The sequence below is a fragment of the Clupea harengus genome, chromosome 22 (assembly GCF_900700415.2).
Source record: "Clupea harengus chromosome 22, Ch_v2.0.2, whole genome shotgun sequence".
Classification (NCBI taxonomy): Eukaryota; Metazoa; Chordata; class Actinopteri; order Clupeiformes; family Clupeidae; genus Clupea; species Clupea harengus.
In genome coordinates, this window is record NC_045173.1 from 14663094 (window position 1) to 14940170 (window position 277077).

The 277077-nt window shown below is 43.3% G+C and overlaps 13 protein-coding genes across 20 annotated transcripts in view; 6 read left to right on the plus strand and 7 right to left on the minus strand.

Moving 5' to 3' along the window:
- abcb8 (ATP-binding cassette, sub-family B (MDR/TAP), member 8) overlaps nt 1-5350 on the minus strand; it is a 9705-nt gene extending 4355 nt beyond the window's left edge. Inside the window, exons 1-4 of the mRNA XM_012815391.3 lie at nt 5026-5350; nt 907-1231; nt 261-416; nt 23-117 (exon numbers count right to left, since the gene is read on the minus strand). Of these exons, the coding sequence (XP_012670845.2) occupies nt 23-117; nt 261-416; nt 907-1231; nt 5026-5144 (695 nt within the window). The 5' untranslated portion in view covers nt 5145-5350. The remainder of the gene's footprint in view (nt 1-22; nt 118-260; nt 417-906; nt 1232-5025) is intronic.
- A 501-nt stretch (nt 5351-5851) lies between these two features.
- On the plus strand, nt 5852-9180 carry txndc12 (thioredoxin domain containing 12 (endoplasmic reticulum)). Its single transcript, XM_012815377.3, has 7 exons — nt 5852-6014; nt 6674-6734; nt 6925-6977; nt 7153-7226; nt 7687-7756; nt 7977-8060; nt 8328-9180. The coding sequence occupies exons 1-7, from the start codon at nt 5918-5920 to the stop codon at nt 8405-8407; spliced, it is 519 nt and encodes a 172-aa protein (XP_012670831.1). The 5' UTR covers nt 5852-5917; the 3' UTR covers nt 8408-9180.
- Nucleotides 9181-10982: 1802 nt separating this feature from the next.
- Nucleotides 10983-19300, minus strand: gipc2 (GIPC PDZ domain containing family, member 2). The gene is made up of 6 exons (XM_012815375.3): nt 18744-19300; nt 13602-13787; nt 12529-12709; nt 12311-12423; nt 12136-12217; nt 10983-11962 (listed from the first exon to the last, which is right to left on the minus strand). The coding sequence occupies exons 1-6, from the start codon at nt 19014-19016 to the stop codon at nt 11811-11813; spliced, it is 987 nt and encodes a 328-aa protein (XP_012670829.1). The 5' UTR covers nt 19017-19300; the 3' UTR covers nt 10983-11810.
- Nucleotides 19301-21713: 2413 nt separating this feature from the next.
- Nucleotides 21714-25564, minus strand: dnajb4 (DnaJ heat shock protein family (Hsp40) member B4). Its single transcript, XM_012815326.3, has 3 exons — nt 24947-25564; nt 23811-24388; nt 21714-23085 (listed from the first exon to the last, which is right to left on the minus strand). The coding sequence occupies exons 1-3, from the start codon at nt 25155-25157 to the stop codon at nt 22852-22854; spliced, it is 1023 nt and encodes a 340-aa protein (XP_012670780.1). The 5' UTR covers nt 25158-25564; the 3' UTR covers nt 21714-22851.
- A 1158-nt stretch (nt 25565-26722) lies between these two features.
- slc25a24l (solute carrier family 25 member 24, like) lies at nt 26723-31317 on the plus strand. The gene is made up of 10 exons (XM_012815265.2): nt 26723-27157; nt 27240-27366; nt 27647-27734; nt 28506-28617; nt 28932-29090; nt 29610-29747; nt 29867-29974; nt 30260-30427; nt 30622-30760; nt 31001-31317. Exons 1-10 carry the CDS (start codon nt 27035-27037, stop codon nt 31183-31185), a joined length of 1347 nt encoding a protein of 448 aa, XP_012670719.1. The 5' UTR covers nt 26723-27034; the 3' UTR covers nt 31186-31317.
- A 6292-nt stretch (nt 31318-37609) lies between these two features.
- Nucleotides 37610-48620, plus strand: fubp1 (far upstream element (FUSE) binding protein 1). 4 transcript variants are annotated; one of them, XM_012815339.3, is made up of 20 exons: nt 37611-37799; nt 38818-38911; nt 39172-39207; nt 39306-39348; nt 39459-39505; nt 39750-39821; nt 39961-40018; nt 40198-40357; nt 40454-40552; nt 40695-40904; nt 41042-41144; nt 41307-41543; nt 41743-41903; nt 42247-42395; nt 42521-42603; nt 42770-42895; nt 43288-43362; nt 43843-43905; nt 44508-44671; nt 45077-48620. In XM_012815339.3, exons 1-20 carry the CDS (start codon nt 37716-37718, stop codon nt 45083-45085), a joined length of 2073 nt encoding a protein of 690 aa, XP_012670793.2. In that variant the 5' UTR covers nt 37611-37715; the 3' UTR covers nt 45086-48620. The 4 variants fall into 4 exon arrangements, with proteins under 4 accessions (XP_031415078.1, XP_012670793.2, XP_012670790.2 ...); XM_012815336.3 differs by having other exon boundaries at nt 37612-37808; XM_031559218.2 differs by lacking the exon at nt 39750-39821 and having other exon boundaries at nt 37610-37808.
- A 195-nt stretch (nt 48621-48815) lies between these two features.
- Nucleotides 48816-61923, minus strand: miga1 (mitoguardin 1). The gene is made up of 16 exons (XM_012815361.3): nt 61796-61923; nt 60399-60565; nt 59144-59312; nt 58876-59006; nt 58509-58644; nt 58149-58285; nt 57116-57236; nt 54970-55070; nt 53360-53478; nt 53068-53140; nt 52859-52945; nt 52673-52771; nt 52120-52254; nt 51951-52004; nt 51717-51833; nt 48816-50132 (listed from the first exon to the last, which is right to left on the minus strand). The coding sequence occupies exons 2-16, from the start codon at nt 60492-60494 to the stop codon at nt 49923-49925; spliced, it is 1785 nt and encodes a 594-aa protein (XP_012670815.1). The 5' UTR covers nt 60495-60565; nt 61796-61923; the 3' UTR covers nt 48816-49922.
- Nucleotides 61924-62810: 887 nt separating this feature from the next.
- Nucleotides 62811-83050, plus strand: usp33 (ubiquitin specific peptidase 33). 2 transcript variants are annotated; one of them, XM_012815360.3, is made up of 25 exons: nt 62811-63150; nt 65340-65379; nt 65767-65862; nt 66882-66935; nt 67266-67328; nt 69996-70145; nt 70791-70896; nt 71321-71390; nt 72147-72260; nt 72385-72463; nt 74614-75073; nt 75420-75560; nt 75699-75811; nt 76249-76421; nt 78240-78310; nt 78439-78472; nt 78586-78631; nt 79042-79222; nt 79386-79512; nt 79911-80080; nt 80229-80310; nt 80509-80617; nt 81091-81193; nt 81434-81502; nt 81686-83050. In XM_012815360.3, the coding sequence occupies exons 3-25, from the start codon at nt 65779-65781 to the stop codon at nt 81841-81843; spliced, it is 2757 nt and encodes a 918-aa protein (XP_012670814.1). In that variant the 5' UTR covers nt 62811-63150; nt 65340-65379; nt 65767-65778; the 3' UTR covers nt 81844-83050. The 2 variants fall into 2 exon arrangements, with proteins under 2 accessions (XP_012670814.1, XP_031415767.1); XM_031559907.2 differs by lacking the exon at nt 62811-63150 and adding an exon at nt 63162-63375.
- A 108-nt stretch (nt 83051-83158) lies between these two features.
- On the plus strand, nt 83159-105945 carry zzz3 (zinc finger, ZZ-type containing 3). Of its 3 annotated transcripts, none has more exons than XM_031559903.2 (12): nt 83159-83822; nt 88861-90673; nt 92790-92928; nt 94178-94325; nt 94556-94680; nt 96443-96514; nt 96675-96776; nt 97285-97380; nt 98146-98292; nt 99677-99811; nt 100225-100325; nt 105101-105945. In XM_031559903.2, the coding sequence occupies exons 2-12, from the start codon at nt 88929-88931 to the stop codon at nt 105243-105245; spliced, it is 2955 nt and encodes a 984-aa protein (XP_031415763.1). In that variant the 5' UTR covers nt 83159-83822; nt 88861-88928; the 3' UTR covers nt 105246-105945. The 3 variants fall into 3 exon arrangements, with proteins under 3 accessions (XP_031415763.1, XP_031415766.1, XP_031415764.1); XM_031559906.2 differs by lacking the exon at nt 83159-83822 and adding an exon at nt 83923-84185; XM_031559904.1 differs by lacking the exon at nt 83159-83822 and adding an exon at nt 84196-84965.
- Nucleotides 105946-107834: 1889 nt separating this feature from the next.
- ak5 (adenylate kinase 5) lies at nt 107835-154426 on the minus strand. Of its 2 annotated transcripts, none has more exons than XM_012815332.3 (14): nt 153776-154426; nt 152509-152695; nt 151723-151890; nt 150885-151057; nt 148551-148664; nt 140985-141176; nt 127938-128028; nt 120530-120612; nt 114585-114630; nt 113875-113922; nt 111849-112012; nt 110148-110264; nt 109088-109288; nt 107835-108553 (listed from the first exon to the last, which is right to left on the minus strand). In XM_012815332.3, exons 1-14 carry the CDS (start codon nt 153833-153835, stop codon nt 108488-108490), a joined length of 1710 nt encoding a protein of 569 aa, XP_012670786.1. In that variant the 5' UTR covers nt 153836-154426; the 3' UTR covers nt 107835-108487. The 2 variants fall into 2 exon arrangements, with proteins under 2 accessions (XP_012670786.1, XP_031415768.1); XM_031559908.2 differs by having other exon boundaries at nt 110127-110264.
- Nucleotides 154427-155828: 1402 nt separating this feature from the next.
- pigk (phosphatidylinositol glycan anchor biosynthesis, class K) lies at nt 155829-184844 on the plus strand. The gene is made up of 11 exons (XM_012815389.3): nt 155829-155978; nt 158350-158403; nt 158570-158661; nt 159207-159342; nt 159820-159931; nt 160025-160121; nt 161155-161272; nt 161908-162018; nt 163552-163736; nt 176384-176459; nt 183193-184844. The coding sequence occupies exons 1-11, from the start codon at nt 155892-155894 to the stop codon at nt 183307-183309; spliced, it is 1185 nt and encodes a 394-aa protein (XP_012670843.1). The 5' UTR covers nt 155829-155891; the 3' UTR covers nt 183310-184844.
- A 3941-nt stretch (nt 184845-188785) lies between these two features.
- On the minus strand, nt 188786-213841 carry st6galnac5a (ST6 (alpha-N-acetyl-neuraminyl-2,3-beta-galactosyl-1,3)-N-acetylgalactosaminide alpha-2,6-sialyltransferase 5a). Its single transcript, XM_031560242.1, has 5 exons — nt 213543-213841; nt 212533-212739; nt 196943-197355; nt 191268-191375; nt 188786-190255 (listed from the first exon to the last, which is right to left on the minus strand). The coding sequence occupies exons 1-5, from the start codon at nt 213555-213557 to the stop codon at nt 189991-189993; spliced, it is 1008 nt and encodes a 335-aa protein (XP_031416102.1). The 5' UTR covers nt 213558-213841; the 3' UTR covers nt 188786-189990.
- An 8603-nt stretch (nt 213842-222444) lies between these two features.
- On the minus strand, nt 222445-272349 carry st6galnac3 (ST6 (alpha-N-acetyl-neuraminyl-2,3-beta-galactosyl-1,3)-N-acetylgalactosaminide alpha-2,6-sialyltransferase 3). The gene is made up of 5 exons (XM_012815383.3): nt 272097-272349; nt 258797-258991; nt 249460-249869; nt 230277-230384; nt 222445-228791 (listed from the first exon to the last, which is right to left on the minus strand). The coding sequence occupies exons 1-5, from the start codon at nt 272112-272114 to the stop codon at nt 228602-228604; spliced, it is 921 nt and encodes a 306-aa protein (XP_012670837.2). The 5' UTR covers nt 272115-272349; the 3' UTR covers nt 222445-228601.
- Between the last annotated feature and the right edge of the window lie 4728 nt (nt 272350-277077).

The following is a 277077-nucleotide window of genomic DNA, read 5'->3' on the forward strand; positions in this document are numbered from 1 at the left end:
GTTAATATGGTCTGACAATTACCTAAGCAACGATGCAAAGAGGGTTTTCCTCATGTCGGCAGCCACCCGCTCCCCTACTCTGGACAGAAGGACGATGTAGCCACTGGTCAGGGCCCCCTGGGAATCAGAGTAGCATGGTGTAACAGCATCAAAGCAACTGCAAGCATCTTTATATTCATTGTTCTAGTAAACACTTATCTATTTAATAACCTAAAGATCTCAGTGTAAGCCATTTTCAAACTCTGTGTAAATGTCAGTACCTGGATACAGTAGAGTGTCAGCAGCTTGAAGGCGGGTCCCCGCATGTCTCTGACATAACTGCCAGCCTGTTCTCTCATTTGTCGGGCCACCACATTCACCAGTTCGCCCAGAATCATGGGGATCTGAATATTTAAGAGTGCAGCTCCAAAAGCAAGCTGTAAGCAAATTAATTCTCAGTACATTTTCATATTCCTCTTGCCATTTTAATTAGACTAACTACATTTATTGTTAACAAATAAAATACAACAATATCATGTACAAAAACAATATAGTGAATTTAGCTTTTGCTTAAAAGCAGCTCTAAAGGCTTCAATCGATAACATCCATTTTGAAATGTTTCAAATGAAAAATGTAACTATTTGACTGGGTAAGGCCAAGGAGGTGATGTTTTATTTTGTTATGCTAATAAAACGTCCTGTGAGGCTCAGACCAGGTGATTGATTCCATTAGCAACACTGCTGTCCTTTTGACTTTCCAGAAGTAAGGGGAACTCAGTACTTTATCTTCACAGGTACTACCATGAACTACTATTTTCCCAAAACATACAGAAAGAAACCAGAATTGGTTTTGCATCATCCAGTGTATGATTTGACACACGTAACATTAACAGACAGAAGCTGGGCCTAGCTGAACTGAGTCACTTACAATGACAGCCCCTAATAGGGCTAGGATCTGAGGCCGCACAAACTCCCAGAGAACAGTCCAATGGAACTCCGGAGTCTTCTCTGTGGCTTGGACCTCTACAGGCACATTATTGTTGATGTCCTCCTGGCAATATGCCACATTGATAAAAGCCCTGGCAGTGACAGTAAGGGCGGCAGGTCCAATAAGAAACTTCAGGGAAACCTTTGAAGGTTTTGAGCCACGGGCAGCTGAAAGACACAGTGCTTTTCTGGCATGGCCAAAGAGACGCATTACAGCACTGCCGGACTGTCCATCGACACGGAGACACTGCCACTGCTGAAAACACCTATAATTCAAAGAACAGAAATATTTCATTAAAAAAAAAACGCTCCAAGTTAGATCAGTACGACCTCTCAAGACAGGCATGGCAATTTCTTAAGGCAGTTCTTGCCAACAGTACAAGATCTTATATGAAGTTTGTGCATCTGATAGCTATAAGAGGGATTTCTTAGTAAAATATCTAATTTCTCCCATCACGTTGACATTTTAGTTGGTAGTACTTTATCTAAGAAATATTATGACCTTGGCTGTCATAGTTTGGCTACATTATAAGCTAAATTAGGTTGTTCCTTTGACATTTCTTTAAGTGCCCATGAGCTTCGACCTTAAAGAACACGCCGCAAACTGGCCAGCAGTCAGTTGCACCAGTTGAGCAGAAGTTGTGTCATATTTTCGGTTGCACCACTCACTGCTTACACAAGTTACATCGTAGTTAGTAGCTTCTAAATCAAAACACTGTTGCACAGAATGACATTTCCATCGTGGACAACCAATCAATATCACTGTTTGATGATATGGGAAGCATCTTGCAGCTCCCCATACTTTGCGTGTTGATAGTGCATGTTGGGATTTAACCTCAATAATGTGCTTCCACAGCTGTTGCTTTATTTTGTGGATTAGAATTATTTTTATTTTTATTATAGTGTAATGTGCAGGGGTGTAGCGTGTTCCACATGTGTGAGAATGTGATGTAGTGATCCCAGAGTGCTGTGCCAATGTAGCGAGAATGTTCAGTAATTGTGTTCCATTTTGGAATGTACTTGCTTCTTGTGTGCATAAGTGTGTATTTCTGTTACCATTTTAGTCTGTGTGATACATGTAGATGTATGTATATTTGATCCTGTGCAGTAAGCGTATTTGTCCACCCTTACCCACTGTGTTATGTAGATATTAGACGTCCGTTCTGTGTTTTCCCATTAAATATCAGTTTTTCCTGTGTGCGTCACAATAAACGGCTCTACATTACAAAGGTGTCAGAAGTGGGATACGGGATGATCACCCTAGAAATCATCAAAAATGTCATCGACCAACTGCAGCGGGGAGGAGCGCAGCCAAAGGGCAATATTCCAACAGCCTTGACAAGGCTGAACCCCAGTGTGTCCCCGCCCTGTGGGCGGCAGGAAGGAGCCGCTGAAAAAGCCAGCGCGCCCTCTGCCCTGGCGGACGAGAGGGAGCAAGTGGTCCACTCTGGCAGCCCGCCAGAACCCGGGCATGCCACTGCAGGTACGCCAGGACCACCACCATGACAACAGGGAACAATGAAGGCCCGCTCAAGACCTACCTTGTCCAAGTTTAGCTAGCAGCACGCTTCGGAGCCTGGTCGGTCGAGGAGAAAGAGGACCAGGTTGCGCTCGCCATGGAGGGCAGGGTGCTCCAGGGGCCTCATGTACAATCGTTGCATACGCACAAAAACGTTGCGCACACCATCTTTCACACTCATGATTAGATGTATCAAGAGTGAAATGAACGCAAGAATGTGCATTCCTCCACACCAACTTCATGTCTGGCATACGCATATTTCGAATGTTTTTTTTTTCAGTTGGCGACACTTGAGACACACACTGAGAGCCTATGCATCACAACTACTAACGTTACTAGCTTACAAGTCTGTAGGCCTTCAAAATGATTTGCTCAGTATGGACACATGTGCTTTATTGGAAATAATATCACATCAAGGTGTATGCAGTAAATGAATGGACAAGTAAGCATGTGCTAATGCTATGCTATAAAACATAGAGTCTAATAACGATCCTTATTGCCTTAGCCTCATTAGAGGATACTGTAAATGGCAAAATTGAAACGGAACATGTATTTAGAGATGGCGCTGATGATGGTGGTGAGGATTGGCTTATCAACCGTTTCAGATTTCCAAAAGCTATCCTCTTGGAAGTCTGTGCATAATTGGGTCCGGCTTTAGAGTACTAGAGTTGCGAGGAGTCACACATTGGCCGGTTCCCTTACAAGTGCTTACCACTCTGGGCTTCTTGATAACATGGGGCATTCCAGAGGGACCTGGCAGACCGGTCAGGGTGGGATGGAACCATCCGTTTGTCAGCCAGGTGTATAAAGTTCCGATTTGAGCTGGTTGACCAGGCTAACATTCAGGCGTAAGTTGCAGCGAGAGCCGTTTTCCCATGACAAGCTGGTTGCCCACTGCCAGTGCGAGAAGGAGAGCCTGGGCGCCTATGCTTCCGACTTGCACCTGTAAGCCCGACGGGGCTACCCGGCCTTTTATGACAGCAATCAGGAGGAGCTCGCACCCCAGGCATTTATCCGGGGCTTGTGGCCAGAAAGCACATTCGAGTGGAGTACGTCTTGCGGTCCCCAGGCACGAAACGTCAAGTGTGCCAGACTGATCTGGAAGGGAGTGATGAGGAAGAAAAGGCGAATCATCAGGTCATGGCTGCATCTCCACAGCGACCAAAGCGGGGGCCCCGGAGGCAGTAGAACAGTCCGAGGGATGCTACCGATGCAGGGAACCAGGGCATGTTGCACACCATTGCCCAGCTGCAGCGCCTCGCAGCCCAGCACCTCAGCCAGCGTTACACTGACGCGGGGCGACAGCAGGAAGATTGTCGCCCTTGAACACCTTCCCTCCTGCCTGAACAGCCGACTGGGCCGAACCCATGGGCTTTAGGTTGACTGCCACCTGGAGGGCACCCTCTGCTGAGCCTTGGTGTATACTGGGTCCACCATCTTCTCAGTCCATCCTAGAACGCTACCCAGGACTGAAGAACCAAGACCGCAGGGATGGGATGCCACAAAGCTCTTCATCGTCACCGCCGCTGGGGAGCATGCCCAGATGAGAAGAAAGAAGTTGCTGCAAGTGACAGGTCACTGGCCAAGCGGTCCACCATCCATTCTGGCTAGCCAGCATATAGGACCCATCCATCATTGGGCTGGATCTGCTGGCTAGGTGGGGGGCTACAGTGGATGTGTCTGGAGTTAAGCAGCCAGAGGGGCCACACTGGAGACGCACACCCCATCTGCCTTTGCCACCGGCGGTTGCCCTTAGCTAAGTGGACACACACACACACACACACACTCACAGGCTGCAGTCAGAAAGTCTTTTTTGTTTAAGAAGGTTCCTGAGTAAAATGATCCGGAAGTGGCTGCCATGATAAGAGGCCATCTTTACGAAAGGAAAGGAGATAATGTCGTCCCACAATTAATTGCGGCAACAACAAGACCCACGTCAATTACGTCTGCCTCTTGCATCTTTTCTTGACCTCATGACGTTTTCCATCGAAGTCAAGGAAAAGAGGTTATGAAAGGACACAGGACGTATTCCTTTATTTCGACTAGTCGACCGCAGCCACGGTGTTGTCAGTGTAGACTTAGTGACTTTTCAGACCCCCTAACCGAGTTTATTTTTTAGAAAGCGACGAGCGATAAATCTCAGCCGGGTATTGCTTGTCTATCTGAGGTTAGTCATAATATGGCTGGGAACAGACACCTATCAAAAGTATTGCAATTGTATTGGTTGTTCAGTCTCCTCTACTGGATCAAGCTACCATTGCATGATTTTATTAGTCGACCTTCACCATAGTCTAACAGTTAACATACCATGGTCAAAGTACACGAAACCGGAACTGTCCCCCTTTTGTGAATTCATAGAAACAAAAATGGATATTTCAATGATATATTAACCTCCGAACTGGAAATGTTCTCGTTTTTCATTTCAGAAATATTGTGACCTTAACTTTGAGGACTACCAAAGTGCATGACTTCAACGCTAAGTTAATTATTGCTGGTTAGCTAACTAGTGTGAACTGAAATGGATAAAACATATTAACGTACCGTGTGTGTGTCCATAGCTCTCGTGTCTTATTGATGTGCGAGTGCAAGGGCCGAGAAAGTATCGGTGCATTGGCAGTTCTTGTAAACCGACTACAACGTAATAAGGAAGACATTGTCATAAACAGAATTGCAATCGCAATTCATTGAATAGAACTCTAAGTTTTATTTTACTCGATGAGGTTAAAAGAGCAACAGAAGGCTGCCATACTTTTCCGCCCCAGCATGCATTTCTTCTCAAAACCCTTTACCCAGTTGCTGTTGCCATGGTTGCAAAGATCCGCTGCAGGACCATAGACATAGAGGTGCAGGACTGGCTCTTATTTCAGTCGCCATTTTCCTGCCAGGTAGTATATTACTGCCACCTATGGAAATAGTTTGTAAGGTCAAAGTCCTCATACACTGTACGGGCTATGCTGTGATTGTGTTTCAGCCCAGACTTTTCCTTATCTATGAACTATTATATTTGTGCAACTACAGGATAAATAATTTGACTCTCACAAAAAATGCTCGAGTACATTTTTGCTCCGCATTCGCCTCTGTAAAAGGTTTAAATATTTTAATTTCATATATTCCCAATTGTATTCATGTCATACTTCCCAATATTTTACATCGCTCGTGAATCGTGCTGTGGTAAATGGTAAAATTGTGTCCTTTGTGTAATTCAGCTTTTGACAAATTAGACAGGCGCTGATTAGTGGGCGATGAACAGGTCCAAGTGTAGTGGGCGGAGATTGTGCTACTTACCAATCATGTCTTGTGTAGTGTCAGAATCCCAACCATCGATTGATTGGTTGGAAAGGAAACATGCACTGCCTCTTCAGTTGATATTTCCGTTGTAAATCCATGCTAACGTTGTAGTTGTTAGCACATTGATTGTACAGAAAATCTAACCATGCAGGCCCCAGTAATAAATATAGCATTATTTTCATTTCTACCCATTTTCCTGGTGTCCCACCTTGGGAAAGTTGCTGCCGAAGGAAATGGGAAAGGTGAGTTATCTTAACCACGAAATGTTACCCTACATTGAAGACATGAAGATATGTAATTATATCTAACGTAAAGTTACGACCGATAGCTATGACATAGCTGGGATAAGATGGGTATATCTAGTCATAAATACTCGAATAACACCCACCGTTGTTTTGATAAGGTGTACAGAAATTGTCAGCGAGGTGTGATAAAAATGTATTAAACTATTAGCGATAGCATTCCAGCTATCCTGCCTTTTTAGCTAGTTAGCTCAACTGATCCCAAATGTTTGCTACGTCAGGTCATTTAGCCAGCTAACTGTTAGTTATCCGTCTAAAGTCAGCCAATGTTTTAAAGTTAATGTTGACTACGTTAGTTGAGTGAATCAGTTCAGTTTAAGCAAACCAGGTGATATAACCAGGTTTGCAAGTCTTCCTGATACAAGAAGCGATGTTCTAGCTGTAATTTAAGCTAATAACAAACACTAAACTTGATTCATAAGGCATAGTTTCAGTTGTTGTTTTGACTACGAAGTGCGCCCAGTCGTTGTCCTTGTTACAGAAGCACTTATCAGTATTTTATGTTCCATCACTGCGTTGTGGCTTAATGCTACAAAACACTAACGTTACTGTCAAAATTCTTGTTCGTAAGAAAGTCACTCAGTATAGTCTTCTTGCAGGGTTTGGGGACCACATTAACTGGCGTTCTTTGGAAGATGGGAAGAAAGAGGCAGATGCAAGGTAACGTTAAGCATTTCCAAAAAGAACATTAATTCATGTTCTCTCAAATGTTCTCCCCATGGCAGTCGCTCCTCATATCCGTCTGTAAATCAGTGCTATGTGTGTATTGTTCTTTATGGGTGCGACTTCAGTTCACTTATCTATCCAGAAGTGTAACCCTGCCCTGCCCTGACTTTCTCTTTTTTTACAGTGGCCTACCTCTCATGGTCATCATTCATAAGACCTGGTGCGGCGCCTGTAAAGGTAGGTCATCATGGCTTTCAAAACTGGATAAGTCAACTCTAAGTAAACTCTCAGTACCTCTAAGTAGCTCTCAATAAAACAAGTGTTGGATAACTGGAAAATCATTTCCCATCCTGGCAAATTATTAACTAAATTATAGCACTGCACTTTATTAACAATCGCCTTTTATATTTAGCTTTGAAGCCTAAGTTTGCTGAATCAAAGGAGATTTCAGAGCTTGCCCACAACTTTGTTATGGTGAACCTTGAGGTAAGGCTTTACATCAATACAACCTATATGAAGCTGTTACACTAGTCCAGTGGGGTCAGTTGTAAACCTGGTACTTGGCACAAGACAGGTTGGTATTAAGTTTAAAAATGTCAGTATTGGGTTGTGGTGGGATCTGATGCTAAAAAGACTGACAACCCCCTACAGACCAAAACCTACCAACAAACTTGACAAAAGGTCCATTCACGTTTGTTGATATTGTTGTCTTAGCCATAGATGTCTGCCCTACTACTGTGTTCCCAAAGTATCGGGTTGGTTCAGGAATTTCAAACACACACACTAACCCTTTCCTCCCACATTCAGAACAAATCCCTCATGGTTTTCTCCATTCAAATATAGTAATACTATATGCCTGACACCAGGAGACTATTGTTACTTTGGATGGAGCACTGCACAATATGCTGAAAAACACTTTATCATTGTGTGTTTGTCATGTTCACAGGATGAAGAGGAGCCTAAAGATGAGCAGTTCAGCCCAGATGGTGGCTACATTCCCAGAATTATTTTCCTTGGTTAGTGAATAAAGTCTACATAACTTAGCAATATCCCTTAGCATGCATCACTTTGTCTGAAATGGAGACATTGAAAACTCTTCTCTATGGCAGAACACCTCATAGATCATTCAAAATAAATGGATTTGTGATGTGCTGATTACAAGTTGGTTAATTCCCAACAGTAACGAGTAAATTGTGAGTGTATCTACATGTCATGTTTTTCTCTGTTATGCTTTAGATCCTAGTGGCAAAGTTCGCAGTGAGATAACTAATAAAAATGGAAACCCAAACTACAAGTATTTCTACAGCAATGCAGACCAAGGTAATCATCACTGTAACGTCTGTCAACAATCTGTGTGTGGATAGCCTTGGACTCATTGGAAGTTTAGAATTCATTTGGGGAAATAATAAAAATGTCCTTCATATGAAAAACATTAAAATGCATATGATTGTTGTGACTGCTGACACGTTATATCTAGAGTAGCTCATACTGTGATTATCTTTTATCAGCCTTTTTGTACTTTTAAAACATTCAAAATTATGTACTGTAACAGACTAGCCTCAGACTCCACTCCACTTTCTTCTAAAGTTTTGTCAGGCATGAAGGAGGCTCAGGAGAAGCTCACCGGTGATGCATTCAGGAAGCAGCATGTTGGGGATGAACTGTGAGCCACAAGGAGTAATGCAGACGTCCAAGAGGGCACAACTCACCATACCACAACCAGTTACAGCCACCACCATAACCACTTCTCCCAACAACCCTGGCAAAACTTTGGCTATAGCATTACTATTCATCCATGAACCCTCTGGTCCGTTTACCTGTTTCACCCTTTTGCACACCAGATGAATCAGTCAGACAATGCTTCTGCTGCTGTGCATTGCATTTTGAGAACCAAATTTGACATCACTTTGTCTCTTCGCTGATATCACCAGGTGCTATATAGTCTGTTTTTTATGTTTTATTTGGCAATGTCATGAAATGCAATATACTGAGGAGTGTCGAGTCCTATACGTGTACTCCACAGGGAATCTGAAACATGTACGTGAAGTAATACACCATCCCTTTATAGCCTATGTCTGTCCATGTCATACAATGTGCCGCAGTTCAGCTTTTTAAAGGGCCTTGGGTACTTCATCTTTATGGTACAATTCTGTACAAAAACCCAGTTTCACATATGCTTATGGGCATCCAGATCTCGCAATGTCTTTATTCCTGCCAAATTGATGGATTTATAATCCCCAAGTGATACCATGGCCTTGGTTTTGTAGAATAGTTTTTATCTGTGGAAATGTGAATTGGCCTGTGACGCATATTGGCTCTACTGAAGTATGTTATTAAGAACTGATCTGTGTGATAAAAGTCTTTTGCCACACTGTTTTTTTCTACATGTATGTATTCAGCCAAGTTTAAGAATAAAGTTAACTAAACAGTTTTATACCAAGACATTGGTTAATTGTATTGCATTTGCCTGAGTATGACTTAACTCTTTCAGATAGCCACTTAACATTTAATTGCCTTCCCCTTAGATTCAACTGCATTTGTACAGTCATGATGGCATACTAATGTTTATCCGCTGCATTTCCAGCTATCAAAAAAGTAAAGTAATAACAGTGCATTATATTAGAAGTGAAGAAAAGTCAGAAGTGAAGAAAAACAACGTATGACAAAAAACCTGCTGAGAAATGCATTGTTTCTCAGTTCGGGGGTAGAGGGAAATCAGCATCAGTGGGAAGTCATGCTAATTCTTTGCTCTGGATAGCTGGCGTGTGTAATTCTGGGGACCAAAGCGTTAAAGGTAGCATCCACGATACTGGTGAAAGGTTAATGATATTTGAGCTCAAGAGCCAATCAAATTACACCCCTCCCCTCCGTACTCCAGAAGAAACATATTGATTGGTTGGAACAGATTATGAATTGGCCTGAGCCACTGTGTTTGTGGCCACTTTACATATAGTCCAGGCAAAATAGCGTTTTACGACAGACTAATTGTAAAATAATTTTTTTCAGCATAGATCATTTCTATGAGGTGTCCAGAACAACATACTAAAAGTCCTAAGAAATCCTAGTTGAGGAAATATGTTTAATTCTCATCAATCTGAGATGTGTGCTAATAATGCATGGCAAAAATACACCTCAAAAATGTCATTTTTTTCCTTTACTCCTATCAAAATGAAACTGTACACAATGAAAATACCCATGAAAAGTAAAACAATTTGTATTACAAGTTTTTTTTTAAATTAATTTGTATATGCAAATGAGCTATACACTAATCTAATATGCCCAAAATACATCCAAATAGGCTTATTTTTTTCCTTTACTCCTACCACAATAAAACTTTACATAGTAAAAGTATACATGAAAAGTAACTTTTTTTGTATTACAAGTTTCTTTTGAAATTAATTTGAATATGCACATGAGCTCCACACTTATTGAATATGTCCATAGGCAGAAACACCTTCATATGTATGACAAATACATCGGCCCAATCTTCATCCAAAACTGCCTGGCTTGGTAGTACCTGCCAGGGGTATGGTGTTTCTGCCTATGAAATTAGGACATATTCAATAAGTGTGATGCTCATGTGCATATTTAAATTCATTTAAAAAGAAACTTGTAATACAAAAAGTTACTTTTCATGTATACTTTTACTATGTAAAGTTTTATTGTGGTAGGAGTAAAGGAAAAAAAATAAGCCTATTTGGATGTATTTTGGGCATATTCGATTAGTGTTTAGCTCATTTGCATATTAAAATTCATTTTCAAAGAAACTTGTAATACAAAAAATTTTACTTTTCATGGGTACTTTCATTGTGTAAAGTTTCATTTTGATAGGAGTAAAGGAAAAAAATTACATTTTTGAGGTGTATTTTTGCCATGCATTATTAGCACACATCTCAGATTGATGAGAATTAAACATATTTCCTCAACTAGGATTTCTTAGGACTTTTAGTATGTTGTTCTGGACACCTCATAGAAATGATCTATGCTGAAAAAAATTCTTTTACAATTAATTCTATTATTGGCTCCAAAAAGGGTTAATTTGCCTGGCCTAATAGCCAGGACTGTACGAACACACACAGAGAGAGGAGACAGCTAGAGGACCATGAGGGGCAATTCACAGAATTTGACAAAAAGTGTATTCGATAAGACTCACAGACCTTTGTTTAGAGGAGTACATACCTCACTTTCAGTGCCCCCCTCAAAGCACAACTATGAGGCATATGTAATCATTAAAATATGCAGTTTCAAGTGCCCAGGTTTATTTAATTGTTGAGACCATAAAAAACTGTCTTCCTTTTCCATACATCATATGACAATTTAAACCAACAAATAAATTAAAGGATCAAAAATATAATTGTTTATCTATCAAATCACAATTATATGTCAACACTGTACAAAAAAATCTAAAAGTAAAGGAATGTTAGTCTTAAACAGTCAAATCCTTGGCTAAACTACTACAGAATCACATATTTTCAGGAACACTAAACAAAGGTTCACATTATACAATTTTAACCGAAACACCACTATAGTAGTATTTCCACAAATCCAGTGCTAGTTTAGTATTCTCTTACTCACTGACAGTTGTCATCATATCAATACAAACATACACCTCCCAAATGCTGGTATTTACTAGGAATGTGTAGGTACAAATAAGACTTGTGGTTATATAGAAATGGGCAAGATAATCAGATACAAAGTGAAAATGTAAAACCTTTACAAAAAAGCACACTACAATTTCAGTGTGATACCTTGGACGGAAGTGCTGCTGAACCTCCACATTATGAGTTATAAAAGCAATCTACTCCCACGCTATAAAATCCCTCCAACTCAGTTTAATCAAAGAAATGACAGTGTATGTCATGGGAGGCAACATGAATGTTCAGTGTGTGCTAATCAGAGCTCAGATAATTAAGTACACTTGGAATATAGTGTATATATATATAGTGTCTGAGAATCACAGTGAACCTATTACATAATTACCCTCTACCTTCTACGTATGCGCACAAAACAGAATCCCACAGATCGCTTCTGTCCGGCCTTCCAGGCTGCTGCAGAAGGGGCCAAGGGGCCTTAGAAGCGTCCCTGCTTGGCATCACCGATGGCTCCCCACACATCAAACACAAACTCGTCTGGGAAGGCAAAGTCCCCCAGGGTTTCATCCAGGGCCATGGCAAACTCGTCTGGGTTGTTCTTGTCTCGACCCACTTCCACCATGGTGGCGGCTGAAAAACAGAAAGCAGGTTCTCTGAGTGTGGTGTACCAGATTCCTGACTTCATGCATTTTTTACAAACCACACGAATTGTTGTCACATGATCTCCTACCTGCTTGGTATGGTAACACATACGGGTGTTGAACCAAAGACAAAGTCAAAGAACTGCAGCCAGTTCCACTCACCTAACTCAGTGTCACGGATTCCCATGTAACTCTCCAGAAGATCGTCCACTTTCTTCACCGCTTTCTCCTCAAACTCTGTTGGCTGGAGACAATTTAAGGCAGTCAGAGTTGAAATAAAAATATTAGAGTGCCAACAAATAAACCGAGCGATGAATATCATCATAGTGATACTCACCACTTCCTCAACCGTAGCGGGTCCTTTAGAGCGCAGTCTCAGGGTTCCTCTGCCAGAAGCAATTTTGTTCTCCCCAGCATGTTTGGCTCCCGTTGACCTGGGCTCCAACATGTCTACAAACATTACAGACATCACAAAGGAATGTGGTGATTTCCAAACAACAACAATAATAATAATAATAATAATAATAATACATGTCCTGTGTCATTTATACTTACCAAAGGCTTTCATAGACTCCACCAGCTTCAGGGTGAAGGTATGGCCTTTGGGCAGCTCCTTGAGCATCCGTGCCACCTCGTAATGCCGTGTGCCCACAATGTTCTTCCCATTGATGCACTCAATGTGATCCCCCACGCAAATCACCTTCACGCTGTCCACCACACTGCCCTCTTTAATTCGCTACAAAACACACACACACACATCATCCACAACGTGACCCATGTAATCAGTAAATATATCCGTAACAGGGTCGAAATGCAGTCAACTGCACATTCCAAATGAGTAAGGACAAATGAAGACCAGATCGCATTTACATTTCGGCTAAGGGCTAAGTTATTTTAAGATTATTATTATTAGATTATTTTAAGATTATAATTGTTATTTGTTGACTATTAAACCTCAGTTCCAGATAGGATATCACACATGAGATGCTTGCCTTGACTGACAAATAATTATATTAAATATCAAATATGATCTTGATGCAATCTTTGCTGTGTATGCTATTGGTATGTCTCAACTCCATACAGAATCCATGCTCATTACTTTAAGGCAATTCAAAATGAATAATACTATATATTAGTTTTAAAATAAGATGTATTGTTTATACTTGAAAACCATGGCGTACTAATGGTACACAATTTACAATGCAGACCACTGCAGGGTTTTTACAAAGGTTTTAATATGAATGTTACATTATAGTGACTGCTGTTAAATAAAACCTCTCCAGTGCTTTGAAGATGCAAATGAACAAGCACTTCCTGGTTAGTCCTGTATGGTGACTGCAGTACGCTCTGGACAACACAGAGAGGCACCCTTTCTCAGTGTTACACCCACTGTCCTTAGAGCCATAGAGACTCATATGCCATTACTCAGTTCGTAGTACTCTTTTACCAACATAAACACAATGTTAAGGCTTGTCAATACCAAGAAGCGATTTGAAGGGCAAATATATAGCATGGTATTTTGTGTACAATTCACATAAGCTTTATCATACTAACTAACAGCTGATTTGTGCTCATGTCGAACTTAGAATAGAGCAGCTATATATTTAGGAAGGACTGTGTCAATGTACCTTGATGAAGGCATAACCAGCTCCATTGTCTGTGATGGTGAGCCCCAAGGCATCCTCAGCCTTGTGAATCTCCACCTCCTTCTTTTGCCCTTTAATGTGAGCGAAGATGAAATCCTCCAGGCCGATCTGTCCACCTAGTAGCTTCTCCATGTCAATCTTGTGGGTGTTTAGGGTGCAAAATAGAATCTGTGAAAAGAGGGGAACCCGTTCAGCTTCACCAGTTAAAATTGGTCAGTCTTGAACGCCATCCAAAATGAAAAGATTTCTGATCCTCAGTGTACACAATGTTTTTTTTTTTTTGCATGGTTGAACAGCTTGAATAGACCTTTATATGTACCTGATCAGACGCTCCATGCTCTATATGTCCCTGATCGGACACTCCATGCTTTGACAGCATGAGTAATAGGGGCTTTCATATATGGTTGCCTACAAATCTATTTGGATAAAGAGGAGGGATGGGACAGTAGACAGGCGATGTATGCTGTGTGTGTTTTGTTTTTGTTGAGCCCATAGCTAGGCAGCGATCACAAGGCCCCCACAGTCTCTCAGTGAGTCCTATAACAGATAAGGTGACCTTCTGTGTGGTGCGTCCCATTCAGAAGTCTGGCATCACACCTAAGAGTGCAACCTACTGGCAGGAGAGGGCGTGAAACATGATCGGAGGCTACGTGACAGTGGTTTCCCGATTTAAGTCCTGGTAGCAAACGATGTGGGCAGTAAAAAAGCGCAGGAAGTAGGAAACTTCCAGCAGTGGATCATTTATTCCACTCTACCCCTCAGATAATACTGACCCACATGGGCAAAGAAATCACTATGACCAATCTATGCTGACAGCTGGGACTCTCAGACAGATGAGTGCCCCCTTTATCAAATGCGTTTACGGCATTTGCCTGATCAAGGATCTTTGGAAGACTTTTTCAGGTAAGCGTGATGACCTTTGATCAGTTAGGTAAAGGAATACTTGTGGCCTGTTGAAAAGAAAGAGAGTTGCCCAGTGCTGTGTGCCTGTTTCGTGCATAACCCTTTGGTGGCACACAGGCTCTCGACAAAACCAGCCTGTTTTCACGGCCCCTTCTGTGTTGTGTACCGCCAGCGCTGTGGACACATCAGCTGACACAGACACAGGAGCGTTGCCCCTGGTTACCGGAGCATAAAAACAGCCTGGGATTAGGGGGGAGCAGTGGAGAGGTGGGGGGGACGGGGCAGGCGTGTTTGTGAGTGTGACAGAGTCATAGAAGAGTGATAGGAAGGAGAGAGAAAGAGACAGAGAGAGGGAGGGAGAGGGAGATGGAGAGAGAAATACAGATAGAGTAACACAATAAAAGAATACATCCAGGTATGGAAACTGAGCCAAAGCTTGAGGGGAAAGGAGGTGAAGAGAGAGAAAGACAGAAAGACAAACGGGGAGCAGGCTGTGTGGGGGTGGGGGTTGGGGAGTGGAGTAAGTAGATGGGCTACTTCACAGCTTAATCCTGGCAAACTGCAAAAGCTAGCACATCTTGTGCGTAGGAGTGTGGGCGGCTTCGCGACAGACGCCTACTCGCCGTTACCAAGGCAGCATCTTACATCACATCGACTCTCCCACTCTACACACATCTGACACATTCACACCGGAAGTTCTCCCAGGCTCCCAGCTCGTTTTTGTTCTTCTTCCTTACTCTAACACGCAGCCCACAGTGTTGCCAGGGAGAAGAGCACAGCTCAGGTGATTACCACACCACCTCGTTCCTGTGTGACTTTGACTCACGCACACAAACACACGCCACTGCTGGCCAAGCGACAAACTACGACATGTCTTCCCAGCTCGACTCCAGACAGAGCTGAAACCATACCTTTGTTACGGAAACCTGTCTGGACAAACTGAGTGGATTACTTCACATGCCAGTCCACCCCCAAACCCAATAATCTGGTTTCCGTGTCAGAGTACATGGCTTGTCCTTATTCATTCTCTATTCGTTTAAGGAACATGTTAGTAACTCAAAATGCAACATCTTCTGCCGATTATCTGGAAATTATTGGATTGACACTGCAAATATTACAAGGCTCACAGTGTTTAACCTTCTATGAGAATTCTAGAAACTCACTAACATGCTGTAGACTGGCTGGTAGACTGGTTTCTTTGGCAACTGGACGCTATTTTTAGACAGAGGATACCACTCATGCCTCTCTTTTGCACAGAAACAAAAGAGTAAGCCTATCCAAGGGCCCAACAAAAGGGTACAAAGGCTCTGCATTAATATCATAGGAAACATTAAGTCGTTGTAAAATATTTGCTTTAATAGGCGACACTTAAGGTTTTAAAGATTGACAAAGCCAAAACTACATCAATATCATATGAAACATTAAGTCGTTGTAAAATATTTGCTTTAATAGGCGACACTTAAGGTTTTAAAGATTAACAAAGCCAAAACTGTATAAATGCTGACAAAACCAAAGTTAGGAGGTTTTTGCAATAGGTGAGCATTTTCTACAAAGGAAGTCTTGTCATAATGTAATCATTAATTGGAACCATTTGACTTGCCAGCTAATATAGTGACGAAACAGCACTTTACACAGACAGTTTAGTTCATCACCACACACGCAGTGTTATTCATTTACCTGGAGAACTCTTGTACTTACAATAAAAAGACCAACTTATTCAGCTACAGGATATGTTTACTAACAAATACTTTCAGATGTCTAAGTATAAAGCTGATATTTCTCCCCTTTTTATCTACACCTTTCACTCAATGCTATCCAAAACTGTAGATTTAAGGTTGATAAACTATATTTTGGCAACCATTTTTTCTCTAGTGTTGGGAAAGAATCACCTAAATTACAAACTGGGGACAGAATTTAACCTTAGGCTGAACACACACACACACACACACACACACACACACACACACACACACACACTCTCTCTCGCCCCTCAACAGAATTCCTTGATGTTGTTCAAACCTGTCCATCGGAGCATGCTGACACTTGAGAAAAATGGTTTCCTTTCAAAGTTGGGCTCAATGAAAAAATTACAATATCTTTGTGCTGCTGGTACCTCGATCATAAAATCTGATATCTCATATGTCAAGGTCTATACTGTGTTGACTTTAGGCTAGAAATGTCCCATTCACAGTATGTCAGGCTCAGTCAGATACAGGTTTATTTTCATTCCCCACAAACATCAAGCAACCAATCCTGAAGCCATATACACAGTGCGCTGTACATCAGTAACCACGAACATCTCTGTTGTGCAAAGCTTTAGTATGAATTATTGTACATATTTGTATTATTGGGATTATGTTTTCACTGTTAAAGCTGGCTTCTTTCAATACCTGAGACCAAGAACAAAGGGGCGAGTCCATTACCATCTGAATCATCATTTACCCTGTACACCAAACTACACTAAACTACCTCAGTCAAAAAGTCAAAAACATAATGCCACTTCTCAATAATGTCTTAACAAAGGGGTAATATCACTTGACCTCCCAGTCTTATTTGTTGTAGACTCATATATACCTCTAGCCAAATCCATGTTTGTATTTCGTTGTCAGAGAGTTTTGTAGGGATGTAAATTAAAGCAACCACCTATTGACAGGCTTTTGCAAAAAAGCAAAAGTGCCTTTCATTCAAAAACAAACAAGGCCTAAAACAGGGAGCAGTGGTGTGGATCTGTACAGAAAGCTGCTTGAACATTCAAACTCTAAACAAATGACTGGGTGAGTCCATGTGCACTGAAGACAAAAAAATGCCAGGGACTCATGTTACCACATATTTGTATCTGAGTCTCTGCGGCCATAAACAGACTTTGCCCGACGCAGTAAAAGAAATGTCCGTACAGGTGTGTGAAGAGGGATTACGTACCCCCTGACTTTGGACCACACCTGCCTGCTCCTGTTCAAGGATAGGCCTAGCTTGACTCTCACATGCTCAGCTACACGCTATTGTGCAGGTTCAGGAGACTTAGAACAGTTACAGGCTGCCAAAATAGATTGTTTCCAATCTGTAGAACCACTTTTTTATGAGGCTAGCCCGTAAAACTCTACATTACCAAGAACTAAAAGTCCAAGGTGGTGTTTCTGTTTAGGAGGCTCACAAGTTTGAAAAACACAGTCTTTCATGGATCGAATTGCAAAAACAAAATACTTCATGTTAGTATAGGACCTTTCTGTTCCAAAGTTCTTCAATTAGAGCCACTCATATACACACCACAAATAAATCAGCATAAAAGAGAGAGTGCTGGCTGTTAAAGATCCCAAGAGAGGCTAGGAGGTGGTCTTTATCAGTCTGGATTAAGGCTGTGCCTACTGGGCAGGATGTTAGGGACTTCCTTTGGGCAAGAGGAGTTCAGTTACAGTATACTCACCCTCTAACTACTCCCCAAAAAATATCAAATGCAAGAGCCAAATGCCCTATGGTTTATTACAAATTAATTAACTCAGGGAAAAATTGTTTCAGGATCCTGGTGGTTTCAAGGCTCTATGGCCTGTAATAAGTGAAGCCAGTTCGGTCCCGTGTTAGTATTGTACAGACTGACTGTAAGAAGTGGTTAAAAGGCAGCAGTGTGTGTGTTGGGGGGGGGGGGGGGCGTCTAGCTCAAATATGGCACAGGCTGATAGTGGGACAAGCTGCTCAGTCTATCTGGTCCAACTTTAGCAAACAAAGGAGCCATGTCACTCAAAGAATAACACAGAGGGACCTCTCATTCTGCACACTGGCTTGAAACATTCACTGGCTGACAGCGTCAGAATCAAACTTCTCAGACAGATTGTAAGCCCTCAGATGTACTTACAAAGTTCAAAGTTCCATGGAAAAATTAGGATAATCAATACCAGACAATTATAAATTCAGATTCAGGTCCTTATAGCACTTTGAATTTAGCCTACGCTGATAATGGTAAAATGACAATAAAACATAGGGAAAATAGAGTAGGCCTTAAAATTACATAGGTAAGATGTCTTCTGCTCTCGAACTGAAAGATTCACTCAGTCATTATTCATTTACATGTGTAGATTACTGTGCCAGGTCGCGCCTGTCGCGAACACACCTTCATGCCTCAGGCAAATAATGAAAAGCACACCCCGCTAACAGTTTAGTTAAACATCAACAAAATAACTAAAACACCTGCTTAAACTTTTTACTGTAACAAAACAATACATGCTTTACCTCGGGTGGATTTAAATTAAACGCCTCAGCTATTTTGCTGTACAGCTCTTTCACGTTTGAGAATCCCTCAATCCTGCCCGTAGGACTCCCGTGGGCGAGCTGTGTGTGAAACACCAGTTTCGGTCGCAGGTTGGCAGGTGGAGGTGGCAGTCCGCCACCATTCACGGTGGACTTGCTGGCGCTTCCTCCAGCAACTCCGTCAACCTCTTCATTCTCAACCAAATTAGAACTTTCTCTTGATTTGTTTTTCTTTTTCCTTAGTCCCAAAGGCATGCTAGCTGCTCAAGTAAATCCACAGGGGGGCACGAAGGTACACGGACCGATCAACTAAACATTTGAAAACAACCTGTAGCGAATCTTCCTTTCTTTTGCGTGAAATTCCACGTTGGTGTTTCTTCGTTAGCGATGGTATGAAGTTTGAATGAGAAACAAACTAATTTGAAACAGCAACGTCAGCGCTTCTTCGGTTCCTATCTACCATAAACTATGTTCGCAAGCTGTTGATTCGCAAACAATAGCGACACTGTTCCAAAATGCTGAGAACGCAGGCGCAGTGTGTTGAGGAGTACTGATGGGAAAACAGAGCAGTGAACAGATATGCTACGTCACACAGAAACTATTTACCTGTGTCAGGTAATTTGCATTTCGTAGCTATTTGTGTCCAAATTGATCTTAATTTAGTCATAGTCTGTGGGGTTTTGTGTCTTTGTGCGAAGTAATCCAGGCCTAAAACTCCTCTTTATATTGGTCTGTAACATAAGCAAGACAAAATAGCTTACCAATCAAAGTGGACGTGTGTCACCATGAGGTTTGGTGGTTGGCAGTGATGCCTCTCAACCCCGCGGCTCTGCGTAAATGTTTGCCTACCAATTTTGCTTTACCTATTTATTAAGGAGAACTTACGTAGCTTACGTTAAAATATATGAATACAAATTGATAGCCACCCATACCCAATGTGGTCACCAATATCAACAAGTAGGCTAAACACCGTGGTGTATGTTAAGCACAGCTATTTCAGAGCGGATATGGGCCTGTTATAACGCCTGCCCCCTTCATTATACATTTTCATTAAAATCATTAAAAAGGTTCTATCCTAAACATTTTGGCCCAACTGTAAGCTACATGATGTTGAATGAAAATGCATGTATGCATTCATTATTGGTAGTAGTATAGGTCTACTATGCCAACAGTAACCTCCCAATAACTGCAATAAAATAAATAAATAAAATTAAAGGCAGCCGAGTGAGGAGATAATTACTAAGATAGGCTAGGCCATGAACGATAGAGCGTCACCTGCTGGCACATCTGAATGTATCTATGAGGAGCTGTGGAACAAGTTTCATTGCCAAAAACTGGTCAACTTCACTCATTAAACAGATAGGCAACAGTGTATTACATTAGTGATCAGACTCTTTTAGTCTTAACATTCTCATTAAAAATATTCAACTGACCTATTTTTAGTTTGTTTTGGGGGACTGAGAGAAAGAATGTATGCAGGCATTCACAACGGATAACTGATTACTCTATATGTGCCTTTTACATCGTATTTAATGTTGCTGCGCCTTCTTGTAGATGCCCAAATGGTCCATCATTATTGTCTTTCTTTCTTTTAAGTTGTTCAAGTGTTGTTTTCAGAGCAAGTTTTCAAACAAACTATCGTTTTGTCTGGAATGAAAACACTTAAAAAGGTAATAAAGGTGGTAGTCACATCCATGAGTAAACAACAAAAGAACCAAATAAAAAAATAAAAAATAATAAAGTTATGAGACTATTAGGAGCATCTTTTTCAAACAGTCATAGGCCTAGGGGTGAATGGGGACCAATTTTTCAGGAACATTGAAATGTTCCATGATCATACTAAACATTAATGTCATCCTTTGAGGACTCACACTATGTCAGAGAACAATTTTACAGATTTAAATCCTATGGGTCTCAGTAGCTGCAGAACTACTACTAGCCTACCTATCTACTACTTCAGAAAATGTACGAATACTGTGTTTCTCTCAGCATGACTTTGAGTCCGTAACATGTATTTTAGTATACCTTCTTAGTAACTACTAGCCTGGATACCAGACCGAACTTAGCCCCGCCCACACATTTTTTGGTTGGGAAGTTCGGTCTGGCATTACTCCATTGAGGAGAAATTATCTGCGGCTCGATATCGGCCGTACCAATCAAATTGTTAAGGCGGGCTTTATACGATGATGGACAGATGATCAACAGTAACGTAACCAACCACGTCACCAACACACGAGTTGAATTCGTTTTCAACAAACATGGCTGCCGCTGGAGAGCTGAAATGTATAGATTCGAGTCCATTTAGACATTGACAGTGCATTCATTTTGAAAGAGGAACAGAGAAACGCGATTAAGGCATTTGTCAATCGAAAAGATGTTTTTGCCTTCCTTCCTACGGGATCCGGTAAAAGTGTAATGTATCAGCTGCCAATGGTCACATACTAGGTTGTTCTGATTGGTTGTAGGTAACCAATTGAGCGAAGAGGCATTTTTTCTCCTGGTTCGGTTGAAACACGCCCCATAATCACAGCCCAATGGAGCGATATCAGACTCATATTCTGACTAGAATTATGAGTATGACATCGTCAGGCTAAGTAACTACTATAGAGTGTGTCTTTTTCTTAACTTTCATCACAGGAACTACTGGGAAGGTTATTCCAACTTTCATCATATATTTGTTGAATTATAAATATACACATCACATACTGTATGCTACTACATTGACCAAAAAGTTTAATAATGGCTTAATACTATGTTCTTGTATAGTGCAGTGGGAAAAACAAACAGAGTTCACTAAAACTATATTTGTAATTTTTAACTGTTTCCCAGTTTATAGCAAACGTTGGTTCTCATTGGTGGAGGTCTTGTCATTAAGCCTCTTATCTTTCTGTTGTTAAATGAAAATTAATGGTCTCAACGTTACACAAGATGATAAGAAGAACATATACAGTATTTTGCATCATTTAAGTCAAAATGGTCTGTTTAATGTGTGAGACACACAGTATCCACAGTATCACAATTAAAAATTGTGTGAAAGACACAATGAAGCATTTCTACAAGGATAATTCCATGTCAAGTCAAAAAATGCTTACAGGGTTATGCCTTTTAAGATTATCTCTTCTACACATGCTCCCTGTCTATCTACATGTATCTGACAAAAACATAGTATGGAATTCAAAAGACATTTTTCCAGGCCAAATGGCCAATCGGGAACAAATTCAGAGATCACAAATACAACATGTACTTGAAAAACATGAGACATGTCGGAAACCAAGGAAGACTGAAAAATCGAAATGTGTCCAGTTATCTGATGTTCAGAGACCATGTTTTTATTTAAAGAATAGAATATGTAAGAGAATGATAATAAAATAGTCAAAGGCATATAGGCATATTTTATATACACAGAAAGGTCATCTTCTTGGTGCTTAAAATTATTACCATGACTGGCAAGCCAGAGATGGAAGAACTGGATCTACATCTATAACTGAACTATTATCCAGTTCAGAACAACAAAAAAACAAATATGACCAGAGGAAGAGTTAAAAGGCAACGGATCTTTGTCACAATAAATAATAACCATGATTTAAACATCAAGAATGTAATATTATTTGAACAATGATTTAGCTTAGTGCTATCACAAGTCGACTTAAATGCAGGAAAGTACAGATAACCTATGGAAACTATATTAATATTTTCTCCCATAGTAAAACTTTCCTTTTTTTTAAAGTGATTTAGGATGGAAGCTGAACAATGTTTTGTAAAACAGGAGGTCATAACCACCCAAAGGTTTAGGTTTTGTTCACCTGTAAATATGACATAAAAAACTAGATGAAAGCCATGAAACTCAAATGTTATCTGACTTAACATGGAATGACCAATAAATGACCAGCATGACATGAAGACTTTATGTTCAACAATTCATCACAATTGCAACATGCAGTATTAGAAAACAAACAAACATTAGAGTAAATACAAAATAGAGATTGCACATTCTTGTTTGATCAGGGAAACTGTGATTTAGGAACTTTGTCCATGTATGAGGCTGCGTGCACTGCAGCCAACAGGCATCACTCAAACTCCTCCATCTGCCTTATGAAGTTGGCAAGTGCCGTTTTAGGACATCCTTGGCAGTGGTGGGGAGACTCTCTGGAAAGTTCACGTCAAATTCCACCACCAGATCCCCTCTTTGGTCTGGGTTCTTTGGCAATGGAAGTCCTTGGCCTGCAATTGTCTTTCTCATGCCAGGTTTGATAACGTCAGTGATCTTCATGTTGCAAGTTTTCCCATCTATCGTTGACACTGTGACTGAGCACCCGCACAATGACTGAAAAGGGAAACAATGGAAATATCATTGTTAAGCAGGCCTGAACTGCACAAAAAGAGTGTCCTGAGGTTACTATTTCAAAGGCATATAGACAGATATCACAATCCATATGGGTGTGTAATTATCCTTGTCATAACAGTGTCACAGACACAAATCTGAATGTTTAGAGGCTAGTCAGTGTAATATGTAATTAAGGCAGAATAAATACTTTACGGATTCAATTAATGACCAGTCACAGTGAGCTGCCCATATAAGATCATCTCACACAGTGAGTGGGCAAGCTTCTCTCCCCTGGCACTGCTCAAATGGCCTATCTCATATTTCCAAATGCTTATTGCATAACTAACCCGTCAACTTTGCCTGCACATACTATTTTTCTCAAGGGAGTGTGTGTGTTATTTCAAATCCATGCAAGGCAATTCCCACTGTACCAGCTGCATCACTTGGTTGCAGTGCAGAATTATTTGCTTGCAAATAAGGTATGATCATTAGCCTGACGATGTCATACTCATAATTCTAGTCAGAACTTCCCAACCAAAATTTTTGTGGGCGGGGCTAAGTTCGTCTGGCATCCAGGCTATATGATCATTCCAAAACTGACCAAAAAAGTTACTTTCTTTACTTGACTTTCTTACTTTAATGCTGCCACTGGCATGTCACAATGCTTTACATATCCCAGTGGTCATGCAATAATAAAGAGAAATTTGACTAATCTTGACTCTTACCTGTCGTAGACTGACCCGCACTGGGTAAATTATATTAGATCCATCCCGCCTAAAGTGTGGATGTGGCTTATCCTTGATGACAAAAACAATGTCAGCGGGTATGGTGCTGGGTGACTCGTCACCCTCTCTAGGAAATGTGATTTTGGTGCCCTCTTTCCATCCACGTTTTATATCTATGGTGAGTATCTTGTCCTCAGTCCTTAAGGTGCGCCCATCTGGATTGAGCCGCTTCCGTGAGATTTTCATACGTTTGGTGCACCCGTGAAACACCTCCTCTAGGGTCACCCGCAACTCATGATGGATTGCTGGGTCCTGCTTGCGTCTGGTCTGCCCACCCAGGCCCACATGCCGATCACGTGGAAAACCGTTCATGTTGAAGCCTGGGAAGGAGCTGAAAGGGTCTCCACCATCCACCTCCATCTCATCATCATCTCGCCCATTAACTTTCCTGCCAAAGAACATCTCAAATGGGTTGGCACCCCCAAAAAATGTTGCAAAGGTTGCATGTGGATCCCCATGGAAGGTGTAAGTGAAGTTGGTGCCCTGCCCATCTGTGGGTCCTCCTCCACCTTTGAGACCTATACAACAAAATAAATATAAGAAAATATACAAAAATGAACTGAAAAATGTAAAACATCTCACAGCATTATGTAATTTCTTCAAGAATACAGTATAACCTAAGAGGGTTTCAGTATAGAATATGTTAACCTAGTCGAAAACAGGAAAACGTCTTGGCAGCTTTATGATGGGCTGTTCACTCATAAAAGATAGCCAAAGACAAAATATTCAGCGTTCATTGTAGGTACATGTAGCCTGTCTGCAGTGCCCTAGAACCCACACAGCGTAGCAAAGGGTTTTGGTAATTGATTAGAATACAGATTGAGAAACGATTCGAACACAACTGTCACACATTTTGAACAAACCTCTTTGTTTTGAATTATTATAACTTGATACGAGAAAACATCGTACTTCAGCCACATATTCCCTGTAATTGTGTATAATCACCACGTTATTGTATGAATAATGTCGGATGTGAAAGATGAGCCCTTGTCTTGCCACACTCGTGCGGTCACAGCCTCAAACTGCCCCTAACATCATCTACAAGCTTGTAGCCTACATCTATATTAAAAACCCACCTTCCTCTCCATATTGGTCATATACTTCTCGCTTTTTTGGATCGCTGATGACCTCATATGCTTCGGCAATCTCCTTAAATTTTTCCTCAGCATTGGCAGCCTTGTTCTTATCGGGGTGCCATTTCAGAGCTTGTTTTCTGTATGCCTTTTTGATGTCCTCGTCTCCAGCTCCTTTGGCTATGCCCAGGATTTTGTAGTAATCTTTCCCCATTTTCCCTGCCGTGGCCCCAAGCCGGATGGAAGCAGATGTTTCGGCACTGCGGGCAGTAGATTCTGCTGTCCTTGTCCTGGAAAAATCAGTGTCCAGAAGCAGCCCGGGGCGTCAGGAGGCGAATGCTGCTTTTATAAACAATAATAGCGTCCGTTGAGCAGCCGGTTCCTCTGATATGTTTAGAAGCGGTTACTCAACGCTCTGGACCTTGTGTTATTTCCCTTCCGATGACTCTCTTTAAATAGCCATCGCTCCCTCCCCTGTACATGTAGCCTATTGCTCGTTGGAATCTAGAGGTTCTTTCTAGAAAGTGAGTGCTGAGGCACGTCATTTCCCATATTCGGCTGACTGCGATATCATCCATTGATGCCCAATTGCACAGGTTCCGCCTATATCAGTACAATCACACGAAACGTCAAAAAGCGGTTAGGGTAGGCTACCTACATTTATGGGCTGAGACATTAATGGTGAGAACTAGCATCACAGCAGCCAATTATTTCTGTTGGATTCAGGAGACTTGGAACAGTACACCTAACATCAAACTTTTAAGTAGTTTTGAAAAGGTTTCACAATCCGTGCAGAAGAGAGAACTGCATAATTGCACTACATTAAAACGCTTTTAAAAAAGATACACAGCATGCCATCCTTTTAAACGTTACTGTTGTGTTTGCAGTCCCAAATTTCACTATCTCAATTATCCATATGTCATATGTTTTATGTCTGCGGTTCTGTCCCAAGTGTAAACAGTTCACAGTTTTTTGGGTGGAAAAACTTACCATGACCATTTTAAGAACTGTGTGAACATTAAGGCATGCCCTGAAAAGGGGGGATACTGCCTAGATAATGTCCTGACCCCCTCAGCATTATGATCTGTGGCCATAGTCACTGTGTAGGGAGAGGGAGGGACATGGACATGGACATGGACAAGTGACATTGATAAATTGCGTCCTCCGTATTGCCCTCACTCAGACATTGTTGCTCCAAGCATAAATTCTGTACCACAGAATAGAACAGTTAATGTGGGGACCTTTTGTAGGCTGGCATGGTTTGAATGTTGTTCAACTAAGGGGTTTGATGAATTTCTGATTCCAAATGGATTCTTATGGAGCAAAGTAAATGGATTATAATCCATTCATTTCAAATGGATTCTTATGGGGCTCTATATGTTCAGCCACAATTTAGGCCTTTGCAATGGTCTTGTATATGCAGCGTCTTAAAGTGTCCCAAATGACAGACGTCAAAATACAGGAAGTATTTCAAAAGGATTTCTTTAAAAGTAAAAAATATTTGGCACAAGCTTCCAACCTGTCCTACCTATTATGACAGATTCACTGGTGCCATACTCCTGGAAACTTTAGTGTAAAACAGCATCACTGATCTCCTCCACTCGGGGTTTCGCTTGCTGTGAGGTCACAGCGCCATCTGCTGAACAAGAAGAGCGCAGATCTCTTTGCGCAAAGGAGAGGCCTTGATTTGAATCTCAAATAACATTTATGGTTTTAAAGATCTTATGAAGTCTTTTCAAAGTAGCTTACACATTCATTTGTAAATAATAAAAACGTATTTACCAGCAGGGACCATCTGAGAGACTGTTTACACAAGCTCCGCCGTCACAGTTAGATGAAATCGATAAATAATTGTACAATAGGATTGGCTGCGTCCCGTAGCGGCTCTGTCCTCGGGTGCTGCACCAACAGAATGCAGTGCATCCATCTGCGATAACAGATACATGACTCAGCACCGGCAAGACTGGCAGTCTAACCTAACTATTGGTTACAGAACACATAGCTTTCATTGGAATGGACCTTTAACATGGTCTTAGTGTTGTTGTGTCTCTCATTTAGCCTAAATATTTCTGTGTAAAAAATATCAGAAACATGGACCAGTTTAACTACTTATTCGTAAAACTAGACAAGAATAACGACGGGTTTGTATCAGTAGAAGAACTCCACAATGAAATGCGAAGAATTGGTGTTACTGCAGCAGACGAGAAATCACAGGTAATGTAACCATACATTTCTTTGAGAGTAGCTCATGTCCACTTTTTCAGCCTAAGCGATTTGGTAACTGTTTTTCTTGCAGGCCATTGTGAACAATTACGACCAAAACAGGGATGGACGTTTAGACTACGAAGAGTTTTTGGGCTATATTATGGACAGGGAGCGGAAATGGAGAATTAACTTCCATGCACTTGACAAAAATAAATGCGGTGAGTTTCAGAGAAATTATATCCCCTCCCGTCGAGCATGCAGCAGCTTATTGTGACCAAAATATATAGAGATTTTGTGATGTTATCTGTAATGTTGATAGTTCTATCCATAGTTGTTCAAGTGGTTGAGGGAAGCTGTGCTGGTCCATCGGTAGACTAATTGAATGAAGGAGAAAGAAGGGGGGTAAATGGGGAATTTACAGAGGGCCTGAAATCTAGTGACATGCCTGCCTAGTGACATTACCTACTCTTCTGTTCTGTTCTATTTCCATTCACTCAGGTGCCATTGACCAAGAGGACATAGTTGATCTATTCAAGGAGTTAGGTGTGGTAATATCAAAGCGAAATGCAAAGAAAATAATTCAAATGTAAGAAAGGATTCTAATTAATTCCCGCTTTGATATCTTTACTAGATAAAATATACCAATATGTTGATATTTAATACATCAGTGCACATCATAGCAGACATACTTTAAAGTAACACTATGCAACAATTGGACACTTTTTGAGGTATGGTTTTATAGGCAACTAGTTTTGGTACCATACTCAAATTCATTTAGATTGCATATGGTCATGTGTATGACAGATAAACACCTCTGTCTTCCCCCCTAGCCATCCAAGATATGCCCTATGTAGTTCTGTGTAATGGGCTGGAACCCCTTGCAAAAATGGAAGAAAAGCTTTCACACGCATGACATTGCCAGCTATACTGCCAAAAGACACAAGTCAGTGTGTTGGCAAGCTTATAGCAGTGGTGTTTGCAAGGTTTTTGCATGCCTTTTAGGTAGTTAGCTTACTAGTTTTGGAACAGAACTCCGTATTGCTGCTTTAAATGGTGACGCTCATGAAAATCTAGAAAAGGCATTTGTAACTTTCAACTGGGGCAATGGCATCTAAAGTTCAAAAAGATACTCTGTTACTACACATATGGTGAGTAGCAGCAACTAGTTTGTCCAATTTTGGTGGAGCTATGATAGTAGCGTATAATGGCACTCGCAGTTTGAGCTTGTATTATGTGTTCCTATTTTGAATGTTTTCTGTGTTACTGTTACTGTCTTTGGGCAATGATTAAGACTGAACTGAAAATCTATTTTAATGATCACACACATGCATTAAAATGCATTGCTACTTTTTTAAAGGATGGATGAAGACAGTTCAATGACTGTTGACTGGGGAGAATTCCTACATCACATTATCCTTAATCCAGCAGAAAATATTAAAGAGCTGGTATCATCCTGGAAACACAGCCTGGTAAGACTGCATGTTTTGCATTAACAATGTGCACCGCAGCCACCGGTATCTCATTACTCTTGTGCAATGTAAAACACACTGATTGAATTTTGATGTAGGCATTCTGTCAACCAACCATGCCATAGTTAACAATGTCTAACAGTGAAAAGTGGAGAAATACTTGATTCAAGGTTCAGGAGATCTCTAAGAAATACTATCTGCTGTTAGTTTAATCTGATTGAAGTAAAACTATGAAAACAGAGTTGGAACTGTAATAGAAATGACATTATAATATCCTCTGATCAATGTGACAAGTTGGCCATTGTACCTTGCAGGTGTTTGATGTGGGTGAAAGTCGCTCCATGCCCATGGAGTTGACTCAGGATGAGGCCGATCTTTCTCTGTGGGGAAACTTTGTATTGGCTGCGGGCCTGGCAGATGCTGCATCTAGAACAGTAACCGCTCCAATTGATCGTTTAAAAACCTTGCTTCAGGTGAGCTCATGCCGTAGTTTATCACTAACCAAGGAATTTTTGGTTAGTGATAAACTGGATTAGTGTAAAAGACAAAACATGTGTTTGACCTCAATAAATACAAAAATAAAATAAAACATTTATTTAGCATATTTACCTGGATGCAGAGCTCAATATTCATTAATTAAAGAGGTACTGCAGAGTTTTGGGTATAAGACACCAGCGACAGCGACGGTGGTACTGATAAAAACCTACCCAGCTTGCTGACTGATGTTATTTGGTGGTGATGTGTTTTAAAAGTTCTTTTCGCTGGGTATTATACAAAACTAGTGGGAACTGAATGGGAACTATAGGCGTGCTTATATCTTCTTTATATCTCCATACCCATGACTAAAAAATACATTTGGGGATGTTTCACAAACTAGCTATCTACGAAAACATATAAAAATTGTAAGAATCTGTAAAGTTGAACAGTTCACTGAATATAGAGCAGTGTTTTCACTTTGTGCTTATGGACAAATATACGTACATCTATTTTAGGTCCATGGATCAAAGGCTGTCTCTCTTGGCTTTAGAGAACTACAGGCGGGGGCCCTAAGGTCTATGTGGCAAGGGAACATGGTGAATGTCCTGAAAGGAACACCCCAGTCAACCCTACAGTGTTTCATCTATGCACAGGTGTTGCTAAGTGTTGTGCTACTGATCCGTCACATAAACACTCACATACACACACACACACACACACGCACTAACACACACACCAGCATAAGCTCTGTTATCTACCCACTCTTTAACAGATGAAGGCCCATTCTGCAGGTGAGAGGGAAACCCTGTCTATTCAGCAGCGTTTTGGAATGGGTTGTGTGTCCGGAGCCAGTGCCCATGCTGTGTTTTATCCCCTAGAGGTATCAGAGTGCAGTAGCAGGTCTGGACTTTTTCAATTGTTAAAGATGTCTTGGTTGATCTTTGAGTATATCAGGTACTTTAAAGAGATTGGAGAGTGCTGCTCTAAGAGAACCAGCTGATCTTCATGCATCCTTTGTGCTTTCAATGACATTCTGCTATGATCAGCAAGATTTTTTTCAAAATAATGAATCTTGTTTTACCTGGTGAAAAATTATGTGTTACCGTGTTGTTTTAAAAATATGAAATTTAGTGATTGTTGGTTTGCTGTTGTCATTCCTTTCCAGATACTGAAAGTGCGGCTGAACCTTCAAGAAGCAGGATCCTATCACGGAGTGTTAAGATGTGCAAGAACCATTTACCAGAATGAGTCTGCTGCAGCCTTCTACAGAGGATTTAAGCCTAGCATTCTCTGCATGATACCCTATGCTGGCGTAGAGTGTGCAGTCCACCAGGTGAGTCACTGCTAAAACCTTTCTGTGCTAAATATAGGCTGTGTGTGTTCATTGTTCTGTTTACCAGTGTTACTCTGTAATATAATATACTTAATTTACATTATAAAATGTATTGTACTACTATGGTCTTTACTATTACTAGTAGCAGCTGTCATTATCAGTTGTCAATATCCATGTCCATGCTTTCCTGCTAGTCCATCCTGAGTTGGGTGAAAAGGGACCCTGCTTACAACAGTGAAGCCAAGTTGTTCTTCTTCAGCTTTGTGGCGTTCGCCTCTGGACAAGCCACCAGCTATCCTTTAGCAGTGATTCGCACTCAGCAGCAAGCCCAAGGTTGTCAAGTCAATAAACACCCTAGACAAAAAATAAACACAATGCATCCAAATCCAAAATGCATGCGTAAACAAGGCTTGATAACCGTGTGAAAAGTAACGTAATGTCATTGAATCTTAAAAGATGAATCCACAGTTTCCAGCATGTAGTGCTCTTTTGCAGAATCTTGTAGTTCTTTGCTGAAGCCTGTTGCTGAAGCCTGTTGAGTTTGCTGAATAATAATATTTCCCTCCCCTTTAGCTTTCAGCTCCAGTTCACAGCAGGCTTCAAATGTAAGCCTACTTCAAGGATTCCTTGGGATTTATGAAAGGCAAGGGGTACGAGGCTTCTACAGTGGAATGGGGACCAGTTTTGTAAGGGCTGTTCCATGTGCCTTATTAAACTACACGTTGACAGCAAAATTTGAAACATTGTTTTCCCAGTGAACAATTATGTTGATATTAAAGCCATATAACTGTAGCCATTGGTACCGGGGGGGGGTTAACTCCACAGAAAAAAAGGCGAGTGCAATTTTTGTCCAAATATAATTAATATAGCTCAATGAATATGTAGCTAGTATGCAATCTTCACTAATTAGGTCTGCCCTCGTGATGCAAAGATTCTTGAACTTTTCCCTCAACCCACCTTCTAGTTGAGGGCGAAAGAGTTGAGCTGTACTTCATTGATTTCTGGTACAGACTTAAGTCAGTTGTTGGTACGTATACCTGCACTTTTTCTTCCACATGAATGTTTGCTGAACGCAAGGACATGTCCTGATACAAACACTGTAATTTGTCAGACCTACTGTCAGTTATCTTTACATGAATGCGCACAGTTGATTCAAAACAGCAAGGCTCCGCTTCAAACCCCACTTCTAAAACTGGGGGGAAAGGTCTGTTGACAAAAAACACCTATTGAAATCCATGTATGTGCTTCATGGCAATAACGTCCACTTCATGTCATTTTACATTTGGCAAGTGGGGGCCACTGTCTGCTGGGCTTGGCAGGCGGCTTACTTCATCAGTTTGTCTATGCCAGTGGTTCTCAAACTTTTGGGGGCCAGGGACCCCTTACAGGTAGGGCTGGGCAATATTTCAAATTCATTCCATTAATTCGGGTTTTGAACAATGTGAAAAATGCCTAAATGCAAAATCGAGATTAGTGCTTCCTCTGCTGTCACACAAATGGCAGCACATCTCTGGAGTTACCATAGAGTTATGTAACCGAACAATTCTACTCATAGACATATATAGGTCTATGATTCTACTGGTCCAGCCTGGTCTGTTGTTGAAGGGTCCGTCATTAGAGATGTTAGAGTGGTTGCCTGTTTTGAATGTTGTGTCACGTTAATTTTGCTGGTAAACCATAGATTAATAGTAACCGAATTTGTGGATGAGCAATGGCGGCAAATGTAATCTCTGGCTGTAAATAACTTAAGTCACACTAGGACAAAGTGCTAGCCTAGGCCTGCATTCTATGTTGACTGCTGTGAAATGGTAAACTGCACTTCTGCCATCTTGTTGCACTTCTGTCATTTGACTGTTGTTTTTGCATGTTGTTCTGATGTGTCCTTCTCCCTGTCATTTGACTGTGTGGTTGCAAATCAAATCTCATTCGATGAAAATTATGGAACTGAACTTTGTCTGATTAATCTGGTAAATTGTTGGGTACGTGAGAAATCTATAAAACATTTTAGCTTGGTTTTTTCGTGCTCCCCATTATCTTTACGATGTACAGTCAAAATTAATACTGAAACCATCTTTATGACAGTTCACACAGAAAGAGTGCAATTGCTACCTACTGCCCTGGTATTGCTGGTTGTAAACACTAAAGCCTGTATATGCAGCCTAGGGCAGTATATGGTCCTAGTCATAGAAAATGGCGTTCAACTATTTTTGAATAATATTTTGTGCTTCAGTTCATGTAGACAGAGAAAATTGTATTAAAATCGTGAATCATCAACACTGGCAAAAAAAATCATGATTACATTTTTTGGCCATATCACCCAGCCCTACTTCCATTTTTTCCTTTGAAATTAAACAAAGGGCCACGATTATCACCTCAAGGATCATTTCCGTGCCTTACGGGGTATGATTTAGCAATTTATTATGCATGATTTAGTAGTTCACTAGTATTTTGTGTTCAAGTAGTTGAAGGACTTTTACACATTTTGGCCATAAAAGGAAAGGAATAATTTTTGGATAAGAACTTTGAGAGATGCTGCTCTGACAAGTAGAAAGATAGGCTAATGGTTTAGACCAGTGTTCAACTTGTTCATACGGTCTAGAAAGCTGCAAGTTGAAGACTTGTGTAAGATTGTGAAAGTCAGATGTTACAAAACTAACGAGTAAGAGTAAGACATATTTTAAACCAGTGCTCAAATCAATCAAACGGTCTAAAGGAATATTTTTTCTTTACTGTTTTAGCAAAAATATAACATTCCTTGCCATTTTGTCCTTGTGAAAAGCCCAGATGGGATTGTTTAGATTATGACAGGTTTAGGTCTCAGGGATAGGCTATCCCAGGAATCAGGATTACAAATATTTGTCTGTAGATTTTAAAAAACTAAACTTGTAAATTAATCATAGCAATGATTATTGCTATTTATTATTTGTCTGAACAAATGTTCAGAGAAGTTGTTGCATGCCACGTTCGAACTGAGTAGGCCTATGTGTAGGCCTACCTGGACTCTAGTTTCTGGAAGGCAGGTGTTTGACTGATGGACATTGTATGCAAAACCAAAGCTGACATAACTTGCATTTTGCCATTAAGTATGCATCATGCCAGAAGTCCTCCTCACCAAACTCACCCAGCTCACTGTGCCCGCCACCACCTGTCAGTGGATTACGAACTTCCTGACAGATAGGAAGCAGCAGGTGAGGCTGGGTGAAATTACATCCAGCACCCGGACAGTCAGCACTGGTGCCCCCCAGGGATGTGTGCTCTCCCCACTGCTCTTTTCTCTGTACACAAATGACTGCACCTCAGGAGACCCGTCTGTTCAGCTCCTGAAATTTGCAGACGACACAACAATCATCGGCCTCATCCGAGATGGAGATGAGTCTGCATACAGGAGGGAAGTTGAACATCTGGCCCTGTGGTGCAGTCGCTACAACCTGGAGTTGAACTCGCTCAAAACTGTGGAGATGATAGTGGACTTCAGGAGGAGCCCCCCATCACTGCCCCCCCTCACCATACTGAACAGCACTGTGTCTGCTGTGGAATCCTTCAGGTTTCTGGGTTCCACAATCTCCCAGAACCTGAAGTGGGAGCCAAACATCAATACAGTCCTCAAAAAGGCCCAGCAGAGGATGTACTTCCTGCGCCAGCTCAGGAAGTACAACCTGCCTCAGGAGCTGCTGATCCAGTTTTACACTGCAGTCATTGAGTCTGTTCTCTGCTCATCCATTACTGTCTGGTTTGGTTCTGCCACTAAACTAGACAGGAACAGATTACAACGGACAGTCAGGTCTGCAGAAAGGATTATTGGTGCTGACCTGCCCACCATCCAGGACCTGTACACATCCAGAGCCAGGAAACGGGCAGGGAAAATCATTGCAGACCCCTCACACCCTGGACATAATCTGTTCCAGCTCCTCCCCTCTGGCAGGCGCTACAGAACTATGTACACAAAAACCACCAGACACAGGAACAGTTTTTTCCCCCTTGCCGTCACTCTAGTGAACAGTTGACAGATTATTATATTTTATTATTATATTATATATTATATTTATTTATTATCCTAAACTGTTGCATGCATATTTTTCAGTTTAAGTACATTGAGAGCAATTAAACCCAGGAAAAAATCCTTGTATGTGGAAATGTACTTGGCCAATAAAGATGATTCTGATTCTGATTCTGAAGTAGGCCTAGGTATTTTTTGCAATAAACTCAATTGTGACGTTTCTTTTTTACATGGCTTTAATTAAGCAAACTAGATTTCTACCTAGGGTTGCTTTGCTGTAGTTATCTGTAATTATTAAAACTATAGTCTCATTGTATTAATAAAACAAGACTTTTGTAAACATTGAGCTAAACAGGTTTGCTCGTGACAAAAGTGTTTAATGAACATCTTTTAAATCTCTCGGCTGGCAAGCTAAAGCTAGGTCACTGACAGCAGGCTAACATCGAAATCAAGAAACTGCTGAAGATACAGAATAATGATACGTGTTGTGCCATCAGAATCCCAGAAATGACTTTTATAATTAATGCAATAAAATACCACACCAAATGTCATAGCCAGGGTAGTATTGGGCATGGCTCATTGAGCCATTGCATTGACCTCTGGTGGTACAGAGGGCTGTATTTCCATAGTGCTAAGCAAGTGGAGGAGGGGTGCCTATTGTTCTATTAATGGGCCATTCACCTCAGAGAAAATCCCAGGGCAATATAGCAGGTCAGGCCTTTGGAACCTCTGCCATTAGGATAGTAAAGGGAAAGTTGGGCTAGAGAAGACTTGGCCTTTCGGTCTTTGGCTTCTCTGCCAAGCTTGGACAAGCTTGGATTTGCAGAGGTTGTAAGTTAAGACTATGCCTGCAACCTCCGCTATGTTTGGTCAGTGGTACGGAAGTCGGAGAAAAAGAGAAATCCCCATTGAAATGAATCAATTGTATTTGGTAATTAACACACTAAACTACAAAAGGCAAATTTGTGGGTGCACTCACAGCAATCACAGCCAATGTGGGTGGTTTAGATTTGGGGGCCCAATTCTATAACTATATATCTATAACTGTGAAGATTGTTGACAGACATTGTTGTAGAATTACTTAAACAGAATTGCTCTTACCCATAATATTAACTTTCAGACCTCTACTTTTACTGTGAGGTTAATATGTAATCATTCCCTCAATTATAAGTTAACTTCATGATTATAACCTACAATTCTCAAATGAGGAGTGTAATTGTCTGCTCACTGAAATAAACAAATGTAACATATGTGCATTTTCATTTTGAAGTTTGTGTAGTGAAAAAATGGCAATGATCTGAGACTTCTGCTCCCACCAGTGTAACTTTTAGTTAAGTCTCTTTCACATACGAAATCCGTTAATGTATCAGGTAAAAAGAACACAGAAGTGAGAGCGAATTTTCATTCCCACTCAGTCTTCCATAAAGGTGAAGTCACAGGTGTTCCCATCTGCCTATGGTACGTAATACTACAGAATGTGAACCTCCGCGAGACGTGTAAAACATGCGAGACCAGATATCTAATTCAGGTGGTGGCAAATCCAGATTGTTGTCGCACTGCATCACGTCTCTGTTGAGGGAGTTCTCTTCCTGCTTCTAAACATTTGTTTTGTTCATTGCATTATCATTTATGTCATTGACTGATCGGTCACAACATGTAAATCCTATGCCTTCCACTGAAGCCATGGCAGAAGATTATTGTTAATGTTAGTAGGTCGCCCGGGGATAGATTAACGGTTTGACTTTACCGTATTGCTCCCATTCCCACACAAAACCATCACAGCATAATAGCGACAAATAAACAGCTTTCAGTGTGAGTGGGAATGGAGTATTAAATACACTGTTTGTAGGCCTTTTAATTTCAATGTGTGGCCCATTACAGACCTGTCTTTCTAGACAACATGGTTCCACACCTTTATCACATCACCCTCCACATTATCCTTAATGTTGTCAACAACTCGAAAGACAGATAGATCAGCCCAAGCAATAAAGTGTCAAACAGATCGGGTCATTATTACTGTGATCATATTTATGGAATTTAAGTTTTATTTGATATCAATGTGCAGGAAGAGAGATCATAGATTGGAGTTTTAAGAAGTTTTGAGTGACTTGACTTGCATTCCTGTGAATTGACTCGAATTGATTTATAAATAAAAAAATTCTGCATCAAATACTTGCCATTTGTGCTTGGCTCACCCAATTTTGCTTTTACTATGAGATTACTAAAATGTCCACTATGCAGATAAACAAAGTCTTCAAGTCTTCATACGAGTCTGAAACTGTAAAGTGTTTGTTTTGTGTGTGTTTGTTTTTTAGCTGTAAACTAAATGCTATGAGTGAACTGTTGGTTAATATTGACAGAATTCCCATTTTTAGCAAAATCGGAAATGTATGGGTTGTAAATGGCTCCACACGCCATCTATTGTTTAAAATCATGCCGAACCAATGCCGACTTACCTTACCTACGACCATTTGGTACACATCCAAGTCAGGAAATGGGCGGCCCACCCCCCTTGCCTCCGCCCGTTAGTGTGTGAGTCTCATTTTCATTTGTTGATCGAGACATTCACAGGAGTTTACGCCCCCTAGCCCCCCCGCCCCCTCAGTCTCGCTCTACTTGATAGACATGGCCAAGTAAGGAACATTGTCTGGTATTCATTCATTACTTACCTACCATAGTCATTTTTACACGAAAATCTTACGACAAACTGTGTGGGTATCACAATCATACAAGAGCAAAATCTGTGGGGACACATTTTGAATTAAACAATGTGCTAGTGGACAAGGTCTACGCTGTCATCTATCTATATGGGAGGGAAGGGTGGTTGGTGCGGGAAATGTTATTTCGAAATCCAGTGAAAACTAATTTGTAAAAATTCTTTCATCTGCGCATTTATTTATGGTTTTGGCTCATGCTCGTGAAAATAAATATAAAATCCCATGAAACTAAATGGGGTGGAATGCATTAATATATAGCCTAACATTAAGGAAATGCCTTTAAAAATTTATATACGAACGTACAATTCAAAAATAAAAATAGTCTATACGAACGTATTGCTTTAATCAACACCACATACATACGGAGATATAAAACACAGCCACAACAAAAACTCAACGAAAGCCCGCCTTCAGATGGGCGGCTTGAACTGCCCTCCTAGAAACTCGCGATGGTTTGTTTAAAAAGACTTTCCACCTCCCACATTGCCGCAGCCGCAGTAGAGAACTTCATCTACTTCACTCTACACTAGCGGCCATCTTCTCTCAGCACGAGAAGAAGAGTGGCGCATCAGACATGGCAGATTATTCCAACGTGGCTCCACCGTCCTCAAACAACGGAGGAGGAATGAACGACGCCTTTAAGGATGCACTACAGCGGGCAAGACAAGTAATTTATTGGTTTCTGACTGGAAATATTACTCTGAGTTGAAATTAACCGTAATTCTTCTCAGAGCGTTAGCCGGCTAACGCAGCCGCCTAAACCAGGGCTAGCTAATTTGAGGCCTTACGAGTTCCGCGATGCGCTCCAAATGCAACAAAGGAATGTGTCGATTGGATAGCCGACGTTTCTAGCCAGCAACATTAGCTTTTGAAGCTAAACTCATTAATTATGGTCACGACTTAAAGAGGATAAACATAATTAGAAACTACTGTGGGTTAAGTTGAAATTGTTGAATTAAACTGGCTCAAGAAACGTGGCGTCATGCCGTATATTCTGACCAGCATTCAGAAGAGCTATGCTAGCCTAGATAAGGAAGTAGTATAAGTTAACCAGTTTTACAGGTAGTTAGCCCAGTGTGACTGTCGAGTCATGGGGTTTCTTTTACTCTGCCCTGCCTACATCAACAATTTACTCAGCAATGTTACATCTTTCTATAACCAACAACGTTAACCACCTTGCTAGCGAACGTTGCATACTTAGCAAGTGGTTGATAACGTCACATCTTTAAAGCCAGCAAATGCGCGTAGCTAGGCATATGTTACTTTGTTGGGTATCCAGGATAACTGGCTGGATATCCGTGAAACTAGCAAGTGATTTAGTTAACGTCACAGTTGGTAATGAATAACATTTGTAAGAACTCGGCCAGCAGGCTAACTTTATATTTTTGCCTGTAAAACTGAGTTTGGGTTCGGTGACTTGAACGATATATGGCACCAAACAGTAACGTTAATCTGACAAGTTCATACTACTGATAATACTAAACTAATTAAAATCTCCCAACAATTGTGGAGGTAAAATCGCAAGTTGACTTTAAGGGTCACGTTGCCTTTTTATTGGCTGCTATATATGAACATGGTTGGTTTAGTGTAAGACAACCAGACAAACCTTGCGTGAAACAGCGACCAGTTGTGAACAGTTTGTGTTGACCTAATTTTTGTCTTGTTTGGTATTTCAGATTGCTGCTAAAATAGGGGGCGATGGCGTTGCCCCTCCTCCTTCGGCAAATGACTTTGGGTATGGGGGGCAGAAACGGCCTTTGGAAGACGCTGGTGAGTGCAACTAGCGCCATTTTTGTGAAATTAGGGGCGAAGATTTCCTAGCTGTAGATGAGAAATATCCAACGCCAGTGACTGGATCCGGCTTGGATATCTTCTGACCATTTCAAATATTTTACCTAATGTATTTGTATGTAGGTCTGTGTCTCCTTGGTAGTCTGATTTGTTGGGTTGAGTTTCCCCTTGTGATGCAGACACTTTGTTTGCCCATAAGTATGGCAGACACATCTGATTTGGATGGTTTTGTTTTTCAGATCAACCAGAAGCAAAGAAGGTTGCCCCTAATGACCGTACGTATCCCCATTTCTAAATGTATTTCTGTTAAATATCCAACTGTTTTCAGTAGTGAATGATATTCACTATTATCCTCTCTCTCTCTCAATTTTAGCTTTCAATGCGGTCATGGGTGGGATGGGCGGAGGTCCCTCAAGGTATGTCTGAGTTAGTTTGACAATCTTTTTTTTTGGGTGACAGTGTTGCCATTTAACAGTTGTATTTTTAAAACATAAATGATGACTGGAACATATTTGTTTTGATTCAGATCTATTTCGGAGGAGTTCAAAGTTCCAGACGGCATGGTTGGATTTAGTAAGTTGTCAGTCAATGAATTAAGTGTCCTTCAGTCCTTTCTATGCTGTCTACATTTTCCATAATAAGAATCATCTGCCTGCCCTGAAAGAAAAATGTCATTTGGCAGACAGCAGCACGTGTTTTGGCATTTTAAGTCCCCATTTTAAGTGTTCTGAAGTGTAGCTTTGAGATTTCGCATGAGTCACACAAAGGCAACCTCAGTTCATGTAGTACCATAAAATAATTAACAATTCTCCCATAGTCATCGGAAGAGGAGGAGAGCAGATATCCCGGTTGCAGCAGGAGTCAGGATGTAAAATACAAATCGCCCCAGGTGAACATCGGCTTTGTCTCCTAGTGTGTGTCACAGCTGTGGGCTGTGTTGTGAACTTGAGATGTGTTTTTTCCATCTTCTCTTCTGGGGATGTGGGCCTTGAAGTAAAATGCTTTTGTTTGTTTGTTTTTGAAATCAGACAGTGGAGGAATGCCAGAGAGGTCGGTGACATTAACAGGAGGTCCAGAATCCATCCAGTGAGTGCACTTGTTATGCCTGCCTGATCTCTGACACAAGTTAACACTGAATGTGAATGTAGCGATGGCAGCCACTATATGTCCATGATGTCAAAACACAAAAGGTGTTTTTTTTTTTTGTCAAACTAGTCTGAAGTGTTTAATATAGAAAGTTCATCACACCCTATATTTTCTCACAGGGCTGCGAAGAGGTTATTAACAGAGATTGTGGAGAAGGGCAGGCCCACACCATTCCACCATAATGATGGCCCAGGCATGACTGTGCAGGAGATTCTCGTCCCTGCCTCTAAAGCTGGCCTTGTTATCGGCAAGGGTGGAGAAACCATTAAACAGTTACAGGTTAGTTTGTGTGCCCAAGCTTCTCAAGGAGAACAACATGCTCTTGTCCTCTGTGGCGAAATTTAACTTTGGCTTCTTGTTTTTGTTTTTGAACAGGAACGCGCTGGTGTGAAGATGGTAATGATCCAGGACGGGCCGCAAAACACAGGAGCAGACAAACCTCTCCGGATTTCAGGAGAACCTTTTAAAGTTCAAGTAAGCATCTGCTGACTACCCTTTTCTATTGTATTAGGAGCATTATCCAGACAAAATTGGAATACCAAATGGACTGTCAAGCTAGGAGTAAAAATGGTTGGATCTGTGATAAACTAAATCTGGTCCCTTGTGTTTCTTATAGCAAGCCAAAGAGATGGTCATGGAACTGATTAGAGATCAAGGTTTCCGGGAGCAACGCGGCGAATATGGCTCAAGGATGGGAGGAGGAGGAGGAGGCGGCGGTGGTGGTGGTGGTGGTGGTGGAGGAGGAGGAGGAGGAGGAGGTGGCGGCCACGGTGGCAATGGTGGAAATGGCAATGGTGGCAATGGTGACGGTGGTGACAGTCTGGATGTAAGTAAATCATGGCAACAGTGTGTCTCCTCCCCTGTTTATAAATAGCACGTCGTCATCTGTATGAAGCCATGAAATGTGGAATCTGAGATGTGTGCCCGATCTTAAAGCCACATTGCACCTGGTTTCTGTCTCAGGTTCCAGTGCCACGGTTTGCAGTTGGAATCGTGATTGGACGGAATGGTGAAATGATTAAGAAAATCCAAAATGACACTGGAGTGCGAATTCAGTTCAAACCAGGTACACCGCTTGATCAGGAAGGAAAAGAGAACAACAATGTCTGTTCCCCCCTTTAGTGTTCCATGTTTACATAGATCTCTGGTGTCAGTCCCGGCAGTTGAGCAAATTTAGACGGATGGTGTTCGTTTCACACTTGTTAAAATGGCCCTCCTCCCCTCTCAGATGATGGCACTACACCCGAGAGGATAGCCCAGATCATGGGGCCGCCTGACCGAGCACAGCATGCGGCCGAGATCATCTCTGACCTACTGAGGAGCGTGCAGGCTGGAGGACCTCCAGGACCTGGGGGCAGGGGCAGAGGTCGTGGCCAGGGCAACTGGAATATGGGCCCACCTGGAGGCCTGCAGGAGTTCACCTTCACCGTCCCCACTATGAAAACTGGCCTCATCATCGGGAAAGGTGCCTGTAGTTGAAATTCTCCTTGTCCTTTACACATATAAATAAAGGGGGGAAAATAGTTCCAATAGGGGTAATTTGATCTAAATGGCAGGTTGAAATGCCACAGCATGGATGACCATTCTCACGTGCTTTAGCAATGAATAAATACTGCTGTAGTAGACTAATGCCCTAATGAGATTGCATTTTGTTTTTCCCATAGGGGGTGAGACCATTAAAGGCATCAGCCAGCAGTCGGGGGCCAGAATAGAGCTGCAGAGGAACCCCCCTCCCAATGCCGACCCCAGCATCAAGGTTTTCACTGTCCGAGGGACGCACCAACAGATCGACTACGCCCGACAGCTGGTGGAAGAGAAGATCGGAGTAAGTGCTAGTAGAGCCTTTGATTTTGTCAACTGCAGCCAAAAGTCATTCCTGCACAAATTAAGTGGATGAGGCTAGGTATATATGAAGGTTTATTTGATTTAAAGAAGAATATCTTCCAATGGGCATATTGTGATAGGGAATATTTACAAACAGTTGGTAGTGTGGGTACCTGATTGCATCTGGAGAACCAATTCTGTGTAGGATTGCTTGTGTTATTTTGTAGGCTTCATAGGGGAATTATCTGCCTGCAGAGAGGGACTCTCTGCCAGCGCAGTAGTTGCATAGTACCACAGCAGTCAGAAGTACATACAAACTGACAGCCTTTCGTTTCTTCCCCAAGGGTCCAGTCAGTCCAATGGGTGGTCCTCATGGACCGCCGGGCCCTCACGGAGGACCTGCCCCTCATGGCCCTCCAGGGCCCCCTGGACCCCCTGCACCAATGGGACCCTACAACCCCGGGCCCTACAACCAGGGCCCCCCAGGACCTCAGTAAGACCGGATTTGTTTCTCTCACTACCAGCAGTGATACGCCTGTATAAGGTGTAAAGTGATTGTTTTACAGTACAATTTGATTTAAGCTGTATAATTTACTTTGAATCTTGCTTCCTCTGCAGTGGTGGTCCTCCTGGCCCCTACCCACCCCAGGGCTGGGGCAATGGGTACCCAGGGCACTGGCAACAGGGACAGCAAGATCCCAGTAAGTACACCGTGCAGCTAGCTTTCCATTTACAACCCAAGCAAAGCAAACAATTCCCTCCAGTGTGTTACCACTTGTTTGGACTTCTGCTCTTCCTCTGGAGATATTCCCCTCTATGTGTGGTGTAGACCTTCACCTGCCAAATATCTACTCTCCCCCCACACAGATAAAGCAGCAGCGGACGCCAATGCAGCGGCGTGGGCGGCTTATTATGCCCAGTACCAGCAGCAGCCTCAGACACCCATGACGCCCACCAGCACTGCACCAGGCACAGCACAGACCAACGGGCAAGGTAGGCACCTAGCTGATGTCCTCCTTCTCCAGTGCAGCCTTTCTCATGTAGCTTGGTCTGTCCCATAGTGCAGAGCCCATCACATAGAGGAGCTCTAGCCAGCTGTGTAGCTGCTTTGCAGTGTAGCTAGTGCATCTGTAGCTAGTGCTTTATGTCCTTTAGATGTGCTTTCATTCTGTTGTTGCTTTTGTCTTTAAGTCAGGCTTTTTTCTTTTTTCCTTCGTTTTTCCGTTCTATTACTGACAGGTTAGGCTAACCCAGATTTCTTTTTTTTTATTTAATTTTTTTTTAATGACCCTGCTGGGGTCAAAGTACGCCACCTGTCCAGGTGGAGGATGAACTGCTGCCTGCCAAAGAATGGTTATCAATGTAAATTGTACCATTTTTAACAGGTGACCCGCAGGCTCCAGGTCAGAGTGGACAGGCAGATTACACCAAGGCCTGGGAGGAATATTACAAGAAATCGGGTATAAAAATATTTCGCCAAATGTAGCTTCAGCGTATCACACTATGGGGGAGTCAGACTAAACAGCACGGGGCACTAGTATTGCCACCAGGTTTGCGGTGGTCCTCCAGTAAAAGGCATTTGAATCATTGGTGAAGGGTCCGTCACATCTGATAGTGACAAGTCTTCATTATGTTTGTGCCCAGCTGTTTAGACTGAACAGCTTCATGTCTCTTAACTGCCGGTTCAGAATATTGGTCAGGGACTTGTGCAGTAGCCGCGGATGTAATAGAATAGCAAGGATGTTTTTTGACAGTTGGTTGGTTTGCATATTCTCATATCAAGAGTTGATGTCTTTTCTTGCAATGCTTTGTAGTGATATAAATGTATGTAAATGTAATTATTTGAAAAAGGTAGATGACAATGTTAAGATTTGAATCTGTTTTGGAAGACATTAAGTCGAGGTCAAATACTCAAATGGTCATTACATCGTTTGATCCAGGTCAACAAGGCCAGCCTGCACAGGACTACACAAAGGCCTGGGAAGAGTACTACAAAAAACAAGGTGGGTGACCCGCTTGTGGACAGATAAAAGCAAATGGTCTCTGACCCACAGATGGCCAACTCACTTCTACAAGAGCAATTGCTGTAAATAAAACGTAATACTGCAAAAATGGGCAGGTTCATCCGATTTGTGTGTGCATGTTAATTTCATACTGTAAAGCATTGTATCTGAGCACATGAAGTCTAGCTGGGTGTTTGAATGTGGGCAGCTGTGGTCCTGATCCAGTCCTCTGCAGTAGAGCGCCTGTGCTCCCAGCTGCCCTACAGCAAAGCAGAGGGTTTCTGTCCCACCATTCAGAGGCAACATGGCTGGGATCGTTCCCCATCTTACAAAACGCCCCTACCCTTTCAATCATAACTTATTGGTTGGTCACACCCACCCGAACTTGATGCAACATGTTGTAGTATACTGACATGTTAAGGGACGTTTTGATTCAGTAGATCCAGTTACAGAACAATTGTACAGTTTTTTTTTATTTTTTTTTTTATGTATATATTTATTTAAAGATACGGCAGATGATGCACAGCTGGGTTGTTGGTGTATATGCACCTCTTTGTCTGCAACTTGTAGTCCGACTGAAAGGTCATCTCCTACCACCACAGGTCAGGCCGCCCCTCAGGCAGCGGCGGCCACGCCAACGCCTGCCGCCCAGCCCGGAGGCCAGCCGGACTACAGTGCAGCCTGGGCTGAGTACTACCGCCAGCAAGCTGCCTACTATGGCCAGGCTGGAGCCCAGGGCATGGGAGCAGCTCCACAGGCCCCGCAGGTACACTCGCCCTAAGAGATTATGTCCTCTCTTTCTCTCTCTCTCCTTTGTTTATTGGGTTTTTTTTCTTCCCCCGTCCATGTTTTTCCATGTTCAGATGTGTGTGTGGGTGTCATCATCTAACCCCAGTAGTATACCTCTGTAGGCATGCATGTCAATTTTTGTATCATCCTTTTTTTTTTTTTCCCCCTTTCCTTTTTCTTACTCCTTCAGTAACATTTTTTTTCCACAGGTTTATCAGGTCAACTGAGGACCCAGCATTGCAGTACCTAACCAAACCTTTCCCTCTTTGTACAGGTGTCTTTTTTTTTTTGTTCTTTTTGAACCTATTTTTGGGGGGGTTGAAGTGTCACGGTTGTTGATGTTAACATGTTGTGTATTCTTTTATGTATTTCTTCTGTACAGGGCCAGTAATGTGAAGTGGACATAAACTAAATGCTACATTGTCGAAACAAATCCTTTGTTAAATGTTTGGATGCAGACGTCTTGATGATGATGATGAAGATCTTAAATTTCCTTGGTTTAAAAAAGTGTTTCAAATAGATTGCAACATGGCTCCGGAGTAAAGTATTTTTCTTTATTCTTTTTTGTTTTTTTTGCTGTTCTTCTTGTAAATGAACGGTTTGTTTTTTTTAAGGTAATATTAGCATATGGTCATTCCAGCTCCTGTATATCTCCATCTAATGTGGTTAGAGCTCATGTTTATACAAACTGTAGTCATTTCCATGTAAATCATCTCCGTTTTAAATATGAAATGCTTGTTGTGTTTTGCAATAAAACAAAATGAAACCTCCTGTGTTGGTAAGTGGGGTGACCGAAAGGGGGTGGAAACCATCTAAGCAGTTTGAGATGTGGGGGGGGGGGGGGTGGATCATGTAAGATATAACATGCAGACTGAAATATGTTCAATTCCTTTCTGTCCACATTTTCTGAGAAAATATGCTCTGCCATTTTCTTGTCTCTCTCCAACTGTCTATGCGGTTCCTGTTTTTAAAAATTTGTAATCCCTAGTTTTATTTTTAATGTGTGAATGCAATGCAGAGATCGATTGTGTGTCTCGTATCCTTTATCAGTAAAGTTAGTGGTGTTTCCCTGCATTTTTAAACTGGCCATTGCTGAGGTTCTAGGAGCAAACAGATACTTCTGTTACTGGTGGGTCAGTGATAGGTATGGCACACTCTCGGTCCTTGCTCAGTCCTGAAGCCGCTTGCGCGTTGTGCCTGGTGACTCAAGCTAGTTGTGCACTGTATGTAATGAGAGAAACTTTTTCTCCCTCACAGGCAAGATTAGGAAGGTGGTAAGCAAGAGGTATTTTAACACAATATTCTTTTGGATTTTGTCACAAAGTACTGCAAGCATTTTAGTTGAATTTGTTGCTCTCTTACAGGACAGGTACAATGTTGATATTTGAAAGCGATGACATGCAAAAGCACTTGTTTTTTTTTGTTCCTTCCCCCTCCGTATTCATGCATCACGTTTTTGTAATTATCTGCTGGCCTTTTCTTGAAACTATTTTGATACAAATTAAAACGAAAAAGCTGAATTTGCAAAAATCCGAAGTTTTTGTTGTACCAGTTGTCTGTTGGCATCCATCCAGTATATAGATTTGTAGGTGTTTAGGGCGGGGAGGTAACGAGGTGCCTCACCACCGACATGATCCCTCCACCGTAAGTACAATACAATGTGATTTAAGAGCCATCACTTGTCTTTGATATCTTGCTGAGAATTAATATAGTGTGCTAGACATGTCTCTTTTAAGTTACAAACATTTGGTAAGTATTATAGAGCCCCAAATCCCCAATTTTGTTAAGTTGCTCATGTTTCTGACCTTTGAAATGGCCTCTGTCTTTGACAAATTGGACTGGTTTTTCTTTTTTGCGTATGTTATGAACTACTGAATTTATGCAATGACACTTCCATTCAGCAATATTTTCATTCCGCATCGTAGCAATGTAGCTGCTTTTTTGTGATGACTACAGTATATGAAGTTCTTTAGTGTTTCTGAAATATCTGCGTGTGTTTCTGCTGAATTAACTAGTTTGGCATTCAACACTTTCTTTCCTCTGTAGGAAAGCCCGAATAGAATAAGAACTCAAGTCACCATTGAAGTTTGAGTGAGTCAAGTGAGAACGTAGTGGTTATTGTTTTCTTTATTTAATTAAAAAAAAAAATATATACCCCCAATGTCAATACACGAAGCTAAAAATGTTAATGTTAAAAATATAATTTAAGGCTTGTCACCTCTGAAATATCAGGATTTAATGTAGCACGTTGATGCTAAGCGATGTCTTGTAGTAGCAACTCAGCATGCTGATGTCTTAGGCATAGAATTGAAGTGCTTCAGACTAGTGTTCTACATTTTTCAGACTTGCCCATTGTTTGTCAGACATGCCTTTTTTGAACCCTGAACACTGTCATTCTGATGGCTGTTGAATTGACGCCAATTATGTGACTGATTAGTTCATTGATGGCAAACAGTGCATTATCTAATTCTTGCAGTGTCAACCCAGACCTTGCACCTTAGGTTCTGCTGCAATAATACAGGTAAGCGTAACCTAAGGAAACAAGTGTTTTGACCTGTGCTATAGACATTTATTGCTGTCTGACCTGCCCACAACTTGTGATTAGCTTAATTTTTTTTGCCTTAGAATTGATTACCACAATAGGAAATTAAAACAGTCAAAATGTTGCTCTGTCTGTTTAAATTCCAGCCTGGAGATGGTTACAGTCTTCATGCACTGTGTTGTATATTCTCAGCCTAAATGATTTGCATGGCATATACTTTCATGACTATTAGTAGCAAAGTAAATGCTACATGCCATTTATAAAGTGTCGATATATAATATTAAATATTCGCAACCGTCCAGGATTTGAATAAATGTCCTCACTAAGTTTTAGTAATCTGAATTTAGTCTTCAAATATCTGTTATATTAAGCAGTTGTTTTCTCTTGTTTGGGTGGGGGATTGGGGAGTCTGTGACCAGGATGCTTAGAATGCCTTCTCTTGTTTTAACATCACTATACTTAGGCTGCATGCAGTGGCAAATGCCTTGGCGGGAGCTAGTCATACTAATGCCCTCAGTTGCGAATTGCGTTAAGTGTGATGAAATATCTATGCTGCTGTTGCCATTGGTTTGAAACCTGTGAATTCATGCCCTGCTGCAGTGCTAATATCTTGTCAAAAATTGCTGCCTCCATTCTCACTCACAGTGTGGAAGATGCTGCAGGCAATAGATCGTAGAATCAGATCCTGAGCTAGTTTGTCCCTAAGGAGGAATCCTTTGAGTCTGTCCCTCTGCTGAACGTAGACCATTCAAGGGCTCCAGTTATAAGGTAACCAATATAATGAGGAAACCTGTGACTGTTTAAGTTGTCTTTTTGATGCTGAGTCTAGGGACATGTCTGATTACAGTTCTGTTGAATTCCTAAGATGTTGCCATTCTGAATATGCCATTGACCTGTGGTGGTGTTGAATTATGCTTGTCTCATTGCATTTGCTTATTGCTTTGCGTAGGGCTTTGAAAGAATTTGTATGACTGCTTTAGACTAGTTTTTAAAGACCAGGAACTGTTCTTTGTAGACCCGTGTCAGTCGTCAAGTCTAGGCAGTAAATTGGAGAAGAGCGATCACTTTTTTTTCCCCCCTTCCCCTCTTTTGAAATTTCTCCTCAGCTTGCAATGAATACCCATTTTTGCATAAACCTTTCTTGTACATATATATACCAGTAAGCGAGAGGTTTTCACAGCAGAGTATGTGGGGGGGTGTAGACCAGATGACACAACCTAAAACTTTTCTAGACGTCTAGAGCATGCCTTAGAGGTAAACTCACAGATGGTTTTGTGTGCTGTTCAAGTTTTCGAATGTTCTCTCGTGGAGTTGGTTTTGTTAGATTTTTTTGACTGTTCTCCATTGTTGCCATGACCATGAAATAAAGATGTGAACTCAAAAACCTTCGTCTTTACCTCCGTTTCCTTTTTAAACCCTTACTATCCATAGAGCCCGTAACAACAGATCTTACTCAACCTTTAAGTCTTTCAGTGTTTGATTTCTACCTTTGTTTAATTTGTGATCAGTTTATAACGAACACTGATCTTTTATGTAGTGGGATCTGTACTAATTTTAAGAGACGTTGGTACACAAGTCGTTCACTTTAGATGGCCCTTTTATTTAGACAAGTTATGCATACAGGTACATGAGCGATGTTACAGTTCAATTCATGTCTTGGTGAAATTATGTAATTATAAAAATAAATGCCAATTTTTAACAGTAAATCTGGGACGAACGTCGATTTCAGTATGTATGAGTTAATAGACATCTCCGGTACAACGAAAACTGTGTTTATACAATAAGCTCAATGACACTTCCGAAGTGATTGGTTTTCAAGGTAGACCAATGCTAACAGTTCAGGCCTTATTTGCCACAATACACCAGGGCAACTCTACAGGTGCTGACAATCAGGGCTGATTGCAATTTAACATTCACAACAGCTTAACACTGAGTACAACAAAGTAACACAAACGCACAGTAGATGGGGAATTCCATTAGCTATGAGGCCCTGTGTGTGTGTGTGTGGTTAAGCAGTTGTAGACAGGTGACAGGCCTATTAGGCAGTCAGTGCCACTGAACCTTAGCCTAACAAGGCATTTCGTATGTACAGTCTTTAGCTGAATGATAACCCACTCAAGATGAGCCAGAGCGTCCAAACTACTGTTCAGAAATCCCTTTACAATACACAGTATTATTACTCCTGCCGCAGTCTGCCTCACCAATACTGCTGGGTTACCAAGTTATCACCTTTCCTCTGCCCTTATACATAATTCATTTCCCAACTGACAATATTATACACTTGATCCACTGGGAGGCCCAGATTCACTGACATGGTGTTATAAATACTTAAAATAACTTAAACAAATGCCTTGAATGCCCACTCATGAGGTCAAAAGTACGTCAGGTGCAATTTGACCAGCCTCTGCAGAGACACAGTAATGACACCAAGTTTGAATTTAAGAAAAGACAAAAAAAAACACAACATTGAAGTGGCACCACGATGAGAATATAGGGGCAGTATTGCTACTGGACTTACAGGTCAGACCTTATGGTGCTCAGTAAGATAGTAAGCTATTAATAATCATAGTCTTACAAAACAAGCAGCATTCACACTTAAACAGCGAGCACAACACCGCTCCAAAGAAGCCCAATTCCTCTTCCTACAGTTTGTGTAGTTGAACAATCCAATGACAGGTTATTGCACTCAGGCCTCCACCATGGCGGTGGGCACAAGTTGGAGCGGTGAGGGGACACACCCATTCAGGTGGCGGAAGGAGTCGGCACCCAGATACGCCAGCAGCAGCTCGGTCCGCCTGTGTAGCAAGTGGAGCATGTCCTCAGCCAGCGTCTCCACGCTGGTGTAGCGAACCTTCTCCAGGTCAAAGATGTCCTTCAGAAAGAACAGCACCTGGTCCTGTCAACCAGGAGAGATGAGTGTCAGCCAGCTGATATTTCACCCCCTAATCCTGTGCCTAAGTAAGTTAAAGGTACAGTATGTAGGAATTGCTGGCATCTAACGGTCAGGCTGCAGATTGCAACCAACTAAATACCTGTCCCTTTCAAAGTGTGTAGGAGAAGTTATGGTGGTCATAAGGTGCCATAAAAAATGGGGAAGGCCCTCTGTAGTGCCAGTGTTTTGGTTTGTCTGTTCTGGGCTACTGCTGATACATGGCCTTGTTCAGACTACCAGCCCAAATCCTTTTTTTTGGGGCATATCCAAATTGTATACAGATTGATTTTTTATTTTATTTCTGGACAGCAAATCGGATTTCTGCAGATCGGATCAAAACCACATTTGGAGGTGGTTTGAAATATGATTCCAATCAGATTTCTACAGATGCGTGTTAGTCCGGACACTGGCCACTCAAATCGGATTTGTTAGGGATGCCTCGATATCGCTTTTTGCCACCGATTACCGATTGTCTATGAGCAATATCTGCCGATACTGATCTTTTTTTTCAGATTTGTGTTTTTAATTAACATCTGGTGTAGCCTAGGAAATATGAATTCAAGAAAACAAATGCTGAATTAAATAACATATTCTCGAATACTGTTGCTAGGGCTGCAGCAGTGTGGGAGCCGGAGAACTCTTGTGAATCCACTGAGCTTTCAAACTTGCAATGCTCCGCTACGTGATTAAATTGGTTGTGTTGAAGGATTTTACCTTAACTCCCCCACAAGGTATTTTATCCTTGCAAAGATTGCAGATGGCATGTGTGACATCTGTCTCACACACTTTATAGTACTTCCACACCGCCGACATATTTTATATTAAACAAGAATGTGGCTCTGTTTAGCAGGTTAATGATCGGCGACTAGAAAGCATTATCGGAATTCCTCAATCTCATATTTTTAATGAATATCGGCCGAATCCGATTGCTGGCCGATCGATCTGGGTATCCCTATTTTGCGTCACTTAACGACGACATCAAATCTAGAGTGACAGAAATGGTGGAATTCATGCTGCTATATAGATCACCAAAGAACTTACATTGATTGAAAAGAAAAGCGTCAAAGACCACGAGGAGTGTCAACATGACAACATGGAGAACAACAGTCCATGAACAGATGCCAAAATAAATGTTCTGCTAGCAATTTTTAGCTTTTGGGAAGGCTTCTGTACAGGCAAATCTGGAATCTACTGTAGTTACAGACGCCTACGTCATCACCACAGCAACCCATGCAGATATGTTGGTTATGTCTGGACACACAAATCCAATCAGATCACTTGCAAATAACAATGTGGACAGTCGTCTCAAAATGATCTGAATTGAGAAACATCCGATTTGCCGGCAGTCTGAACACAGCCGTGGTGGCAAACATGGTGGACTCCGTGGAAGAGGACCCGGTCCCTATGTATATATGAAGGGCTCATTCTAAGCCAACATCGGTCCTAACATCTGTAAAACCTGTAAACTGAAAATGACCTTGATGCATGGCTTAGTTTCATGTATGGTTTATAGCTTTAGTGGTATGTTATATGTAAAGGATGACTTACCTTGAAGAAGCAGCAGAAGTCATGCAGGGAAGTCTTTGGGCCCAGGAACCCCCATGCCAGGACAGGGCTGATTTGCTCACAGACAGCATAGAAATGTGCAATGAAGCCATCCTGGATCTATCAGGAGGCATTGTACAGTGTTTACTTTGTGTTATGTGAAAACTGCAGTAACATTTACACTATTACATCAGAAAGATAAGCTAGTTTCCCACATCTAAAACAAATACAGCATACCTTCATATGCTGTCTCTTCTGCTTCAGAACAGACCAACAACTTGATGCAACAGCCTGTGAGAACATAATGAAAATCTATTAGAGGGCTAAGGGTGCAAAGCGGTTCGGCACCATAACATTAGCTTGGGAGATCTCTTAGGGAGAATACCAATGCACCAACACAGCTTACTGTCTCTTTGAAGGAGCTATTCAGCCATCGATTGTTGACAACATTCTGAATGGAGATAGGAGGATTCTCCAGGTCCTCAAAAGAGTCCATGAGGATGAAATCGAGGACGATGTCATAGAAGTTCAAATGCTTCACCTAATTGAAAAACACAAGGAATATAGTGACTAAGAGTATGCTAATTACTTGTAGAAGTGAGCAACACCTCAAATTAAGCCACAAGTGATATTCAGCCAAAATTAGTTTTTATTCTTAATCCACGAACCACTTAAACTAGTAACTGTCAGACAGACACCAAAACTATTAACAGGTAAGTGCCTTTCCCCATCCTTACCCTAGGTTAAATAACTAGATTAGTTTTAAGAATATAATAACATCTTACTAAATAATTCATATTGGTCATATTGTCATTCACTGATCTCTGTAAAGCGCCTTGAGACTATTTGATGGTTTTCCCGCTTTATAAATAAAATTCAATTGCATTTAATATTGATCCCTCTGCGGCAGACTCAGACTAGTACATGTGTCTGAGTTAAAGACAGGAGGCAACCCTCACCCCGCGGGTGGCCAGCTCCACCTCCGTGTTTCCCCAGTGGTCAGTCTGCTCCAGGAAGGAGATCATCTCCTCGAACAACTCCTCAAATCTGTTGGGGCTCTGCCAAACACAGACGTCAGTCAGGAGGGAAAGGACGGTGGTGTGGTTTGGCAGCAATGGTGAGGAACCAGTTGCCCACACACTCACCTTTCGAGCCTTGACAATGATGGAAGCCAGGATCTTCTTCCCCGTATCAGCCAGGAAGTTTCTTGTGGTCCTTTCACACAAGATGGCCTAGGGGAACGTGGGAGAGCGTGATCGAATGCATTAACGCAGGGCATTGCTGCATTCACTTTTGACTCACTGGGAAGTTAATCCAGCTTAAGAGCAATTTAAAAACAACACGAGAGGCATACCTGACACGCCTGACGCACGCAGTGCAGCTTTGCAAGGAAGTCCGTGTCACCAAGGCATTCCAGCAGCTCGGTTCTGGAGAACAATATATAATGACTACAGTTATAAACGTTATAGTCATCAGTGAAGACTGCAACCGTGGAAAGGTTTGTTCATTTATTGGTTTATTTATTTTATTCCCTGTTTATTTCACATTAATAGATATTTTACACCCATCTGGATCAAATCTCCCATTTCCACAGGATATTCCTTCCCTGTGTTGTAACAGACAACCCCCCCAGCCTCACCCCATACCTCAGAACTCTGCAGGAGATCTTCCCTTCCTCAGCCATCTGCAGTGCCTCATCATAAAATGGGTAGTGGCAGAGCGAGCCTAGAACAAAGGCACTCCTCAGCTCCCTGTGCTCGGACAGCTGGGGAGAGAAGCCAAAAGATGGCGTGAGGCTGAGACATGAGGAGGACCATGAGTTCTGAGTAGAGGCCTGCACACCCGCACCCAGTACAAAGGAGTGCGGCGAGGGACTACATTTTGATTGCAGGGTGCGGGTGGGAAGAAACTGATGCATGTGTGGGAGAAAGAGACGACTCGCAAGACTCCTGCAAAATATAAATATATGTCTAAATATATGTCTATGTTTGGTCATGCACCCCCTGTTCAATGCAGATACTGGTCATCACAGTACATGGCATTATAGGCATGATTTATGAAGGGAAACAAACAAGCTATTCTAGGAGGACTGTGGGGCAATAACGGTGGAATCAAAACAAAGTGTTTTGGCATGTACTACATGTCCAGCCAGTCCCAGTAGAACAGTATTAGTTACAGGTCACCTTCGTGAAAGACCAGCCCTGAAACACAATGGATACTGGCGTCATTTACCGAACAAATGCCTGTGTACGACTGAAAATATCAACCCCTTATAAAGACCGTATACGAACTGAACTCACAAACTGCCTCCTATAACAGAAGCTCCCTCTGCAATCCTCTACCGCAGAGCAAACTGCAGTGGGGCTCAAATCTCAAAGCAGGTCCATGTGCATGGTAAACATGTAGGCTTGTGTTGAAGCTATTAATAGCCCCTCTGCAGTTCTCACTTTGGCAATGACCCAGTTTCCCCCTGATACTCCAGAGCACCCCACCAGTGCAGAGTGGGAACAACCCGACTGCAGCACAAGCAGAGACCCACCGCTGGCAGTCTCAGCAACCCCCAACAAAACTGTGTGATTGATGGTAACTGACTTAATGACATGCGTGGAGCACCTAGCGAATGCTGCTCTTCCACAAAAGCACAGCTCTACTAACAACAACGCTAGAGATTCACGTCCCTCTGTATTCACTAAATGTATATACTTTCACTGACCTGGCTAACATGAGCCGTTGGAATGACACACGGGAGAGATGGTGATAGAGAGACAGACAAGGACAGAGACAGAGACAGGGGGAGATTGTTGTGGCTCTGCCTGGGGATGGATTAGAGACGCCTGAGGTTATCTGGACTGGGCAGTGCTGATTACAGGTGGATGACCTACACTAATAAGTGGCGACATGGCTGGCAACCAGAAGGTCTTCTTTAGATTATCTGATGATTTATTAGTCCATGGTCAAAATAAACAGGAGACTGGCCTTGTGACTAGACCAGGACATTCCAGACACTTGCATGGGCGTTGACTCATAACAGACACTTTTTTTCCTAATGTCAACATAGTCACTCAGCCCTTCCATGCAAGACAGATCTGCATCTACATCATGTTGGGTATAGTCTGCTTGGAACAAACTACTTGCCTGTGTGGTCTGTGACCACCATTGACCTTGTTTTCCTATATTCTGATATCAAGAGTTTACCGTGTTTACTTGTGTTAAGACCTGTGAGAGCTGATGGTGGTGATGGTGGTGGTGGTCTCACCTCGCCAGCTGACACAAAGGAGTCGGTGGAGGCTATGCTCATGGTGTCCTTCAGACAAGAATCATCCAGATCCTCACGGCTCGAGATGTCTGTGTGTTTGTCTGGCAGAGAGACAGGAAATAGCTTAGAGTTAGGAACATGCACTTACACACGCGAGCGCATGTTATGAATGTCTCACAGCTTCTAAGGTTTCAGACAAGGTGAGGGAGAATGTGTGTGTGTGTGTGTTTGTGTAGGGGGCACATGAGTTAGAAACTTGCCACTTGTGCATGGGAGCCAAACGTCTCTATAAAAGGTCTCAGAAAAGGTTGGTAGGGTAGACAGCGGTACACTGTATGTGTGTAGAATGTATGTGTGTAGAATGTAACGCTTGTGTGTGCAGGAGATATCAAAAAGTACAGAGAAATAACATTCTTAACATCTGATGGTAACAAGGTTCCCTTTGACGAACACCATATCAACATTAGTCATCAGAAGAAATTAGATGACAATATCAACATAAGTCACCAGACAGAACGTGTAATTCAAAATGTAAGCATTTTGCCAAACATTCAAATTCGCCATTAATATGTAAACAGGATTGCAGTGGTTCCAAGTTAACTTATACCTACAAAATCCCTTTGTAAAACCTCTCTGCCCAAACCTTAACAAGTCAGGGGTACTTCCCCTATGAATCTTGTTGTCTTGGTGTAATGGAGTTCCATAGGACAGTCAACTCGTCCAACTGTTGATGCGTCCACTAGTGGTCTTGGGACTGTCCGGTCTCAGCCTAATGAAGACTAAGCTAGGTCCATTGCTTTCGCGAGTAAGTCTCTTAACCATGCTCAGTCGGAATATCCTGCTCATCAGCATGAGTTCTTCGCTATGACGTGGGCTATTTGTGATAAGTTTCGTCACTGGTTGCGGGACCACAGGTTCACTGTGTGGACAGACAACAACCCCAAAGCCAAAGCTTGATGCTTGAGATTAACCTTGGGTGGCTAAGATGGCTGCTTTTGACTTCAACATCTTGTATATTCCAGGTCACAAGAATATGGTGGCGGATGCCCTGAGCAGAGAGCCTTTAGTGAGGCCCAGATTTAGGCGCCGCCTGACTATAACTTCTCACGCTGATCTGCTTAAAGAGGCAAAAAGCTTGCAGGTGGGTTCTGTTCAGGACATGTTTCGCCTGTCCTCAGAGCTTTCTGAAGCAAGGGAACAGCAAGCGGCTTCCATGTCCCACGGGGTGTGTGTTGGGGCCACACATGTCATTCAGTGTGAGGCTGGAGGCAGAGGCTCAAGTGAAGAGGTCTCAGCAGTGTTGCATGACATGAGCTCTACCATCCTCAATGGCAAAGTAGCCTCAGATGCTTAACAGTCTAACCCTTGCATGCATTTGCACTGTCCACGGGACCACAGGTTTTCTGCCTGATAAAGTAAGGGGTGTTGTGTATTCCTACCAGACTGTATTAAACGAGATGCTATGGAGCGCAAACCTCCACAAAAGGGTGTGCGAGGTCTCATGCAAGTTAACCTGGCTACCTTTTCCTATTATAATTATGAGTTAAATCGAGGAGACTATAACATCAGCTAGATAACTAGCTATCATTTAATGCAAATGGAATTCTTCCATTTAAACAGTTGAAGGTTATTAAAGACTTTCCTAAGCTAGCTGTCCCTACCATCATGGTCCCTATTCACCAATAGGAATAGTATAGAATAGTGGCAAGTCACTTCTGGTGACCTGAGCTGACAGTGCCAGCCGTTTTTAGAGCCAAGTAAGTACATGGCTGAAGCCTGTGGCCATGATGGACTGCCAAGGGGTAGATTCCTGCCAATCTACTGTGACACACAAACCCCTATATTTCATACGGAATAAAGTCTAGTTGCCCCAGGCAACAGCTGCTGCAGCAAAAGGCGAGAGACCACAACCTAGGTTACTGTTGCTAGCCCTGGGGAGAAGATGGCCTAATTGCATTATGGCTGACAAGGGGCTGAAAGGCTCTCTCAAAATTACCCGTAGCGTACACCACATAATTTGCCCTACCATTTACTTACATAACCCAAGATGCCTAAGGCACATTTTACACAAAAGACCACCTCATTATTGTCTTGGTTGTCTTTAAACTTGTGTGCGCTGATGCTGATACCAGAGAGAGTTCCTCACCATTGCTGGCGTGTGATGAGGGGTCGGACACGCCCAGTGCCCCCTCAAACTGCTCCTGGAGCCGGTACGCCCTCTGCAGCAGCGACTCCAGCTTGTGAATAAACTCTGCACTGATGATGTCCTGCAACAGAGGACCACAAACACAGTTATTAACGATGTATTAATTATATGACCAAAACAAATATAAAAGCTAGTTGACCATGCAAAAAGCATCCGCTTGCTATGTATAATTGTAACCTCCTGCTTTTCAACATTAAGGTATGTCACATTTGGAACCCATTATGAGTGAGGACTTTCACAGTAGGGTAGTCTTCACTCACACTGAAATGCACTCTGTGAGATTCACCTCCCTGACTATTTATACATTTTAAAGTGTATTAAGTTAATTTTAGAAGCAGCATTGAAGCTTAAGCTGCCTGGACCTGAGAAGCAGGTGAAAACAAAACCCTTTAATACTCCTATGGAAGTGTACCGTGCAATATGTGCATTCCATTTTCATGAACCATGTTTCCATTTGATCTGCATTGGTCATTTGGTTGCAAGCAGTTTAAGCATATGGGACACAATCAACACGGATTCAGGCACAGTGGCCATGTCTAGCACAACTGGGCGCCTGGTCATCGTAATCATTCATTTAGGTCGCACGACACCCTGCACGCAAAGCCATCGACTTGCACTCGTGGATACTATTTAAATCTGGCTTTGGTTTAGGACTGAGGAAATCACTTCTAAGCAGCCGTTTAGAGTAAAAGTGGACTGCAGTAATCCTCTGGTTTGGAGAGCTCTACACTCTCCTCCCTTACTTTTGGCAGCATGCTCACGCACATGGCAAATACTTGCAGGAGTCCAAATTTCTAGTGAACGAGACTTCCCCAAAGCACCACTACACCACACTTAGCGCAAAGACCACTGATGGGGGTCGATAGCATTAACTCTCTGCAAAATGAGTCAACGGCACAGTTAGGCGCAGCAATCACAGATCAATAGGGCCTGTCAGCGTAGCGGAGGGCCAGGGGGTTTGGTCAGTGCCCACCTCCATGCTCTCCTCTGCAATGGCGTCACCGGCTCCCAGTTTCACTGAGGCGCAGCTGGCTTCGTCCTCAGCCTCTTGGCCGCGGAAGGTGAGGGCCTGCTCCCAGCGTCTCAGTGCCTCCTCAAACAACTCCATGCCTGTGGCCCCACACCAGAAACAGAGAGGGAATCACTGGCCTGCAAGTAACTCTAATAAAAAAGCCCTCACAGCAAAACCATATATTTACATCAGGACTTCTGCCGACTACAACTGAACCCAATTGCTAGCATCTTTGACAACCAGTCCCAGGCCAGCTTCATCTAAGTGCCATCAGTACGTGCCGAAATGCACGTGTTAAAGAGATTAAACGATTAAACTCACCCATCAGGTAGAGATTTTCAGGCGTGGTGACGGGGATGTTGACCATGCTGCAGAGGTCTGGTTCCTCTGCACTTCTCTCCCAGCAGCTGGAGCTGTTGGCACAGGTGCAGCTGCTGGAGGAATTCACGCTTTTAACCTACAAACACAAACAGAAACAAATAGGGACAGTTAGGAGCTGCGCCACTGGCAAGCATACTCGCCCCTGTCAAGTCCATTCAAAAGACACAACCAAAAGCCTTTAACTAGAGACCCAAAACCTGCATCTTAAAAATTGTGGAGAAGTATTCACATACACCTTGTACATCTCAAGGAAATAAATAATTAATCCATACAGCTTTTAATGGACAAAAAGAGAGGAGTACGTTACCGAGGCCAGACTCTGTAGGGAGCCAGAGAGCTTGCTGTATAGGGTTCCACCAGGAACCAGGCTACAGGAGTAGCAGCTTTTAGTGTTAAGTGGCAGGGTGAGATTCTGGCGGTTACTGGCTATGTATGTGTCTGCAAAAACACAAAAATAACCAAAATTAAGCCTGTTCTTAAGTGAAGCAAAAAGCCATGTCGAGATAAAACGTAATCTAATATAGCAGCTAAAACATGGGATTTTTGTGGCAGAGCAGGACATGAGAAGCAATCACCTTTATCTGGGGAAGCAGCGAGGAGGAAGTCAAATTCCTCCTGTTCCCATGGCGACTGGGCCTTTTTCTTCCCCTTCCTCCTTTTGAAGTGGCGGGCGAGGAAGAAGAGTGAGACAGCACCAAAGGCTGTGGCGGCGAACAGCTTTTTTGTGCCAGGGCTGACATTTACCTGTGGGGAGATCAGACACACCACAAGTGCAGAAAGAGCTAGAGTTGACAAAAAAGCTTTGGCAAGGAGACCAACATTAATTACGCTACACACAGACAGATACAATCACAGGGAGGAAGACACAAATGCACACAAAGACACAAAAGCTTCTTTAAAAAACATACAAAGCGAAAAGAACAAATGTCTTGTTTTCATAGGTAGCTGGTTCTTATAACATAGTCATGTGAAAGATATATAAACACACCATTCACACAAGCCACCCAGACTATTCACTAGTCTGCAAACAGATTTTACAGCAAGCTATCAAACCTTTATCAAAACTACCAGCTATGTTATTGTTAGGGTTTGCAAGGCAAGTCTATTGGCGGTTAGCTAGTTAGCTCATTAGTTTCATACAAAAAGCTCTATAATGGGTCTTTAATTAAAAGTCATAACTAATATTACAGGAACCCATGGCTCTCCAGTCTAAGTAACAGTAATTGAAACTATACAAAGTAACTGCACAGAAACCACCATCATATATTGTAAACAGAGACTACAACATAGCAAAACATCAGTCCTACCAGTCCAACAATAAATAACACATCCTTGGGGAGGGTATGCATCGTACAAACACCTGTGGTCCCTGGTACCATCCCAGCTGGTCCCAATCAGTCACACCCACATCAATACCATTCCATTAGCATCCAGGACATGTGGAAAGCCACCGCAGCCACTGCGCTCTGTCTGCACCGTCTGGCTGACTAGTTAACCTGACCTTCAAATCCTCACCACCAATAGGCTTTGGCTGTGATGCAACACGCTGCTCTCATTAGCAATCAATCTTCTGGGGCTGTCAGCTAGTACTACGGTTGTATAAGCTTGGGCTGGCAAGACCAACACAAACAGTGGAGCCTGACGGCCAAACATGGACCAGTTCATCCATACTTGGTGAAGAGCTTTGTCAATAATGAATAAGACTTCACAAGGGTCAGTAAAAAGTCAGCACTGTGTTGCTTGAAGAAACTTCTATTTTTATCTGCCTGGCTTTATTCAGTAGGTGATGTTCTTGTAGTTTGAGTATTCAAACAAGAAGATGCCCACTACCTCGGCCAAAGAATTGCAGAAGGAGAGAGGCAGGTCTACCACACGCAGGGCCGCCTCTTTGAGGGACAATGGAGAGCGGAGAGCGTCATCGGTCATTGTGGCAATATATCCATAATCCCGTTGATAAGGTCTTAACCTGTGGCCATCTTCATCCGCAGAATTTCAGACTGTATAAAAGGACAAGAACAGAATATATGCAAATAAAACACTTATCTCTGTTAAGTAAACTCCTCTGCGTAAAAAGTGCAACTTTCTGTTGGCTATTTCTTCACGTTCCTAAAATGTGCGCTGTTAGTGCGTGTTGTATTTAATCTGACTAGCCAGCAGGAAATAAATAGAGGTCCACAACTGGGTACAAAACCGAAGAACTTTTACTTGCAGAATCTCTCGTCACTTTTTCACTCACACAGTACAGGCAAACCGTTGAAACCGTTAACTAGAAGTGCAACTCGCTGTGCACTATGGGAAATGTAGTAACACATAACACTTAACTTACCGCATTATCAAACAACAGTATTAATGAAACAATCATTCAAATCACATTAACTAAGGCAATTATGCATATTTAAATACATCCCATACAAATCCATTTCAGCTTAACTTCACTTAAATCAGTAGTCAAATAATTAACTCAGTCAAATGTAAACTATACACTTAAAGTTACAACAGTGCGAGCTTGGCCGCTGAAATGTGTCAGTGCAATTACTGTATAAAGTTACATACGTTCACAAGACGAAGACAACAGCGGCGCATCACATGAGTATTGCTGGTGACAGTCCTGTGCGAGAGTTTTACATTATAGTAAGACACCATTAACTGCGCGTTATATGAAATGCAAATGTGAATGATATCACCAATCCGCTCATCAAAATAACATCAGATCCGTTGTACCACCCATTAATCATATTACGATGATAATGCAGCCTGCAGGGCTCAATAACACTAGTGTCTCGGCTGCTTGTCACTGAATCGACAAAACAGACCATGTCACACTATTTTGCAGTTATGGAGATTATCTTATTTAGTTTAGCATAAAACATTCATTACAACTCTATGGCCTATGACATTCCTTCGTCGTCACATCAGATGCGATAGTGTCATATAGAATGTTGTTTGTTGAACTGACAACGAATTAAATCAAGACAGAGGGAAACCGTGCTGCCAGCAGCCCGCAGTCAACAGTAACTACAAAAAACAGGGCTCTAACCCGTGCAAAGTATCTCATTAATGAGCTGCTGATAGGATAGCTTGGTAGGATAGGATCCAACATGCACTAGGAAGCTGAATAAAGCTAGCGAGTTAGCCTAGCGGTTATCCAATGCTGTAAGTGATTAAAAGTAAATGACGCCTTAAGATGGTTGACGACCGAATGCATTTAGTGGTATTGCTTATTGTACCTTTTCTTTGGCATATGGACCATCGACTTCGTCAGTCTATGACCACGGGCAGCAAATACCTAGCTGAAATGCCTGCTATATTCTGTATGGTTTTGGCCGTAGACAGTTACGTCTGCAAGCAAACGTCACATACATGCGGACATTTCCTGTGTCACGACCATTCTACTTTCTAAAATAAAAGTCTGCTAGGCTGCACCATTGGCCTACTACACCAACGTCGAGTCAACTACAGCATCGATAAGAATGATAACATTTGCCAAAATAGTTTTTCTATAATCAAAAGTATATAGGTAAAAAAAACAGCGCCTTGAATGTAGTAATATAGGTAGTAATATAGCCAACTTGAACGAGAGACCACTTCTGAAGGCTGGCACTTCTGAAGGCTGGCAACTCAGTCATGTGTCCAAAATAAATTGCGTGAAACATGAGACCAAACGAAATATAAAACATAGGTAGGCCTAGCTGCCTACTCATCAGGTGCATAGAACCTTGCACATTTGGACACAACTGCACTTTTACTTTTGCCTCGAGATTTTTTTAGCCCTTTTTATGCCATTTATACCTTTGTTTCAGCTATGTGCCATGTGTGCACGCGGTTTATCATGCATGTGATCAAAAGTTCTAACATAGGCTATGAAAGCATAGATTCTTTATGATGTAAGGAAATAAAACGTACATTTAAGCACCAATTTTTTATTTAAAACAAACAAACAAACAAACAAATGCATTATGCTTTCCATTCGAGATATGGAGCAAAATTATGACCTTTACACGGGGTAGGAGTTTAAAACGAAGATTTCTCTAAATTGCAGCACTACATTTTGTTATTATTTTTGTATACGTCTTTCAGGTGTGGCGCTGTAATACAGTAATAAATAATCTAGTAATGACGTTTGAGCCCCCTCTTCTGGTACACCTGCCTGATAGTTATAACCATAGGCTGTAACCACAAATTGTACACGACATGCAGTTTGCTGTCTTTCCATTGGGAGGCGCTTGGGCTGGGATTGGTTTCGCAAAGGTTCATTGAGCTAACCCTCCGACAGATGGCAGTGGCATAGCGCTCCCAATGCTATCGTTTCACTTATTTCTTCCATTTCTCCCATCAACTTCGGCATTACAGAACCGGAAGGAGCTGCTTGCAAGTGTCATAAAGCGAAACCTTAGTGGATCAACCTGGAAGTTCTGTGTTAGCCTACACTTCCCCACGTCCTATGCCTACGTCGATCGGTGAAATATTTCATGAAACTGGTGAAGCTGGTCATATTTCAAGCATGTAACGGAATAATTTAAGACACCAATATTTTAGTAAGCTGGAACGATTCATCCCAATCACCACCGTCTTTAACTGGGAGGTAAGATTGAAAAGGTTACTTGCAAGTGTCGCCAGTTCCTGTGGTGACAGGTTTGCTAGCAATCGTTAACGTTAGCTATCTATCTAGATATCCTAGCTAGCGATGGCTGGCTTGTTAACATTAATGTTAGTTGGAGCTGTTCCATCCACCTTATCAGTGGTTTCTACGTCGCAGTTGTTAAAGCAATAATCGGAACCTCCTGAAGAAGGAGAATATCGAAACGAGGTAAATCTTACTATGTAATAATGTTGTCTTTGCATCTTCATAGACAGAAAACGCGGTGACGTTTGTTAGCTAGCGTTAGCTATTTTATTGGCCGGCTGTCAAATGCTCCGGTCAGCTTTCACAGGCTAGCACGGCTTTGCAGACCTTTCCCTTTCGGTCTAGCTGGCTAGCTAGCTAATTCGCATGTCATCAGTTTGCTATGTAGCGATGTTAAAACTGTGATGAAGAGTAACCATAACGGACATGCACTGATCAATTGCGTTTCCATCAGAATTGGTTTGCTGATCTGGTGGTTGCGGAAGTTTAGCAGGCATCTTGTTTGAACTAATGGTAACGTTTAGGTTTATCTAACCTTATATAGCTAACGTTTGGTAGTTAACGTAGAGCTAGCTTGACGAAGGTTAACATTGACTTGTAGCTATCCGCAAATGATGAGGTGCTACCCAATATGATGGGAAATTACTTATCTTTGAATCAAATTACTTAGGTCTTATTGTATACTGAATAAGTGTCCATCGCATATACACGTTACGTTTGGCTAATCAACGGAGTCAATTAATCCAGCACCAAATGTCTCTTGTGTTACGAAAGGTTTTGATTAAACGGGTAGGTAAGGCGTGCCTACAGTAACATTACTTAACTGACTATTCTTTATTCAGCGTTAATGTCAATCAACGTTAGGTCTGACCAGTGAAGTGAACAGCTACAACAGTCCCCATCAAATGTCATAGGAGAAACGGCCTGGTGTGGGCAATTGTTTACATAATCTGACGTGATCAAAAAGAATAACTTGAATGCTCTCGCTTATATCTCACAGATATATTTCAGTTTTAGCTATGAAAAGTTAATGGCCAGTGTATGCATGATTGGTTTGTCTGTATTTGTACCTGGATTTATCCTCTGACGTAGAAGAGTTCCCTTGGTGTACACGCCACGTGCATTTTTTGTTTATGAACCTAGATAGTCCAAAGTGGTTCACATGTAACACAAGCCTACATAAATTATAACTAATGTATCGCTGCTTTTTGGCTGTGTGTTGGACTTCATGAAGTATGATTTTAGGTGTGAGTATATCTCTTTTGTCCATATTTCTGTGTAGTGTTATGATTTACCTGGATGGACCTTAGGGTAGGAAGGATACATTGCTTTGTTTATCACTGCACCTGTTCCCCTCATCCTATGCACTATTGAATTAATATACAGAAGAAATGATCTTCTATGGTCTGTCTGTTTTGGGTAATTGTGTGTCAAATTTAATTCAAGTTCAATAACTTTCGTTGCACAATACATTCAAAGCGTCTGAAATGTATTTCCTTCAAGCTTCAATTATGTACACAGAGGTAAACCTTTCTGTTATCCACATTTATCACATGTGCAGGTTAACTAAAAGGTGAGGTGTTGGGTCAGCCGAAACATGAATGCTATGCTACATGAAATGCACTCTTGTAAAGAAAGTATCCACTTGCAAGTACAAGTAAAAAATGTTTGAGTGTGAGTGTTGAAAGTGTTGAGTGTTGAGATTAGCACTTGATTGAAAGTAAAGAGGTTGTCATCATGACAATGTCTTAAACTTGCTCCTGTGTCCCTGATGTGGTGACATGTTGTCTAGTTCTTTCAGCATATTTATGGCATCTGGGCAAGATGTGCATTGGAACTTGAACACAGCAAGATTTTGTAAATGTGTTGGGTTAATAGAAGAACTCTGCTATTGACCTAAAACTAAATGGAAGCCAACACACTGTGCCTTAAACACTGAGAGGTGAGCTGTAGTCTGTGTCTGCAGGATGACATTTTTGTGACACTCATGTGTGATGGGCTGAGATGCAGAGAGGTTGACAACTTCAGCAAAAAGCTTTTTCCAGAGTCTAGTGCCATTGTCAGAATTATTATATTTCCAGAATTAGGCCTACCTTCAGAAATATTTCACAATTATATTCACAAATATTTCACAATTGTATTCACAGGTATTTTCAGAATTACATTCTGGTCTGGATTCCTGTTGAGGTAAAGTAATTCCTTCAATATTCTAGAGAGATTATAAATAACAGATAGCCTATTGATGGCTTTACTGTCAAGTTAAGAGTATGGAAGGGAAGCCTTTGGCCTGACTGGTCTTGCCTTCTTTTCGCTTGTAGGCTTGGCTTGTAGTGCTGACATCTAGCTCAAGTAGTTTTGGTTCATCTCATCACTTTTGCAACTGATTAAATTGATGTAGATTACCTGTTTGTTTATTCATATGCATTTAATTAATATAACAGAAAAAAAGAAGGAGGGTGTTTTGATATGTATTATATAACTGATTGTTCAGCATAATAACTGATTTCTTTTTTTGTTTTTGTTTCTGTCTTCCATCTTTCCTTTCTCCGTATTCGCTCCCCCTTTCTCTGGCAGTGTGTGTGAGTGATGCCTGCAGGGTCGAGCAGTGACTGTCCTCACCTGGAGTGCGTTGGTGAGATCACCAAAGAGGAGCTCATCCAGAAGTCTCACGTGAGTCGGGCAAAGCGTTTCCACTGCTGACGAATTGTTGCTTAATCAAGACTGTCCTTGCGCAGGCAAGGTTTCCTTCCAAATTTTTTTAATGCAATTTTTGAATTGAGAGTTCTCCTCAGTACTCCTTTCAAATGTATGTATCTTTCTTTCATGATGTAGAAGTAGTTGAATATACTACTCAGGTCAGCATTGACCTGATTTTAAACAGTAGATGACGTGTTAAGTCATTTTCAACCCAAAAAATGATTTTGTCAATGTTAACACCAGCATTGACGTGTCATATCATTTACTTTACAGCTCAAAAGTGTGTGAGTGTGCACTACCTCTTTAATTAGGAGAATGTCCACTTTTAATTTGCATAACACAGCTGATGGAAACATACACAGACTCGCATTTCCCTGAGCCAAATCTTCGAATGAGTTGGATGGAAACCTAGCTGTAAACTCAAAAGGTCCCTGCATTTGTCAGTGTTTCATGGACAGGTGCGTCTTTGAAACATTTAAATGATATGCAGGGTAGCATTCTCCTTTCCCAGGCTCTCCCTCCACATGACTTAACCGGTCTGTAGGCAGGCAGTGAGCTGGTAGAAGCCGGAGATGGGGGGCAGTGCAGTGGCTGCTGCTGCTGTCATTGAATGCCTGACTCCTCTGGTGGAACGAGCGACATGGGGGGGAAACTGAGAGAGAATCCACACAATCCTCTTTAGAAAATACTTCAAAATTAGCCTGTTGTTGCTAATAGCGGCGCAAATGACAGAAAAAAAAGAAAAAGAAATGAAGACATTTCATCACAGAGGCAGCAATGACCCCCCCTCCCCCTTCTCTTTCCAGCCAGCTAATGAGACCAAATACTGGCAATCACACTATTTTAATGCTTGTGTTGAATATATATATGGACACACACATAAACACACACGCACAATGGGTTGTGGATGTTAGGGTGTAGTAGAACTCGTTGTTTCGTAGTAAGCATTTTCAGTGCATCACAGTTCATTGCCCTCTCTTGCCTGTTCCCAGGGCCAGTGCCAGGACTGCAAAGTTGGTGGACCAAACCTCTGGGCTTGCTTAGAGGTAAGTGAGCTGGACTGGACAAGCTCTCCTTCACTGCTTTAACTGCCATCTTAATGTACCGTTGCCTCACTGCACCACTGGAATTATTACTGTAGTCAGCGCTTGTTAATTTAAAGGTTCAATGAGCCATGACATGAAGGCAATACAATGTTATATGCAGGCGTCTACAGTGTGTCATTGGCTGGCCCAGGTTTACTAATGAGAGCCACTTGACCAGTCTGCATTTCCTTTGCCACCATTTTGCTGAGTGGGCTCGTGCTTGTTCTTGCTGTAATGGAGTCGTTTGCCCCATTGTAAGGCCTGTGTTTGTCTTCTCTCTCTCGTCTGCAGAATGGCTGTGCCTACGTGGGCTGTGGAGAGTCCCATGCTGACCACAGCACTGTCCACTCTCAGGTAGGTGAACAAGGGAGCGAGTAGCGTGCACACATGCTGTAGTACACCCCACCCCGCACACATGACCCAGAGAGGGAGGGAAGGAGGGAGGGAGACGGGAACATTGCTGCTGATGCCAGCTTTTGCTTGTGCTCGGAATCGATGGGGCATCGTGCAACCGCAGAGAGTCTAACAGCAGACCATGTACATTCACTATAGTGCATCATCTGTGAGTTAAACTCCAGGTGGAAATATACATTCACTTTAGTGCATCATCTGTGAGTTAAAATCTAGATGGAAATGTGAATGGAACAGATGCAGTAACAGTAAATAGGGGAGGATGTGTGGCAGTCCAGTGAGCTTTCACCTCTTTGCCCTGTGCTCTTACGTAATGAAGCTGATAGTCACTCCCTGTCATGGTTACAAATGAACCCAAATGGCACCAGGTTTATTTTTAACCACAATGCACCTGTACACTTTAAATAGCTTGAATAAAAGTAAATGGTTAATCAGATGCCCTTGAGGGATGCGACTTTAAGTACAGCTGACTGAAACTGAACGTTTTTTTCAGTCTGTTGAAAGATAAGCCAGGGCAAAGTATATAAAAGACCTTCACAGCTCTCCTCGCTTAGCATTTCTCTCCCTTTGAGGCAGAGATGGCAAACAGTACATGTAGGAGTCTACGTCTGGAAATGTGGTTGTAGGGGCTCAATTGGATCATCCATTATTAATCAGTGTTCAGTGTTCATCAGCACCCGTGGCGCGCCCCCCTTCCACAAATCCCCCTGTAATGCATCCTCTCTTTGGTGCTGCTACAGCGAGAGCCTGGGTCTGTGGAGACACAATAACCTACATTTCTCTTTCTTTCTTTCTCTCTCTGTCTCTCTCTCTCTATCTTTCTCTATCTCTCTCTCTCTGTGTGAGTAGAAGGCTGAATTCTATAAATTCACCCCATATGAAAACATGTGAGCATCCATAGGGAATGATTTTCAGCAATTCCTGTGCATGCTTAGGAGAGGGCAAATTGTGCGTACCTTGTGATGTTTCTCCTATTTCTCACTATGCAAGAAGGAAGGGTTTTTGTCCGTATGAGAGTCATCTGTATGTGTTCTTTTTGTATTCTGTGTTAAAATATTGCTGAACCTTCGTGACGGCTTATGTTTGTGGATGTAGCCCTTCAGGGTGCTTTACAGAAACCCAACATTGTCATTCCTGATTCCTTTATTTGCTTTGGATGAGTTGGGTCCTTAACTGAAACAGGCAGCCTTAATTAATGCTGCTACCCCTCAGAGGCCAGCCTGTGCCTCAGCCCATGATTAGCTACTCAGCAGCGAGAAGCGGAGATCAAAGCAGAACGGCGTGGCAGGAGAGGGAGAGAGGCATGTAAATGACGCTTGGTGGAGGCAACTACCACCCCCCACCCCCTCAATGGGAGGGAAGTTGGATTAGGGCACAGTGGGGAGTAGTGGTGTAAGGCCATATCTTAAAGCATAATGTGCGAAACTTCTAATAGGATCAGGAGGTCCCCCCCCCCCCCATATCTTGGTTACACAAGCCAATTTGCAACTAAAACAACACTCTAATGACTAATAATGCCATGAGACCTCACCCTTTAGTATGAGCAGATTTCTCATGCTAAGGCCGTGATTGAAAGAGAGGCTCATCATGTTATGCGTATTCCAACATAATTGAAGATGTAATTGTTTCTTATGTGGTGTGTCTTATAGTATTATCTAGTCTTATAGATTATAGTATAGTGTGCCTTGTTTTGATGGGCCACTGTATTGAAGGTGCCTCTGAGAGGGGGGGCGGTGGAGTGTCTTTGGCATTGCCGTGTTGGTGTGAGCTCCCGCTGAAAACTAATCTGACCACATGAATAATGCAGGCTGCTCTGGTGCATAGCAGCTGCGGCCAGTCTGGTCGTGTGTGCAGACCCTCCCAGCCCCCATGTAGAGTGGAGACGTGGACCTGCATACAGTCATTCCCCTTATGATATAGGCGTGTACTTTGTGTTAGCATATATGTTCCCGTAGCACTAAACCTTGCTGTTGCTAGCTGTGTGCCGTCAAAGTTGTTTTAGAGGAAGAGTGTGGTCTCCTGTCCTGTGCCAGGCTAGCAGAGTTTGTTGGGTGGTGGAGTGTGTGTGTGTGGGGCGGGGGCGGGGGCGGGTGCTGATTCGGCTTCTGCCATATGCTCTCTGGTGAAGGGAGCCTCGCCGCTGTTGTCAGCCAGGAACGCTTAACTGTGCTCTCTGAGGTTGGGTTAAAGAGTGAAAGTGAAGTACCTGGGAGTGGGTGAAGAGCTGAGGTCTCCTGCTGTTTTATTTTTTCTGACCTAGTGTTTACAATATGCTGTGTGCGCACAGGCTTTTCTCATGGGCTTTGTTCTGCAAAGGGGTGGTTGGGTGTGGTTAAACGTGGCTCAATGTGTCCAGCTGGCACAGATAAGGATATCAGTGTTTTGTTTCCACCTTTTAATGTATAACTTGCCAAGATTAATTTATGTTCAGTCTTCCCCAGCTTATAGATAATAACAAGATTAAAGTCACTGAATGAGTTGATTCTGCACTATCAGGAGCGTGTATAATGGAGAGTGAGTGTGCGCGTTTGTGCTTATTTGCAAATGATGCAGTGCTGTAAAGTTTGTTGAGTGGGCTAATCCGTCCCTTTCTCTCACTGTCCTCTTCAGGAGACGCGGCACAACCTGACGGTGAACCTGACCACGCTGAGGGTGTGGTGCTATGCCTGTGGGAAGGAGGTGTTCCTGGAGCGCAAGCTGGGCCCGCGCTCTCCTGCACCCAGCACCAAGCCCCTCTCCCCCCTACCGACACCCAGTCAGGTAAGCCACCCAGCCTCCATCCGCCACGCTGTGGAGCCCCATCAACCTTGTATGCTGGGTGACCTCCCCCTCTGCCCGGCTCTAGGGAACACCACTGTCGTGCATTTGACCTTGCATCAGCAAAGCAGCAGTAAGGGGTTTTGGTCTAAAATGAGCCAGCTAACTACATAAAAGGCATGCAAAAGCCTTCCAAACACCACGAAGAGGCCAGTTGGCACTGACAAAATGTTGCTAAGATGCTAGCTCGGTTCCTTTTGAGATATAGTTGGCAAAGCTGTGAAAAAGTTTCTTATATTTTCATGGAGTGTTTCAGCACGGAACACAGAGCTACGTCATGCTTATCCTGGATGACAAGTGGGAAAGACAGCTTTGTTTATATACTATCAAAATACATTTGAAGATGATGCCAAAACTAGTTGCCTACAAAAACATACCTCAAAAAGTGTAAAATTGTTATCCAGTGTTGCTTTAAGACCAGATGAAAAAATGTGAATGGTAAGGTGAGAGGAAGCGGGAGGGGGGAGGGAAGGAGAAAATGGGGGAAAAAGGAGGAAACAAAACAAACAAGTCGAGCTGGTGCAAGAGGGCGTAGGTTTATTTGTACAGCTCATAGGTTCATGGATCTCTTCCAATGGTTCTCTGTAGGGGAGCAGGGTGCCTGGCAGCCCCACCTCCCTCAGGGTGCAGTCAGCGGGACCCTGTGAAGACCTGGACATGGAGACGGAGGAGGAGGACGACATCCGTGCTAGAGGTAACCGCACAGATGCTCATGTCTTCTGTGTCCATTGTTGTTCCATTAAGCGGTAGGCCAAAGACAAGAGGCAGGGTGAGCATGGGTAGGGTCAAGGGTAGCACGATTCAGTGAGTTTATAGCACTCCTGCGTTATCTATACACAGTAGAGTAAGAAGAAGGTGAATAATATCCAAGGTCTCACAGCACTTTATGTGAGTAGACCAATATTTTCCACCTACACAAATCCTTCCTCAGGAACTGTAAAGAGATCTCATGTGAAACATGATTGAATCATCTACGGCCTGTATAATGTTAATAAATCCGTAAAGTGTAGGATCTTGCATAAAAAGAACACCTTCAGAATGAAGGCCTATGGGACCCGGTATGTGTATGTGCTTGGTGACCATAGTTGTGAAGCTGCTCTTGTCTCTCGGTTCAACAGGTCTGACGGGTCTGAAGAACATTGGGAACACCTGCTACATGAACGCAGCACTGCAAGCCCTCTCTAACTGGTGAGCATCACACCCGTATCACAGCATCGCACTCTTCCCCCACTCAGTACTCAAGCACAGATTAGCACTAGAAACGCCAAACAACACCTGCACTCATCTCCCCTCCCTGTGGACCTTTTACGGTAGATTTTTAAGAGCATGGCTATTTTGTTTTGTGATTTTTGTGCACTGTGGGGGGAAAAAATTACTTTGTGTCCAGCTTTTAGAGAGGGATCATGTGCAAATTACTGCAGTGCACCATTTAAGACAGTCGAGAGAGCCTTTTGTTCTGCCCTCTGGGTGTGTTCAGATCGAATCTGTCTCTCTCTCTCACTCACTCACTCACTGTCTCTCTCTCTCTCTGTCTCTCACCAAGTCGCTCACTGTTTTTGCCCAGGCCATCTCGGCTTTCATTAAGTTTCACTGTTCGATTGGGTCTTGAGAGTCTGCTTGGGGCACCTTGCCTAGAGGGGTCTTATTACAGACTCGTGCCCCTGAGGTATGTGGCATCTGCCTCCATGTAACCTTAGGCCAGGGGGTTATTTGACATGCATCTTCCCCCTAATGCGAAGAAGCACTCCCAGCGCACAGAGAGGGCATATAGAGTCCTGAGTGACACTCACATCTAAAAAAGATGAGGCTTGGTAAACTGTGAAATCACTCTGAAGTAAAGTGGGCCAAAATGTTTAGACTGGGTGATGAAGAAAAAGAGCACAGGCTGGATACCTGTTTTTTTTATACAAACATGTCTCTATTTATTTGTGTGTGTGTGTACAGCCCTCCTCTGACCCAGTTTTTCCTGGACTGTGGGGGCCTGGTGAGGACTGACAAGAAGCCAGCGCTCTGCAAGAGCTACCAGAAGCTGGTTGGAGACCTGTGGCATAAGAGCAGGTATGTGTTAGAAGGCCTCTGAGGTCACTTTCCGGGTCAGTGGAGAGTGTTGTCCTGTTTTCACGCCTGCAGGGTGCATCTGTAATGCTGGGCTGTTTTTGTTTGTTTGTTTGTTTCGCTGCAGGCCCTCCTATGTTGTGCCCACAAATGTCTTCCAGGGAATCAAGTCAATCAATCCCATGTTCAGAGGATACTCCCAACAGGTTTGCTCCTTTTTCCTCTCTGGTCAAAGGCAAAGTCATGTGCTAGAGCAGAAGCCGTGCAGCTACTTACTGTACATGTGAGGTTCTGCATATCATTCCTGCATTCCTATATTTCATAATTAAGAGCCCTAAATACAGACATGGCAATTTGTGTAAGCAGTAATAGTGTAATAGTGTTACAAGTGTTTTAGCAAGGCTGTCTTTTCTTTTCTTTTAATTTTTTTCCCTCACCTCACTTCTCACACCTGTTCAGTTGCTGTAGAAAAGAGTCCCTATAAAAGGACTGCCTCGGCTGCCTCTGTGGCTGTAATAACCGTTAATGGATCCTTACAGAGTGTGGCAGCCATGCAAAGGCTTGGCTAATGCCCTCAGAAGGGCAGCATTAAGTATCCTAACTCAGCACCATACTGCGCAATCACTCCATCACCTCCACACGCTGCCACTTTCCTTAGATTGTCAAGTGGATTGTTCCAGTAATCAAATTAATTCAACCTCATATCAGCCTTCTAAACAAGGACACTTCTCAACCAGCTAATAATGAACCATGGAGACATACACACACAGAGTTCTTTGGCTGCCTTGTTGAGGAAAATGAAACTCTCCCGGCTTCCCAGCCATCAGGAGCCACCTGTCTGTCTGCCAGGGCCAATTAGCTGAGTGCTCCATGGTGGCGCATGATTTAAAACTGCCCACCTCTCTTCCTGTTCAGCCGCTGGTGAATATTTATTGATCATGCCTCAGAGAGGCGAGCAGACATTTAGAGTCTCAACGAGTGAAAGACTGCTGCGGAGAATGGAGTTTCTGTGTTGATTAGAGCGAGAGAGAGGTAGGGCAGGAGAGAGGTAGGGCAGGAGAGAGGTAGGGCAGGAGAGAGGTAGGGCAGGAGAGAGAGAGGGCAGGAGAGAGAGAGTGAGGTAGGCAGGCGAGAGAGAGAGTAAGGTAGGGCAGGAAAGAGAGAGAGAGAGAGAGAGAGAGTGAGGTAGGGCAGGGCAGGAAAGAGAGAGTGAGAACATGAGCTGAGCCCACTGCCAGTAATTTCACTCAGAGGGACTAGATTCCCATCTGTCACGCAGGGCAGGGGAGAGCAGGAGGAGGTTTCAGGGCTAAGCCACCGGCTGTCAGCAGTGTTGTGTTTGTCAGGGGTGATTCTTCAAGGATGTCCCCCGTCTTGTTGTGCACAGCTATAGTGTGCAGTCAAAGATGGAAACAAGAGTCTAGACTTCTGTGCCCATTGAGAGGACCTCTTTCACATCATTGCATCAGCATCTGTAAGGGTGTCTTGTTATAAAAGGCAAAGCCGTGTGTGTGTGTGTGTGTGTGTGTGTGTGTGTGTGTGTGTGTGTGTGTGTGTGTGTGTGTGTGTGTGTGTGTGTGTGTGTGTGTGTGTGTGTGTGTGTGTGTGTGTGTGTGTGTGTGTGTGTGTGTGTGTGTGTGTGTGTGTGTGTGTGTGTGTGTGTCTTTGATGGGTCACCTGGCAAGAATATGGCTGTGCAATCATAAGGAACCCTGTACTTTGTATTCATCAAGTATACCTAATATTAATATCTTCCATTAGTTTTTTTTGTGCATATATTTTGTTCATTTTGATTGTAGGTAGTAACTAACTATCTAGTCACATTCACATTCGTCATCAACTTCAAAGTTGTGCGCACAAGATGTAATGTCTTTTGGGGAAGAATGGAATGAAATTTGTATCAGTTGTGGTTATTTATTAATTTATTTATTTTGTGAATCCCCTTCCCTCCATTCTTTCTCGTAACCCCTGAACAAATTTGAGGTCTGGAATAATTTTTTTTATTATTATTTCCTTTTGCTCAAGTTTGTTAGTATTTCAGCAGTAGCTTTACTCAACGGCATTGTATATCATATCATGTATATTGTTACTGTACTATTATTCGGTGCAATAGGCACTGCCTAAAGTAAGTTCAGGAGGGACAAGTATACTTAGCATGCTGTGAGTAGCTTACTCTTCAGTAAGGTCTCTCTCTCTCGCTCTCTCTCTCTCTCTGTGTGTGTGTGTGTGTGTGTGTGTGTGTGTGTGTGTGTGTGTGTGTGTGTGTGTGTGTGTGTGTGTGTGTGTGTGTGTGTGTGTGTGTGTGTGTGTGTGTGTGTGTGTGTGTGTGTGTGTGCGTGCCGGCTCTCCGCTGCAGGACTCCCAGGAGTTCCTGCGCTGCCTGATGGATCAGCTGCACGAGGAGCTGAAGGAGACCATCCCCGAACCCGATGACCATAGCGGCTCCATGATGACCATGGACGAGGGCTTGGCTGAGGACAGCAGCGACAGCCGCAGCCAATCTGACAATGACTTCCAGTCCTGCGAGTCGTGTGGCAGCAGCGAGCGGGCCGACAGCGATGCGGCGGGGGACATGGGTACGGGCATGGGCACGGGCACGGGCGGTATCGAAGGTCACGGCCCAGACGAGCCCAACGAGGCAGAACTGCTGATCCCGGACGAGGCGCAGGCCAACCGGCACTGGCAGAAGGAGAAAAACCTGATCAACGACCTGTACCGCGCTGGCTCCCACACCGACCTGGACAAGGACGTGGACACGGCCAGCGAGCCCACACCAATCATCAGCAGCCAGGGAGCCATCAAGAGCCGCAACGCAGGTACCCGCCACATGGTCGCTCTCAGCAGGAATGTAGCTTTGTCTGACCTTTTTCTCCAATATTTCTAGGATTGTCCTTTTCTGTGTGTCTGTGTTTCTGTCCCATTTCTTTGCCACACTGGGGCTATGAGCGGCAGGGTGTTTTATAATGTAGTGATGGCACTGCACAAAGGGGTGGTTATGTTGTGCTCTCACAAATGGCACTTGCCGGAGTTTGGGCTGGGGCACTTGGTTTGTGTTTCTTATCTCTCTTATCACTGCTGATGGAGGAGTGACTGAGTTAGACCCTGAGATTTTCCACAGTGGATGTGCCGTGTGCCTGAGCTTTCTTTCCCTGTGTGTTTCAGACGCCTGTACAGAGTCGCAGGTCAGCTACAACCCCCGGCCCCAGAGCCCCAGCCCCTCGGACACCATGCTCCCCAAGACCTCCAGCAGCCCCCCCAAATCGGCGGCCTTGTGGCCCAGCCTCGCCACTGCTCACAAGAAAGGTGACTGCAGCACTGTCCAGTGTGACTCATTCCTTTCTAGACATGTTGTTGCATATCCAAGTGCAAAACCTGGTAGCATTGGAGTGCCTGTGCTCATTGGCCTTTCTGTGTGTCTGTCCGTCTGTTCTTCCCCTGCAGTGCCCTTGTTTGCCCCGCCCAAGAATAAGCGTCAGAGGAAATACCGCAGCGTAATCTCAGAAGTCTTTGATGGCACTATTGTCAGCTCGGTGCAGTGTCTGACCTGCGACAGAGTGAGTGGTATATTTGTTTGTCGCCCTGACTGACCTATTAACACATGCACTCCTAACTCAACCTATTTTGTTCTACAGTATGCATATTCTTTTCAAAATTTGTAATTAATCATAAATGAATAGGGCTTAGAAATGAGGAATGGGCAACTCTAATCTGTAGGCTGTGTATCTAACAACTATATTTAAATATGGAGGCACTTTGTCATTGTTCTGTCAGATTGCGTGTCCACTACTTGGCCCTGTAATTAGCATTAGCATTGTATTCTGCTGGAGGGTAGATATCCAGATGGGGGAGCTGCGTGTTCCTCATCGTCTGGAAAGCAGCTATTGACGTATGACCCACATTTCCTTAATGTGGTTGCCCCTTGGTAATGTTGTCTCTGTCCTGTCATTTTCCTATCTGATCTCTCTCTCTCTCTCTATCTATCCTGCCTCAGGTGTCCGTCACCTTGGAGAACTTCCAGGACATCTCACTGCCCATCCCGGGGAAGGAGGACCTGGCCAAACTGCACTCGTCCTCCCACCAGACGGCCCTGGTGAAGGTGGGCTCCTGTGGCGAGGCCTATGCCCCGCAGGGCTGGATCTCCTTCGTCATGGAGTACATCAAGAGGTGGGGCTCAGCTCAGCACAGAGCTCTGGCCATGGAGGCTTAGCTGCCAGAGGGGGGTCTTGGGAAGGCACCTTTTTGCACGTTTCTATTGGCAGAGGATGATGAGGGAGGGAATGTTCAGCTATTACTGTAAGTCTTACTGTTTTTTGAGGTTGTCATTGTTGGTACAGCATGGTATGAGAGATTTCAGAGTTGGTATAGCATGACTGCGTGGTGCAAGATATTTCAGAGTTGGTATAGCATGACTGCAATGGTATGAGGAATTTCAGAGTTGCTAGTTGGTATAGCATGACTGCAATGGTGCGAGATATTTCAGAGTTGCTAGTTGGTATAGCATGACTGCAATGGTGCGAGATATTTTAGAGTTGCTAGTTGGTAGAGCATGACTGCAATGGTATGATGTATTTCAGATATCCTCTACATGGTATGTAGGGCCAATGATTTTCCGTTTAAAAAAAATGCATTTTCCGTTTCACATTTGGTGAATTCCGTTTTTTTTCTTCCGTTTCAGCTCATTTTGTTCACCCTGAGGTAGATTGATGGCTTAAAATGAGTGAATAATATGTGCCCTTCTTAGATTGTTGTTTGCCAGCCATCAACAGAACAGAAGACAAAACATTTTTTGTTTTAAATGCGATTGGGAAGACGAGCGCGTGAATGTGACTGAATGTGGCTTTAGCGGAGATCTGTGGGTCAACCGTTGAAAAGGGGGGCGTGGCCGGAGCAGAGTTCAGCGCAGACGTGACATTTTCTCAGTGGTTTTGTTCTTTAATTAATGTTTGTTCATCGTTGCAATCGTTGTTGTGTTTATTTGAAAGAAATATAGCCTTGCAGCCCAAAATACAGGGGAATTTGGGCGATTTGTATGCACAAAATTATGTTTCCGTTTCAAAGTTGCAATTCCGTTTCAAAGTGTTCATTCCGCGAATTCCGTCCGTTTTCCGTTATCGCGGAAAATCATTGGCCCTAGGTATGCTGTCGGTTTGCTAAACCTTTACACTGCCCATCCCCAGGCCATACATTTCGTTTTTCATGTAGGACATTTGCAGTGAATTGCCATGTGCAGTATGTAGCCTTGGAAATAGCATGGCTGTCAGCTAATTACATGTGAATAAGGTGCTGAGAATCCCTGGGTGGGTTGCTGTTGAGAGAGGGCTCTATGCCATAAGGAGAAATGGTTGAACCCATGAAATGAGGGAACCCATAACGCTAATGAGATTCCTGTTGATCTGCGCTCCACATTATTAGCATTTAGGCTATTAGCAAACCTTTAAAGAATATACAGTTGAATGCAAAAGTTTGGGCACCCCTGTGGAAATAAATCCATTATAGAACCCCTGTAGCAAAGAAACATTAAACTATGAGGCTTTCGTTAAATGTTAATGCTGTGTAAATTCTTACGTTATGAACTTAAAAATAATAACAGTAATTGTGGCATATGCAAAGGTTTTGCCATCCTAGTCGGCTGTAAGTAACACACTTTTGGAAGAGTGCACATGCCACAATATATATATATATACTGTATATATTTTTTTTACAGTGCGGAAACATTAGACAAAACATTTTTTTTACGTTCCTTTGCTGCAAAGGTTGTATTTATTTCTTTTCACTTCAAAAATCAACAAAATACAGATTTTGCAAACTTTTACATACAACTGTAATATCCTTGTGGGTTTCTTTTTTTATGTGAACTTGCCCTGCATAGTAGTTCACAATATTTTTTAGATTTAAGCATTATTAATCATTATCAGCGATGTTCTCAGCAGGTATGTTTCTATATTGCCTATGTATCTAATGACCCACTCTGCTCTCTGCCAGCTGGTTCTGGGGGCCTGTAGTGACTCTACAGGATTGTCTTGCTGCCTTCTTTGCCAGAGATGAGCTGAAGGGTGAGGATTTTTAATATCACTCTTATTTGCTATTTTACAAAAGCTGCACCATTGTTTTTGTATCCGTTTCTGAGTACATTTCAAATCGGCATATGAAATTGTAACTCAATGTGTCTGTAATCCCTCAGGAGACAATATGTACAGCTGTGAAAAATGCAAGAAGTAAGTATGCACTCATCAATGCACAGTGGTATGTTTACAGAGCAGAGGTGAAGGACCCTCTTGTGGTCGCATATTAACCAAGAGTAAAATCCATGTTTCTGTTTCATCCTCAGGTTACGGAATGGGGTCAAGTTCTGCAAAGTGCAGAGTCTGCCCGAGGTAAGAGGGCACCAGATGGTTCACCAGTTAATGAGCCAGATTTCTTGAGCACCCAATCACATGGAAGAGAATGGAGATTGGAATTTGCAGCCTGATCTGAACAGTTTGAACTCTAATAGTTCAAATTAGCAAATCAACAATTTCTGAGGCTAGACCGTCAGTTTGGCAACACCTTAGACATAGTCTTGCAGTGACAGTGATTGGGCATCAAGGGCAATGCCACAATACTGATCTCAGCACCAGTGCTAGTGGCTTGGGTTTCTTGGTCCTTGATGCTGTGTGGCTTACTTTATTTTAACGTACCATGTTCTAATGTTGGCAGTTCCAGCAGAATTGGCTTTATTACACATAGGAAAATGGTCAAAGGCTGTTGTCATACCCTATCCTCTCCTGTCTTCTCCTCCCTGCAGATCTTATGCATTCACCTGAAGCGCTTCAGGCACGAGCTGATGTTCTCCACCAAGATCTCCACCCACGTCTCCTTCCCACTGGAGAGCCTGGACCTGCAGCCCTTTCTGGCCAAAGACTGCTCGGCCCAGACCAGCACCTACGACCTCCTGTCCGTCATCTGCCACCACGGCACCGCCAGCAGTAAGTCCCAGCACAGTCTGTAATCCTTTACACCTATCGGGTGTAACTACTGAAGTTTGTGCCATCATGAAATGTATTGGCGAACATTCGCAAAATGTATTGGATGGTGCAGTATGGTTTGGGTGCTAACAGGGTGTGTTATTATGATGTCCCGCTTTTATAGGTGGCCATTACATTGCCTACTGCCGGAACGACTTCAACAACCTGTGGTATGAGTTTGACGACCAAAGCGTCACGGAGGTCTCGGAGTCTTGCGTCCAAAATGCAGAGGCCTATGTGTTATTCTACAAGTAAGGCTTTCTTGTAACGCATGCTGTGTGTTCCCTGTCACCATGAGAAATCACCATTGAGTAGCTGAACAAATTTAAGCAGAAAATAATGCGCCAGTGAGCAGAGCACCTGTTAGCAAGTCATTAGTCCACTTTACCATTTCACTGCTCCTAGACGCAATTATAAACCTTGCCCTGTGAAATTATTTAGCTGTACCTGGTCTTTTGCCGAAGCATGTAGCTGTATGTGGCCATAATTCTTCACCTTAATGAAATTGAGGCCTGTCGTCTCCGTGTTTTTCTTTGAGTACTTTGAGTTTTTTGCTTTGGTTACTGCCAGGTGGTGTGTGTGTGTGTGTGTGTGTCTGTCTGTCTGTCTGTCTGTCTGGGTGTGTAAACATGTTTCTCTGTCTGCGTAGGAAGAGCAACGAGGAGTCCGTTAAGGAACGGCAGCGGGTCAACAGCCTGGTCAACATGATGGAGCCCAGCCTGATGCAGTTCTACGTGTCACGCCAGTGGCTCAACAAGTTCCGCACCTTCGCCGAGCCGGGGCCCATCTCCAACAATGACTTCCTCTGCGCTCATGGCGGTACGGTCACATTTCACCTCAACTGTCTCACCTCACCAGACACCTCAAAGCAACAAGCCCCCGGGTGCCTTTAGATAAAGCAATGACAAGCGGAAGTCTTCTTGTGTAACATTTAGTTGACGTTGTACTTTTTCCTGGACTGAAACAGGTGTGCCACCACACAAGGCTTCTTACATAGATGACCTGGTGGTAATGTTGCCGCAAAATGTCTGGGACCATCTCTACAGCAGGTGGGAACTTGTGTGCCTCTCTGAGCTGTGTAAATTAATGTAGTATCTCATGTTATGTATGTGTTGCGTTTAGGTGTACAGGCCATCTTCTTTGTAGTGAGCGTTTTGGTGTACGGGCCACCTTCTTTATAGTGGTGTGATGGGCCGACACCACGTGTTTGAGGACTCTGTGATAACGGTCTTTTTAATGACACACAGGTACGGAGGAGGGCCTGCTGTCAACCACTTGTACGTCTGCCACACCTGTCAGATGGAAATCGAGAAGCTGGAGAAGAGACGCAAGACGGAGCTGGACATGTTTGTCCGGGTAGGACACTCTTACTAGCGGTTTTTTTCTTGCTAGGGTCTGACCTCAAAACAGTCTTTCTTTTTTTCATTCCTATAGTGCAGGATTGTGAAGAGAGAATTTTTTGGGGGATGCTCTCTGTGTTAATAACAGGATTGTTTTATGAGGAAGATGACGAGTCTTAGCACCACGACTTGCTAGTCATCATTAATTCATGAAGGCAGATGGACTTGATTTCAGCTATGGTTTCCAGCCTTGAGTGAGCAAGGAAGACGTGATGGGCAGGGAAGAAAATGAGGAGGGATTATGCTCTCTCCCGTGTTGATTGATCGTCATATTATTGAGTAAAAGTGGAGCGAAGCAGAGGATCTTCTCTGGAAGTCTTAGTTCTTTGTCTCATTCGGATCCTGGTGTACGTCTGACATCTTATTTCTCTTGCTCCCTCTCATTTTCTCCCCCTCTCTCTCCCTCCCTTTTTTCCTTCCTCTGTGTAGCTGAATAAGGCATTCCAGGAGGAGAAGTCTGCTGTGGTCATTTACTGCATCAGCATGCAGTGGTTCCGTGAGTGGGAGAGCTTTGTCAAAGGCAAAGACAGCGGTGAGTCCTGCCCCGCACCATTGGACCTGCCCTCACTATATTCTGTACTTTGTACTTCATGTTCTTTTACTGATGAGCGGAATCTGATTAACTAAATAGTATTTAATAATATAGTATTCAGATCTGATTTTTTGTTTGTTGTTTGAAATAAAGCTACAACCAACTAGTCTCTTTCTGCAGGAAATGTAACATCCATATTTTCATGTATGAAAAATATCTATATGTTTTTCTTTCTTAAAGAACTTCCTGGGCCAATTGACAACTCTAAAATTGCAGTGAACAAGAATGGCCACATCACGCTCAAACAAGGTAAGCAAAACAATGTGATATCTCTTATTCCTGCATAATATCTGTTGCATAGGATGTATTAACCTGATAACATTTTTGCACATTTGCAAAAACAAAGTTCGGTATTAATAGAAAATGAATGGTTAAAAAAAAAAAAAAAACAGTTTTATCAAGCGTCACGTGTCCCCTCTTTTCCTGGAACAGGCGCTGACTCTGGTCAGATCTCCGAGGAGACGTGGAACTTCCTCCATTCCATCCACTGCGGCGGCCCTGTAGTGACTATGCGGCCCAGTGTGGGCCACCAGGAGACAGACGTCTCCCAGACGGAGGAGAAGATCGAGGTGGAGACACGCACTGTCTAGCCCAGCCTCTTCCTCCTCCACCTGTTCATTCCGTGGAAGAGGGTGCAACGCCCACTGTCCTACTTAAAAAGAAAAGGAAACAAATGAAAAACACTTCTCTCTCTTTTTTTTCTTCTTTTTTTGCACTTGACTTTTCTTTGTTTGTCCAAAGCTGAGAGTCTGCTTGTCTGATCACCCCATGCTATCGCACATCCTCTTTTGATTTATCTTCTCGGAATGGTGAAGAAGAAACACCTTGACCGATCAGAGGCGCCCATGATGTCCTTGTATATAAACCCCACCCACCCTCCCTCCCATCAGCACTGGTGAATACTGTCACACTGCCAGGTTGTGTCTGAAAAGAAATGAAGCATTTAATTTTTATTTTGTTCAGCTGAAGACTTGACTGATTTGTGACAGTTTTTTTTATTTCCATGACCAAATAGTGCAGACATCAACCTTTGTCTTCTTGTGTAATTGAATACAGTGAAGAATTATACTGCATCTGTAGATAATGGTCAAGGTACTCCTTCCCTATTCTAAAGTGTTGTTGTAGTGAATGAACAAAAGAAGCAAGGTCTTACTTGCAGCCGTGATAAGCAAAATCAAAAAGCTTAAGGGATACTAAGTACTTACGAAGTAGTCTCAGGAAAGATTTTTTTTTTTTTTTTTGCACTGTACTCTAGACTCAATGCCGCATGCTATCCCTAATGTCTGATCTGTATTTGAATGTACCTGTACTTAAAGTAAGTCGAGTTCCTGCGCTAAATGTTATTTATCCCAGAGGGGTGTGATTTAATATAATGTTTATAGACTTTTTTTGTAGAAAATATTTGGCAAGCCAAATTCAATAAGCATGCATGCTTAACAGGGAGATGTGAGCACATGGCGTCATTGGTAGATATGATCAAGCCATCTGAAATTCACAGATGTCAAAATGGGTTGCATGCACATGCAAGATTTGCTCATCATGTACAGAGCGCACACATTTGCACCTCAGCTGACATACATATTGACCTATTAAAACATATTCCATTGGGTATCTCAAGTTAAGGCATAATTATTTGTTGAAGGGCACGATTCTTCAATGTTCTGACTGGAAAGATGATTTTTAGAATGACACTTGTACTAGGGGAAGAATGCATTTGCAAGTTTCTCTGATGGTTTCGTCTGACATGTTTATATTTTTCTTGGCTGGATTACATTAAATGCAAAGAAATTGACCACATGAATGGAGTCATGCCAAACCTGTGCTTTTAGTGTGTACACTGTATTTTATTTACTGAAGGTATGTTTGTATCAGATGGTGTATTGTTTTCAAGGTTACCTTAGTAGTACCCAAGGGTAAGTTTGTTTTGTATGAAGGCAACCTGGTGTTAAGAAGTTAAGAAACGCTATGACAATGTCATGACTTTTCACATTATCCCATTCATAACACCCCTTGCCCAACTATTGATACACTGGAATATTCATTGTATTATGATGTTTCTATTTCACATTTTATGTAAGCTGAGGAGCCACATGCTGTTTTTGTAGATCTGTCAGAAGACAGCTTCAGCTTTAAATGCCTTATATTTGACTACACACACATGAGCAGTGTCAGCCTTGCTTACAAAATGTGCTTTAAATATTCAAGCGCAACGCACAACCGCACCCTAGGTCCCGAATGCCCTCTTAAAAACGTTGAAATCTTGGGAAAGTATCAAATTGAAAATAAATTGGACATTTTCTCCAGGGTATATCAGCGCGTACAATTACTCTTCAAACTTTAAAAAAATAAACTCTTCTGGCAACAAAAATAAATAAAGGCTCAATTAGGAGCAGGGCACCATGGTGTGCCCAATGCGCACGATGCGATCTTGGCAGAGGCGAAAATGTACAGTATTGCACCCTGACAAGCGCGGCGGGATTGTGGGATTCAGCATACTCACAGGACAGCTAGTGGATTGAAAACATGGCGGCTGCCGAGTGTGTGGTTGCAAACGATTTGCGGAAGTGAGGTAAGTGTTATACTCAAAGCTTCATATTCCATACATTTCATGATTATATCGGCCAAATCAAATTTAAAGTTAGGTTTAAGTTTTACCTCGGATTGACTCGTATTATATCCGAAACCTATCCACAGTTTGGCCCTGTCATGCCTGTGTGCTTAAGGAAAGTTGTTGCGCGAAATAATCGCTACCAGCTCGGGTTAGCATGCAACCTCGCTCCCCTTTGCGGTTCTTGCCACTTTGCAGTGTGTTAGCTAGGCTAACTTTAGCGGGCTAGCTAGTTAGTCAAAACAGTCAGGCCGTTTTATCGTCGAATTGGTTGGTTAGCTTACGACAGAATACGTGCTGGTGCAAAGGGCTTCCAGTCAACGGGTGTGTATCATGTAGTTTGTTTACTAGGGCATGTATGTAACGTTTTTACATTGAACACCATTGTAGATACACCAAATCTAGTTTTTGTGAGTTTAGTTTCACACAGCTAAAGCTAAGGGAGGGTGCTAAGTTAGCTGGGCGAGGATAGCTTAGACAACTGGCAGTAGCTCGTTAGCTAACTTGTAAGAGAGTGGTGAGTCCAAAAGAAAAGCCTTTTATGAGTTTTCATTTTGCAATAGTGTTGTGTTAAGACCCAAGTTACTTGTGGCGCATAATGCATTAGGGCGCGACCACGCTGTACACGTTTTGTCTCCTTTTGCGCATCCTGTACGTTAAATGCGGTAACGTTAGCTAGCAGGTGGGCTAAAGAAAGCTTCATATCTGAAGCTTCATTTGTTTTGTTCGGTCAGCTAGCAAGGCTATCTTTGTTGGCTTTTAATGGGGGGAGAGAGTGTGCTTTCCTGGTCAAGTAAAGCCAGTAAAATACAATTGTATGCGGAATGTTGTGCTGCAGCGAAAGTCCTATTGCATAGCTAACTTACCGGATACTTGAAGTAAAATAGATAGACCATCTAGTGCTGTTAACATACCCAGGCACCATCAGTGCAGAAACTTGGAGGGTTGGTTATAGTAAAAGCGGCTGATAATATGCTCTCAGCCAGCTTGCATGTCATGCCAACCCGCGGACTTAGTGTTGCCTTTGAGGCCCTCTAACCTAACTAACGTTAGAAGTAATGGGAAGTGTGCTTTTGGTGAAACAGACCTGTTTTACATGACAAGGTGAGTTGAATATTAGCTAAGTGTTAATAAACAAAAACTGCCCCTCTTTTTTGGTCAGTGCTAGCCATTGGCTCAGTATTAATGTTCGTAGTTTATTTACGCAGTTATACTTGTTGTCTCTGCAGCCAGTAAGGATGGCCTGTGGGTCCTTTTTGATACACCTTGGCTACTTTATAATTGTTTTATCTTTGGTGCTTATGTTAGTTAGTTACAGTGTGTGTGTAACAATCAAAAAATACAACTTCATATGTGTCAGATTCACTGTCTGCGTACGCATTCGGAAAGAGTGTTCTTTGTGTATGAGCAGAGAGCATCAAGCAGTTCCTTGACACTAAGCACGTGTCAATTTAAAGTTCATATTCACCATGCGCGATACACCATTCGTGTCCGCGCGCTAAATTCAGGAAGTTAGTCGAGATGTCTGCGCGGTTCACTTTAATTGGTGATGAATCGGATGAAAGAGTTAGTTATTTCCATTCAAGGACCTGTCTGGGAAAACTAAAGATAATACATTCCCTTAAGCGCAACGCATGTAAGCGCAAAACATGTCTTAAGGCAATGGCTGGCAGGACCTCCCTTTCCTCAGTGATATAATAATACTTTTTCCAAATGGCATGTAAACATGTGTACCCCCGTAATGGGGGCTAATCCATAAACACTTTTCACAGGCTGGCATAGGGGCTGAGAATGATAAAACGCATCGACAACAAACTTTACTATACAAACAGTTTTTTTTCTTCTTTTTTCTTTCTTTTCCAAGTCGCACCATTCAAGTCAGTTCGCTAATGTCTTTAATTCCGAGTTGACTAAGCAGAAGCCTCTTCATCCATTCCACAGTATTGTGCTGTCCGTAGAGATCATGCTGTGGGTCAGCAAAGACCATTACCATTGGCTAGCACAGAACAATGAGTATGTGCTACCCTCCCTCCATCCAGTGACTGGTAATCATAACGACTGTAACAATGCAGTCTGATATTTGTAGGTCAGTTACTGGCTGAGCTTTGAGCTATGAGCAGTATTTCAAAGGGTGTCCGAGTTGCATGGACATTTTTTGCTCAACAGTTTCATGAGAATTTGTATTACTTTGTGATAAGTTGCGCTCTGTTAAATTAAAAACTAAAGCTTAGTTTCCCCCAAAAGCTCAGTAAAAGCCTATGGGATGCTAGAATGTGTCATGAACCTGAATACTGTGTGCTCTCAGTGGTCTTTGTGCAAGCATCTCAGTTAAATTAGCAAGCCTAACCATAAAATCTATAATGGCAATCAATGTTACAAACTCCTATTGTCACTAGTGCCCGTGTGGTCATCACAGAGGGCAGTTAAAGAATCCATCCTCATGTATGGTTTTGGTTTTAGCCTGCTGTTTGCAACGACAAGACAAATCTGTCCAAGCTCTTTTTTCATTCCCACCATGCAGAATTGACACCATTCCTCCTTCTCCCCCTCCCTGTCTGCTCTCTGTCTCATTGTATGCATGGCCAAGTCATATTAGCTTCTCTGCATGAGCAGTCAGTGGAGTGTGAAAGAAACATACATGTAGGATTCTCTCCAGGTGATGCCTGTTTCCTACCTTTTAGCCAAAATAAATATGAAGGCAGCCCTGACCTCCCAGATTCCTTGTTGCCCAGTTTGCATCAGTATGAAGCCTGTTCGTGTTTTTTTCCCCTCTCTCCTCAGAGGGCACAACCTGGGTATGTGTGCCCTCGTTTTCCCCTTGTGGTGTGTTGACAAGGAAACTGTTGCATCGTGAAGTATGACCGTGCGAGAAGAACAAATGGTTCTCAGAAGCGTTTAGTGTGTTGCTTTAGCACTTGGCTAACATTTCTGTAATGCTTTCACTTTCTGTTCTGTTCTCTCCCAGCATGTCATCTGCAAATGTGTGAACTTCTTTAGCATTTCATTAAACTTATCTCTGGCTCTAAGGTTGCATGTAGTTTAGTATATTTTTCTCGCATGGATTTCTTTGATGTTAGATTAAGTGATTTTTAATTATTTGTCAAATGACAACCTGGTTGTTTTAAAGCTGTTTTTGGTGGACATTGCCAAGATTTCCTTCCTTACATTGAGCCCATTATGTGCACCACAATTGCCCATTGGCTCGAGTACTGATTCAGGCCAGTTCATAGTAATATCCCGGTCATTTTTTTTTGATGATGATGACCAATTCTGAAATTTTGCCTTTAAAATGTAATTGGTTTAAATGTATGGTGAACTGCAGCTTGGCACCAATTATCCATTGTCAAAGATGTGTAATGCCCAAGTCCTCTCCGATACTGTGGTTGGATGGCCTGCTGTGATGATTTCTACACAAACAATGATCCTAATCACTTCAGTGCTGTAACCCTACACCCTTACGATGGCCACTGTTCTCTGATTCAGTGGCTCTGCTGCTGGATCTCTCCTGTTTGGTCAGACTAAACACTCTGCATCCTGGTTCGCATCCAGGCTAGTTCCTGTCAGTAGCGGGAGAGACGTCAGCTCCTATGCACCTATCCTCATGGTCACCAGATTTGGGTGGTCTTTTACAAGGCTTTTCGCACCGGTTTCCCTTTGTGAAAGAAATGCTTGTCATTAGTTTAAAAAATGTCATTCATGTATAATGTAATGTGAATGTTGATGTGAAACCTGCTGAGCGTTCAGTGTGTCCATTTAACTCTCATCCCCTGCCCTCAAACGCTCAAGGCCGGTCATGTGGCCAGTGGTGGCAACAGGTGCGCTCCTGCTTAAAAAACATTAGCGTGGTCCGTCCCTTTGGACAATTGCAGATATGTCCTGTTGCAACTCTGGCCAGCCACAGCCCAAGTGCGGAGAAGCCTCAGTGTTTTGATTGGGATGAGCCTGGCCCGACCCGGCCCGGCCCACAGAGGCCCAGTGTGTCTGACCTTGTTTGTGCCTTCAGTGGACTGGACATGAGCTGCTCTTTGTTCCCAGCTTCAAAGCTCATCTGACATTTGCAGTGCCATTGGATGCGTGCTGGATAGACGACTGGCGGCGCTCATTCACTCTCTTGCATGGCTTGACACTTCTTTGAAAAAATAAGGCTTGACTTTTGCAGTTTTGGTCTAAAACTACCGATCTAACTACCTAAAATGTATGCAAGTACCAACAACCGCACAATTGTCTCTTGTATAAGTTTTGTAGCATGCTTATTGGTGTCTTTTGGCAATATAGTTGTCAACATGATGTGAAGGGTTTTCTTACATTGTCGCTGACCCGCACCATGACATGATGGTATTGACATTGAAAGAACAAACAGGATTCTTATGTAATAGTCAAGTAAGAGTCAGGCTGATTCCAAGATATCAGGATAATATCTTGCCATAGCTGTTTGGATGAGGCTTTGTCCCACACTGAATCCAGCTTGAGCACAACAGTATGCTCTAAAGGATTTCATGTTACTCATGCATGCTTTGGTGTGGTACAAACATACAGTATAACAACCATAAATTCTTCCATCTGAATAAAGGAGTCACTGCTTTGGCCTACAGACTCATGCAGGAGTGCAGTCTAATTTACAACAACACGGGAAAGAAAGAAATGAAGAGCCTCTGAAGTAAATCCAAGCATCTGTCACATTTGGTCTGTGGTTTGTCTAGGCTGGCCATGTTGATTCCCATGTTTCTAATCCAGTAGCTGTTCTTGTCAAAGAAATGCACATAGAGCTCCTGATGTGTGATCTGTGCTAATGACCAATTTACAATGACAAGTGGAGACAGGGTAATGGATTCTTCACATTTAAAGGGGTGGGGTTGAATTTTATACTTGATACGCAAATGAAAAATGAATTCCAACAAATTCCAATCAAAAAGAAAATGTCAAACAGGAAGCCCCATGGTTTGCAATAGCTCACCCCCCGGTGTTTGTTGTCTTATCTCTCTGCCTTGTCCCTCCTCAGGTACCCACATTCTGCAGCCGAGCAGCAAGCCCCAGGATGAGGAGAGGACAGTAGGTGCCCTGCCTAGCATGGCCGCGTCCCGCTCCTCGCGCGTCACCAGGTCATCCGTGGGGATCAATGGACTGGACGAGAACTTCTGCGGCCGCACGCTCAGGAACCGCAGCATCGCCCAACCGGACGACGTTTCGCCGCCCCCAGCACCCCGAGCCCGCTCCCCGAAGAAGCGGCAGGACGGGGACAAGCCCCAGACCGGTCATGGAGAGGCCTGGAGCGGGGGTGGCGGCGGTGCTGGTGCAGGCTCTGGCAGGAAACGAGGCCTCTCCTGCTCCGAGAAGGAGGAGTCGGAGCGGCCAGAGAACTGCGAACGACTGCGGTTGGCAGCAGCGGCAGACACATCGGCAGAGGGCTCCCCGGCCCTGAAGAAGCCCAAACGCTGCACTCGCTCAGGAGAGACAGGGGTGGGGGGAGAAGAAGAGACCCCCACCCCTGCCGTAGACGGACCCTCGCCAGAGAGCCCCATGCCCCACTCCCCCCAAACGGACAAAGACAAAGATGAGTGTCCCAGCAGGGGGGCGCCCATCTCCTCCCTGCCTCCCCCGAGCCTCTGCCCAGAGGAGCAGCAGGAAGAGGAGGTGGAGAGAGGAGGGACTGATGCAGTGATGGTGGCACTGGTGGAGGAGGAGAGGGCACCCTCCCCCGCACCATCCCCACCACCTCCCCAGCCCAAGGAGGCCCACAAGGCCACTAATGGGCTGGGGGAGATCCACAGGGAGGAGGCTCCCTTGCCGGACGGTCTGCCTGCTCAAGCCCTCCCCCCTCCATCACCCTCGTCCACGTTTCCTACGCCAGCCCTCAGCACCCCCGCGCTGCTCAACGGCAGCCAGGTGCTGAGCCCCTCCTCTCCAGAGCCCCTAGTGCCTTGCAGAAGCCTCATCTCTGAGCAGACGGAGCCCCCCTGCTCCTCGACCTCCTCTTCCTCCTCCCTCTCCCTCTCCGTCACCCAGTTGCCCAATGTGGAGAGCAACGGCTCGGACGAGGTCTCCTGCAGCCAGACCCCAACCCTCAGGGAGCCCGAGCTGGAGGTGGTGGAGGTGGACGTGGTGGGAGAGGAGGGGGGCGAGGTGGTGCCCTGCCCGGCTCAGGACGAGCTCACATTTCCCGTGCAGGAGGAGCTGGAGCCCAGGGAGGTGGGGGTGGTGGACGGTCAGGTCAGCGCCACCAATGGTGGTCTGTTGTCTGCGGCCACAGAGCTGCCTGATGCCTCCGATGAGGAGGACAGTGGCGGTGGTGGTGGCGGCAATGGGGACTTGCATATCTCAGGAGATACAATGACGATGAAGATGATGTCCGGCTCGGGCTTGTGTTCTGCACCCGCCTCAGAGCCCCCCTCCTTCACAGAGCCGCACGAACACCGATACGCCCTGAGGACTTCGCCTCGCCGCGCTGCCTGCCGGCCCAGCTCCCCTCACAGAGACAGAGACGATCCCCCTGCCCCATTCCCATTCCCATTCCCAGTCCCGACCCCCACCCTGACCCCCATCACACCCATACCTACCACGCTCCACCTGGAGTCGCCATCTCGCTGCCTCAAACTGGAGGCGGTGCCCCCTGGTGGCCTGGAGGCCTCCTGCAGGCCGGGCGGTGAACTCTCGGAGCCCACGGGGGCCAAAGTGTGCCCGGAGGCAGCGGTGGTGTTGGACAGCAGAGCGCCCCGCTCCACCAAAGACTTGGCTGCCGAGGAAGAGGATGAGGAAGAGGAGCCAGACGTCTACTACTTTGAGTCGGACCACCTGGCTCTGAAACACAACAAAGAGTATGAGCTTACCTGTTCATCTTCTTGATTATATAGTGCTGATTATATAGTATTTCTTATTATAGAATTTTTCTTATTGTTTCTTATTTTCAGTTTCCTTCCTATTTAATTTTCTATTCTCTCCATATTCTATGTTTCTTTTTCTCGGCAGAGAAAGGAATGTATAATGCCAGTTTTTCTTTTTGTTTATTTCACTTACCGAGCTAAATGTTTTTCTCATGTATCTCTTTCTATCTATATCTTTTTCTTTTGCCTTAATTGTCTCAGCTGGAAAATGAGCAGTGCATTATCATTGCTTTTATAACATTTGTAACATCATCTGTCTCTTCTGTGGGTTTGCTGAAATAGGACAGCCTGTAGGATTATCCAGATAAAAGCACTTCTGTAGTTTTATTGATCTGTATTGTATTGATATGGTCTGTGAGTAGCCCTTTCTGTGCTTCATCGCTCCTCTCACTGAACACCCTGAAGACACACCCAATCTCGCCTATAGATTTAGCTTTGCCCCTGCGCTGCTGTATTAGTGGATAATCTGGGAGCCGCAGTGCTGGATAATGAGATTGGCATGGCTGCTACTGGTGGCCAGGTTGTGCCACGTCAGGACTCATTCAGCCTGTGCCCAGGGGTGCGGTGCCAAGCCAAGCCATCTTGGCAGGCCGTGGCCAATCACATGGCAGCACAGACCTTTTGCCTTAGTACTGCATGCTAATGACATCAATCCACATGGCTTTTTGTCTGCTGCCAGTGTCATTATTTCGTTATTAGAAGCAGTGAAATGACTTAAACAGATATAGCCTGATGCATGCCATGTATGGGAACCTTGAGAACCACGAGGTAGTTGTGTTTGAGCAGGCAGTGTGCTCTTGAATGGGTGTTTGGTGTGTGTGTGTTTTTGTACATCTCTGTGTGATCTGCCCAGTGAGTCACTGTGAAAATGACCCTGACTGTGCTGTAAATCTCTCCGTGCTCGAGTTTTCCGTTGCCCAGAAGCTTGCATAACTCACAAAAAAGCCCTCTTGCTAATTGAAAAGGTAGGAAATTGCTTCTAGCATTTCCAGCACATTTCAGGACAAAGCTGTGTTCTACACAAAACAAACTTTAATTACAAATTTGTGTGGTGCTGCAGAAACTGCCATTTTGTCTTGGCATCGTCGTCCACGCCTTAACGCTGGAGTGATTGGCCCATAGGTGGCTGTGTCATGCTGCCAGTTTCAGGACTAGAGCCCAGGCGGGCTGCCAGCTCACCCAGCTGGCACACATGTCAGCTATTTCCACCGGGACTGTTTACTCCATCCCTGAGCGCGCCACAGCTAGTTTTCCCGTAACAAGCCTCACCTCAATCTAATCAGCTCTTTCTGAAGGGAAATGGAAGAGCTGGACTCTGATCATGCTAATTTGCAGGATTGGGAGTAAAATTAAACGAAGCTTGCTTGTTACAGGCTAGGTCAAGCATGAGTCTGAAACAAACGTGCAGATTGAATGTACCCTGTTCCCTATTGATTCTCATTCATGGCATGTTGTGGCTGCATTGACGTGCAGAGAGGCTTAGTGAAGGAGGAGGAAGAATCCCTTTCAGTATCGGCCGTGTCTACAGTGTCGGCCCTTTGTCTGATTCAGTTCCTTTTGGAGTTTTTTTTTTTTTCGTTGCTGAGCGTTTATTTATGGCTCATGTTTGCCCCGAGGGCATGCAGGAAAAGGTCATTTGACTGAGTTGTAGCGCTCAGTGGGTTGGTCTCCCACAGTCTCGTAGCGGTGCCCTAACAAGGACGTGAAAAGCCCCTCCGCTTCGCATTTGAAACAGCAACAGCTCACAAACCACTACAAAACAATACAGCCATCTGTTTCCATGAAAAGAACACTGGCCCGGGAAGCTGTGCCACGCCCCTCTTGACTGGTTATAGATGGGGCACCACAGGGTGCTGTTAGATCTTGACTTCTGAAGAAAAAAAACGGCGTCCTTCTCTCCACTGCAGACGTTTATCCCACCCGTAAATAATGCATGCATCTGGGCAGGGCCTGAAAGTTTGATGGCCCCTGATACATGGCGAGTGTCAGCGTCAATAATGCATGGCTGTGTCCACACACCCCTCCCCCACCCTTAACCCCCCCCCTGTAGTTACCAGAGGCTGCTGCAGACCATCAGTGTGCTGGAGGCCCAGAGGACTCGAGCCATTCTGGACCTGGAGGCCCTGTCCCGCCACCAGAAGGAGGCATTGACAGACCCCATTGGCTTCGTGGAGCATCTGCAGAAACAGGTACGACACAGACACCAGTAGCCCGAGGGCATTTTTGGATTTCACCTCTTCTGGACCCCTTAGACCAGGGGTTTTCAACTGCTTTTGTCCCAGGGACCACCATTCTGACCAGAAAGTAATCCGCGGCCCACTGATGTGCCAGTGATTCCCAAAACATTTTACAGTCCCGTACCCTTCTTTTTCATGTTTGTAACCGCCACCGCCGCCACGCCCCCTCCCCCCGCATACGTATTCTGCCTATAATACTTGTCAGTGTAATTTCTTTGCTGAATATGGGTCTACATCAGTATTTTGGGCAATGCGACTTGGCTATTCAGACATAAATATGTCGACGGGCCCAGGTATATTTATAAAAATAAAAAAAGTCAATGGTGAACTGATCAACATAGGCTCATGTCGCGGACCCCCTGCAATGCCGTCGCGGACCACCAGGGGGCCACGGACCCCTGGTTGAAAACCCCTGCCTTAGACCGTGAGCTTGTTTAACCTGTTGATCTGTGTAAAGACCTTCGGAACCAATATAGTTCTATGACTCCAAATTACAGTAGTAACTTAAGGCAGATGACCCTGCCGCTGTTTCTTAACCACTGTGCCGCTCTGGCATACTGTGACCGCTAGTTGATAGTAGCCAACTTTTTCTTCAATGCCTTGTGATGAAACCATTCGAAATTATTAAATAAAAAAAGTAATATGTCCACAGATTATGTGGTTTAGTGTTTTGGTGTTGAGAATGTATTGATTGTTTCATATTGCCATGTCTGTGGTAATAATCTTTTGTCAAACAGACATGACTAGAATCCCCCTCTTCCAATCAGCCTCCGGAGGCGTACTTTCATTCTAATAAATATCTGTTTGTTCTATCAAGGCCGTAGTCTTTCCTGTGTCTTTCAGCTCATTTTGTTTCTATACTCTCTACGAAAGGGGGTCTGAAAAGTTCTTTGTGTTACCACTTGAGCTGTCAGTATTATAGCGGTTTTCAGGCTCTGAGCACAACCCCCATGGGTTCTAAGGAGAACACTTAAGGGTAAAAATTGGATTTGAAAATGGGTAAAGAATCATTAAAACAATACCTCATGTTTACATACATATCGTTAGCCTATATGGATCCAACCTCAGTGATAGATAGATAGATAGATAGATTGATGGATACTTTATTAATCCCGAGGGAAATTTAGGTTAGAATGATGTTGGTTGGGTGGAGTGCTGACCTGTTCTGTACTGACAATCTGTCTTTGCCTGTCCCTCCCAGGTGGCGTTGGGGCTGCCCTGTCCCCAGAGAGTGGTCCAGCTCCCAGAAATTGCATGGGACCAATACACCTCAGGCGTCGGGGACTTTGAAAGGGAGTTTTGCGACAAGAAGCGCAAAACCAGGCAGTTGAAGCTTATATACGAGAAAGGTAGAGAACCTTAGAGAACACACGGAGGAAATTCAGCCTCATCTCCTCCTGGGTTTAATTACAACACCTAAGGTCATATGTTTCCACTCCCATGGAACTCACATACTGCCACCATGCTGTATGACTGTCTTTTGAGTTAATAACCTTAAGGACCTCTGCCAGATTAGAAATCCACAGTATAAATCTGATGTGAAATGTCATCTTTTTGTTACTTTGTGTGCCATGTACAGTGGGTTTACCCATCCGACCAAAAAGTCCTTTGGATTCCAAGAAGGAGAGCGACTCGGCTGGGCTTTACTCGTCTTTGCCCTCCAGTGACGCTCCGGAACATAGCCTCTCCAGCAGCAGGTCACAGGTGGGTCATCCCACAGCCACTCACTCAGAATATCATTAGTCAGAAGAAAAGCATGCTGTGTGTGCACGCGTGTGTGTGTATGGTAGAGAGTGTTGTGTGTATGGTAGACAGTGTTTCAGTGTGTGAGTGAGTGACTGTGTGTATGTGTGTGTATGGTAGAGTGTGTGTATTTGGCAGAGGAGCCCCTCATGCATGGAGTACCACAGATGCCCCAAGTGGAATATTGCTTTTGTGTGTGTGTGTGTGTGTGTGTGAGAGGGAGACAGCGGCACTCCCTTGGGTTTATTGATATGCTGTGGTGCATCTGAGAATTCCTCTTTCAGAATTCAGTTTCACAGACCACTGAATAAGGTGGAGTTTAAGGAGTGGGAATAAGTTTCTCTCTCTCTCTCTCACTCACTCACTCACTCACTCACTCACTCACTCACTCACACACACACACACACACACACACACACACACACACACACACACACACACACACACACACACACACACACACACACACACACACACACACACACACACACACACACACACACACACACACACACACACACAATGATTATAACCATTCTGTCCTTGGCCTCTCTTAAGATGATGTCTATAAAACCTGTAGTTGAGGGCTGTCTCTGTCTTTTCCTCTGTATCCTTTTTCTTGTTTGGCATCTGCTCTCTCTCTCTGCTCTGTCCGTCTCTCTGTCTGCTCTGCTCTGTCCGTCTCTCTGTCTGCTCTGCTCTGTCTGCCTCTGCCTGCTCTGCCTGCTATCTCTTTCTGTGTGCCTGCTCTGTCCCGTGCCACTCTGTGAGGCCATCTGTAGTTAAGAATCTGTATCTGATGTGTCTGAGGACAGGCCTGTCAGATCTCCACTCCGATTACACGGGCGTGAGACAGGCTAGCCCCACACATCACATCAACAGCTCCTGCATCAGTCTCCTTTGCTGTTTGACCAGATAAGACTTTTCTTCCACCCCCCCCCCCCCCCCTGCTGAACAGCCTTGCATTTCTCCGACATTCTGCTGGCCAGGGGTGGCACGTGTTGTTGTGTTGCATTGAAACCCCCAAAAACGTTTACACACACACACACACACACACACAGCCTTGCCACAGAGTTCAGACATGGTGCTGGCCAGGGGTGGCACGTGTTGTTGCAGTGGAACCCCAAAAACGTTTGCATGCCCCCCCCCCCCCCCCCCATACACACACACACACACACACACACACACACACACACACACACAAGCTCTCCCAGCCTCAGAAGGGAGTAATTGTTATTCACAGCAGGATTGTTTTATTGTTGGTAATGGCTGTCAATTATGGGAGCTCCCGCCGGCTGCAGTTAGAGATTCATCTCAATGATTTGTCCACGAGCGCTTTGTGCACGAGTGCTGGCATTTCAGCTTCTCCTCTGGCTGACAGATGCAGCAGTGAGTTCAGTTATTTTTTTTTTTAAGTTTTGTTTTTTGTTTTTTTTGGAAAATGATGCACCCAGTGAGGAGTGGCGTGATTTATTGAAATTCAAATGAAGCATTGTCAGGGAGATGTGAAGCATTCTGAGAATAATGACAGGAAGGTCATTTTATTTCTCCATTATGTTTCATTTGTTTTCAGTTTGACTTGTGATGTATCAATCGCGCACACACACACACACACACACACACACACACACGCGGCATGCTTCTTCCTGAGTTCAGTGTAGTTTGAGATGAATGTGAACAGGGCACACTGAGACTGAGCTGTTTCTCCCCTCTCTCGTTCCAGATGATCAGAGGGAGAGTGTGTCATCAGAATAAACCTGACTCCTTCAACCAGCTGTGGACCATAGAGGAACAGGTAGACACACACACACACACACACACACACACACGCACGCACGCACACACAAATTCCACCAACTTTCATTCACAGTGATGAGTTTCTACGTATTGTTTGTCTCTGTCCCTGTATACTAATGGAGGTGTGTGTGTGTGTGTGTGTGTGTGTGTGCGCGCAGAAAAAGCTGGAGCAGCTGCTGGTGACGTTTCCACCGGAGGAGGTTGAGGCAAAGCGGTGGCAGAAGATTGCGGACGGGCTGGGCAACCGAACAGCCAAACAGGTTCTCCTCGGCTGCGCACCACACTGCCCTCGTTCCTCTGTACCAACTGTCCCAATGAGCTCAGCCTCAACATTAGGCTCCTTTAAGCCACGCCTAATAATGTGTTTTGTTTAACCCTCTTGTGTTCGGAGCCAAATGGATCCCTTTTTATAGTTTTTTTGGTTTTTGTCTGTGTTAAAAATAGCTTTTTCATCCTGAAGTACTCCTATCTCATTTACTAGACCTCAAATCCTAACACAATAGGAGGGCTAATGAACCACTTTTTTCTCGGCTAATGATCAGATTGTAATACTAGTCCACACAAGGACTATTCGGGTAGGAGTGCAGGCCAGAGTGCTCCTCACCAGTGCGAAGTGGCTGTTTTCATAGCAGACGAGCAGCTGTGCTTATGATGATATGTGAGATGCGCTGTTTGCCCTGGGAGCTCTCCAGGCAGCGCTCTCCAGGCAGCGCTCTCCAGGCAGCGCTCTGGGCTCACAGCAGCTGGGGGCTTCATTGTGTGCCGCAGGTCGCCAGCAGAGTGCAGAAATATTTCATCAAACTGACGAAGGCCGGCATCCCTGTACCCGGGAGAACACCCAACCTATGCATGTACAGCAAGAAGGTAAGGCTGTTTCGCTCAGTGTTCAGGCAATAACTAGTCGCTTGTTTGTTGATTTAAGCTTGTTATGATGGATGTTGATAGTTTTAAGAAAAGCTTGTGAACAAGGGTTGAGTTTGTTATGAATGGCATGACCTGTGCTGCTAACAACTATAATGTTACTGACAACATTACACCAAAATAATGCATATAATACAAAACGGTGGGTCCAGATTATGAAAGATACAAAGCCTGAAGCTCCTCCGAGAGGATACAAAAGGCAGAGTTTGAATTTCATTGTTTACTTGGAAGGAATAATGTCAAACCTAAGCATGCAAAATAAAGCATTGTTCCTGAGTATTTTTATACAATCTTTAGACAGCACTGTATATGAATCACTGTGGAAAAAGTCCTGTCATTAATGTTATACACTCAGCTTCTTGCTAACATTGCTAAAGTTAAACAAGTCCCATTTGCGAGCTAACAGGATTAGCTTCAATATCAATATAATGCATTCACAAAACTGGGTCCAAGCCTAAAAAATAAATATACTAAAAAGTCAATATATGGTCTGTATCTAATGTTGCCCTAAGGTGCAACCCATGTCCAATCAGTCCACCTGGTTTAAAAAAAAAAAAAACAGTATGTCTTTATAGACATACGTTTATAAAGCCATTCTCCTGAAGAATGACGTTAGAGTTGATGTAGTGTGTGTGTGTGTGTAAAGCTGCGTTGGATTCAGCAGACTGTTGACACCTGCACTTCCCCATCTGCTGCTTCTCCCCCAAGGCCTCCAGCAAGAGACACCACCACCTGAACAAGCACCTGTACCGACCCTCCACCTTCCTGACCTCCTACGAGCCACCTGTCTACATGGATGATGAGGACGAGCGCTCCAGCTTCAACAGCCTGCAGGACCCCACAGCCGATGACTCAGTCAGTGACACATACATACATACATACATACATACACACACACACACACACACACACACACACACACACACACACACACACACACACACACACACACACACACGTACTGGCTGTCATCCTGTAGCAGAGCTCACAGGGCAGAATGCTCGAAATGCCAGGGTTGCTTATGGAGCCTCCTGCAGTCTTTTATCCCCTAACCACCTAAACCCGAACTGGGGGAGAATGATGCTGATGGTGTGCATGCTGTCTGTAAATGCCCAGTGTGTTCATCTCAAAAGATTATGATGTTGCTGTTTGGAGCATAGATGTCTAGACAACAATTTGGTTGTGGATAGGCTCTCGATGCAGTCCAAACTACCAGACTCAAGCAGCTAGCAGGGCTTCAGTCATGGAGCAGCTTTCTCAACTCAGCTGCTGTATGAAGTTGGGGGGTATAAACTGCTTCTTGTTTCCATTCCATAAAACTGCCAGCGTGTCATATGATGCATGCTGACATCCTTAGAGCTTGCCTGCACACAGCCCCTCTTACAGGTGTTCTGCCTCACGTCAGTGAAATACTGATCCTTCATTCAGCCATGCATCAGGGTTCTCTCAAATCTCACTGGTCCAAATCAACTGTACCCCTAAAATCTGAACTGTACTGTAGCCTGCTACATCCACTAGCTATAAACTTTCTCTTCAACTCAAATAGAAGTCACATTTCCCATATATGCTACGGAGCAACCTTTGCCAGTTATGGAAGGACAGCCTCACTAGCCAGTAAGCAATCCTTTGATCAGGTGTCGGTCTCGGAGGACAGTGATGCCATTAATTCAGTGCCTATGTCAGTGGTGGGGGGAATAGCAGGGTGAGTGTGGGTGAGTGTGAGACAGGCGGCTCCTGACATTTTCCGTCCGGAGCCTGTGGTGTGTGCTTTGTGTCCTTTGAGGCAGGCTGGGTCAGCGTGTCCCACTGAGAACACAGGAAGCACGCTGCCTTTGGAGCCAAGGCTGGTACCGGGCCACACACACCTCTACTGGAAAACCTAATATGTCAAGCTGAGCTATATCAGTCTCCTGCTTAGAACATTAGCTTACTTTTACACCTTTTTCCTAGTATTTAAGTGCTCCTTTGAATCTCTCCATGAACTGTGAGGTGTCTGTCTTTTTAATTTTTTTACTATTACCACACATGCCTCTAAACCACGTGTACACGCACATGTCCGTGCATAGGAGAGTGTTTGATTGAGGATGACACATTTAGCTGTTAGCCTCTACGTTTACTTGTTGGCCTGTTTTTTTTTTTTTGCATTTGCATTTGTGTTCTCTCTGACTCTTCCATGTTAGGGTAGTTGTCTGATCTATGGTGTGTGTGTGTGTGTGTGTGTGTGTGTGTGTGTATGCAGGATGAGGATGGCGTACCGGTGGAGTTCCGGAACCTGCCGGAGTATAAGGAGCTTATGGACCTGAAGCGTCTGAAGAAGCAGAAGCTGCAGGACATCCAGGTGGAGAGCGCCGCGGTGCAGCACATGGGCTTCAAGGTACAGCTGCAGCCAGGACTAAAACACAGATCATATCTGTCTCTCAGCACAGCTGGCAACCTTCACATGGCGTACTGAACCCCTGCGTACAAAACTTGCAACAAATGGAAACGTTTTAAAGCACTCAAGATTTCTTCCTGTTAAAAGGGAGTTTTCTCTTGCCAACGTTGCCTACGTGCTTGCTCTCAGGGGTATGGGCATTGGGCTTGGGAAAGTGCCTTGAGTTAACATCAGTTAATTACTGTGATTGAAAAAAAAGGTTCAGGCCAGTCATGAATGTGCTTCCAATTTTGTGATGTGTAGAGACTAGTTTTATGTCCTATTTTACTGCAAGAAGGTATGTGTAGTGTGAAATCCAAAGTGCATATTGTCTCCAGCAAAAGCCCAGTTTGTGATGATGTGATCTCTGCTAGTGCGACGTGTGTGGCATGGATCCCATCCAGGGGGTGAGGTGGCACTGCCAGGACTGCGCGCCGGACTGTACCGTGGACTTCTGTGGAAACTGTTCAGATTGGTGAGTGTTTTATAGGGCTACCCAACCAGTCTGTTCAGATTGGTGAGTGTTTTATAGGGCTACCCAACCAGTCTGTTCAGATTGGTGAGTGTTTTATAGGGCATCCCACCCAGTCGTTTAAGCATTCGTGTGCCAGTGCGCACGCTTGCAGGGATATATCTATACTAGGGCTGCAACTAACGGTTATTTTGTTAATCGATTATTCTATCGACACTTTTTTCGATTAATCGACTAATCTAATGATTATTTCCCATAGCAAATTAAAAAAACGACTCAAAATGTTAGAATTTTAATTTCAAATGTATTTGAGTAACAAATGTAATCATCATAATACATAAATTAAATAGTAATACAAATTAAATTAGCAATCAAGCCTCTGCAAGTGCAAAATAACTGGGCTGCAAGTGACATTCAAATTCAACTTATGAAATATTTTTTGCCCACAATCTTTTGTTTGAAGAATGCTAAGTGGAGGAGGTTAACTATTCAGAACAAACAAAAATACAGGCTACTCTTATAATTCCCTGATTTACTACATTGCACTTAACATAACTGAAATAGCGTTAGCAAGCATCCTCCATGAGACGTTCTGTTTTCCAACATGTAAGCTTAAACCTTACTATAAGTTATAGATATATCGTATATGTCTATGATAATTGCTGCTAGACACTCACTGTTCTTGTGCTCCCACAGCTCATTCTCTTCGAAATACTGGAATAGTGCTTCTTTAACCACTAATAATTGACCATCATTGAGAAAAATTGCAACTTTTCTGTTAGCCATATCTCATATGCAGCAGCTACTAAAGCTAGCTTTGTTTATTGTTTCCATGGTAACATGAGCCGTCTCAGAATAATTCGCTTTTCAGTCGGCCATTTCTGATATGCAGCACATGAAGGTACGAGAACGAAGGACAAAGAAAACGGTGCATGATTTGTATGCTAGGCTATTTTCAGATTGTGTTCCATTTTTCTCAATGCTGGTCAATTATTATTAGTGCAAGATTATTTCACTATTTCGCACTTCCTATAGTGCATTGCAATGCCGAATGAAAATTACCGGTAGCTCTGCTAGCGTCTGCCAAAAAAAAAAATATATATTAATATATTTTTTTTTATATATATATTTTATGACGCGTCGACAATAAAAATCATCGTCGACAATTTTTCACAATCGATTTCGCCGACTAATCGTTGCAGCTCTAGTCTATACATGCTGTTACATACACGCAAATCCACGTCAATTCAATTTATGTCTGTTTTATTTCTTTGTTGAATTGATTACTGGCACATGCTGCTGTCCTTACATGTGCAGCTAACGGTCTGTCAATAGGGGTGGGGCTGTCCCTTTAATTCCACTAATGGGGAACATGCAGAAAAAATGGCAGTGGTGTAGAGACTGCGTTGATATAAATAGTTCCCTTTGACAAATAAGTATGGTGTTGGGGTAGTCTGAAAAGGAGGGTTTTCTTAGGCCTTATGAGTCTAGAGGGAGGTGGGCTTGCTTGGCTCCATGGTAAGTGTGTTTTTTTTTATTTTTTTTTTTAAAGCCAGCTAATCACCTGTCACCAAGCAACCAGGAGTGACCATAGTGATTGCACATTGCATTTTTCACAAACCACACTGGACACTGGGGGTTTGAAGCGCCGGCCAGTATTTTATGCGAAAAATATACAAATACTAGACTAACTAAGACTAGACTAACAAAACTGGAAAAAACGAAACAAAAGGAATTAACCCGCACAGGCTTCCCGTGCATGGCAAGTCTGATGGGGACGCTGGAGAAGGCCATTTTTTGGTGGAGAAAGAAGATAAGCCAAACACCCACAAAAACACACATGATTAGGGCTGAACGATTTGGGAAAATAATCTAATTGCGATTATTTCCCCCAATATTGCGATTGCGGTTTAATATGCGATTTTTTTTATTTATCCCCCCCCCCCCCCCCCAAACAAAACGTAATGAATGATTTGAATATGACCAACACGATATTAGATACGTTTAGTGTAAAATATTCTTTCCCACATTTGACATTTTTATTTAACTGCTCATTACAGAAACAAGAACAACAAATCGGTGGCTTTGCCACTGTGCATTTAAGTAATTTAAACAAAGTCATTAAGTATAAACACAAGGCATGCACTTTTTAAACACTGTGTGCAAAATTGACCATCTTAAGAAAAAAAAATATTATTTTTTTTATTTTAAAAACCACGTTGTAATCGCGGACGTTGTGGTTAGAAAATCGCGTTTTATCATATCGCGATTAATTCGCTAATGCAATTAATCGTTCAGCCCTACACATGATCCATAATGCATGCACAAACACACATAGGTAGTTCTGAGGCCCAATGCAGACGGAGTCTAGTTTGCCTGAACCCGGAGAACCCCGTCTCCGGATAGCCCTATCGTGCAGACGAACGCACTGTATCCGCACACTGTATCCGCACTCCCTCGAATCGGGGGTCCAAAGTGAGAACTCGAAATCCGGTTGCGGTTGGTGTTCGTCTGCACGCTATCCGCATACCTAATCGGATTGCCTCACGTGATCGCATCATTAGACCAGCCAGAACAACGGACACAACCGGCATTATTTAATAACTGAATGGGTTGCCATGGCGCAGTGAGTTTGGCAGCCAGTTATAACAGCTCTCCAGTTTAAAAAAAAAAAAATTCTTCCTATTACCTTGCTCCTTTTCCACGTGAATTTCCCTAACGGGATTAATACAAATGTATCTATCTATCTGTTGTAAGGAAAGGGATGACATTAACAAGCCACACTTTAATCTATCACTGTTTAATCTATTTGCATCAGACCATAGCCTATATGAGCAAATCTGACGTGAAAAGATTTTTTATTATAGACGGAAGTTTCAAAACAGATGAATGTTACGTTAGCTTTAGTCCTGTCAGACAACGATAGCGATAGCTACTAGCTAGCGTTAACGTTACTTCAGAGGTAGCCTACGTGAAGGACAAAGCCCTCAACAATAGCCTACATTTGTTGTTAGTAATAAAACCATGAAATTGGAAGCAATTGTAAACCATGAAACATCCAGGATCCACAGCACTTGCATTGTGGTCTCTCGTGCTCAAGCTCAGCATCTCCATAAAGCACAGGCATTTAAACAACTCAGACATGTCATGTTGCACATTGCTTTGTTGCACTGTTCTAAACTCTTTATTATCAATAACAAATATAATTATTTTTCGCTTAACCTACAGTCTGCTCTTACCACTGATTTTATAAACCACCATAATGTTACTGTGCAGATTAAATGTAGGCTATGCGGCTAAGCTAAACGTTGCTAGTTGGAGCTCAACTACTGTCATATGTTACTTTGATAGCATGCTCCTGTCTTCTTCTCCGTTTTCTTCAGTTGTCTGTAGCACCAAAGCGCCACCAACAGGCGTGGGGGATATACTACAGCTGAGTCAATCGGATTCGCTGGGTTCATGTGCACGCAATTTAAAAAGTTGATATGTGTGAAATGAACCCGGGTTCAGGCAAACTAGGCTTCGTCTGCATGGGGTCTTAGACTGACAGTCCTGGCTCCCTCACAGTAGGACGTGGTACACAGTCAGTGGCATGGCTCTGCCTGCCCTTCTTATTAACCTCCCTGTTGCAGATCAGGATTGCTGTGGCACTACCCCCCTCTCGCCTCTCATTCTGCCTGCTGTGATTCACGCCTGCGCCTTCTCTTTCTACACCAATTAAATCATCAGCCAGGCATCCAGACGTTGTCTCTGCATCTAGAAGGGGCCGCCAGGGCACTGCTGACAACACTTGTCTTGATTGTGTTCATAGCTGATGGAAATGAGGTGTGCAGGTGCTTTGCTGCGTGCAGGTGCTTTGCTGCGTGCAGGTGCTTTGCTGCGTTCGCTTTGCTGCGTGCGGGTGCTTTGCTGCGTGCGGGTGCTTTGCTGCGTGCGGGTGCTTTGCTGCGTGCGGGTGCTTTGCTGCGTGCGCTTTGCTGCGGGTGCTTTGCTGCGGGCGGGTGCTTTGCTGCATTACCTCTGCGAGGAGTTTGTGTGGAGTGATCTGCTTTTCTCCTGCATCGTGCGATTCGGGGTCCAGTTGAACAAATTAATGTAATTTCCCAGATTTCATTTTTCATCCATTCATTGGCTCGTTTGTTTATTTTTTCGTTCATTCAATCATGCTTCGTTCGGTCTTTGTAAATTTCATTCTGCAAACTTGTAGTTTCAAGCTGATTCACCTGCACTGGTTTTATTATGGTTACCTGACTCGCAGGGAACCCCCCCCCCCCCCCATAGTCCAGCCGTTATGCCCTGTCTTTACTAGCATAGTCGTCTGTTCACAGAAGCCCATACTAAATGTTGAAGTTTCATCTTCAGGGATTGTCATTATGGTTCGCTTGTTTTGCTTAAAGGCCTGATGGAGATGGCTGTAATGCTTCTCAAGAATCAAGAGGCAAACCTCTTAAAAGCCTTATTTATCAGCCTAACTTGGCATATGCAAGAGAGTGGTGATGTCGAGTGGGTGCTTTATCCTGAAGAATCACGTAGTATAAATGTCGAAGCACCTCTAAAAGCTCAACCTCCATCACGTCAATGTGAAGGAACCCTTAAAGCTTCATCCCTTTCCATTGCTTTCCCTGCTTAGTAAGCTTCACTGAGAACTATTTGATGACCATCTGTGTCTCTGCCCCTCTCTCTTTCTTTCTTTCCTTCTTTATTTCTTTCTCTCTGTCTCTCTCTGTGCCCCCCCCCCCCCCCCCCCCCCCCCCCCCCCCCCCCCCCCCCCCCCACAGTGTGTACAAAACAGAGACCCATAAGCCCACCCACCGGCTGGAGCCAGTCTACCAGGCCGAGAGCTTCCTGGACAGAGACTACTGCCTGCCGCACAGCACCGGCTACAACTACCTGGACCCCAACTACTTCCCTGCCAACAGATGACAGCAGCCAGGGCGAAGCAGTGCATCCAGGGCTTGGCAGCAGCCCCCAGGGCTTTCTGTGCATGGCTCCATCCTAAAACTCCAACGCTTAGTCTGGGCAGGTGGGGCAGCAGCCGCAGCTGTGTGGGGGGGCACAGATGGGTGACACCGGCCTCCTCCCACCGTCCCCTTACAGACTCCCAAAAAAACACCCCAACCCCCCCTCTACTGGGCAGAAGAGTGCTGCCCGACAGGATGGGGGGTGTACCGCACCTTGCCACGGTTGTTGTCATCATAAGTTAACAGGTCACTAAAACCCACACTATTTAACGAAAGAAAAGAAAAACGGTAAAAAAAGAATGAATGAACCAATAGAAGAAAAGAAAGAAGTGAAAGACACAGCCACATTCCCCCCCCAACAAAACCTGAGACGTTAGATCGCCACGTTCTCCCCCCACCCTCTTCCCTTGTGCTTGTTTTTCAGCTGATGAAGTGCTGGTGAAGCTCCATTTGGCCAAGTCTGTTTTGGGCCCAGTAGGCCACCGTACTGTACCTGTGCCGTGCCTCAGTATGGGGGGCGGGACAGGGGGAGGGTCTTGGACTCGCTAACCAGAGTGCAAATGGTGTAGCTAGATGTCTGTAGTTGAATATTTATAAGTGACGCTTTCTCTGTGTGAGCTCTATCTCTTGTTATGAGTTAGAAAAAAAAGAAAATAAATGAAGAAAAAAGCCAGCAACAACAATGGAAAAAAAGAACAGAACAGGAACTTGGTGCTGAGACTGTTGTCTTTGATTCATACCAGGTCTTTAACCTAATCACTGGGGGGGCTTGCTAATCTAATGTCATCTTGTTCTTCAGAGGAAAAAGCCCATTAGTGGGGCCTTGTGACTTGGGCCTTCACCAGGGGCTGCCACTTTCACTAAAAAGCTGCTCTTCTGGGTTTATTTTTTTATTTTTTGTCCTTTTATCACCCTCATGCAATGTTGTCTCTTTATTTACGTGCTGACCTAGTAAATCCTCTCCATTGAAATGCGTTTAGTTTCCAACCATGAAGCACTACAGCTTGGAGCACTAGCCTGCGGAAGAGGGCTTGGGAGGGCGTTGACACATGGAATTGAAAAGTTTTTTTTTTTTTTTTTTTTTTTTTTTTTTTCTTCTTTAACTATCTTATCAGTGTTTACTGTTGATCATGTGGAGTCTAAAAGATATATATATATATATATATATATATGGTGAAAGTAGCCATTGGTAGTTGCTGTGTGCCATGATTATTTTTTATTTCCTTTCTTCTGGAGTCCACCTCTGATTGGTCAAGGCGACACGGTGACCAGTGTCGTCTTGCATACAAACCAGCCCTCCACCCCCCCAGATCATCACATCTTTAGATCCTTCTCGTTTTGCAGCAGTTCCCCTCACGCTCCATTGAGAAGATTGTATTTTTATTAACCTATTTAAAAAAGAAAATAAGAAAAAAATTTAAAAGAAATGAAGGTGGCGATAGTTGCCACCAACAGTGGTACACCCACATTATTTTATACACATAGATTTTGTTGTGCTTCAAGTAGGCCATTTTGTATGGGTTTTTGTTTTTGTCCCTTCCCTTGTCCCTTTACCCTGCTTCAGTATCTGTGTATAACAGTCTGTTCTTAAATAATGTAAAAAAAAAAAAACTGTTAGAGGAGAACAGTGGAAATAAAAGTATGTGAAAAGTCTTTCTATACTGCTTGACTCTGAGATCTTTATTAATCTCTATTTGTGTGAACACGCTGTTGACTTATTGTGAATGTGCAAAGGCATAGTTCACCTAAAAATGAAAATGATTGAATCTTTCGTTGTTACATCATTGGCTCAAAATGAACCGTGAATCAAGCATTGAGTCAGTAAGTCAAACTACTGAAACATTTGAGATTTTTTATATTAATACATTGTTTAAGTATTCCTGTAGCAAGGTCTTCAAAACGCTAAAAGTCATGGGTTCAATACCCCGGGTGCACACATACTGATAAAAAATGTCATCTGTACAACACTGCAGATTACTTTGGACATGACTAAATGATAAATATCTGTAGTGCTGGAATGGGTACCCTGTAAATTACTGGTGGACGTCTTCTGTCCCTGTTTGAAGGTTACAGGTTTTGGAGCCTTGGGAGGAGTACGGTTGGCACTGCAGAAGCGCATTTCCCTTTCCGCACTCGGCAAGCAGCCAGTAGATGTCAAGAGCAAAAAGGGTTTTAGAGGCAATCAAAGCCCAACAGAACTGCAACACATTCTAGAACGTTCATCTGATCAGATACAAAAGTCAGGGTTTAGGTAGACTTACAGCATTGGGCACTTACTCCAACCACCTGCATGTGATTTGTGAGGCAATGCAGATGTGACAACACGGCCAGTTCAGTGAGTGAATATCCTTGTCGGCCCCTGCTCCAGTGAATGCCGTCATATGAATATATTACTCGGAAAAATGTGTGTACCCTGTTTTGTTTATTCATGGGATTCACTGTCAGATGTATCAGCCAGTGCTGTCGTTTTAGGCGTACTGCGTAATATATATCCACCAAGACATCATCACTTCCCCCTCCAGACGTGGTGCTGAAGAACAACCTTCACACATTTCCTTATGAAACGCTTTTATTGAATCCAAAGGCAGGGCTTACATGAGGCTGTGAAGACTCCAGCTAGACAAAAAAAAAAAAAGAATTCCAAACATTTTATATGTTGAGTTTTCTGGGGGGCGCGGGTCTTAAAACACAAAAGGCAATTGGCTGATTTGTCACATAGCTGGTATTTGCATGCTCAACACTATGTAAAGCATCAGAGGAGAAGTACGTAAGAACAGTTACAGACAGGCGTTGTACACCCCCAGGCCATCTGACTTTTGTTGGGTAAGGTAAGAACAGCAAACCTCTCTTCGTTCTGTGGGCTACCTAAGCACTTAACGTAAGGGGGCAAGCGCTTAGCGTTAGCAACAAAAGATGGTGTTTATATTTCAGGGTAGTTATCTCAGTGGCAGCTGTGTACAAATGGAGCGAGAGAAAGACGGATTGCAAAGAGAAACACGCGTATCAAGGATTTGACACTTGTTTTTCATTAATGGGACAGAAGCAAGAAGGAGACTGAACAGGAGTTTTGTTGGTGTGTGTGTGTGTGTGTGTGTGCTGGTGGATCTCTCAGCAGATGTCACTTCAGTGTGCCTTGACTGTGCAAGCTTGGTGGTGATTTGAGTGTCTGCTCCACTTGGGGGCAGCAGCATGATTTCAGGGCTTCTAGCAGTCGTCCAGGACTGCACAGATCTGCTCAAACACCTCATCCGGGGGCCTCTCTGCATCAATCTGCACACACAAAGGGACGAGTATAGGAGGGGAGATTACAGCAAGAGTTGCAAAACAGTTCCAGAGCTTTTTGGCAGATTGACCAAAAATGCCCGTAAGAGTGTAAACATGTATGTGTGGTAGGCTGCAAAAGCAACACTGAATGACTGATACACAATATAAAAAAAAAAAACATTTATGGAAATTGAATTGTAGCTGCACAAAATAGTAGGGCAATATAAATCCGACCCTCTCTGGGCCCTAAGTAGTGTTAGTGCACTGTGGCACAGTATGGAGTGAGAGGCTTTAAATTCTTCTCATATCTCATATTGCCACTCTAGCTGATGGCAATGTGAACTTGCAGAACATATGAAAAGGGAAGCATATGGTGGATTTGTCTCTCCAATCTGTTTTTGTTGTGCTGTAAATTGTATTTTTGAAGCTAGTAATTTATTTATCTATATTTTCCATCGGCCAAAGCCTGCAACACAACCTTAAGATCTTTTGTTTGTTTTTTAACCAAACTCTGTCATACCACACCAAAGGCTCTCCCACCTTGTGCAGAAGGCCTCTGTGTTTGTAGTGGGAGGCCACGGGTCGGCTGGTGCTGCAGAAGCTCTCCACCCTCCTCTGGACGTCCTGGTCAGCGTCCCGGCCGTCCTGCGAGCGCAGCGCCGTCCTGGCCCTCTGCTGCAGCCGGCTGGTCAGGGTGTCGGCCGAACACTCCAGCAGGAGTACCAGGCTGGGCTGGCTCATCTGAGCGGAGAGAGGAGAGGAGAAGAGGGATGAAAATCAGGAAGGGGGAAAGGAGTTGGGGAGGAGGGAGGTCGAGACTTAACTTTTCTATTGGAGCCATTTTCATCTGTGTATCTATTTTATATTGATAACTGGCTGTCATTTTCCAACATTGTGAAAGTAGAGCAGAAAAATCTTGGGTATAGACAGTGTTCTGCAATGAGCAGAACCCTCCATTACCCCCCAGTGTGGCCATCAAGGGTGATGAAACTGAAAGGCTTGTGCGGCGCAGCAGATGCCACAGCCTCACCCACTGGCCCCCTGTTCTGCTTTAGCACTTGTCCACATGTCAATCTGCAGGCAATCTGTCAGGCAACTGAGAGGCTCTTTCAGTGAGTGCCCACAGCCACTTACTGACATGATAGTGGAGTGGGCTGATGTCACTCACAAGAATAAAGAATGGGCGTTCACAAAGGTTGGCCAGTAGTAAGAAATGATTTTGGCAGGTAGTGACAGGTACCATTTTCACATGTTTGCCTCTCAAGATGGAGTCCCTTTGAAAGTGAGAACTCAACAAAGCTATTTCTGTGAGGAGGTACCTCGTCCTGGACTGAAAGGAGAAAAGGGAATGACAAGGGGAAAGGCAGAGTGAATGCTCACGCTGTTGTGTCACACTAATCAAGAGTGACATGGGCTTCGTACCATGAGTTGTGGAGTGACTGAGTGCACGCTGCATGACTGTTCTTGGCTAATTGTGTTGTTGTTTTGACAGACATCTAGTGGAAAGCACTGCCAAAGAGATGTGTTCAGGCACCCGCACAGAGACACACACACACACACTCACACAGAACACACTCACATGCCCTTCCCTGGCTCTAACCTTGGCTTCATACTCCTCTGCCTGTCGTAGGTCCCGTGGAAAACCGCTGATCAGAAAGTTCTTCCCGTGGCGTGTGGGGGCAGTCATGGACTCGCACAGCAGGTCCAAAAGGTTGTCCTGTACACACACACACACACACACACACACACACACACAAATAGCAACATTAATAAATAGACGGTCTCCATTCTGTCCCACCTTGAAACATCCATCTGTCACATCAACGCAGGGTCCAAAAATTCATGTCTGGCTTCACAAACATCATTCTGACAAACACCCCTGACTGAAACACTCTGTGACAGACCCACATCCATTCACTGTCTTGACCACCTTCTTATTTATTTTGACTTGAAGAGCTTTAAGCATTTAGTAATAAACATACATACACTGACACACAGAAAATATAAAGACAAACACATACACACCAGGAATAATAAAATATATAGCTGACATTTCATATTTCACACAGACAGTCAAAACTCACTACATACCCGTAAACACATCAAACATCAATTACACACACACACACACACGCATCGACACATATGTCTGGGTTACATCTCTGCCTAGGAAAGCAGTTCACTGAAGATGCTAACGATGTCTGCGTTGCTAAGCAACTGTACTGTAACATACTACACTTGATGAGCTCCAAATGTCTGTTTCCTCTGGCACGACCACAGCCACGCTGGCAACTGAGAGACGAACATAATCAGAACAGAGTCAGGCCACAGAACTTGGCCGACAAAGTGCTTTAAAAATCAACCCGCCATTTACGACAGCACCTATGCAGAGTACTGGGCTGTCTGAGAGCCCGCACAGGTGTGGAGGCGTCTCTGAAAATGAAGAAGAATTGGAACAAACGTCAGACTCATTTCTTCAGGTATTTGACGTTATGTGGGTCAGGGCTCTGAGTACGTCACAGACGTAGGCTGCTCTGATGAGGTACCAGTGACGCAGCAGGACAAATATATGGATTTGGCACAGGAGAAGACATGGCCTCTCATGGCTGACTATACTATACATCTCTGTGGGCCTAGCTTTAGTAATCTGTATACATGTTCACTATATGAGACCGTCCCCAAAGCCTGGGTGATTAAACTAAAAATCCTTGATATAAGGGTTCTCTTTCAGCCATCAGCTCTGTTGCCGTGTTTTGACGAAAGAGAAAACCACTTAAGTAGAAACTTCCACATTTTATAGAACTCACAGAGAATACACTGCAGAAAGGGTCTACATTTGACTTTCTATCAGGTGTAATGGTTCAGTATGAGGTGAGATTGAATATTTGGGGGGGAGGGGGGTTGTTACACTACCTGTGACTCAGGTGTTAAAGCATCATACTTCAAATGCCAAGGTTTCAAATGCGTGCATTCCCTTTGTTGTGAGCCAGCAACCTCACTTTTTCAAGGGGTGCAGGACATAATGCTCGTATGACAAAGTGTGTGACATGTTTTAAAACACATACAGTACGTAGGGATCTGCTGTGTTACCTCTTTGGACACCATGACTGCTATGTTCACTACATGAGTCATGTGGGTGGTGTCTTGAGCGCAAGGTGTGCACGTGTGTGTGTGTGTGTGTGTGTGTGTGTGTGTGTGTGTGTGTGTGTGTGTGTGTGTGTGTGTGTGTGTGTGTGTGTGTGTGTGTGTGTGTGAGTGCATGAGTATGTTTGTGTGTGTGTGGGCAAGGATGCAGTCTGACCTGTGGTAGTGGCTCTCCTCCCTGCAGGAGGTCTCGTAGGTATCGGCTCCTCTCGCTGTGTGACTGGAGCTCATTGCATAAGATCTCCCCGGGGGTCAGACGCCTCAGGCCATACCGTTCCTCCAGACGCTCGCACTGCAAAGCCTTCCCTGAGCCAGGACCACCTGTAGGAGGCACACACACACACACACACACACACACACACACACACAGAGAGAGAAACCAGAGTAAACATTTCTGCAGATGCGGGTTGAAAGATGGAGATATCCACATCACTATGCAGTTTATATAGGTGACGAGCAGAGAAAATAAAATAGGTGAATGAGGTGAACTCTCAATGAGTCTGACTCAGTGAGCGCCCAACTACAGTGGGCCTTGCTCTAGGGCTCTCTGGTACAATCAGAGCTGAGCTGGCGGTCTGAAGAGTGTGCATTGAAAGCTGCAGGGATCTCCCAAAGGAATCTAGAATTCACTCCCACTACTCTCTTTATCTCTCTCTCTCTTTCTCACTCTCTCTCTTTCTCTGGATTGTGATGGTGCCCAGCATGGTTTGTCAAAATAGAGCAGATTCTGTGTTGCATTTTTCACAAGCATAGCCATTTGAGCATACAGACTCTTGCATCTGAGAAGTATGCCTTCACGTTGTCTCTGACTGCACCTTTACACAGTCGATTGTGCACCACAGGTTTGTAATGACAGGGCTGTTACTCTGTTACTGTGGGATGACTAGCTGGAAAGCGGTGTGTATAATCTAGATATAGGGTCTGTGATATAGGTGATCGCTTATGTGAACAGAGACAGACAGGCAATCACGACACAAGTATTGGACAAATACAGATTCATCTCCATATTCCTCTGGAGAGCGGGATTCCAGGAAGCAGTTGAAACACCCTGCAATATGCGACCCCTGAATTAATCTGTGCTCCCTGTCAGTCAAGCAGTTGCGGTCATGGTTACCTATCCGCTGAGAGCCGGAACTGATCCCTCTGCATTACCGTCACCCATTTTCCTGATGGCTAGAAATGAAAAAAGCAGGCAGGGGAGGATACTACTGCCTGCGGCTCTGCCTGTTACCTGAACATTGCCCAAGAACTCATCAGCAGCATACACAGCCTCCATCATCCCTCCTATTCAGACAGCCCAGATAAGGCCCTGAACCAGCCCGACTCCCTTCCCCCTCTCTCATGAACCCGTCTTCAGTACCTCCACCATGACCAGTGGAGGGCACTTACATTATGAAACCTAGCAGCTCAGAAAAAGCCCGCTAATTGATTCCACTCTTTCTCCTTCTTCTCTTTTAGCACTTTTCCCCTACCTCTGCCTTTCACCCTCCCTCCCTCCCTCCCCAACCTCTCCTCTCCCTTTGTTTTTTTTGAAAGAGTGTGTGCTTTGTTTTTTTTTTAGTTCGGCTGACTGTGTGCCTCAGCAGGAGTGTGTCTTTTGAAGGGAAAAGCGGGGAGGGGAAAGCTTGTCTGCTTTCTGCCTCAAATGCACTCCGTCTGGCGCGCTCCGTGCTCTTCGCCGGGCCCATTAGAGTGTGCTGGCACAGAAGCGCTGGGACTGCGGGACAGCAGCGTTCAGCTGGGAGCTCATTTGATGGCCTCTGCTGCTGTCTGCTTCTTTTCTTTCTCTTTGCCAATGTCCATTTGAATGTTACCTTGCGTCACACTGCCTAGCACTATCTTTCTCTCTGTCTGTTGTTCTCCTTCTCTCTACCCACCCACCTCTCTCTCTCTCTCTCTCTCTCTCTATCTGTCTGTCTGTCTGAATGCCTGTCAGGAGACTGACAAAGGTAGATGCTGCCACATGGATTCATTCACAAGGTAATCAATGAGAAGATAACATGCCATCACACGGCAAAGGATAACATGACAGCCTCACACACACACACACACACACACACACACACACACACACACACACAGCACTCTACGCAGCAGCTACCAGGGCGAGCAGCTTCTAATGAAGTGGCATGATAACAATGAGGCAGGTGAGACACTTTAATTGCTTTACCCTGAAAACATACCGATCACGAAGATGACCTTTGGTTTCTTCAATTCCACAGGAAGGCCGACTGCAGAGAGAACAAAAAAAGAAAACCAAAGAGAGAGAGAGAGAGAGAGAGAGCGAGGGAGAGAAACAAACAAAAACATCATTTTATGCATGCAGGAGTGTCAACATGGTCAGGCAATAAGGACTTGCTGACAACTGATGCCTGTCAAGTAGATGCTTTGATTATGTTTTTGGTTCCTGCATATTGTTTCTGTATTGTGAGTTGCCCATTCATATTCAGCTCTTCAAGCCCTGTTTAAAATGCCTCACAGCACCTGGAACGGACCGACCCAAAAGATGTGTCTGGAAATAACACTTCCACAATGACCTGAATTAGAAGCAGATCCCCTCTTTCTTTATCCCTCAGTAGTGACTTCAGAACAACCCCAGACCTCCGAGAATGACTGGCAGTGCAGATGTGCTGAGTATGTGTGTGTGTGTATGGACTGCAGGCAGTATTGCAGGCTTGAAAGCACATAGACTGTTTTTTAGAGAAAGCTTGCGTCAGGTAAATCAGGGGCTTTGCGTTCGCACAGTATTTGCAAAGGTTGGCGCATTACAGAGGAAATTGCCGCAAAGTTACAGTTATTTATTTGTACAGCTGACGCACCAAAACATCTCTTTTCACATGAATGACAAAGAATGGTACAGAATCACACAGCATAATGTGTGCTAAGTACTCACTCTCTGTGGAACACCCTGCACATGCCGCCTCCTCCTCCTCATCTGCCTGTCGGTATAACAGAGAGACGGAGAGAGAAAGGGAATAAGAGAGACAGAGGGAGAAAGAGAAGAGAAAACATGAGCGAAAAAAACGATTGAATTCTACAATTATGCCCCCTGAGAGAAGCAGCAGCTCCACCACGAACACAGGCACTCCTCCGGACTGCCAATAAACTCAACTCCACTCTTAGCACACTGCCCTGGCAGGAACACTACAGACATTTAGGGCATACCGGCGAATAATAAACCGGCTAAAAGGTCATATGTTTTTTTTGTAATGTCTAAAAAGCAAACCTTTAAATGCCACATTAGTGACTGCGGTAGAGCTGTAGTGTACTCCCATGGAACACAGATTAAAGTGACAGTGACACGGGCTCTGTGTAACACTTTGGTGTTTGTTTAGGAACGGATCTTGGCTTTTGCGGTATGGACGGCCTTGTGCAGCACACCACATGCTGGTGGTGTTCAGCGGGGAGTGGGGATGAGGAGGTGATTGCAGAGAGGAGAGGGGGGCTGTGTGGCTGTCTGGAGGCTGGCACTGGTGGTGGCACAGAATCAGAGGGGTGAGGAGGAGGAGGAGTAGGAGTCCCGAAGGGTGGCAGCAGCGATGAGCCTGTTTGTCATGTGGGCACGCCAGCCGGCACAATGAGTCACCAGCATAGGGAAGGGGGGCTCAGGGGGTCTCACAGCCTCCTTCTCCCTCTCAGAGACATGCACGCAAACACACACACACACACACACACACACACACACACACACACACACACACACACACACACACACACACACATGCATGAACTCTCACAACCACACACAAACACATCCAACCACCCCCACACACACACAGACACACACACACACATAGAACCACACGTATACATAGATGCAAACATATATACACACACATGCTGAAAACCCATCTGGCTTCATAGACACCACTAATAACCTTCTCAGAAGGTTAATCACAGACAACCAGCATGAGTCAACTGCTCGAGTACACCACGTCATCCGGTCATTAAGAGAAGAGAAGAGGATAAAGCCAAAGGGGTCTCCACATTCAGAGGTCTGTTCATCACAGTGCTTCATTAGTTGGGGGAAAAACAAGGTGAACAAGAAAAAAAAAAAAAACGAACATCCGCTCTGGTAAGCTCAATTCAAGTCTCCCCTTCCTCCTTCCTGTTATCTCCTGCGATTTCCTCTCTCTTCCTTCCTGTGCTCGCACTTGTGAACATGACTGCCCATTCATTTAGTGGTGCGGCATGACCAATCACGGGGCAGACGTGCCAGCACGCTGTGTACTAAACTACTGAACTTGTGAACTAAAGTTATGCTGTGGCGTGTGGGAGCATTGCACTGACCCACCCATTGTTTGCACTTAGGATCTTGCTCATGGTATTAAATTAGCAAAATCATTTAGCCAAGTTATTAAATTAGCATTAGTTCATGCGCGGTGGTGGACTTTACTCGTTGACAATTGCCTGTCAATGCCAGACAACCTGCAGCAATCAGGAATCAAATCCGGGTCAACCTCTTGCCAAGCAGTGACACTAACCTGATATAAATGTATGGATGTCACAAAACTTTCTCCAGCTAAACCAAGATAAAACAGAGATATTAGTCATTGGTGAAAAAAACGAAAGAGAGAAACTATCTGCACACTTAAAAACACTAGCACTTAACACCAAGCACCAAGCCAGAAACCTAGTCGTCATACTTGACTCAGATCTCAATTTTGAAACCCATATCAAAAATATAATTAAAACATCTTTTTATCACTTAAGAAACATTGCTAAGGTGCAACCGTTTCTCGCTCAGGCTGACACCGAAAGACTGATGCACGCGTTTATCACGAGCAGGCTACACTACTGTAACTCGCTTTTGTCTGGTCTACCAAAAAAATCCATTAGTCAACTACAAACAATACAGAATGCAGCAGCGCGAGTCCTCACTAAAACAAGACGGAGAGCGCACATCACACCAGTATTAAAATCACTGCACTGGTTACCTGTTAGTTTTAGAATAGATTTCAAAGTTCTCCTACTAGTCTATAAATCACTCCATAGTCATGCACCTGAATATATAACAGACATGCTCTCAAGGTACACACCCAGTAGATCCCTGAGGTCCTCCGGCACTGAACTTCTAACAGTTCCAAAAGCCAGGACAAAGAGACATGGGGAAGCAGCTTTTAGTTTCTATGCCCCCAACCTTTGGAACACTGCCAGAATACCTAAGAATGGCTGAAACGGTTGAAACCTTTAAACATGCACTTAAGGCATACCTCTTTGATCTCGCTTATCACTCACTGTAAATACATTTATTTATTTACTTATTTCTGTCTCTTTTCAAGTGTTTGTACCTGCCCCCCCCCCCCCCCCCCCCCAGCAGCTGTCTCTTAGTTTGACGATAACTGTGCTGAGCAGTCCTTTATGGTGCCAGTGCGGTTAGTACGTAATTTCCTGTTTATTTATCTCTGGCAAAATCTGTGTCTCTTTATAAGTGTTTTGTAACCTGTAAAATGTATTTATTTAACATTTATGTAACATTTATTTATTTACTTATCTGTGTCTCTTTACAAGTGTTTGTAACCCCCCCCCCCTAGCAGCTGTCTCTTAGCAATTATCCTACCGACATTAACTACTTCACTTTTGTGTGACCCTAATACTTATCGTACACATTTCTGGAACGTTCTTTATTTGCCGTGGGAAAAAAAGACGATCACGTGATCGCACAAGTAGATAATATCTGTGGAATAAATGTAGCTGTGGGTAGTGTTTTTGTGAGGTGGTACAATATATCTGTCAGTATGAGGGTTTAAAAGGGGTTCAATTGGGAAAACATGGGCATGGGTGGTCAGGCATGCTGTGGGGGTGGGGGGGGGGGGGGCTGCCACCTGACTGTGCTGTAAGACGGGGGTTGGATGTGCCCCCAGGGGCCCACGGGTGGCCACAGATGACGGGGTCACTGCGTGGGCGACGGGTGCTGGTAGAAAGGCTGTTTTCTGTGTGTGTGCGCGTGTGTGTGTGTGTGCGTATTTGTGTGTGTAGGAGTGTGTGGGTGTTTGTTTCCACAGATTGTTGAAGTGTGTGGTTCAAGGAGTATGTGTGTGCATGTGTTTCTGTGTGTGTGTGTGTGTGTGTGTGTGTGTGTGTGTGTGTGTGTGTGTGTGTTTCAGTGTGTGTGTTTCAGTGTGTGTGTGTGTGGTGGTGACACTTTATTTCTCTCAACTTTAATGTAGCTGTCCAGTGTTTGCTTCCACTCTGCTGGTCATCCTCAGTGTGTGTGCTTCACATTCTGCACAGTACACACACACACACACACACACACACACACACAGTGACCATACACAGTGACCATACACACACACACACCACACACACACACACACACACACACACACACACACACACACACACACACACACCCACACAGTGACCATACACAATCCACACAGTACACACATGCATGCGTGCACACACACACACACACACACACACACACACACACACACACACAGACAGACATACAGGCACGCTGTTTCAGACACACACAAACACACACCCTGCACAGGGGACACAGCTGTGTGATGCTTGTGCTATTTGACATGCTTTGGCCTTCAAAGACAGAAGAGATTCAGGGATGCAGCTGCAGTTTCAAAGAGCAGGCATAAGCTCCCTCCATTTACACAATGCCCACATCTATTTAAAAAACAAACGAGGCTCTGACACAAACAAGATTTAAATCTAAAATGTAAGGGACGAGTGAGCGTCAGTGTGCCGAAATTAGTTGTGAGGTTATTAAAGCTGTGGGCGGTGGCAGTCAGCACCACAGCTCGTGTGGGCAGAACGTAGGTTCATTAGTTCTGAAGGGTGTGCCATTACTGAACAAAGTCTGGGGACAAACCCTGAGAATCACATCAGCCAAGACAGTTCCATGTGCACTGGAGACATGATCGCAGAAAAATATGCATGGATAACTAAGCAAGCACCAGAATAACCAAGTGATCTGTCTATAATCTATGGGATCTATATGATCAACTCAGCATGTCTCTGTGTTCCTGATCATTCTACATGGTCTAGCTAGCAGATAACCAGGCTGTCTACTATATAACAATTTAACTACATAACCAAACAACCTACCACATAAAAAGCAAACTGAATAGTCAAGTGGACTGCAGATAGTCAGAGTGCTGGAGTCACAGGTTACCAGTTTACCTTCAAATCACAGCATTTGGATGCCTACGTGGGCCGCACTGTGTTCCTCTTGCTTGCTATTTAAGTTAACAAGTCATCTTGAATGGACAAGCCTGGAGTTCATTTCTGGTGAATGCTGAACAAAAAGTCTGTCAAGTCTAGGTAGAGAAAGTGGATGGCAGGGTAATTCCCCCTGTGAAGGAAGGAAAAAGCTCTATAGGTGTAAATGGGTCATTTGGAGCCGAAGATGCAGGCTCTGAACAGATCAGATCTGCCAGTGACAGGTCTTTGGCAGAGTCGTTTAAGTGTGTCAGAGCAGGTCTAGAAGGGAAGTCAGTGAGGGGCAGCCACACCAGTACTGACAGCGGGCAGGAAGTGCCATTGCCCGGGGGCTGTCCATCCCGTCTCTTTTTTTTACAAATCACAGAAATAATTGAGGAATAATTATGAGGATGGTGGGCTGTAATTGGACACTAAATGCACACTGTGCAGCAAGGCAACAGTACTCAAGAGGAGGCAGCTTGTTATTGACTTGTGGACAAGAACCTATGATGTTCTTCCCAGTCAATGGGTGAAAATGCCAGTGTTTAATTGCATGCTGTTGCGAAGAGTACTGGACATCAGTGGTCAGCTTACAAATCCCACAGCACTTTGTCTTCCTGCACAGGTGAACAACAGCTCAGGTGAATCCAATTAAGGTGACAAAGCATGGTTGGATTGGCAAGGCATATTTAAGCAATAGTAGGCAACACACATAGGTGGTCTTGTCCATGAAGAGTTGAGTGAGTGAGTTTGTGTAAGTGGTGCCACTGTGTTTGGGTACAACCATGGTCATTGAGGTGCCTGTATGGAACTGTAGATGGTGATGGGTGGATGCTGGCTGTGCTGCATGCCAAACATATATAATTAAAGTAGATCAAATAAATAAAGTTAATTCACCTCCAAGACCACCTAGTCAAGAGTAACGCATGCACACACTCTTAGACTTATCAATGCTTGAGGGCACTGACCTTCAAATTCATACTACATATGTAACCTATAATGCCAAATTATTAATGTCCATGAGTACAGAAGGGAAGCTGTGGAAAGGTCTCAGGTGGTGTGCAGGCATCCTACAGGGACATCAGAAGAGTGCTTGGAGAGGTAGCAGGAGAAACAGGGCTGCTGTTTTCTGTCAGCGGGTCCAGAGTTACCTCGCAGTGCCTCAGCCAAGTGGGAGATAGACGCCTGCTAATCTCCTGCATCTGACGTTGTAAGCTGCTCGTAGCTCTCGTTGCCTCGCATTACGCTGCCCGTCAACCGCTTTGAGCTTCGCACTCAGTTGCTCTCTCTGACTCATCTTGGCTTTTTGAAACTTTGATTCATTGCGTATCCTTTTTTTTCTTTTTGTTTTTTAATGGGAGCAATCTGAATACTCACATTAATGCAATTCCAGTCGTTTTGTATAAGAGAGAGAGAGGCAAAGAGCGGTTCAAAGTAATTGTAATAGAAGCTTAAATGGCAAAGGGAAATTACCATAATACCTCATGGGAGATATAATGAAGCTTTGCTATACTTCATCAGTAGTTACATATTCTTTATTAAATTACATGTTCTTAAGCAGGCCGACATGATACAAGCAGCACACAGGCAGTGGGGATACAAGAGGGGAGTTATATTGCTATGTATACATAGCGTAGCATGTCTATATCAGAGAATTAATGCTTTACCTACCTGTTCATCAAATTTGGAGGGATCATCTGCCTCTGTTAAGCTTGTAGTATCTGACAGCAAACTAAGGTCAAGCTCACTAGGGCCTGCAAAGAAAGACATACAAAGAGAGAGAGAGAGAGACAACAATGTACAACAACTGCGAACAGAGAGGAAGTGGCTGCTGTGATTCATTTTACAAGCCCCAGGCTACTTTACCCTCATCACGGACAATAACACTCATGCATCAGACAGGGACTAATGTTTAAACACGGGTCTGACGAGAGGCCTCAGGAATTATTTTGTTAATACTCCACTACAAGAAGCAACAATCAATACATTATCCTTGCCTCAAGCCATTCTTTAGTGGACCTGACGGAGATCCATTGAGAATCATAGTACATGATTTATTAAATTTAAAAAATGTATTAGGAACATGATTGGTCTTCTAGGCAAAGAATACATGAAATACGCATACAGACAGCTTGAGTTATCAGGTGACCTTGGTTTAAGACGTCAGAGATTATTTTTTACATTACTTTCTTGAGAATTGAGAAGAATTCTCACATCGTGGATAATTCTTCATTCAGTCATTAGGTCCATTTGAATAGACAATCTTGACAACTACAACAAACTGTCTCAGATATTCTGTCGTATGTGTGCTTATTGTTACCATACCTACCATTCAATTTAATTTCCCATTGCCTGAATTTAATGACAGCCCATGCAGAGATTCATCCATGCTCTGTGGTGAGGGAGTCAGGGATAGACTTTGAGCTTCACTTACCACTGATGCAAATCCTATTTTGGGCATGCAATATAATGTGCATATAATGTAAAAGGCCCAGCACACCGTGAGACTGCTGAGAAAAAGACTTGCAGGAGGTACAGGGTTTTGCATTGACTATTCATCATCGACTGTGCTACGAATGCTAGTCACCCCAAAAATAAGTATTCCTTGGCATGCTGATTGTAGCATAACGCTCTTAGCAAGGCAAAGCAACACAATCTGATTCAGCACTCTGCAGTAAAAACAGCGACAGCTGAAGATAAGCCCTGACGTGTGCCCGGGCGAAGATGACGGCATGTAAGAGAACAACCTTGACTGTCAATGCCAGAGGAGTCCACTGCCCTGTCATGGCAGAGTGAACATCATGAGCTCTGCAGACTGTCATCCCCCCCCCCCCCACACACACACACACACACACATATACACACACACACTCACACACACACACACATCCAAACCCCAGTACTGTCATTCATTTATCTACCATTAGGGACAGCTTCTATGGTAATCCCAACCAAAAACGATCCAGCGGAGGGGGTCAAGTGAGCAATTTAGCAGAGTGGAAGTGGTGCCCAAACCACTAAGAGACCTGCTGTGCTTTTATCCTCTCCCTTCTCTCTCTTTCCCTCTCTCTCTCTCTCTGTCTCTTTAACTGAGCAATTTTCAGAAGGCTGATAGGATCCAATCCATTGCTTCCTTGGGGAGAATGCAAACTGTTTGGTTGGAAGATTAAAGGGATGGAGGTTATCCATCACATTTAAAACCAGTGCTGTCACACCTGGGCCTCAGACAGAACTCAGGCAGAAAGGCTCTCACCACACTTTTACAAGTATCCCCATTACAACTCAAAGAGAGAGGTACCAGTTGGCAAATGGCAAATGGACCCCCATTCCCCCCACGCACACCACCACCTCCGACCCGAGTCATTGTAAAGGGATGAGGGCTGTGAAAGAGGTTTACTCTCTTCATTTCCTGAGAGATCAGAGTTGGCACGCGTCCCCCGCAATACTCTGGTGAGACACTGAGAGGCCGAGCAAAGCCCTCAAATCCTGCCTGATACTGAGTTTCCTCTGCAATTTCAGTGCCTTTTATCTCAGGCAGTGAGGATGAGGGTGGGTGTTTGTCTATCTTTTTTTTTCTCTTGAACGGGGAAAACCTAGCCTGTCCAAACTCCCCTGATGCAACACTGATGGAAGGGATAGTGCAGAGAGATAAAGATGATCCTGGCAGCTGAAAAGTGCTAAAGAGCCCCTGACTTCCAGAGCATTTCTGCATCTGCATCTGCATCTGCTGCTGAGGTCTGCTTGACATACACTACCGTTCAAAAGTTTGGGGTCACTTAGAAATTTCCTTATTTTTCAAAGAAAAGCACTGTTTTTTTCAATGAAGATAACATTAAATGAATCAGAAATACACTCTATACATTGTTAATGTGGTAAATGACTATTCTAGGTGGAAACGTCTGGTTTTAAATGAAATATCTACATAGGTGTATAGAGGCCCATTTCCAGCAACTATCACTCCAGTGTTCTAATGGTACATTGTGTTTGCTAATCGCTTTAGAAGACTACTGGATGATTAGAAAACCCTTGAAAACCCTTGTGCAATTATGTTAGCACAGCTGAAAACTGTTTTGCTGGTGAGAGAAGCTATAAAACTGGCCTTCCTTTGAGCTAGTTGAGTATCTGGAGCATCACATTTGTGGGTTCGATTATACTCTCAAAATGGCCAGAAAAAGAGAACTTTCATGTGCCAGTCTATTCTTGTTCCTAGAAATGAAGGCTATTCCATGCGAAAAATGGCGAAGAAACTGAACATTTCCTACAACGGTGTGTACTACTCCCTTCAGAGGACAGCACAAACGGGCTCTAGCCAGAGTAGAAAGAGAAGTGGGAGGCCCCGGTGCACAACTCAGCAAGAAGACTATATTAGAGTCTCTAGTTTGAGAAATAGACGCCTCACAGGTCCTCAACTGGCAGCTTCTTTAAATGGTACCCGCAAAACGCCAGTGTCAACGTCTACAGTGAAGAGGCGACTCCGGGATGCTGGCCTGATGAGTGGCAAAGAAAAAGCCATATCTGAGACTGGCCAATTAAAAGAAAAGATTGATATGGGCAAAAGAACACAGACATTGGACAGAGGAAGATTGGAAAAAAGTGTTATGGACAGACGAATCAAAGTTTGAGGTGTTTGGATCACACAGAAGAACATTTGTGAGACGCAGAATAGGTGAAAAGATGCTGGAAGAGTGCCTGACGCCATCTGTCAAGCATGGTGGAGGTAATGTGATGGTCTGGGGCTACTTTGGTGCTGGTGAAGTGGGAGATTTGTACAAGGATTTTAAATAAGGAAGGCTATCACTCCATTTTGCAACGCCATGTCATACCCTGTGTACAGCGCTTGATTGGAGCCAATTTCCTGCTACAACAGGACATTGACCCAAAGCACACCTCCAAATTATGCAAGAAATATTTAGGGAAGAAGCAGGCAGCTGGTATGCTGTCTGTAATAGAGTGGCCAGCGCAGTCACCAGATCTCAACCCCATTGAGCTGTTGTGGGAGCAGCTTGACCGTATGGTACGCAAGAAGTGCCCATCAAGCCAATCCAACTTGTGGGAGGTGCTTCAGGAAGCGTGGGGTGAAATTCCTACAGATTACCTCAACAAATTAACAGCTAGAATGCCAAAGGTCTGCAATGCTGTAATTGCTGCAAATGGAGCATTCTTTGACGAAAGCAAAGTTTGAAGAACAAAATTAATATTTCAAATAAAAATCATTATTTCTAACCTTGTCAATGTCTTGACTATATTCTCTATTCATTTTGCAACTCATTTGATAAATAAAAGTGTGAGTTTTCATGGAAAACAAGAAATTATCTGGGTGACCCCAAACTTTTGAACGGTAGTGTATACCACAATTATAAGTCAAAAATTGGGTCAAAGTTGCCCAAAGGTGCCCAAGGTTGTGTGACTGCCCAAGGGACCATGTGAGCTGGCATTGCCCCTGAATTCACACACACAGATAGCCCAGTAGGTAAAGGTCCAGTATTTAGCAGATGCTTTTATCCTAACGCTAACCACTGTACCACCACCACCTAAGGTACAGCACAGTAGGTAAGTGCAGTTGGTACAGTAAGGTTCCATCACAGTAGGTACAGCATGCTAGTGCTTATGCTTGTGATCATCAGAGGAGCATGCATATCACCAATCAGTAAAGTGCTTTTGTAGGGGACATTTCATCGCTTGAATAGTTCTTGTTCATGGCCTTGCTGGACATTCCTGTGGCATTACCGTGGCAAGATTTGAAGATGTGAAAACCACAGACAGTGCAGCATGAGCGGATTGTTCCAGGGCGAGCTTGCATGGTAAAGAATAAACAGAGATAATATCTGTGGTCTCGTAGGTCACATGCCTGAGGCAGAGGAGGTGAGACCAGAGATGTAACCTTCTAACTGAGACTGCCTTCACTGTCATCACCCTGGCCTTGGGCAGTGAGGAGTGCGGGAGTGTGTGTGTGTGTGTGTGTGTGTGTGTGTGTGTGTGTGTGTGAGAAAGAGAGAGAGAGACAGACAAACAGGGAAGGCAGGTAGACTGTCTTTATGAGTGTGAGAATGTGTATGTATGTGTGTGTGTGAGTGAAAGAGAGAGACAGACAGACAGACAGACAGACAGGGAGAGGCAGGTCTTTATGAGTATGTATGTGTGTCTGACAGGGAGAAAGAGGCAGGAAGATTGGGAGGGAGGAAGCCTTTTTTGGAGCAAGGGTGTATGAGTGAATGTGTTCATGTGTTTCTGGCAGGGAGACAGAGAGACTAGGAGAGAGAGACTCCCTCCTTGTGTTTAAGTGTGTGTGTGTGTGTGTGTGTGTGTGTGTGTGTGTGTGTGTGTGTGTGTGTGTGTGTGTGTGTGTGTGTGTGTGTGTGTGTGTGTGTGTGTGTGTGTGTGTGTGTGTGTGTGTGTGTGTGTGTGTGTGTGTTCGGGTTGGGGTGGTTATGGGTTCATTCCCCTCCCTCCCATCTCTGTCCCCTCCGGGTCCTGCCCTGTCAGCTCCACTCCGATCTTAAGCTTTGCTTAGCTTATCAGTCGCAGCCCAGTGTCTGGCTACGAGCCACCCTGCCTCCAGTGGACCAGGGTCATTAATAAAACCATCTGTCTGAGCCAGTGCAATCTCTCTGCCAGCACTCACCCCCAACAACAGCTAGTGCGGAGTGGTCCTCACAAGCACACTCCCTGAAGTGTGTGTGTGTTTGCGGGCATGCATGTATCATCATATAATTAATGCAGTGTGTATGGGTATGTGCATCATTGCATAATTACAACTGCTCCTTTCAAGATTGGCCACTGCTTCCCCTATCTGTTAAAACCTTTTGAAAACGAGTCCATACTAACAGCAAAGACACTGCGATGTTCACGGGCGAACTGAGACTTGTGTGTGTGGTATGACTGTGGCTGTGTGCTGTCAGAGTATAAAGATGAAAATGTTCAGGACAGACCGTGCTCTTCTTTCCAGTAGCATCAGCAACGACCACAACATGTGGCTGCCTCATCATCAGTCACGCAAGAGCACTTGTAACACCACGGCAGAATACCTCTTTGTTTGCCAAAATGTCAACTTTCTTAATTGCTGAACGGCACTGATTCAAATAACTTATCCCTAACCAGATTTAATTATAGATCTGATTTAACACTCTGCCGTCTTTAAAGGATTTTTAACAACGTGAATTAACATATAGGCATCCATCTGCAAAGCCCATACTAAATATGAATCAAACAATAACATTACACTGTAGACTGTGAGGCCTGTAATTTCATGCGTGATTACTATTCGGACCTAACATTACAATATGTAATGCATTAAAGCAATCATCTTTGCCTACGTCTGTAATAGAATAATATCACTTGGAGATACTGCTGAAATAATTATGTAAATGTCCACAAACCAGCGAGCTAGATGAGAAAACGAGTCTGCTAGAGTTTGACCTTCACATCAGTCCACTAATGGCCACTGTCAGTCTCCAACTCTATCCACTCCCTATTGATCTCAGACTTCTCTCCGTATGGCCTCCGCTGCAAACATCCTCTCCTGTTGCACCACTCGCACACCAACACACTGGAGGGGATGAGCTGAGAATAAATACATTCATAAAATGAATAAATAATAAATACAAAAAAATGCTCTTCTTCTTCTTTTCCATTTCTCCCCTCATAAATCAGCTCCACTCTCTGGGGCAGGCCAGTTGATTCAACCCTGCAAGCCTCTCTCACCACCCCACCTCCTCCAACACAGCTTCAGGAAGCTGCCCTTACACAGAGCCTCGGCCTTGCCTGTCAGCTCATCTGCCCAGCTCTCCCTTCCTGCCTTGTCCCGGCCCTGTCCTAGCCAAGGTCAGCGACTGGATAAGGCAGATTAATGCTCCACATCAGAATGTAGCGGGTCACGTCTTCCGACTCCTTGAACCCCATACTCATGTAAGGAAACCAGACAATGCAAAACAACCACTCAGACTTGTTGGCTGCATGCTGCAATGGCGAAACTGTGCGTGGTATCCTAAAAGCACAGCTTCACACGTTCCTCCCTCATCTAACATGAGCCAGAGACTTCACGCTACCTTCAGGTACTAATACACTGGAATAAAATCATGCTGTTAAGGGTAAGAGACAGAGCACTCAAGATTTTGAGAAACTCATGTGGTGTCTTTCAAGTGCCATGACAGAACAGAGACCACTAAGTTTCCTGAGTCAAGCACTCTTCACCATGAAAGCTGAAAGTGAATTTGACAGCCATTGTTCGGGAAGCTCACAGTAGGGACGATATGCTTTCAGTGGTTGGCTTAACCTCCATTTCTTTCTTTATCATTCTTCTGCTCCCCTGTAGTGCAATATTTCAATTTCATCCAACACTACCCCAAGTACATTTATATTGTGATGCTATCATTATGGCGGCCAGCCTGCGTGCAGTGGCCGTGTTTGCAGTGTTTTTTATCTCCTTCCTCTTCCTTTTTTTTCACCCATATTTGGTCGATGGTTTGGTTTGATTTGGTCTTAGACTTCACCGATCCGCATGAAACTTAGTATGGTTGTAGCCGCACAGGGCTGGTACAGAAAAGAGGGTTTGTGTCCCTAGGTGTGCATGTCCCTTCGTGCTAGCTCTCCCTGAATACCTGTGTGAATGACCAGTCTGATTTCAATGTTGTAGACGCATTCATAGCATATAGAAGCTATTTACCCGATTTCAAACATATCGGCCATAAGATGACACTACAACAAGCTACAACATGGTTTATTCTATCTTAAAAATCTGTCTTTACATCCTTACGTAACATTTACAAAATTCACAACCTGTCAGTGTACAGCCACCACATCAACTATAGTTCCTTAAATTTTCACTCAGAATAGGATACACAACAAACATTGCCAGAAGCGTAATCATTTAAGATAACACCACCTTCATAAATATCTTGTTATTTCACTTAATTTGTGCTCATTCTGTCACTTATTGTGGAGGTCATGTTACACATCGCTATGCAATACAATCTAGTTTCAATATTAGTTTATGCATCGTCATAGGACCTGTGCATGTTATGCGGTATGTATGCAAAGCCCATCAATGCAAAGCATTATATTGAATTACATTAATGTGTACCTGCCACTGGTTCTTTGGTAGGAAAGAGCTTGTTGTCCACAGTCAGACTGATGTCGAAGAAGACGTCCTCTTCATCCCTGTCGGCATCGAGCTGTGCAGACAGGAAAGGAAAAAGATGTGATGAGTCATCCAGAACACTCCAGATCTGTCACCTCCAAACAGATGGGCATACGAAGGAGCAGTCTTCATCTCTCCCTTCCTATCAACACTTTCGTACTGCGTGCAAAAAACAAAGTTCCTTCCTACCGCCTTCAGATCCTACAAATCTGAAATGGGGGTTTATATTCAACATCTCTTTGAGCTTTTAAAAGTTCTTTGCAGTGGTGAGATTTTCATTAAAGCCCAAACACCCCGCTCAGAACAACACTCGCTGACCCCACCTGTCCTTTCCCCAAGGCTGAGCCTACTGAAGAATGACAGCTTGTTCCACCGGTGATACCCTTATGCAATACGTGTAAACACAGGAGGGTAAAGGTCTTTTGATGACACTCTAAAAGGTTGCTGCCACAGCATGCCATATGCATACGAATGCACACACACACACACACACACACACACACACACACACACACACACACACACACACACACATACACATACAAACACACACACACAAACACACATACATAGAAAAACAAGATATGGGAAGGAATGACCCCCCCCTCCATCCCCCACCAGCACACCTTCCAATTCACCTCTCCTCTGGTTTCTATGACAACAGACTAAAAAGAACTGCTCTGTGGCATGTACTGTGGTGTGTCTCCCTGTGCTAGGCTTCCGGAAGCACACTTAATTCTGTGTAGCTTTCAAAGATGCAAAACGCCTTTGAGCCGGTCTTGTGCATAAGTCCGACTCTCTGACAGAATCCAACTTGCTACAGCAAAGGCCCACCCGTTCTACTGCTACAATAAATCGCTTTCATGTCCAGATTGTTACAAGATCTTAGTGGAGCCCCAGTCAACACTGAAGAATTGTGTGATTGTGTTGTGACTGAATAGTCACTTTATGTCTAACACATTGTGTTGCACTGTGTATAAAATGTGCTATAGACATAAAGTTTGACTTGACTTGATTTGAAAAACTGAAAGCAAATGATGTACAGACCAATGGTCTATGAGTTAAACCGTGGTTCTGATCAACTGTTTAGCTGGGATTTCCGACTAAAGCTGATCTAGATATAAAATGACACAGTTCATTTTATTCCCCATTTATAAAGTGCTGAGATTAATACAAAAATACCTCGATCTCTAAACAGTTTAGTTGTTAATGCCAGTCTTAATCTGGGGATAACAAGATGCATGTCTAAAACCATATGATGGATAATGTGCTAATTAGACGAACACAAGCTGGGAGGTCTCTTGAGGTACGTTTTGGGCGGACAGACCTGGCCAAGAGGAGCGGTGGTCTGACTGCAGGCTTAGCCTCCCTCAGCAGGTTCATTTAAAGCGCACAGAAGAAGCTCTGGCCTCTGAGTCACGCCACAGAGCCCCTTGCGGTTGTAGCAGAGTGGAGTGAAGTGCTGTGTAAAGCCCAGGTGGTAGTTAATTAAGACCGTCTCTCTTGCTAGGGAAAGAAAGGGTAACTTCAATCAAGCCTCACAACAACGAAAAAAAAAAACCTGTTATCTCTCTGGCGGACTGCCATAATCCCAGCTGATGCTTGAAAGTGTCTGGGTTTGGCCGTCTGAGGTTTTCAGTCGTATTAAAGAGTCAATTAAAATTGAACCCCCCCCCCCACCAAACACACACACACTAAAGATGCAAGGTGACACCTACGTCATGAGCATCGGGGAAGGTTTCTGAGGCTAGCTGTGTGTCATTGGCTAGACAAGACAGCTTTTTCATTTTTTCTGTGTTAAAATTCCAGGAAGGCTACGCTCCAACTACAAACGTACAGAGTACCCGGGCTGGGCAGTCTCACCTGGAAAAACTGTTTGGTTTTGTGATTGTAAAGGTCATGAACTTTCAGCTGACATTTACACCCCTGTCTGCAGTAGAATATGTTGGGTTTGAATTGTTTATATGGTCTTTTGATAGCTAGTCCATGTCAGTAGTTTTATTTGTAAGCAGTAATGATCTGAAATGTGTCAGTGAATCCATATGACCTTTTCCAGCTCATAAAACGTACATACATCTCTGAACTGAACAAATTGCAATACTCTACAGTGCCGGTACAAATTTGCTCTCACGTCCTTTACAGAACTCTACATGCTATGCTATATAATGTATACTAATAGTTCCCATCCTCAACAGCAGGTCTGGTGGGGCTCTGGTTGTGAGTGTTTACTGTTGAAGCAGGTAACAGCTAGATATAAATCATTTTCTGTTCATGAAACCAGACAAGAGTTATCCCCCCCACTGGAATTGAAACCTGACGTAAAGGGACAGTTTAGACTGAATTTGACTTGCTTGTCTGCCTATGTTGGCTGTTACATAGTTGCACTGCTGACAAGTAATGGAAAATAATTGGGATGAGAAAGGAATACACTAAATACATGTTCAAAAACATAATACATTCAAACTGTGTAGTTTTTCAGTTATGTCACATAGACTAGATCAGGGTTTCCCAACCCATGGGCCGCGCAGTGTGTCGAGTGCGTTTTAAAGCTGTTTAATGAGGCGCTTAAACCTTCAAATCTGAATCGACATTTGGAGACGCGACATCCAGCACTCACATACAGAACCAGGTCCTGGAAATGATGAAAGGTAGCTCGTTCATTTTAAAACAAGTTAGACGAGTCGAGTCGTCAGTAAAGCTGCATTAGTGCTGTTTTTTGTGCGTTATCATTGGAGTGGTATTCTACAAGAGGGCATGCTTTTCTGTGGGGAGCTACCAACTCGAACTACTGCCCAGGAATGCTCGGTTCTATTTATGTTGATATTAGATTGCAGCCACATATTTAAATCATTATTTCAATTATTTGAATCATTATATTGACCTATTTGAACCTATTTATTTGAACCTATTTGTTTGCATGTCTGAAGCATCACCTATTTTAATTAGGCCTAGCTGAGTGGTCTTGTTTGCATGTTTCATCACTTGTTTTGAGTGCATGCTATCTTTTGGGTCTATTCTGGTTTTATTTCCTTGCTTGTTTGCTGTGCACAAATAGGCCTAGGCCTACTGCAATTAAGTTCCTTTATTTCAAAACTATTTTGGATAATAAATCCCTTTTGACTGAAAATGCTCTGTGCGGTTTTCTGTTGTTTTCTGTTGCACAATACAATTTTGATTGCAATATCTAGAGGAAGATTTTCTTGTATTAATTACTAGGCTCCCACCTGTAGCAGGTGCTGATGTTGCTCTTTGTGACACATAACAATCGCTTAAGAATGGAATATAGATTAGTTAAAATAAGCGGGGTGTCTGTTGGGCCCCGACCTGTTACAAATACGAAAAGGTGGGCCTTGGAGTAGAAAAGGTTGGGAACCCCTGGACTAGATGATGTAGTTTTGGATCCAATATCTCTCTCCCTTTTTATCCAAGTCAGGCTTGTATGTATCATGTAATTTTGTATGTATGCTGATTCCCTCTTCTCCTCCTCTCCTCCCTTCTCTTCTGCGAACCCCATCCCTGTTTCCAATCTCTCTATTGCCCAGGCCTCAAGCAGATGGGCTCTGCTCAAGGTTTCTTCCGTTAAAAGGGAGTTTTTCAATGCCACCCGCCGACTTAGGGCTTACCCATGGGGGTTCAAGCTCAGGGCTCTGTAAAGGGCTTTGAGACAATCTCAATTGCTAATGCCGCTATATAAATAAAACTGAATATTTATGTACATATACTGTATAATTGAATATGACTTCAAAAACAGATAAGCTTTACTGCATAGCTGAAAGCTTTGACTGTATGTCTGTATGAAGCCTCTACCTGAACCCTCATTAGAGTAACATAGCCATGCCATTAACATGTCAAATGGCACATGCCGTCATTCTGTCAAATACTTAGTACGCGGTGACATATTACTGTCATGTTGCTAGTAATTTGCTGTTATGACATCTAAACTTCTGAGGGATGTGATGGTATTGATCATGGTAACATGACACGGTCAAATCATTACAGACCAACTGTCAAAATCACCAATGTCAGGGTAGGGTATCAGCTACAGTATATATCTATAACTTAACTATGTCAGTCCTAGTGAAGTAGTACCACAGTCATATGGTGCTCACCAACCACTACTATGAGATTCTGAGACGTATCTGAAGTGTCCTTGAGCAAGACAATGTGCAGACAGGCCCCTTAGATAATAGCCTCTGCCATCGGTGTGAATGGGTAGATGTCTGAGGCATTTGAGTGAAAAGCGCTATATAAATGCATTAACATCCCTCTTAACATCTGTGGTGGCTATATAGCTACTAACCCCTATCCCTAGTGAGTGCTATAAACTCAACATTTTCCCCATGTCACATAATCAATTAAACCTTCACCCCTGCTTTCTGAGTGCCCTTCTTATTTGTGTTTTTCACCTGTCCTGCGTGTGCGTTCCTTCACCCTGTCAACACAGAACCCCTCTCAGCTCAGCCAACACTTACAACCTCAGTGGGATTTACTGGGGTCAGCTGATGTTCTCCACATGAGCGACAGCCAAGACCAACATTACAGGAGAGCCTCTGAGTGTTCTCCAGGCTCAGGGATGTGGCTCTCTGCCCTTCATGGAGCAAGGACATGGACATGTTTGCAACACAGGTAAAAGCGCGCACACACACACACACACACACACACACACACACACACACACACACACACACACACACATTCACATAAGCACACCTGCCTCTGCTGTGAGGCAGAAGTCAAACATTGTCTGCCTGTTAATGTGTGAGGGTGAGCACATGCAGGTGTGTGCGTGTGTGTGTGTGTGTGTGTGTGTGTGTGTGTGTGTGTGTGTGTGTGTGTGTGTGTGTGTGTGTGTGTGTGTGTGTGTGTGCAGCTGGTAGCTGTAACTCCTAGAAATTCATTTAGTAAATGTATAGATTAAATGCACAGATTAGCTTGGCTTGATGCCAATCTGCATCGACATTTCATCTGGGTTAAAGTGACGCATCTGCAAATTAACAAACTATATGGGATTAGAAATGACTTAAAACAACTTCACAATCATCAAAGAATAATGTGGGATGACTTCTCCAACAGCAGATTGATTGTTCTCTAACTAGGACATCTGTGACGTATGGATGAGACTCCTGAGACTGTCTGTTGTATTTTACTCTACCCAAAACTCCATGTAAATGAATGGATTGTTTTCTCTCTGGGGCCAGTGCGTAATGTGATTACGACACATTATTACAGCTATTAGTTACAGACACACGTATTTCCAGGATGGTTCTGAAGGACAGACTTTAATTTCAGTGCTGCCATGAAGATGACAGCATCTTTAGGCCTGAGCACCACATACATACTGTGTGTGTCTCACAACTTATAATTGACAGTGGAATAGGTAATAAATTATCTTCCACCAATCGCAATAATTTTATTGTAGTGCATAATATAAAAAAAAATCCATTCCCATTTTGATGTTCGGTAGGGGTATTTCACGTTATCCTTCGATCACTCTAACAGTCTTATTTTATGAAGGGGTCAGGCTGAGGAAAAGGATGATTGCAGATAAGTTATGCTATTATCATTATTTGGATAAAGGATCCCCTTAGGGGGAAGTAGGGAACATTGGCTATGGAGGGAAACATTTTTACAATATTAGGAGCCTTTTCTTCCACTCAATAACATGCACAGACCATCTCTTTTCATAAACTGACTGAGTGTTTATGCACACGTAACAGACAGTGTCCCTGTGCTTGAAAAAACATGTTCTTAGCATGTTATCCCTTAGCAGACGACGTGCACACTCTATACATGCATGATACTGTGCTATACATACGTGATATTGTGCTATACATGTGTGAAATTGTTCTATACATGTTGGCTTATACACGATATACAAGTAGCTACAAAGATGATGATCTGGAATCCCCTTGTGGCACAAGAGTAAGCAGCATAGTAGCAAACATATCACACCGTGCCAGTTTTTAGTTAATCATGTTCAGTGCTCACTGCAGAGAGACTGGCCATTAGAGAGTGATGCTCAGCTCGGTTCTGGCCTAGGAGTGTCCTAACTGAACTGATTGCATCGTTTGTTGTTAAAATGAGTTGTGAAGGCTACACATCACCTGTTTTCAAAGGCCTTGGTCCCAATACTTAGTAGACAATGTGTGAAAGCAGAAACCAATGATTTTGTCTTTACATTTAAATGGCTTTTTCAGGGAAATGGGAACTTCATTGTTTCCTCAAGGGCGTTTGTTGTAGACTTGAATGAGTCAGTCTAAAACAACAGCGAGAGGCTCAATGGTGTCACAACTCTATACACCATGACGACAAGGATCCCTATCCTGAAATAAAATGTTAGATTTAATCTTCAACTCCCAAAAGTCCAACCTTTAACAGACAACATCTACAACAACATAACGTTATCTTTCTGAGAATGATGAATGAGTCAACGGAAAATATGGATCACATGACATTTAGATATGTCAACAATGACTAGGCAAAAAAGATACAGCATAAAATAATTACTCACAGATACTGTTCAGAGAAGAACAATAAATGACCGTGTTGCCTACAGACAACTCTCAATTATACTGATATCTGTGCAATAACGTTCCACAGCTAACACTTGGAGAAAAGTACAGGCCTTTAAATTCATTTCTCACCCAAATGAGGTTGGGCAATTTATCAGATGGAAGAGCTGGCACTAATGCCATACATTATGTTTACCACTTAAGGTTTGATAGACGGCATGACAGCAGCAGAGGCTGTAATCATGCGCTAGGATAAAAACGTTCTTACTGAAAATGTTCTGGCGGGTTTCAGCGGATGTCCATAATCTTTACTCAGAATTAATTAAGTAAATAGCCTGTTAAAGGGGGCTACAGGACATAAAGCTGACTGTGTTTGGATGTTGAGAACAACATAATCCTACTGAGCTTTTTGAGAAATGTCAATGATAGCATTTGCTCTTACGCAAATGCATGCACGCATTCATACATGCATTTGCGTAAGAGCAAATGCTATCATACACACAAACACAACACTCTCCCAATGGAAGTCAGCAAGCAGTCATGGTTTACTGAAACTATCTATCTGACCCAGAAATATCGAGGGCAATAGATGTCCAGACACACGGAAAGAACTCACATAACCCACAACACCCATTTCTCACGTGATCCCACTGAAATCCTAATGAAGAACACAGCTTTTATTCACCCTTTTCAGTAAAGGGACCCTCAAAAGGCAGTGGAGCTGAAACCTTGCTGTCTATGAACGCTGCCAGTAGGATTCCTTTTGGGCAGATGTCTGGGGAAGAGGAGGAGGTCCACTTTTCATGATGGGCCTTTTTTCCTTAGATGAGGCAAATTAACAGGAACCTGGAACTCTGCAAGGTTTTGAGCTCCCAGTTTAAAACATAGATTTTGTTCCTGTCTTTTCCTCCATTGCTTCAGTCTGTTCTCTCGCTGTTCCAATCGTGGAAGGCGAGCAAGAGTGTGGGAGTGTGTGTAGCTGCATATGTGAACTATCAAAAAGAATGTGATATGGAGTTGAGCACAGACACAGACAACCAATTACCACACCGAAAGCTGAGCTCTTCACTCACACCAAGACGTGTACGTGGGTTCAAAAGACAAAGAGAGAGAGAGAGAGAGAGAGAGAGAGAGAGAGAGAGAGAGAGAGAGAGAGAGTTGTCTCTCTCACACGCACGCACAATGTTAGGTACCAAGCTACTCTCCCGGCTTGTTTAATATATGATTCACTCAAAAGAGCAGAAAGTAGGGCGGTAACTAAGACGTGTGTTTGTGTGTGTAACAAAACAAAACAAAACAAAACAAACCTAACTGAAATGGTCTGGCACCTGACCGACCCCCAGACAGATGAGGCTTTCTCACTGAAGGATGGCTTCTCCAGCGTCCCCCCCCAGTCTTGCCATGTACACACAGCCTGCGCAGTTTTATTCCTTTCCGTTCAGTTTTGTTTGTTCTGTTTATTTCTGGTATTTTTATACATTTTCCTAAACTACTGGCTGGTGCTTCCTACTCCCAGTATTCCTGGCGATCAACTGGCTTAGAGCAGAAGAGAAAACACACACGAAAACCCACTTGCTGTGGAGCCAAGCTAACCCACCTACCTCCAGGCTGATCAGGATGCTTTCCGCAATACCCAAATGCTGCACTTATTCGACCAGACAAAAGAACAACTCCTGCCACAGCAAGTTTATCGACACCTCACACAGTCTCTATACAATTACTAGCACAGTTTCCCCAATCAGTGCAATTAAAGCGACAGCCCCACACCTATTGACAGACCGCCAGCTGCACATGTAAGGATGCAGCAGGTGCCTGTAATGAATTCAACAGAAATAAAACAAACATAAAGGCATGTAAATGTACCTGTGTGTGTTTGTACGTGTCTGTAAAAACACACCCAGCAAATGAACCCCCTTCAAAAGAAACAAATCTTGTGCCACAAATCCAGCCTCCATCTTAACGATACACCAGGTGAATCAGATTCTCACTCATCAGACAGATTCAGCTGTTGTGTAGTACAAACACTGAGCACAGATCTGACAGTCATAATAAACAGGTGTGTGTGTGTGTGTGTGTGTGTGTGTGTGTGTGTGTGTGTGTGTGTGTGTGTGTGTGTGTGTTTGCGTGTGAGTGTGTGCTTGTGTGGGCCGCTGGCAGTGACCAGTCTAAATGAAGCAGCAGTGGAGATGCGAGAAGGGTGAGCGCTAGAATGGTCTGGAAGAGAGAGAAAGAGAGAGAGAGAGAGAGAGAGAGAGAGAGAGAGAGAGAGAGAGAGACTCCGGCAGAGGCCCAGACTGCACAGTGGCTGATGCTATGCTCATGGGGCTGTGTGACAGTTCATCTGATTGGCCCTGCATGCTCAGAGCAGCACACTGGGGGAAAGAGACAGCAAACAGGAAACAGCCCCTGCAGTGGCTGCCTTCCCTGTATGGGCACCATCCATCCATCCAGCACCCTTGAACTTACCTTCAGCCCACACCCCTCTCCCCCTCTCCCCCTCTCCCCCCTCCCACTGTCCTTCCCTCCATCCTTCCCAGCCAGAGAGAGAGATGGGACAGAGACAGAGTAAAAATGGTAGAGAAAGAGGGAACGTGAGAAAAAGAAAGATTGAGATAATCAGAAAAAGAGAGAGAGAGAGAAAGGGAAAGAGAGTCAGAACAAACACAGATATCTATAGAGAGAACAGGGAGAGGATGTCCCAGTTCTCTCTGTCTCTCCTGGGAGACAGATTACAGTGACAGTGACATCTGAGTCTCCCTCTGTCTGTCTCTCTCTCTCTCTCTCTACCCCCTCTTTATCTTTCTAAATATATTAGCAGTTTGGAGTGAATTACACTGAGTTCTCTGATAAATAGCTATGTTTAGCTAATATCCCTGTTCCAACGCCCCCCCACCAACCCTTAGAAAGTCAAAACTATTTAGACGAGCTCATGTTAATGCCAAGTGAAGGGCAGCCGACACAGCTGACTTTCACTGACATCACTCTAACAAGAAAAGAGCAATGACTTGCTAACTTTCCGCTTCTCTCCATTCCTATCTGTTTAAATTGTGTTTTATCAACACATGCCCCCGGAAATCCACACATTCCTCGTCCACTGAGTGTTTGAATGACCTAGCAGACACATCATTTAGACACTGATAAGATCATATCAGATCACCTTACTTCGAAAGCAAGAGAAGCCAGGATCTCAATAGGCTGAATAAATAACCTGTCTCACTTTGTGCTAACAAACCCCACTGTTTTTGGTCAAGGGTGCCATTTATGGGTGCTGTGGCGGGTATTGTTCTCCCTGTCCTAGAATGAAATGGAGCTTGCTATGCAAGCCCTCGTTCCTGGAAGTGACGCATTGACTTTGGCTTTGTGGTGTACGATAGGTGCATGACTGGAGGGCAGACACTAACAGAGAGCATTAAGCACTGAGGAGAAATCGATCTTACTCGAGCCGTAATGGCCGCCGCCTCATTTGTTAAGTCCCGTGCCAGCTGATGAGTAGACAGAAAGTTATGCGACTGTAATTGAGCATGAGCAGGCCAGGCCATACATCACTGCCAGGGAGATAGAAAAAAGACAAAGCCAAATAGATATGTAATCTGGGTAAATGCCTTTGTGCCTTTTGGGCAAATAACAACTTTGCTGTAGGGCCATTTATCATTGCAAATGGGAGAGAAAAAGATGTGTGTGGTGTACTCCTGAGTGAGTAATATGCATATACCTATGTTCATCTGTGCTGATGTGCAGCTGCCTTAAGGACACAGAGTCCATGTACAGACCTCTTTGTATCACATATGGGACTGCTAGTGCAGGACTGTTTTCCTCACAATGCCGGTTCCTGGACTACTGTCCACTCGCATGAGCAACATTGCCCAAAAGAAAACCAGTTGTGGTGAGGAAATGGGTTGTGGAGAAGTGAGGCCTACAGCACACCACGAGGCTAGGAGCAAAATAGGAAGGTTTGGTGCCATTCCATTGACACATCGTCAACTGAGAATTAGCAAGGTCCAAGCGCGATTTTGAGAAAAACATCATTTTGTTTCATATTTTAATTTTTTTTTTTTTAAACTCAAGTTTGTGGACATAGACCGTGTGTCAGATAGACCGTGTAAATTCTCGGTTGACGAAATGGGTAAATAGTAATTTGCTATAAGTGTACCTCAGATTTCACAGTTCACTTTACAGGGCTTGCAATTATCTAGCATCTGTTGCTAGCACTTCTCACTCCCTGACACCTCATGAGATTTACTTACAGCACAGCTCTGTCTATGCTGACCACCACTGCGTGATTCATCCCATCCTCCACTCTCCACCATGCTGCCATTGGTGCTGGTGGTGTCTGAGGACCCGGCCAGGGTGTGGACATGGACTCTGATGTCCTCTGATGTCCTGCCAAGGCAGAGCTCCCCACAGTATCTTGTTTACACTGCAGAGGCGCTTAGTGGGAGGAGACTTCTGCCAACATCACAAGACCTCCCAATCTGCCATCATCTACACTCAGCCACAGCTCTCTGAGCATCATTAATAAGATCTCAAAAGAGGATTATACAAACATCCTCTGAGATTGAAAGCACCCATGTTAAGTGACCGTGCTTGTTATGTTTTTGTAGGAAGTTAGCAGGCTGATCTCACACTGTCAGTACAACTCTGGCAGTCTGCTTATCCAGCTGCAGAGCCTTTAGGAAAACAGCATCTCGCACACAGACAACCAAGGGGCTTTCGTCTAGCAAATAGAAGGATAGCTGTAAAGATAGCAATGTTTCAATTCTTTCTAGGCTTACCACTGCTCCAAGGAGGGAAATTCACTTTCAATCGCCGACTCAACACACACACAGAGAAGCAGAGAGAGAGAGAGAAAGATAGAGAGGGGGGAGAAAGATTGACAATTTATGGTTTGCACCAGATTTCCATAAGCCTCATCTCTGTGAAAGGCTACTACATCGTGACTAATGCGCAAGCTTTGTTTGCCGAAAAAGTGTTTCATGCTTCCAGCTGACAAGATAAATCACACCTTAAATGAAATCTCTATGGGATCATTACGTTTTCCAAATCTCCACGTCAACCCACAATAACAGTGTCTGATTTCCAACCTGAGTAAGGGCTGGAAACAGAGAGAAAAACATGCTCCCCAGGCCTGTCAAAAATACTCAATTTGATCTGCACATTCCAAAAAACACGGATGTACCACTTGGTCTATTTTTAACCAAGCCGTATTGTCATAGTCATATTTAGTCATAGACCGCCTGACATTATATGTACGTTTGCCCATGCAAAGCTGCATATCAACATAAGCAAGAGCATGACATTTACAGAGTCTCTCATCTTCAGTGCTCTGGGATCAAGCCATTTTTGTCTTGCCGTGTTTGCTAACGTTCTACCACGAACCACGGTGACCCTGGGGATTAATTTAGCAGAGATGCAGTGAATCCAGGAATCCAGGAATTTATCTCACTAAACAATTCTCTCCTGGCTTTGGAACCATAAATAACAGACTCTTTTCACCCAGACCACCACAACCCCATTGTGTTCCAGTGATTTTGTAGAGCATTTGTAGAGGAGTGTGTCTGATCTTAAAAAGCTCTATGTGATTAGAAGGTCACAAACTGAAGGTTTTATATTATGATGCCACAGTGAACTCACAGCTCCTTTTAAAGTGACTGACAATAAACCTCTAGATCTGCACTCAACAATTTTGGCAACAAAGACAATTCACTATGCAGGATTTAGCTTTGTCGACCATAGCAGCTAGTAATACCAAAGTCACAAGCTTATATTTAATGTAAGCACAGGGACTGATGAAAATGAATGCCTGCGCTTCATCTTCATCTGCTGTGGCCACATCTGCTAGGCTAGATCGCTTCATGAACAACATGGTGTGGTACCTTTGCATGTTGTAATTAAATGTGGTTAAATCTTTTGGAAGGGCTGAGCTTGCTGTAAGAGTTAGCCATATTCTGACAAAGCACTTTAACCTGTTGGAAACAAATATGTGCTGAAGAGGACAATCCCAATCTAGACAGTGTGATACAGGATATTGCAACCCAAGGTATAAATGCATGATCATGGGCACTGAGAGAGATTCGCACACCCTCAATCTTTGTGTATAACGATCCCTAAAAAATCCTCTGTGCCTGTCTCACGTGATGGTGTGGAGGTGTGGATTACTGGTGCATATCTTTGACTAATTCAGCTTCGCTGTCACACAGGAAATTATTTTTACCAACTACCTTTTCAACTGTTCCCTGTTGCTTAGAAATGTATCTATCTATATATATATATATATATTTATAAAAAAGTATATACAGTATATGCAGTTGAGCACATCCAAACATAAATAATGCATGAAACACTGCATGTCTCTACTCTATTCTACTCTATTCTTTTAAAAGTACGGCAATGTTGAGGCTGCTGATTTTGCTGCCCCACTCAGAATCAGTAAAGTCCCTCCACCCATCCATCCATCTATACTTGTCCCTTTTACACTTACTGTGATGATCAATCCTTTCTCCTGGAAGTACTTGACCAGAGGGACGGCATTCTGCTTAAAGTTGGTGAGGCGGCGCTCGGTGGCCTTGGGGTTGTCGTCTGGGCGACCCTGCTGCTCGGCCCGCTTCTTCAGGCGCTCCTTCAGGCCGTGGTTGGTGCAGGCGAGGAAGACCACCAGGTCTGGGGTGCAGATCTGCACAGCAGAGGGAAAACAGGGAAACAGACATCACAACACCGCTTACAGAAAAATGGGCAAAGTTCACACGTGACCAGAAAAGGGTTAATCCGTTAGATAGATCTGTAATATTGTGTTCGAGATTATGTAATGAGCTGTAGCCTATAGTGGCGCACCGAACACCAACCAAGCATCTTCCAAATATAATGTACAATATACAAATATAAACAAATGTTTTACTATTTTCATCACCCTGTTAAAACAGCCAGATCAATTCATGCAATGAGTAGAAGGACAATTGGTGATGTGATTCTTTTTTATTTAAAAGTCAAACTTGTACAACAGTGTTCATTAGTGCAATCAGCTCAGATCAGGAATCATTCAGTATGTGCCTGAACGTGATCAATCAGCTCAGATCATGAATCATTCAGTATGTGCCTGAACGTGATCAATCAGCTCCAATCAGGAATCATTCAGTATGTGCCTGAACGTGATCAATCAGCTCAGATCAGGAATCATTCAGTATGTGCCTGAACGTGATCAAATCTCCTCTTGTTTTCCTTCCCCCGTCTTTGTCATATGGAGTGAGGCATCCGTAAAAAATATGAGCTGACTTCAGTCAAGTTTAAAAGCTGTGATTCTGTCTGTTGGCACACAATAGGTGTTAACACAAAAACAATTCCTCTAACTGGATCACAATGAAGAGGGGGAAAACAAAGATGTGTTTTCTTGGTTTGGTCTGGTGATGCAGCCAACATTTACCATACAGGGTAGGGAGAACTGGTTACTGGTTACTATGGTTACGTATTCACACCGTGGAATTAAGATTGACTCATTATAATGGTGTCCAGTAAAGAAGGCATAATCAAGAGCCTTTCCATTCAAATGCATACTTGCTCCCCCTCTAGATGCATCGACTGTGGACTATAAAAAGCAACACACCATTATGGTTCAAGATGTCTCACAGCTTTATTTTCTTGCATTTAGTTGACAAATTCAGTAAAACCGGCAGATATTGACAGTGGAATTTGTGAAGTGGTTCGTTTTAAAATAAGCGACTTTACATAAGCCAGTCGATTCAACTGGCAACAACAGCAAGTCACCTTGAAGCTGGAACAAAGCAAAATGTGTTTATTCACAGAGAAATTACTATTTTGGAATCAATGCCATTTCCTCGAAGAGGGATGAGTGAGAGGCATTCCATGAAATGAGCACAGAGCCAATTCTCCCAGGAAATCCAGAGAAAGTTTCCCGACAGGCTGATATCACTGCCGATGGAGCGGCTGAATGCATCAACCTAACAAAGCCAAATGGGAGAACTGACTGATGGCACAGGCATTAAAGCGATCAAGCCACAACACCAGAAAGATGGGAACCAACAAGAAGCAGCTCTTAACACTTCAACCCACAACTCTCAATCTTGGTGACTCCACTGTCAGATATTTTGACGGAGAAATAGTGTCAAAACATAAAATTGTGAAACACGTTATTGTGCACTTTGGTGCAATCTACAGAGAGACAGTATTACTTGGACAATCTCCCCTCACTCTACCCCTTCTGTAACTGTTCGTTCTGCTATCGCGAGAAAGGTGATTTGTTCTCTGACTCTAGTAGTAGTGTCGAATTCTGAAAGAAAGTGGTAACTATGTTGCATTGCAACATGCGGCAAAGTTGTCCTGGCTAAATATAAGAAAAATTATAATTTGTTTTCTCTTTGGGCTTTGGCAGTTAGAAAGATTTTTCAGGTCAAAACTAACCTATGAAACTGACTGAAAGGGGAGCTGCTGGCTGCATGTCTGCATGTCTGTGAATATCTATTAATGGACCAGCACCTGAGGCCTTCCCATGTGCACAGGTGTTGGAGCCCTTCTTTGAAAAAACCTAGAAAGATTAACTGCTCTGACAAAAAGTGCCATCTTTGAACACACTAAGGAATATTCAATAAATCAACAAATGTTGTGTTAAAGGTCAAACTAATTTGTTGTTTGTCACATGTAGTAGATAGGGTGACCATATGTCATGCGGACAGTCAGTCCGGTTTTCCAGCCCTTTGTCCCACCCACCTGCCCCGCCTCAACCTGCCCGCAACAGCGACCAGCGCCGGTAGCGCAAGGGTGAATATCATGCCCCCCCACCCAAGCCTTTCCGACAGCTTCACCATCCCAGGTACATTTCAGATCTGTCGGAAACACTGCACAATGGCACAAACATCATGGAAACATTTCTTTAAGTCATTTCTCCAAGTCGGCATATTTCACACTGTTCTCATTTTCTTTCACTGCTGCACTGAGATCCAACGCCAGAAATATACAACGGATCATACTCCTTGTAGAGAAGTCAAATTTGCATTCCTTTATAGAAACAACCAAATAAATAAGGTCTCTCGAGAGGCAGTCACTGCTGTTTATGTGAGCTGCACATTAGCATACTTATAAAACCTCTGACCTTGTTTTTGCAGGTAATATGCTCATGCTTTATATTTCTTTATGGTATCGGGCCAAATTTGACTAAGGTAGCACACACATTTTCTAGAGATGCTTAAATAGTCCCACAAGAGAAATGGGTATGTATGAACAACGAAAAACACCACCACTGCTAAAATTATCCACTGAATCAAAGGCGTTTGTTAACTTTGTTATTTAAGTCGGCCTTGTAAGAATGTATGACTGCCAGACTATTCGTCACTCAACAACTCACAATGCTGGTAACACTAATTCCATGTCTCAGAGTAAACCGTGTGGCATGTAGGTTTTTAATGACAAGTCAACATCAACACCCACTAATGAGCTCCTGAGCACGAAAACTTCACCGAGACGAAATATAAAAAAAGCTTGTACGGGCAGCAATAACATCAGAGTTGTATGCATTGTAGGCTTGATCACATCACAAATCACATGAAGCGAATTCACATATCTGGGTGAGCGGAGACGGTCATGATGACATCAAGTGATGCATCGCAGTGACTGACAAGTGGATGCCTAATCGAGTTATAAATAGAGCAAAGCCAAAGCCACGAGGCATGTTCCCTGTTTGTGCTGTTTCTCAGAGGGGGGTCGAGGGGTGCCTGTCAGACTGTGCTGAGTTGGGCGTCTGTCCCAGTGGAGGGCCGCCCGGGGCTTTATCAAAAGTAGCGCACCGTCTCAGAGGGCTTCCTTGTGATAAGTGTAGTCCTAACGTGGTGTTGTAGTAAAGGGCAGCTCTCCCAGGAGTCTCCTCTCTCATGATTTGTTTTATTAAAGGCATTCTGTGTGGATCTGCAGCCATATCCCTAGTGACCCCCAATGTCCAACATCCCAAATGCTGTAAAAACGATTACAGCATTACTCATACCTATATACAGGCTATTCTAAGAACAAAGTTGCAAGGAAAGACATATAAGTGCACCAAAAATATTGAATTCAGAACTCTACACTACAAATCCCACTCCCTATTTATTTTCTTCACTTGCAGTAAACAAATGTCTTTGAACATATTAGGAAGATCAAATCTATTAGGGAAACAAACAAGAGCTTTAATAGCCTCTTCTCCCAAGGCCCTCTTTTATCTTAACTATCAGTATTGAGAACTAATAATGCAGAAGGATGTCACATAAAACTGGAACTGAAATGCCCATCAGAGGGATAGATTTTGAATGGGGTTGTAAGGTAGAGATTGTTGTGATTTATGTCGGGGATAGTCTTCTGGAATTCCCATCCATATTTTCCATTTTAGGTTGAAATACGTGATAAAAGACAGTGAAAAAACAGTGTGCTTTGTCCTGTGTTATAAAAAATAACACCCCGGCTGTAATGGTTCATTCATTGCTTTTGGCCTGTGGCTGAAACAGCATGATGATATTTCACAGGATTCTCACTTGGGGTTATTTTATTGTATTTGTTTCCATATAGCTTATCTTATTGTTTTCCTTACTCAGCATCTAGATCATTTTGCTCGTACCAATGATAAGGCACATCAAATACTTATCCTCTCTGTCCCTGTCTCTCTTTCCATCTCTCCAATCGTCAGGTGTTTCATAGGAGTTTCATCATACAGCAGCTATACCCTTAATTGCTGATATCTATTGCCTGAGATTGGAAAAGCCCCACAGCTGTGGTAAGCAATTGTTATTCCCTCTGCTCACAGACTCAAGTCAGCTAATTAGCAGGACTGAACAGGTGGCTGTTGCTTGGTCACTGCACGCAGGAAAAACAGTTATGAAAACTACTATATTGGAAGAAAATTGTGTGTTCTGGCATCAAGATGTAATCCTCTGTCTGCTCTGTTTTAATAGCAAATGTAAATTGAAACTGAAAAAAACTTCACATGCCCCTTTAAACACATACCACACACACACACACACACACACACACACACACACACACACACACACACACACACACACACACACACTCAGCTTGGCTCCTGGAAAGCAGACACAGAACTCCCATGACAGGATGGAACAGGAAATCAACACAGTGCAATGTCATCTCACGTGCAGCATAACCGAAGAACACACCTGAAATGCAGCAGAAACATATTAATCGTGCTGGCGTGTGATAGACAAACTATTTTACCTATTTTACTTGAAGGATTATTATTAAACAAGAAGAGGTATCTGGTGCCCCCCTCTCTTTGTCTTTCTTTCTCTGTTTTTTTATAATGCAAGGTTTTAATGTGTCCTGAGAGCAATGGACCTCATTCTCAAATGCAGTTAAGAAACAGTTAAGAGGAAATCTCTTAACTCCACTTACGAAGTTCCCGGGACAATTCTGGCATTCATGAAAGCTTTCTTATCTGGGATTCGTTTGTAGCTAAGAACAGGATTTAAGAATGCGGAAAAGCAGCCGTGGATAGGCCAGATTGCAGTGCGCCCATGTTCTTAAGGGCTGAATTTGTGAGAAATCGTTGGTGATTGCATTCACAGACATCCTCGGATTTAAAATAATTATAATAATAATAAATACGAGAATATTTGTATCATTAACAATTACGTTTCACATTCATAGCCATGATTCTACGAGGCATCGTGATGTCCTAAAATAAATAACAGCACTACACGAACACTGCAAATGGCAGTGAATAAATAAATAAGCACTAAACTAAATCGCGTGGATATAGCCATAATGGAATAGAATGGACACATATTCTGCAACAGTACCTATGCACCAGTGAAGTTAGGTCTGTGTTTACTGGCCGATGCACCACCTGTGTTCGCTTTCCGTTTTTACATTATTTTGATCAGTCTCAAGTTGCTTTCGCGTTTCCTGTGGATTCTGTTTGCACGCAGCTCTGTAGTTGCATGCCCTTATAAGGAGCTGGCGGGGGGTTTATGTATGCAAATTCAGGTATACGAGAACGCGTGTTCAATTTAAGAATCAGTGCAAAGCTAAGAACACTTTGGTGGTTTAAGAACACATTTCCACGCGTTCATGAATCCATTTCCCTCTATCCATCTCTCTCTTCTCTTCTCTCTCTCTCTCTCCCTCTCTCTCTCTCTATGTGTGTGTCTCCCTCTCTCTCCCCCTCTCTCTCTCTTCTCTCTCTCTCTGTCCGTGTCTACCCCCCTCCCCCCCTCTCTCTCTCTCTCTCTCTCTCTCTGTGTCTACCCCCCCCCCTCTCTCTCTCTCTCTCTGTGTCCCCCCCTCTCTCTCTCTCTTTCTCTCTCTCTCTCTCTCTCTCTCTCCCTCTCTCTCTGTCTGTCTCATGCCCTCCACTTGGATGCCTTGCTGTGTCCCTCAGCACTAATAGGTGTGAAACGAGGAAGGACAAGTGGAGATAGAGGAGATTGCCATCGATGTCACTCATTACGTTTTAGCACTGCATCCAGGCAGCATTCAGGACACAGTTTTGTCACACGCAGCCAGCTTCTTCATTGATATATTTGCTTGCGGTGACCTGCACCAACGTGAGATAAAGGGAAAGTCATATCTCGTATTGCTGTTTCTGGGATAATGGCACGCAGCAGTTACCAGGCAAATGCCAATAAAATCACATCACTTCAGAAGGACTGTCAATCATTTTCTCCACAATAGAAAATTATAGACCCCAGATAGTATGTCTAGCACAGTATGTCTGCATATGAATAGACGGTTAAAAGAGTGAGCTCCTTTTTTTTTTAAAGCTTTGAACAGGAGAGGAGAAAATTGTGAATGCACTGTGCAACATCTTCACTGTGCTAAGACTGAGAATCCTGAGATATCCAGTCATTATTCATTTCACATGAAGAATACTGAACAACAATGTACACTGTTTTTGAGGGACAGTCAACCCTGAACTCAACAGCAGGAAACTCCATTAGTGGAAAATTAGTGTGTGCCTGTGGGATCCCTCAGCATTGCAGACATCCAGTGCCTGGCTCTGGGGAATGTGTTAAGTTAAAGCGGATTTTACTGGATTTCACTGACCTTAATGGAGAGACAATTATCACTGATGCGTGCTCCTGATCTAGAGAATCTGTATAAAGGAAAGCAACCAAGGGGCGAACAGGGATTTTCGAACCTAAACAGATTCATTTGCCCGATGATTGTGTTAAGATTGGACAAGTTCAACAATCACCTCTTCATTACAGCCTTTCAAAGCTTTTCTGTGTCGACAGAGCACGAAGCTAGATAGTGAGCAGCTATTATCTGTTGCTCTGATCATCAACTGAGGTAATTATCCACTTCACTGTGAAGCAAACATCTCACATTACACCCTCAGAATCAACAATTTACACGCTCCCTTCGTCGCGCTTCATGAACAGTACACTAACTACCATGGGATTGTGTACATCATGCCAACTGGCCAGTAAATTGGGAAAAAAAACAGGAAACCACACTTTGCACTTGAGTGATCACTCTTGAGCCTGACTCATGGTAAAATCACACTCCTGTGTGAATGCTCTCTTAACAACTCAGATATGTGTGTGCGACGGAAGTCATCGAGTAGGGCACTGACCGCCATACACACTTGACCCACGTGATTTTGGTCTGGGCACCAATTATGGGGGCTCAAGGCTGCATGGGGGGACTGCTCTGTGTGTGTGTGTGTGTGTGTGTGTGTGTGTGTGCGTGTGCGTGTGCGTGTGCGTGTGCTTGTGCGTGTGCGTGTGCGTGTGCGTGTGTGTGGTGTGTGCTCTGGGGTCACCTGTGCGTATAGTGTTGTGGAATGATGGATCAATCTTACATGCATTTGAAGATCTTGGAACACTTTGCTAGGCCAGTAGATTTGAATGCACATAATCTAGACTGAATTTTGTCATGCAAAAGTAATGATAAAGTTTACATTCAAATTTCTGATGAAGAACTTAGTTTGATTGTGTTAAAAACAAGTCACCATATTAAAACATTTAAACTAAGTGAAAAGAAATAGAAATATAAATTCCTTAATAATAATCAGCACAGCTCTGTATTCCATTACAACCAGGCAGCATACCTGATCTTCAAATGATAGCGCCTGTCCAACATCACGGGGAAAGCCATCGATGACAATTCCAGTGGCATCCGGTATCTTCATAATTTTCTGTTTGATTTCAGTTATAGTTGTCTCCTGTGTGGGAAAGAGAAATTGCTCTGATCAATCATTCAATCAATTATGAAGAATTGATCAATAATTCAACATGACCTTAAGCTTGCGGACCTCATACAAAAACAACCGAGTTGTGGAATATCTGTGCTGCATCTGCTGTGAGTCAACAACTGTTGAACCATATGTCTCCCAAATCTGTGTCACATTTTCTCTCAACTGAGTGTGAAAAGCCTAATAGCTATATTAATATTCAGAATGGAATTCTCTTCTGGGGAAGGTTTTCCAAGACAATGCTGCAAAGTGTCTGTAAGCATGCTTATTCAACTCCAAGCCCTTCGGGAATTGTAATATGCTAAACTGTCAGTTACCAAAATGTGGATTAATTGTAAATTACACTGTACACATGCAAGTTAATAAAAGGTTGAACTGTGGGTATTCTAAATGCAACTAAGATATAACTGAATGTGCAAGCAGGCGAAATGTGCAGACTGAGCTTATTCAGACATAATGTGAACTTTGTTTAATGGGCTAAAATAGCAGTGAGTTAAGAACCCGTCTAAAAATATCTACAACATCAATCATAATTTGCTCAACAGTAACAAACACGGGAAGACAACTCCCATTAACCAAATGTCCTCTTCCTCTGCTAGACAGATGGCTAGATCAGGGCATTTTCCTTCTAAAGCAGACTCGCAAGAGCCTGCACCAACATGGTGATGCTTAAATCTTTCTTAGCCTTTGCATCTATGCATTACGCATAAAATTAAAAGGTATTTCAAAATCATGTTGAAGATCTGTGATGACTTTCTGTAATACTGGGGATAAATTATCAGATCAGATTCGGTGAAATGCTAAAAGCTGAATCAGTGTTGTTATTTATCTCCATCTTGGCTCTTAATCACCTAATCATGCATAAAGAGATACTGAATTTAACTGCTATTGCCAGCCAGCACTGTTTGTCTCCTCCTACAGACATCTCTAATACCACCTCATTTTAAAGTCAGTGGGGATATCTGGAGTACTCTTTAACATGTAATCTCTGCATCTTTCCTTCTCTCATTCGGATGGATTTAGAACTGTAGAATCAGATGGGAGCCAGAAGGCATTCCTATTCTAGGGAGGAAGCAAGGAGCTACAAAAACAATCATTTTGCAAGTGCAATGTGTAAACATACGACATGATACTGTTTGAGAGTCTGAACAAGCTGTCCTTATTGGGTAAAAAACCCACTGACCACTTGTTCAACTCTGTCTCTTTGAGCTCTAACCCTTTCCCTCAATGTCTCAATTACTTCTATCTGATTGTTTTTTCTGTGCTTACAGATTTGGCGTCAGTGGTGTAGATTTAATTTCAACATTGTATGTTAAATGAACAATGACTAAAAGATTAATTAGACATTTTTAGCTCACATATTTCTGTAAGCTAAATCAAGCTCAAGCACTTGTGAAGAATCCATCAGCGTTACCTTCTCACACCACAAGGAAGGTGTCATCTATTATATTAATTAGATTGCTAGGATGTGTTGGATAGGACCTGTTGCACAACGTGTACTGAATTTCAGTCTCTGAATATTCAGAAAACTTTTGACAAATTATAACAAAATATTTGCCTTCCTGCAAACCAAAACATGTGTGGATACGACAACAGCAGCAACAGTGAAATACTAGAGGATTGCCTCACTCTGGTACTAGGTGTCAAACCCTAGATGTCCTAGATTAGTGCATCAACATAGGACTTCCCTTAGACATAAATCTGTCCCTCTGTTTGCCTTCATCACGGATCATAAATCTGTAGTTGCAGTGCCAATTACTATGGGAGGGGTAAATACGCAGACATATTCACGCCCTGCCTATGCCTAAGCCTATGATTGGGCTTTTGTAATGCACTTCCCACAGCTCAGCACTCATAAAAAGTTTGCTTGTTTGAAAACCCGTTGGCTTGTCTTATACTCTACCCTCCTAGGTAAAAGTGAAAGGAAAAGCTTTACTGTCCTCCAGACTGTTTTATGGAGTAATTATTGTGGCTCTGTCACACTATAACAGCAGGTAATGAATATTCTATTTCACATGCCGGCAGATGAAAGTGGTATGCCACGTTCTCTCTCTGCTCTAAACTGACAAGGCCTGCCACCAATGACACAAACCAACACAATCAATGACATCAATCACTCTATTTTGACAAGTTTCATTTTTCATTTTTTATCTGTATTCGTTGACACACATCCTCCTTCTCTCCTCATACCTGCGGGGCCAGCTCCCCATTTGTGATAATCTTTGCAATCAGGCTCCATTTCCTGTTGCTGGTGGCATTGTGAATCATCTTCTTTCTCAGCAGCTCCCCCACGGAGACATACTCAAAGCCGTAGCGCTCGGCGATCTTCAGACTCTGCGTGCCTTTGCCGCTGCCAGGGCCACCTATGAGGAGCAGATGAGATGCCGCTTAGTGCCACACCATGCAGGCTCATTAGGCTGGAATGCATACCGAACACATATACATACAAGTAACTCTTTACTAACTGGTCATCCATACTCTCAAGATTATTGACTGTTACGGAAATGAGAGTCCACCTCGACTGAAACATGAAGTGATGCTAATAACTACATGTATAAAGTTAAATTAATTGCATGACATTGTTGTCAATATGCATCCAACATGCATCTGAAATGGCCTCTTTCCAAGTTAAAAACATATGACATGAAAGAGATCATTTGGAAACACTGTCACATATGGCTCCCACTCATTCACAATCACATCCAAAGGCTCCTTTAGATGCAAAAACAGTGCTTCAAATGGAACTGACTCACACACACACACACACACACACACACACACACACACACACACACACACACACACACACACACACAAACGTGTGCCTTCCACAACATTTATCTTTGTCACTGTGCTTTATTCACTGTCTGCATCTAAATAAGAACTGCCCTGAAAGGGTATCTGTAAGGCTAAGGGCTTATTGATCGTTCTAATTACCCAACAACACTGTGGCATTTTGTTAAAAGAGAGAGAGAGAGAGAGAGAGAGAGAGAGAGAGAGAGATAGATAGAGATGGTGGCGCATTTACCTATGACAAGGATCACTTTGGGGCGAGCCCTGGACGGATCAAACACCTCGTACTCCTCAATGAGCTCCGCTGTTTCAGACAGGTCTGAGTCACTCTCGATGGAGAACTGGTGGATTGGGGGGAGGCGCTCGTACCTCCTATAGGGAAAGTTGGGGCTGTCTGGCAGAACTGGAATGGGGAGCACGACAACACAATGACATATTAATGGAGAGATCAATGAAAACAGATCCAGACCCGCAATGCAGTAAGAGAACGATCTGGCATGTTGAAGCATTGTACATCATCACTGTCTATCTGGATAATTTAATCAAATATTAGCTGTCAAACTGAAACCCCAAAATGTATGAAAAAACACAGGCGGGATACTGGTTAAACTAAACACACAAATGCAGATGTAGCACACACACACACACACACCGTAAAACACATGATATGCAATATAGATAAAACTAAAATATTTTTTTAACCCCAGTAAATCAGACCACATTGACCAATAACAGTTTCTAACTGAAACTAACAGATTTGCCATGCAAATCCATCTGAATGGCTTTCTTTGTAGAGCATCTCCACCTTCATTTCCCTATCTTTTTGCCTGAAGTCTCAGTACAGATTTTATGCTTGGCCATATTTCCTCAACTGATTAAAGTTTCTTCCCTGCATTAGACTGCATTTAGTCCACTGTGCTTCCAGGCAGGAGACTGAGGAGACACTAGTCGTTTGCATGTATATTTGAACCATTATCAAATTTGACAGGCAGATTAGTTTCCCTCTTCCTGTCCTACATACCATTTCGAAAGAAAGACCTCCGTGACTGGCCTCCATTGAGGGGAGGCAAAGACTTCTTCTCTTGTCCTACAAATGTGTCCCATCTGACTTTCTCTGTGCCTCCCAGCTCTCTCACTTTCTTCAGGCAGGTCTCCAGGTAATCGATAGGGTCTTCTGGTCGGTAATACATCAAACCTGTCAGCAGGCTCTGAGTACCCAACAAAGATTTAATGAAAATGAAAACCAAAATAAGTGCATTGATTGTTTTATAGTGCACAGAGAGAGAAAGAGAGAAAGATTAGTAAAACTGCTGTTGTCTTAAGTTCATTTTGTGAGTCTTGCTGAAACCTTTTCAAGCTATATAATCCCCAATTGTTTTTGTTTTCTTGACCTGAGGTGTTTCCAGTGTTCTCATGCATCCTTCCAAGTTGGTCCCCTCCCTCTTTAACTACTAGACCTCTTTTCCACAAATGTCTCTCTGCTATAATAACAATGGAATGGGATCACAGCCAAGAATGTGATATTATACAAGAGATATCAACATCCTAACACAGACCAACACAAGAATCAATATAAATATGTGAAAAGTTGCTGAAATATACACTACCTTATATCCTTTAATAGAACATGCTGTCATTTCACAGTTTCATTCATACATCAACGCTGAACGTAGCTACCATTTATCCACGAATCACTCATCAAATTTCTCGTCACAAATGCTTTCACATTTTTGACAAAGCAGACTTATAATAGACTTCCTCATGAGTGTCCTTTTGATAAATTGACTCATGTAATTTATATGTTTATTTTACAATAACATTGAACAGTGTTGATAAACCGCCTGATAATCAATGTCTGACAGATTATTCATAAGTCTGGAATTAGTAGCCTACTTACTGAGAGCGATTAATTATGGCAATAAAACGGTAAATTAAACATAGACTAAACACAAAACACTACTGGGTAAGTGATAGGTTGTAATGGCAAACAATACAATTATCGTCTACTAACAATAACAATGTATGACCGAAAAAATCTAGCCACATTTATGCACGACATACATAAACAAGTGGATATCGTCGCCTCAAGCATTCTTTGCTGAAGAAAACACCCAAGGATTAAAAATGAATTAAACAAGATGTTTCTAGACAAACGCTGTATTCATTTCAAATTCTATGTCAAAAATATGTCTGGCTTCCATATGCTTAAATATTCATAAAACGAAATATAAATTCTAACTCTTTAGAGAAGTGACGACCCTTCAAACAGTGCATCGGTTACATCTTACCTCAAACAGTTGAGGTATCTCCCTTCTTGAGAGATATTCCTTTGCATCGTTGGTATTCATTGTCGTCTTGACAGATAACAAGAGTCTTTTGATAAAATGTTAGTTAGATAAGATTAAAATACTTTGCGTTTTGGTCTCTGTCAATGTGTTTATGGTTGGAACTCCGCGTAGTCGGAGCTTAAATACATATTCCCTCTGACTGCTGGATTCCAGAAAGCAGTGCTTCTCTCCTTAGCGCGGAACCGGTTGATGTCCATGTGACTTGCTGCTTTCCAACCAACCCCTCAATTCATTCTTATTTAAAAGTCGAACGTCTATATCGTTGGTCTCATTCTGTTCGCTGCAAAAGGGAAAGAGTAATCTACGCGCGATGTCAAGCGCTGCGATGCAGAATGATATAATTAGTCGAGTCCAGAGGGTTGGTTCGTAGCCACATACGCTTTACCTCCAATAAACTGAAGTCCATATATTTCTAAAAGGCAATTTCCCACGGGAGAGAGACACGGAAGTTGTCTTGATTTCCCACCTGATGATTTTGTGACTTTATGTCTGACTCCATGGGGTAAAGCTTACTGTTTATACATTTTAAACAGATAAAATACCACATCATTAATTGGCTGCATCCACCACCCATGAAGCAGGCAGCATCTGTTTCTTCAACATTCTCTTTCGCTGTGATCTGCCCCCCCCCCCCATATACTACAGAAGCCAACTTTGATACATTCTACTGAGGGCTCCGTCTGGCCGCTTTAACTGCTGTTGTGTAGGGTTAATACGCGAAGTTTATGCATTTTTGGCACTCAGTGCTTTCCATTTAATTTAGTTGTGGAAGCCGTTTCACTGCATAATTGAAGTTATCAGAAATAAAACTATTGGTAAGGAATGCCATAGTCATGTATTATTAATTAAGTTTTGTTTTGTTTATTTGTCCCCCTTTTACCTATGAAACTATGAAAGTGCATGAGTGACAAGTTTATCTGTCATCACGACAGGATGGTATCATCAACACTTTAACTATTGTAAGTAGGCTAATCCATTTCTACAGCCAACATTACAGTGGGGTCAGTATTAATAAAATATATAATATTACTGAGCAGAAGAGGAGATAAAATAGGCCTATCTGCAGTGTATCTTACATCTGGAACTATAGATGGAACTCATGCCCCTATTCTAAATAGAATTAAATTACTGTGCAATAGATTTCAATCCATAGCAGTGCGTGGTATGTCATGTACTTTAAGTGCTTTGTCATAGAAGACATTTGTGCATATATGGCCTTCATCTCACCGTCTAAGGACCATCAATATTTACAAACTTGTGAGTGCTGAGTTCTGTGCACAAATAGGCTTACTGAAGGTCATTGTCTGAAATTAATTTAGGCTCCATCTCAAAGTTTGAAGCACCAAACTACAGTTGGGAATTTGAGTCATCAGTGCTAGGATACGGTGGGGGAACATCTTACTTGTTATTGTGATGTGCAGACTTTGGTTCATTGCAAGCCATTGCAAATAGCTAAGATGTACATCCTTTCCAGCTGACAGTTGCTTGTTAAATTATTGAATATATGTATATTGGATATATGTTACTGTCATTGCCTACTTCACACAGATGACCACCATTTTGTCTTGCAGTGTCTTAATAAAATGTATCCATACCAGCAATTTTGGTCATCTTTAGCAGCCTTAGCCAACACAGTCATTGGGGAGTGCGGAACCTTTTTACTTATTCTTTTAAAGGTTTGGTGGGGAATGGATTCTGTATAAATTATAGAATATTATCATTCTGCTGTTGGACCAAGTACCCCTTGTTGGGAAATAATGTAAGTGTTTGGATCTGAAAGCTAAATATAAGGGAGACCCTTTTTATTTATTTTATGATTAATATATTATTAACATATCAATTAAAATATAAAATGTCTAAATAGACTGTTGAGTGTATTTGTGATTGGAATATATATTCATATTATAAAATGGATTAATACTGAATATTTAAATGACAAATAGACGCAACAGTCCTGGACCAGCGCACTTTTATTTTGAAATCTCAGTAGCCAAAATACACTACAGGAAGTGAGGGTGTGTCAACCGGTGATAATAGCTAACCTGCTAGGGAAGAGATGATGAGCAACGCAAAAATATTAGGAATACTCTCAGTTTCTGTCTTGTTACTTTATCTGTCAAGCGCCCAAAGTAATGATGTGGAGGTATGTGTTCTTTTCAATTCTTCTGATAAGGTGTCGCTACATTATGTGCCATTGAATAGCTATGGACATTGTCCTGCTTGATGGCATAATAGCTAACGTTAGCCAGCTGTCTTCTTGGCAGCTGGTCAGCTTCCTATGTACTTGGTGTTTGCCTATGGTTTTAATGTCCCAGTGCATTTTCATTGTCATTCATATTCATCATTGTGGGGTACAGATCATTTTATAGCCCAGAGATTCACCTATGTGATTCAACACTCATTTCTCAACTGTTTGATAAGAGTATGCTACTGACAGCATCTTTGGAAAGCGGGTCAAAGACCAGCCAAAAATCCAGTATCTTGTTCATTTCACGTTTTTAATGTTCATAGAAATGAATGACACAAAAATGTCATCTACTGATTATTTGAAGAAATGTATAGAAGGAACATTTTGAACTGCATGAATCTAGCACAACTCCAAGATTCCAAGACCACCAAAAAATAGATAATTGTCTTTGCCTTGTTGGTAGCCTGCTTTAAAGGAAAATTTTGCAACAATTTTACCGTAAAATAACAGCTTTAAAATAATTTTGGTGGTACACTGACTTGTAATACGGAGAATGGCATCTGTGCCACTGCCACGAGAACTACGTAATGCTTAATGGCACCACCTCACACAACAACTAGACCCATGCGCTAGCTATAAAAGGACGCTAGCACAGTATTCTCTGTATGGACATCATGGCAGAGGCGACGAAGGAACCAAGAAAGATGTGGTTGGAAGATAGGAATAAAAAAAAAAAAGAGAGTAACCAAGCAAGAGACCACACAAGTAACTGAGCAAGTCAGATGCTGAGCTGGCCTTCTTTATGTTGGACTAGTCAGTAATAAGTTATTAGATGAATTGCTATGTTTTGTGTTGTGCTTGAGTGATGTTTGGCATGGCAGTGTGAGGAAAATTGTCGACTTGGTTGTTTTCATCATAAACATCCATGCCAATATTATTTATGAACAAATTACCTTATTGGTGTCATCCCTGTCTCCCGGAGATTTGTAGTTTTTCCAGATGCCCAAAGTCATAAACCTGTCCTGTCTCACACTAGCATCCAAATAAATTAATCTCTTGTCAAAAAGTTGTATCAGTCTTTGTCAATTTCACGCCAGTAATCCTTGGAATTTTGCAACCTTGAAAACCTAACCTAAATTACACTGTCCAGTGTATATTAAGTATGTCGCCAACAGCATTTTATTAGATTAAGTTACTCCACATTCAAATGCTTGGAAAACAATACAGGCTGAACATGTGAGCAGTATTTCAGCTAAATTAAAATGTTATTCTTTTTTTGTTATTCTTTGGTTATGTTCGAGTTCATCTCCGATGACACAATAAATACAACTATGCAGAGACATATTTCTGTAAAATCTTGTGATATTACTCCATTGCTGCCATGTCAGTTTACATGCTTCTTTGGCTTCTGCCGGTTCTATATCATTCAGCTTGTCAACAAATACAAGTGTACACTGTTAATATTATTATTTGTATTATTAGTTGTAGTAGTAACACTAGTAGTATGTAAATATGCCAGACATGAGCGCATGTTCAGACATGTTATGGTCTGAGCACTCTTCAGTCTTTAATGTTTTACTCTTAGAACAAATATTAGGATGGTTGTGCTGAATGACAATCTGGGGCTTATTTATTTATTTATTTATTACAAAAATCATAAACTTTTTCTTTTCTTTACAAATAACTTGATCGAACCAATACCTAAAAGTTGAGTTATTTTATAGTGTTTTCAAACCTATTTATAATTCTCTATAAGATTTGTTGACTGAGGACAAAATATTGCTGTCTTGTCTTGACCCATGCACCACCTGCCTGTTCTGCTAGACATTAGCCAAGTTACTGATCATCATATTTGTAAATGGACAACCTTATGCTACGTGAGTTACGGAATTAAAAGGTAAGTGGACTAAGAATGATATGCATGGTTGACCGGGGCAGTATATTCAGACTCATTTTTGCGGCGTGGATGTTGATTGAAATTGAGCTTGGGGTTAAAGTCAGTCTCCAAATTATAATGAAAGAGATTGGACCAGATGATGGCTCATGAATGCAGGTATCACAATAGAGCAAAGGTATCTGAGAACAGAGACAGTAAATGCAAGTTATATATTTAGTGGAGATGTTAGGCACGACATCATTTCCCTCAAGAAAGCTCCTTGTGACTTTCAGCACAATTTTTCACAATTTTATCTGATAACAGATGTTGTGTTTTTTCCTATCCCCACAACAGCAAGTACCACCGAGTACATTCACAGCTGAAATTGTGTAGGGTTAGCCTGTTTGCACTCCAACTAGCTAAAACCCTTTCCCCCTTGTTGTAATTCAGGGCAGAGCTCGTCAGTTCTTCAGCAGTGGTCATTCCAATAATTGGGCGGTTCTGGTGAGTAGAAAGCCAGTAAGGCTTTCGTTTTCACAATGTCATAGTGTTAACATGGAATACATTTATATATATATATATATATAGTTCTGTGAAATTGTTTGTGTATTTGATGCCATATGAATGCAGTGACTAGTTGTGTCTTTTGTTGTGATATTCTTCCCTTTAGGTGTGCACATCCAGATTCTGGTTTAACTACAGACACGTGGCCAACACTCTCTCAGTGTACAGAAGTGTGAAGAGACTGGGGATCCCAGATAGGTTAATACAGTTTCTTACATTATGATATGTTTATATTAAATAGGAAAAGTAGACTTTAGATTTTACTGTGCATTTCACTTAGTAAGGACTAGTTAGAGGGTTTTCAGGACACATTTTCAGTACTTATACTATGGTTTAAATTGAGGTGTTGATGTTGCATAGTGGCACATGTAAATGGTGTACTGGTGTGTTAGAAGCAAGCTCCTAGTATCATGGCATCCGGCTGATCTTTCCTTTCTGTGCTGTGAGGCAGTTAATCATGGAGCCTTTTTAATAAATTTCAACCTGTCTTAAATGAAATCCCTCTGACCTTTCATTTTCATGGAAGTCTTGTTCCCGGGTGAATATTGATGTGTTCTCTATTATCTGCTTTACCCGTTTCACACACCATCCTGCAAGTTGGTGTATGTGATGGCCACCTTGTGCATTAGTTAAACTCGAAATCATTAGAGACGTGTTGACCACATTGCAGACATCTAAAAGGGCTTCCTCCTGCATGGTGATTCTATTATGAAGCTATTCACACTACTGGTTTTTTTTTTTAGTCACATTGTTCTGATGCTGGCGGATGATATGGCCTGTAACCATAGAAACCCCAAACCAGCCACTGTGTTTAGCCACAAAAACATGGAGTTGAATGTGTATGGCGACGATGTGGAGGTGGATTATCGGGGATATGAGGTGAGGCTACAAGCTGTTCTCACAGCCCTAAATGTGTTGGGGTCACTGCATGTGAAATACTCTCCTAATCAACCTTGATCACTTCCTTTGGGTTTGTTCTTCCTGTTTCCCCTTTTTAATGTAGATTGATTTTGTTATTGTCATCACTGTTGTGTAGACACGTGGTCTCTTTGAATATATTGTTTGAACACATGAGGTCTGTGTTTGAAATGGTTTGCCCTGGCATGACTAAATGATGTTACACTTGTATTGTCAAGATTTATTTAACATTCAAATAAAAAAAAATTACAGTTACCCTTCAACACTACAAACTGCAAACATAAATTACTTCTCCACGTCTAACTGTAATAATAGTTTTTGAATGAAAATCTACATAATAAATGGAATATGTTTAAGGAGTAGATGAAGCATGCTAATTGAGTCCTTGTTCAATACTCTCAATAATTTGGTAGCCATTGTACTTGGTAATTTCTCCAGGTGACGGTGGAGAATTTCCTTAGAGTTCTGACTGGAAGACTGCCACCAAGTACTCCTCGGTCTAAGCGTCTGCTGTCAGACGACCACAGCAACATCTTGATATATTTGACCGGTAAGAATCACAGTCGTGTAATACTGGTAGTACCCATACAGCTGGTCATTGTTAACTCAGTTGCTAACGTGTGGTACTGTGTATTTTTTTAAGGCCATGGAGGAAATGGCTTTTTGAAGTTCCAGGACTCCGAGGAGATCAGTAATGTGGAACTGGCGGATGCTTTTGAGCAGATGTGGCAAAAACGACGGTGAGCTTCTGTTTTGTTCGTGTTTTTTAATTTTTTTTATTTTGCTATTCATTTTTCTCACAGCTTGAATTCCAACAGAAATGAATCCCCTTTTAGACTCCAAGATAGCCTCCAACGCACAATCGGCTGTGGCAATGACGTGGACTTTGCTGAATCTGGGTGCATGTTGACATTTTGGCTACCGGTACTTTGGTACCATTTGTAGTGAGTGTCTGCTAGCTGTTGATTACCGTCAGAACCAAGTCAGATGTTCAAGGCAGATGGCGTGTGGGGGCAACCAAATGGTGGCGATTTCATCGCTGCTCCATTTTAATATTCATTGGATCCATGTGTATGACCAGTGTGCACTTCCCGAATAAGCACCTTGTGGTATCAGTGAAATGTATTTAAGGCCATTTGTTTCTCTGGCCTAAGGGTGTCCTAATACCCTCTTGAACAAGAATAGAAAGGTGTTTTCAAAATGTTTGAGGGTGTTTCAGAAAGTATACTTTGCCAATATTGTTGTTTGCACTGACTACATAAAAAAAAAAAAAAAAAATGATTCCAACGTTGCTTGCTGTCCCTTTAACTTAATTACTTAACCTTAATTTATCAACTTAATGATTATAATGTGTATGAATTAATCCACAATGGACTAATAATACATTATGGGTTTAATTAGCCAGGGCTAACCTTATCTGGGCACTCTGTCTACTTGGGCAGGCTTGGTCATTCAGTGTTTCCAACAGGTTCCTGGTAACAGTAGTGAATGAATTTGAAGCTTGACTCACCCACTTACAACGATAAGGACACCTCTTGGGAGGCTGTGGTATTTCCCCTCTGATTAGACATTGGGTACTCAAAAGGTTCTTTTTGATCTCTGTGGTCACATACAGGGCTCCTGCTGTGGTTGAAAGAGGAAGGAAGCAAACTAATGTGTGTGTGTGTGTGTGTGTGTGTGTGTGTGTGTGTGTGTGTGTGTGTGTGTGTGTGTGTGTGTGTGTGTGTGTGTGTGTGTGTGTGTGTGTGTGCGCACGCTTCCTCTCCTCTCCAGGTACCATGAGCTGCTCTTCATCATAGACACCTGCCAGGGCGCCTCCATGTATGAGAGGTTCTACTCCCCCAACATCATGGCTCTGGCCAGCAGCCAGGTCGGGGAGGACTCGCTCTCGGTAAGGACCCAGCAGTGTGTAAAATACTCTTGGCTAAAACCTTTAACCTTGCAGGAAGACTCCTTGTTTACACCTTGTGTCTATATAATTGGGTCCTTAGACATGTGAATGCAGCAAAATAAACGGTAAGTAGTGTTAAAGAGATTCTTCATTGCATGTTTTACAATTGTAGTGATCAGGCAGCTGCAATGATATTTCACTCTGTCTAGATTAGGCTAAGGAATCAAAACAACGTATTGAGGATATTTTTGTTATTGTTAATTCTTGAATGTGGCAGGGTGTAGACAGCACGTGTTGTATTTTGATCCACTGCTTCAGTTCACTCTTGAGTTTCTGAGATAATTTGCCGTACAGGATACCCTGCCATGAGTGCAATTGTTCCTCTTGTCCCCTGCATTGTGATTGCAAGCTCATTTCTGGTGTTATGAATCATCACAGTGTTTTTTTTTTTTTTTTTTCCCATACATGAAAAATGTAATTTTAAGTGATTTTATAATGTAAGGGAGACATTCTTTATTTAACAACAGCCTTTACAACTGCAAGTGTTTTTGGCCCTGGGGTCATTTAAATATGGCTTACTATAATAATAATCAGAAGTTTGTGTTTTTTCTCCACTCTCTTCTTATTGGTTGTAGCACCAGCCAGACCTGGCTATAGGAGTTCACCTGATGGACAGGTACACCTTTTACCTGCTGGAGTTCCTGGAAGACATCCACCCATCCAGCCAGGCCAACATGAATGACCTGGTGAGGCTTTTTGTGTGTGTGTGTGAGTGTGTTTGTATACCCAGCTGTGTGTGTCTGCTTGTTTGTAAGTGCCTTCATTGATAGCTTCCTGAGGAGCAGCAGGTCAGAACAACAATGGGCATCATAATGAGATTTTTTTTATTAGCACTCTGACAGGTCCTGTGTTATGCCTCCAGTATTCCTCCCAGTCTTGGTCTAGGTCTCCCACATACGCGCAGATAAAAGCCAGAGGCCCCGCCATGCCCACCTCTCAGGACATGCCACTTGAAGGAGAATGGGTGATCTCGCTGTAAGGTCACAGGCCTTTGAAGGACACAGGAGGCATGCTTTTAGTCTGCTCCTCTTAATTTATCTGAGTGGCCTAGAGACCCCTGAGCCAGCATGACTCGCCCCTACTCGGGGATTTGCACCAGGCCCCCCTACCTCTATCCACTCTTTGTGGATGAACGTCGATATTATGGATTTCCTCATGGGACTGAAAAGATTTCTGTTCAGAAAGAGGAGGTAGAGTCGGTCATATCAAAAGCATCTTTCTGCTTTGTTCCCGGTGTTGTCTTTTGGCATGGTAAATGGTATTAAGGTGGCATTAGTGGCTAGTGAATCCAGCAGCTCAGCCTAAGTACACAATGAATTACGTTGAAATATTTTCCCACTGGGCCTTCCACTAAATTACTGTTTTGAGAATTTTGAGGGCTCCTTTATATGAAATATGCTGATGTTCTAGTGCTATAACTGCCTTTTAAATGCCCATCTTATAGGCACGTTATGCTGCTTTTTACCATTCCCATTTTCTGAGGTATGGTTTTGTATCTTGTGCTTGATTGTATATGATGGCAGAAATATGTCTTTGTGGAACCCAAATCTAGTATCATTTTTATTTTTAACAGGGGCCTCTGGTTTGTAAAACTTCTGTTTTATTACACAGATTCAGCCTCTTGCCTATGGAAGAAACATTTGCACAGTGTGACACTATGATAGTGCTCCCTTGCTCTCTGAAAAGTCTTGAACCAGCCAGACTTTAGACTGGTTTTAGACCCTATCAGCAAAGCAGTGCTAGCATACTTCTGACAGTGATTAATAGTTTCATCACGAATATGATTATACCAGTAGTGTGGTGATGGTGCATATTATTAAACTGGAAATGTAATGGATTCACACTTCATGGAAAGGATGTGATTAAGGTTCTGTGGTCCGTTCTGTCAGTTCAACAATAAACACGGTGGTTCGTTTTTCCCTCAGCATGAATGCGAGGCGCCTCCTTTGTCTCACTCAGTCGACACAGGGGGAATTTAAATGGTTCACATTGAATTTTGAAGACGGCATTTTAATTGCTAATGCTTCCCCTTCATTTGCCTCATTACTGGCGTTTAGAAGGCTTGCAGCTGCTGATGCTACCTGCTGAAGGGTTCGGGCGAGGATGGGGGGGCCCATCATCGCTGCATGCTCACCCCAGCAGGTGCCTGTAGGGTGGCATTCATTATTCACTTGGCATGATCTGGCATTTTTGTCTTTGCGCTCGTTTCTGTGTTACAGTTCAAAGTGTGCCCCAAGAGCCAGTGTGTGTCCACTCCAGGCCACCGTACAGACCTGTTCCAAAGAGAGCCTAGCAGCGTGCTCATCACTGACTTCTTCGGCAGCGTCCGCAAGGTGGAGATCACTACGGCAACCATTCATTTACCAGCTGCGGCATCCCCTCTTCCAGAGGAGAAGGAACCAAGGTAAAATATTTACACACACCGATTAGTTTTTACTCCTCTGCCAGTTTAGTAAGTGTGTGAAGGAAAATTGTATTTAGGAGCAGTATAATTGTGAAAAACTGTAGCACTTCTCTCACTTACTCTAGCAGGAAGCAGGAATCAAATGTCATGGTATCCCCAAAAAATTATACTGGAAGTAAAGGTGTCTGAGCTCAGATATGATAATCTTTTTTTAAATAACATGGCAGCAAATTATATTGCTGAATGCTATCTGACTCTGATGGATTTTACCTAAGAACCATGTAATTTATTGCAATGCTCAGTACAGTATAGCTCAGACATTCAATGAAACCCAATAATAATGTCATCATAATGTAATGCCATCTCATCATATAATAGATTGAAATACATTTTCAATTAATATTTCCATATTATGAATCCCTAGATATGTGCTGCCTCATGTAGGAGTAATAGAAACCCAAATACCTCCTGCAGAGGAAACATGTAGGGATGTGGGCCCACAATTCAGTATGTATCACGTTTTTGGGCCACAGTAACACTTTGACTTGTGTTTTTTTTTTTCTCTTAAATATAAAGACATCACCCTTTAAACAATACACTCTTCATTTTGTCTACAGACAATTCAAACTTTCCATTCAGACAATTACATCATGACTGATTAGACCTGGGTTCTGTCTCTATTGTATGAAGAGTGCTTCTTAGCTATGACAACCAAAACAGGGTGCATACTTGGGACATGCTTGGGACAAACAGGGTGCATACTTGGGACATGCAATATTAAATGGGTACTGTCATCACAATCGAATTGTGCCGTAAATACAATAATATAATATATATAATATAATATAATCTATCCATCTCCAAAATATTACACTGTAAAATAACCTATAAATATGACTTTGTAGGGCAAATAAATGTGTAATGTGTTTTCTCAGGAAGTGGATATTTTTTTTGTTTTACCTGTTCAAGAGCTTCTCATGAATATCAACTCAGAATTTGAAGGGGAAAAAAAGGATTTTAGCCAATGGGAGAGCTTTTTAGGGGTACAAACAAAACAATTATTTCTGGGGATTTACATCACATGGTCAAAATCTAGCTACTTGATTGGCCGAAGTTTTGTACAATGACAAAAGTATCAATAACATTTTCAGCGCTCGTACCATCTCACCAGTTTTTTCAATGTGCCTCAACCACCGCTTTCCTTCACCTGCCTTCTCCTTTGCCCTTTTCTTTTACTGTTCTGCCTTCCCATCTTCATTCACAAGCTATCTAGACGAGTTAATAAACGTCTTATTTAAATGTAACAGTAAACTCTCACCATTGCAAGTCATTGGAGCCCATTGCCGAGCCCAGAGAGCAGCCGTTACCAGTGATCTATAGGTTAATGGCATACACTCTTGTCCGTGTGGTAGGCTATGTTTACAATACAGTATGTGACTATTTTTAACTAAAAAGTAAAACAAATAAATCCGTGACAAAGAAGTTTCCCATGACGTTACTTTTGGCGCCCCCATTTGTGTGGTGTCCCTAGGTGCTGCATATGTTGAAAACCCCCTTTTGTGCCATTGATCACCAGTAAAAATAATGAAGAGCATGCAGAATGTTGGTTTCGTGTAACTGAGGCCCCGTGCACACGGAGTCTAGTTTGCCTGAACTCTATTGTATGAAGAGTGCTTCTTAGCTATGACAACCTGTATTTTTTTTGCCTTCCCATTTTCTTATAAACAGGGTGCATACTTGGGATATGCAATATTAAATGGGTACTGTCATCACATAATCGAATTGAACCCGGATTCATTTTCACACATCCACTTTTTAATCGCGTGCACATGAACCCAGCGAATCCGATTGAATCCGCTGTAGCACATCCCCCACGCCTGTTGGTGGCGCTTTAACGGTGCTACAGATAACTGAAGAAAACGGAGAAGAAGACAGGAGCGTGCTAATAAGGTGACATATGACAGTAGTCAAGATCCAACTAGCATCGTTTAGCCTAGCCGCATAGTCTACATTTAATCTGCACAGTAACACATTATGGTGGTTAATAAAATCAGTGGTCAGAGCAGACTGTAGGTTAAGTGAAAAATAATTATATTTTGTATTGATAATAAAGAGTTTAGAACAGTGCAACAAAGCAATGTGCAACATGACATGTCTGAGTTGTTTAAATGCCTGTGCTTTATGAAGATGCTGAGCTTGAGCACGAGAGACCACAATGCAAGTGCTGTGGATCCTGGATGTTTCATGGTTTACAATTGCTTCCAATTTCATGGTTTTATTACTAACAACAAATGTAGGCTATTGTTGAGGGCTTTGTCCTTCACGTACTCTACCTCTGAAGTAACGTTAACGCTAGCTAGTAGCTATCGCTATCGTCTGACAGGACTAAAGCTAACGTAACATTCATCTTAATTACAGACCGTTTTGAAACTTCCGTCTATAATAAAAAATCTTTTCACGTTGCTCATATAGGCTATTGCTGACACTTTTAAAAACTGGTTATGTAAAATGGTCTGATGCAAATGGATTAAACAGTGCTAGATTAAAGTGTGGCTTGTTAATGTCATCCCTTTCCTAACAACATCGATTTAGATAGATAGATAGATAGATACACTTGTATTAATCCCGTTAGGGAAATTCACGTGTAATAGCAGCAAGGTAATAGGAAGAATTTACTTTTAATTTTTTTTTAACTGGCTGCCACAACCATTCCAGTTATTAAATAATGCCGGTCGTGTCGGTTTTTTTCTGGCTGGTCTCAAAAATTATGTCCAACTGGCTAAATAAGACCACGGAAAACTATCCACATGTAGGTAGAGCAGCACACTATCCCAATACAAACAGCTAAGCACAGTAGAAAAATGTAAGTCACGAAAAAAGAGCCACGTCATACATTTAGTTTATGTTGTTGCTGTTATGAAGTGAAGCAGTGGGGTTAATACGGGTTCAGCCTGAGGTTGCGAGGCGATCACGTGGGGCAATGAAATCATCAGATTAGAAAGGGTTTGCGGAGAGGGCGTGCGTACGAACACCAACCCGCGGCCAGATTCGAGTTTACTCACTTTGGACCCCCGATTCGAAGGAGTGCAGTGTGCGGATACAGTGGGTTCGTGTGCACGATAGGGCTATCCGGAGACGTTTCTCTCCGGGTTCAGGCAAACTAGACTTCGTGTGCATGGGGCCTTATTGTAGGCCTACCTATGAGTAGCTGAGCAGTGGTAAGTGGTCAGTGGTAAGTGGCAGACTCAGATTTAAGCAACAACAGAACACCCTCCGTCCTAACACTAAATCCCAGCTATTACTGGAAAGGTTGAGCCTTTGTGCCTGAAATTGCAACTCTGTTTTTTTGGAGTGAAGTTGCTTTCAGTGGAAAAATGCAGGGCTATTGCTGGTTAGATTTCTCTGATCGATCTTAAAGGAGAATTCAGATATAGCCACAACTTCTGTGAAAGACAGAATTACTTTGAATGCCCTAGCCAGCAACTACTAACAGTTAACCAGTGGGGAATCGTTTTTTTTATAGGAATATTTTTGCACCTGGAGGCTACCTGGATCTTGAACTAAGTATTTTACAGTGCTGAAGCTGAATTCACAATCTTGACTATGTCCTTTAAACATGTTAGAGTTAGTGTTTAGCCTTTTAAAGTAACACTATGCAACAATTTGACACTTTTTGAGGTATGGTTTTATAGACAACTAGTTTTGGTACCATCCTCAAATGCATTTTGATAGCATATGGTCATGTGAAGGACAGATAAACACCTGTGTCTTCCCCACTAGCCATCCAGGATATGCCCTATGTAGTTCTGTGTACTGGGCTGGAACACCCTGCAAAAATGGAAGAAAAGCTTTCGCACGCATGAAATTGCCAGCTATACTGCCAAAAGACACCAGTTAGTGTGTTGGGAAGCTTCTATCAGTGTCGGCTGGGCTGTTGGTGGTGTTTGCTAGGTTTTTGCAGCATGTCTTTTAGGTAGTTAGCTTACTAGTTTTAGAACAGAACTCCGTATTGCTGCTTTAATTGAATGCATCTGTAATCAGGGCCAACAATAATGAAGGGTAGATAAACTAATTCATGCATCCATTCAGAATGCAGTCTTGACGCGATTGTACTGGTTGACCACTAGATGGAGTAAATGGATCTTGTTTTGTCGTGTTAGTAGTAGGGCTGCTCTCTTTTAACAAGGCCCCCTGATCCATAATGATTCTAGTCGAGAGGCATGAATATCTCTCTCACTCTATCTTTCACAAACACACACACTCTCACTCTCACTCTCACTCACACACACACACACACACACACACACACACACACACACACACACACACACACACACACACACACAAATACACCCACCCTCATATGCAGAGTGATTAAGAGATATCAAGTGTAACACTTAATCTCATTTTATGTCATATCAAGACACAGTTCTCATTTATACATTTGTCAATTGTCAGTTTGACTTTCTTACCAGTAGTGGAATAACACGCAGGGCACCATGCTCTGTGGTGCCCTGTGCCCGTTGCCACAGTGATGGGAAGCTGAGATGCTAAGCACACTTCCTTCACGAGAAATCCGTTTACAGCTCATTTCTCCGAGGAGCAATGAGGGCAATCTTCGCTCGCTTGTTTGTTCTCCCCCCCCCCCCCCCCTCAGAATTTATTATTTCAGGATTCTCAAGGTCACAGACACATCATTAATTCCAAACTGGCAAACAAATAAACACATCACAGCACAGTCCGTCACCCCTATGAAGTCCGTCATGTGCATTAGCCGTCTCCCGGGGCCCATTCAGAGCCGCCATTGACAGTTGGTTTGTCAATACAAATGTGTGTGTTTGCCATTATGACAGCAGTGTTGGGGAATTGGATTTATTTATGTTTACAAGCATCATAAGTTTCCAATCTAACAAGCCCTGGAGATGGTTGAAAATTAATTAGCATGTGAAATTCAGATTCGTGCTTCTATAGCGTGCCGCCTGGCCACGGGTGTGCAAACACTTCCCAGTCATTTGCAGTTAAATTGGTTGGGTTGGGAAGCTGCTTAGAAACTGGCTTCTCACTGCCAGATGAACCGGTGAAAAATGAACACGGGGAGAGACAGTAAGGAGCTGTGCGTTCATGGAGCCAGCTGCCTAGACGTCGGCCCCGGCAGTGAAGGCAGTGGGTGAGACACCGGTGAACAGGAACGAGGCTTGAGCTGTCTGGACGGCTCTCACAGGGGGATTTTCCTGCTGACACCGCAGCTGCCAGAAGGGGCAGGTTCACGGTGACAGCCTCTGGGACAGAGACCAGCTCCAGCCTCTGCGGCTGTCTGCGGCTGGTGCCACGCTGTGGCACTGCGGGGAGCTTGTGTACCTGTTCACTCCGAGCCTTGTGCACAGCTGCTGGCAGGAACACTGGCTGCTTCAAGAAATTCTTTCAAAAAAGAAAAAAAACATAGAACAATAACAGAATTGTCATACCTTAATACAGAACTGCGATAAAAAATAATATTAAAGAATAACTCTGACCTGTTATTATTGTTTTAATCATTCTCAGCATCTGTTCTGCCATTGCCTGTCCTGGCTGTTCCCTGTCATCCAGGGATCTCAGCCACAGCATGCCATCTATATGCTTGCTCTGGCCCGGATTCTCAGATTCAAACTAATGCAGTCAGTTGCCTTGCATCCATTGCGCCCTGGGCAAGCTCTCTCTCTGTGTGTGTGTGTGTGTGTGTGTGTGTGTGTGTGTGTGTGTGTGTGTGTGTGTGTGTGTGTGTGTGTGTGTGTGTGTGTGTGTGTGTGTGTGTGTGTGTGTGTGTGTGTGTGTGTGTGTGTGTGTGTGTGTGTGTGTGTCAGACAGAACTGACAGAACTAGGGAACAGAGCAAGGGAACAGAGCAAGGGAGCAGTCCTGCATTAATGGTGTGCCCAGTCTAGGGGTACATGAGGAGTCAAGGGCAGCAGTTTATTTGTGGAGATGCTCCCTTTAGTGTGCTCGTCTGGTAGGTGCTGGAAGCCCCAGGACCACTGTGTCGTGCGTCTGGCGCTGATAAATCACATTCTTATCAGACTTCGGCTGAGAAAACTTAGTTAAAAATAGACTGTGATTAAAGAGGCTAACATATACACAGTGCTGGTGTAACAGAAATAGTTCACTTTGTGGGCGTGTGTTCCTTGCCGAGGTGCATAATTTAAAGTGGAATCGCAGACGCTAAAAATAGCTGGCTGCTAATTAAAGTTTGAAAACTCCATCTTAAGTGTGCAGTATATTTTATTTACTCAGCTAAGTCAGATATGTGAAAGGCGCTTCTCATTGCTTGACCTGAACCAAGGCTTTTGTTTTGCACTCGAAAGACGGATACTTCTCTTGCAAAGACGCGTAGAGTGGAATAGCTTCCCTGGATTAATAACCTTTACATCATTATGTAGCGTTTGTAGACGCATCTTTGTAATGTTTTGAAATTCTCATCATACAGACCATGCATCTCTCTATCTGGTTTGGATTTAAATGCCTGTTCTAATTGAGACACACACACACACACACACACACACACACACACACACACACACACACACACTTCTCAGAGCGGCCATGTTTTCTCCTCCCGGCGGCCATAGCAGGTCCGCCATTAAGTAAATTGCATTTTTTGTAGAGGACATTTTAATAGACCCCCCCTCTCCACTTATTATGTGCGGGTCTAAGACTTTTATGAGATTGCATTGTAGAGCAGGTTTGCTGAGGGGGATGATGTTGACTATGCAGCGAAGATTGCAGCCCGGCCCTAATGAAATGTCAGTAGATGTAACAAAATGGTGAATAAATCACCCAGCACCACTGAGTGCAATGGGGAAAAAAGAAATGATCTCAATTACCGCCACTTCCCCCCTGCATGCTTTACTCAAGATATGCACTGGCCCAGCAACTACCTTACAGGCTTCAGACCAGTAATTATACCGTGGGAGGGACATTTTCTGCTGTGTCCCTATTGCTCACTGTTCTCCTCTCCAACATGAAAAAACATTATCGAGGTAGAGTGTACGAATATTTCATAAAACCTTGTCCTTCCAGTATTCTCTCTCCAGTCTCTATACTGCTCGTCACACACAAACACACACTCTGCTCAAGCTCTACATTGCCTTGTCCTTCCCTCCAACCCTTTGTGCTTTGTATTGTTCAGCTTCTTTTTCCTTTTGCACCGTGCTCTCAGTTATTTCAGTTTTTCGTTGCTTTCTGCTTCTTCTCCGAGCGTCTTTGCATGACTCTTTAACAATACATTTCACTATGGGTCTGTTTTCCATTGTTAGTTTCAGAGTTGTATACAGAGCCCAGTCCACTATTCAGGCTAGATAATGGATGAATGTGTATTCCCTCCCTGTGAAGCCTTTTAGTCACAAAGTCACTTTGCCTTGTGAAGAAACATGCAACAATCAAATCGTTACACGTTATGAATTGTATAAAAGGTGCAGTCTGTGATTCTAATCCCATACACTTTTTGTCAAATTCGGTGAATTGCTCCTTATGGTCCTCTAGCTGTCCGTTCAGTGTTTGTGCAAAAAAAAAAGAACCTCTGTCTGTAAATGGGAAGCAAACCTAGTGGCTCGGACCGAGTCATACACGATCCCAGCCAGTCAACACAGTGCTTTAGACACACGGGAGGGAGGTGTGTGATTTGATTGGCTGTTGAACTCAAATATCAACAACCTTGTGAAACCGAAACGGAATCATGATTTGCATCTTTAAAAGAGAGAGGTCCATACTATGAGCAAAGAGCCCTCACTGAAAGGCTCCAAAGAATGTGTGTGCTGTGCACCGGGCTAGCAGCCTGCCATGCCCAGTTTGTTAATAGGTCCTCAGCTATACTGATGTCAGAGTGAACACACCTATTGATCAGCCTGAGGCTTCAAAGCACCACAGCCCATCGCGGGTGGCTGTCAGAAATCACTGTTCAATATTTCATTTTCATCACCGCCGCAGCTGAAAGGTGCTACCTGCTTCATTCCTGCAACCTGCATCAGGTGTGGCACCTGCACTTTGAACAGGGTGCGCGCTGAACACTCGGAGAATACACCACGCAAAGTTCCCCTAGTCCATCGCCAGCAGGTCTGCACACAGCCTTCTGAGCAGGTGAGGGCTTTGGTGGTGAGTCGACGAGAGAGAGCGAGAAAAAGAAAGAAAGAAATAGGGAGTGAGAATGTAAAAAATGAGTGCCATTGTCTGGGCTCTGTGGAGAGAGTGGGCAGGCAGGGGTTAGGGAGCCTGATAAGGTGCAGTGGTCCACAGCAGCAGTGCCGTAAGGCTGACAGCCCATTCCGTCACCTAGCTAATGGAGAGCTTTATACCCCCATCCACAGGCCATGAGTCCGCTCCCTTAGTCACCGACCAAGATGTGGGGAGCCATGTGTTAAATGAAATGAGTAAATCACACCATTCATTCATTCGTTCATTCAGACTCTTCTTTTCAAACACTTATTGACTCAGACACTTGTCCAAAACAGTCATGTAAAATGTCCGACATGATAATCGTTAACATATTGTACATGATGCACACTAACTATGCTTGAGTCCGAACATTGTTGTAAATTCACCCGTGATTGTTTTTGAAAGGAACAGGTAGGCTATGCTTTATTTCTGACGTGTATGTTATGGTGCATTCAAGACAACTCGGAATTTGGAGATCGACTTAAATGCTTTCGAGCCAAATGAAAACACAATAATGTGATGATTACGAATCAGAATATTTTCCTTCTACCTGTTGGTTGCGCTTTCTGACTAACAGACCCCAATCTGTTAAGTTAGACAACCTCTTGTCCTCCACTCTCACCCTGAAGACCGGCATGCCACAAGGCTGTGTGCCGAGCCTTCTTCTGTACTCCTTCCTCCCCCACGACTGGGTTCCTCTACATGGTTCTAACACCAAAATCAAGTTTGCGACGACATCATGTGGTAGGCCTGATCCGAGGGGATTTCAAGACGGCCTACAGGGACAGGGTCCAGCACCTGGCAGCGTGGTGTGCCAACAACAATCTGGCCCTTCACAACCAGAATATCAAGGAGATTATTGTAGACTTCACACCCAGAAGACCAAGGAGATCGTTGTAGACTTCAGGCAAGCTAGGAGCCACGCACACCCCCTATCCACTTCAACAGAGCTGTACGGGTGTGTATCACGCTGCAAAAAGGTGCGACAGAGCCTTTACTTCCTGCAGCTTCTTAAGAAAGCTTGCCTGTGTCCCACAATGCTGGTGTACTTTAACTACTGTACCATCAAGAGCATACTTGCCAGCTGTATCTCGGTGTGGTATGGCAGTTGCTTCACAGTTGATCCACTGTGAAGCACTCCAGTGGGTACTGAAAACTGCCCAATGGCTCACCAGCACCCAGTTGCCCACCATTGGGAATATTTACCATAAACACTGCCAGGGCAGGGCGAAAAGCATTATCAAGGATGCATCCCAACCTAACCATGGACTTTTTACTCTCCTCCCATTTGGCAGGAAGAGCTTCTTCCCTGAAACTGTGACTGCTGAACTCCAGACCACAGTACTACGCATGATTGCACTCATTACTGCACTGTCTCCGTACACGCACTGCTTATTCTTGCACATGCTGAACCTCTCATGTTGATCAAATTATTTTATTATTTATGTTGTACATATAGCCAACTGTACAACTTTTGTCTATACTGTACATACAAACCCTATATACGCTGCATTATAGGGTCAGGTTTGACCCTACGTTAAATGTCACGCCTCGGCTGTCGGAATGCTAGCATGCTGTTTAAACCACACTGTGGAAGCATAATGCCGTAATATGTCGTAATGAGGGGTTTTCTTAATGCCGATACAGCAGGATCTCTGTTTAAAAGGGGCTTGAGAGACATGTTGCCTGCCCTGTTACTCTGGACCCTGCCAGTTCCACTATAGCCCCCGCTCCTCTCTGTCTGCCTGTCTGTCATGAAAAGGATGCCCTGTGTGGCCTTTCACCTGACACCTCTGAAATTACATGTCAGTCACCTGCCACCAAGCCTGGCCAAATTCTGGTACAAACAGTTTTTTGAACATTAATTTTCTTTTATATAATAGTATCTGAATAGATGATGCACAGCATATACAGTATGTATGTATACATTTACATATTTTAAATAACCAAAAACAAACCTAAGAATAGGTCAACAAACTCTTAAAGTGGGGTCCAGAGACCCATAGCCATTGGCCTAGGGATCCTTTTCCTTGATTGGTTACCAGGGGGTCCCCAGAAAGAAAAAACCAACCAACCATAAGTAACAGAATATATGACTGATTTGGTAACAGGTTTCATACAATTTTTGTATAAAACATCTAAACTCAAAAATCTTATCAGATGGGGGTGCCTGGAAAAGAATCTTATCAAATGGGGATCCCTCCTTGGTCTAATTTGTGGCAGTTTAGGAGTCCTTGATATACAAGAGTTTGAGAACCGCTGTGCTAAATAATATTTGAACATGCCAATTACAGTGCTGTTTTCAAGTGTATTCACCTTGAACTAAAAATAAAACTGACATAAACAAATAGTGAAAGCTGGTTTACACAATGAAACAAATGGCACTAACACAATAGATAGGGTCTGGAGGAGTCTACCTTTGATATTAACAGATGAAGCGCTAACGTTAGCCGCACTGCTGTTGCTAGGTTGAGATTCATTAACGTTATCATCACTCCGTAGCGCATCAAAAACATTCCTGCAAAGTTATTGCATGCTGTGTGGACAAATGTTTCTGCATATTGGTAGTATTTTCCCCATTTGATGAAATAAACATTTTGCAAGCATTGCAAGTGGCCCTGTGGTCATCTTTTCGCGTGAAATATAACCACACTTTTGGAGTCCTCTGCCTAGATGCTATGTTGGATGCGGTCTAAACAAAACAAAACGGCACTGATATCAATAGCGGAATCGTTAAGGACTTTGGCTAACGATTCCAAAGAATCGGTCCACTCGGAACCGGTTCTAAATAGGGCTGAACGATTAATTGCATTTGTGATTTAATCGCGATATGATAGAACGCGATTTTCTAACCGCAACGTTCGCGATTTAAAAACGTGCTCTAATAAAATAAAATAATAATTTTTTTCTTTTTTTTCTTAAGATGGTACATTTTGCACACAGTGTTTAAAAAGTGCATGCCTTGTGTTTATTCTTACAATGACTTTGTTTAAATTACTTAAATGCACAGTGGCAAAGCCACCGATTTGTTGTTCTTGATTCTGTAATGAGCAGTTAGATAAAAATGTAAAATGTGGGAAATAATATTTTACACTAAATGTATCTAATATTGTGTTGGTCATATTTAAATAATTCATTACAATTTGTTGGGAAAAAAATTTGGATAAAATAAAAAAATCGCATATTAAATCGGAATCGCAATATTTGGGGAAAAAAATCGCAATTAGATTATTTTCCCAAATCGTTCAGCCCTAGTTCTAAACAACAACCGGTTCTCGATTCCCATCCCTAGGTGGGGGGGTTCGTCTGTGAGACAGAAAGAGTACACATACAGGGGTATGAGTTACATAATTACATGATACAAAATAACAGTAGAATAGCGATTTTCGGTTCTATCAGTCCCCCCATATGAGCATTTCTATGCTCACACAAGAACCACCATGCAACAACCAATCAGAGCAGGAAAACATCAATATGCGGTTCCATCAGTGGTCATGGTCAGGATGGAGAGCATGACTTACTCTCCTTGATTCTGTTGCACTCGGTCTCTATATCTCTTCCTCCCTTTTCTCTTTTTACTATTTTTGTTTCCTTTTCCTTTCTCCTTCTCCTTTACTTTTTTTTCCATTCTCTCTCTCTCTCTCCCTTTCCCCTCACATCTCTGTGGTCATTATTAGGGCTTTTATGTGTCTCTTCCCATCCAGCTGAAATCCTCCTGCAGAGTAGATTCTGTCTGTCTCTGTCTCTCTGTCTCTGTCTGTCTGTTTCTCTGTTTCTCTGTCTCTCTGTCTGTCTGTCTGTCTGTCTGTCTGTCTGTGTCTTTGTCTGTCTGTCTCCGTAAACTGAAGGGAGCTTAGGCGCTGCCTCCTGAAGTCAATCTTCTGTCCATTTGCTTGTTTGTTTGTCTCTTTTCTTTTTTCCTCCATTTTCTGTTTTCAGACAAGTCTTGTGTTAGTGTAGTCTTTGGCTGAGTTGTCCAAGTCAGAAACATTGCAGCTGAACATTTAACCCAAGCTTGTCTGTGTTTGTGTGCCTTGCATTAACAATCAGTTCCTTTGGTATGCTTGAAACAGAGCAGCTCCTCAAACTCTAGTTCTGGCTCCCATTGTTTGTATTGATTTCCCCTCGCTTATGTGGGTTGTGTGGGTTGTGTGTGTGTGTGTGTGTGTGTGTGTGTGTGTGTGTGTGTGTGTGTGTGTGTGTGTGTGTGTGTGTGTGTGTGTGTGTGTGTGTGTGTGTGTGTGTGTGTGTGTGTGTGTGTGTGTGTGTGTGTGTGTGTGTGTGTGTGTGTGACCATAGGCCAATGCAGGCCCATTTCAGTGGAGAAAGTGCTGTTGTGTTCCTGCTTATTAAACTGGGTTTGGGTGCCAGCCGAGGCTTGTGTTGGCGCAATGAGCTCTCAGCTGCAGGCGTGATGGACTGACTGATTGTGTTTGTGTCTGTGCTGCCATGTTTCTTCTCCAGGCTCTTCACAGAGGAGCCTCCCAGTCAGACACTCTCCTATGTGGACCAGCTCCCTGTGGCTAAGATTATACACCAGGTAGGCTTTTCTATCTGTCTTTGGGGGTGGGGGGGGGGGTAGGTATATCTATTGTATTAAAACGTTTGTCTTTTGTTTGATTGCTTTTAATGTAGATGAGCAAATATAGGTCTGGGAACCTTTTGTTGTTCTGTATGACAATAAGGACGGCAAAGTCTACTTGTTGTGGTTTTTTTTTATTTAGAAATTGTAATAGTTTGATAAGCACTGGGCCACCTTAAACACGGAGAAACTGTCCTGTTTTATTCCAGCCAAGCAGCAGAGCACCTGATTATTTTCTTTTTATATCAACTGATTAGTTGGCTTGAAACCCTACAACCACATAATTCCTGTGTGTGGGTATGGATTGGTTGAACAAATTACCCAAAATCCACTCAGTTTCCTGAAGCGTGTGATTGAAAGTAAAGTGTGATTTTCCGAGCAGCAGCAGCAGAATCTCCACACCTGTGTTAGGCGCCACAGGTGCGGCAGAGAAAGCGGAGAGGGAGGGGTGTGAGATGAGTTGGGGAAATGTCTGTGGAGGCAGGTGTGTGGAAAGTCCCGGTCTGTCTCTACCAAGGTCAAGGAGATCAGCGTCTGTCTGCACCCCTGAATGAGCGTGAAACGGTAGGGCAAGAGAGAGATGAGTGGAGGAGAGAAAGAGGGAGGAGACAGAGAAATGATAAGAATACAGAAGCAGGAGGCAAAGAGAGAGCTGAGGGGATGGAGGGCATTTGCACTTGGACCTTCACCACCAATATCATATTGTTCTGTTCAAACACAAGGACACCGCTGGAGAAAAACAAAATTCTTTCTCTCTTTTTTTCCCTTTTTCTCATTTTCCATGCCTGTTTTTTGTCATTGACTCATTTGCGCTAACAGCAGGGCACCCTGGTTGTTGCAGGGTTCAATTAAAAGCGCTAACGATGTAATGAACGCCTGCCTTGCTGCCAGCATACTGCCAGAGTAATACTTAGCTTATGAGGGCACTTGAACATTCATCTGTGCAGCTCAGTGTCTTCTTGGCCTCTGCTGTGTGTATGGTGCAGCATGGCCCAGAGTAGATACAGCAGTGAGATTAAGCCTGTGGGGAGCGTAGGCTATATGAGAGAAGCAGCAGGCCTGTGGTGGTGGTAGTAAGGACTTTGGCCAGTGGTGATGTGCTCCTCTCCGGCAGCCTTTCGGCTCCGGCTCCATCAGCGGCTCCATCAGCGGCCCCTTGCTGGGCTCCATCACGTCCAGGGCACAGCCCTCTCGGCCCCTACTGTCTCCACACCATCAGGCACTCCACACTTTCACCAGAGCCTCCACACACACACACCAGCTTACTACCCTCATGTATAACACTGTGCTGTCTGTAACCCAAAAAGGTATGGAAGTTTATAGAATATCCTGCATCATGTGTTCAGGTCTAGTTCTTAGATTTTCCGACAACCACCGTTCCATTCTCTTCACTGAGGTAAATCCCTATTGCAGCTAGCGTACTTTGGGCTGATGTGTCAGTACAGTTCAAACAAACACACAGGACTGTGTCAAAGGGCCAGCTTTCTTCACCTTCCTGACATCCCAAGACCAAGGACAGGTAATATTACCAACATTAGTATTCCTGGTTGCTAAGATAGCAGAAGACTTGCTGTGGACATAGAACCCAGGAGGATGGATCTCATTTCATATTTATATAATGCTGTAAATTGTCAGTAATCGTCACTGACAAGTCCAGAAATGACAACAACAATCTAAACTTCATGGAATACATTTCCACTGTTTAAACTGTGCTTATACACTAGCTAGAAGTATGCTTTTGACCCATAGGTATTTTGCTCACAGTAAAATGTATGAATTGTTGGAGAAGAAGGATAAATATATATACCATATTCATCTAAATAACATGTAAGATTTTACAGTACAGCTGTGTCAGTTTTTGTACTCTGACCCTTGTCCTTACCCGTTAGTTAAAAAGCAACCCGACGCACTCAATCAACTGCTGTCGCTAACAAGGGACACTACTGCTAAAAATGGATAGCGCTCTTTTATCTTACATGCACTCTCACCTCAGCCACCGCCCATTTCAGCTACTCCTGCAGCTCAACCTTTCCTGTCAGCAAAGCATTAGCAAGGCACAAGGTTACTGGTCCAATTAATGGGATGTACTCATATTGTATGCCTTTAATGTACTACAATTTGCTTTGGATAAAAGCCTTTACTGCATGACTGAATGTAAATGTTAATGAAGTCCTATGGAAAGTACGGCTCTCAGCCTGTGTGTAATCCGCCTTATGCATCTAATGGACCAGTGGTCCTTTTTACTGCTGCCGACTGATGTACCAGCTAATGAATGAAGATGGGCTGTATTTTCCTGTTCGTATCACTGTCAAGTTCAAGTGCTGCTCTGTCCTGCATACAGACAGTATGTAGTCCAATGATGAAACATTTCAAACAGTTGACGTCTACAACAGACCACCACAGGCAATGCAAGACATTCCAGGATCAGAGTGTGAAAAAAAAAATTGTGAAGCCCTCGTCCCCTCGTAATGAGAGCGAGAGCCCAGCGAGCGAACAAGCGAACACTCGGGGAAGAGGCTTGTTTTGTCATTTCCTGAGACATGACTCAGTTCTCCTGCCTAATGAAGCTCTTATGCCCCTCCACCCCCACCCACACCCCCTTCTTCCTCAACACAAAATTGGATTGAGGATGTGAGACATGGACGTACTCACTGACACAGATGCTGCTCTACTTTGGAACAGGATTTGTTTCACAAGTCCTCCGTATTCCTGGCTGTATCAGGCCCGTCATAGCAGTGATTCATTGCTCATGCTTTCCAGGGTGATGTGTGGAAGCAGCGTATAGGAACCATTTTTCATTCCCCCCCCCTCCTCATCGAAGGCATCACACAGGACACTCTTAGAGTTGCCTTCATTAGCCGCTGAACAGGATGGAGGAGGAAATGACATCCGTTTGATATTCATTAGCCAAGGTGCGAGTCACAGTTTCATTAAAGGGAATGTAAAACTAGGCTGAATAATCACGGTCCTCTGTTCGAATGACTATGTCCGTCCCTTTAACCTTCTGTTCATCACAGTCTTTTATGTAATTTCTGTGAACTCACTTGGGTTTAGCAGTGGTCTCTTATAATCCACACTGTCTCTGAGGTTTTAATGGGACTTCCTCTGACCAGAAGCCAAGACCTTGTAGTAGCTCACAGCTGTATTATGTGGTGATCTGAACTCTTAATAGTCTTCTAATGTAATTCCAGAATCAATCATTTCATTCATCTGCAGCAGAATTTGTTATTTAGCAGTTGGCATAATCTTATTTGAATGACAAAAAATGGTTGTTTAAAAAGCTTTTTATCTCATCAGTCTCTGAGAATTAAAACTCAAAAGAAACCCTTTATCAAAACAAAGGCCACATACCAAAATGGAACATACAAAAAAATAACTGCTTTGTTTTAGTTCGGCTGCTAGAAAGAAATGCCAAAAAAGGCCTGTTTGAGAGTGCTGGCCCTAGAAGCATGGATACTTATATAAATAAAGAAAATCACTGTCTTCCAAGTTGCTTCGGAAGCACTCCATTCGCCTCAGGCCCATTCGTGAGCAGCCACTCCCACTACCCATGACGCAGTCCCCAGTTCTCCTCCCACCTGTGTAGCGTCTCAGGCTCCATTAACCTGTTTCCATTCTCTTTCACTCCTCACTAGAACAGAGCTCTTCAGGCAGCTTTCAGTGACATACTTATCGAATGTGGAGTCTCCTGAATGAGCCTCCTTCACACACTTCTACCCAGGTTGTCTCGTGTCTGCAGAAGCTGCACGTCAGGAGCTCTCCGTCTCCACTGTCCCAGCTCCACTCGGAGCTCTCCTGGGAAGCAGACTATAATAAGAAACCGTCTGGAATCAAACCTATCCCGCGCCGTCTCTCTGAGGGAGCACAATGAGGGATATTCCAGATTCCAGTCCCACCAGGGTCTTGCAAGGGTTTGTTGTGATTGTTGCGGCCCAAAAGTGATGAATTATTGCGGGTATAAGAGGGAAACACAACCTGCAATGGCCTAGAATTAGCAAAATTGCTAAATCTTGGAGGGACTGAGGTGACTGGGACAGTGGTCTGGCTGAAGACGGTGCCTACTGTTTTCTGTAGCGGTAACCAGGCCCTATTGTCCCCCATTGCTGGTCTGCTGGTCTTGATGTGTTCTGGAGGGGCCGGAAAGGCCCACTGCTTGTGACTTTGTCCTGGTTTGACGTGATGGGGGTCCTCTTATATTCACTGTTTTGTTTGACAGCTTGTTGTTTTTACCATATGGCTAGAGGAAATCAAGAGGGAAGGTGGAAAATGGATAGTTGCTGCTCGCTGTGTCATGCCTGGGAGGAATTTTAATTGCTTGACATTTTCAAGTGTGTGTGTATGTGTGTGTGTGAGGGGAGATGAGGTTCATTACTTGCACCTCAATCATGACTGAAAACGAAAGCATTCTTTCCATTCCAAGCCATTCATTTTTGCCCTAACTCATTAATCTCTGCATTTATATAGTGTGTTGTGTTTGTGGTGTATTCTGATGAGGACTGTGTGGGAAGACAATGTGGGCATTGCTGTCAGAGGTAGGGCTGTGGCAACTATGAAAATTCTCTCTTACCTTATACCAAGGGTGCAGTATAGCATTCTCTGCAGTAACCTCACCTTAAGCACAGGAGGGCACAAAAGGCCCATACTCGAGCTGTGTGTGATTGACTTGTTATCTGAGATGACTGAAGCTTTTGGAGCCCTCAAGGCCACAGTCGAAAGCCATGTTCATTGATCAAGTGGTTTCCATGGAGATAAGCAATCCCCCCCCCACCCATGTTCGACTGGTTTGGGTGTCCTGGTGTGAGGGTACCTGCTGTGCCGCGCGAAAATGTCAGGTATGGGGAGGCGCAATCCCAGTGGTAATCCTTCTCTAAAGAGAGTCACAGGCCACTCATTCACTCGCAGCTGACGGAAGGTGTGTGGAAATTAGCCTGCTAATTGAAGAAGCTGCATCTTTCTATGTGCGTGCGTTCGTTCGTGCGTGTACACGTGCACTCTGTAGCCTATAATAAAAGATGGAGTGTCTGCTACTCTGTACTATGTACAGACAGGACTGGGCTGCCATGCATTTGTGATGTGTTTGTGTGCGACTGCATTTTAGTGTTTTACTGTTTGTACGTATGTGTCATAATTATAATTTAGTTCTAATGCTATTTTGCTCTGTGTGCTGTTCCTTCCACTACCCTCACCGCCATGTGTGATTTATGATAACAGGCTCTTGGCTCTGCTCTGTGTGTGTGTGTGTGTGTGTGTGTGTGTGTGTGTGTGTGTGTGTGTGTGTGTGTGTGTGTGTGTGTGTGTGTGTGTGTGTGTGTGTGTGTGTGTGTGTGTGTGTGTGTGTGTGTGTGTGTGTGTATCAGTAGGTGAATTATATCATCTCATAGTAAGAGGAGTATATGCTGTACTGCTTTTTGTGTGTGCGTGTGTGTGCCCAGTTGCTTTGATGTGTGTGTGTGTGTGTGTGTGTGTGTGTGTGTGTGTGTGTGTGTCTTGGGCTTGTGAAGCTGCTCGTGTCAACTGCAACCACTGCTCCCTGTCATGAGGCATCAATCAGGCCTCACTCCACTGCCTGTGGTGCTCCTGACGGGCTTCACACACACACACACACACACACACACACACACACACACACACACACTCACACGCAGAGAAGGTCAACGTGCCTCCTCACCCCTCACACTAGTCATCGTCTGCTGCCCCATGACCTGTGCGTGAGTTCTCGGTGAGAGTTGTCAGCGGTGCAGAACGCCTTGGCAAAATGAGTCCGTGACTCACTCGTTGTTTTCTTGTCTTGACTTCTCTCCACCGCTCCACCTGGCCTCTTCGAATCTCTTTTCCCCCTACCGTCTCTTCCCTGTTTGTGTACGTGTGTTTGTACATAGGTTTCTGGACAAGGGTTGTGGTTGTGTGTGTGTGTGTGTTTGTGTGTGGTGTTTGTGTGTGGTGTGAGTGTGTGCGCGCATGTACGTACATGGCTAGACAGAGTGTGTGTGTGTGTGTGTGTGTGTGTGTGTGTGTGTGTGTGTGTGTGTGTGGCTCTCCTGTGGCTCAGCCTCGCCGGCCTCACCCCTTGGGAACGGGGACGGCGCTGAGTCTGAGCTGCTGATATGGGGTGGTGGGGGAGACTGTACTACAGCACTCCAGCATGTCCACCACTGGCTTTATCTGCATCTCCCACGCCGGCCATCTCCCCGCTGAATCCCGTTATCTACCCTCCCTCTTACATCTCAAATCATTCTCATTCTTGCTTGCGTCTCGTTTCTTCCTCTCTTGCTCATCTCTCTCTCTTTTGCTCATCTCTCTCTTGCTTATCTCTCTCTCTCTCTTGCTCATCTCTCTCTCTCTCTCTCTTTCTCTCTCTCTCTCCCCCCTCCACTGCACTGTTTCTTTTCTCTAGTAATGTAATTGGAAAAGTTATGAGGACTTTGCTTTTAGAGGTTAAGTAATACAGCGGAAGATATAATATTCATACATAGAACGATGATGTGGTGACAGAGCGTGCGTGTGTCTTGCTGCGTGCGCGTGTGTGGCCCTGGGTGCGCGTGTTTGCATGCCTGCCTGTGTGAGTGCGCGTGCACACTATTGTGTGTGTGAGGATGTGAAAAACCGTCTGTGTGATCTCTGCGTGCCGTCTTGGCGTGGTGTTCTGACCACGAGGCCTGAATGCTAACCAGCTGTGTTCTTTCCTCCTCAGAAACCCAAGCAGAAGGACTGGCACCCGCCCGACGGCTTCATCCTGGGCCTGTGGACCCTCATCCTGCTCATCTTCTTCAAGACCTACGGCATCAAACACCTCAAGCACATCTTCTGAGTGGGAAAGAGACACTGTGGAGGACCGGTGGCGCCAATTGGGCTGGGAAAGCCGTCCGGTCCACCACCAGCCCCCTGGCGCTTTTTTTGTGGGGTGGCGTGCAAGCAGAGAGCTGAGGCTCTCATGGAAATACTTGAATTACTTTCATGAATTGTTCAGTTTTGTTTTTACTCTTTCTGTTATGGCTGCAACTCTGGCTGTTGTTTAGAGTCACCTTACACTGTAATTATCTTATATCGGTGTGGAATTGAGGGTGCGTTTGATGCTTTTCACTGACAACTCTGCTCTCTGCAACAGTGTCATTTCATCCCTTTCTGAACCTCAGTGAATGTACCCGTTGCACATTTTAGATTAGCAGTTAGTGTGCTAAAAAGATGAGTCACTGGCCTGAGATGTCACTGCATATTTACTCAATTAATAATTCCGTAATGGAGCTCTGTCATAAAATTCAGGGGGGTTAGTATCAAAGAAATGTCTTTTTTATGTGCTCTTTCTCGTGCTTTTCAGAACCGGTGACACGCCATAGAGTGGCTGCTGACCCTTTCAATATTGTATTTGCTATCCAGAAATGTCAGAGAACTCCTAAAGGAGACTGGAATGGGGCAGAGTCCTCCTTTGCATTACTGCTGCAGTCTACAGAGACTGTTGCACTGCAGTCTAAAGTTTTAGACATGTATTATTTCTGCAGTTCAGACAGTGAGTCTTAAAGCCTGTGATGACTGGTCAATGTAAATGTTCCTATACCAGAGGGAATCCCTATTTGAACTCTAGCGTTTCACTGAAGCGGTCTCTGAAGGTCACATATAGGAATGAATGTCAGGGGTTCAGACCAGCTTATTGGCCACCTCTGTGTTTATACACCTACATACACATAGGAGGGACAGCCATATCATTAGTCAAGTTCTGCGTCCAGCATTATCATAACACACACACACACACACACACCTCCCACTTACTCACACGCTGTGCAAGCTAGGAAGACTGATATGGATTGTGTCTGTGATAGATACATCCACTCCCCATTGCAGTATCCTGACTGTGTTCCATTAGCTAAATAGCATTTACTTAAATGATGTCCATTCATTCTACCCTTACATGGATGGAGCTGGCTCAACAGGCTTTAGGAAGGCTTTGAAATACAACCCCTGTGTAAAATGTTGCCTTTGAACACAAAATATGGAAAATGGAACGAAAGTGATATTCTCAATTATGTATTTATTTTTGTCACCCAGCACTTTTTTATCTGGAAAGAGCTGCAGTTGGGTTTCTTGGGTATGTGTGAAAGAGTATGGGTTTAACTGCTGTGTTAAAGAGGGTTTAACTGCTTGGGTATGTGTGAAAGAGTATGGGTTTAACTGCTTGGGTATGTGTGAAAGAGTATGGGTTTAACTGCTGTGTCAACACATTTTCAGACCAATGTGTGAATCCTTTAAACCTCCTGCTGCATGTTTTTCTTATTGTGTGCATGCTCTTCCTGAAGGTGTTTTTTTTTTGCCTTTTAAGTGTGACTTTAAATAAAAGTGAAGGGAAAGAAACTTGGAGAGCTCTTTTGTGTTGTGTTTGCTTTTAGGTATGTAAGGAAAATTTTAAAAACAATCATGGCAATGGAATAATGGAATGCTCAGCTAAATATAATGATGCTAGTTTGGTGGGTTACACTGCAGTTGCTCTTGCAAACGGGCTGTGTCTTCTAGATGGATTTAGACTTGGTCACGTCACCCCCTAGGGCCCTGGAAGGAGCAGGATGGTGTAGAGCAGCCTCATGTCTGTTCTGGTCATGTCTCCATTTTGATTGACTTAGGGTTATGTTAGCCTACAACGTGGAGTGAGACTGAACATGGCTTGAACATCATTACAAATATTGTAATTAAACTAAACTGCTATGTCACATTTCAAACCATATACATTCTTCAGCAGCTACAGAACCCCATTCAGTATTTTTGTATTCAAGGCAGCCATTGTAGTTTGTGTCAGGTTGATGCACGCTGGCTATTGACAGTACAGAACTGCCAATAATGGGAAGGCTTCATTTTAAAGGTTAAAATTGTATGTTGTACATATGCTATGATGGAAAAAAAATTGACCATATCTGACAGTGATGGAGATCTGGGGTTAATTGTTAAATGTAAGCGTTGATCACAGAGTTTGTCTGAGTTCAATCCTGAAATATGACTTAAATGCATTTAAACTGACTGAATGTCATTTTAAAGAGCTAACACTGTTTAAGAGAAGGAACCCTGCAAGCTTTTATTGCCATTTCTTTTGTGCCAGTTTTTTGCTCTTGAAGGATTCATAGACCAATAGCGAAGAGTCTAAAATGTCAGTCATTGAATGTCAGATTTAATTTTTTTTACACTCTTCAGCAGCTCCAGGATCCCATTCAATTTGTATGTATTCAAGACAGCCATTGTGATTTGTCAGGTTGATGCACTCTGTTGAGGGTCGCTCTTTGCTAACACTACAAAGCTAGAACTGATGACGATGTTGACTAGAGAGAATAAAAATGTATGGTGTCTAACTGTATGCTATGATAGAGATATTCAGTGGTAGGGGAAAATTGAAAAGTTAAATCATGACCACATTCCTGACCATGAAATATCAATAGACATTATTAAAATAAAAATGTTGCTCTCTAGAATTTGACTTCAGTCCTGAAATGTGACAAAAATGTGTTTATATTGACAAAATGTCAGGTGGAAAGAGCTAACACAAGAGTTTGACTAGCACTAGATGCCAAGGTGGCCTGATATGTTTTGTTGCCATTTATTTTGTGCCAGCTCTTAGGTCTTGAAGGACAAACCATACCTCTTTCTGGTATGAAAGAGCAGAACCAACAAAATGACATCCTTTTTTTTCTCACAGATGATCGAGCGCTGGCACAGTGTTTTTTTCTGCTCAACAGAAACAAATGGCAGTAGTCAATATGGTGCGAGTGAAGCTCAGACAAGGGATCCATCAGATGGACACATCCTCAGCTTCACCTGTATCCTGTGGCCATGTCATCCTGCTGATGAATGGCGTTTGGAGTAGGCATCTGGTAATCCTGCTCAGTTTGGAACACCGAGTTCCCTTTTGAGGTGAGGGTTACAACTTAAAGTTTTTAAACATACTTTTTCGAAAAAACCTAAATGTATTATTTTGAGCCTCCTTAATGGGTAGAGATGACTGCAGTATGGTGGAAAAAACACCGCTCACAACTCAGAGAATTCACACCCCATGTGGCTATTGAAATAACAGGATGGTGAAGAGGAACAACATGTTTCTTGTGGTAATTCCTCTTAGTGATTGATGCTGTGTGGTAGCAGTCTATCTGTTATTTGATGAACACAAACTACATTGGCACGGTTCAATTATATTTGTCTCTTGTGGTTACATGTTATTTGTACAACTGGTAACTTAGCCTTAATACATTCTTCACCCAGCCTTTCTGTGAGCTGTTAAAGAGATTACATCATGGGCTGTTATAAGAAAGGATTTCTTTGCTTCCTAATCTTTGTATACTAAAGGATCCTCAGTACAGTTCTCAGTTAATGCCTGATTTAGAGTGAGATTAAATAGTTGTATATGCAGTTGAGGTAAAAGCTGTAGGCAGTGGTTTGCCGCTATACGTATGACAACCAACCATAGCCTCACTCATCAGCTCAGAATGTGAGTGGTCTTCTGGAAGAAATGCCTGTGGCAGTGAGACAGGCCAGTGGTCATTAAATATGAATGGCCATCTCCAGCCCTATTTTAGGAGCATGTCCACTGCCCTACCTCTTACATCACAGAGCAGAGGGCGCTGCTCTGTCAGGCTGATGACTCCTAACGAAGCAGGGGGGTTACACCTACAAGGCTGGGGCCTCCACCTTCTCCAATTGGAAATGTCTCTCATCTCTAGGCTTATCCCTCACACTTATTTTTCCTCTCTACCCTGCTTTGCCAGTACCCATTATTTTCTCACACAAAATACAATTTTGATATGAGTCTACAGACAAAAACCGCAAGGTTACTGAATTCACAATGACAAAAAGAAATCCTTGATGATGGGCCTTCAATCAAGCTAGGTAGGAACCCAAAGGAAAACCTATTATCAGCTCGTTTTTTAGGGAATAACACTATTATCTTTTAAAGAACCCCACAGGTGCAGTCAGATTGAAAGCAGCATTAAAAAGAAATATAAGCCTACCCAGCTCCTTACCAGTCTCTGTCCCAGTCTCTAGCCAAATAATGTAACCTCCCATTATTCAGTAGTAACCTATCCTACTCACATTAAAGGGATGAATACAACATATTGTGACCCAGGCAGGGCTGTGGACAGACATTTTGGGGAGCAGTTGCTCAAGCTTAAGGAAAAAGATACCTAGTAGCACATGAGCTATGAGTTATATAGCCAAAGACGCCTTTAGTAATTACCCATAGCCTATCAATGAAAGTGTGGATCAAGCTATACATTTCCTTGACGTGCCACATCATAGACCCTGAGCTGTGTAAAGGCAAATATAATTAGAATTGAACTATCAGCCCATGAACTAGCAGAGTTTTTATTAACTTTCGCCAGACGACCTTGTTTATTTGTTAAGCTTACGAATGGTTGAAGTCAGTCTACTTGCAGGTTGCTTTGAGGTGTTTTAATTGAGGCTTAATTTCACAACAATGACAAGCAATGCCGAGGTTTAGGACACAGTGTCGTTACCTGCCTGTCATCAATGAAGGCAGCTCAGGGAGATGTGGATTTAGCTTTGCACTGCACTCGATATGAGTGTGCGGTTACCATGGCATGGTAAGACGCAGTGTGGTCTCCCAGAAATAGAACGCAAGTTGTCAGGCATAGTTACAGCAAGTTTTTATTGATTACAAGAGCCAAATTGAAAAATATTATATTGTCCAGCGAAAAAACATAATGTTTTTGTTTTTTAAAGCACAGGGGGGGTAAACCATACACATCTCACTGAAGACTTTCTTTTAACAAAATGAGTTAAATCCGCGTCGTCGTTCATCCCTGCTGTCTGCCGCAAACCCACAGCTAGATGAATGCCCGTTGATCCTAATCTCCTTGCTCGTCTGCAGTGACATGCTTCGGCATTCGCGTGACAATTTCCTATCTCTGCCAATAACTCGACCCATTAGCTGTTGACAGGTGCCTGGGCGCGGGCCTGCCGGCATGAGCGCAGTCGGTAACGCGGCCCCGTCCGGTTGACACACACCTGCCGTTCATTTAACCCGAGGCCACCGCATTAATCCCGAAAATGTATTTGACATTCCTGACACGCGCGTGCACAAGCATGACTGACAGGAGGAATGAGGCCATCGTGTATGATAAACACTTTGTGGCTCTGCAGGCGAGGAATTGCCGCTCATTGCAAGCACTGGAAGGTCCTCCCTATAAAGGATCGGCAGAGACTGTGGGTGATGGTGATATTTAACAGTAGTGTGACACTCAGTGGTGTATTGTTTATGTTTCAACAATCCTTTAGGCGCCGAGAAGAAACGAGAAAAAGATTAAGTTTTTATTCCAACAGAACAAGCGGGATGTAGGCTATTTTACATCGAACACATCTCAGCTGCATTGGGAATGTGTTAAATAAGATAAAGCTCCTTCGAACCTTTAGTTAGAACATTTGCACTTCGGTCTGTAGCCCATGGTGAGGACACAGGCTTATAACAAAACCACCTCTTGTGGGACTGTAACATTAGATCTTAATCAAATGATTAAGTGTTCACTGCCACTTGTTTTTTGCAGATAATATTCACAGTACTACAAAAAAAAAAAAGTGTGTGCAATCCTGAAAATATTGGTAAGCAAACAGAAAACGAATAGTGTTTGTTCTCATGAATATCACATTGTGGTAAAGATAATTTAACAATACAATTATTCCCATAACAGAACTAATGGTGTCACTCGTTTGGGAATAATGCTAATTAGAAGATACACATTTCTTTTTCAAGAAAAGCACTGAACATGTAAGGCTTTTCTCCAGACAACATGAATCACATACAGAAATCCTCACTTAATCCTAAACACACAGACATGCGAGTGCAACGTTTCCCGAACTCTGGAGTTAATGTCATGTTGTTTCAGGGGATTACAGAGGAGACCCAGAGTAAACCTTTTTAGCGTTGGCATTTGTCCTGTGTGTTTATACACACACTCTCCCCTAACCTGTGTTGACAGAGTTGCCTGTAGAGCAGCCCGGACCCTTTCTCCTTCCCGAATGGTACTCTCTCTCCGCCCGCCCCGCCCCATGCTGCGAGGTGTGAAAAAACACAAAGCAGCAAACACAAAGGTTGGACCTTTGTGTTTCCGATTCCTACATTTGTGCTTCAGGAGGGGTAGGCTGCTCTCCTCATGACCTCTTTGTGGCCAAACCACAGGCACACAGGTTGTGCAATGAACCTCCTGCCCTCAAGCAATGGGATGACACGTAGTTCGGTACAAAACACAGAACAGAGGACGCTGCCCGTACACAGCATGCCCCAGGCAAGGATGAGAATCCTGGGAGCTCCAAACCAGCCTTGACACATTTGCCCAGTTCTATGCATTCAAACCGAGACAAAGCAATGGGAGATGGTTTTGCTGCAGGTAGACAGACAGACAGACAATGGATGAACAGTTTCCCTCCCATTTGTCTGCAATGACCTGTCCATGAGGCTTGACTCCTCCAAGTCTGTCAGAAAAGGGGTCGATAGGCACTCTGCAGGTCACGTCTTCTGAGCTCCAGACGGGATGGTGGCAGCGGGGGGCGTGCCGGGGGCGGTCAGGTTTTTGGGCAGGGGCGGCGGACTCCAGTCGGGCTGGTAGAAATGGATGTCGAATGTCCGAGCCCACTTGGCGAAGACGCGCTTTTCGGTGATGAAGCGGTGGTGGCTGCCGCGGCGGCCTCGCTCGTGGGAGATGTACATGGCACACTCGTCTGGCCCTAAGGGCTCGTAGTAGTGGTAGGGTACAGAGGAATGCTCAGCTTCTCTGTCAGATAAAGAGAGCGAGAAATGAATGAGAAAGAGCGTGGTGTGTGTGTGTGTGTGTGTGTGTGTGTGTGTGTGGGAGAGAGAAGGGCAGAGAGGATAAGAGAGAGAGAGAAAGAGAGAGAGAGAGAGAGAGAGAGAGAGAGAGAGAGAGAGAGAGAGAGAGAGAGAGAGAGAGAGAGAGAGTGGTGGGGATGCTGGATTATCATGCCTACCCATGGGGAAAATACTGATACGGTGCCTCAGGTGATGTGTTTAACCTGAATTGGTTCAGGGGATCATGAAGACATTACAATTGTTATAGTGAGAAGCTAATAACCTATTACGAAGACACAGAACAATTTCACACTGGTGCCATGATAAGGCAGTTGCCAAGGTGTGTGTGAGGGAATATAACTGAAACATTTCATGTTGAATTGATAATGTCTAAAAAAATAAAACGGTAAATATTATTACTACGTATTGTCTCCGTTTTTGCTATACTGTTTCTTAATTACAATGAAAATGTAGATGTTTGTGTGTTTCATAAAAGCATCCAAACATTGCATAATTTGTTACTATTTAGTCTTGCAGATGCAGATGCAAGTTACAATAAATATCTGGAGACAACCGTGGAGGTATGTGGACTAACCGTGGGTGAGAATAATTAGCATATCGAAACGTCACACTTGAAATTTTTGAAGTAATCCAATGCGAAGGCACAGCAAAATAATCCGCTGATCCAAACAAAAAAAACAGAGTAGGCAAAATTGTAGGCAGGTTATTAGGACAGCCAGCCTTGTGTGCAGTGTATTTCATCAGATTCCAAAATCAAAATTTCAAAATTGTCCCCAGATGTACATTACTTCAAAAAAGTGCCAAGGTAATAATATACTATTCATTATTAAACACACTTCTGTGTCTGTAAAAAAAAAAAAAAATTTAAATAAAAAAAAGGCCCACACACTGTCACTACAGTGTGCGCATATCACATCCTGTGTTAATGACCGCCTATGTGACAGACTTGGACTCACCTGCAGAAGTCTGGAGGCACCATGCCATAGACATTGATTCTGTCACACAGCTCCAAAGCTATGGTCATAGTGAACCAGCCTGTGCTCAGCCACGAGTTGGAAATCCGCCTGCCGGAGAGAGAGAGAGAGAGAGAGAGAGAAAAAAAAAAGACAGAACGATGAGGTGCTTCAGCTGACTGTTATCGACAGAGGGGATGAATGGCCGGCAAGACTCCCAACAAAGTCCTGTCCAATAATGTCTCAGTCATAATGTCTCTCTAATGTAATGTGCTACAATGGCATGAGGCAGACAAACAAACACCATTTACACACAGCTGACTGACAGGCACTGATGGTTTGTACATTACAGCATTCATTTCTCCATGCCACGTTTGCCACATTAATAATATAACGCAGCAGATGGCAACAGGCAGGTTCATAGAACACTCTGGCAACAGTACATGACCTCATGAAAACTCACCTGATGCTGGGAGTACAATGTTCTCTAGCTATTCTGTGTTTATGGCTTTCAAATGTATGACTATTTTCTTAAAACTATGTCAACTCACTGTATAGCTCATTTATTAGGCAGAGTACAGAATAAATGTAAAACTAATAAACACAAATCTTACGCATCTTCCCTTAGCATTGAGTCCGACAACAATATGACTGTTCAGCAAAAGAAGTCTGTGTCTATTTACTACTGTTGATTATTAGAGTGATCTCTCTCCTTACTGTGTCTTTGAACAGAGAAAGACATCTTTGCTATCTTCCTTTTTTTCATCCACCAGTGTTTACCGGTTTCCGTAACATAAATACACATTTTACTCAATTAAGTTTTAATGAACCGACATTTTCCTGTGTACAGGACATACAATTTGTGGCACATAATGTATTTGAAATAAATTATGTTTGGAGAGCTTTTTCTACCGTGTTTCATATTTATTCTTGAAAGTGCCTCTAGCATAATGCATTCTGTTCCAGGAGCAGCTTTAGCTTATTGTTTGATGTCTGTTTACAGGAAGAATTCAAACCCCCATGACATTTAATGGAAAAGTTTTCCCTGCTATGAGATATTATGCCTGACAACTCTGCAATGAAAGTTACTTTCATTAAAGACTTAGCATCTGTTGTGTTTTTACAGGGGTTTGCTAGACTCACACTGAGCAGAAATATAATTTTGAAATGGTTGTTTATTTTAAGAAAAACAAATGTTGGTATGATCTCAAACTGTGTTTTAACAACCAGTCTTTGTATGTAGAGGTCTGGGATTGTGCCAGAGAAGAGAAACTACTGGCAGTCTGAAATATGGTTGTATTTGTCAAATTGGCATTAATTTGACATTAAATTAACATTTGATATGCTGTCCCTACTTGAAACCAAGAGTGATAATTTAAATTGTTTTGCAGTTGAGAGCACAAATGTACTTAAGGCACACTTTTCATCCGATGTCTGTTAATTGTAAGAACGTCTGGGTCAAACAGATTACTTACAGAGACAGGAGCACAGATCACACTGAAGCGTTCCAGTAGAGAGCATAGCATAGCATAGCATAGCAGTAGAACGAAATAAGCAAACTCAAGCCCAGCATCACAGCACATTCAGAACAGTTGCTTGAGATGATGTGAGAGATCTGCTTTGCACTTCTCCCACTACCTCAGCCACTCTTTTGTCTCATCACAGATTAGTGCCAGGCAGCTTCAGGCATTAACAGCAATAAATGCTTGGGAAATAGGGCCCTGTGAAGTACTTGTCATAGAGGTCAATAACTGAGGCCTCAGTCTTGACATTAAAGTTGCATGAGGGGAGCGAGAAATTAACACCGAATCAGCAATGATCTTACTGCACCCCTTTCTATTATATGAGAATCAAAAGATTATGGCCTACCTTTCAATTTAGTGTCTGTCTATTAGGTTTCTGAAACAGGGCTGACGAAAGGCTGAGTTACTAAGCATAGGGAGGTGAGCGTGTGTGTGCGTGTGCGTGTGCGTGTGCGTGTGCGTGTGCGTGTGCGTGTGCTGCGTGCGCGTGCGCGTGCGCGTAGGTCTATATGTGTGTTTGTGGGTGTGTGTATGTACAGTATGTGTGTATGTGGATTTTCTGTGACGCGGTACGGGAGCAGAGGAACAATTTGAAGCACTGGAGCTTTGGTCTCCAACGGCAGCTCCTAACCTCCACGGCGTGCAGCAGTCTGTCTGTGCCTGGGAGCAGACAGACAGGCGGCTCACATGCACCTAGGATCCCAGAGCGCTAAACGGCCAGATGGGCCCAGTCGCCCCGGGGCTCTCTGTGGGCCCTGGCCCAGTGCCGGCCGCCTCCTGTCCTCTCCTGCTGTGCTTATTCTGGAAAAAGCCTCTTCAGGTATAATCACCCTGCACTTCCTGTCCACATCCAACCCCCAAAGCCTTCTACCTGTTTGGGCAAATCAATGAGGTTCAATGCATAGGCTTCTCTCTCTCTCTCTCTCTCTATGTCTGTCTTTCTGCTATGTCTCTCTCTCTCTCTCTCTATGTCTGTCTTTCTGCTATGTCTCTATCTCTCTCACTCTGTCTGTCTTTCTGCTATGTCTCTCTCTCTCTATGTCTGTCTTTCTGCTATGTCTCTCTCTCTCTATGTCTGTCTTTCTGCTATCTCTCTCGCTCTATGTTTGTCTTTCTGCTATGTCTCTCTCTCTCTATGTCTGTCTTTCTGCTGTCTCTCTCTCTCTCTCTCTCTCTGTCTTTCTCCCTGTCTTTCTGTGCATTGCTCTGTTCCTCTCAGCTCATGTCTAGGAGCCTGCTGATAGCCCAGTCCAGACTGTGGTTTCTCTGAGGTTCTTAGTGGAGGATCATGCCAGCCAGAGCCGAGCTCCTGCACAGTTCTTTTCTGGGAGCGGATGCGGGGACGCTCTCGGAGGACAGTCCCCGTCCCTCTGTGCGGGGGAATACATAAAAGATGACTACAATTACAGAGTGCATCCGACCAGAAAGCTTCCGAGGAGCTTTGGGCAGAGGTTCAGGGAGTTATTGGTGGCCCCGAGCACTGTAAAATGCGCAAAGTAAATATTTAAAAATGGATTAATAAAAGGAGAAAACACCTTTAAGGGCGGTTACAGGAAAAAATAAATCTCTTTTCTTCTGAAACATGACATCGAGAGTTTTTTTTCCCCAGTCGATCTGGTTGAGGCAAACAAACATGCACGTCACCACCAGCTTCAACAAGCTAATCTACAGGCAGAGCATTTCATGTCTGAGCTACTGTCAGGCTTCCCCATAAATGGATTATTGGTGACCTGGAGCACTGAATCAAATAACGACACGATTACTTCCTGGGGGGTCCAGTACAATATAAATCCTATTTCTTAAATAGATATCCAGTTTTCTTTCCCCCCTTTTTACAAGCCTAATACACACAATACAGAATAATCATTACTCTGATGGGGAAATGTTTTCTTTTTTCAGTTTAGGCAAACAATCTTAAGCCTAACGAATCTAAGAACCCCTGATAAGTCCTTTTCTCTTGATAGAAAGCTGACTGGTGTTGTGTGCTCTGTTTCTGTGATCAGAAAATAAACACATCCCTTTGATTAGCAAGATGAGAAGAAAACAGATCTACAAAGTTACCGATATAATAAGGTGTAAAAGACAAACGTCAGACATCAATGGACATGCCTGAGGCTTGTGAACTTCCCCTGTTGACAGGGGTATAAAGGCTTGATCTGTCTGAACAGACTTGCTTCTTCACCTTGCGTACTTGCTTGCTTAAGTTATTGAAGGTAATCAATCTTCTCGTCCATGGAGCACGGCAGTGCTAAGCACCCTACTGACGTTACATCTAACATTTAATTTAACATTTGGATGCAGTAAATTAAATAACGGAAATCAAGATGCAACAAGCCTCAGGGAAACTGTTACAAAATGTAAGTCTTGCTTCCAGTAAGTAATTATTTAATATACAGCTACAATATAACATGCAGAATTTCACCATCTAGCCATTTTAAGACATTTGGCTTTAAACAAGACCAGAATACAGTTTGTCTGTGGTTTCGGAAGTTCACATACCTCTTTGTGTTCAGTTAAGACACCACAGGGACACTACACCACACAGTTTACTCAAAGCACAGTTTGTGTATGTGACTGTGTGTCAAAACAACTTTTGACAGGTGAGGTTTATACCTGAAAGTGTGTCAAATGAACAAAGGAAACAACCTTGTCAATCCTCCAATGAACTGAGTTTGACATGAGGCTTTGGCAGCCTTTTCTGGGGGGCATTGACATGCTTCGCATGCCTCTCATCTTTCTTTTATCATGCTCTTTTATATGGTATTTTGTCTTTGTCCCAGAGGGTAAATCCGTCTAGTATTGTTATTATGCCCGAACAGCAGGGATGATAGAGAAGAGCACAGTGAGTGTGCTCCATTTACTGACACACAATTACAAAGGAGATTTTAATGGACACCTAACACATATGTAGTTTGTGTCAGCACACTGGTTGTAAATGATGCTGCATAAAACTCCATAGAAGGGTAATAACAACCAAAACCTCCAAGCCCCCCCCCCCCCTCACACACACACACACACACACACACACACACACACACACACACACACACACACACACACACACACACACACACACACACCAGATACTATCATTAGTCATCATATAGTTCTAAATCCAATTTGGAGCTCATTCAAAATTTGCTCGGTGCCAATTAGACAATTCACAGTCATTTTGGCTTTCCATGCACCTCAGACCCCGGAACCCTCACTACATTCCTTAACATATTTCCTGAAGCTCATGTGTCGATCCCTGAACAGATTGGACACAGCCCTCCACCAGTTTCATTAGGATCCAGTAAGGCTCCACTCAGTTCAGCTTGAACAGCCGCAGCTCTCTGCTTTACTCATTGGCTTGTTTAGAAAACTGTGCTTCTGCAGATACTTGTCATCACAGCACCTTCAAGATGTATTTGCTGCATGGCCGTACAAATGAGCAAATATGGGTAGAATCAGCTTAGTCTCTATTCTTCAACACTTGGAAATACTGTAATTCTACCAATGGTGTAATCCGATTGTCTATCACTCTTCACAGAGATATCGGATGGGTAGAGTGTAAACAGAATTCTCAGGCAAACACGTAGGGTTGCGTAGATACAGAATAGGACACACAGAACCTTGTCAGCACAGCACAGACACGCTATGCTAGACGTTTTTTGACAGCCAGTATAACCGTTAATATTCCAGAACAACTAGCAGACATATGTTTTAAATACCGATTCATTGTGTTTCAAATGTTACACCTTTACATATCTTAACCATTTAAATTAATATTTATAAAAATTATTTAAGAGCTTTATGCTTTTCTGTAGTCTTGCTGGCCTTGGCAGTACTTGCACCATCACTTTGTTTTTAAAAAACTGGCCTCGGAATGTCTGCTTGGGCATTTCTGAGTCGTGCTAATATGTGGAGATGACCCAAAGCACAGGCTTCTGATCTCACGCAAAGCTTAGTCACAGGACCACACACTCAGCGAATCTCTCATTGTCCTAACAGCAAGAGGCAAAACCAAATCTTTGGCTATTTTAGTTATCTTGGCAACATATTAAATAAGCCATTTAATATGCTATTAAGGAATGTATTTATTTATTATTATTATTATTATTTAAGATACCTGCTGAAAACCGCCATATGCCGGCTAACATAAATCCTGCTTACCTGTCTTTGCCCGTCTCCTTCTTGAACAGCTCGTCGAACTGCAGCATCTTCTGCCAGGTAATGATGTAGACCTTGAGCTTGGGCAGCACCTGGTTCATGAGCCGCAGGTTGTTGTAGACCAGGCCCTTGCCGTCGCGGCGCATGTAGTTGCTGGGGCCCCAGAAGATGAAGACGGTGTCTTGGCTGGCGTTGAGCAGCTCGTGGCGACCGCGGAGCACCCGCTGCATGCTGGAGTGGGCCACCACGCGCAAGCTGGTGCGCCGGCCCACGTCGCGCCCATAGCCACGGCCTGCGGGCGCGTCATTCATGCGTATGACGCACTCGGCCTGGTCAATCTCCTTGCCGCGACCGCCGCCTGTCAGGTGGCCCGAGCTGGTGACCAGAGCGCAGCTGTTGCAGTGCATCTTCAGAGGCTGTGAGGAAGAGGAGGGAGAGAGGAGACGATGAAGGGCCATGCATCAGTGATGCGGACAGAGGCTGCTCCGTGAGACTCCTCCAGCTCTCTCCATTTGCCAGGCAAAGACCTGGACAGCAACAGCTGACAAGTAAGCCATGTAGCATTCATAGCTTTCAAAGTAGCATTCATTACTGACTATTACTGTATTTCTGTAACTTCATGTGTGTTTTGATACAGCCAAACTGGTGATCCCGCCACCCGGAGTGGTAAGTAGTAACCATCTCCTCATACCCTGAACATTCACTCTGAACAGCCAGGCACATTGGAAGGATATGACTAGCTGATTCAGCTCTTACACCCAGCTGGTCGGTAAAATCTTCCAGAGGTAGATCTCCAGGAGAAGGCCCTGGCACTATTTTGCATTCTGGGATAGGGCAGTATGCAAAAGAAGCATAGTACTCACAGTAGAGTTCCCTCAATAAAAACACACACACACACACACACACACACACATAAACCACAGCTGACCACACACAGTTTTCATGAGAGCAGCTCTTCCCATCACTTCCCCACATGTGGACACATGTATATTTTTAGAAAAACCCTTATGTATGAGATTACAGTCCAATTCATTGGCAAATGCTGCAGCCATTCAATGGGGCTCCTAAACCTTCACAGCCTGTCAGCACATCTCCTCTGCACAGTGGAGCGGTGCACATGCACCTTGCCCAACCCCCACCCAGAGAGAGCCCCCCCTCTCACACACACAAGCCTGTATGGGGTGAGGCTATCTGGTCTTATAACGGCTCCCATGAATCATTCCCAGACCTGTGTATGCGGCCGCATTGGTATTCCGCCTTTGATAAGCACCGGCTAATGTGGATAAGAGGAGCAGGGGGGCTGGTGAGACAGGATAAAGGGCTGGCTCTGGGGCGGTGGGAAGTGTTGCATTTGCTCTGCTTTTTTCCTTGCGGTCATGCGTCGTGCTGCTGTTTAAGTCAATGAGATGCAAAAAAGCTCAACACCAAAGTTGCTCAATTTGTCCTGGATGATGGCATCTGTTGTGGAAGGCTAGAGAAAAAAAATGATAATAACAAATGGTGATGGTGTTCTCCCATGGATCTGCTCTCCTTTAATGTCAAATTTGCATGCTGGAGGCTTCTGCTGGTGTGGCGATGCAGCCTGAGATAGAGCTGAACAGGTTGGGGGCCACAGAGGGGTGTGTGTTTATTTGTGTGTGTATTAAACGTGCTCATAGCCGTACTTGTTGATTCAAATGAAGTGTCTGTGGGGCATATGTACGTACGTTAGAGAGCACAGCGCAAACAGCGACTTGGCCAGTCCACGTGAGTGTTGAATGTTGAATGTCCTAAACCTGCAGCTAATCGCACAATCAACACATGTCACCACCCTCTAACCGTAATTTACGATGCCCGCAACTGAACGGCATCATTCAATTACGGGAGCAATTGAATGCAATCATGGAACCACCGACCGTCATTGCAAAGTTTAACGATCAGGAAATATAAATACATGCTAATAAGGTGTCATCAAACAGAGGAAGTAGTACAGAGCAGTAATTCTACACCACTCAAAAAAACTACAACAACAGCAAAAAAAAGTACTAAACAAAAGTAAAAGTTGCTTTTAACACGGTGCAAAACTGATTCTATTGTCTCTGGAAGTTTTTCCTATTCACACATCTCGAAATTTGAATTACACCTATATATAGGCACAGAGTACACCTACTTATGGGCACAGAATTCCCCCCTGCAGTTTTCAGACATACAACAGAATACGTAATCAGTCACTCCTTGTGCTTCTACTACAATCATTTTTACCAAAACTCCCACTTTTTCCTGCGACCTTCCCACGGATGCATAAGCATTCAGAAAAGCGCAACTTGTCATTCTGTGCTCCTGCAGCAGACAGAATGCAGCTCTAGCCATGTGTTGTCTGTTTGCACATACCATGCCATTGTTTTTAGGAAATTACGCCTAAAACAGTGCTAATGTAAATCTGTCCTTGTGTGTGTGTGTGTGTGTGTGTGTGTGTGTGTGTGTGTGTGTGTATGTGGTGATAGGTTGTGTGCCTGTACGTGTGTGTGGTATGAAGCTGTGTGCCTGTGTGTGTGTGAGGTGACACGGTTGTGTGCCTGTGTGTGTGTGTGAGGTGACAGGTTGTGTGCCTGTGTGTGTGTATGTGTGTGTGTGTCCATGTGTGTGTGTGTGTGTGTGTGTGTGTGTGTGTGTGTGTGTGTGTGTGTGTGTGTGTGGCTGAGCTGCTGCGCTGACATGATGTTTAATGAAGGGGGGAGTTAATGAGCTCCCTGAGGCTCACGCCAGAGGCGCCCTGCGTCTCCCCTCTCCTACCTATCAGGACAAAGGCCTCTCCTGACAGACCGACAGAATGTGGCTGGGGCTGGGGGGAGGAGGAGGAGGAGGGGGAACCTCAGTGAGCAGACAGTTTAGATGGGTTTAAAGTGAGCATTATCTTACAGTACTGATGTGGGAGTTTACCCTATGCAGATGCAGTGGAGCTTAGGCCTGATCTGATGACTTAATTCCATCCTTCATGTCCCATTCTGGGTGCTTTTAGACTTGCTGAGAGTACCAAATCAGCCTTATTTGTATTCCGTCGCTTTCAAAAAATCTCCCAGTGGAAATAGTGGCATCTGTGACAAAGTGGATGTGTCCTTCACACCCTGTATTACATATGGCAATGTGATGGGGAGAGAAATATCCGCTCGGGAAGCCATCACCCGCGGGTGCGGAAATAGATTAACCTTGGGTGATGATGATACATACGACACAGTCGGCAATGTTCGGAGTGGAGTCACTTTAAATACAGCTGACACAACACCAGCTCTCAGAGCCACTGGCAATTTGGAGACTACAAGCCGCTGTTAATCATGCAATTTCTGCAGAAACAAAAGATCCTTTGGTGTCCTCACATTCCAAGCACAACAAACAATTATGCCAGTTGTTGGTCTCAAAGTGGAATATGGAATGTTTGTACACACATATATTGTACACACACACACACACACACACACACTCTCCCTCCCCACCCCTGCTGATTGTGACAATGTAAATGACAAACAACACAGCACTACTAGTCACAGTGTATGGAAGACATTTATGATGTTCATGCATTGGGATGAAATAAATGCATTTCCTTTCAATGTCATGGTGGATCTCGCAGACATGTTCGTCTCATGCCTCCCAGGGTGAGAACCGAAAGAGAAACATCCTTGCAGCTTCAATTTTTTATTTTTTATTTATTTATTTCCGGACAAATCAGTGAGGAGAAAAGACGTGAACTGCCTTAACAAAAGGCAGCCCAGTGCATTTGTGGCACACCGGCTGGGAAGAAGAGGAGATAGCCGGTAATAGGGCAGCTAAAAGGCTGCAATCACATGGCACAGCAGGGCCCCCTGTATTAGACTTTCCCTAGTGCAAAGCACCATTGAATTCATTCATTCTCTTCCACACGGATATTTCATTGCTACAGACAGCAGTAGCCCCACCAACCTCCCGAGAGGTTAGTTTTAAGACGGTGCTGTTCTCTTATAATTATTTCCCCATTTGGACAGCACATGAATCATAAAAGCTCGGAATGGCAAAAAAAATTAAAAAGGGAACATTTTAACAAAAGTCTTGATTCAAGATCGGTAATGGCAGGAAATCAAATCAAATATAACCTTAAAGCGTGTCAAGAAGACAAAAATCAAGATCCACATTTGCATCGTCTGAGCTGACTGAGGGTCCTAATGGGATGGCTCAGGCTCAGGCTCCGACTCAGTCCAGCCGGTGGGGCAGCACGGGCAGAGCAGAGCAGAGCAGAGCTCCACGGCTGGTGCAGGGAGCTAATGAAAAGGGGGGGGGGCATACCAGAGGCGTAGCGGGGCCGCTGAAACAACAGCAATTAACGCAATCCCGTTGGCCAGAAATTATTCCCCTCTGATGGCAGCCGCTGCTTACGATCCCACCATGAGATCTTAATTAGACTCTGTCACCCCTCACCACCACCACGTCTCTTTTCCGCCAACTCCCCAAACCGTTTTTTTTTTGTCTGCCTTAAAAGTCCTCCAAGAACGAACAAACGAACAGCAGCCCAATTATTCAAGTCGAGAATAAATGCCTGTGACCTACAAAGGGCTGATTAAAACTCGTGAGAACGGAGAGACGGCCCCTTGGAGAAGCTAGATCCAAAGAATGGAAGAGAGGATGAAGAAGGAGAGAAAAAAGAACGGTGACAGTTTTATGGTTTCTCTCGTGTCGCAGGACAGGGGGGATTTTTCTTTAAAGAGAGCACACCTGTCAGACGGCTTAAAGGGAGTGTCTGATCTAAGTGGGAGCTTAGAGACGACACAAACGCGGGGAATGAAATGGAGAGCTGGGAATAAGCGGACTTTGGGAGCAGAAAAGATCGGGCCCCGGCAACGCTGATCGATTTATCTCCCGCAGCTTTGATTACGGCAGGGCCATTTAGAAGCAGGCGCGTCTCGGAGGAAGACAAGATCCCATCAAACCCTTAATCCGGCTCTCATCTCTCTGCAAACATGGCCAGCTTTACTTGCCATCACGGCCTCGAGACCTACACACCAAAATCTGTATTTTACTATAATCCATTCCACATTAAATAAGGTTAATGACTATCAGTATAGTTTTTAAGTGTAAAATGAGAGAGAATGATGTAAAACATTAACCACACAGTGTTCTATGAGCATTATGGTCTCCAGATTTTTCGAAGGTCGCTTCTTACTCTGGTCAAACAAAGAACACATTTCCTTCACTCACATTGACATGAGTCATACAAGTAACACATTAGACACCATCATCAATAATACCAATAATTAATACACAATGGCAGAGAGCAATGTTCCCAATGAAGGGAAAAGTGGTCTATTTACTGAAAATGACAAAGTACTTTTTAACAAGAGATGCTTATAAAGGATGTTCGTTGTAGAAAATGTGTGCAGACCGAAATTGAAGTTGGTGCTGTGCTTCTTGAATGCCTGAGTATCTTGACTATCAAGACTAGATGCTGGAGCTGATCCAGGAGGAACATATGCCGATATCATGCAATGGATAGGATGTCTGGAACTGACCCAGAAACAACGCAAAGTAACCAAGAAAAAGGTAGAATCTGCACAAAAAAAACATATTCATCAGCCAACATTGTAAAAGATAAGGACACAGTGAGTTGCAACTGTAAGAAACCAGGCCATGTAAAGGCAAGGACTGTTGGACAGCATAACCTGCAAATTCAACATCACAAGGAGGAATCTGGACTTATGGTCAAGTTTGCCTGCTCTCAAGCAGTAGGGATATGCAGACCCTATGCTAGAGACACAGCAGACCCTATGCTAGGGACACAGCAGACCCTATGCTAGAGACACAGACAGTGGCGTAACGTAGTAACGACGGGCCCAGGTGCAAGATATTATGACGGGCCCCCCTAGTGAACACAAAAAATAAATACATTTAAATAAATCGTAGCGTTCCCTACTTCCGCAACCACGTCTAAAAAAAACGCTAATCAAAGGTGTTTGTTATCGATATAAATAGTGTTTTATTCAATGAATCAACCTTACTTATTTCAGAAGCGATTTTTAGAAAACGAGGCAGAACACCATCACAAATGTTTTATATGTTAAGAACAAATATCTAATCTTTCAAAAAAAATTGTTTCATGTTGGTAAATGCTGTCATTTTATTGCTATAGCATGCCAAAAATTGCACAAAATGGGTTTTCATCCATTTTCAAGCTTTAATATCTTCCAGCCCATTCATCACATAAGGAAATATTTTTTAATACAACATACGAAGCGTACATAGGAAGGTCTGTGTATAATATCAAGTCTCCAGCTTTAACATTGAGCTTTCCACAGGCCTTCAAAAGATGCTGCAACAAAGCGTAAAGTAAAATTTTCGCGCAAATACAAGCACCCCGAATACTATGATATACCCAAGTCACACCCTTGGAAGTCCATACTATTCAAGTAATGGTATCATATTTTAAAGTTTGAAGGAGCTAGCTTAAATACTTTTCTAGTAATAGCAATTTGAAAATGGCTTTTCAGAAAACGCTGCTAAAAAAGCGTCTCAAGTAAAGGCACCCCCCCAGTCAATAGCATAGCAGTGTATGTTGCTTTACATCTAACTAGCTGCCCCTTTCAAGTAGCCGGTACCAGGTACAACGGTATTAACAAGAACATTGTATTCTATTCTATTCCCTCAGTACCATTTAGTGGAAAGTTCTCTATCCATTACAATCAGGAGATATCCACATCCCTACGTGCAACTTCTGACATTATAACCATAGTGATGATTTGGCCAAATAACACAATTGTTCAATCATTTGAAATGGTTGAAAGTCAGAGCTAGTGTAACCACAGCTGTGGATAAAGGCCATCACGCATTAGGACATGTGATCATGTCTCAAAGGATGGCTGGAGTGAATGAATGTAAAGGGACTTTAAATCATAAAGCTCTGCCGAAGATTTCAAATCACCTAGGCAATATAAAGTAAAAGAAGAATTATTCCCCAATTTATTAAATTCTAAAGGATTTCAAACCAATCTTAAATGAGACATTAGATCAAGCACAATTAGCTGTTTTTGAAGAGAGGATCACTAAGAAGACGTTTTCATGATGATGACATGTAATCGTGCGAACATAGCACATTAGCACATGATGGTAGTAGTTTATTAATGGGGGTGCGTTAGTCTATCCTACAGTCTGTCCTCACAATGGGAGACCTACGGGTGTGGACCTGGACCTGAAGAATTTTATTTGTATAGTTTGCCAATTGTATGAATTCATTGTGTACATGCAAACACACACACACACACACACACACACACACACACACACACACTACTATTTCACTGATATAAAACTGTGAATCAACTCCTCCTTTTTAGGAGAGAACAAAAAACAATCTGTCTGTGAAGAGCTAAACATCTCTCCTCTGATGTTGCTATTAAATCTCACATAAAAAATACTTTCTGGTGGTCATCGTGATCTTTGAAGGTTTCTCCATTCCAAGAATACAATATAAACTATCCTGATGAAGTATACAGATTTAAATTTAGCCTCAGGCCATTTTGGACTGAAGAGGTCACTGATTCAAGATCTGCAACCTGTGAATGCAAAAAGATGTCCACCTCCACAAATCCGTGAGAGAGAAATACAATTCATGTGAATGCATTTGAAGACCCTTTGTTCCCGCTCACATTCTATAGTACAAGGAAGCAGGTTTGTCAGCAGGTCTGCCTCTCATCATCAATGCATTCTGCTTAGGTAATCTATAGCATGATTTCCCCTCCCAGTCCGGTCATAGGTTGCCTTTAATGGAATAATTAGTCATCGGAGCCAAGCCAATACGATGCCGGGAGGGACTCAGGGACATTGATTATCTTACATGTGTAAGTCCATGCAACTTACTCTGCCTTTTACAAGGTTTTCCTCTTGTGCTAGAGGTATGCAATTGCAGTATGGAGGTGCCCTATCAAGAAGGGATCGTGTTGGAGCAGGAATTCAACTAGAATCAACTAGGTGCAGAACTTTATGTCCTTGAGCCTAACAGGAACAACATGGCAAATTTAGGGATTGGGGCTGAGCGACCAGCAAAGTGACCTTGCATAACCCCCCGCTGACGGCTCCTCCCTCTCCTCCACTTAATCAGCGTGCGCTGGAGGCTCGTCTCCTCCAAGCCATGGGTGGTGCGCAGCAGGCTGTGCGGAGACAGAGGCCAGGCGCCAAGCCAATGAAGACACCTCTCTGTCGAGATGATTGCCTTGGCCTGAATACAAAAGGTGCTCCCCTCGCAACGGTGCCTGCATGTTTTTCGAGCCTGGGATTAAGCAAGTAGCCCTGACAAGCGGCATCCGTTAAAACAAGGTCCCCGGGGGATGAATTAGCATCCATCGCAGGGCTTATAACTGAGAGATGGACCGCAATGATAACTAGCTCCCGTCAAGGAGTGCAATGGATGGCACAGCACAGTTGACGCAGGTGGCGGGGGGGGGGGGAGAGAGAAAGAAAGCCGGAGAGGAAAGAAAGACGAGTGAACTGAGAGAAAATAGACAAGCAAGGAGATGTGAGATGTGATGGAAAAGGACAAAGTGCTCTTTTTTATACAGCATCATCTCCTTCCGTTATTGGAGGATTTCAGGCTTTCATGCTGTGCTGGGTTAAATGTCTGTATGGATTTCTGATTCCTGCTGTAGCACCTGCCCTTCTCTCTTTTGACGACTAATGAGCAATGCGGTATGAATGATTAGCTGATGAGACTAGACGCTTTCATTAACTAATGACCATATACAGTTTCAATTTCACACCCACGTTAACTCACAAGGACAAAGACTACCCACCCCCTTCACACATTCACCTAGCTCTTTCAAGAGCTGTTCACTTTGTCAAAGCATTGTAGCAAGCTGAATAAATTTCATCTGATGACCAGGAGCAAAAACATATAGAACTGGGGGGCTTGTTATAAAAATGACTGCATTCAGCTTATGACGAAAAAAAGGTAGTTGCCTTGAACGGTAAGGACATCATTAAATCATTAAACCCTTTCCAATACAGTCACATGGGACCAAATGCATGTCAGACCTTGTTCTAATGCAGAGCCCAACAGTCAGCATAAATGCATACAATTAACTGAAATCATTAGGAACAGCCAACAGTCAAGAACAGAGTGACTGGAGAGCAATGTCTGTAGCTCCACCAGAGGGACAAAAAAATACCCCAAGTGATAGAAATACAGCTTTCCACTTGCCTTCTACTGTCAGTGATGGCAAAAGTTAATGAAATGCCAGACCCCCAGTGGGTAGTGATTCACTGTTCTGCTGCTTTGCTTTGTCACTGTGGTCACATGTGGTTTTACAGCAGTAGTAGCAGCTACCGCCGGTGATTAAGCCCCAGAAGAAAGACGGGGGGGGGGATTTAACTCTGATGATTTCACCTCCCTCATGCACGGACAGAGCTTCTCATTAGACACTTCCTGAATGCCACCTCCCCTGCCGGAGCACCATCCGCTCACCATCCCAGCTCTCACCTCTGTATCTGATAATGATAATGATGCTCATCTCCCGTGAAGGCTGCGATAAGGAGATAGATTTAGCAGCAGTAATTGTCTGATGGTGCAAGGCAGCATGCGGTTCTTTATTACAGAGGGTGCAGCCAGTGCTGCACTTTACCTGCAGGTTTAATCTTACAGCGCCTACATTAGACTACAGCAACTCATATTAGCCACTGGCAATCAACCGACGCTGCACTTTCGGAATCGGGGGATTAAATGATGCAGGCGGTGATTGGGACGGAACTGCACCTTTGAGAGTAGGAGAGGTGAAAGCGGCATGAATTGAGAGTTCATAAATGGTTCATTAACCTCATGGCAATCGCTGATTGCACCGTTGAGGTTAAACAGTGATTGTGCTTGCTCTAGTATGCACCTACCAGCAAACACTTGCAGGCGTGCACAAATAGTCCGATTCTGCGAGTGAAGGTTGAACTCAAAGGGGTAACCTGTCTGACTGGCTGCGATGCTCCTGAATGTTTGCTCCCGTTATTTCTAAGCTGAACAGACACGTTGTCTAATTCTGCAGCCGAGGACCTACTGTCACCACATTCTACATTTATTTCCCAGATGACTCACGAGTGTTTATCCTTCAACAGTGAGATTTATCCTGAATAACACTGAGACTTATCCTGAATTAATGTGGAAACCCCATGGAGATTGAGAGGATGTGCATAAGATATTAGATGATGCACTGTCTTTACAGAACAGTGGAAGAAAGTGCCTGCAATTGCCTGTCAAGGATGCTGAATTCCAAGGCGCTTAACTTTGCCGCATTGTCATACTGTCTCCTCAAGGCAGCAAGAGCTGCCAACAACATCCATCACGGACTATGTTGTGCTCATTAGACAGCACTGAATTGTGGGTAATGGCTGAATGCCGTGGAAAATTTCTGTCTTGAAAAGATGTGTTGTTTTTTTCTGGACAGCACAGGACATGCAACATGCCACCATAATTGTAAAATCCTAATTAGTTTCCTTCTAGCAAAATGCTGAGCTGGTGCCATGTAAGTCACACAAGCAAATTGGTCTCCTCGTGACATTCTGCGAGGATTCCAGCATGTGACATTTCTTCTTCAAGTTGATCATCTACTGTCCCCAAAAAAATCTCTGCCTTGGACAGGCTCCAGCGCAATGAGCTACCAGCTTCAGCGAGTTGTAATTAATAGCCTCTACATGCAATATGTTGATAATCTCCAGGGAAATGCTATCAGCATAAGGACTTAGCACAGCCAGATCACACTGAAAAACACAAATAATAGCTTGATCATTCCTTTTCTCAGCGTGAGAGACAGTCTCATCAATCACTGCTAAATGGCTGAATGCCGATTCAGGCCTGCCGCTCAGTGGGGACGAAAAGGCAGTTTAATGTGATGCTTTTCATCTGTTTGCTCCCCTCTCCTCTTCCTTTGCTCTGAAGCACAAACCCACCGATGATCTATTTGTCTTTCTATGGATGTATAGCTAAAATACATCATCCCAGTTTAACCTTTTTTCATGATCTTTGGCAGAGCACTCAAAAGCCTGGGTGGAGGGACCCAAGGTTGGCCCTGTGCCTAATTTCAGAGGTGAAACATGCAGGGGGGGGGGGGGGGAATCCCATTCTGCACACACACAACGGCACTGAATTCTCCAGTATCTTTCTATTGTGCGGAGATGTATGGGCTCAGCCGTGACTCCCCACCCAAAAGGGAGAGCCAAGAGGTACTGTGCAAGTGATTACTTCATCGAGGGAATGCTTATCGAAACAGAATGCACCCTACATCCGTAATTGCTTTTCAAGCCAGCGCTGGATAGCCCGAGGCAGTGTTTTGTTTGCCACTGAAGGACTTCATAGCTGCGCTGTTGCAATGCAGAGATGGGGATGCCATAGGGACCTGAAAAAAACCTTTATGCCATGGTTACAAGACCAATGCTCTGAGACAGTCTGCCACATTTATGTAAATAAAAAAAATTCCCCTTTCTTAATAATTGTAGTGCCCTTATACAAATGAAAGCTTTCTTTGCATCATTGAAGTCACACACAAATTGCATACTTCGTTTATTCCCAACTCAAGATGTATTCTCAACACACACACACACACACACACACACACTGAATTGCTGTCCTGACAAAACTTCAGGGCACATTAAGTGGACTTTTATATTAGCATCACAATTAAACATCACCACAATGGATGTGAGGGATCTTATCGTGCTCAGGCTGGCTCTTTGTGGTAAGGGATGTATTAGCAAACCCATGGAAACAAGACAGAGCAGCAGTAAAGCCAGAGTGACCTCACAGTGGACGTCAGCCCAAAGTCTACAGTGCATAAGGAAACAGCCAGGCATTCAGCACCCAGGTAACAGTTTTGTTTTAACCTACCACTGTCCACCCCCTGAGGATATTATATTCTACATATTATATTATATTTACATCACATGTTATATTGTGTACTTATGAGAACTGTTTCTTTTGAATGATCCACCCAAAACACTTCCCTTGGCCTGTTTATTTTTATCCAGAATTAGTGTTCTATGTTAGTGGTATAAGCATCTTTTCATGCCTAGTAAATACAACACAGCGAATACTTGTAAATATACTGTATGTGTAGTGGCAGCTAATAGACATATTCGTTTGACCCCATGAATGCAGCCATGAGGGTTTCTCTCACAGATCCTTTAAAGGAGTCTCTCGCACATGTTTGCGTTTGAACTGCTAGCTTTGAAAAGGTGGAGCGCAGAGAGAGGTTGCTGCTTTTGCACTGATGTTGGGGAAGGGCTGCAGATCAGGCCCCACGCTAGAGAAATCAGACAGGCTGAGAGTACACTGAGGATGCCCCTGGGAATCTCACCCTCCTTCTCCTCTCTCTCTTTCTCTCGGTCACTCTCTCTCTCTCTCATTCTCCCTGCGATGTGTTTCTCCTCCTCCCTCAAACTCTTTCTTTCATCTATCTTGCTCTGTCTCATAGCTCTGTCTCTCTCTCTCTGTTCCTCTGTCATCTCCCACACACACACACACACACACACACACACACACGCTCTCCCTCATTACTCTCTCCTGTTCTCTTCTCCACAGCCGAATCTCTCTCTCTCTCTCTCTGTCCCACTCCTCCCCTGACACCCTCATCACTCCTCCCTCTCTCCCTTTCTCTCTCACTCTCTCTCTGTCTCTCACTCTCTCTCTCTCTCTCACTCTCCCTCTCTCTCTCTCCATCCCACTCCTCCCCTGACTCCCTCATCACTCCTCTCTCTCTCTCTCACTCTCTCTCTCTCACTCTGCCTCTCTCTCTCACTCTCTCTCACCTCATCCAGATGGCTCTCTGATGCTCGCTCTGTGCTTCAGGATGGGGAGGATTCAAAGGAGCAGCCATTCAGCAAATGAAATGCAGAAGTCTCTTCACGCCCCCGCCCCCACCCCCTGGTCCCTCACCCTACTGCTCTCCCAGTGGATGGTCTCCATCACGGTGAGCATAACAAGTTTACACATGCAGTAACAGCTCGTTACAGAGCAAAAAGAAGACATGGGGGAAAAAAATCAATAAAATGAAAACAATAAAAATGTGCCCTCCTCTTAAGCGTAGGAAGGAGGCGAGAGGTGATTGTGCAGTCACTGGACTGGTTCTGTGCAACTTCGACCTCACCTTCTCCCTACTGATCCTAGGTCTGTAGATGTCACATGGTAACAGCATATTCTCTATCCACTCCCTGTCCACCATTGTGAAAATTACTCAATAACACTTCAGCTCAGATTGCTATTTTGATGAAGTGCCAAGACGAGGGTGGTTCAGGAGGAAACCAATTAGCTCACATATGTGGAAGGAATATTATTGCATTCAATCTAAGCATTACAGGGGAGGGACGATACAGTCTCACTGATTACCATTTCAAACAACCAGTTCATGGTAATCCTTTGTGCTTGGATCATAGCTATTTAATATGTAGAGTGTGTATTATGTTATTGGCGAGGCTCCAAAAGCAAGTTGTTTTCAGTGTAACGAAAAGGGAAACGCTTATATTCAGGTCAGATGACCAAGATGAATCTTGAATGGAAAGAGGGTCTTTCCAAATGATAAGCTCCTGGGCTTTCAGTAGACTCTGCATTCATTAAGGGTATGTGTCCTAATGTTTTCATTACCTAGCAAGTGTGTGCAGAAAAACATCATAAAATATGACATATTTCACAGCTTTTAAAAGGATGAGAATCCAAAGTAATCCCAGTCACAACCATCAAAACACAAAACACACCATCAGCCCCCGCCATCCATTTAAAAGCTTAAAGCTTCTTAGAGGTTTATATAGGACGAAGCGCACTTTGATGTCATGACTTTCTATCGGATTTATAAACTCGGGTGGCTCTTTTTGGACCATTCCTTCTTTTCTTGTCCCATAGCCTTGCTTTGCTGATCCATGGTGTTCTGAATAAAGCACATGTTGCTATAAAGCTATTTCAAACCAGCTCTTTGAGATGAGGAGTGTTTGAGTTAATATTTAATCCAGAAAGACATCAATTTTAAATGGTCACAAAAGAGAGGCACTCCGTCTTGCTGGGCTGCTGAAGTCAGCTCAAGCCCAAGGCTGCCCCTGCAAATCACCATAGGACAGTCACTTCAGTCCTTAGAAAGAGGCTGGTGTTGGATGCAGCTTTTTAAACTGGCCAGGAGCTTGTCTAATGGTACAGCTCCGGCTAATTGGCCAGTTTGTTTTTTGAACTACTCGTTATTTGTAATGACTTGGAGCTACACCAGCTGTTAGTGGGTTGGCTTGCCTGGCTTGGAGGAATGGTTGCCTCCCGGTTGCCTACAGAGACACCCTCAGTCCCTCTCTACCATTCTGAAAGTTACCTCTGTGGACAGGCCCTGCTGACAGCATATTCCCTTTTCACTGCAACCACAAAAGATTTCACAGCAGTTTATCACACAACCCTCCTTCCCGTGGTCTCGTTTCACCTTTCAGTCACATATCAGAAGAAGAAAATGACACTTTGTTCCCCTTAAGAATATTTCTGTCAAATTACAATGCAATCACAATGGGTAAAATGGCTGATTTGGTGTGAAGGGAGGAGACTCATTTGCATTTGCAGGCTGTAATTTTGGTGACAGGTGAGTATCAGGGCTAGAGTCGTGCTGAGTGAAGCTAAATTGTGATTAATGGGCATGTGGGGATTTTTTCCTCAGGTCCATGAAAGGAAAACTAGAGTCTAATTCCTGAAATAAATGCTCACAATAGCATCCGACGCAGGGCGTCTAATATGAATGGATACAGTGGTGGCGGAAAAGCTTCTAGCCTTGAACTCTGCAGCTTGTAAATGTTTAATTATCAGGGCATAACTCTAAGCATAACTCATCAGCTCGTCTAAGCTTCCTCGCCGTTAGGTGTAGGCAACAGCATAAAATGAAATAATGAGCATGAGCTTACTGTAATCACCTTGAAGCCCCCTTCCATATACTCGTGTGCAACACATAGCTTTTCTGCGATTTCCTTATTTTATTTTAAAAGATCTCTTAGTCTCTTTATCTTAACAAGCACAGTGCTTTTGAATAGAGGTCAGTCACTACCATATGCACACATCCCAACAGGCTTTACAGAAATAAACTGTGATTTCCAGTGACATTCATGGATTGCTACTGTAGAAATATTTTAGATGTCCAACTGTACTTCTGTGCAGACAACACTGTGATATTATATATTTCAAGTGACACCAATATAACCTTATTTAAGGTCATGAATGGTCACAAAAATCATTATCCATCAAAAATGGTGACAACATTGTTGAAAACAGGAAATGATTGGGAAGCATCCCGTTCACAGGCAGGCATTAATTGCATCTGAGAACAGCCTTTCACACAGACCTCATTCTTTTTTTTTCCAGAGAAATTTGGCTACTCAGCTTCCACATGCAATTTAAAGGCATGAGCAATACATCACGATGCACTCCTAAAACTGACAGGTTCTACCTTTATTTTTCATCGCAATTGTTTGATATTACATTTTCGTTATATTGATAAAAATCGAAATTTTATGTTAATTATCGGTGCATGAGCAAACTTGTAGGCCACTCTTGACAAATATAACAAACATTACATCCGCAGATAAAGGGTTTTATGGGCGCTCTGTCTGCTTACCTTGTGGTCAATGATGCTGTTGTATCCTTGCAAGGCTGAGGGGGGAGATTTGTGCGCCTTGGCAGGTATACTAGGAGACAGCTCACTCTTTCGGCTCGACGCATCGGTCGAACCTCTTGAAGTGTTGCTGTTGCTGAAGCTGGCGTTGTACACGAAGAACAAACTGGTGCACATGGTTATGGCTAAAAACACTGCTACCCCATGACGCTAAAAGAAGAAGAAACCCACATGGGGATCGTGTTAAATTCCTCTCTCATGCATACATTACATATGATGAATGTTATGACTATCCAAAGACAAAAGCTCTCTTAGCTTTCGGTTACATGTAATTTCATTAACACTGGCATTCTACCACAGAAACAGCTGGTACGAATAACCTAGTTACTAACCCTCTGATCATGTTTTCAAAGAAATTTTTCATGTAAACACTGAGTGACAGACAACATGTTTAAGGCATCTGGTTGGAATGGAAAACAATTCAAAGTGTTTTTTTGTTTTTCAAAAGCTCGAAAACAATTAACTTTACAACAATAAACGAGTTTTCCTTATCACAGGTTAGTAACCGGTTGCTGATCCTCCTATTTCAAAATGTGTTTTAACAGCACAAGTCTATTTCAATTAACTTGAACATTTCATTAAGGTACTAACGTTACTCTTTCCGTGGGCAACTCACCAACATGTTTTAAACAACTATCACATGTTATCGATGACATGTTTTCTGCAAGCAAGAGAGAAAATATCTATCCTAATTAATTTTTTGGACAGTGGCTATTGTTTTTTCTCTGGTCTAAATATAGGCTGTTCGCTCCCTCAAAACTCTCCCCTAGCGAATCTAGATTAAAACTAGGTTCTATTGTTCCATTCAGCCTAATCCTCTTTTATATTGTCTTATGCAGTGAAAACACAAAACACATATGCAGTAACAGTTTCTACAAGAACAATCCCGTTTATACCTATGCGGTCTTTAGGAAAATACCATCCGCACACAATAGTTATATTAGAACTATTACCATAGCTGTCTTCATTTTGCGGCACGCTGTATTATTTCCACTGATTTGCACATGTAAATCCACTTTTCCGCACAGTACTAAGTGAGATTATGCTGATTTAAAATCCCCATCACATCACATCAGATGGAGAGCTAAAGCAACGTGCTCTACTCCTATGCCAGATTAGCGTTTGTATGAACACAGCCTAAACCCATTCTTATCGCAGAATTCACAAACCAGGGGCGCACAGCAGATGCCGCCTGCTGTAAAATCTCATGGTCTTAAAGAGCATTATGTTTCAGGGACAAACTGCACATACAGTATTTTCGTGTTTCTCCTTAAGATCCCTATTTTAAAAGGTTCAAGTGAATTATATTTTGTATGTGAAGGGGTGCACACAGTTGTACCGCATAATACAAAATGTTGATTAATTACTACTTTGCTTGGCTTCAGAGTTATCAAACTATTAATTTTCAAGTCCCACATAGTGTTGAAAGCAACACTCCCCCCCCCCCCCCCCCCCCCGTGAATCAAACTACTGCTTATTTATTTGATAAGGTGTCACATGTTTATTAATTATATTTACTTTTCAGATTTCTATTTACACATCTATAGAACATATCACTTAAGTCTTATTTCAGGCCAGCACACAAAAGGCGCAGTCCAGAAAACACTACCACATGACACAAAAACTATATGCCTATATATCAGGGCACTGGTTTTGATATCGAAACAAGGCTATTAAGAATACTGAAGAACATAATCAAGGTCAAACACAGAATGTTCTACACCACTCTCTTCTGTAGCTGCAGTAGGCTATTCTGTCTCAAGGACTATTGTTTTCATTCTTTCAAACTCCTCCCCGTCCTCTCCTCCTCCTCCTTTTTTAGTTTGAAAGTTATTTGAAGATGTCTCAGTGGCAAGAGGGAGACAACCAGGTAACGAGCCACACAGCCAGACAGCACCTATATCTAATTATGGACGGTTCTGCCCTACAGACACCAGGAATCACCTGGGTCAGACTTACCTCCACTCTCCTCGGCAGCTGTTCTACTCTATGATGGGATAGGTGAGGAAAACAAGAGAAGTCACAGGCAGGAGACTTGCCAAAGGCAGTTGTTTTGCCCACAGGCAGGAGTTACAGAGGGCTTTTATACCACACGGGCTGCTGTATGGGGAGCAGCATTAACAGGGCTCTGATGTGTACATCAAAGGCAGAGAGATGACCTGAATGACATTAATGTTTGATGATAAGGAAATATCTAATATTGTTCTGCCTCCGGAAGTTCCTCTTTGTATCACCATGTAGTGCGTCGGTACCTCTGAGGCACTAAGTTCACACAATTAGAAGGGAAGACAGTATGCACTTTAAGGTTCAGCTGATGGTATGCTCATTGGAAAATCCTCAGATTTAGACTACTGTACGTGTTTGAGTATATCTTCAGAAATGTTATGTTTTTTTTAAGTATGGAGGGTTATCTATCACATTAACAGACCTATATGAGGAAATGTATGTGTGTAGAGCAGTAGACTCATATAATACGTTGGATGATGTTGTGCCTTCAGAAGACGGTGACTCATGGAGGTTAGAACATGGCCTTGTCTGTTGTATGCACAGGACGTCAGTCATTGCATATGGGAGAAGAAGAGGGTGACAGGTCACATGTAGTGTAACAGACACTGAACACGTACGGGAGATGGGGAAAGGAGGGGAAGATGCAGAAAACTGGCCAGTAATAGGAAGTCCTTTTCTCAGCATTAATAAGAATCCAAGTGAGTATCAAGCAGTTCTTTGTGAGAATACTTTTTTAGTGAAAAGTAAATAACAATTAATCTCATTATCACATGTGCTAAGAAAAACAAGAGGATTCAGGACAAGGCTCCGTCAATACTACTGCAAATTAGTGTAGATTCTAAAAGTAATTTGTCCATTTTGAATAGCCTCTGATCCATTTCCCCCCCACAGAAAAATATGGGCGTTTGGTCTTCCAAACAGGTGCTCAAATAACTAATAAACCAAATACCCAATAAACCAAAATTGGCAAAACGTTAACATCCAGCACTCATGGCAGAGCCCCTGGTGGAAAGAAATTGCTGCTTTTGCTGTTGTGTCTCTGAAACTAGCCTGCTGGTCCCTGCTAAAAAAGTCCCTGCTTCCTACCGCCCATTACAACCTAACAATTGTATTCAAAGTTCTACTACTACACATCGACTTCAATGCATGACACACACACATTCGGATTGTCAGCCTAACTACCTACTTCTGTGCTAATGTGATCACAATCATCCACTCATTCTATTAACAGGAACCCCATGAGTACATTAAGATCCCCAATGTGTTGTATGACCATTCAATTTGTATGCTGGCATTGCTGTCTTACCTTACTGTCTCCCTTTCTACACCCTGCAACCTGTATGTGTGCCTGATGTACATCTGCCCCATGTATGCCAATATGCTTGATTCTAGGTATGATTTATCAGCCAGCCAAATCCCCAGCCAAGGTCTTTCTCTATCACCGCATTTGACAGATACACATAAATTATCACAAAGAATTCAGCTTGAACTCAAGATGAGCGCAAAGGTGTGAAAAAGGAAACTCAAGTATACGTACACTTGTTGCTGATAAAAAAGCATATGAAAATTGAGAAATTGTCATCGTTTTACTTTTTATTCATGAGCAATGTGGCATTCATAATGTAAGCCGTCTATCTGGTCCACACGCTCCTGTGAAAGCTTTGAGATTGCAATGTAACAGTAGGCTTCAGTCTTGATGGCTGATCCTCAAACGATCCTCTCATGTAAACCCACTGTAAAGCCACAGACCGTCCTATGATGACAGTGGTTGTACTGAAGGCAGATCTGGGGGAAATGCGCTGTATGTTTCCATCACGGCCATTTCTGTTTCATCTGATAGCTCTCCCACGCCCAGAGCACTGGCTTTAATTAAATTGCTCCCTCAGGCATGTTGGAGTCAGGAATCTAGTTTCAGGGGTGAATACACCATGGAGACCGAGGGAGAGGCAGACCATATTTGACTGCTTGGCTGGGTTATGTATGCTGCGCTCAGCTGACATCTTCCACTTCTACTGTGATTCTGAAACACATGACTTTATGTAAAGGTTGATGATGTTTATGAGAGTTTTTTTAAAATGGATAATATTGATATTGTCCAGTGGTGGACAGTAACGAAGTAGATGTAATTCGTTCCTGTAGCCTACTTAAGTAACATATAGATGTATCTGTACTTTACTCAAGTATTTCTATTTGGTGAGACTTTATACTTCGACTCCACTACATTTCAAAGTGAAAATTCTTACTTTTTACTCCATTACATTTAGTAAAACCTCTCGTTCCTTTTTACCAAAGCGAATCAAATAATGAGAGGTCAAAGCGAGTGCACAATCACACCAATCAGGGCTCAGTGCTCAGTTCTCTGAAGTTATTTCAGTTTCGTCAGTTTCGTTCGTTCGTTGAGCGCGAGCTACGTTGAATTCGTTACAACGCTGCTGCAGCATTTTGAGGATGTTTTATGCTCATGCTTACTTAACGCTACATAAATGATGGAAGAAACGGCTGACCCTTACTTGCCTGAACTTGGCCTTATGTGGGCGAACTTTTTGAATTGGAAAAAAGGAAGGACTCATTTTATTTTGAGTGTCTTCTCTGCCTGCCTAAGCACAATACAATACCCTCTTTCAAGAATTCGCCATCCAATTTAAAGAAACACGTTGAGGTAAGTGATTTTTATTCTGGTAGGTTTGATGACTAGTAGGGATGCACCGATACCACTTTTTTACAAACCGATACGAGTACGAGTATTTTTATTTGTGTACTTGCCGATACCGAGTACCGATACCGATACTTCTTAGATTTGGTCTCCATGAAAGTGCAATTAATTTGGAGGCAGATTTGATTTTATCCTCTGCAGATTATGTCAAGCCTATTGTACAAAATTAACAGAAGGCTATCCCAAGCCAAAAATAAACAGAGCTTTCTGGTTTTAACACACAAAAAAAGCCTTCAAACAGACAATATCATCACATTAGACAAAATGCAAATATAACCAGATAAAGGCAATTCAATTTGCTGCATAGTTAACAACACAGTCTGCTTAACAAAAAGTGAACAGAACTATTACTGGATTAGCACAAGAGCACATTTCAGTTACAAAAGTATCAGAAGAATCTCCTGCTCAAGTACACAAACAATCACTTAACCTATGTGGCACAGTCTTTCTCTCTACCTCTCTCTCTCTCTGTGTGCGTGCGCGTTTTTTTCTTTTGCAAGACTTCAGTTAAGATTGGTTACTTCGGTCTTGCGCCACTAGCATCAGTGAACTCTGTGTACTTAGCACTATGGTGTGTCTTCAGGAGTTTAATCAAATTGCTTGTGTTAAACAAAGTACTTTCCTTTCCGCCCCTCGACACCGTAGCAATGCAGATCTTACACTGTGCCTTACTCCTGTCGTCGTCATTTATCTTAAAATGAGCCCAAATCGCCGTTAAGGCAGCATAACGGAATTGCTAATCGCTAACGAGATGCTAGCAGCTAAATTTAGCGAAACCTGTATACTGAAATACTTTGACACTATGACAAACTTTCCCAACACAGTCAAACATCAAGCAAATACAACACAAGACGGCAAATAAGCTACTTACTAGTCTGGCAGAGAGTGGTAGGACAGGTAGGACAATAAATCACATTTTGTGTCAGCATAGCCCGGCCAGTTTGATGCAGTGAAATACTGATGAGTGGTATCGGTGCTTGGTATCGGCAATTCAAAACGAGTACGAGTACGAGTATTTTAACGAAGTATCGGCACCGATACCGATACTGGTATCGGTATCGGTGCATCCCTAATGACTAGCAACTGAATTATTTTTTAATTTAACCGACATTGTCTGCATTGTATGTTCGGCTAAATTAGTTAACTAGCAGCTATACGCTAGCATAGCTTGTATCACACTGCTCAAAGGAGATGGAATATCCGATTCAATACAATAAATGGGATTGCTATTTAGTGCCGTTTCACTGCAGCTCGTAGAATATGCACCTGTATACTGAAATGGTAAATATTGAAATTGGTATGGGGGCACACTTTTTAGTGTTTGTGATTCTAGCCGGGATGTTTGCGCACCCACTTAGCTAAGCAAGCTATCCTAGTGTTAGAGCCACTAGAGGCTATACTACTGATGTCCACACAAGTGAAGTTGAATGCATTTTGCATGGTATGGCACCTAAGGAGTTGGCTGTTGGAATTTTCTACTGAAAGAAATCACCTAAGTTCACCTTCTAAAGACCAGCTTTGAATTAAAACAAAATATCAACATACTGTGTAGCCTAGATCTAGGACATGCCAAAATGTGTATTTTATTTATTAATGAGAGTATTAGTAGCCTAGCCTATGTGGACATGTTGTTAATGGTTGGATTTTTTTTCTTCATAGAAAGCATGCAAGTCACGTGGATAGGTATGACGTTTTAACAGCCCCACGCAAAAGAAAAGCAAAGAACCAAGACGCTCCTTCAACTTTCAGGCAGTTAAAGTTAGGTGAAACAAAGATGGTTTCTAAAAGAAATGTTGATCATGCCATTTTGAATTTTGTAATCCAGAGTCTCCAGCCCTTTAGTGTGGTGGAGCAGCCATCATGTCAAGATCTCTTGCAAGATCTTCAGCCCAATGCCTCTCTGATGTCAAGGACCACCTTGTGACGCAAGATAGATGAGGATGCAATTGAGATGAAGAGGAACATCAAAGAATCTATGTCCACAGTCGATTTCATTGCTACGACAACAGATTTTTGGAGCGCAAGGCGAAGGGGTTTCTTGGGGTTACTGCCCACTGGGTTGATCCCAATAGCTCCACCATTAAATGTGCAACTAAGTTACAAATAAATGTAAAATGAAATAATTGTTTTCTAGTGCTGGTATTTCATAACCACTTGGTCTTACCTAATGGCAATAGATAGCTTTCAATGTTTTGTGCTTATACTCTTTTTAATAGACAAATGTAAGACACTATATAAAGAGTGGCATTAGTATTTTCACCTTATATCAGTTGATTGAGCCGGAGCTTTGATGTGAAAATGATAAAAGGCCATTAGAACCATAATTCATCAAGGTACTTTTACTTTTAATACTTAAGTATATATGAAGGCAAAAACTTTTATACTTCTACTTACGTAGAAATTCAAAGTGCATACTTCCACTTTTACTGGAGTAATATTTTACACCAGGTATCTATACTTTTACTTAAGTACGTAGTTAGTGTACTTCGTCCACCACTGATATTGTCAGACAAGGGTAAGCATACAGAGATAGCTTTTTGAGGAACACATATTTTATGAAATGGTCTCTTAGGCAATTCTGAACATCATGTTACACTGTCAGATTAAACATTTTGTTACTATTTCCCCTTCACAAAAGGTGATCAAAGTGAGTGTGAATTGGCCATTTAAAGGTGCAGTCTGTGATTCTAATCCCATACACCTTTTTGTCAAATTCAGCGAATTGCTCGTCGCGGGTCTATATCTGCCTGTTCGGTGTTTGCGCTAAAAAACTTTGGTGATCAGACACAGCCCTGGCTCTGTAAATGGGAAACAAACATACGTAGTTAGCTCAGACTGAGCCATAAACAATCCCAGCCAATCAACACTGTGCTTCAGGAACATGGAAGGGAGGGGTGTAATTTGATTCACTGTTGACCTCAAATATCAATAACCTTTCACAAAACTGAAAACGAATCCCAGAGTGCATCTTTAAACCATGTGCATTAACAGGATTTTATTCATCCTGGAAAAAAAAGCTGAACGCCTCTATCAAGCAGCACAGTCAGCTCAAGATTTCTTTCAACTTGCACATCTCAGATCTGATGGTATCACAAATTACTCTTAAGAGATTCTATAAGAAAAATCACTGTTTCCAGCAATGGAGTTAAATATATTTAGTGTGGCCATAAATATTTCACCCCATGTACTGCACTGGTATCCCCATACACTGTGTGGTCTCCAGCACGTCTGGAGGGTGAGCTCTCCCAACATGGCAGCTCCAGCCTGCTGTGGTACAAGCCGCCCAAGCAGGTGTCTGACAGTGTGAAATTAGTCTCTCCTTCTGCCAGAGCCCTGCTCCCACCCAGCCTTCCGTACAGACAGACAGGGTGTTGCGTAGCCCCACAACGCCGTTTACCCCCCATGCTCAGGACAAGGACGACGATTCCTTGCCAGGCTCTTGCGAAGAGAAGAATGACAGTACAGCAGAGACTTCATAGGTCACTGGATTACAAATCTATGGACTGATTCAGGGCAAGCTTCCGTCCCAACAAAGAGATATAAATAGTCTTAATCAATGTATGGACTGGCTTATTTGTAAAATCTGATTTGTACAGGGGGGTTGAAAGATCCTTTGAAAGGACTGATGGCAAGTGTTTCTCAGCATGCATTTGAAGCACAGTCTTTGATTGGCTGCAATCCAGCTCTCAGATGGGCCTGTTAAAAGTACATGAATAGCATTTTGGTAAAGGGAAATTGACTGTGCAAAGAAGGCCCTTTCAAGATAAACACATTCAACTGGGCTCATTTGCTAACATTAAGATCAAAGAATAGACGCGGTAAAACCTAAATCCAACAGAGGTAGATTGGAGTCACCAGATCTTTCTGAGGAAATCATTTTAAGTCACTGGATATTGTTTCTGTTTGGGGAGAACATTTGGGAAAACACAATTGGGACTCTGTCAACAGTATTGGAGTGCTTCACTGTTTGCACTATTTCAAGTAATTACATTTCTACCACCTTTGCTGATGACTTCAGATAATTTATGGACCCCTCCCCGACCCCTCTTAATTTTGAATCTCATTTCTATCTCATTGACCCTCTGTCAAACACTATGAGGACTTTACCACATGAGTGCCATTTTAATATGAGGCTCAACAGTTAAGCTGTAAAGTCATATAGGGACTTTAAACATGCATTTGTCAGTCACAGTTAGGATTCATGGCAGCTAATACAAATATTTGATTATAGTAGGCTTTGTGTGAGTGTTCCTTAGAAGTACCAAACAGAGTGAGTTGTAATCTAATTTGCACCCTGTCAGTACGGAGCTGCACACTAAGAAGTTGTGAACTGCCCAGCATTACTGATTGTTCATTAGTGCACAATTTATTGTATTTGCCTCGAGACAGCGCAGGTTTAAGCTGCTGTCTGTTCTGTTTTATTATCAACATGGGCAATTATTTCAGGCCGCTATTAGGAAAGGCCATTGGTGTCTCCACAGCCTCCTGATCCAGTAGAATTACACAGGTCCAGTAACTAGCTCTGGCTAGACACTCCCTCAGAGAGATTGAGAGAATGAAAGGAAGGAAGACTCAAACAGAGGTTTCCTGCAAATGAAACCATTTCTCTTCAACTGACTATATGAGTATCCATCTTCTCCTTTTGACTCTCACGTGAGCTATGGTTCTTATAATGAGAGTGGGTGGACCTAAAATGGCAACCTTGTACCTTGCTTTGTATTTGTGACTCATTGTGACTCTTATGCAATCTGCTGCTGTCACTAGTTGTGTCCTTGAGATAACCAGGACCATAAGAAAACGGTTTTTGGATGGCATGATGTTCCTTCCCTAACATGGTAGACTCCAGACCTGATTAAAATCCTAACATGTTACCAAGCATTTTTTAAAGTCAAAGTATATTTTTGTGAGGACTGATGCAAGACACCAAATTATAACCTTGAGCTTGCTTGAGCATAAATACACCTTTGTGGTGCTTGATTATGTGCAACTGTTGTATGGCTTTGCAGAATGATAAGGTAGAGTGAGATGCATCTGTCTGGTTTGTGAGCATACCAAGTATACAATGCACTTCTAAGTACTGACACAACCATAAAACCATACAGAGGGATGTCGCTTGAGTGCTGGCAGAAAAAGAAAACAGTTTAATATCATTTATTCATTGTGAACATTAGGCTGACAGAGAGTACAAAAATGCATGTGATAGAATGAGTTTACTGCACAAAACACAAGGAAAGTTTAAGACAAAAAAGTAATACAAATAATAATAAAATGACAAAACACTGAAATCAGCTTCAGCAGGAGCAGCATACCACCATCCAAAGATGTAAACATAACAGATACTTTCAAAAGATATGTCTGAGAAAGTGGGGGAAATCATTGCAAAACATTGGCAAAATGGTTTTTTATTTTTACACTTAATTGTGCTTCAGAGAGTACTGTGCGTCCACAAGGAGAACAGATGCTGGGTGACTTTGTCCTCTGACAATTTTGGAAACATCCTCTTTTTCTAACTGGCCCAAAATCTCATGGCTCTGTTTATCTGTTTATGTTGACAGGAGCCCAATCCAAAGGCCTAGGTGGTACTTAAGTACATATGGTAGTGCCATCTGTTCTGTTAAGGGCAGAGGGGCACTAGAACCTTCCAGCTGAAATGTGTCTTTGATAATGAAGGTAGCCACTAATCTAATACCACATGCATCCACATCGTCCTAACCAGTCAGCTCTAATAAGCTACAGAATCCCAGAGGAGAGTGGCAAAATTGACTTTCTGTAAGACTTAAAATTCTGGACGACGCATTTCAGGAAAAATCACAGTATAAATCCAGAGAATGAAGGAGTGAAGGTTATGTTTGTTTGAAAGGGAAGATATGTCCAAAGTAAGGCGAACTGAGCATTTAACAAAGCCCATTTCCCTTGGCTGTCCAATGGTTCATTTGCACTTAAATGAGAAGTGAGTGGAATTCGCCACATAACCATCGATCACATAGAGTCTGTCTCAAATACACCCACATCCCCTGGACAAAAAAAAATGGATGGAACCACAGACTCAAATCAAACTAATACAATAGAGGCATTATTATTGAATGTCGGACATATACAACCAAAAACACACAGAAAATCTATTCCATTTAGTGCAGCTTTCTTCCATCCTCAGTATGTCTTTGTCTCTGGGCCTTTTATTTAGTTATGCTTCATTAGACCCTTAATTTAATACTGAACATTTGCCATTAGTCTGCAATAAGCTAATTACAATGCAGACCTTTAAACCTCCAACAATATACAGGCATTTATTCAGAGCGTAGTCATCCTAAACAGAATACCCTGATGTGGTTTTCGTGAGGTACACTGCCTGAATGTCAACACAGGGAGGCTGATTGCAGAAGATGAGGGGCAATACTGAGCGATGATAGAGTAGGCGGGTGAATATTTCTGTTAAGTTCTACAAAAGTATACATCAATCACCGGCAGCATTTAATGATGAACAACACACTGAAATAGCTTGTGTGGAGCACACGTCCACTTGAATTAAAGGTGCAGTGTGTAATCACAGATTAACACAGAGACAGAACTGCTTGAGACCCCACAACAACATTATTTTTAAAGGTACACAATGCTATTTAGTGTTCAAATGATACAGCTTGTCTCTTTGTTTTAGGCATGTGTTTTTAAAGAAAGGAGGCAAAAAACATAAAATAAAGAAGAAAAAAAACAAATACAATAGGGTGCTTTGGACAATTGAAACCATGGCTTTTTTGTCAAACACTGATCATTTTGTCCTTGTAATGATAACGATGGCTACACACACCACCTTTTAATGAAGCCAGTAAGACTACTGATGACCAACAATAAGGCAAAAATGAAATAGTTATCACCATATCAGTGTCTACAGAGAAAAAAAAGATAATTTTCAGCAATACATTGATCATCTATGAGAGGGGCTGGAGCGGTATATTTTCATCCTCACGGATATTGATGAAATAATTAAACACACCTTCGATCATTTTCATGTACTCATTAAATTCATAGAACACACATAAAACAAAGAAGAATGTAAAAAATGAACATCATCACATGCCAATTTATGACACACAGGGGATGAGAATGTGAAGCCCTAAAAGTACATTAAAAAACAATGAACACACGTTTGTACAGATTGCTGATCAACCCATATAAGTTCAAATATTTAACAAAGAGATTCAGTAATCCAGTCCCTTACATTATAGTCAAGGCAAAATGTCTGCAGGAGACTTCAGATCTTTTCATAATGACATGAACATTATGCACCATTCTCTTCTTTGAACAGACATGGGAAATAATTATATATACTGTACTGGATATATTGATCATAACCTTGAAAAGTTTTTTTCTTGTGAATCACAGAATGGCCAGGAGTTGGGTGTTAACTATAGACTGAGTAATACACTTACCAACAAAGAGAAAAAGGACACTTGATGCATGAAATAAAAGTGCTTGAGTCTAAGCCTTGCACCTTTCGAAGACGAATAAAAAGCACTTGAGTCTAGTAAGGGAAAATCATAACCGTCACCTCTGAATTAGAAGTCAGTCATCCATGTCTGAGCATGGTAAGACAATTGCACCTCTATCAAGCAAAAAGAACAAAAGAAAGAAAGAAAAGAAAATTGAAGACAGAATAAAAGAATACATTTATAGCCTCTTCCTCTTGGCTGGTAGCACAAACAACAATGCTACAAATGAGAATGTGATAAAAAAAAGGCATACCACTGACAGTGTCAGTGACTGACTGCTATCCATGAGGAGTAGTATAGGGCAGCAGAGGCAGGCTGTATTGACATGTCTCTCAGGAGCTGTCCTAATGGAAGCTTCCAGAGCAGCCTGATGACCACATCCCAGCTGAGAGTGGACAGTGCTGGAAATGATCCGGTGCAGAAAGTAACACTGCCTCCATGTTTTTCTCCATTTATTGTCTCCATCCATGCGCTTAGCCATCTCATTTCACTCATTAGCTATGCCGCCTGGCTGAAGAACTGTGCCAATTAGCAAAGCCAGATGGTTTTCACACAGAATTCCTGCAGTATGTGCTTTCTGAACCCGCGATTTCCCATCTCTGCGAAGAACGTTCCGTAACACTGCGGGACGCCGCTGCTTCACAGTGGCTCCTGAAGGAAGCCCCTAGGCCTGCTTGCTCACAGGAAGCGAGACGTCTTCGAGCAAACAAGCTACCTTCCTGCGACCGCTCTCCTACTGCGTCGTTCTCTTTGAGAAACGACTGTCCTCGCTGCGTCCCCGGGGGCCGCGCTGATGCACGTGGCAACGGCTGCGGTGGGGGGAGCAGTGCTGAGGGGCTGCTGCACACCTGCTCACAGCCCAGGGGAGGGGGGTCGTGGTGGTGGGCACTCATGTTATTGCAATCAGAGAAAGAGGGAGACCGCTGAAGACTAAGCCAGGAGAGCTGCCAGACAATGTCACAATGACAGGCTGGTCAAAAAACATACAACTATATACACAGAGTGTACAAGACCACTGTATGTATATATGTATAGGGGGGGGGGGGGGCTAGCATGCCTTGCACTCAACAGAAAATGGTTCACAGAGCAAAACAACTCACTAATTAGTTTTTTGGATCCCCTTGAAAGGTGCACTATTCATTGCTGCCAGGTCAGGAGCTCTGAATGATAGGTTGAACATATTATTACTGTCCAATGGTCATTGCTCATCATTTCGAGTCATTTCTAAAAAGTTTTTAGGGGATTTTTGGAGATATTTGTGGACACGGCTTTTACTTTATGCCCACAGGATTGCACTTCAAGAGCGTCCTCTCACAGTCAGGCTCAGTAAAGCTACCAGCTCAGCTATACAAGAGGACTAGAAATAGCTGGGAATTGCGTTCCAATACATTCAATGGTTGATGGCGCTATATAAATACACCAAATTGGAATTGAATAAGGTATGGGTTTAAAAAAAAAAAGCCAAAGCTGCCCTGTACTGTTCTCCTGTAAACAGACTTCTAATGAACCTCTTTTCTTCTGCCAGTGCAGAGCATATACAGCAGACAGGTGGACAGATGTGGGAAGAGAGGAGAGAGAGAGGAGGAGAAAATGAGGCGCGGAGCCTGTGCGGTCGAGGCAGGCCGCCCAGCAGGGGAGTCTGGCTGCTCCGCATTATCTGCTGGCTGCATCATGCCCCAGCTTTGAGAGCTCCAGAGATGATTAATCACTCCGCCAGTCTACCAGCCCCTTCTGGCCGCGCCAGCCTCCACCGCTCCTTGACGCATCACGCTTCGGTCCTGCCTCTTCCCGGGGGGACAAGCGTGACAGGTCCCCCCCCCCCCCCCAAGGTATTTGCTGATAGGTTTAAGCACATGTCAAGGGGAGATGTGACAACACTGAAAACCAAGCAAGAACTGAAAATGCTGAAGAAGAAACTATTTTAAATTCCTGCTATTCACTTCCGTACAGACACATTTGTCTTGTTTTTAGGAATTTAAAGGCACATTGGCCCAAAATGCCAATTAAGTAATCTAGTTACTTTGTCTTTTTTTGTGCTCACCCACATAATTATTTTAATGAGTGAGAATGAAAGTAATCTCAGTGGGAGCCAAACTAGCTAAGAATTCTAACATGGAAGTCTATCATCTGCAAGGAGCACCATCATAGACAGCAAGACTAAGTGGACAGTTGGCATTATGGGTCCCTCTTGATCATCCGGGGCCAATAAAAGCCAAATGAAAAGAAGAATAAAAACAACAACTAAGGAGAGTAAATAATGGAAGGAAACAAATAAGGACTTTTCCACACAGTGGTATCACATACAAAGGCATTCATGGCTCAGAGAGATGGCTGGTGGTGGTCCGGAGCGGTGGTGAGGTGAGGTGCCCTGAACTGCGTCTGCAGAGGCTACAGTATCATTCAGATAGAGTCCACTCCACGGCACAGCACAGCAGGCATGTGAGGGCCGTGGCAATGGTAGTGGTCTTGCCCTCTGACTAATGGATGCTGTGACATGCTGTTTGCACCACTTCACCCTATGCTGTTAGTGCTATTAATGTCAAAGAGATGGCACTTGCACTTGGATGAGAGGATTGTAATGCATCGTGACATATTGCTCTGATGTGTGCTGTGCAATTAATAACGGGGGGGGGGGGGGGGGGGGGGTGGTTGGCGGTGATCATCCAGCAAATCTCGTTCTTGAACCCAATGAATGAATCATTTTACATCGCTAATCATTGCAGGCGTTTTAAATGGGACAGAATGGCAGCCTTGAAGACAGGTTGAACATGTGATGCTGGATTGCAGATGAAGATTCGAAATGATAAATTTCATATATGCTTTTTGGAGCATACAGATGCACATCTGACATTTCTATGTCTTGATTTGTCAAAAGACTGATCCGAGTTTGAGTGTATCTGTGTGTCTGTGCGTTTCTGTGTGTGTGTGTGTGTGTGTGTGTGTGTGTGCGTGTGTGTGTATATGTGCGTGTGTAGGGAGGCTGTGTGTAGGATGAAAAGGATGATGAAAGATTTCCTCCACACACATACAAAGTATTCAACTTTTCATCTATGTGATCACTGCAGAAAAAAAAACCTTTGAGAGAAACAGCTCGTTCAGCTAAAAATGCAGACTGTAGACCAGTCTATTTCTGCAAATTGGTGGTGCATCACATGGAGATTCAAGAGGCTTTTCTTAAAAGAGAGCGAAAGAGAGAGAGAGAGAGAGAGAGAGAGAGAGAGAGAGAGAGAGAGAGAGAAAGAGAGAAAGAGAGTGCGAGAAATCCATGATTTATGATTGCACTTCCTCGTCATCTTGTGAATGTCAAGCAGCAGCCTTTCTGCTCGCTGGCCTTTGCTTGAGTGACCTTCCCATGGCTGCTCCGGTGCAGAAATCGACAGCTGGACAGTGTACGAATACAAACATTCACAAGCCGCGCTCTCGCACACCATGTTGCGTCAACAGGCATTATTTGTTCAGTAGAGTGCATCTGTCTAAACACTGGTGATTGATTGTCTATCGGGGAGAGACCAATGCACCAATGCGGAGATCGCTGGTGTCGATCTCCCACCGCCATAGGACCCTCACGCTCTTCACAGCAGAGGTGCATGTAGAATCTCACACGCAGGTCGTCTTGCATGTCAGTGTTTTTTTCATTTCTCTAAGGTGAGTGCAGCTAGGAGACCTCTGAGTGCTACAGTGTCCTCAGGGCATGGAGCGATCTGTGTCTAGTCACAAGGTTGTGGTGGTGTGTGTGTGTGTGTGTGTGTATGTGTGTGTGTGTGTGTGTGTGTGGGGGGGGGGTGGTGGGGAGAGGTGGTGATGGTCATGAGAGCTGCCACTCTGGATTAAGGAATTTGATAGCATGCGTCTTGGCCCACTTGGCAAAGACGGCCTTCTCGGTGATGAAGCGGTGGCCGCCATACGGGGCGCTCTCGTGAAGCAGGTACTCAGCGCACTCGTCCCGGCTCCCCACCTCATAGTAGTGGTATGGCACCTTCCTGTACCCTTCCGTCCTTAGCCGGGGAGAGAAGGAGGGACAGAAAGACGTTGTTAGGGGCAGACGCACAATAGCATGCTAAATAAGTATTTGTCTTCAAAGCAGGGCTGTTTCTTTCTTTCTTCTATTTCTTTCCATCTTTCTCTTTTTCCCTCTCTTTCTTTCTTAAATAAAGACCAATCTCCTCTAGCTCAGAATGCCCTCCTGTGGAATAGGGGTGACTTTAAGAGCTTTTTTTCGTATTATTCATGGCTTCAGGAGCCGTGTCACTGCTGTGCCGCAACAAATGAATTTAATTTCACTCTCACCGCCGCACCTGTTGAATTTCAATTATGAGGGGGGCAGTGAGGTCAATTGCTGCTATGGCTCGGCACATTATGTTAAAACAGATACCTTCCTGACGCACAGCCTTGCATTAAAATGACTATTGTTGGTGTGCTTCTCCAATTGTTCAGGCTGAAAAATTAAACCTGTGGCGAAATACACCTTAGATTTAGAAATGAAATAGCATGCCGTTTGCAAAGAGAAGAAGATGTGCTTGATATACCTAACGTAGATGTATAATTTTTCAGGTTTGGATACGTCATAACTATTTATATCAGCTTTGTGTGGACAGCACGCTTACGTTCTGATACTGTACAACACTGTACAGCTAAAAATTAGACCCGTGACAAATGGAGTGGGCTGAATTTGGGGTTACGGATATTATTATGCAGAAATAAAAATTCAAGTAATCGCGTACACTGTGCTCTTGCTCTGGGATATGGAAGGCATGTTGATCTTGCACGCAGCAATAAAGGAGAAAAGGTAGTGTGAGCCGCAGACGGTAAACCCTGTGTGCCATGCAGACCGCTGGTTGCGGAGTAGTGTGTGGGAGGAGGAGGCTCTGGAGTCATGGGGCTGGAGCAGACCCTATTGAAGATGAAGGTGAGGCTCAGCTGCCATAGCAATTTGCTGCATCTGAAACTCCATTCTGCCCCTTCCCAGCAACTTTTATATATTTACATTCGCCCAACCTCCACCAAGCCGAGCGCAGGGCTGTAATTATGGATCGTTAAAGGGAAGCAGGGGAGAGTTCATCCTGACAGCGAAGCCGAGCCAAAACACAGGATTAAATGATGCCCCTTGTCTGAGCTCCAGAGAAATCTTTTATCTTTCTGCTGAGGTGAATCCCCAGACTCACTCGCCAGTCGGATTAAAAAAAATAAAAAACACCCATGGCACGAATCTGTAAATATAGATCTCCAGCTAACGAGGGAACTGAGACTTTCATCCGAGAATCGATAGTAATTCAATTACATTAAACAAGACGCCATTATCTCCAGTGCAGCCTACAGTGCAGGAACACTTGTGACAGCCGCAGAGGATACCCTGACAGGGATAAGATCCGGGCATGTTCATGCTAACAGAGATAAGAACAGTCTGGACTATCACATGGCAGTGATGATGGCGAAAGAGAAGAAAGAGGAGAAATAGGGGAAACTTCAGCTGCTTGTCTTACTTGCAGTACGTGTCGTTGATCATTCCGTAAATGCGGATCTCTTTGCACATGTCCATGGCCAGGATGAGGGTGAACCAGCCAGTGCTGAGGTAGGATCCTGACTGTATGCTGTCAACAAACACATAAACATCCACACAGAGGTTAGCGGAGCGACAACTACAAAACAACATAGTGTTTCAAGTCTATTATTCACACACACGTAGAATATTACAGTCGACTAGGTAACCTTGTGCCTGTTTGATCATGCTTCAGTGTGGACACACAGCACACAGGCAAGCAGACTGGGATAAGAGAACTCTGCATGCCATTTGTCTTTGAGGAGCGGCATGTTAACTCATTTGTGACTTCATAACTCTCCATAGCCACAGATTTAGTTCCCGAGGTCCTTAAATCTCACCGACTCTCTCATAGCTCACCGTAGCCTGAATGAAAAATGTTGGGCAGAAGCAAGTCCTCTGACAGGCTCCAAACTACAAAAGGACCAACCTTTCAATGATACTGACAGCTCATATGGGCCTCTCTCACTCTCTCTCTCTTTGTATCTCTCTCTCTCTCTCTCTCTCTCTGTCTCTCTCTCACTGTTGGAGAGAGAGCGTCCATGCCAAGTGCGAGTGATTGAAAGTGACATGGCTGAAGCACTCACTCGCCTCAGCGGCAGGAAATGAGGGGCGGACAAGAAATGAGCTCTGACAGTCAGGAGAGGCTGAAAGGTAAATAATCTACCACTGGCGCAGGCACGGCATGGCACCTGAGGTGTGACCCGCAGTACAGTGCCGCGAGGCGAGCGTCTCGCTCCAGGTACAGCCTCATGTGCGTCCTGTCTGATTCACCGCAGCCTCGCGTATTTAAAGACACGGCAACCTTGGGGACACAGCTGTCTGAGCGCAGTGACAGAAAACGCAAGAAAATGAGGGAGAGAGAGGAAGTGGGAAAGAGAGGGAGAGGGAGAGAGAGAGTGAAAGAGAGAGGAGTGTCTGTCATCTGAACAGATGAGGAGGGTGGATGGAGGGAGTTTCAATAAGCCTTTTCCCCTCACCCCATGGAAAAACCTATTTGATTTGAGGCCAGCTTTGTACAGAGCGCTTTCTTCATCAGCAGGAGCAAACCCTCTGAAGTACAAGGCATTAATTCCACTCTCCCTGCCCGTGCCTTCACACACCCCCCCCCCCCCATGCCCTTCACCTCTACCCCCCCCCCCCCCCCCTGCACCTCTGCCTCCTCTGTGCCGCCCTTCTACTCCACCTCTCTGAAATTGCTTTCCAGCTGATACGCTACAGAGCGAACGTGTGGCTGTGTGTGTGTAAATGCGTGTGTGCATGAGTGTGTGTGTGTGTGTGTGTGTGTGTGTATGTATTTGTGCGTGTGTGTGTGTGTGTGTGTGTGTGTGTGTGTGTGTGTGTGCTTTAGTATCGAGGGACAAGCAGGATGATTTGCCTAAAGGAACACAATGCCGTCTTAATGGCATTCCTCTGGAGGCAGGGCCGATTTAACAGCAATGCATATATTTGGAGCCAAGGGGCACACACACACACACACACACACACACACACACACACACACACACACATACACACACACACACACACACACACATACACACAAAACAATTACAACTACTCGCCTTAGCTCAGATCCTTTGCTGTCCCATACTAATGGCTCACAAAACAGCAGCTGAGAGAATCCTGCAACCATTCCACTGGTTTCTTAAGCAGCATCCAAATATGAGCCATATCAGCAACCTGATCAACACAAGACGGCCCTATGGGCAATTTGCGTGTTTACGTTACTTCACCCGGCACTATTAATAGCACGAGAGCTTTTTGTTCTTCACCAGTGGCCTCTGGTGAAAAGCAGTGCATTACCAGCTTCATTCTGTTAAGGTCTTCAGTCTGCTCAGCAGAAACTTCACAGGAACCCTTGAAGAGGTTCGAAGAGCTAATGGCCCGCTTGCCTCCCTTAAGGGATGTGCCAATATAAAGTGAGCTCAGAAAGCCAGGAGAAGAAGAACTGTTTTCTTTGTTTGCTTCGTTCTGTCTGTCATTGTTCCTTTCCGCACATTTCTGGCTTTATTTCCAGGTGTTCTTCTTTCTCTGTTTCTTTCTTTGTGGTGAAAGGACACGGCTTTGGTGATTCGCACAGCCGCCCGACAACCTACAGTCATCTCATTCTACAATCTATACAAGTCCTGCATGTATCCACAGTGGCAACTGGCAATCTCTTATCCTCTCTGCCGCCCTGTTCCTAAGGTCTCCAGAGCCGTCTGCTCATCATTTCAGAGGAAATGTAGTCTGAGGCTCTGCAGACGGCTTCTCACCTCTCCCACCACACCCTCACTGTTGATTGAGCACCAGCCTCATGTTCATCCTTATGTGGACAAGACAGAAACACACTGCAGCGCCTGACCCCCCCCCCCCCCCAACCAACCCTCATATCCAAATGGTAAGCCAGAAAACTGATATCTTGCAGTCTCATTCCCCTTGCCCTCTCACAGGCAGCTACCCATCGGATAAAGTGTGCTTTATTAATCCAAATGTGAGAATCTGTGTCCCTCTACGCCAGTCACGACCACAATACAGAGCTGTGGAGGGTAGCGGTCAGCATCCCTAATTTCAGAGTAGTAATTAATAAAGGGGGTCTAGACACCATCACTAGGGTAAACCCTGGTGCTGTTGTTCAAAAGATGTTTCATGTACATTTACCAGACGCTTTTATCCAAAGCGACTTACAAGTTATACAAATTTTTTTTTTTTCTACATTTACACTGATGGCACACTGCACATCAGGAGCAATTAGGGGTTCAGTGTCTTGCTCAAGGACGCTTCGACAGGGAATCGAACTAGCAACCTTCTGATTACTAAACGACTTCTCTACCTCCTGTACCCTTATCGCCCCATGTAACCTGTAGATATTTAAAGGTAAAAGTCCACGATTCTGGCAAAAGATTGTTGATATTTAAGCTCGCCATCAAATTACACCCTTTCCTTCTGTTCTCCTGCGGAAAAATCTTGAATGGCTGGAATAGTGTGTGGCTCGGTCTGAGCCACTGTGTTTGTTTCCTATTTACAGTGCCAGGACTGTGTACGACACAGCACGCACACAGAACGCACAGCTAGAGAACAGTGAGGAGAAATTCACTGAATTTGACAAAAAGTGTATTGCATTACAATTGTGGAGTGCACATTTAAGGATGAAATGTCATAAACTATTTTCCAACATTACACTGCAATAAAATATATTTAATCTGTTTAATAATGAACAATTCTAATATGGAGGTGTGTAATCCCGGCAGGGAAAGGAGACAAGACAAGACAAGGAAATGGAGAGCTGGGTTCCTGGGGAGACAATCTCTACCAGGGCTGCTGGAAACATTACATAAGGGCAGTGAACTACATTAAGATAAACGGATCTCAAAGGAGAGGACAATGCCAGAGTTAGGGTTTAATTACATTCTGCCATAGATTCAGAGGGTCAGTTTGGATCAGAAGAGGGTTAGTGCAAGATAATTCCCCTCTAAAGCATCAGGATATGCAAAGCAATTTATCCCTCAGCAACCGAAACGCAGATACAATTAAATGTATGACACTTGGAATAATTTATCCGTTGACCCAATAATAAATATGTGTCAGATAAGACCTAGGCTACAGTATGCACCGGAGTGAAGACTATACTCAGGATATGTCTCTGGATGCTCCTTGTGCTTTGGATGAGGTTCTTTGTTTGAAGTTTTTCAAGCTGATGAGGGATTTATTGTATAATTTGTTTCCACAATTAGTCAGTAAGCATTGCAATTCCAGCCCAACCTTGGTCTTTCTTTTGTTGTGAATATGTATCTCATTACAATGAATTGAAGATGTGGCTGAAGGCTTGATAAGGCCGGATATTACTTTTTGCTTGATAACGGCTGTTCATTTGTAAGGAAATCATAACTAGCCTCTCATTATGAGGTTCAACAAAAATACATTTTAAAATGAGCTTTCATTTAAAGTGTAATTTCATTTAATAATGACTTTTATAACGCTAAAGGCATACAGTGCTGTAGATGTACGTGCATTTTAACTACTTCCTAATAGTCTGACTAACGCTGAAAATGGCAGAAAGTGGTGGAAATTGCAGACTGAACTAGTAGGCTATCCAGTCATTTGCCTTTATATCAGAACTGTCATTGGATTAAAGTAAGCTCAGGATTAAATATCTAACATAACAGGAACAACAACCCTTTACAAGGCCATCTAAACCTCTTTTTAGCAAATTCAAAGACCGAACAATGCCATAGTCCTTCAATTTTCTAAGGCAATTTCTCAGGCCTTGTACAGGTAATTCACCATTCACTGCATTATGGTTAATTTGCCTGTATTTTAGTGGCTATTATCACCTAAGACATTCAGTTGCTCTTATGTTCATACTACATTCAGCTATATTGCTATGTTTGGCTGTTTCATTCTGAGAGCAGAAAAAGGTTATTTGGGATTCATTAATTGTAATGTGGGAACAATGTCAGCTGACAGCAATGAACATTGGTGTGAAAAAGAAAACTGTGATGTAGGAGTCCTACTACACCAGAACGCTGATATTTACCCTTTACGTCTTTGGCAATCAGATTTTTCATGGTAAGGTACAGTATATGGCAAGCAGTGAATACAGTCTACAACAGAAGTGAGTAATTGCACGAACACTTGCTCTTATGTCAAATAAAAAAAAACATTTATATTTACTATATTGAAACTAGAGGCCCCACAGTAGCACACCTTTAAGTACTGAGATTCAAATTTTAAATTCCCTTTAAAAAAATGTAAATACCCCTATACCCCTTTTATTAGATTCAAGTCAGGCGAAAGACTTTGACAGATCATAGTTTTCACTTTTCTTTTCTTCTGTAGAAACCTTTGCGTGATTTTGTGTTTTGGATCATCATCATGCTGGAATATTCCTTTTCAGCCAAACTTCTGGACATTGGGGACCATCTTATCAGCCAGTCTTTTGGTATATCTATAGGCATTCATGGTGCCATCTGTAAATGTTTTCTCCTGCAATGTTTTCTTTGCACTCATGCAGCCCAATATCATCACACTCCCACCTCTGTGCTTCACTGTCAGGACTATGCATTCAGTGTGGTAGTCCTGGCCCGGTTCACGGCACACATGCTGGACCCTATCTGAGCCGAGCAGCTCCTCTGCACAAAACTGCAAGAATAAGCTTTGCTAAAGAACATGAAAAGAAGCCTGATGAAGGATTGGGAGCACATTCTTTGGTCGGAAAATACATTTGTTCGGCTCATTTGGCTCATATTGCACAGAGGTACACTCACTTATGTTGTGTACTGTACATGTGTTTAAGTCTAAACATAAAAACATTATGTCACCTGCATCTGTGTCGCTTGTAGTGGAAACGTCTCGGTTACTTACGTAACCTCGGTTCCTTAAGCAGGAACCAGATATAACACAATGGGTACATGACGTCAAGTCATGGCTACAAATCGAAGCATTTATCTACTGAAAGGCCGCGAGATCTGTCAGCGCGCGCTCCTGGCCCCGCCTTCCAGGAGCTCTATAATATCATTACGCGCCCTCAGATCTTCCTCGGAAAGAAACTGAGCAAGACAATCAATCCAAGGTAACACTGTACACGCCAACCTTGTTATATCTGGTTCCTGCTTAAGGAACCGAGGTTACGTAAGTAACCGAGACGTTCCTTATCGCAGTTCACTGCGATATAACACAATGGGACCCTATACATTCCCGCGTGATAATACAGTGGCAGCCAATTACACACACCAGCTCTACTGAAGCCTTTGCCCTCATAGAGGTTCATACGGCCGCTGGCGGTGAACATATTAACAGGGCAACCTTTGTCATAGGCGGCAAGGATCGCGATCCTGCGCCTGTAGGAAACCACCCTGGAGTGTTTCATGTGCAACAAACATGTAGACACCGATGAACACACTTATCATATACATCGTTCTCAGGTCAGAGGATTCAGAGATCGCTTGCCTGCAGAACACCATGAATTTAACAGGGCCACCTTTATCATAGGCGACAGGGATCCGTGATCCTGCGCCCGTAAGAAAACCCTGGGATGTTTCATGTGCAACATAACATGTAGACACTAATGAACACACTTATCATATCTATCGTTCTCAGGCCAAGGGATTCAGAGATCGCTTGCCCGCAGAACGCTATGAAGAAAACTAGGTTCAGCCACATCTAACATATAGAATCTAATGAAAGTGTGGCGAGAACTCCAGCTTGCAGCTTTGCAAATATCTTCCACTGAGACGCCCTTTAGTAAGACCCAGGAAGACGAGACCCCCCGCGTAGAGTGCGCATGCAACTTCTCCGGGGGATCTAAAGACAAGCTCTTATAAGACAACACGATAGCCTCTACTATCCAACGGGAGAGGCTCGGTTTTGATAGAGGTCTGCCTTTTGCGCGTGCACCGAAGCACACGAATAGCTGATCTGACTGTCTGAAAGCTCTAGTGCGCTCTGCGTAACAGCGGAGAGCGCGCACTGGACAGAGTTTATTCAAACGTTCCTCCTCTGCTGACGCAAAAGGAGGAGGCGAGAAAACTGCTAATTCAATCACCTGATTGCGGAATGGGGTTACCACCACTTTAGGTGTGTAAGCAGCATTAGGTCGCATAACCACTCTGTCACCAGCGAGCGAGAACTGAAGGCACGATGGACTGACTGACAGGGCTTGCATGTCACCAACGCGTTTTGCTGACGTTAACGCCAGCAGCAGCGCGGTCTTTAAAGAGACAAACTTTATGTCCACTGTCTCCAGGGGCTCGAACGGAGGCCCTGTGAGAGCACGTAACACCACTAGCAGATCCCAAGAGGGTATGAGGTGTCTCTCTGGCACCCTGAGCCGCCTCACCCCCGCCATAAAGCGTGACGCTAGCGGGTGACTGCCAGGAGAACTGCCATTAATGCCTGCGTGGCAGGCTGAAATGGCAGCCATGTACACTTTGAGAGTAGAAGCCGCCTTCCCCTCATCAAACAATTGCTGTAGGAATTCTAGAATTAACGCCCAGCGCGCAGTTAACGGGGTCGTGCTGACGCGCAGCACACCACTGCTCAAAACTGCGCCACTTCAGCGTATACAGAGCCCGTGTTGATACAGCTCGGGCACTTTGTATTGTAGCCACCACCGCGTCCGACAAGCCTGACGCTATGAGCCTGCACCTTTCAGCGAGAACCAGAGCGGGCAGCAGGTGTTCTGCCTGTTCGCGAACAGGTCCACCTGCGCTTTGAAAAAACGCACCCAGATCTGACCTATCACTTGTGGGTGAAGGCACCAGTCTGCTGCTCGAGGATCGCCCCTCGATAACAGGTCCACACCGTAGTTGAGGTGACCTGGTATATGAACTGCCCTGAGGGACAGGACGTGCCTCGCTGCCCACAGGAGCAGGCGAGTCGCCCAATGGTGTAATGACGGGGAGCGCACTCCGCCCTGGCGATTTATATACGCCAAGGTCGCAGTGTTGTCCGTCCTCACTAGTACATGTTGACCACTCAGCCTGGGCAGAAAGTGTTGTAGAGCTAGGACTACTGTTCGCAGCTCTAACACATTTATGTGAGACGCGGCCTCTGTCACAGACCAGAGACCGTTCACGCCTCTCCCTTCGCAGACAGCTCCCCAGCCTTTGGTGGAAGCGTCTGTGGTCACCACCACACGACGCGACACTATGCCCATAGTGCCTGACGCGGCGAGAAACCAGGGGGTTCTCCAGATCGCCAGGGCTTTCCTGCATCTGGAGGACACCACTACTCTGCGATGCCTGTCTGTGACTGCGTTGAGCTTCATAGACAGGTACCATATTTGGAATGGCCGCATACGCAACATCCCTAACGGGAGCGCTATAGCGGCCGACGCCATCATCCCTAACAGGCGTTGGCAGCGCAGCGACGAAACTGACTGTCCCCGTCGGAACTGGCGCACGCATGTTTTGATGGCATTTATCCGTTCTTGAGACAGCCTGACCTCCATGGAGGTGGTCTAAGATCATACCCAGAAAATGCGTAACTTGCCTGGGGCAGAGAACGCTTTTTTCTCTGTTTACAACAAAACCCAGTCGATACAGGTGTGCCACCACTAGATGGCCATCCTGCACTGCTGCAGCTTTTGAATGGGAAGCAATTAACCAGTCGTCCAAATAATTGTAAACGCGCAAGCCGCGTAGACGTAATGGGGCGATAGCTGCCTCTACGCACTTTGTAAATACCCTCTGCGCTAGGGACAGGCAGAATGGGAGTGCGTTGAATTGGTACGCTATTCCTCCGAACGCAAACCTCAGATATTTCCGATGTCTGTGGTGGATCGGAATGTGGAAATACGCGTCTTTTAAGTCTATCGTGATAAACCAATCGTTTGGCCTTATAAACTGCACAAGCCTGCGTGGGGTCAACATTCTGAACCGTAGCGGCATGAGTGCTTTGTTTAACACACGTAGATCTAATATCGGCCGATAACTCCCGTCTCTTTTGGTACGAGGAAGTAACGGCTGTAGAAGCCTGCATTCCTCTCCTTGAGAGGGACTCTGCTTATGGCCTTTTTTTTGAGCAGGGAGATAATTTCTTCCCGTAGGAAGTGAGACTGTTCTCGCTGCATTACAGACTGTATTACTCTGCTGAATGGCGGAGGGGAACGGGCGAATTGCAGCACGTAACCCTTTGTAATCGTTTTTAGCACCCATGGTGACACTGCGCATGCGCGCCAACTTTCCGCACAACCAGGGAGGTTGTGCTCTGAGTTGAATTTGTCGGGGACTAACCCGCTCATGGTCAATGAGTCTACGCCTAGATCTACACCCACTCCGCCTAGGGAGGGAGACGAGATCTGGGGCTGTTTTGAAATTTTTGAAAAAAATTTGGGGGTGCGATTGCACTGTGTGCATCGCGGGGGGAGTTGCACAAGCATGTCTGGGCACTGCGCCATCTGGGACAGGAGTTAGGACATATGATTGTGGTGCTTGTGAAAACCTGCTTACCGTGCTGGACATGATTTCCACATGTGAGCGACGGGCTGATTTCTGTGGAGGCGGTGTGGACTCCACCGCTCTCCCCTGTGTGACGCGCGGCTGACTGTCACGATCAGGAAGCCTGAGGTCTCCCTCTGCCTCGCCCGCGGCGAGCGGAATGCTGCCGCGGAGCCTGGGCTGCGCCCTGGGCAGGGCGCGCAGCTGGTCGCTGTGCTGCAGGCTGCGCTGGAGGGCGGAAGGGTTGTCTCTGCCAGCCTCGCCCGGTGGATACCTTTGCTGGAGGCGCTGGCGAGCGGAACCCGCTTCTCTTCCGGCCCGGTGCGGGTGTGGTGTGTCCTGAGGAGGACGTCTCACCCGTGCCCCTAGAGCGAGGCATCCAAGCCTGGAATACCTCTCTGCTCTTCTGCTGTTCTTCGAACTTGGCAGCCATTGTGACCACTGCCTCCCCGAAGGCGCCCTGGACAGAGACCGGGGCGTCGAGGAGTGGTGCTTTTTCTCTGTCTGACAGCTTAGCCAGTGATAGCCACAGAGACCTCTGGGTAGCCACCGCGGCACCCATCACCCTCCCCAGTGCCTGTGCCGTGCACCGAGTTAGTCTGAGCGACAGATCCGTCGCGCGACGGAGTTCTGCCACAGACGGGTGATCTTCCCCCAGCGACAAGGCAAGCTCAGTCAGGAGCTTTGCCTGGTAGCGCTGTAGCAATGCAGCCGTATTGGTCGTGCAGGCAGCCTGCCCTGCAGCCAAATAGGACTTCTCTGCCAGCTGAGCCTGGTGTCTGCCCACCCGCGTGGGCAGGAGAGGCTGCTGGCCGAGACGCATCGTGGGGGATGCGGACGAGAGGTAGCCCGCTACTGCATCCTCCACTTGAGGAAAGGAGAGGTAGCCCCTCTCCTTAGCCATGTGGAGCTGCATGTAGGGCGCGAACCCCGGCACCGGGGCTCGGCCCGAGTAGGGTATCGCCCATGTCGCCTGCAGTTCCTCATGCACCTCTTCGAAAAAGGGAATGCAACTGGGAACTGACGCGGCGGAGCCAGCATAGAACTCCCCGTCCAGCAGCGAGGACCGCACACTGGGAGGGGGAGGGAGAGGGAGCCCGAGGCAGCTGGCTGCTCTCAGCGCAACCTCGTGGAGCTGCTGGCCCAGGAGCCGAGACGAGGTAGGAGGTGTCTCCACCCGCAACCTGACGTCATGGCTCGTCTGCATTGCTTCCGCGATTGAGCTGTGCTCATCGGAGAAGTCTAGCAGACTATCATCATCCAGGCTGATGTCCAGCTCGAGCGCATCGTGGGGGATGTGCAGGACACCGCTTGGTTGAAGCTCCTCAGCCTCGCTGCCCGCAGCCCCAGGGCTGACAGGCGGCGGAGACGGTGAGAGACCCGGGAGCGGAGCTGCCGCCGCAGGGCGACTGCTCACGCTCACCAAGTCCAAGGCTGAAGACGCACTCATTCCTACGGGGGCGTCAGCCCCGGATGGAACTAGTGCCGCCTCCTCGGTGTCTTTGCGCTTCCAGAACGCAAGGCGCCTGGTAGCCTTAGCTAGCGGGAGGCTAGCACAGATGGGACAGACAGGGGCTTCGCCCGAGAAGGCGCCCTCCGCGTGGTCCCTGCCTAGGCAGGTCACGCACCGACGGTGGCGGTCGCCCTTGGGACGGACGTGACCGCAGTCGGGGTAGTGTCTGGCCATCTTTTATCAATCTGAAAGTAGAGAAGAATGTTAAAACACAAGCACACTATCTGCAACGAACACGTTGTTAGCAAGCTAGCAGGCTAGTCAGAGACTTAGCCAGCCAGGCAGCAAGGATAGCAGCCACTACTTTCAAAATGAAATTAAGCCAATGAATTTCGTAGCGCCCTGAGCTAGTGAGGGTTAAGGAACCCGATAACTCACCAACCCGTAGAGAGCGAAAAGCACACAAAACTCTTTTGACTGTGGTAGAGCGTTTGAGATATACTCAGAGATGTTCACTCCGTCTTGCGAAGTTTCAAAAGAGGAAGATCTGAGGGCGCGTAATGATATTATAGAGCTCCTGGAAGGCGGGGCCAGGAGCGCGCGCTGACAGATCTCGCGGCCTTTCAGGCGTGAATAGATAAATGCTTCGATTTGTAGCCATGACTTGACGTCATGTACCCATTGTGTTATATCGCAGTGAACTGCGATAAGGAACTGGAAATTTGAAATGTGGGAGACGAGAGTCTATATTGTGACACACTCCTCTCAGGACAAAAGAACTATCATTATGTGTTGTGCATGAAGCAAACTGAGCATTTGGAAGAGACTTTAGCGCAACAAAATGTCTCATGCATATAGTACGACTACAGATAGTGAAAAATGTTAAATGGGTCTGGCTTGCCAGCATCAGGCGTCAGCTTTGTCCTTTCCTCTATCCTCAGAGCTTATTCTGGGTTGTTTGGCTTTTTGAGGTAATGCTCGGTTTGTTGTAAAGTAAAGGGGCTTTTCCTATTATATTTATAATGTAGCTGTTTATTTACTGCCCTCAAAGCCTTTTTATTCACACAACCTGTTCAAAGGCAAGCCATTAAATACTAATATGGTAATGTACATATGCAGGCTCATAACAGGCTTCCCATTAATGACTCCATAATGTATGCTAATTGACAGGGAAGCAGAAAAATGTCAAATTTGGCTGCAAGTTGAACAAACAGTTTCAAAAACCCTTTCAGAACGCTACAAGCAATGCTGGATTGTGTAATAGCATGTAATATAATTGCCAACTCTTTCCTAACCCTCATTCAAGAACACAACACGAATTCAATATTTTCACTACCAGACAGGGCCCTGCTGGGATCACAGTAATTCAATATTTCAATATAAGAGAGGCCAATTCCCCCCCACCATCCTCAGCAAAACAGCAGGCACTGGATGTATTGCATTTAGCATCACTTTTAAAAAGAGAGCGGTGTCATGTGACACATTGTGTTGTATGTTTAAGATGCCGATTTTGGTTTTGGAGTCGAGTACCTGGTCTTAAAATAAATACATGGAAAATTTAATTGCGATTCAGAATGAATGAAAAGACCTAAATACTGTAATGCGGTTCATGTACAGTGCACTTAATAGTTGGGAAAATATGGTAGGTCATTCATTGGCTACCTCTGTTTCGTATGTTTTGACTTTCGTGTGAGATCAACACTTTCCAATAGTCAATATAAATATTTAGATATACTGTGTAAGGGAGTGAAAAAGTCTGATACACTAGTGGATGGGATGCCTAAAAAACAATGAAATCAACTGATTTATTTTCACACATATGAGAAACATGCATAATTAACTAGGACCCTGGACAATTTAAAGGTAAATGTATAAAGCAAGTAGCTAAACATATTTACACTCATCACCTGAAAAAGACCATGAAAAGAGAATCTAAAACTACTTTCTGAAGGACACATTTCAGTGAACTGTAAGCAATTGGAGACGTAATCCAAAACATTATATATTTAATCAAAGTGTTATTATATCTATATTTAATCAAAGTGTTATTATATCTATATTTAATTAAAGTGTTATTATGCATATATTTAATCAAAATGTTAAATCTATTAAGAGTAAAATGATTTTAACGTCCTCTGGTTGAGAGGTTATGGTTCCGTTCGAATATATCATTTTTGAACCACTTCATCAGTTCACCCCACTGGTAACACTTAAACTTGTTGCACTTAAGTAGATTTCAAATATGAGCAGAGAGAAATTTCAGAAAGACCCTTATCATCCTATTCTGAGCTGTATGTAATCTGCATTTATGACACCGTACAGGCCACTGTATCAGAATGTGGGCCAAAATGTATTTGATGTTGCTACAAACACTGTAGTTCAGCGCTGAGAGTTAAATGTATTTGATGTTGCTACAAACACTGTAGTTCGGCGCTGAGTGTTAAATGTATTTGATGTTGCTACAAACACTGTAGTTCGGCGCTGAGTGTTAAATGTATTTGATGTTGCTAAATCCCATAACACTGTAGTTCGAAGCTGAAAGTGATGAGGTGGAAGATGTGATGGCAAGGCTGAGGGAGGGCAATGGGGGATTAGTCTGAGTAAACAATAACCACCTTCCCTCACTGATGACTGCACTGCAGGGCAGGCACACGTAAACATGGCTTTTTTTATTTTTATAAATTCGCTTTGATATTTCAACACATACTCTTGAATATCGTGAAAAATATCAAAGAAATTACACTGACAAGTGCTACAGGCGGAATATGTGCGTGGGGGGAGGGGGCGTGGCGACGGCGGTTAGTGATCTACCCTGATAACTGCACATATTTAAGTGTTATAGGCAGAATATCTGTGCGGGGGGGGCGTGGCGGTGGCGGTGGCGGTGGCGGTGGCGGTGGCGGTTACAAACACGCACGTGCAGGCACATCAGTGGGCCACAAATTACTTTATAGTCAGAATGGTGGTCCCTGGGAAGAAACCAGTGGAAAACCCCTGGTTTACAGCATTGGCCAGCGGTCCTGATTGCACAGAGTGAGGACAGAGTGACTGAAATGCATTTACTCTAAATGGAGGTGACTGGCTCACAATGAAGGAAATATACCTTTCAGTAAAGCTGGGGGGGGGGGGGGTGTGTGTGTGTGAAAGTGCACTAATTCTTGTTTGAAATGGTGGGAATAAATGAGAGGCCTTAGTCTGATAGAGTGAGAGTGACGACAGCCTTTCAGACTGGACAGACGCTGACTTAGAGATGATGACCTTGCTCTATCAAGGCAAGAACAAGAACAAGAACACACTGCGGTCATTTGCCCTGCCCTGACAGGATTCTTTCTTGAGTGCTACTACTGGATGGAGGATGGAGCTTTATGGCGGCACATTTGCACATACACTCCAGGCCCTTTGATGTGCTGCACAAAAGAGTGCAACCGAACAGCTATGGCTTTTGGGGTCGTGTAGATTCAATACACCAGCACCGTTTCTACAAGTGAAATACGGCAGCCTGGCTTATGCAGGCACTTGTCGACTGGTACATGTAAAGCAAGTAAATTAAGGAAAAATGCGTTAAATTAACACTAATGTTTTGCTGCTGCTAATCTGCAATGAAGAGGCTCATATTCCTGTTAGGAAAACATCGAGCACCCCGACCACTTAACACATGCTCAGTAAAAGCTCACATCAAGCTGGATCCTCTCTTCTAAAAATCAATCCGGAAATAAAGAGCAATTCCAGGGATTCCATTCTCATAAACACGTATCTCCAGGGATTAAAGCTTGCTTACATAATGAGCAGAATATCATCATAATTTAAGACTATAAATAAAACACTTTATTTTCCTCTTAAATCTATGTGTCTCAAAATACATTACTTTAATGGGCTACATCCATGATTTTTGTTAATAATATGGGCCCATCTCCAGATGATTTGCAGTACATGTAGTTCCTAAAACAGTGCATTGTGCTCCTAGGTCATAGCTTAATTTGGCTGAGTGCTGATAAAATGTGATGCATGCATTCACTGTCCTATAGTCTGCCCTGGAGGAGAGTATCTACTAGATGATTAATGTAAAATGTCAAAAGAAAGAACAGATTTTGGAGATAAGGCAGACTGTATGGAGCACCATGTCATGGAGTATCGCGAAATCTAACGCAGGCTGAGCATCAGATGCGGCAGACTTGGGCAGAGGGGTGCTAAAGTGACAGCATGATTCAGGAGGGCTGTCTCTGCGTTATCTACACACGGTTCACTGGGTAACCCTTAAACCTGCTGACACAGAGCAGCAAGGAACACCACTGTTCTGATAACGCAGTTCAACAAGGTCCCGGGCTCATCACGGTAAACACTGCTGGGTGGCATTCTTCTTCTCCAGCTCCTGCTCTCTGTGTGTGTGTGTGTGTGTGTGTGTGTGTGTGTGTGTGTGTGTGTGTGTGTGTGTGTGTGTGAGAAATCCCTATTCCTGCTATCCTGACGCCCAAAACCAATCTGGATTAATTTCCCTAGAATTATATATTTAGAACAATCTGTCAAACTAAACAAAATGTTTATGTGTGTGTGTGCATCTATCTGTGTGAGCAACTGCTGGATCCTCATTTCACTCGCAGAGCAATCACGATAATTAAAGCTCGCTACGACTCCCCGGGCGCTGGCAGACCAGGCTGCCAACTACTGGCTCCACGGAGCTGCATGGGCATACGCTGAGTCAACACAGATGTGGTCGCAGGTAGACTGGGGACCTTTACTGCCACAGTATGCACCTCGGATCCGTTTCCAGCAGGGTTTGGACATACTCTTCCATACTTTTCTTTTGGAGATCAAACAGATGATTTCCCACTAGGCTATAGAATGTTTGAGCCCTCTGTAGTGTATTCAGTGCTGTATTAGCGATAGCACACTCATTATTGTGTATTCAGTGCTGTATTAGCGATAGCACACTCATTATTGTGGACTAGATGTACTCCCATGTGTGCCACTCCATTTTTTTGTCATTCCTTATTCGTCCTTGGCACACTTGAACACAGGCCCGTGGGGTTGTGGGGGAAACACATCGACTGCTGGCAAAATCTCTGCCCAGGTGACTCAAAATGTACATGGCAATGCATGGCTTTCCGGAGAGGTACACTTGAAGGACTCATGGAGCAAACACTGGTTGAATCTTATGATTGGTTGGCCTGTCTTTGTGCTGCAGAGGCTGGCCAAGTCTGAGAATGGGAGAGACAAGCCCATACTGAGCAATTCACACATTTACAGAACCTTCTATCAGTCTTCAGAAACAGAAAGCTGACTTCATTCTTGTCCTGTATTTTAACTTTCCTTTATTCATTATTCTCATAGGTTTTGGACTGGTGTTTTCATAATTATGAAACTAGTAATTCATAATAACTATCCAGCTCTCTAAACAACACTGTATGATCTATCTCAAAACCACTGCCATTACAGCATCCATTCTCCATTCTCAATGGGGCTATTATAACGAACAAAGGCACATAACGGATGGCAGATAATACCCTCGGTGCCTAAGGAGGAGCCGGAGGTGGTCCTCAGCTAGGGACTGCTGGGCTGGGCTGGGCTGGGCTGGGCTGGGCTGAGAAGGACTCCCTGCCGGGGGTATGGAACGCCACTCATCATCAGCTTCATTAGGCCTGTCATCACACATCCCAGCTGCCTCGCCGCCCCAATCAACGAGATGGAGCCGTGACACCCAGAGTAATGGGGTCCCCACGCGTGTCTGTGCTCTCATTCTCACTCTCTCTATCTCTCTCTCTCTCCTTCTCTCTCTCTCTCTCTCTTTCTCCACTCCCAATTCGACCCCCACCCCCACCCATACGCAGACACATGAGTACGCTGTCAGAATCCGCCTGAAGGATGTTGGAAGTGGCGGAGGAAATAAGTAATGACACAAGCAACCCGGGCCTCCCTGGTGGGTTGGACTTAGTCTGGATATCTTTGGTTATTTATAGGGCGTGATGCGGAAAACGTGGACAGAATCACGGAATTCAGTAAGGACAACAGAAATCACAGTTAAACGTGAAATTGCGTGTATTTGACATTTTCGATAGCGTTATAGGCAACATTTTTGCCCGTGTGAGTGACACAGGCATGTCAAAGATTATATATATATATATATATATATATATATATATATATATATATATATAAGCCTATGCCCTGAGTACATTGTTGGATTGGACATTAAACTGATGAAACAGAATCTCACAAAATACAAAACAGAGGGCCCTAGTTATTTATTCAACAGATTAATGACATGAAAGCACAGCGACACACAAGGCATGATATCACACCATGATAGCTGCTCAAACATATTTCAGTCAGGTTGTTTGAGGCATCATCTGCATGATTTTTTCAAAGGCATGACCAAATGAAAAGAAATTTGAAAAAATACAGACTGTAACAAAGACAGTCTGTAAAATGTTCTAAAAATACAGACTGTAACATTGAGAGTCTGCAAAATGTTTTAAAATTACAGACTAACAAAGAAAGTCTGCACACTGTAGCTTGCTCTAAATATAAAGTCTTTAATAAGAAACACGTTTTGGCTAGTCGCCTTCTTCAGGTGAAGTATTTGAACCACCCACTTACCTCTCCCTCTAATGTGTGTGTCTATGTGTTTATTTTATTAAACACTATACATATTTTAAGAGTAAACAGCAGTGTGTGGACTGTATTTCTTATAGTCTGAACTTTGCTTGCTCCAGGACCTGTGGGCCGGATGTGCGCTCTCTCTCTCTACGGTCTTAATTCAGTAACTAGTGTGTGCCACCTGCTATATAACAGCTGTGGTGCTCTGGCCACTTCTCTGGAGATGCATTTAAATGCTGAGAGGCTTGTCTGCCGTATTAGGAGCTAAAGATGGTTCTTTATGAGGAAATAAACTGCAGTATGCTCATAATGACCGGAAATAAACCGGAGTGATTTCAAACAGATGAAATGATTTATGATTCTGTCACCTGAGTTTTTTTATGTGAAATGAATGCTGGGGAGAAAGAAAAAACTGCTAACAGTCACGATTAGCTTGGCCTTATTTCCCCCCATACTAACATATGGCTGATAGGGAGATTGCTGCCAAAACACATCCAAATAGGCCTGATGATTCAAAATGCTCTTTAGTAAGATAAGATCACAGAATGTTCCTCCTAATTTATAGTGACTAGTGGCTATGCTGTACTGCCGGCATTCTGGAGGATAGACCAGTGAAGCACACAGGAGCTTAAAATCAAACGCAGATCCCTGACAAGCATGGTCTTCTGAGCACAAAACAGAGCAGATTTGCTGTACTGGGTCATTCATATGGCACATATGTAACTGGAGTAAATGCAGGGGAATTATGTAAATTAACTCCCCATGAGAGCCTCTGGTATCTGAGTGAGAATCCATTTGTAAGGCCGCAAACTCAGGTAGCATTGTCAATCACAGAGGGGAGATTGTATAGAAATACCACTTTACCTGGGAGAGACACAAAACCCAGACTTGCGAATTACGAATGCAATGTAAATATGCCCCTGGTGAAACCTCTCCACAGAACAAAATGTACACATTGAAATGTTATTCCCATGCTACATGGCAAGTCCAAGGTATAATTGGCAGGATGCTGTGTTACAGGTGACTCACTCGTATGTGTTTTTCATCACAGGTGGTGAATTTAAGTATGGCTACTCCTCCAAATTCGATTCCAAGCAGAGGCTCTGGCAACCAACTGTTATCTGACACCCACCTTCCCAAACCGGCTCTATTAAAGGCAGATTTACAACTTATATTACACGCACATCTGTTCACGGTCTGTGACATGCACTTGTTATGGTCTCCTGGCAGTGAGTATAAAGCTTATGCTCACCACTGGATCACGGAATGGAGGCTCGTTAAAAGATGCTTGTCTACACTTGGGAGGAAGGAGAGCTTTACTCAGGACTAGGAAATAATCCCAGACCGACACACTACCGACATGTCTATTGCCTGCCCTGGAGAAGATGGATATAAAGGCTCACACAAAGACTCAGGAAGTCTGCTGGCACAACTGCATGTGTTGGCAGGGCATGTTGGGAAAATGTGGTGGAGTTAACAGAAAGAATGAGAGAGAGAGAGAGAGATAAAGAGAGCAAGAGAGAATGAGTTAGCAGAAGAGGCAATAGGAGAGTGAAAGAAAGCAATCGAAAGAAAAGAAATCCTAAGATATTATATTCTCCATAAATTTCCACAAGGAGCTGTGCCTAACACAATAATTCAGTGAAAAATGCAAAATGACACATTTATGAGAGCATTGTTTTGGATTGATGAAGGTCTTGAGGGGTAATATTGCAACGGCAGAAACAGACTCACACACAATGCTCTCATGGCAATAATGCCTAGCTGGGCTGAGTGATGCATCTATGCAGCAATAACACTGTGATATAGATCAAACCATAACACCTAGCTGTGTACCTCTGCTACAGCCAGAGCAAGCAGTGGCCAGATACAGTGCATACACGTCTGAAGGGAGATACTGTATAAAACATGTTTGGAGGGATTATCTGAAGGATTGTTCATCATTTATAATGTATTCCTCTTTGCCAGAACTCCACACAAGCACACAGTACATTTCTTTAAGCCTGAGGCATGACTACAAACCCAGTCAAGGAGACAGCTGGCCCACAGCTCCAATTAAAAGAGCGGAACTTTGGAATACCCAAGGAAACATCATCAACATCAGTGTGGCGAATAGGACAGGTTAACGTGTCACACGGAATCCTTCTAGGGGGGCTTACCGGTCTTTGCCTGTCTCCTTCTTGAAGACCGTGTCACAGTAGTTCATGCGCTCCTCAGTGGTGACGTAGATGCGGGCCTGCGGATAGTTTTCGGCCGCCTGCTTCAGCATGTTGTACACGATGCCCTTGCCGTCCTTGCGCATGTTTCTGAGCGGGCCCCACACCACGTAGACCGTGTCGTTGGCCTGGCCGAAGAAGTACTGCGGCTTCTGCAGGAGCAGTGGAACGCTGGTGTGCGAGACCACCCGTAGCGTGGTGCGCCGGCCCACGTCGCGCTCGAAGCCCTGCGTCGGTGCGTTGTTCATGCGCCAGATGCAGGAGGAGCGGTCAATCTCAGGCCCCGCCTGCTGACCAAGCATCTGGCCCGAGCTGGACACGATGCTGCACACGTCACAGTGCAACTTCAGAGGCTGAGGGGAGACACATGTGGAGAGGGTTAGCATGTACCTCACAGCTAACACAATGTCATTCAAATTCAAGCTGAATTGCTCATAGATGTGCACTACAATGGAGACCTGAGGATCATAGGGTTTAGGGTAACAGGCACATGGTGAACAGTCAAAGTGGTCTCTCAGAAAGCGCGGGTAGGGTAGAGTGAATGCCAGCTACAGACAACTACCCTTGGTCTTTTTTATATCACACTATTCACTGTTGGACGTTGTAGAGAATCAGACACATGATCAGCATTTGCTCCTGGCTTGCTATAGCAGCACCACCTGAATGCACATCACATTTTGTTTTTAGCTAGTGTTTGGTTAATAGGATACTGTGGAGGTCTCAGAGGCTACAGCAGACACAGACACTTGCCAGTCAGAGCACAACTCGTGTAGTTCCAGAACATTCCTTAACTGTCTTTGAGGACAGGAGATGTGGAGGACAACCATGTGATAAGCATTTAGCACACCACCATTCTGTCACAGCAGAGGAGTCTGGTTCATAGAGACCTTTTTATTTCATCCAATCCAAAGCTTTAGAGGCTAATAGGCAAAAAGGGGGTGACACCCAGTTAGCATTCAGATCTGGCTCTAGCTGTCAGATTCATAGGCTTTCATTAAATGTTAAAACTTCACAGGCTGATCAAATTCATCAAATTGTGATTTAGCAGCAGTAATCATCCCCTGCAAGGACAGCCACATATTAAGAAGTGCCTGAAGTAATACAGCCCTGACAGTCTCCTGTCACTTTTTTCTTTCATTTATCAGCGAACATTGACAATGCCCCAGTAAAAACCTTGCAGCAGTACAACCGGAGAAGAAGACTACATTCTGACACTGCCTTATAAAATGACTGTACCCTGAAACATTGGCTTCAAGAGATTCAACCAGCAGGAGTTTGGTCCGCCATCTTTGTTTGTTTGCAGTTGTGTGAGTGCTCCGTTAACATTACGTCACCATGTTATCACAATTGTGCTAAATAAACAATAGCATAAAAATGCAAAGAAACTGCTTAAATCTCCTGTTAGGACAAAGTAAATTGTTATAATCCATGTCATAACATTACATTCATCAGATTGTGTTCTCTGCATTTATCCAACTAATGTACCAGGGGCCACTAGATTGCAATCACATCACATCAACAAATTACCGATTGTTTGCCCTGCTTGGTTAATCTACAGAATTGAACAACACATTAGCAAGCTCTAGGGTTGATGGAGTGGGTACTGATCGACCAGTGCTTGTTCGTCAATTAGGAGGCCACGCATGCTCAGCTCACGGGTGATGCTATCAGTTAAAGGCACCGTGTGTCATCTCCCCTTGTGATCAGGAACGGCGAGACACCAGTAGGCCGACAGGGCTTAGCTTCACAGACTAACGCACTAACAAGCACACTGGCTGTGACTGAGGCAGAGAGCAAGATGACATTCTGCTCTCTGACATACTTTAAATAAGCTATCAATGACACCTCCTGGTAATGGAGTGGCTTGCTCTCTTTCACTTGCACTCACTTTAATGTTTACAAATATGACACACAAGCCATTTATACCTGCCAAACTTACCTCCATTTTGTTCAACTTTGTTTAACGATAAACTGTAATTTTTAAATTTTTGTTTCTATTTTTGAACACCATGTTACATGTTGCAGGGTGACAGCTAGAGAAAACAAGAACACAAAAGTGCTTCTTGCCAAACAGCTCCAGTAGATATCCAAACACATTGCATGATGGTGCTCAGTTTCGTAACCCCTCACTGATGTATGTTGGAGGAGAGGCTCCGTAGCCCTGGGCTGTCAAAAGCCCCCATCCATTAGCACCCACTCTCACCCTGCCTGTCACACAACTCCATTTTTCACAGCTCCCTGAGCACATTGATCAGCCGCACCCAGCAGGGGGATGCACTGGTGGAGCTGGGGAGAAAGGGTAGAAGAGAGGGAAGGAGAAGGGAGGGGAGGACAAGGAAGGAAAGGATGAGATGCAAAGAAAAGAGGAGAGAAGAGAGGAGAGGAGAAGAATGGAGTGGGAAGGAGAAGAGAGGGAGGAGAAGCAAAGAGAAAAGAAGAGAGGAAAAGGAAGGAAAGGATTAGAGAGCAAAGGAGAGGAAAGGAGAGAAGAGGGGAGGGAAGGGGAGGACAGGAGAGGATAAGAAAAGAATGAGAGAGGAGAGGGACGGAGATTAGCATGCACTGCTAACTGTGCATGAAAACCTGGTGCGCCTCTGCCTTTGGAACCCAATGAACACAGGCTCTCCAGGCATCCCAGCTGTTACAGGCACGCCTCCTGTGACATGAAGGACAGCGTGTGTGTGCACAGCTGTCAGGTGAGGAAACACACACACGCCTCACCGTGAGAGACGGCTCTCTGTCTTTCAGAAACATCAGGGATGAGAGTGAGAGCAGGGCTGGCATCAGGCTGTCACGGCTCAGAAGAACACAGTGAGGGCAGGACTGCCCAACCAATTCTGATCAACGCTTTCAAATAGGAAGAAACTAAATGCAAAATTCCATTTAAGGTCCACAAAATCCCTCTTGTGAGCTAACAATTTGCTTTTCAAGTGCATCACTTATAGGTATAGGTCTAGATAAATAGATATATATGTATATTATGTAAATATACATGTGTGTGTGTTTTCCCTGAGTAAGTCAAAGCTGACAAGCGATCGATAATCTTTGGATTGGAAAAACACAGATGGCCTTCTTCTTCTTCTTGATTTCCCACCCTCCTGCTGGTATTCCTATCTCTATCCTCTGTCTCTGGTTTTCTCCCTGTGTTTTTCCATGCAAGGGTTAAACTAGGGGCAGGAAAATGGATTTAAGAGTACTAAGTGAGATATTGCATTAGAAGATGATTTCTTTGTCATGTTTGGGTTTATTTGAATGGTCTCAGTCTGAGTGGTAGAGTGGTCTCAGTCCTGCAGCTGCATAGATTAGTCTTAACATGGTTTTCAGAGACATGAGAATTCTGGTTTCTGTGGGTTTGGAGGTAACCCCCCTCTGGAGGGGACAAACCCCTCTTTGTCTGTTTCAATGTGTGATCCTTATCAAGAAACACCACTGTCCATGTGGCTAATTATTATACCAGATGTAGGACTAAATGGGTACTTAAGGAGAAGATTACCAAAGGACTGTGAGTATTCTGTAAACAGAGCCTCACACACTCTATGTGTGTAGTCATCTTCTTCTGAGCAGCCAGGTATGTTCATATTCTCTGAATGTTTGGATGTTTCATATGTTTCTTTTATACTTGTAACTAGTGCTGTCAGTTTAACGCGTTATTAACGGCGTTAACGCAAACCCATTTTAACGCCGTCATTTTTTTTATCGCGAGATTAACGCGATTTTTTTTTTTTTTATTTAAAGTTTTTTTTTTTTTTTTTTTTTTTTTTTTAGATTGACATTCTTTTTGGCCTCGCAAACTGTGTAGTAGGCTAACGTTACGGTTTGAGTGAATGGTGAGCGCGATACGGCGAAATGGATGATAAAAAAGCTTCTGAATGGAAAGTTTACTTTTAAAAGTTGTGTTGTGCAAAAGAAGCGAGCTTCACTGTTGTCTGAAACTGTCAACGGGCAGCTGGCTGAAAGCAAAGAAGTAGTAGGCTTACCTTTTATTGGTAACCTAACTGTTACGGTTCAATGTTTCTGAAATAAGAGGCCTGACTGCTTCCCAGCAAACTTGAAAAAAATTAAATATTAAGCCATGGTTTAACTGCACTATAGGCTGAGTCCTTGTTTACCTAAAATGTGCACTTTATAATTTTATTTTGTACCGCCCTGTTTGGCAATATTGGTTTTCAATAAAATAAAACATTTGCATAAAGCAAGCCAATCAACTTTTCCATGTTGATAAGGGCATTAAAATAAAAATAAAATGATGGAAAAAAGGGAAGGGACATTTAGAATAGATAAAAAATTGCGATTAATCGCGATTAATTTTGAGTTAACTATGACATAAATGCGATTAATCGCGATTAAATATTTTAATCGTTTGACAGCACTACTTGTAACCTTAGATGATTCACCTTAGACACGTTGAATATGTAACTGTATTAGTAACTTGTACCTGACTGAATAAATTGTGAAACTCTGACCCACTGTGGACTCTCCAGAAACTAACCAGAGAAGTATTCGTAGGTTACGGTGTTTCCGCAATGGCTGGCTAGGATTAGTTTCAAACCGAATAGCAATATGTAAGTCTTCAGGACCTGGCTAATTAACTAGGCTAGACATGCTACAGCAAAAGTGTTAATTGTATTATACTGCGGTGGATTGCCGACCAGCCTCTGCACTGGATAGAATGGTTATATGGAGACGTACAGCAGCCTGGCGCCCGTCCCTGAACCAAGTCGATCAAACTAGGTGCAAAGCCCCGTAACTGCACTGTAGCCTCTGAGGTAGTATCCGTAACTAGAAGGTTGTCTCCATGGATTATGCCAAAAGATAAGTAATCGGCCGTGGCAAAATCATGTGCGACACTAATCTTAGAGGAAACTGGTTATAAAAAAGTAAGAGGGGTATTCATCTAAATAGATTGTAGGTATCCAAAGAAATTACCTTAGGTCAGCCTACCTAACGGGTAGCAATATACATTTAAAGCCAGGAGCTAAGGCTGAGTTCCAAATTGAGTGGAGTCAGATTAATTATGTTGGAGTCAGATTAATTATGGTTGTGCCAAGAAGGGTGCTTTAATAAATATTATATTTCAGCAAAGCGCAGAGAGACAAACACGCTGAAACCTTCGGACACCTATTCCGCCATTGGTTTGGGAAAATTATCCTTTACATTCCTGACTTATGAATGATGGCACACTTACTTTGAACAGTTCTACATTAGAAAAAAACTGTACACTGGCAGTCTCATTGCTCCATACTATGTTTATGGATGGGAACTGCTGCATGCTGCAAAACACTGTCACACTTTTCAGGATCCGCTTTGTCTGAAATAGATGGGGTGTAGAACCTAGTGTTGGCTGCAAAGCAACATGGTAATGATAGTTGTCTCTAAAATTGTGATTAATCATGTAATAATTTCACCAGCTACTGATACCACAAGAGCACAACCAAAGCAGCGGAGCTGAACATCTACAGAAAGTGTGTGTAGAGCAGGTACACACAAGCATGCAGGCATATCTATATGCTGTAACTTAAAAAAATAACCATTTTTTTCATCAAAACCATGTGCTAAAACATGTCCATACCAAATAGAGCTGATTACGGTACAACAATATGCACACTGCCCTCAGGTGGCCCAACTGACACACTGTACGCATCCAAGGTTTATTTTATCCGTTTCAATTAAAGGTAGGTCCGTGACTGGTGAAAGGATGTTTTTTTTTACGCTAAAGGGCCGTGAGAAGCAATTTTCTGAATTTGACAAAAATAAGTGTGCTGAAGTAGCATCATGGACTACACCTTTAAAACAAGCAAAATAACATTCTGAGGGATTCTCACTGACTGATCAGCAGCATCATCAGCTTTCTTTAAACTACCTGCGCTCCACTCAATGCACCCAGCCCTGCAGAACGTTCGTTTGGACCCTAAGATGTGTAAATGAATCCGGTCCATTCTGGCCCAGGCGGTGTGCTACATCTGAAACCTTTTTCATCATCTCTTCTCCCTCAGCCAAGGTCGTCTATCAGCATGCCCTTCGGCTTCAAAGTCTCACCCACTGCGCGTACACTGGAACACTTTTTGATTTTTTTTACTAGCAAAAACACCAAGGAGCAGTTTGCGCCGGCGCTCGAAGCAGCGCACACGACAATCACTAATTTATGCCTTGAGGGGGTTATGCTTAACCTTGAGATTCATGAGAATGCTTAAAGCATTATTCGTTAATAGGGAATCACATTATGAGCTCAACTTCGGAGCAAGGCTTGAGAGTGGAGATCTCCAACTGATTTATAAGCAGCAACACGCACAGAAAGAGAGAGAAAGAGGCAAAACTGTTCTCAGAGTCCCTTTCTTCTACTTGTGAGGGGTTGATAATGTAATAGCAATGATGTGCCAGGACATATTACTGTATGCTGTGAATGCTTTGGAGACTTATCATGAGCCGAATATAATAGACTTAGAGGAGCGTGTGCCTGTTACATATGATTCATTTCCTCATTGTCGTAAATCTGATAGAGAGACTCTGGAAATGGCTGTGCTTTTAAAAAGGGCGGACAACATATTTATGTCTGAATAAATGTCACCGTATCAAACTTCAGCATCTTCTTCATCTACTTCAAGCCTCTAGAAACCAGAACCTGACTAAAAACGAATCTGTTTTCTAAAATGTTTTCATGTAAATAGAAAGAAAAATCCTGCTATTCGGCTCTCATGGGGAATAATTAAAAAAATAAAGCAAGGATTTGAAAGTGATCCATAAACAGCAGGAACATGCCCCAGATTCTAATACAGAGATGGTGGAAGACTGGCCAGGTCATGTAGCCACTACCGGGACTTGCTGTGTGTGGGCAACATAGATATTCATCACATGCAATACCAAGTCTGCATAATTCAAACGAGCCGCCCTGAAACAGATAACCCTGACCGCTGACTGATTAATGAAACATGCATCCACGGCCCCACACTGATACCATCTCACCATGGCTTGACACCTACTGTACAGTACCCACCAACACTACATTAACAAAGGTATAATACGTGTCCAATCACTGCCTAATGAAAGCTGGCAGCTTGCACAGCAACCTGTCAGAGGTCTCCTAATCTACTCTTCCGTATGACACAAGGGAAACACCTTGACCCGCAGTATGTTTTAAAGCCCTATGAATGATTCATTGGTCAGGTAATGCAACTTTTTTATGCTGAGGTCTTAGGTTTCCCCCACCCGTCCCAGTACCCATAGGCACTGGAGGCTTCTGAGTGCATGGAGCTGCTTTGAGAGAGAGTGATGGGAAAAGACAAACAGACACCGGCCTCGACTCGCCATAATGCAGTTACATGAATGAGTGTTGTTCCTCCATAGGGGGAAATGGGATGTGTTTGTGTGTGTGTGAGTGTGTTTGGGCACTCGTTGACACAGACGAGGATGCAAGGTGGGCCTGTCTTTTCTCAGACTGGGTTAGTGTCAGGGTTAGTGTTAGGGTTATACTTTGTGTATGAGGAGGTAGGGGTGAGTGGTGTGTGTGTGTGTGTGTGAGTGTGTCTGAACACTGAAATTATTCCATTTGAAATCCTTTTCAAAGACAAGGCCAATGCAACCCAGTTTGTCATTTTTGGAGAAACTGTTCTCAGGGTCATTTAATTCTACTGTTCAATAGCACACAAGCTTTGATACTCTAGCACAAACTAAACCGAGAGTGTAAACAGCTCAAAGCTGTCTGAAGAACGCTACGGGTCCCATACACAGATGAAAAATTAAAGCAGCATTTTTACCCCGGCCCCCATAATGGAGACTTAATGTGCTACTAACTGAGTATTTCATGAAGTATTCTGTAAATGGCAGATGAAAGGCTGGTCCTTCTGGGACTGGTTGAATATGACAGGGCTATATTGCTTTTGATTCTGCACTGTGCGTCTGTGTGTGTGACTGGCATCAGAATGTACGGAAGACAAACTTAGAGTTTAGAGCACTATAGGTCCTGGGAGAATATTAAATCCCTTGGCAGAGATTTCTCCCTTCCTTGCATCCTGGTCATTTTTAGTGTCTTGACCTCAGACAAAGTAATATCTCGTGATTAAATAGCAGTGGTTGACTCAGATAAAAAAAAGGCCAAGCAAAAGCCAAAGAATAAAAATATTTGAAATTTAAAATGAGGGCACGGCTTCACAGTATTGGTTGTAGCCTACTGCAGTCTAATGAAATCAATCAAATAAAAAATAAATTTACATTAAATTAAACATATCAACATAGAACTGTAGCAACAGAATGTCTAATACAGGCATCAGTGTAGCTCAGAAAACTAACTGCAGTGTAACGAACATCTCTTCCATCCACTTAACAGCTGAAGAGATGTCTGTTGGCTGGAGGCTCAACAAAACAAATGACTAGACCACCCAAGGCGACATATCCTAACCATCAGATGTGTTCCACAGCAAGAGCTCAGAGATACAGCTCAGTACTGACAAGGACATCAACAAAGAGAAAGGGGATATCCATCAAACTGCCAGTTACTGGGGAAGATTTACTGAGCTGACAGCTAATCTCAGTTAGCCCCTTTGGCGAGCTTCTCTTTATGGTGAGTAAAGCACTCCAAAGGGAAGGTGATGACATTAGCAAGATGCAGACACTAACAACCCCCCTTTTCACATCCTGTAACCTAAATGGAACTATCCCGTGAAGTGAGGCAGAAACATATAAGCAGTCATGATCTCCCACTCAATCTATTGTTGTTCGAAATGGTTTAAAACTCTGTCCTCATTTCATATGAGGTGGAAAAAAACAACACTCTTTCCAGGTGACCAATGCATGGGGTATGAGTGAAAGCTGATTAATTAACTGCACAAACACCTCTGACCGCCCTTTTCATCTGGCTAATTGTAGTTATAAATCACTCTCCTGGAGGATGCATTCCCACAGAGCCAAAAGACTTGCGTTGCTCCAGGCAACGGCTCAAGTGACCTTGAGAATGGGAATGCGCCAACTTGTTCTCCACTCTCTGACCCAGGCAGCCACACGGCTCCCCGTTTTTTGGGCACAGTGGTGAAACTGGCGAGCTCAAAGTTTGGGGTGGCACTGTTGTCAAGGCAACACTGTTATAGAAGAGCAGTTCATAGACTTTACTCATAGCAGTAGTACAGTGCATTCACATTTAGCTCTAGTGCCAGCTAACTCACAACCAACCCAGTGAAAACACATGAGATACACTGGTTTGTTACCTCTGACATTAGCTATACCAGTTTTCTTGTTCCAACGTGACGAGTGTAGATGACAGCAGTGGTCTAGAGGGGGGTCTGTTTCTTACCTCCTGCTTGGGGATGCTGAGGTAGCCTGGGTGGGGTTTGAACGCCTTGGGAGGCTGCCTGTAGAACATCCAGTGGCTGCTGAAGCTCTGGCCAAAGACGGGCTGCAGCAGGTCGTAGGGCTTCCCAGAGTAGTTTACCACCACCACGAAGAGAGACACCACCACGATCAGGCCTGTCGCAATGACCGACTTCCTCTGAGGACGGAAAGTGAGATTGAAAGTGAGGACGGAGAGCGAGATGATTAGACATTTACTCTGGAGAAAGTTCACTGCGTAGTTTGTTGGGATCAAGTCTAGGAAGCTCACCAAAACTACTGACATGTGCGCTGCAAATGTTTTGGCAGTCTGAGTCTAAAACCTCTTAACCCCTGTCTGCAGCTCAGCAGTCTGAGTGAGACCTGATACCATCCCCACAGCTATTGAGGATAAAGCTATTTAATGTCACTGAATAGTTAATCCCATTCCAAAGTTCACCTGATATGAGTAATTCTCCTCACTCTCAGAATAGTTGGAAAATCCATACAAATGTATCATTGCCTTTTTCTCTAACAAAGCCTTGCAGTCTTTCGTGCTGTTTCTCTGTGCTGGAGGCCTGTTCTAGGCACATTGATAAGAAGAACGTCTCAGAAGTGCGCTCCAGTATAGAACCTGACGACGTAACATAACAGAAATACCAAAAAGTTTGTACCTAAAAAGACCACTTAAAAAATAGGAATGGCAGAAAATAGAACATTTTGGCATAGATTCAGTGTAACAATATTGTCATGAACATGACAGACATGACCAAACTGTTTACTGTTTACTGACAGACTAAAAACGCTGCCTCTGACATGATGCTTTAATGCTATAATGTAGTTAGTATCTAAATATTTTTTTTCATCATAATGGTAAACCTGCTCTCTGCTAGAAGAGGACAGATATTGCCCTCAGTTTGTGAGGTTGGATTTGCAGAATCTTTGAAGTAGTTGGCATGAAGTTTGCCATCTACTTTTCAATCGCAGTGGGATAATAGGGTGTCTGTCAGCAAAACTGCCTTGGCTTTCCGGCAGAGCTTAGATCTCTGACATCAAAAGTTGCATGGTGGTTGCAGCCTGCGCTTCTCAAGTGAGATCAAACACATGGAGAACTGACACCAAAAATGACCATTTACAGCTCACACTGTACAAATATTGCATGTTACAGTATGGATTGGGTGAAATGTTACATCATAATAAATAACATCACGTAATATTCAATCTTGAAAACACTGCTGTTATATAGCCTAGTGTCTTTCAAAAACCTGTGAGGAAAATGTGAAGAAAATACGACGATTTTAATAATGTCAGTGTAACCATTCAGTACGTGAAATCTTAAAAAAAGATGAAGTGATTAGAGTTTATATTACATAAATTAGAAGCAACACTGCCATGTAACCCTGTTTGGTGCAGTAGATCTTTATTTTGAGAGCCATTTTAGTTTCTTTGTGGATGTAGGAAGGCAGTGGTGGCAGACACAGTGGGGCCAACATAATGATGATATGAAAAAAAGATTGGTAGGCTTCCAAGCCACAGTCAATGTCTAGAGGCAGCAGAAACTCCAACTTATTGTTTGGGCATTTCAGAGACAGACTGGGAGATGGTGCATTTTCAGACCAGGGAAAAGCTGACCATCTGGACTATCCTGTCATACTCGTCTGGCCTCTTCAAAAAAATGGAAAAAAAGACATTTTCCTCTCCTCCTCTGATTTAAATCTGTGGCCACAAATCACCGCAAAATGATGTGTCAAATTTCTGGGCGACTTTAAGGCCTGCAAAGGGATGGCAGGATGGCCTTTTGGCGGCCAGATGGACGACATATGACTCTGCTCATCATCCCCCTATCCATCAGGGGGATAATCATCTCCGGGGTCGTGTTCTGCACAATTTCACCCATTAGGGCCTTTCACGGGAGAGAGATGGCAGTCACATGGAGGGCAACAGCGCCATCCCTGGACTACAGACACCAATGGGGATTTGGCACCAGATACAGTACAGAGGTTTTGAAAATGTGTTTCTTTTTTAAACCCTGTATGTGTAATATACACAACACTTTGACAAGCTTGTGTTAGTCCATCAAAGGTTACATAGAAAATAATAGTTGAGCTGTTTAAAATATTCAAATTTCTCACAAAAGTGATGATAAAAAAAGTGTCTTGTCATTTCTAACTAAAATGCAGCTGCATGCTTACATCATACATTATGTGATTGTGGTTCTGAGCTATTGAGATTCAATGTGTGAGTTCAGGATGCTGACATTTGAGTTTCGCTATTACTGCATTTCTCTAGACCTATTCATTTTCCAATACCTCAAGGGCTTTTTCAAGGTACAGGAGCTCAACTGGATGCATACAATACTTTTTTATGAAGCGTTTTATGAGCCAACACGGAGGGATTTTATGACAGGAGTGAAAATCACTGACACCTGCTGCTTTGCTAGGCCTTCTGGGTAAACTGGTAGCTGACATGAACTGGGCGGCTGCTGCGGATCTCGCTATTCCTGAATCTGCTCCAGCTAATGTATAATTAATTACCTGTGACTACAATTTGTTGTGTTTTCCTTTGCTTGGAATGAACCCTTTGTATCTACATAGGGAGCGGGTCCTCTTCAATGGCTTGAGATGGCATTTGATGGCCATCGTAGGTACTCACACATGCTTGTAAAGGGACCTTGTACCTTGTACCACTGTACCTTAAATGTAATGTAAATGCACATTTACACTTTTAAATCAAATTCCTTTGTGACACAAGTCTGGCCATACATTGTTTACAACAAAAGCCTATTAGATGAGTTGCATGGTGTGTGCAAACTTAAAGCTGAGATTGTCTGATTATGGGGCAGAACCTCAAGATGTCATACGACTCTGATGCAACGTGATATTAAAAAGCTGGCTGATGACACCTTATTAGACCTACACCAAATCAGACAGGGATACTGAGGGATGTGTTGCCCTTCCCCCAAGCACCGTGTCCTTGGCTACAGACAAAACTGCCTCTATCAACAACCAGCACTGTTGCACTCGGATGATGCCATCCCTCAATTTATGACTTCACCATGCTGACAAATATGACATGCTTGTAGCAATGACATTCAACAATGACAAGCTGCCTGAGGGGCTTTCAAGGTAAAAGTATTGTAAGTATCAAATACAGGACTCAAAACTAATATTCAAACTAGAGTATTTAATCCCAAACATGTACAGTTTTTTTTTCAAGTTCATCAAACACAAATTTGATTTTGAATCTCAAACATGTAGGTCAAATACACATATAAGACAATTCTGTCAATTCCAAGAGACTGTTTGATGCAGACAACAATGTGTTCCTATACATCAAGTACATTGTCATCCACGTTTGGATATGTGCATGAACTTTGCATTAACCAAGAACAAGACCAAAATAGATTTTGTATGTAATAAACAAATTGCATTTTGAACATTAAAAAGTCTACTACAAATGCATTTTTGCTACTTTGGCCATCATGCTCATGTCAGCTCAGCATCTACTGAAAAGGAATTAGCTGGAAGCTGCAAGGCTTTAAGCCAATTAATTTCCTTGTTTTCCCATCTCACATAATGAGAAGCTGGAGGTAAGATCTCCGTCTTGGAGTGAGCCAAGTGAGACTTCAACTAAGCTAAATCAATCCCCTCAGTAAACAACGATCAGACCGTGATGATTTCCTGATCACAGTACAGAGGAAATGAGTCTGACAGACAAAAGAAAAGCGCAGTCTGCAGCTATTTCAAACCACAACAGTGAGGAAGAGAGAAAACGACATTTGCAATGCAAAACTGCTACCTCTATTGTGAGCTGCCTACCAGACTCTGGTCTGAGTGAGCACTTAAACTCTCATTTCAATTAAGCGGGGGTGAAAAAAAATGCAAAAAAAAATCACTATTTCATTTCGATGCATATTCCATTCTGAGGGAGGATGAAGCCTATCAAGAGACAAACAACAACCAGGCGATTTTAATAAGGTTGGTTTTAGCCAGTGCTGTTACTATGGTTTCAATGCTCTTCTCAGATGGGGTTTCTGAAAGTTTTCAGATGAAATGGAAATATTGATTTTCAATATGGTTTAGTCAAGTTTTACTGCTTTAGTGGCTGAAATGGTAGCCACTATTACAATAATGTAGAACTTTCAGGGGGAAGAGGAGTAGTGTTGTGTGATGTCAGACAAGTCCTCATACCATGTTATGTTAGGTCAGAACCGACTATAGGAGATGGTCTCTCTCCATCTGTCTCTGTGTACTGTCTGTCTGTCTGTCTGTCTGTCTGTCTGTCTGTCTGTCTGTCTGTCTGTCTGTCTGTCTGTCTCTCTGTCTGTCTGTCTGTCTGTCTGTTTGTCTGTCTGTCTGTCTGTCTGTCTGTCTGTCTGTCTGTCTGTCTCTGTCTCTCTCTCTCTCTCTCTCTGTCTCTCTGTCTCTCTCTCTCTCTCTCTCTCTCTCTCCATGTTCTGATGCCTCTTCCATCTGCCTGTTTCTCACCCCCCTCCACTTCTCTCCTGAACCACTGAAGCAAGGCATTTCCTCTATGTCTTGGAAGTGCAAATTACATGATATTTCAGTCCGCTGAAATAAAGTCTTTCATTAGCGCTCCAGATGACTATAGTTATTACAGCAACGGACCCACAGCGTTGAACATAATCTTAGGTGTATAATTACTACACCACTAATTCATTATCTAAATACATTATTTTAATCTGCGTTTCTAATTTTACTTTGTTTTATTTTTGATGATAGCCTACCATATTTATATTTGAATTTGTGCATTTATCTATATTTATTTATCTGTTTGAACCACAGCATTCCTCCAATGTCTACACAAAAGGAGACATACAAATACAGATTTGATTGACAGTTTGATGTTCTCATGATGTACTCATCGTACATTTTACAAGCACAAGAAGGAGACCCCTGCGTTTGATTTTATTCTCGAAATTTCCCTACTAATTCCAGTAAATGGTGATGCGGCTGAACTCATGCCAGGCCATGCATCCTCTGGCTGTTTGATAAGATCTGCTTAAATCCGGTCAGTAAAGATGCAGCCCTGCTTATATGACATACTAGTTGGATGTTGCCTGCTTGATCACACCAACAGTTACTGCTTTAATATGGCCTTTCTTGTTGGAACAATGATCTCACTTGATTGAAGCCGCTTGATTTCTTTGTGCTGTGTTGGAGTACAAGTAGGGAAAGGCGAGAGACTAATGTTGGGCAACTCGAATAGCAGCAAAGTGGGTCACGCGCCACTCGCTGCTACTTACAAGGATGCTTACTTGTATCTGATGTCAAATAGAAAATAATCCTTAAACCCTGGATTAAATGTTGTGACTTTCTCTGCTGTTTTGGCAAAACTTTGCTGCCACCATATGTCCGGTCCAGGCTGCCTGCTACTGAACGCTAGCAAAAAAAATAGTGACTGCAGCAATGCAGGAGCAGCTGATATAGGGTCCAAAAGAAATGCTTATGTTACTATTTTCCACAGGCCTAAACTTTTCAGCTCACTCACACAAATAACCAAGAGCCAAGAAAAGATGACCACAGCAAAAGCAACCAAACAAATGCGATATGAAAGCTTGGTGCATGAAAGGGCAAGGAGAAATTAATTCAGTGCCTAAGGTGGTTGTGACGGCCTGCATTCGAAGTTCAGCACACACAGTGCTGTGAAAGAGGCCATTTTCATTTCCATGTCAAAGCTCAAGATTGAGGGTAATCAAAAACAATTGAATAGCCAATGTACAGCAATGAAGAGAGAACATGACTCAGAGACTGGAAATGACAGACACCGTGGGTAGGGATCTGAATGGTGGTGCTGAATAGGACTGATTACCTCACCCAATCACTGGCAAACCTATGGCCATATGTACGCATCATCAAACGCAGAACAGACATAAACAACAAAGCCAAATTCATCCATGAGGTTAAGAAAGGTTTTTGGCTTCAAGGAAATGTGATTTCACAGAAGGTGCATACAGTATAAAATATACAAGACAACCTGTTTGGGGGGGGGGGGGGGGCATTGCAATGCTCATGCAATTCAGTTAACAATCTGTAGTCAGTACTCTAGGGCACTGATGCAACCACTGCAGTTGCTGTGAAATCCAGCACACAAAATACTGCTCTGCCACATGCACACAGGACGCCAAACACACCTATGATTATGTGATTCCCACTGAAGGTTTTTAAGGGACCTGGAAGGGTGCCTACATTGCAGCTCATCTCCAGCTTGTTGACATAATGCATGCAGTTTTAGGCCCGGTTAGGATCTGGGACACCCTGTTCTGAAAAAGGCAGGACAGTATGTACCTCGCCCATCTGTCCAAGTCAGGGGATAGGATATGAGAACATGAAACTAATACGGGCAAAGTCCCACCCAAATAAATGCACCTCCGCTGTGCTCTTTTAGGAGAACGCAGATTAACGTGGAGATGTTAAGCAGCTTAAAGAAATCAGACCAGGTATCCCCCTCGAACCCTGTCCATGTTGAAATAAACTCTTGAAAGTGCCTGACTCGGTTTGAAGTTGCAAAATATAGTGGTCGGTTCTTGTGCATACAGGCTTCACAGGCACAGTCATACTGACCTTTTAATGTCTCTCACAGCACTTTTCTATTTGAGACGGAAATACAACCAACACAGTGCTGGTAAACTATTTACCAGCCTATTGGGCAGGAAAAAGCTTTTCTGCGTCTCTTTCCATTCAGCCATTAAGTGATTGGACTTCATTCAAGCCAACTTCAAAGGAACTCGAAAGAACAGTTTAGGGGAAAAGTCCTATTGATAGTGAATATTTCCTCCATCTCAAATCTAGTTACCCATCTCAAGTTTTGTTTTAGTTTTCCCTCCCTATCCAACAGGAAAGGAAGGTTGACAGGATCACAGGATTCACATGATTTTACAACAACTAAGAGCTCTAGGGGTATGAGGCAGAGAGGTGTATTTCACAAGGTATCCGGCCAGGGTCCTGAAACGCTGTCTTATAACGAGAAGGCAGGACTCCTGGCAGGACTGGGCCCCATGGTTGTAGTTCCCTGCAGGAGAGCACAGGCAGGGGAGAGGTGGGGCACTGTGCGAGGACTCGGCACTTTAAAAAGCTGTCAGTGCAGACAGAGAGCAATTAATGCTCCTATTGAACCATCGATCAGAAATGGCATTTACGACCTGCCCGTAACTTAGAATAATGCAAACAAAAGTACATGCCAAAATCACCAAACACCATCCCACATAAAGGTGCTTTTGAATGAAGATTATTGTTATTCATTATTATTTGATTATCTGTATCACATATTCATAATATGTTATTATATTCTACGATATGTTTATTACACAAGGGATAACAACATTTTTAAACGTAGTCATAGTTCAAAAATGACTACACTCATAACACTGAAGTGTACATCCAACCTCTGTGATAAAGGTCTTGGGAATCTAGCATCTGGCCATTACAAGAAATTTGTCACTGAAACAACCATCTGCAACAACTATCTCCATGTGTATCAATGAGAAAATGAACGTTGCCTGCATTCTGATCCAGACACACATCATCCACTTCGGTGCGGAGCAAAAACACTCACCTCTAACTAGAGCATTATCCCTGACCTGTATGCGATCGTGTCCAAACTGGCACATTTAGACCACACTCTAATTTTAGGTGATAACAACATGGGGCCAGACAGAGCAGTGGAGTACCTCAAATGGAAACTGAACCTTCCTAATTCCTGATTCTTAAAGCACAAGTCAACAAATTGCTGCAGAGAAGTGGACGGGCAGGAAGGAAGCTAGCTGGCAGCGAGAGCTAGGAGAAGAGCAATTGGTATTCTATGACCACAGGAGCCTTGTCTCACACACACATAGGTCACAACTGTAAAGTGTCAACTTTTTTACCCTGGTTTGTTTTCTAAATGCTTTTTGAAATAAGTCTGTTTGACATTTCAAAAGTTGCAGTGAGAGGTGCTCTGACCTTTTAATGTGGTTTCTGTTGGTTGCTAAGGAGAACAAATACATTTCTGCAAAATCAGCTCCTTGACTCTGAGCTGGCATTTTAAGAAGTTTTTATGCATGAAACTGACAATTAGTTACCTAATGTAAACACTGTACGCTGACATAAACTGTACATGGTGATACCCTGATTATAGACCGTAACAGAATATTAAAGATTGTTGTGTCTGGTGAGGGTTGTCTAAAGATTTTGTGAGTCTAACTTTTTTATGCATGAAACTGATATCTTGTTGAATTTTGTTGTGTTGAATACATGTTGTGCAAGGATTTATTCTGTGACAATGATCATCAAATAGTTGTTAACTATATCTCAAAAAGTTTATTCAAAACCTATTTAAAACTATCCAAAGTCCAAAGGCCAACACTGTTCCCTTTACTTATGCCATCAGTTCCCATTTTGTCACCATCATAAAGCGCCAAGATTACCCAAGAATTAACTGGTGACTGATCATGTCCTGCCACCACATGTTGACTTTGCCAGATGTCAGACTGTTCACTGTACAGATGAACAAAATAAAGTCTCCATGTTGGCTCCTCACTGAGGAGAGATGACAGAGTAATGTCAGCATTCCTCCATACAGTACATGCACCACAAAATGAGTGAGCACAGCACTACCTGGTTCTATTTTTTCTGCCGTGTGCGGTAATCTATATAAATTACACTGAAAATGGCCTTTAGATCGTCCTAACCAAACATACAAACACATTTAAGTCAAAATATCTCTGAAATGATACTACTGAAACTCCAAAATATCATAAATATGTTGGTTTCACAGTCCATTTAAATGAATTGCCATTACCCTGTAAATGAGGCCAACTTCCATGATTTCAATGTATTTTGTGGCAATTTGTCCAAATTGACCCACTTCCCATAAAAAAACACAGCTGCTGAACCGAGATGAACTTGTTGGCTCTCTGTAGGGTCACTTTGCCGTTCTGTTGCTGCATCACTTCTAGTGTGCTTGACAAAACTGTGCTTGCCACTTCAGGTACAGTAGGTGTGTCTGGATGTGTGAAGAACTATGCTAAAAATGATACATACCAAAAGAAATAGCCATGAAAAGAACTATGAGAAACATGATACATATGAAAAGAGAAGCTGCTCCATGGTGAGATTTGTCTGTCTGTGAGAACAGGCGTCTCTACTGGAGAGAGCAGTAAATGCAGCAAGCTAGGCCCACCGCTGGATAACACTAATACAATTAGATGGATTTTCTGCTTCTGCTCAAACATTGGCTCTAGGGCAGCCCACAGCCAGGATCAGCCATGCAGAATACCCAGCACAGTTCACACGCTCCGCAGGATCAGACATTACATGGGCATACATGGATGGAGCTCCAGACTCATTGCTCGGAGCTATATTTACACAATATGTGCTGCCAGACACAACTGGGATTGACCAGGGCAACTCCAAACTTTCATGTTATATGTGAACTGAAAGAAACGCAAACACACACATCCATGCATTCATTTGATATTAGTTACTATTGGTGCTCAGACCTGACAATTTCAATGGACTGGGGAGTTCAGAAACATGCAACTAACTCAGTTTCTGTGTTGACTTACACAACCTCAAACTAAGTGAAAGTGTTGACTGGTGCCTCCCTGGACACGGCAACTCAGATGATGTTGGCCTCTTAAACATACCCGACTGAGTTCAGGTAAAACTCCAGCCCCATCACGACCACCTGCCATAGAGCCACTGTCTGATGGCCCTGGAGTGAAAATCCTCCCAAACTGACAGCGGAGAGACCAGCTGCTGTCAATCTCCTCTGGCCTCCTCACATTCCGCCTAAGCTACTTATGCATAGTACAACTGCAACCACTCCCAGCCAGATTATGCTTAAAATGAGATGTTGCTCCCGTCCCTCGCTGGCTACGGTACGCCTCCTGATCCACCATCCAATTCCTGCTCACAACGTGCAGTTTGACTGAATTAAGCCAACTCTCTCGGCACTAAATGCACACTGATGCTCGTTTTTAATATATAAAAAGCAGTGCGGTGCAGCGGGGTGTTGACTGCAAGCGATTAGGACTCTCCTGGACCGCATCCAGGTTGTCTTAATGGTGTGCATTGGACTTTTCTACCTACTAAAAGGGAACTGTGTGGCTTGTTCAGGCCAAAAGGTGAAAACATGGTGAGTAATCCAGCTGTACTGTGACCTCATAATCTGTCTGCTGGTTTGAAGCCATAGGCATCTCTTGACCCAGGCATTTTGGTCTAAAAAAAATCAATTGCCGTGACACTTTCGCTTATCAAATCAACCTCATGCCTTCTTAATCCTGTCTTACACAAACTGGAGAACATAAACAAAGGAAATGTGCTAATGCATAAGATGAAAAAAGCGACATGACTAAACGACTAAACTTAAGTAGAGCAGCCATATCTCTGCATACTTTGGACTCTCTTCACTTTAATGTGAAAACACCATGTGGCATAAGCAAAAAAAAACTTAAATATCAAATCAGCAGATATATAAACTCCTGCTTAGAGAGGAGATGAAGGCTGAAAACAGAGAGAGAAAATATCATCAAAGTGAGCCTGGGTAAGCACAGGCAGAGCATGTTGATCTCTCATTATGAGAGCAGATCAGGCAAAGTTCTGACTCAGAGTGATCGACATGGAGGTTACATTTCCATTACAAAGCAAAGGGCACACTTCTCTCGGAATAGCAATGGAGCTGAGTATGCAGACCCAGAGCTTAGTACCACTAGTCCACTCTTTTCATTTAAAAAAAAAATTGAAAATTGAAAATGACTTTTTTATCTTTGATCTACTGTATATTGAACATTGTTCAAATATTGTTGTCATATGGTATCATGCAGTAGGGTACAACAAAATGCACTATATTTTGGACTTGAACACAGTTGAAAAGTTTACTTAATAAAGACTTTTTTAAAGGGAGGTTATTTATCCGTATCCAAATTAAAACAGTGAGAAAAAGCATTCATACTATTGGCTCTTGAGGTTCACTTTTCTTTTACGCAGTCAACCATCCAAAGTAGTGGCTAAATATAGTTACATCTTTAGCTACACAGCACACGAGAGAAAGAGCATTTGCAATTATCTGCATGCAACATAAAGAGCATTTTTACTTCCCGTAATAAAAACAAGTTTATAACGCATGGCCAAAAAAATTCCCACTCTGCCATACACAGCAACAAATCTAGGACCAGAACCATTTCAATGGGTCTATGCCTATGGACATTCTCTACATAGGCTCTGTTTAACTGAATGAAAGACACATCATACTTCTAAGGAGGACACAGACCTTTTTCTCAGGGTGTGCATAAAGATGACGATCTCTATACTAAATTGCACTTTGCTCAGGAGAAATCAAATGTCTGTCAATGAGCCACTCCAGTTAACCATTACGCAACCTGACATGTGGAACTCTATTGGATGTGTTAGAAGTTTTGAATGAACACTGCTTTCAAACACGGTCTCTCCTCCCTCACCAAACTGAACGCATCTTCTTGGAGTTCTGCCTAAGCCATTGTGAATAATTATAGGGGAGAGTTGGACAACGCTGCCATTCTTTCATTCCGTCATTGCTTTGGGTGTTGGAAACTAGAGCAGATTCTAGGACCCCTCTGCTTTATTTCCCCCCCACTTACATGTTTAAATGCTTTATTTCCCCTCCACTTACATGTTTAAATGCTATGATGCCTTCTGGCTCCTTGATAAAAAGCTGATAAAATGGTAATTGAGAACATTGTTTTCCTCCCCAGACTAGTCGCTCTCATTAATGTACTGGTAGTGTGTGTGCTTGGTTGTGTGTGGGGATTTGTGTGTGTGTACGTGTTAATGTAGCCTGTGTGTGAGACTGTATGTGTGTGTGTGTGTGTTCATGTCCGTGCACATATGTGTGTGTCTGAATGTGTGTGTATGTGTCTAAACTATGCATCTCGAAATGTGTCTCGGCCTTTGTGTACAACAGAAATCTGTACGTACTTTGCCGAAAGAAAGCAACTCCAATTGTGTCCTCACACTTTGCATCAAGAAGCCTGACTCCCATGACCAGTTGTGTAAGTAGGATGAGGGTAGGTCTAGTTTGAGCCATTCTAATATGAGCACTGTGGCCTCTCACATTCTTACACAGCTCAGTGGCTCTGAATTAAATAATTAAAATGGCAGTCAACAAAGGGACTGTTTCCGACACATTTGAGACAGACACCAAAGCCCCAATTAGGAACGATTAAGGATGAATATTGAAAAGAAAACAGACACAGAAACAGCACTGCTTCCTCTGAATATCTGGAAAAATCAGGCATAGTAGACTATAGAATATCATATACTCTGTGTGAAAAACAAAAATCATGGACAGGATGTTCACTATCAACAGTTCATGACCATATTTTAGTTTTGAAGGTTTAACAGGTACATTTCACTCCTCTATCTGCATAGCCACTACTGCTCATGATTTCAATGCAGCCATAAAGCCTTGAATGAAGTGCACCTGAAGACACTCCAGATTTGTTTTATAAACTGCACCTGCAAATGTAAAATCTTTCCGGCAGTCTAATGGTCCAATTCAAAAGCAAGTTCAGTAAGAAGATTAGAAGAGTGTGAAGAGTTCAGCATAAGCACAATAATAAAACGGACTTCAGCATACATTTAAAACCTTTCCTGACGCTGTAACTTGGTACAACAGTTGCGTTCATCGATATGACCTTATGGTGTAGGCCCTAACCTGAAGTTTACAGAGGTGGAGAAGGTGGACTTAAAGTTTGTGACAATGCTGGGAGACAGGAAACTGGCAACACACATAACATTTATAAGAGGATGTATACGTTTATAAACTGACAGTAAATCACTTCTACTACAACAAACAGATATGATCTGTATCCTAGTCTCCAACTACGGCAAAATGAAGTCAACTCGAATGTTTACCAATATAAATAAACAACAAAGAACACAATTGAAGAGCAAGAGGCTTAACATAATAGCCTACGTCGGTGGTAGCCTAAGGGGTAAAGTCAGCAGATCTTAGTACACGTAGCAGAAACCTGTATGGCGACGACCCTTTTCATGAGATCGAAATGAAATGAAGCCGTTACTTTACATTCATTAAGCTACTCTGTATCCGCTTCTGACGAACCTTAGAACCAATGGGAAACACTGAAACGCCACGTATAGCAACAATACGTAGTGTACCAGCAGCGTGAGTAAATCCATTATATCTTTTTTGGATCGTATCACATATGAAAAGAGCAACATAATCGAAGATATAACAAACAGACCCCTGCTTTTTCCACAAGCAAATTCTTCAGTAGACACACTTACCTTCCATATCCAGGCCATCCTAAATGATCAATGTAAAGCCTTAGATGGTGGGCCGATTCTTTACCTCAACAGCCGAAAATACGGCTGGCTCTTTATTGGTCTGCTCTTATTCATAAGCGCCACGCGTTTCTAACGGTATCTTGATAATCATATTGGTAAATATTGTGCGTTCCGTTATTCATGTTCTCTTTGCTTTGCAGAGATCCTGCTTGACGTTTACGGCTACTGGCTGATGAAAACGGCAGCCCCGCCTCCCGAGTCACGTGATGTCTTGATTCTTGATTCTGGCTGGGAGCCTCTGAATAGGCCAGTGGAGTAGCAGTTCAAGGGCCCAATAGTGCATACACCTAGCACCGTAAAGTATTCACACAAATCATTTAGCTGCCTAACTCATCCTGCAGGATAACTCAATGACTATTATGTTGTGGAGTAGCTTTTTCCACCATGAAGTAGCCTTGTATTGTTTTGCTTATGATTTTGTAGAATTGTTGAATTGTTTGTTTAAATTTTTGCTATTTCAATAATCTTTCTTTCATATAAACAGTATTATAACTATATTTGATCATACACTTTAATGATATTCCAGAGTGGATTTGTAACAGAAATGTTGTAATGTTATTCATATGTTGTTGATCATTTCATCGCTGAAATGCAAAGAACTTTTTACTGGGGACAAAATCGATCAAAATTAGTCCAGTATTGAGTTAAGACACTAAAATCAGCAACCGCAAAATGGCTATAAAATGGATTCCTATTAGCTTGTAAATGTTATTATAGGGTCATAAGGGTCTGACAACATGGAAAGGATCCCTGCAGGGATACACCCATGTCGGTTTACCACAATAACTATGAATGTTTTTTGTACAGTCAGTGTTTTAACTGTCCATGTTGTCCGACCCTTATAATAACATTCATGAGCCTGTCAATGGCTTAAACAAGTGGTTTACTTTGACGTGCCTGCATGCTCCAGTTTTAGCATTCTAACTCAATACTGGACCGATTTGGATCGTTTTATCCTAATAAGAAAAACGATCACAGGTTGAAAACTCACACATTTTCCCGTTAAGCATTGATATAACCTCATGGGAGTCGAATTTGCGAAGAAATGGACATTTTGTGACAATTCTGTTTGGTTGTTAGACCCACAATTATGGATACCGTTTTGGATGTTGTGGTATTGTGTAGTGGAAACACTGCCCTGCTGAATGGTAAATCAACTTCCTTTTTCTTGAGGGTTTCATTTGAACATTCAATTTTAATGCTGTGCATCAGGGTGTAAAAAGGACTCCAGTTCCAGCGCAATATTAATTAGTACACCTGAAATAATTAACCTTGCAGATTACCTTCCCTTTGGCACAACTGGTTGCATTGCAAACAAGCCAAATGGAATGCAGGGTTTTACATACCAACCACCGCTGCTGAATGACTGTGCATGCCAATCAAAATAGGAAGGAAGTTATTTTTGGGACAGCAATACGCTGACTGTGTACTTAGGGGTAAGATAAGATAAGAAAGGATCTTTCTTAACATCTTGCACTAAACTCTGGGACTTACTAAACTGTACACAGATTGAAGAAAACTGCCTTTTCAAACAGCATACACTTGTCCTGGATGTATTTGTTTCCATAGTGTCATCTTAGACACTTTGGAGACCTAAAAAGGTGCAGTAACACAATACAAAGGAGATAAGGCAACCCTCTTATCTTCTCTCTGTAGGTATCACTTTGTGGTCACATAAGGATTCAGCTGTCTCTCTGTAGTGTTGTTTACTATAATTAGTCCATACTGGCTCTCTGGGTAAAAGCTAATCTTTCAGACAGTAGCTATCTGTCCTGCAATAAAGAGGGCCCGTGACCATATGCTGCACACATCCAGTCGGAGTTGGAGGGAAGAGTTACTCAGGGACAGGTTCTGTACAATAGTTCCCAGAGCTCGGCCCCAGAGTTTAGATGGTCTTGTGAAAAAAATGGCTTCTCTCTGTGGCTCTGTAATCCTGTTCCTGTGCTGACAGACAAAGACAATAGCCCGACCAGGTTGAGTGGAAAGTGGGGCTATTGTGGCTTCAGGTTCCCATGCGATGATGTTTCAGACCCACTACATTGCAAAAGAAGACTTCAGCTAAAAAAGGAAATGTTTCAAAGTAAATGCAGACAAAAAGACTTGTGACAGGCATGTCTCTAAACCAAAAAGACTGATGGATGAGAGGTGGGCAAATTTTATAGGCAACATCCTTGTTCATACATAATATTCAGTGCTGTGATTGCCCAATTGTCTTTGATGCTTATGTGAATTATGCTATGGATGGCTGTCATAGGCCAATGATGTAAATGTGCTATGCTGTAGCAAGGACAGTTTGAGCTGACTTTTAACATTGCTGCATTTCTTAATATGCTACAGTCATGAGCACAACCAGCACTCCCAAACTTGTTGAAAGAAAGAAAGAAAGAAAGAAAAAAAGAAAGAAAGAAAGAAAGAAAGAAGGAATCCTGCAGTTCTTCTGTGCCACAGTAATATTGAGATTAGTTGTAATGATCGGTTCTACTGCCATCTAGTGACTATACAACAGTATAGTCTAGACCACGAGTGTGAGTAATCTTTTTGGTTGTCAAAGGAAAATAACAAGGTGTGTGATCATTTTTGAATCTTCAAACATATAGAGACTAATGCAGAAATTCTAAAGCTATTTAATGCCAGGGGGTAAGAAGACACAAAGAAGAAAAAAAAAGTTTAGAAATGAAGGAGACAAGAGAACAATCAAGAAAGAAGGAAATACAGACAGACATACAGATGGACGGACACAGACAGACAGAAAGAAAGAGAGAGAAAAAAATCTGTCCGTCTACTGTACTCCAGTGATACTTACATCAGCAAGATCTCTTCCATCGCCGTTAAGTTTATATATCTATTGGACGACCTCAAGAGCATGCATGAACTAACCTGCTTTTGCTGTCAAGGGATGTAAACATTGAACATTTACAATGTGTGTAAATGAATTCATTCTCAAAAATTCAGAGACTTATTTAGGCACTATTACACTGTATGTATTATACAGAACAGATGAAGAGCTATTTAAACAGAATATTTGTATTTATTCTGGGGGTGAACATCAGCCTGAACTACAGGAACTAGAAAGAGTAGTATTTATGTATCTATGGCCTTGAACAGTGTTCTTCTGATAGTAGTGTAGTGAACTAAAACAAAAAAACTGAATATTCTATCATAACTGCTTACAAGGCCCCCAATGCTGAATGTCTGAACACACATAAATCTAACCAATATCTTTGCATTACATTATATGCCACTCCATTTGGAAGGCAAAGGAGATGTATTGTATTAATGTATTAGGCAGATAGATAGATGCACTTTTATTTGCCCAATACACAGTTGAAAATAATTTGTCCCCTTGTCTCCTTGACAGTGAAAACATAAAATATCCATCCTCATTAATTGGAGTGGCCTCTGCCTTAAAAATCCCCGGTTATATTTACACCCACATGCCTGTTTTCTCATTCAGTCTAAATGGTAATTTATACACAGAAGTATCACAGAGCTGATAATACACGAATAACAGTGTACTCCTTGTGCCATTTTAAATATATAAAAACTAGTTTAATTAAACACTTGAAATCACTCATGTGCTCTGTGTCAAAAATAAGCACCACTGGGATTTTTGTTACTTGGCTAATTGTTTTAAAAAACGTGTTTGCTCCAGATATAGTTAAGACATATACAAAGTTTCTCTGTCACAGAGCTTCAGGGCATCAAGGTGCATGTTAAATTATGTGATGTTATGGGGACACAGCTTTCAAAGGATGTTTACCTGAATGGTAAGACTAATGACAAATATTACCATACATTTTTTATTCCTGTATTCCTGGAAAGGAAATTACCCAAATCTCACATCACATATCCAGGAGAGCAAAGGAAGACTATTTCATTCACAATCTTAACTGTTTTCAGCAACTTGCCATCTGAGTAACATGATAAATTCATATTCCAATACTAATTTTGCTTACTGAAATCATGCAGTGATGCTTCTTTCACAGTTAGGTTATGTAGTACAATACATGCAAGCACCTCAAACAAAAAACATAATTTTATGCCAATCAGTTATTAGTTCAAAACAGTTGGGCTGTGCGGATTTTATCAGATATCCTGCAGTGAAGAAATTAATGTCATACTTTCTTTATGCTTTTAGATGTATTATGAATTCCACTACAGCATATTTTGGGTCAACATTTTATTATCTACACACTGTTTCTCATTTGACTTCATATAAAGTACTCTTGTCTTGAATTGATAGACACAAACAACTGATGGGAACATTCTTACTTGGCGCTCTTTATTTGCTTTTAAACAATTTACATGCATTCAGTTCATTAAGCAGTGAGAAATGACAAACATAGGCACACTGAGGATGATAAAAGCAAAAATAGAATGGCATCAACCTAAAGTTTATTTAAATAAAACAGTAAACACAACTGCAGCTAAAAAAAAGTGCAGATCCATTGTACTTGTGTGTAACAATGTGGGAACATTTTAATGTAAATGTAAAATCTGTTTCTGTCACAGTGGCCAGTCAAGATCCCATTCAAAAGCCAAGGTGCTTATGTTGCTTTAGCTGCATAAGGGGAGAACACACTCAGCCAGGGGCGGCCCTAGCACATTTGGCGCTCTAGGCGAGCTTCACTCCTGGCGGAATTGCAACTTTCAAACACTATTTTGCCCTGTAAGACTGCTTTTCTTTCACAAAAACACAACAACGATCGCGACGATGAACAAACATTAATTCAAGAACAAATCACTAAGAAAATGTCACGCCTGTGCTGGACTACGCTCCGGCCACGCCCCCTGTTGGACTGTTTATGGACACACACACACACCTCCACGTCAACTTCCCAATCGCCTGCAAATAATGTTTTCTTAGTCTTCTAAAAGTGAATCTAAAATGATATAACAAAAGTATGTATTATCATCATTT

Bases quoted from the DNA above. Each gene is read 5' to 3' on its own strand.
- txndc12 (XM_012815377.3), top strand. From the start codon at position 5,918: ATGCAGGCCCCAGTAATAAATATAGCATTATTTTCATTTCTACCCATT. The intron at 6,978-7,152 runs GTAGGTCATCAT...TTTTATATTTAG, and splicing joins CTGGTGCGGCGCCTGTAAAG to CTTTGAAGCCTAAGTTTGCT. The intron at 7,227-7,686 runs GTAAGGCTTTAC...TCATGTTCACAG, and splicing joins TTGTTATGGTGAACCTTGAG to GATGAAGAGGAGCCTAAAGA.
- gipc2 (XM_012815375.3), bottom strand. From the start codon at position 19,016: ATGCCTTTGGGACTAAGGAAAAAGAAAAACAAATCAAGAGAAAGTTCT. The intron at 12,710-13,601 runs GTACATTGACAC...TGTGTTTTGTAG, and splicing joins CTGGTTATGCCTTCATCAAG to CGAATTAAAGAGGGCAGTGT. The intron at 12,424-12,528 runs GTAAGTATAAAT...TAATGTTTGTAG, and splicing joins GGAGTCTATGAAAGCCTTTG to ACATGTTGGAGCCCAGGTCA.
- dnajb4 (XM_012815326.3), bottom strand. From the start codon at position 25,157: ATGGGGAAAGATTACTACAAAATCCTGGGCATAGCCAAAGGAGCTGGA. The intron at 24,389-24,946 runs GTGGGTTTTTAA...TTTGTTGTATAG, and splicing joins TGACCAATATGGAGAGGAAG to GTCTCAAAGGTGGAGGAGGA. The intron at 23,086-23,810 runs GTAAGAGTCAAG...TTCCCTTTTCAG, and splicing joins TGCGGGTCAGTCTACGACAG to TCATTGTGCGGGTGCTCAGT.
- slc25a24l (XM_012815265.2), top strand. From the start codon at position 27,035: ATGGACCAGTTTAACTACTTATTCGTAAAACTAGACAAGAATAACGAC. The intron at 29,748-29,866 runs GTGTTGCTAAGT...ACTCTTTAACAG, and splicing joins AGTGTTTCATCTATGCACAG to ATGAAGGCCCATTCTGCAGG. The intron at 30,761-31,000 runs GTTGTCAAGTCA...CCTCCCCTTTAG, and splicing joins CACTCAGCAGCAAGCCCAAG to CTTTCAGCTCCAGTTCACAG.
- fubp1 (XM_012815336.3), top strand. From the start codon at position 37,716: ATGGCAGATTATTCCAACGTGGCTCCACCGTCCTCAAACAACGGAGGA. The intron at 39,822-39,960 runs GTGAACATCGGC...TTTTGAAATCAG, and splicing joins TAAAATACAAATCGCCCCAG to ACAGTGGAGGAATGCCAGAG. The intron at 42,604-42,769 runs GTAAGTACACCG...CCCCCCACACAG, and splicing joins ACAGGGACAGCAAGATCCCA to ATAAAGCAGCAGCGGACGCC.
- miga1 (XM_012815361.3), bottom strand. From the start codon at position 60,494: ATGACCGATGACGCTCTCCGCTCTCCATTGTCCCTCAAAGAGGCGGCC. The intron at 58,645-58,875 runs GTAACGTACTCC...TTGTGTTTGTAG, and splicing joins CCCTACAGAGTCTGGCCTCG to GTTAAAAGCGTGAATTCCTC. The intron at 53,479-54,969 runs GTGAGACCACCA...TTCTCTCCCCAG, and splicing joins CCTTTGTGTCAGCTGGCGAG to CTGTCCGAGCACAGGGAGCT.
- usp33 (XM_012815360.3), top strand. From the start codon at position 65,779: ATGCCTGCAGGGTCGAGCAGTGACTGTCCTCACCTGGAGTGCGTTGGT. The intron at 76,422-78,239 runs GTGGGGCTCAGC...GCTCTCTGCCAG, and splicing joins GTCATGGAGTACATCAAGAG to CTGGTTCTGGGGGCCTGTAG. The intron at 80,081-80,228 runs GTACGGTCACAT...GGACTGAAACAG, and splicing joins CTTCCTCTGCGCTCATGGCG to GTGTGCCACCACACAAGGCT.
- zzz3 (XM_031559903.2), top strand. From the start codon at position 88,929: ATGGCCGCGTCCCGCTCCTCGCGCGTCACCAGGTCATCCGTGGGGATC. The intron at 96,777-97,284 runs GTTCTCCTCGGC...TGTGTGCCGCAG, and splicing joins GCAACCGAACAGCCAAACAG to GTCGCCAGCAGAGTGCAGAA. The intron at 97,381-98,145 runs GTAAGGCTGTTT...TTCTCCCCCAAG, and splicing joins TATGCATGTACAGCAAGAAG to GCCTCCAGCAAGAGACACCA.
- ak5 (XM_031559908.2), bottom strand. From the start codon at position 153,835: ATGAATACCAACGATGCAAAGGAATATCTCTCAAGAAGGGAGATACCT. The intron at 113,923-114,584 runs GTGAGTACTTAG...TTCTCTCTGCAG, and splicing joins TGCAGGGTGTTCCACAGAGA to TCGGCCTTCCTGTGGAATTG. The intron at 112,013-113,874 runs GTATGTTTTCAG...TGCCTCCTACAG, and splicing joins AAAGGTCATCTTCGTGATCG to GTGGTCCTGGCTCAGGGAAG.
- pigk (XM_012815389.3), top strand. From the start codon at position 155,892: ATGATGAGCAACGCAAAAATATTAGGAATACTCTCAGTTTCTGTCTTG. The intron at 159,343-159,819 runs GTGAGGCTACAA...TAATTTCTCCAG, and splicing joins TGGATTATCGGGGATATGAG to GTGACGGTGGAGAATTTCCT. The intron at 159,932-160,024 runs GTAAGAATCACA...TATTTTTTTAAG, and splicing joins CATCTTGATATATTTGACCG to GCCATGGAGGAAATGGCTTT.
- st6galnac5a (XM_031560242.1), bottom strand. The intron at 191,376-196,942 runs GTAAGCAGGATT...TCTCTCCGGCAG, and splicing joins AAGGAGACGGGCAAAGACAG to GCGGATTTCCAACTCGTGGC. The intron at 190,256-191,267 runs GTGAGTCCAAGT...TTTATCTGACAG, and splicing joins GTGCCTCCAGACTTCTGCAG to AGAAGCTGAGCATTCCTCTG.
- st6galnac3 (XM_012815383.3), bottom strand. The intron at 249,870-258,796 runs GTAAGAAACAGA...GTCTCCCCTCAG, and splicing joins TCAGCATCCCCAAGCAGGAG to CCTCTGAAGTTGCACTGTGA. The intron at 228,792-230,276 runs GTAAGACAAGCA...TCCCCGGCTAAG, and splicing joins ATCAACGACACGTACTGCAA to GACGGAAGGGTACAGGAAGG.